The sequence below is a fragment of the Pituophis catenifer genome, unplaced genomic scaffold (assembly GCF_029215685.1).
Source record: "Pituophis catenifer annectens isolate HBS135680 unplaced genomic scaffold, rPitCat1.0.hap2 SCAF_2, whole genome shotgun sequence".
In the NCBI taxonomy this organism is placed as follows: domain Eukaryota; kingdom Metazoa; phylum Chordata; class Lepidosauria; order Squamata; family Colubridae; genus Pituophis; species Pituophis catenifer.
This window is the reverse complement of record NW_027256882.1, coordinates 84,044,771-84,288,563: the sequence shown is the minus strand read 5'-3', so window position 1 is coordinate 84,288,563 and position 243,793 is coordinate 84,044,771. Positions and strand designations below refer to the sequence as shown.

The 243,793-nt window shown below is 38.8% G+C and overlaps 1 protein-coding gene across 3 annotated transcripts; it reads left to right on the top strand.

The window, feature by feature from the left end:
* Positions 1-9,677: 9,677 nt before the first annotated feature.
* On the top strand, positions 9,678-187,095 carry TEX264 (testis expressed 264, ER-phagy receptor). 3 transcript variants are annotated; one of them, XM_070933707.1, is made up of 7 exons: positions 9,678-9,754; positions 18,691-18,731; positions 19,528-19,563; positions 21,575-21,864; positions 54,649-54,870; positions 139,271-139,448; positions 186,193-187,095. In XM_070933707.1, exons 4-7 carry the CDS (start codon positions 21,607-21,609, stop codon positions 186,507-186,509), a joined length of 975 nt encoding a protein of 324 aa, XP_070789808.1. In that variant the 5' UTR covers positions 9,678-9,754; positions 18,691-18,731; positions 19,528-19,563; positions 21,575-21,606; the 3' UTR covers positions 186,510-187,095. The 3 variants fall into 3 exon arrangements, with proteins under 3 accessions (XP_070789808.1, XP_070789806.1, XP_070789807.1); XM_070933705.1 differs by having other exon boundaries at positions 19,524-19,563; XM_070933706.1 differs by lacking the exon at positions 9,678-9,754 and adding an exon at positions 9,792-9,849 and having other exon boundaries at positions 19,524-19,563.
* Positions 187,096-243,793: the final 56,698 nt, after the last annotated feature.

The window sequence follows — 243,793 nt, the reverse complement described above, 5'->3', positions numbered from 1 at the left end:
GTCATAAGTCGTGACGGTTACAAAATGGGCCACCATGTCACTGTGCCCGATTTCACAACCTTGTTTTGCTATGGCAAGCAAAGCAGTCATAAAGCAAATGCTATGGTCATTAAGCGTACACCGCAGTTGTTAAGTGACTCCATTGTGCTCTATGGGGTGTGTTTTGCTGTAAGCCAGAAGTAAACGCCAGCTTCTGGCAAAAATGTTGTAAATTGTGATCATGTGGCTGTTTGATTGCTACAAACAGACATAAATCCAGATATTGGAACTTTGAATCTGGGTCATAAACTCCTTTTGGGGGGAAGGGGTCTGTTGTAACTTTGAACGGTCACTAAACGACCAGTCGTAACTCAAGGACTACCTGTAATGCTTTTGTTAATGTAGTTCAGAACTGCACTGGCCTTTTTCATTGCTTCCTAACATTGCTTTCTCATATTCACTTAGCGCCTCCCATCCCTACAATCCCAATCTTTCTTGTTTCTGTTGGGATCAGAACTTTCAGAATACTGAACCACACAGGGCAGCTTTACACTGAGAATCAGTGGCTGGATTCACCCATTACACTAAGATATGGTGCTGTTTGGTTAGTTTTTGTTTTGCACAATATGTGTTATCAAGTCAGCATGATTTATAAGTCACAATTCATGGCTTCAATCTTCCCACTGTGATTTAACAAAGCACAATTAAAATAAGCCATGATTAGGTTGATATATGAACAGCCATAGAAATGTGTCACTTTCTCTTACTGAGAGCTGCTGTGTATTTGTCCTAATGTCTATTAGCGAGTGTTTCCAGGGCTAAATTTGGAAACTGCAAATAGTGAATGTTTCTAGCTTCCACACCCATGTCTCTCTCTATTCAGGAGTGCAATTGGAGAACTCCAATAGACCCAAAGTGGTCTGTGCCCTTGACTGTTCTGGAGATGCCCACCCCTCCCCTTTCCTCATTACACAGCTTAGCTATGCAAACATAGATGCATATCACAAAGGGGCTCATAACTTGGGCAGGAAAAAAGGACTATTACATGTTTTCCCCCTTAATTAGTTGTTATAAATCTTAGTACATTGTCTGGTTTCCATTCATTGATGTTTATATAACATCTTTGAAAACACTAACATTTTATTATTTAAATAGCTTAGACTATTGAGAATAGAAAAGAGAGAAAATATTGTGTGTGTGTACAATACCTATTAGAAGGAAAATATATATATTAAAAGGAAAAGATAAACAGAGAAAATTTAATAAGTTGCCAATAAATAATTTCTAACTCATCCCTTTTTATATATCTGCTGATTTACAATATTTGTCGATAATTGGGCTGCCTTAGTAGTCAGACTGTAAGTGATTATGTTTGCCCTGCTGTGTGATGTGTTGTATGTGTAGGAAAGATATATTAAATGTTAGCTCCCACAGAATCAGAATATTTCTTAGTGGCATGCTTAAGGGGAATTTGGATACTATAATTAATGCTACATTTCCTTTAAATATGCCTTTTTAATATGCAATCTGTCTATTACTTACGTGCAGGTTATAGGTTTCAATACATTTATTGCACATATTTATTTAATACTGTATCATATCAAAGCATGATTATTTGCTGTTTAGCCTCCATGCTGAGACTAGGTCTAACTGGGTTGAAAGATTGAGCTTTCAGAATTTGAGAAACAGAATACTTAAGACCCGTGGTAACTAAGACAAAAGTGATAATTTGTGACTATAAGTGAACTCTTACACACATATACATCTATACATTCACAGTTGAACTTTCTTCTGACCACCCCCGCATGGGACTGAAGTTTTAGGCTCTCTTCCTAAATGCATTTGCTAGAAAACATCCCTAAGCATTTTCATGTGAATTAACCTGCATAAAATTGCATTATCAATCTCCCAGTTCTATGAATACTAATTAGAGAGCTGTAAAAGACATTTTAACCCAATTGCTAGTTTAAAAAATGCTTCCTAAAATGAAATACTCTCAAATTCTAACAGGGAGTCCACGATCTTTGATACTTCTTTAATTGTTTTACATTGCTTGCTCTCTTTAGTGTAAAAAAGTGTTGCCATGAAATATAAAAGTGCACCTCAATCTCCTCAAAATGGAAAGATTACGCATGCCAGTAATGGATGTTCATATACATTGGTATAGTGTCTAACCTAATCTATCAGTTCCTCAAACAATTCATATAGTGATAAAGAGAAATGCTTAACACAGAGCATTAGCCCAGCATTCTTTCTAGTAAAATCCCATTCAAAGAAATGCAGCAGAACTCACCTGTCCTGATGATTCCTATATTCAGTGCTGTTCAAGAATGTGTGGCTGTCTTCACAATATCAGCTATTCTGTCTCAAACCAGCCGCGTTTACTGCAAGAGCACCCAAACACCTGTGAACTGTAGAGACTCCAAAGTGGGGGTGGAGTGAAGAGGCTATGATGTCATTTGAGACAGCATCCATTCATAAAAAGGAGTAGAAGCTGCTAGTTTGCAAATCATCTGTCTCAGCTTCAGCCTTATTCTTTGATAATATAAACAGGAGTGAGATATGAGGCCCTCTTGTGGTGAACTGTCTGTTTCTCCAACTTTTCCAGAGACTGACATGAAGGGGAAACTTGGACCTTTGCTCATGGTAATCAGTTATACATAATGTAGTTCATGATAAATAATTAAAAATGTGCCAGCTAAGCTACTTACATATAATCAATGAAAAAAGAAATTCCTATCTCTAGGCTGCCACTTAAAAGACATGACCAAAAAGGAAATCAGGAGGAGGAAGAACAAATCCAAGAACTAATTCTGAACATTAAATAAATATGATGCTGTCTGCATACAGTTCAAGACCAGGAAGTGCCTACTTGAGCTGTCCTTTGCTGCACGGCTATGGAAAGATGACCAGGCTTTTCAGCTAACTGGCTGTAAATTGAGAAATCTGGAATATTTGACATCTGGAATATTTTGTTTTACTGATGGGAAATCAGAGATCTGAATTAGGTTTCCTAAGTGTGGAATAAATTATAATATATTATGATTTAGCTGTGGATTGTTGAATAAATCTTAAAGGTTAGGTTCATATATGCTAAGCCAAAATCGAACTGCTTAACACTGGGATTGCAGATAGCCCAAGCGTGCTTTGAAAACTACACTTTAAGAGCACTAGTGCAAAACGAATAGTGTGATTTGCATGTGTGCATCTACTGAAAAATAAACGGAAGTGCAACTTAAATATATTATTTGCCAGCATTTTTGATAATTCGTTTTCCTGACTGGTTCAGTCATGCTCACATTGCATTTTCTTAATCCAAGGGGGCTCATTCCAAAAGGATTGAAAGCACAGTTTGCTTTTCGAGAATAAAAATATTATGTGTGAGCCACTTTTTTCCTATGAAATTGTATCCAAAACAAAGCTGCTGACAAAAATAAAAATGCATTGAAAATTATTTCCTTCTTTTTACTCATCAATGTTGCTTTTTTATTCTTCCCAGCTCACCAAAATGCTGGAAAGAAATGATGTAAGGGGCTCAGGGTTCAGAGAAGATAACTCTCCAAAAATAAAACACTACTTGACCAAACACTAGAAAGCAGAAGACCATGAGTTCCCTGGCCATTCTTTACCCAGGAAAGCCAGCCTGGTAACCTTGGGCCAGAGTCTCTCTCTCTCTCTCTCCTCACAGTTGTTGTGGGGAAAATAGGAGGAGGGAGGTATTTTGTATATGTTTGCGCCTTGAGCAATTCATAAAAATAATAAGGGCAAGAAAGAAAAAGAGAGAGAGAGAGAAACAGAGAGACAGAGAGAAAGAAAGAAAGGAGAAAAAAAGAAAAAGAAAGAGAAAGAAAGAAAGAAAGAAAGAAAGATAGATAGATAGATAGATAGATAGATAGATAGATAGATAGATAGATAGATATGGGGAGAAACCAATAAAGAAAAATCAGGATATAAAACTGTTTGGATCAAGCCAGGAAATATACTTATTTCAGAAAAAAAAAATCTAACACATCCCAAAAGGAAAGGTAGGAGTCCTCCAAAGGTGGCAAAATTTTTTGCTGCAGTCATGGCTGAAAAAAAAACGAGGGAAGAGACGGGTAACCCCTACGGCAGAGGATCACTAGTATTGACAGTACGGATTGTATCTGAGGCAGTAGATGGTGTACTGTCACAAGATCTATCTATATTTGTAAAATATACTCCCCTTCTATGTGTATTTTAATTTGGTCTCTGACCGCAATAAAAAACTTACTAAAAAAACTTACTTTTAGTTATGATGGTTCTTTTTTAAGCCTTGTTTCCTAGTCAAGTGATCCAAAATGCATGAATTTACAATTTACACGGAAATATACAAAGATGCAGCACAAGGGGAGAGCAGAAATGCATATGCACAGACAGAACATATTGCTTCATTACACAAAAGAAAATATAGGCAGTCTATGGTAAAGTGGTTGGAAAGATATTCCAGTATCTAGTATCCAAGTTTTCCAGAAATGTTCTTCATTCTTCATATTGCTTTCTAATTGTTATTGATATAGAACAGAATAGAATTTTTTATTGGCCAAGTGTGATTGGACACACAAGGAATTTGTCGTGGTGAATATGCTCTCAGTGTACATAAAAGAAAAGATACGTTTATCAAGAGTCATAAGGTACAACACTTAATGATAGTCATAGGATACAAATAAGCAATCAGGAAACAATATCAATATAAATTGTAAGGATACAAGCTACCGAGCTACAGTCATACAGTCATAAGTGGAAGGAGATGGGTGGTGGGAATGATGAGAAGATTAATAGTAGTGCAGACTTAGTAAATAGTTTGACAGTGTTGAAGGAATTATTTGTTTAGCAGAGTGAAAGCGTTTGGGAAAAAACTGTCTAGTTGTTCTGTATGTAGTGCTCTATAGTGTCATTTTGAGGATAGTTGAAACAGTTTATGTCCAGGATGTGAGGGGTCTGTAAATATTTTCACAGCCCTCTTTTTGACTCGTGCAGTATACAGGTCCTCAATGGAAGGCAGGTTGGTAGCAATTGTTTTTTCTGCAGTTCTAATTATCCTCCGAAGTCTGTGTCTGTCTTGTTGGGTTGCAGAACCAACATTTGTAGCCACTAGGGGTCAGCCCGTTCTTACATTTGGTATTTTTCCAACTTCTGGATTTCTTTCCATCATAAGCCTTCCTTCATCATTTCTTTTCCTACAATTCTCTGTTGCTTAATTTAGACAAATGAATGAAACCTTGATTTTGGTGTTTGGGAAAAAGCTGTGGTGAGAGTCAATGTCATTCTGTCCATTTCTTTCACTGTAGAAGAGAGAAACCATTCTATTTTACATGTTTGTCTAAGTTGACTATACCACAAGTGAAAATAGAATTTCACACTTCGGAAAGAAGAGAGGTTTTGGGCAGAGCTCATAAGCTATACTCTTCATTAAGATCATACCTTAGGTGCTATCTTGGGAGATAATTTTATTTATTCAATTTACATGCCAATCATCTCACTAAGCAGCTCTGCACTTTTAGAATCCTATAAGCCAAGCCATTCATTTTCCCTGAACAAATGAAAGTGCTTGGTACCATTTTTATTTTAGCTTTTGAAATAGGATATTTATTTAGTAAGGTAAAGTTTCCATGGCAACAGTATGGAAATGTCCTGCCTGTACTTCTTTCAAGATGATTTTTGACTTCTTAGTGTAGTCAATAGAGCTCGAATCTTAATCAAGTGCAACTTTGAAGAGACTATCATAGGTATGATATACAAAACATACAATCTGTAATTCAGCTTGGAGGATTAAAGTTTATATAGCTCTTTAAAAAACAGCTCATTGTATCTTTGTGTCTCTGTTCATAGGATATTGTAGTTAAAATTTTAACTCTTCATAACTATTTTGTCTTCTAGGTAAATGGGAGTCAGAATATGGCAACACCCTCACACCATCACTACTGAGGAAAAAACACAACAATGATAACAAGTGATAGTATCAACATACATTAAATTATTTATTTAATCAATTTGTATAGCTGCCCATCTCAATAAGTGACTCAGGACAGCAATGATAAAATAACTTAAAAATTGTTCCCATCACAAATACAAAAATACCCAACAATCAAGGAAGGTATCATTCTCAACAGTTGTTAACACAGCCAGGCCCAGATGGGTCCTTTCACACAATCAGGGCTCCAGGCCTATGCACTGAACCAGGCCTTTAGGGCAGGGGTGAAATCCAGCAGGTTCTGGAGAACTGGTAGCGGAAATTTTGAGCAGTTCGGAGAACTGGCATATACCATCTCTGGCTGGCCCCAGAATGGGGAGGGAATGGGGATTTTGCAGTATCCTTCCCATGCCACGCCCACCAAGCCACGCCCACCGAACCGGTAGTAAAAACATTTGGATTTCACCACTGCTTTAGGGCCTCACCAAAGGCCAGCAGAGTCAGAGCCCTCCTTACCTCTGGTGGAAGTATGTTCTATAGGGCAGAAAAGACATGCCTCCTGGGCCTGCCCAACTGGCACCCTTAGCCAATAGTATCCAGAGCACGCCTGTTAAGTCCTCGACTTACGACGGGTGTCCCTGATTGGCTAAGACGCATGGACTTGCCGGCGGGAGAATGTTGCCTTTCTATTGGTTGCTTGGTTTGACAGCTGTAGTATAAATAGCTGTCAAACCCGTTGTTTGCTGCTCTGCTTCTCTCTACCAGTTCTGTTAGCAATAAACGTTCCTGTTTGACTTTACCTGGTCTCGCCTCAGTTAATGACCCCAGGGTTGCCCTCAGAGCAACGCCCATCCTGCCAGATTGGATCGGAGAAGTAGAAACAAACAGGGAGAGATAGTCCCTCATCAAGTAACCTGTCCCAAACAATAAGGGCTTTAAAGGTGACAACCAGCATCTTGAACTGCACCCAGAAGCACAGTGATGACCAATGAAGTTCACAAAGTCAGTGTTACATGAGCGAGTAACTGGCTCTTTTTACGACCCCTGTAGCTGAACCAATGAATTCTGCATTGGTTGAAACTTCCAAATGTTCTTCAAGGACAGCCCCATGTAGAGCACATTGCAATAGTCCAAACAAGATGTCACAAGGCCATGAGTGAGTAAGGCCTCCTGGGCACAACTGGAACACAATCCTAATGTCTGCAAATGCCCTCCTAGGTTGTTACCTGCTCTTCAATCAGGAGCCATGAGTCCAGGAAGATGCCAAGATTGTGCACTGGGTCTGCTTGGGGCAGTGCCACCACATCCAAGACAATGATGGAAGGTTCCTGACACCTGAAGACTTTCAAGCCTGGGGGGGCGGGGAGAGTGATGGTGGAATCTTAAAGTATCTTCTAAGTTTGGAACAAATGATGATACTTCTCTCCAATAAATTCTAGTTTGCTATAGAAGGTACTTCTGCTTCATAGAATAACTGCTCTCTGGATTCTCCAGCATCATCTGAAACTTTTTGGGGTTCCCCAACCTTTGTAAGCAGCTTTTGTGTGTGTGTGGGGGGGGAGAATTTTTTCCTCATGACCACACACACAGAAAATATGATATTCCCCATCTTAGGTAATTCTTTAGTATTTTATTTGATTTTGGTCATCAGAAGTCATCCTGTGAGGGTGAACATTGTAACATAAGGTTGTTAAATCCATTAAGTAAAATAATACTTTAGTAATACTATTAAACAACTAAACTAGCAATTTGTTGTTGTTAGTTGCAAAGTCTTGTCCGACCCACTGCAATCCTATGGACAATGTTCTCCAGACCTTCCTGTCCTCTACCATCCTCTGGAGTCCATTTAAGCTCACGCCTACTGCTTCAGTGACTCCATCCAGCCATGTCGTTCTGTCATCCCCTTCTTCTTTTGCCCTCAATCTTTCCCAGCATTAGGCTCTTCTCCTGTGAGTCCTTCCTTCTCATTAGGTGGCCAAAGTATTTGAGTTTCATCTTCAGGACCTGGCCTTCTAAAGGGAAGTCAGGGTTGATCTCCTCTAGGACTGACCGGTTTGATCGCCTTGCAGTCCAAAGGACTCGCAGAAGTCTTCTCCAGCATCATAGCTCAAAGGCCTCAATTATTTGGTGCTCAGTCTTTCTTATGGTCCAACTTTCACAGCCAATAGCACTTAGACTTATATGCCGCTTCATAGTGCTTTACAGCCCTAAATGGTTTACAGAGTCAACAATCTGGGTCCTCATTTTACCGACCTCGAAGCATGGAAGGCTGAGACAACCCTGAGCCTGGTGAGATTCGATCTGCCATACTGCTGGCAGCTGGCAAACAGCAGAAGTAGCCTGCAGTACTGCACTCTAACCACTGTGCCACCACAGCTCAGTGATTTTAAATGGTTTTAAATAGCTTGATTTTGTATTTTATATATACTTTATGTTATAAGACAACTTGGGTTGTTCTCCATGGAAGATTGTAGCGACTAATACAACAAATTTACTTTTCCAAAAAATTCTTGTGTATGGATAATCCCCTTAATCAGGGGTGTCAAATTGGTGGCCCGTGGGCCAAATGCGTCATGAGCAGGTCATGCCCACCCCAGCCCCGTGAATGGGAAAAACATCAAGAAACATCACGTGATGGCAATGTGATGTCGCGAGTTTGACACCCGTGCCCTTAATGGAAATGAAGCAGCAAACACGTATAGAACTGGGCTGTGTTTCAGATGCACAAAACAGAATAGAATAAAATAAGAGAGTTGGAAGGGATCCTGAAGATCATCAAGACCAGGGGTCTCCAACCTTGGCAACTTTACGACTTGTGAAATTCAACTCCCAGAATTCCTCAGCCAGCATGCACTGGCTGAGGAATTCTGGAAGTTGAAGTCCACAAGTCGTAAAGTTGCCAAGGTTGGAGACCCCTGATCTAGTCCAACCCCCTGCTCAAGTAGGAGAGAAGCATTTTAAACCATCCCTAACAGCAACATTTCTTTGGTGCAGGGCAAATGGAACTTCTTCCCCTTCTCTGGAAGGAATCTTCTCATTACAACCTCCCTCCCAATCTTAAAATGCCACCGTTCAAGGAGGCCTATCAGGTCTGAGCAGCAAAAATCCGGAGGACCCTTTAGAAGGATGCCAGAAAACATCATTGTTGCCTGGTATTTGGAAGCCCTGCCTGCTGCTACCTAGTCTCACGTACGTCCCCCCCCCTCTGCTTTACACCTATTTTCCTAGAAGGCGGCATGGCCAACAATGGTAGCCCCCCTGATGTAACTTTCCCCAAGGGAGCGACGAAACTTTCGAAATGCTGCCTGCTCAACTCGCAAAAATATGAGAGTTGACTCTGCATCCGGACACGGCCTTAAAACAGGCACTAAAATAAGGTTTCTTTCCCCTCCGTCCCCTCCCCCCCGCCCCCGCCAATACAGAGGAAAGCGTCAGCTAAAAAGTCACGGAAAAATGCTGTAAACCCAGCCGAGCGGGGCCCAGACAGACCGCCTTTTCACCGGCCCCCACGTGCTCGTCGCCCTGGTCCACGTAGGCAGAAGAGGCAGGAGGCCTTCTCCACCGAGCTCAGTCCGCATTGCCACTTCCCGCTCTCCCCTCCCAACCCAACTCGGCAAAGCGGCTGTCGGAGCCTCCCTGGCGGCTCAGTCCCTTGTGGCGCGCTCCCGCCAGGGCACGTGCACGGCGCGGTGGGCGGGGACGCGCTTGGCGGCGGCGGCGGCGGCCGCCTAGCCAGGCGCGTCCCCGCGCGGAGCCTACTCAGCCTCGAGACTTGAGCCGGGAAGCTGCCACTCGCTCGCCGAAGCGGCTCTGCTGCCCATCGCTGTGACGGGAAGGGAGGGGGTGAGTCGGAGGGGCGGGTGGGAGGGAGGGAGGCGATCCCGGCGGCTGGATCCTGCAACGCAGGGGAAGGAGAAGGGGGAACCCTGAAGGAGCAGGTGGTGGTCCCAAGTTGATCGTGGGTGGGTGGCTTATGGGTGTCTGCTTAGGTGTCAAATGGTCGCTGCTGGGCGGAAGGGAAGTGGGGCTTGGAGGGTCGGTCGGCCTGGCGGGGCTGCCTCCTCTCCCCGATCCTTGGAGCGAGGTGGTGGGCATCGAAGGTTGACAGACAGGAGGTGGGGGGGAATGGGGGGCGGGAGCGACCCCTGGGCATCCGAGGGGCGGATAGTCCTATGAGCAGATGGTCTTGTGGGTTCCCGGGATGGGTGGGATCAGCGGGGGGGGGGGTTGTAGAGAGGAAAAGGGAGCCTTGGGGTGAAGGGTGGGGGGTGTTGGAGGAAGAGGCAAGAGGGGCTGGAGTCCCTTTGCCTGGATATCAACAGTAGCCCAGCTGGGACTATCAGGTTGTAGGGGGAGCAGAAATAGTTGGCTGTCACTTTTCCTCAATGTTGCTGAGGGAGAGATTCACATCTTGGGCCTGGCTGCTTTAGAGATCAGAAGACATTTGGATATTATGGAAGCAAGGGATCAAGGTCTGGGATGAGAACTTTTCTTAGAAGGAAAACACGCAAGCAAGCAAACAAAGCCCCAATAGTTTACCAACCTTGAGTTTATTTTTACGGTAGACCATCTGTAGGAAAGACTAAAGAAATGATATGCGAATGAGGAGGAAACCTCTGGTTTTCAGTTTTGGTCTTATTAACTTGTGTGATTCCCCGATCTTTATTTATGAACAGTTTTGTATTTTTGTAGGATACTATTATAATATCATTAATGTATGCAAGCGATGCATGTAAGCAATAGTTTGCATTCTATTAATACGTAGTAGGTTCCTGTGCTTTTCATAACATAGCAACATAACAAGCAGTAATACAGAACCTTTTAAAATGTAAATTGTTATCTTATTTACATCCTGATAAAACATTTGTACCTGAAATTCTGGTAGTCGTAAATCTGGTAGAGGAATAGAATTTTTCCAGAAAGAGACCTAAGCAACTTTAATTCTGAAACAAATTAACATCCCAGCTTCACTGTCAATCTAAAACTTTATTCAGGCATCTGTTTACCTAATTTATTTTTGCATGCTTACTTGGATATATAAATTATTTTTAGTTCAGTTGATCTGACTTTATTATGTGTATATATGTAGCTTTAATTTGATGATATGCCTAATCTCACCCTATTGTATATCTATTCATCATTAGTAATTCTCATTGTTTTTTAACATTTTGGTTTCTTTTTAAGCCTTTTCTTCATGCTGTAGTCTAGAACTTTTCTTTGGAGGATATAGAATGAAAACATTGGTTTGATTTAAATACTAAGTTTCTCATTCCCTTGCCACACTGAGATGAAATGTTGAAAGATGAGTAAACATTGCACAATTTCAAATACAGTGAGCTTTAGATGCAGGGAGGATTTACCGGTAGTTGAAGTAACATAATTCAAATGACTCCTTTCTTACTTTTCTGTGGTTTAGTAGTTTATGGCTTTAGGAATATGATTGTAACTGCATTTAAAACCATAGATTACGCTTGGATGGAAAAATGTTTGGATAGGAAAGACAAGTGAGTGACAGCTACTGAACTGGCTTTTAACCAGACTTGCTGTTTGGATCATATTTTGGACTTGTCCCAAAGACTCATTCCATTCTGATAGTTGTCTTTACCAGCAGTTGCCGTGACAGAAATATATGATTACACTGAGCATTGGGAACATTACAAACAGAATAAAAAAGGAAAAAAACCCCTCTCTTTTCACGCAAGTCTCTGCAAATACCAGATATTTGATTTTTCTATTTTTCCAAAATAACGTGTTCACCTGTTAGTGAAATTGCTGGTAAAGAAAGCATATTTCAGAGGTTTCATTAAAAGCAACCCTAGTTCTTTAAGGAGTAATTGTAAATGTAGATTCTGGCCTTGGAAACTGTGCACGAGCATGATGATCTCATCAAGCCGGTACACGTGAACCAGGAAGTAGAATGTTGGTAAAATAAACAGACTGTTTTGGGAGAGACAAAACAGCTCATTGAAGAGAAAAAAGATGAACATGGTTTTGTAATTTTCATTTTCAAGTAGCCAAGAAAAGCAACACTTCCATGTTGTAATAATTTTGTCTGTTTCATTTTTTTCATAAAGTAAGATTTTTCCTCTTGGTATATGTGGAAGATAGTATGTTTAGAGATTATCCTCTGTGCCTCTGATTTTCGCTTCACAGGTTTAAGAATTAAAAATAAACACTGGAAGAATAAATACACATGGGAGTTACCATAGTACAAACTTTATATTATTTAAAGAAAGGCAATTTATATAATATATCACACTGGAATTAGAACTATAATTTAAAAAACTAGTATTTTACCTATTTTTATATACTTAATTGTGTGAAATGGCATCCTGCCATTCTTGTCACGGCAGGAAAAGAAATGGCTTACTACCTTATTTACACCAATTATAAATACTGTACAATTATAAATTTTTCTCTTTCTCTAAAGTTATAACATGTCTCTCTTCTTTCTATATCCTGCCTAATAGTCAAATCATGTTCATTTTTTTCTGTTTTCTGCAAAAAGTCCATAAGGGTTTCCAGCAATAAATGTAGATGATTGTCTTTTCTCTAATCAAATAAATCAATTTGGCCATCTCATCCATCCATCATCTTTACCAGTCATTTCCAATTGTAAATAATGCTGAATCTTTCCATTTTTGTGCATGCGATAATCTGCTGCAGTAATCTTATACAAAATCAAAGTTCCATAACTTTTTTCCAATTTTTTTATCCATCAGTTCGAAAAGAAAGACGTCTGGTTTCAATTTTACATAAAACTTAAAAATCCTCTGAATCAATATATGTATTGGAATTCAAAATTTTCTTGCTTTTTTAGATGTCTACCTAACATGATAAAGTGTCCCTGTAGTTCATATGTTCAGGATAAATTTGAAGTACCTTTATACATTTCAGACATTTTTTCTGGTGACATATACCAACCATACATCATTGTATAAACATTATCTTTAAGATTATAACATAATACAAATTTCAATCCTTTCAACTATATATTTTCTCTGTATATTATAACAAATTTTAACCCATTTTATTTATTTATTATTCATATTTCTATGCCACCCACTCTCCGAGGACTCTGGGCGGCTTACACCAAAGACAGTATACTAAATAGCATATTGCTCCCAACAATCTGGGTCCTCATTTTTCATACATTCTTTCACTTGTTCTTCTGCTTCAAATTTCAATAAAATTTAATACCTTTTAGCAATTACATGTTCATAATTTGTACACTATTTCATTTCAAACTCAGTCTTACAGTGCTTAAAACTATTTTTTAATCTACTTTAAATCTTTCTAATAACTGTATACAAATAAAAGAATAATTGATAACTATATTTCTCTGCCACCAGTTCTCTTAATTTTATTTTACATTTCCCTTGACAAAATTCTAATATCTTATAATAAGTTAACTATTTGTGATTGCCTATTATTTCTCATGTATAAAATACTTTTTGTGCTGAAAACCACAAAAGTGTTTTGAGGCATAACCTGGATTTGCATCTATTTCATATTCTCAGTATGACATATCTAATATAATTATTTTTGAAATAATTTACATTGATTTTGTCGAACTAGATAACCATGCCATCCAAATCTCAGGTCATGTCCTAATCCTCCTTTTTTTCTTTGCATCCTGTAAGGCCTTAAATTTAATTTATGATTCCCCCCACCCACCACCAAACAAGCTTAGATCCAGGTAGTCCTTGTTTTACAGTCACAATTGAGCCCAAAATTTCCATTGGTAAACAAGACAGTTGTGAAATTAATTTTCCCATTTTATGACCTTTCTTGCCACAGTTGTTAAGTGAATCACTGCAGTTATTTAGTTAGTCAAACTATTTACTAAATCTGCATTACTATTAATCTCATCGTCCCTATCACCCATTTCCTTCCACTAATGACTGTATGACTGTAACTTTGTTGCTTGTATCTTTATGATTTATATTGACTGTTTCCTAATATGATTTGATGGCTTATTTGTTCTCTATGACTATCATTAAGTGTTGTACCTTATGATTCATGGACGAATGTATCTTTCCTTTTATGTACACTGAGAGCGTATGCACCAAGACAAATTTCTTGTGTGTCCAATCACACTTGGCCAATAAAAATTCTATTCCTATTCCATTCTAGTGACATGATTGTCAAGTGAATCTGGCTTCCTCTGATTTTGCTTGTCAGAAGGTCACAAAGTTGATCACAAGACCCTGGGACACTGCAACTGTCATAAATACATGCCAGTTGCCAAGCATCTGAATTTTGGTCACGTGACAATAGTGATGCTACAGTGGTAATAAATGTGAAAAACGGTCATAAGTCACTTTTTTCAGGTCCTTTGTAACTCTACGTTACTAAACAAATGGTTGTATTGTATATCCTTTTGCCATGTTTAAATGGTGCATCATTTCTCAAAACAGGTATTGACTGAGGTTATTTAAATATTTTGTGTAAAATGCAAACCGGAGTAGGATCTTGTCCCAAATACCCTGAGAATATGTTTCTGCACTTATCCTAATTAAGTCAGGTGGCATTGCCCAGAGCCCAAAGAAGGGCTTAATGTTCTCCCCTATATTGTGAATAGAGAAATGGGAGCCTAAACTTGTCCCACATAAACAGTTCCTTGCTGTCTCTTGCTCAAATATTTTTTTGAAATCTTACATGTTTGAAATAATTTTGAGTTCTTGGAAGGTATAACTTCAATGTAAATTAGAGAAATGCGGCTATTTGCTTTGCTGTTTAAGAAGTAACTGTCTCTCTTCATCCCTAGGTAGATTTAGTTGGTTAAAAGGGAGAAGACACTGTTAAGTTCAGAAGAGCAGGATAGGCGAAGCAGCAATTCCTGATATTCCAATGGATGATTTATGGCATGATATCTATGACATTATTGTCTATGACAGTAAAATTAAATTACTTTCAAATTGGGCTCCACATCTAGTATCTTAATTAACAATCCATATTGTTTTCTTCAGAATAATATGGAGGCATCCTAGATTGCCTACATCTAGGATGTTTTTAACTTTCCAATCTGGCCAATAGTAGTGATATTTCCTGGTAGCTTCCCGTCTAGGTAACGTGATCTGACCCTACCAAACTTCTGAGGCCAGATGAAGTCAGCAAACACAGCTTGGGCAACTGTGCAAAGAATAATAATATTGGAAGTATGCTATGTGGGGCAGTAGTGCCATTTTACTTTGGTTAAGATCTAGGGAACAAGTTTGAAGCCAGTGCTATTCTTGTCACTTATAAAGATATTAAATGATCCCCAGAGTATAGCTCTATACTTAACTGTTTCCCATTTTAGACGTTTTTGAATGTTTGAAGCCACCACTTAAATGCAAAACTTGACTGTGTTATATAGATCGTGTTTACCCAGAAATAACCTCGAGTTTAATCATGCATACTCTTAATTAAACATACTCAGGTGTAACCTTTAAATGTAATCTTATAATATGGGCTGATGTACTTGTAATTACAATATAAATACAGCTAACTTAAGGGAAAAAATATGCAATTTCCAGTACTTCCTTTAGCATTTTTTTAATGTCTTGCTTCTGGGTATCCTAGAGTCATGTAATAAGCCACTTGCAATGGGATAAACAGGATGCTGGATTATAGAGATATAAAGTCATCTTGTGCTTATGTGTGGCCTGGATTTTCCAGGAATGAAAACAAAAGAACAGGGAAGAGTGGACATTACTTCTCATTTTAATTTTACTAGCCTATGTTTTTATATAGGAGATCTTTGCATGGACAACTTTTTTACTATTTCTGAGTCTGGAACCATTGGTTTAAATTGGTTGTGTTTTTATATATGCCTGCCCCCATTTGCTGTTTAGATATGCAATGGGATTCAAATTTGCAGAGGTATCCAAATACACTGAAGGCAATTCAGGAAAGGTAGATACCTCTATACCTGTTGAATGTGCATCTGATTTATTTTTCCTCCCTGGTTTGGAATGTGACCATACTTAGGAACCTGCCTTCTGGGTACAAGTGTTCTTTCTTGGCCTTGGATATAGAATACCATGGTTGGTTTTGTGGGAATGGTCAACATTACGGAATTAATCAGTTCTTAATTTTTTTAAAATCTTACATTTTAAAAATTTATTGCTTTAGGCTGCTTTGAAAGCTGTATGAACAAATAGGCACATATAAATAATACTACCCAATTTTCTAAATAAAGTTAGAATTTTATGGGTTTGGAGCTTAATTGGGAACAAAACATTCAAAAATGACTGCGGGAGAAATTGGTGAATAGGGAAAGGCTTTAAGAAACTCAACTCTCTCTTTATCTCCTACACAGAGTCTTCATTGACGTTACAGGAGAGGAAGGGTGGATTGTAAATGCTTTGTGAGAGTGAATATCACTTTGGAAGATAGCATTATTGCTAAAAGATTTGGTTTACAATCAAGCATTTTTATTGATCTGCCACTGTCAGTAGTTCACTTGAAGGACTTTTTCCAGCTGAATCATTTGCCCAATTGAGGTAGAGCATCTAGATCTGGGCTACAAATCCAGATAATTATTAGATCAGGGCTGTCAAACTACTGGCCCAAAGGCCGGATGCGTCACGCACTGGCCATGTCCACATCCAGTTTAGCAAAGGGAAAAAAAGTCCCAATATGTCACGTGATGCCACCATGACGTCTTGAGTTTGACACCCCTGCATTAGAGTATCAACAAAGAGATAGAGAAGGCTCTAATTCTGTGCCGCCATTTGGTAGTCATCTGCATTTTTGCAGCCCAGATTTGGTAGGTGTAGAATGAGTTGTTGGGTCACGCTTGCCTAGATTTTCCGATATTTTCTTGCTTCAGTTATTGTAAAGTCTTGTATTTGGAGTCTTCTTTAAAATAGTTGAATTTGCTATTCGTCAAAATTAGAATTGCTAGCTTATCAATTGGCTTGCCAGTCGCTTGTCAGCTGTTCAATGTGGCTTAAATCAGGTTGCTTTGAAATATGCTTTCTTCCATCAGTTTAGGAGATTGTAATGTGTCCCTTAAAGGCTGTGCTCCAGAGTCGCTCTCTGTTTTGAAGTAAAGTGGATAATTATTAGAATGTTCCCACTTTAAAAACAATTCTGTTTTCAATGATTTGGACCTTCTATGACAGTGATGGCTAACCTTTTTGCCATCGCGTGCCAAAAATGGGGGAGCACAGGGTGGGTGGTCGCGCGTGTGTGCCCACAGCCATACTTATAAGCGCCCTGTCCCCCACACATGTGTGCGTGCCCCCTCATGCTCCCCCTGCTTCTGGCACGTGATGGCACGGTTGGCCTGGTAGGCTCGTTTTTTGCTCTCCCCAGGCTCCAGAGCCTCTCTAGGAGCCTGGGGAGGGCAAAAACGGCCATCCCCACCTGCCTGGAGGCCCTTCGGAGGCCGGAAACAGCCTGTTTCCCTACTTCTGGTGGGCCCAGAAGGCCCAAAAATCAGCTGATTGGCATGCGCATGCCTGCCGGAGCTGAGCTCACATGCCCACTGATATGGCTCCATGTGCCACTTGTGGCACGCATGCCATAGGTTCGGCATCACAGTTGTATGAGCAGAACACACCTCTGTTAAAGCTGTTCTTTCCTCCATATCCCTGGGCTTCTGTATGACCCTAAAAAACAACCCTGCTGCCTCAAAAGTTGAATTTTTAAAATTTCAGATTTCAAAAGTTAGTGCAACATTTAAAGCAATTGCACTGTTTATCCCAAGTGTGCCTTACAGTATGGGCTACACTAATGAATAATAGGGAGATGTGCTTATGCTCAGTGTCAAAGGACTTCTCTTTTTAATTTTTTTTTGAAGCTTTAAAATAGTACCTAATAGCTCTAGTAATTACAAAGGAGAGATATTTTTAAGTTGAAACAACCAGTTTTTGAACACTTTCTAGAGAATCCTGTTTACTACCATCCTAGAGGGCTTTCCAGAGAAAGTTTTTTTCCCCTGTGTACTGAGATTTGTTTGTTGAATTTTTGTATGTTTTCAAGTTCTATAGCCTCTGACTAAATTTTTATGAAGGTTTTTATGGAGGGGAAGCAGAAGCTGCCCAGAAACTGTTTATGGAATAGCATAAAAAGTGTCCTAAATAAATAATAATCAAATCTACTGGGAAACCAAATAGAATTCTTTTGGGTTTGGGCTGCTTCCTGATGAAGGTTCCTATCATTACCAAGTTGTAGCTTTTACTTGGAAGATACAGTTAAGACTGTACTCACCTCTACTTGTTCTAGCCAGTATGCCTGTCCTTGATAACAACCTACCATATTCCATTCAGAGGAATTTACAGGTTTTGATTCTTTCAATAAAATGATGCAAGCAGCATTGTGCAAGCTCCACCCTTTTTGTATATGCATGTGATATCACAATGCACAAACAAAACAGGGTGGAGCATGTCTTGTGTTTTGTTACAATATCTTTCATCATTTGCTTACCTGAACTATTTTTGAATACCTCTGGTTTCATCCACATTGGGTGAATCAGCAGTGATTTGAGATTATGGCTTGAAAGAATATACTATAATCTCTTTCCTTTCTAAACTCTCCTCTCCCCATCACTGTGAACAGGAACTCTCCCATAGGCATAATTTTCATCCTCTTGGTATGAGCATATGTGATTTCTTCCCATCCTCCCAGGTAGAGATTCGTTTATAGGAGGAATGCTTCTCGATTTCTATTCTTACTGGATCTTTTGCTTACAACAGTGAAATATTATAGAGCCGTGATGTTCTAATGTAAAATTTGAAATTATGAAATCAGGCTATATCAGTAAACTTTTGTTTTTTTTTCCCCAGAAAGCAAATATTGAATCAGAAGATCTTGTGATATTCTTCAGGTAAGACCAATGTGTTTATTGAAGAAGTGTTTGTCTTAAATTATGAAATTTCTGAAAAAAGAATGAAACAGTGGACAAATCTCAGCTTCAAGAAATAATGTTCTATCTCTCTCTCTCTCTCTCTCTCTCTCTCTCTCTCTCTCTCTCTCTCTCTCTATCTATCTATCTATTTATCATATTTATTTGTCACCCATCTTGCCACAATTATGCCCGATTGCTTTGAGATTCAATATCGTATTGATACCTCTCTTGAGCCTAAGAACTATATTGAGTGATAACTTTATCCAGACGTACTTTAAAGATAGGTTAATTCATGGTGTCATCCATCAATAAAAAGTCAGTTGTGTGTATTGCTGCCTCATGAATTATTTGGCCTTCGGGTAGTGGTTGATTCATTACATGCAGGGTTTTTTTCCCAGGCATTTTTCTATATTCATGATTTGTCCAACAATTGTGCGAATCACTCTCAAATAATCATGCCAGCTTTCATGTAGATGCAAATCCTTTGCTGCCTGCAAAATATGCCGTTCATTTAAATGAAATTGGGAAAATATTAGAGTTAGTTAAATGTGTTGGTTGTTAGATGCTCTCAAACAATGTACAGTGAGTTAGGCAATCTGTTAATCTGAAGAAATGAAATCAATGTTAAGTTTATACATTTTTATGCACACACATTTCAATTGGCATTTGAAATTCTGGGTGACATAAATCTTTTTTTTTTTACTGTTTTAGAATCTTTACTTTAGAATTTTGCAAGTTAATGTAACTACTTTTTCATTCTTTTTTTTTTAGGAAGATTGCTTTGGAGAGGACAGTTTGGAGAAAGAAACATGTATGTTTGATTTATTTCGAACTCTCACTCTAATTGCTTTTCTGTAGGATTCCACTTATGTGCCCCAAACTATAAACATAACACCTGGAATCTTGCAGGGATAAAAACAGGTTGAAGAATGGTATGATTTGCAATATATATCTGAGTTGATAGGATTTGAATTAGAAATCTTATACCTTTGCAATGCTGTATCACTATCCAGATTGTCACATCATGAATTATTATTTTGGTAGGTAAAGAAATGGCACTAATGTTGGGTTCCATACATCTTATCAATTTAATATGTAGTTTGACTCTTTGAAATTGGAGTTACAAGAGTTGGAATTCCAATGTTCTCCAAGTATTTTGGATGACGATTCCTATAATCCTATCAGCAATACTGGCTGGAGCTAATGAAATCTGAAACATCTGAGGGCATTGTATTGCCTGTCCCAATAGTACACTAATGGGATAGAAAAGCTTAAGGGAGTTCCAACTCCTGACGTAAAATGGGAAATGGGAAGAACAGAGGTGAGCTGAATCGAGAGAAATTCATATTTAAAGGCTCACTGATGCAACAATTAAACAACACTTGGTAACTTTATTTATGTTAACAATTAGCTATTTCAAATCAGTTTGTTAGGAATTATAACAAAGTCTTGAAACTTATAAGTAATTTTTTGATGTTATAATATTTCTGAGCTTTACCGTGAAGATTTTGAAAATTAGGAATATATAATAACAAATGTTCAATTCATTAGGAGTCCTGTATGTTTGGAAGCTATTTATGTATAAATCTAGAAGAACAGCACCACATTTTTACTTAATATAATATTATTTTGACATTTTTTCAAGGAAATATTTGCTTTATTGGTTGCTTGGCAGTTGAAAAATATAAATAATAATACTAATAAACAATTCAATTAAACTTTGATTTAACTGACCTACCAATAAGGACTTTGGAAGCAATGGGTAACTGTTGTATCTGAAATACTCCTTACCTAGCTGCTAAAATTATGCTAATTTTAATCTTAATTTTATGGCAACTAAAGGGATTTGTCATTTGTGTAGTGGCATCATTAAATAAATAATATAAATTGCTGCAATGATATGTTTTTAATTTAACAGAGAATTAGAAGTAACTGACAATTGCTGTCCACAAATGTTTGTTAAAATGAGTTTCATATTAAAGAAGCAGTAATAATTTCAAAACAATTATGTTAATAAAAAGAAAAAAAGAAAAAATTACTGGAAAATTATGTTATAAACAGAGCAATACCAAAAATGTTGACCATATTATTTCAAACTTTCTTCCTTGCCCCGGTTAAATACACAAAACAAGCAAACAGAAAACTAATTCAGATGTTAATGTTCACAGACAACACAACAGCAGTGTATTGCTATAAATAGAGTACAGATTTGTCTATTGTTGTTTACTAATTCTTTTAATTATTTCCTTGCTCAAAGAATTAATAGTTCTTGTCACATCAAAGTAGCAACACCTCATGAGTTTTGTCTTCTGACCTCCATGCTTGTGAGAAGAGTGGAGTCTTAAGAGTCTTCAGAAAGGCCAGCAGGATTGGTCCAATCTAATTTTGGATGGGTGGAATGGGGTTCCAAAAGACAGATACTGAAACAGAGAAGGCATCTTCCTGTGTCCCACTAGATCAGGGGTCTCCAATCTTAGCAACTTTAAGACTTATGGACTTCAAGTCCCAGAGTTCCTCAGCCAGCTGGTTGCCAAGATTGGAAACCTCTGCACTAGATGGCATACTTTAATTGGTGGGATCAGGAACATATCCTTGCCAGATCAGATGGGTTAAATTAAAAAATATAGAAAGAGGGACTATCTTAGTCCTATTCCATGGAAGGCTTCATAAGCAAAGCAGGTTTCATAAAGAGTACATTGAATTGTAGGTAACGGAAGAAGGAATTCCTTTTAACTCTTCCGTTTCACTGTAAGTCCTAGCACATTGAGAAAAGCAACGAGGATCTGCATTCAGTAATCTTTGGTCTCATTTCTTGTCATTAGTTGATAACTGAACATTGGATATATCAGAAGTCATGTCGGACTGGCTTCTAATTGGACTGTTTGTGGCATTGGTGCTGCTTCTGTTGCTGACGATCTTCGGTTTTGCTGTTTATTCGGGACTGTTTACAGAAGTAATTGTGAATGCTGGTTTGCCCCCCATTGGCAACATCACTGTGGCATACAAATTCCAGGTGGGGCCTTATGGTGACTCCGGAAGGTTTTTTACAGAGAGCTGCAGCGTCTCTCCAAGGCTGTCTTCTATCGCTATCTACTATGACAACCCTCACACGGTAGGTCACTCTTTAGAACTACTTATTGGTTTGTCAGACCTGAATTCATCACCACGTTTAGTTGTATATAAAATTCCAGAAGATAACTACGTTAGTCTATGGTGGCAAAAAATCAGGAGGAATCTGATAACATCTTTCCTGACAGACACATTTTAAAATTAATCAGATGCATAGAATGTCTAGGCTGAAAAGAATGGCTGTTTTGATTGTAAAAATCTGTTTCAGTTCATGATTCAAATATATGTCCGTTTTTTACTGTTACATGTACTTTATCAGCAGCCCTGTGAAGTAAATTAGGATGAGACAGAATGGCTGGGTTACTCATTAAGTGAAGATATGGCTATCAGTTGTTCAGGGATAGATAGTCAGTTCATTTCTTCATGAAAAATAATCTACTTGGTCCTACTGCTTAGGATACTATATAATAAAAAATGACTGACCTAATGATACTGATAATTTTCAAAAATGATATGATATCAGCTGCCTACTAAAAACCGAAGGGAATGTTAGGGATGAAAGTTTGTCTCTAAGCTAAAAGACTCGTCTCTTGGGACTTGATTTGGTATATAAACATTAAAATGCATATTTCTGCTAGCATTGTTTCTTATCTCCTTTTTAAAGGAGAAAATGTGTATTTGCTTTAACTATGTGTGACTTTGAGGTTCTGTAAAATCTCAGGGTGGAGTGAGATTGTGATCTGTTTTGAATATGATTAAGAAATCAGTCTGAACTGCCAAAGAATATGTAGATGTTTTGGAGCCTCTACAAGTATCCATTGTAAGTGAGGGACTATTAGGTAATAATGAAAGACGTCATATGAGATTGTTACCTCAATTTATCATCCAACAAATTTTAGAATTAGAAGAAAAGCATGGCTTTTCCTACAGAGCGTCTCCCAAATAGAAAATCTATCAGCCAGGGAATATTTCCACATCAACCACAGGGAATAAAAGCTAATAATATGTTATATATAGGAGACTTTAAAAAAGACATATTTGAGAGAAGAGGAAAGAAACAAAATGGAACAACGCTTCTCAGAAAAAAAATCCACATATACAATCAATACCTTCAATCTTGGCTTCAAAAACTGTAGCACAATTTTTCTTGCTATCCTTATGAGTATCATAAGACTGAGCAAAATCTGATATGATATGGGTGGAAAATTATAAAAGAAATTGGTCAGTAAATGAAGTACTTTAAAGACTTCCATAACTCTTTAGACTCTAATGGACTTTAGGAAACGCAAGTATAAATCTGGCACTATTTATAATATTTTAATGAATAGAAGATTCTGTATTCTGCTTTCAGATTTAAGAACTCTAAAGATTCATTTCCAATTAATAGAGCATCTCTAGGAGATTGCAAGGTAACAAATTACATTAAAGGAGACTGATAACAAATTACCAAAACAAGTTTATATTGTTGGATATGGTATATAAATATTCAATAATAATGTATGTATAATAAATAAATCAGTTTTCCAACCTCTGTTTAAACTCAGAATGATTTAACATAAACATTACTTGACATTTAACTTGTATATTGGAGACTTGAGCTTCCCAAGAAATTTTTAACTCTATTTTAATTAGTTTCTGATTATGTTGTCTTTGTATGCATTTGAAAGTGGGTATGGATCATATGTTACATTTGTAATTGAAGATTCTGTTTATAGTATATTAATGATATGTCTACGGAGATTTTCAGTCATCCAGGACATAGTTGTCCCAAAAGTAATTTTCCAAGAGGCAACTGGACTTTCTGGTTTTTCTTTGAAGATGTTTCGCTTCTCATCCAAGATATGATACTATTTATAGTACTGTATTGTATGGAGAGGAAAAACTGTACATTTGGGCATTGTCAAGAAAAATTTTCAAGAAGATACTTATGCTTCTACTTATATGAAGAAAATGAGTGGGAAAAGGTTTTAAAAACCTTTAATAAAAAAGGTGGCTTACTTAAGGGATCATAGATTTCTTCATGCATGTTCTGTATTTCACTGATTAAACTTGTTGATATGCTAATTGTGTCATAAACAGTAGCAATTAGGCTTCTTATTTGAAATGAGTATTCCCAAGGTTGTTTATGAATACTGTTGCAGTCCCTTCGTCTTGGGATTGGCCTTCTCCCTATTCTCCCAGGCACCAAGAATTATAATGAACCAGAGTTACTTTTACTGTGGGGTTTGTGAATCTTGGTTCAATGTCTATCTTTTTCTTCATAACATGGTTTCCTTGATATTAAATTGAAATCCAGTCTTGAACTGAGATATGGCCAGATTGAACTAGAACTAACTCTATGTTCAGCTAGTTGTTTAACCAATGCAGTTAACCAATTAAGCCAATGCAGTCATCGGCTGTATCAACAGAGGGATAGTATCAAGAACACAAGAAGTGATAATATCAATTTACACTGTACTAGCAAAACCACACCTGGAATACTGCTTCCAGTTTTGGTCACCATGATACAAAAAAAATAAAAATAAAAATGCTGAAGCCCTAGAAAGAGTCAGAGAAGAACAACAAAAATGATAGGAGATCTGGAGGTTAAACTGTAGGATGAACTGCTAAGGGAACTAGGTATGTTTAACCTAACAAAGAGAAGGCTTACGGCAACATGACAGACATCTTCCAATACTTGAAGGGCTGCCACAGGGAAGAGGGGGTTGATTTGTTCTCTAAAGTACCTGAAGGCAGAACAAGAAGCAATGGTTTGAAGCTAGTCAGAAGGAGCTCTAATCTGGAACTAACAAGAAACTTTTTGATAAACAATTAGTCAATGGAAAAGCTGGAGTTGTGGGAGCTCCATTGCTGGTGATTTTTAAGAAAAGATTGGACCATTTGTCTAGAATGGTATAAGGGCTCCTGTCTTGGGCAGGCGGTATTAAAAGGCCTCTAAGCTCCTTCCAGCCCTATGATTCTATGATTCTAACCCTGAAAAAAACACATAAATCTTTTCTCTTTTAACTTAATTTAACCTTCTGTTTTTAGGGACTGCTATTTCAGGATAAAAAAAAAATCTGCTTAAGATATGCATATCCCTCAGGTACTTTCTCAATCATGGCCATGGTCATCACAGAAGATATTGTCTTTTGGGCTATTGGGCTATTGTCAAAATAATGCATAATGCTGGTAAAATAGATATGTATGCTTTCTTGTGGCATAATCACTTAGTATTGCATCACTTCAACCTCTGTAATCTCCTGAGCATTGTAGTGTTGTAAAAACATGCCACTCAGAAATCCTATTTATTAAGCTGGCTTGAATGTTTATGTTGATACATTGAGCTAAAGGATAGGGCAATTGAGTGGGTAGGTAGAACAGGAGCCAGTAATTAAAGTGATTAAGTGCAGCTTATTTTAAATCAGAGCAGCATGTAATACCGTTGAAAATCTTTTCAAATACAGTGAAATGTACATATTCTAAATTGTTGCTAGTTCTCTTATATGGTACCTACAGTAGAGAACTCTTTAGATTTTCAATATGTTTCCTATGTTTTTCCTTATATTTTTTTAAAATTATATATCCCACGTTTTTATTTTATATTGATTTTTAATGAACAAGCAGGAATCCCTAGTAGATGGCAGTAGTATAGAAATTTAACACAAATGATTTCTAAAACTGAGTATATCATGATTCCTTTAGATACAGATATTGTCAGGGTTTATACTGTATATCATGCTAAATTGTAGTGATATTAATTTAATGTAATGTATAAACCCTGTATAAAAATTACAGTTTATTAGCCTTTGTTTATAATAAAGATAGACAGCCTTTTGGAGGTGAGGATGGTGATGGAACATTTTATTTGTTTATAACCCATTTATATAGTTTCTCATATATCCACAGACCTCGGGCAGTAATAATGAAATCATATATAACACTTTAACCATTGTTAAAGCTTGTTGGTGGTGGTATGATAAGATTTCCTGAATCCAAACTAAGATAAAAGGGAAGTAAAATTGGTTATAGAATAGTTAGGGATTTTTTTTTAAAAAAAAATTGATTTATATGCCGCCCTTCTCCGGAGACTCAGGGCGGCTTACAATGTGCTAAGCAATAGCCTTCATCCTTTTGTATATTTATACAAAGTCAGCTTATTGCCCCCACAACTGGGTCCTCAATTTACCTACCTTAGAAAGGATGGAAGGCTGAGTCAACCTTGAGCCTGGCGAGATTCGAACCTGCAGTAATTGCAGGCAACTGGTCTTACTAACAGGGTGCTTTAGACCACTGTACTACCAAGGCTCTTAAAATTTAAACAGTTAAATCAACAATTTAAAATTTGTTGGTTTAGTAAAAATAATTTTCTATATTCTATTACATGAGAGTAAGCCACACTGAATTCAATGGAGCCTACATTTAGAAGATATTATCAAATGTCACTACTTATTTATTTAAATATTCATATTTACTTTTAAATGGCTGTCAATGAAAGTTCCTCCTTTTCTCTGTTTTCTTCTCCAGAATTATAAAGAATATAAATAACATTACAAAGTCATTGTTAAATAATTAATTTAATGTTCCTTCTAAAGAACTGCAGCAAACTACAGCAGTGGCTTTTGGCAAACACATTAATGAGAGAATTTCATAGCAAATGCCTTGAAAGCAGATCTGCTATATAATCTGCAGGATTCCACCTGTAGAGGCATCATATGGCATTGTCACTTGCCTAGTGTTTGATGTGCAAGATATCATTTTCGTTGTTCACTTTATTAATCATCTTCCCTGCTAACTCAAAGCATTAAGTCAACAACAATGCAAAAGTGACCCAGAAAAACATGGCTTTGCCCTGATGAGTTCTACAATGTTTGCCACTTTGAATTGACTCCCTCCCTCCCTCCCTCCCTCCCTCCCTCCCTCCCTCCCCTCCTCTCCTCTCTCCTCTCTCTCCATATATGCATATGTATCGTCATCATCTTCTTTAACGATCCCATAATCCCAGACACCCTTGTGGGGTGGAGTCTGGGCAACTGAATGGAACTAACAGAGTGTTTTAATGGCTGGATGCCCTTCCTGTTTCCAATGCGGAGTTTTGTTCAGGAGATATATTCTCAGTGTGCCGAGAGAGAGAGAAATATCTGCCTCTACCTAGGATGGAACTCACAGTGTCCTGATTGTGAGGCGAGAGCTCCACCTCTAGGCCACTGCACCACTCCATATATGCATATGTATGCACGTAGATAAATTATATTTTACTATATCATAGTATACAGTAGGTAGGGTAAAAAGTATGGTGACTCTCGGTGGCATACAATAATCCAATAAGAGATAGTTAAAAATAACACAGAACCTGAAATGAAAAAACTTGTAATAACAACAGAAATGGTGGAGGAAAGGGCAAGGAGGATCAAGAATTGGGTAACACCAGGTGAAGATGAACTGCATAGTTTTGGGTTGAAACGTCTGACTTACATCTATAGATTGCCAAGCAGTTTGACATCATACTGCAAGAAGGTGAAATTGAAGTTTGGCTAACATGTAGCAAAACCTATCTGATACTGAAAGAGCCAACAAAAGAGGCAGCACCAGGCAGCACTAGGCCAATATCTACTTAACAACAACTTTTAGTTTGCTAACTGGTGACTGCTAACACCCGAGCAGCAAAGAAACTACCGAACAGCAAAGGAACAAAAGATCAGCTCCTAAGTTACAAGATGATATTGGAAAATTTTAAGAGACAGAAGACCAACTTAAATGTAGTGTGGATTGATTACAAGAAGGCATTCAACTCCCTGCCATATGATTGGATAATCAAATGTCTAGTCTAGACATAAAAGGAGTCATTAGAACTTGATGGCATGTACTCAGTCAATACACACACACACACACACACACACACACACACACATTTTGAAAATGACAAATCAAGGTAGTATAGTGGTTAAAGTACCAGTATAGGACTAGGAGTGGAAGGGGAGGACTCAGCTTCTAATGATCCCTCACTTTGGAGCAGGGGTGTGAAACTCACGGCGTCATGTTGTCACGTGACATATTGTGATTTCCCCCCCTTTCGCTAAACCAGGGGTGGGCGTGGCCAGTGCGTGATGCATCCAGGCCGCGGGCCACGAGTTTGACACCACTGCTTCGGAGGTTTAGGCCATCATGTTCTCTCAGGCCAAGAGAATGCTCTGCCCTTCTGCATAATTGGAGTGGGAGAAGTAGGAGACAGTGGTATGTACACTACCTTGAGCTCCTGAAGGAAAGGTGGGATATAAATTTAATGCATATGTACATATGAATTATACTAGAAAAAAGATTTTTCCCTGTATATGTTTGTAAGATCCTGGAAGAATTTGCTAGGAAATTGTGACGATGTCTCTGCCAGTACTGATCAAGAGGGCAGGGCTGGAAAAAAGCAAGAGAGAAAGAAATTGTGCAGAATTTGAAATTAACCGGTGGAAACCTGTCATTAGCCATCTGTGTTAAATTCTGTTGCAGGCTTCTGCTTTTTCAACACGATTGCTCACATTCCTGATGGATGCTGGAGGTGGGTGGAGCTGCTGGAATATTTGAATCCTTGCATTACAGAGCTTGTTTTTAGAACTTGCTTGTTGCTCTTGGGAAACTCTCTTTCAGTTAAAGTCATGCTTTGCTAGGCAGCAAAAGGAGTTCTTCCCAAAGTCATCTAATGTTCTGCCCCAGCTACGGAACCCGAAGAATGTAGCACACACAAAACTCCAAACAAAACTCAGTTTACTTCAAAACACCGTATTTTGCAAATGCAGGCTGTTAATTAAAACATCCTTAACAACATGCCAGAAAGTCCACAGATAAGATAAAGTCTTACGAGAGTTGGCAGAAAGCCCAGAAGCCAGGTTTGCAAAGACAATCCACATTCAATGACCAGTGAGGGAACATGCGTTGTTTCCTGCAACATTTACAATCTGTGTGCAAACTTAAATAGGCTAAGGGAGTGGCCAATTAGCCCCAAGCCTTACTCTCGAGGAGACCTCCTCCTGAGTAACCACTCCTGCCTTTTGGCAGCTCTGCGTGCTCGTGCATTGAGAAGAGGCTCCTCCACTTCATCCTCTTCACTTGAAGGAGCCTCTGGAGGTTCTGAAGGCCCTGGCTGAATCTCTGCCTCTGGCACCACATCTTCTTCAGCCTCCTCGCTGTCTGACTCGAGCGCCGGCTGTACAGGCTGCTGGCGCGACACCACACCAGCCTCCTCGTTGGGATCAGCAACAATCCACGCAGGCCGCTGGCGGGCCACAACATCCAGTCATATGTAAATAGTTTCTAGCACAAATATCTCAAACGAAAGGCCCGTGCATAGCTGTAATCCAGGGGATGGCATTATGCTTTTGATTTTGAAAGAGCTGGCTTACCCATAGACTCTAGGTACAACATTCTTTCTTGGCTGTAACCCAATGTTACAACAAAAGTGTATTATATACAAGGGTATAGTCACAATGCACAGTTCATTTTGCAAATAATTAATATTGTGTTTTTGATATTAGAATTTGGGAATTTCAGTGACCCTTGCCTATTTTACTTTTGAACAGATTTGATTTACTGGCAGGAACTGCATCAGACCAAGCTACTGTGAATACTTTTTAAAAAAGTGTTCAAGTTCATTTAGAGCTTTTTGTATCTAATATCGGCTCTACGGAATAAAATTTTGCTGCAATGCTTAGTTCCAAATAGGAATTAATAGGGAAGACAACATTCTTGACTACTGTGTTATGTTAGCAGGTAGAATGGATCAGAAGATTGGACTGAATAAATTGACAAATCTATGAGGAAGATCTAGATTAGTAATAATACATTGAGATATATGCTTTGGTAATCTATTCTTCTGGCCCAGAAAAGCTTTGATAAGGTTTTCAAAGTACTAAAAAAACCTGGATTGAAATTCCTCAGAAATCTGAAATATCCTTATATCAGTCCATATGGATTGCATTGTTTCTAAGACCTTATTTATTTTGAGCCAATAGAAACTTTGATTTATGGATTATTAGTGTGGAACTGTGGATTCCTATATAAGTCAAGAAAATTTAGAATATAATTTATAAAGAAAGGGGACCTGTCACCTTCACTTTAGCAGAAACCTAGTTGATACTAGTTCAAAGGAACCATATTTTACAGTGGTATTTGAGAAGGAAACGATATATGCACCTTTTCTTCCTGTAGTTGCAGATTCATGTTCTTGCTGTTGCTAAATGTATTTGCCACTATTGAAGGAGAGAAATTATACGGCTCTAAAGAGTAGGTATATATTTTCTCCAAAGTTGTTTCATGTACACAGCTGTGGTTACTGGATTTTTCTCCACTTCTTATGACATACTAGATATCCTGCTTGCCAAAAACAAAAAAAAAATCATGGTGTAAGATATAGTGGACAGGAGAATTGGAACCAGAGAAAAATTTGGTAGCTTTTCTCAATTTAGTCTTATTTTCCAGTAAATCTTATTCTGAATGTCAGGCAGGTTCACCTTTGAATGTGATTGATTATTTAAGGGCATCTCACACAAAGGGAATTAATGATAGCATTGAAAAGAAATACTGACTAGGTTTATGGAATTCCTCCCCTGCCAGCATAGTTGTTCAAGCTGCTATATCTGAGAATTCTGGGTGTTACATTTCCAATGTATTTGGAAGGCCTCCGTTTAGAAAAGATGAGCCTGGTTATAGCTTTAGGTTTTCGACTGCAAACTCCCTCAACTTCAGATGTCAAACTTTAAATATGAGGTAGACTATGCTATACTATTGCTGAGAATTTTGAAAGTTGAAGTCCACACATCTGAAGTGTGTCTAGGTGTGAAGGTTTGTGCTGATGTTTTTCTTAGGGTGGATTGGAACAATACTGACAACATTTGCTAAGAACAGTTGTATATCTACCGTTTACCTGAAACTGAAACATAGTTCCAAGCAGATTTAGGGCTCATCATCTCATTTCATTTATTGTGGTATGAAAACCCATTGACATTTCTAAGAGGTATAAACATCACCTTTGGCTTATCCCAAACTTGGTGTGGAGGCAGCCTGAAACTATTGTTTCTTCTCTTGTCCCAATACAAATCTTGCCATATAAAGAGTCTACACTCTACAACATTTGGCAATGATGCCGGCAATGATACAGTTGGGGACAAGGATCTGTCCAGCTCCCATGAACTGCAAACATATGCTGCAAACCTACCTCATCCCCTTTCATTCTGAATGCCAGTTGTATCCTTTCCTGAAACAGGAAGTAGTCACTCATAGTCACTCATGTTTTCATCATCACCCATCAGGAAGCATGCCTTTTGTGTCATAGTACTTGCTGTCTGGAACACCATAGCACCCATCATTAGGTTATTGTGGACTTGATGATCTTTTGATCTTCCTTAAAACCTAGCTGTTTTTGCAGGCATGGTATTTGCCAGGTTAGTTGAACCCAAATGGACCGGTTGCTAGTTGCCTTGGTGGCCATAAGGATGTTTGTCCTTGTCTTTGGTTATTGTTTACTTTGTCTAGTTTTAAAATTTGTTAGCCTTCCAGAGTAATGTTTATGAAATGAATAAACATCTGAATTGATTAAATGAATAAAAGAGTTGCTGGTGGCTGACCTCCACGATAATTTTAATTTGGAATGCAAGAGACACTAGACAGTTGTCTTGTCCAAATGCCTAATCAAGGCTTTCAAAAATTACTCATTGATAGATAGTTGTTTTTCTTGTCAAAAGATGATGCTGGGTTCCTTTTCTGAAATTCTCCCAATTTATATTTGCAGTTACAACATCACTCATGCTGAGGCAAAGTGGGGCAATTCAATGGGTGTTGGCTTACCTCCTGACTTAAGAATGTGGGAGAAATGTATATTAATGGGATTTGGAAATTTTTAGATCTGCAAGTGAAATTTAATCAAGCCAGTATGATTTAGCAGTAATGGGCTTCTTTTAAGTATTACTGTATGTGAATTATCATAATAAACTGAATATATTTCTGACTTCTGTCCAACAAGTCGGTTGGACTCAGAAAGTTACAGTAACAAGTTTTGTGGGACCCAAGACTAGCAATTTGTTGAACAGTGAGAATATTATGCTTTCATACTTGTTTAAAGAAGGAGTATGAAGTATAATAGCATTGCCTTCATGACTAAATGCAGTATTTTTGTCTTAATTATAAGATGGAATAATTTGTGTATCTTAGACTGTTGGTCTTCTTGGCTAAGATGATCCAGGATAACAAGCAAAACGCGATCACAGCTTACTAACGGCTGAAAAGCATACATAGACTGTGTAGGTATATAGTACAGTACATTCAGTTAATGTTCAGGTAGTGAATAAATAATCAAATGTTACTACGAGCAATTCATAGTTTTGCTATTGTTTAATACTAAAAGATAGCTACTTTCTCTGGCAACTTTTTTCCCCACTAGCTATGGAGAATTCTGTTTTTCACAAAAGAAACTGATGAAAGAAACCCATGCACAGTACTATATCATATAAAGCGAAGTCTTCAAGTCAAAGTTGATAGCTATGACACTACCTATCTAAACTTGTAGGGAGTTATTTTTAAAAATTAAGAAAATTATGGCCCCCTCTTAAAAAACTATTGTCAAGAAAGATACCTTTTGTTAATAATAGCAATCTCTAAAATAAAAACCAATTTGTAATGTGCATAATCCCTAAGGAAAAACATTGCTGAATAATAAACTCATCCCAGAGTTACTATAATTAATACTCAGGGATGTTGGGAATTGTTTTTCAACAACATCAGGAGGATTATACGTTCTTAAAGCATTTCTAAATTAGTATGCCTCCAATTATATTTTCTTTGATTACATTGCTGATTTTGTGGAGCTTATTGTGCATTTCAAAATGGATTTGATAAAGATGACAAGTTTATTATTCTATTTTTTCCTTGAAAAAAATCCTAGCTGTTGAAAGGTAACACTTCCCTTATGATTTATTTATTTCTAGATTTAGATTCCACTTTTCTTCCAGGGGCTCAAGGTAGTTTGTGCAGCAATCTAATATTTCTCCTAACACGTAGGCTGGACATTGAACTGGACTTCTGCATGCAGAATCTGGTTTTGGTGCTGAATTGTGGTCCTTTGTTTTCATGCTTTAGCTTCAGTTATTGATTTATCTCCCATCTTTCCTTTAGGATCTGAAAGGGACTTATATTGAGATTTCTCTTCATGCTATTCTCACAATAGCCACCCAATGAAGTAGGCTGGGGCTGAGAAACTAGTCCAAATTACTTACGTGACCAGTAGCATTTTGGCCCATTAGTTAAAGGTGCTGAATGATGTACTCCCTTAACCTTAAATGCCCCAACTTCTCATTTATGTTGCTTGATGGATTGCCGTGACATTTAAGTGCTTTTTCTCTCATCCTCCTCAGGCACGTGCCTTTTTGGAAGCTTTTCAGAAACTTTTGAGCATTGCTTGCAGGCTTAAAATAGGATAAATTCAGTTTCCATCTGGTTTTTTTTTCAGTGTGATGACCAGCTGACTCTTGGTGAGGAGTCTGAGAAGCATCTCCACCTTCCAACATTTTTTCCAGTCCTCAAAACAGCAACTGGAAAAGCCAGTGGAAACTGCTAGCACAGCAGTACTTTCTTTCAATTGCTGCTATAAGGGAAACTTGAGTAATTGGCAGAACAATGCATTTCCCAATAATGTACCCATGTCTATTCCATGTGTTGGCAACAAGACTTTTCAATCAAGAATGAAAACATAATGACAGTTTAGAAGGTGGAGAGCTTATGGGCTTCAGAAGCTGCTGAACTTCAATCTTAAGTAGACCTAGCTGGCATGGGTAATTTGAGGGCTAAGAGCAGTATTTTCACAATCTCTGGAGGACTACAGATTACCCACCTCTGATTTGTAGCGTACTATCTACAAAAATATACTAAAACTGATGATTGTGAATTTAATAACAGCAAAGATTTGAAATAATTAATTTCTATAAGGTTTTATTAATCTGCCCTTCATTTAATGTTTTCAAAAGGAAAACATTTCCTTTTGAAATGTTAGGTCAGGTATAATGTGATAGTTAGAATGATAGCTGTGTCAAATATAGGCAGTCACAGCAATCTAAAATTTCATGTGGATTGTGAGAAAATATAGTATGGATTTTTCATATGGATTATTCTTAATATAGGATTTTCTTTGAGGTAAAATATTTGTCATTTTAACATATTTTACTTAGGCCTCTCATGACCTTATTATGTAAACTAGTGCTTGTAAGGTGCCCAGAGTGGCCTCTAGGTGAGATGGGTGGCATACAAGTCTAATAACCAAATAAGTAAATACTTGAAAAATGAAAGATCATGAATAAGAGAACAACTGAGAATGTGGAGGCTAGATTCATTTTCACCATTATTATTTTAAGTTGTATTAGTCCTTATTTTGGAATATGAGAACGACTATTTCATTAGTATTACCAGAATAGGGGCAGGTGTTCTGGTTTTTCACCTCATCTGCCAAAACTATGAGCAGGTGAAGTAGTGTTTACATCAGAGAGGTTACAAAGGAAGAATATGAACCTGAGGAAAAGGAACAAACCCCAAGTAAAATCAATGAGCAAAAAATTAGTACAAGGTCAAGATATAAAAGAATTAGATTAGGAATCCCGTTTGGCTTAGAAAGATGGACTGAAGTTGTGAGACTGCAGTGTACATTTTGGGAGATGGTAGAAATTGGTAAAGTGTCAGTATATGCCAGGCTAAATTTGGAGAGAGGAACTTTGGGGATAATTTTTTAAAAAAAACTTTCTTCAAAGCAGCAGAAAACTGTCTGAAAACTAATTATGGTGAAGAAAGTTCTAGAAGTTGCAGGAACCATGGGTTGGGACCATATGTAGTTCTGGGGGCTCAGCTTGCCCATGCTTTCTGAGGGAATATTTAGAGCCCTTGATATCATTCTGGGTTTTGAATCATAGAATTTCTTTTGAAGAATATTGAATGTCACACAGAATTCCTATAATAAAATCTTTTGTGTGTTACTAAGGCCCAGAAACTATAAATGTAACCTGTGAAGGTAAAAAAGGTAAATTTGCTAACTGAGCCTTTAGAGATTTATGTAGTACTCTTGATACAAGTATAAAGGTATAGGAGTATCATTAGTAATAATTTGGCAATTGCTTTCTCCATTGTTTTTCTAAATCCTTGATTTCGACACTCATCCCGTTATTTTCATCTATTTTATGTCAGCTTCTTCCCCTTACGATTTATATTGACTGTTTCCTAATATGATTTGATTGTTTATTTGTTCCCTATGACTATCATGAAGTGTTGTACCTTATGATTCTATTCTATTCTATTCTATTCTATTCTATTCTATTCTATTCTATTCTATTCTATTCTATTCTATTCTATTCTATTCCCAATTCTGAATTTATCTCAAGTTTCATTACAAATAAACAGTTGTACAGAGAATTACTGATTTATTTACTATTAGCAAAAGTTATTGGAAATCAAACTGCATTTGGTATTGGAGCAAGAAGTATGTAAGTTTGCTCTTGTGAGCTTTGTGAACCTGATATGTCTGTATTAATTTATAAATGTTTTAAGTTGGCTGAACACAGTTTAATCAAATATGGTAGTATTATTATTTTTTTTGGTAACTTTATGAACTTCAGAATTTTAGAACTGATGCTATATTTCTCCTTTTATTACCTATGTGGCATCTTTTTGTGAATGCAATAGTTCGATGCTGGAGGTGGTTTGCTGGATTGATGGCAGACTCCCCCTTCCTTACTTCTCCCCTTGCTGTCTGCTCTCCATCCATCCATCTTTTTTTGTTATCATGATTTATTTCTCCTGTATTCTTTTTCATTGTTTATTTTATTTTCTATTATTTTACTTCTGCTCTGTTTACATTCCTTTCATTTTCTCCCTTTTTATTATTGTAAGTCGCCTTGAGTAGCCTCACAGTGAGATAGGCAGCAAATTAATTTAACAAATAAATTAAATAAATAAATCTTCAATGTGTTTGGTGCTTTACAAAATTTGTATGTAACGTGTATGTGCCATTAGTTCTACACATTTTTGCAAAATGCATTGGCTGTTTACATTTTTTACCAACATCTGGGCATGTTCTTTTAGAATAATAAAAACTCTGCCTCAAATTTGGATGCTTCCAATCTTTGGATTTTAATATTGTAACTCCCTTCTGAGATACTGGTTTTACTAAGCACATTTTTCTAATCCACCATTTATCTATTTCCATATAGATATTGCTCATTATTAATTGACATAGTCCCTCCTTGAGTCTACAAACATCAAAACTGTGTTTCGTCATTAAATTGCTCATCCTTAATAGTTTTGCTCTTACTCTCTTAGATCTTATTCTTTACGCTACATAGCCTTTAATCAGAGTTGCATAATTCTCTAAGCTCCTAAGACTATGCTAAAAGTTTAAACTCTAAATAGGATCAATACCTTCTCTTTGTTTTATGCCTACCTTTGTGCAATGTTTTTTTTATTGAAGTGAAGTAAATACCAAATTTCCCAAATAATACCTGGAATGTTTGCTCATCAGAAACCTTATCAAACTGGAACATATTAAACCATTAAACCATTAAACCATTCTCTAGTCTAGCCTCTTCTCCAGCCCTATATGGCTCAGGGCCAGGTTATCTTCGAGACCGCCTTCTACCACATAGTTCCCAGCGACCGGTAAGATCCCACAGAGTCGGTCTCCTCCGGGTCCTGTCAGCTAAACAATGTCGGCTGGCGGGCCCGCGGGGGACGGCCTTCTCTGTGGCTGCCCCGGCTCTCTGGAACCAATTACCTCCTGAAGTCCGGACTGCCCCCACCCTATTGGCCTTCTGAAAAGCGGTAAAGACCTGGCTCTTCCGGCAGGCCTGGGGCCGTTGATCTCGTTATAATGATCTTGTGAGACCCGGCCACGAATTGGAGTGCATGTGTTTTAACGTTTTTAATGTTTTAATGTTTTTCTTTTTAATATTTTTTATGGGATTGTTCGCATTGTTTTATTCTTTGTTGTAAGCCGCCCAGAGTCCCTTGGGAGTTGGGTGGCATAGAAATGCGACAAATGCAACAAAATGCGAACATGCACAGAAAAGGGTACCTGCAATTTCTCATTCTTATTAGCTCTTCTAAGTACATGGTGCAGCCTCGGTTTCCATTTTCCTGCCAAATTTGCCAAAAAATTGATCTGAAATCTGCTGTTGATTCATTATTGTATTTATACCTTCCAAAACATCTCAAGTTTCTTTCCCATATCCTGTTTTATATATTAAATCACAGCAAACAGAAATAAAAATAAATCCAATATCCATCTAATTTGTACTGCTACATTCCAGTTTACCACATACGTAGCCTGCACACACACCTTGCTCTTTTAAACTACCCCACTACTCCCATTACAATGTACTCATTGTACCCATTACAGTTTACTCTTACTGAAAAGAAAGACTAGAGTTGACCTGATAGCAGTGTTCTAATATCTAAGGGACTGCCACAAAAAAGAAGGAGTCAAGCTATTATCCAAAGCAGCTGAAGGCAGGACAAGAAGCAATGGATGGAAACTAATCAAGGAGTGAATAAACCTAGAACTAAGGAGAAATTTCCTCACAAAACAAGTAATCAGTGGAATGGCTTGCCTTTATAAGTTGTGGGTGCTCCATCACTGGATATTTTAAAGAAGAGATTGGACAACCATTGGTCTGAAGTGGTACAGTGTTGCCTGCTTGAGCAGAGGGTTGGACTAGAAGACCTCCAAGTTCCCTTCCAACTCTGTCATTCTGTTACTCTCAAGCAGTAAAAGTTAAAACTTTCTGTCCTATCACCTAGGCCAGGGGTGGGCAAATGTGGCTCTTTTACAATCTGTAGACTTCAACTCCTGACCTAGGCTGTTGGAAACAATATGGATATGGTCTTGGGAAGGAGAAAGAAATCAATGAACTGTTAAGGGAGGAGAAATTGCAACTCAATCCTGAAAAAGTGGAAAGTGTGAGAAAGAAATGGTATAAAATGGGGCAGAGACAATCTTAGAAAGGCTTTCAAGGTCTTTCAATTGTCTGTCTGACTCTTTTTCTCTCAGAACCAAACATACTTAGTACACTGACTGCACCTCCTATTTTCTCCATAACAACAATCCTGTGAGGGGGGATTGGGCCAAGAGAGAGTGATTGGCTAAAATCACTCAGCCTAACGCAGGCCAAGAACTCACAGGGTCTTGGTTTCTAGGCCAGCACTTAGCTACCACACCAAACCGGTTCACTGGTTATCTTATCCTACAAAAATAAAAAAACATCCTGGAATCCCTACTGCTTCTGTTGCTTGATTTTTTCTGTCTTGAAGGACTGACAACTGCCAAAGTACCAGAAAACAACCTTCTGACTAAGATTCTGTCTTCACAAACTGTATAATATATAGGTTTTATAACTGATTGCAGTAATTCTTAAGCATTTATAAGAAGGCACTATTACTTTTGCTGATCCCTCTGTCTTGTGTGGAATTTAATGTAATCATTAAAGTTGGTAGCTGTGTCATTATAAACAAGCAAAAAGCCAAGAAGCAGCCAACTGCTCATAGGCCAGATGTTTAATTTAGTTTATGTGCTACTCAATTCCAGATGATTCTGTTAAGCTCATACTGTAACAACAATAAAATTCCATGTAAGTAATCAGAAACAAAATAGAAAAATAAAAACAAGAGAACAAGATATACATAAAATGAATATAATCCACATTATAAAATATGTAATAACAATTGTGCCAAATGTTAAGGCAGTGGGTGACTCCAAATGTATACTGTATATAAGAGCAAGTGGCTGCTCTGAGCTATATCTACATTTTTAATGTTCACCAGAAATCACAAGTAGATTTTTCTCCAAATTGATAAACATCATTTGGCTTTTCTCTGGAGTCTTTTTAAGAAGCTAGTTTTTTATTTGCATAGACATTGGGTTCTATTTGCACATTTGGAGACTGAGTATTGGCCAGAGTGTGATTCACATTGCCATGTTTGTCACATCTACGCTTTTACTTGACTGGTTCCAACATAGCGTAGTTGATAGTATCAGACAATTGAAATGTATATTCAGCTTCCCTGCAGATCTTCCCCTACCACAGACATGTGGTAGAAACATTTTTGCTAGGTCATGCTATGCAGAAATAATTCAGTCTGAATATTAGGAATGATGCAGTATGTATATCGCTTGCACAAAGCTGCACATTCTCTTTGACGTTTGTTGTTTCTTTTGTATCAAACTTGTCATCAAAAATGATGTCAGTGTTCTCCAATCTCCAAAGTATCTCCTGATACTTTGATCTACTTATCGTTGATGTCCCTTCTGATTTAATGAAATATGGGGCATTGAGTGGTTGGGGAGGGAGCACCAGCACATTCTACCTGATTTTCTCACCATGCATTGCCTTACTGACATATAGAGATGTTAAAGCACTAGCTCCCTGAATTAGATGGGTATCAAATTGGGAAGGGCTGCCATGTGCATTGATAGATGTATAGCATAAAGGTAAAGGTAAAGGTTCCCCTCGCACATACATGCTAGTCGTTCCCGACTCTAGAGGACGGTGCTCATCTCTGTTTCAAAGCCGAAGAGCCAGCGCTGTCCAAAGATGTCTCCGTGGTCATGTGGCCAGCATGACTAAACGCCAAAGGAGCACGGAACGCTGTTACCTTCCCACCAAAGGTGGTCCCTATTTTTCTACTTGCATTTTTTACGTGCTTTCGAACTGCTAGTTTGGCAAAAGCTGGGACAAGTAACGGGAGCTCACTCTGTTACGCAGCACTAGGGATTCGAACTGCTGACCTTTCTGATCGACAAGCTCAGCGTCTTAGCCACTGAGCCACCGTATCCCTATGTATAGCATATGCTGTTATTATTACCTCACCTGCCTGTGCTACCACTTTTTCTACTTCAAATATTTCCTTAGTTATAATATTGCAACAGATTTACTGGTCCTACTCTGTTCCTGCTTGTAGAGCTAGAATCCCCACCCTCCTACTAGTCCCACTCTCCCTATGTGCCTTGCTTGCTGAAGGACCCATTTATTCATGCCTTGGTTTTAGCCCTCCCAAATCTCCTAGGTGCCACATAATGGAATAAACCAGATGTGTTGAAACTATTAAGAGGAAGAAGTACTATATAAAGCCCATTAACCCAGTCCTTCAAAAATAGAGAACACTGGCTGCTACAAGTTGTAGGGAGGAAAGAATTCTCTCCTGTTATATGATCTGCAAGTCCTTGGAAAAACGCGGGTTCTAATAGGACTTTAAGCCTTCCTTAAAAATCATTCTAAAACTCTTTTTTTCTTTGTGCCTCCCTCTCAGCTACAGTCTTCCTTTTTGTTTGGAAGTGTATATCTACACTGCTTTTTTTCAGAAAGCAATGTTTGAACCTATCATGGTAAGTGAACTAGGACATAGGTCTGCCCTATAGAGATCTTAGCAGAGCATAGTTACTTTTTTTTTTTGCTTTAATTTATATGCCGCCCTTCTCCGGAGACTCAGGGCGGCTTACAATGTGTTAAGCAATAGCCTTCATACTTTTGTATATTTATACAAAGTCAGCTTATTGCCCCCACAATCTGGGTCCTCATTTTATCTACCTTTGAAAGGATGGAAGGCTGAGTCAACCTTGAGCCTGGTGGGATTTGAACTTGCAGTAATTGCAAGCAGCAGATGTTAATAACAGTGCATTAGTCCACTGTGCTACCAAGGCTCTGTTGCCCTGAGCACAACATACGCCCTTCCAGAGATCTGTGGCCTCAGCTCTTTGCTTTTGTGGTTAAGTTCTTTGTATGTTTCCTAACTTTTACTTGAATATAGACAGTAGGCTCAACAGATGTCTCTTTGATACCAAATTTCAAAACTCAGTATCTTCACATCACATTATTAAAGAGTGCAACATCGTAATTTAGCTGGTATTTTAGATTTTGAAAAGCCACAAATATTAATCCAAAGGAGACAGTGGTCATGGTTGAGAAGAGGAAAGAATGTATGTTTCAATTCCATTTTCAATTATAGTTGAACAGGATCTAATTAGTTAAGTTGTTTGTTTCTGAGCCTTCCATTAGATTTCATTTGGCCAACTATTCTATCAACCAGCCAGCCAGCTAGATAAAGAAATAAAACATTTGTGTGTGTTTTTTCCCCCAAACCCAGCCCAGGAGGGAAAATCCTAAACTTGGTGAAATTGGGAAATACTTTGTATTAGCATTTATTGTGTATTCCTTTCACAAAGGAGTTTTTGATTTAGAAAAAAACCAGGATCAAATCAGATCCTAACTTGCCAGAGGCTCTGTGTCAGCTAGTGAATGGAAGCAGTCAAGTAGCTCAGCCTCACATTGATTTCCTGTACCTACCTGCTTTGATTTAAGCCTGGAGGAATGTGAAAACTTGTGAAACAGTCAAACCAGTCTTTAGATTAAATTGTAAATGTATCTTGGTCCTTTGAAATTAATTTCCTTTTATATGAGATACTGCTCTTGACATAAGAGAAGCAGCCGGCACTGCTATAAAATGCATTTTACTTGTTATATGCTAGGACCACAGCTTGAATACAGGCAGGTTAAGCAGAACCGATGAGCAGCTGTTTTGTTTCTTCTAGTCAAACTGAATTGTCCGGTTTTTTTACATTGTTTATCAAAGTTTATCATAAAATAGAATAGAAATAGAAATAAAAGTTAGGAAAGTTAAAGAGGAAAAAACAGGGATGCAGAGAGAAAGGAAAAAGAAGAAAAGGAGAAGTGACTTCCGATTTTTTTTTTTAGTGCAGCAGAATACAAAAAAAAAAAGTTACAACCCCAATTTTTTTGCTTTACATTTCTGAATGTTTCAACCATCTCTATAACAAGTCATTCTAGTCATCAAAACCTAAAATAAAAGTTTCATTTTTGTGATCAGATGCAATATCTGTTGTAATAGTTTAGGACCAGGAAATGTTCTTGGCTGCCTTTAAACAAATTCAGAGGAATGAACAAGTCACTTTTAGCAAACATCGTATGTCTTTTTGCATAGGAATATCACAAAATACTATAAAAACTTTTGCTACAATATTTTATGTAGCATTTTTAAAAAACTGTACATTAGCTGATAATTGTTAAGATTCTTGCATTACTGTGTATTCTTCTTGTGGGAGCATCAGAGTTAGAATAAGAGTTAAAGTAAGCAATAAACATTATGAAAATTTGAAGGAATCCTCATGAAACTTTTTAGCTAATAGTTCCACAGTTTCTTGAAGAAATCTATAAATTGTAGCTGTGAGTCAGTTGCTTACATTTAAAAGCTCTGTAATCTTGATTGTAGATCTTGTGCTCCACCTAGTGGAAAAGTGAATATACTGCATTAACAAACCAAAGAATCATTTTAATTCATATTGCCAAATGAAATATAATATCATATTCAAATTCACTTAAATGCTTGCCAAATGCTTTTCCTTTCTTTCCTTTCTGTTTCAAATCCATTTATGCCGTTCACAATGTATATTAGATTTGAAGAAACAATTAGATTTGGGACACTGGTTGTTTTGCAGTCTTCCAGCTATCCTGAATCTTGACCAGGCCTGCACAATTTATTGATGGAAAAGGGGCACATTGATAAATTAAGAGTCTTCATGGGCCACACACAAAAAATAAGAGTGCCAACCAGCTGCTCTGTGGTTGGCAGAGTGATGGCAATGGTAGAACTGGTGGCAGCTCTAAAAGTATTCTGGTCCCAAATGTGATCATAAATTGAAGCCTACCTGTACTATTGATACTAGAGTGAAGAAATGCACATCTGGTTCTCTCACTTTTTTTTTTACAATTACTGAAGGTTGGGGAGATGGCCCAGTGGGCAGAATGTGATCTGAGAGCTGTAGGTTTTCCATCTCTGGTTTCTAGAAATGTCTCCAAATGGAAAGTTGTGATGTCATATGGGCTGGTAATGTTTGAATTTCAGTCTCCATAGGACTGTCAATGAATATGTTCCTTTTAAATAAACAAATGCAACTCACAAGTTTACAATGTCATCAAAACAATAGATGAACGAATACTGCTGGAATATAGACATGGCAGAAAGGAGATAGTGATGCTAACTGTTTAAAACATAATTGTGGTTAAGCAGAGCCACACAATCTGGAGAATCCTCCTTGGGTTCTGAAGTGGAATTGTAAGGAAGAAGTAGAGCAGGGGTGGGGAATTATGGCCCTTTTATAACTTGTGGATTTCTGAAAGTTGAAGTTCACAAGTGATAAAGGGCCATAGATGCCCATCTCTGAAGTAGAGGGAAATACCTCACATTTGTTCAAGGGGAACATTAAGACATTGATGGGCATCAAATGAGAATTGATGATATTACAGTAGAGCGCAAGAGATGGTGTGTGATTGGGAGTAGTTGGAACAGAAGTGATTAATAGAAGGAGCCTTGATTGACTGATTATGTACTATTGAGTACCATATTTTTCGGAGTATAAGTCGCATTTTTTCCCCCAAAAAAGAGGGTGAAAATCTGGGTGGGTCTTATACTCTGAATGTAGCCCCGCCCAGCTTCTCAAACAGAGGTTTCAGAGGCTGAAAAAAGCATCAGAAACAAAGCTTCAGAAAAGAAGCCCCCAAACAGAGCTTCAGAAAAAAAGCCCCCAAACAGAGCTTCAAAAAAGAATCCCCCAAACAGAGCTTCAGAGGCTTTTTTTCTGAAGCTCTGTTTCAGAGGCTTTCAGAGGCAGGAAAAAAAGTTTTTTCTGAAACAGTGTTTCAGAAGTTTCAGAGGCAGAAAAAAAAAAAAAAAGCAAGGCACAGAGTTCACAACCAAGGAACCTGTTGCTAAAATTCATCTCTGGGAACAGCTGATTGGGGGTATTCGGGGAGGCTGATCCACCTGCCAATCAGCTTTTTTCTTATTATCTTCCCGAAAAACTAAGGTGCGTCTTATACTCCGGTGCGTCTTATACTCCGAAAAATACGGTAATTTTGAATTCCAAGTGACCACATAATTTTCTCCATGACAATCTGTCTTTTAGGACTCCTCACAAGGATGGACTCATCAGCAACTGTAACTGAGTCCATCCATCTTGCTGCTGGCCATTCTCTTCTCTTTCCTTTCACCTTTCCCAGCATTAAAGCCTTTTCCAGAGAGTAGGTCTTCACATAATGTGTTCTGGGAAGGATAATTTGAGTCTAGTCATTTGTGCTTTGAGTGAGAACCCTGGGTTGATTTGTTCAATGATCTTTTTCTTGGCTGACCACGGTATTCTCAGGAGTCTTTTCTAACACCAGTGTTCAAAGGCATTAATAGTTATCCTACCTTGTTTCTTCAACGTTCAACTTCTGCTTCCATTGAGTGTCATAGGGAATGCCATGACTTCTACTTTTTTGATCATTTTAGGTATAGACATAATACAGCATCCAATTTTTTTTTCACTGCCTTCACCACTGCTATACCAAGTGCTCTTCTAAGGTGCATTTTCTTGATTGATTGTTCCTTTATTCCTGATGTTTGAAAGGCAGAAGCTTTCTACCACTTTAATGTCAGTTCTAATTCCGGTTGTTGTACCTATTGTCGTTAGTATAGTCTTTTTTATATTTAATGTTAGTCCCTTTTTTTCCCACTGTGCTCTTTGATTTTAGTACTAGGGTATGCAAATCCTTTGCATTTTCTGCTATCAGGGTAGTGCCATCACCATAGCACAGATTATGGATGTTTCTTCCTCCAGGAGAGGCATAGCAAGTAATAACTGTCAACATTAATCCTCCTTTCAGAAATGAAAATAATAATAAAAGAACTGACTCACAGGTCGCAATGCTTAAGAGAATTCATACCTTTTTGAAACAGCTACCTACAGGGGAAGTATAATAATTAAGAAATACAATGGAATATGCAAGGATTTGAAAGATAATAATAATTTGTCAGAGATATAGAAAGGGATAGAAAACAAGTGCAAATGATTGAAGAGGAAAGCCTCTAATTGGAATGATAGCGGTGAAATATTTTAAAGTAAGATTTTGAAAAAAGATAAGAATAATAATGTGTAGTAGAGGAAAGGCTGGGAAGACTGCAGTGGTTGAAGCAAGTGACAGCCAGGTCAATATGAAGCACACTGTAACTGAAGGGACAATGATGAATAGGTAGAAAGTTGCAGCAGAGAGAAGTGACAAGGCTTGACAACAGATTGATATCCACATTTAAAACAGAAAAAATAGCTGAAAATATAGTTGAAGCTATGAAAGATGTTCCCTTCCAATTGTTCCTGAATTATTAAGCAATTGAGTATCTTCAGTACATACCTTCTAGCAGTCTCTGAAATTGCAGGAGAAAGGCAAACTGGCTAGTCTTTTATTGTTTGGTTTTCAATGTTGACATATTGCAAAACATCTACCCTGTTTCCCCCAAAATAAGACATCCCCTGATAATAAGCCCAATTGGGCTTTTAAGCACATGGCAATAAGGTCAAGTGCTTATTTCAGGGTTCAAAAAAATATAAGACAAGGTCTTATTTTCGGGGAAACACGGTATCTTGCTATTTTATTTAGAAAGTTTATATATTTATGTATAAGGCCCAAACTTCTAGCAGCCAAAAAACAATTTCACTCAATAAGAAAAAAAATCACTAAAGAAATTGAATTATACTAAAATGGATCTCTCTGTCCATTATCTGATTGCCTCTGAAATGCATTTTTTTAGTGAAACAACCCAAAAATGCCAAAAAGGGCATATAAGGAAGTTCTAGGCAGGGATACCAATAACATAAACTCGTGTTTATGTGTACATGACCATATTATGATTTAAGTACGGTACCAGTATATCATTCATCTTTCCCCCAAAAAACATGTTTTGTGACTCTGGTGTGAAAATAATGTTTCATGCAGTATTGATTTCTGGACACATGGTGGCAACGGTGAGTTGTAAAAAACCTTTTCTTTTTGCTATAAGTATTCCATTATTTCTGCCAAGAGAATTATTGTTGATTTACATTTATTTCTTGGGGTGTGGGTGGAACAACCATGCCTGCATTGTATGTGGATTTCAGCATTATCCTAAAATGTCATTTTGTGATATTAATTTTAAATATCCCCTTGTGGTAGAAAAAAAATTTAAAGGTGGCAAAAACATACTTCATTATAACGTAAGAGTTAGTACATACAAGCAACCATTCAGTAATTGGCTGAACTTAAGAAAGCCACATTCTTTCAAACCAAGCCTATCTCAGGTAGTTTGAGAATAATATTTGAAGTATAAAAGTGTAGGTGCATTGAAATAAATAGAAATAAAATGAATTACAGTTAGTTCAGGTAATATTGCCCGGCTATCAGTGGTGGGTTGCTACCGGTTCTCCCTGGTTCTTGCGAACCGGTAGTGGAAATTTTGAATAGTTCGGAGAACTGGTAAATACCACCTCTGCCTGGCCCCGCTCCCAATCTCTGCGCTGCCTCCCAAGTCCCAGCTGATTGGCTAGAAGGAAAAAAATCAGGGCTCACTTCACAAAGGATAGAAAAAAAACCCCAAGATACCGTAGCTTTAAATTGAGAACTCAAGAAGCTTCCCAACTGATCGCCTAGAACCGATCCGCTCCTTGTAAACTGCTTGGTGGTGATAGATTGGCAATTGAGGCCAAGCTGCCTGAACGCGGTTTCCGATGCTCTCGGTGGTGGCAGAGCAGCAAAAAACTGTTTAAACTCTTGCCGCGGCACTTCAAAGGCCGCCCTAGAGCTGATCAGCGGTAAAAGGCAGTGTGGTGGTAGACCAGTGTGCTCCAAAAACAAATGGGTAGACCGGAACGCTCCAAAAACAAATGGGTATACTGGTATGGCTCTGCAAACAGTTAAAAGCTTGGTAGACCAGTACCTCTGCTAAATCCTAAAGAATTGTCATATGACCATCAAACCACACCCACAAAATAAGCCACGCCCACAGAACCAGTAGTAAAAAATGTTAGAATCCACCCCTGCTGGTTATGTATGCTGAATTAAAAGTTTTCTATGTCTTAGCTAGTGTAAGACAGGGATTTTCAAACTCTTGGAGTTGTGGAACTGGCTTAAACATTTTCCCTGGAATCCCTCATTACCAGGCAAAGGTCCAGTGACATAATATTGGATGGGTTAGGATACAATAGAAACATAGAGCTGGAAGGGAATTGGAGGTCTTCTAGTTCAACCGCTTGCCCAAGGCAGTGGACCTTATACCATCCAATGGTTGTCCAGTCTTTTCTTGAAAATCACCACCCTCAAGATTTGATGGAGCACCCTCAAATCTGGGAGGCAAGCAATTAATTAATTGTCCTCACTATTGTCAGGATATTTTTCCTTAATTTCAGGCTAGAATTGATGAACTTCCAACCATTTTTTCTTGCCCTACTCTCAATGCTTTGGAAAATAAATCAACCTCCTCATCTTTGGGAGAGCCCCTCAAGTACCAGAAGACAGCCAAATGTCACCCCTAATCCTTCTCTTCTTTAGGCATACATAGTTCTCTTCACCATTCAGCTTAGTTTCCAAACCTCTTATCATCTCTGATGTTCTTCTCGGTACTCTTTCTAGGGCCTCTACATCTTTTTTTGAATCTTGGTGACCCAAATTGGTTTTAAGTAATTTTTTTTTCTTGGAACACCTTTTATGTCCTTGCAGAACTTCGAAGTTCTGTGGGACACAATTTGAAAAATCCTGGTCTAGGAAATGGAGGAAGGGAAGGATTTGAAGAACAGACAGCACAGTGTTCTGACCTAGGCTTCCTTAGAAAGTATAAAGCACAATCTGTGCTTTATACTTTCCTGCAAAACCTCTTTTATTTACACGGCTGTGAATTATTGTCATTCACAGTCCGCAAGGCTTCACAAACAGTCTTTCAGGAGAATGTTTATAAACACCCACCTTATCTCTCTTGGAATGCTGCCAGAGAACTAATTGCCAAATGCAGGGCAAGGCCAAACTTGGCACAGAGTCAAACAGAACTTTTCAAAGCTTGAACTGACCAGATGAACTAATTGCTAAATTAGTTCACGTCCCAAGCTCACGTCCCATTCTCTCCTCTTTTATGTCTTATGGGAGGGGCCAATCCTCTCCAAGCCTTACTCCCAAGTCAACGATGTTTTCTTAATTGTTCTTGTCCTCTGGCAGCTCTGCACATGCACACACTGGGAACAGGCTCCCGCTGTTCTTCTGCCTCACTGATGTCAGATTCCGGACGCTCCGGAGACTCTGGAGGCAGCACAGAACTATCAAATGGCCTTGGAACCCTCTCTGCCTCCGATGCAGAGCCCTCGTCCAAGCTTTCCCCAGTCCCCAGGACTGGCCCAAGTTCCTCCCCAACCTCCTCACTGTCCGACTCTGCTGCTAGCTCCCCAGGCCGCTGGCGGGCCACAACACACAGCCTAGATTTGATTTGGAAAGATGATTTTCTTTTTAAATAGTTCAATATGTACTAACATATTCAGCCTAGAGAAGACAGAAACAAGGGAGCTCTTCTTTGTTTTGTTTTTTTAATTAATGGCACCCTTGAAGCACTCTTTCCCTCAAATCTTCAGCCTCTGTCTCAGCTTTCTCCTTTGGCTATGCGGCTGTCAGTTAACATAACAGATTAACACAATATTTTATGCTTAACATGTTCGCAATGTATTCAGGAGTTTAGAGTGCAGCAAGTGCACTGTTTAACTGGAATCCTTATAAGACCTTGTAAGAGGCATCCGTATTATTATTATCCTCCATTGCAGTTGGGAAGACTGAGGCTAAGGAATAGTGGCTTACATAAGCTTCAAATAAAAGAAAAAGAAAGTATATGTCTTGAGTAGTCTGTTTATTGTTTATTATTAAGTTTATATCCTGACCTTTTTGGGGGCAGTATAAATAGACACAGCTGGCTTAAGGTAGCTGAGTTATAGCATTCCTGGGCAGTTTGTTAATATTCTTTTATGTGCAACAATTCTTTGCTGTAAGTAAATAACCTGAAATGAACCTATAACTCCATAGTGAACAAATTTCATTCTTAATTAGATTCATCTGATCTGTCAATATCTTGAGATGCATTAATATGAATGAGGAATTAAATGTAGCACCTTCCAAGGTATAAGAGGTTTCCGAATTTTCATTCTCCGCATCTTACTGTATGACAAAGCAAGAGAATGAAAACAGAATGGTAGATTTATAATTGAAGGAGATTTGAGACGCATTTGATTAGGAAGTTGTGTGCTTTTTATGTGTGACTGTAATTGATAGGTAGGACCTTTACATATTTCTGTAACCTCCTTTGTATGCTCTCTAGAAAGATTGGCAGTTCCTTGCTTTGAAAAAGATCTGCACAAAACATTGTTTCTCCTTCTCTTTTGTGTTCAGTTTGAAACACTTGTTTGGGTTGTGTTGGTATTGGTCCTGTGTTGTGTTTTCTTGTAAGCACAAAAGAGTTACCCTCTCCTGCTATGCAGATTGTATCCCTTTGGAGCTTTCAAGCTATTTGTCAATGCAGTTAATTCAGATGGATGATTTTCTTGGAACACTTTTCCTCTAAGTGACTAAGTGAATAGTTTGTCCAGGGCCTTCTGTATCATTTTCCCGGGGATAATCAAAGAAAATAAATAGCCTAACCTTGATAACAGCAACCTCGTTCAGTGTATCTTTTTTCTTTATTGTAATTAGCTGTTCTGCAAATTTAGTACATATATTTTTACAGACTTGGCTTTAAGAGATCACATTTTTACTTTCTGTATATTCCTGATACATTAAAATGTCATATAACCCAACCCTTAAACGTAAAATTAACTTGGTGGGGAAAGGTAAGTGGGAAGCAAGTACAGGTAGTCCTCGATTTATGACCACAATTGGGCCCCAAATTTCTGTTGTTAAGTAAAATATTTGTTAAGTGAATTTGCCCCCATTTTATGACCTTTCTTGCCACAGTTGTTAAGTGAATCACTGCGGCTGTTAAGTTAGGAATACGGTTACTAAGTGAATCCTGTTTCCCCATTGACTTTGCTTGTTAGAAGTTTGCAAAGGTGGAATACATGACCCCCAGGACATTGCAGCCGTCATAAATATGAGTCAGTTGTAAAGCATCCCAATTTTGATCACCTCACCATGTGGATGAAAAATAATTGTAAGTCACTTTTTTTTAGTGATGATGTAACTTTGAACAGTCACTAACTGTTGTAAATTGAGAACTATGTATACTGTAAGTCTCATATCCCATCCTCAAGTCTGTTGCCAAAATGAGCCATTGTTTAATAAGAAATCTTCTTAGCGAATACAGTTGAGTGATGTTGAGTGTTATGCTCCAACAACATCTAGAGAACTGGAGATTGCTCACCTTTGTATAAAAGTCTTGCATGTGTCTTATTGCAGAATTAAGTCTCCAGGTTTTTCCACTATAATCCTGCAGCTAAATATGTGGTGGGCTTCAGGCAGCAGTGAATGAAGTGTAGGGTGATGTGCAGGGAATATTCTTAGACTCCATCTCTCATGCCTATCAAGTTTCTCCTCCTCTGACATTAGATTGGTGATATAATTTATGAATATTACAATGTCTCATTAGAAGAACAAACCCATAGGCTTGTAAGAGTGACATTATTTAGCCTCTTGGTTCTTAAAAGCTGTAATACAGCACAGTTCTTTAAAAGTTCTGTTAAAATGTTAGCCTTTAAAATACCGTGTTTTCCCGAAAATAAGACCCTGTCTTATATTTTTTTTGAACCCTGAAATAAGCGCTTGGCCTTATTGCCATGCGCTTAAAAGCCCGATTGGGCTTATTATCAGGAATGTCTTATTTTGGGGGAAACAGGTTAGCTCAAATTCTGTCTTTTCTGTTCAATTGGTTGAGCATAGAATATTTTCTATGTATTGGTTTGTTCTGCATTGTAATCTGTATCATTATAAATCGATTTTGAAACAAAATTCAGTCTTCTCAGATAAGAAAGGGAGTTAATGTTGTTACATCAGTGTATATTCAGGCCAGATTATATCTGCTCAGTGACCCACATTTTCTCAATCGAGACACAGGGGAAAAATATGTGAAACTTTATCATATGTTTCTTTTTAGCTTATTTTTTTTAAATAAATTATTCAGTTAACTCTGTAGTGACAACCTGAACATCACAGTCCCTGACAAACATCGTTCTGCATCTGATGTCCTATATAGTAAAGCTTCTACCTCTACTGTGATTCTTTCCATAATGAATGGAGATGTATCATTCAGTGGGGATTAGAGCACAAGATGGCAGGTTTTGGATCTGCCCACAACAAAATATAAAAAGCTTACTGTGTTTCCTCGAAAATAAGACCCTGTCTTATATTTTTTTGAACCCTGAAATAAGTGCTTGGCCTTATTGCCATGTGCTCAAAAGCCTGATTGGGCTTATTATCAGGGGATATCTTATTTTGGGGGAAACAGGGTAGGTGTTCAGTGGGCATGGCTATGTGCTGCAATTCTATAGCATAGATGAGGATATAGCTTCCAATGCACCGTTAGTTAAAGCGTTTGCTTAGGTTGGGGCATTGCGCTTTCTGGCTCAAAGTTTGGAGGTTTTCATATACCAGGGATTAAGACAGTTTGGGAAACTTCTCTTATAGGATATTAAAATTTGAATTACGGAATAAAATCAGTTAGACTTGGCTATTAGGAGAGTGTGTGATGTGCTGTGGATGGGGCTAGAGCAGTTTGGGGAACTTTCTAGATGGTAACGTTATTTTGATTATTTAATGATGCGAATGCAATTTTAGACATTTTATATATCCCCCAAACAACAGCAACAACAACAACAAGATTTTCAGTTCATTTTTCTAACTTTTGTCCTTGAAGTAGAAGTGGCCGTAGAACTAATTTTGAGGAGCAAAGGGAAGTTAAATAATATGAGTAGGAGAATGGTAGGTTTTATGAACATTTCCCTAAAAGTAAAAACTGAAGTGTGTCACAAATCACTTCTCATTATAACATTCTTCAGTTCAAGAGACTTTGATTGCTATTTTTTAAAAATATGCATCATAAATTAATAAGGTGAATACCCTGAATATCTTCAGAAAAGAATCAGAATATGGTGATCTTATTTCTAAAATTGCAGAGTCTCTGCTGATCATTGGATAAATACCAGTATTTTATCCAACAAAAGCAGCAATCCTAGTTGTGTTGGCAACTGTTTTGCCTCATCTATGTCATGTTTGCCTTGCTTACCTGTATTCTGGGTCAATCTTGTAATGCTGCACCATGAGGACTTCCTCAAAAGTGAGGCACTTGGACCAGGAAGAGATGGATGGAAAGATTGCTGTTTCAGATGCTTTCTGGAATTACGTGGGCCAGGTGGAAAAGGAGTGGGCAGAACCCCACCCTGCAAATGGAAAGGTCTTTTGGCTTACCTAATAATACATTTGTTTGATGAGGTTCCAAACACACCATGTTTCTCTCTGTGTAGAATAATAATAAGATATCGGGGGCATTGTTCTTGATTAGCAGATGGAGCAGTGAAGCCTTTGAACTGACAGTAGACAATGGGAGTTTATTTATTGTTTCTGTCATAGCAGACAATTAACTTACATTGGCTCTAATTGGTGTGTCTACTAAGTGTAATTGGCACTGGTGAATAACAAATGGATTTTCTGTTTCAGAAGTCCATGCAGTTTTCTACCAGAGAGAATGTCCATGCACATTTATGGAAAACATCTGTTTCTCCACTCCTTAGATCTGGAAGATAGATTTGATAGATATCAAGAATGCTCATTTGCAAATGCAAAATCTATTATCAAGCTTTGGAATTAAATATAGAAGATTTGTCCACTTTTTAAAAAGCCTGTATATATCATTGTTATTCAAGAATAAGTGGCAAAAGAACTAGTGCTGTTTATGCAAACTCTTAAGCAGCGGCTTGTTTAGATACAATTGATAAGCAACTAAATAAACAGTAACTTATTTTCAAATTATCTGGGGATATGTAGCAATTCCATCATGGCAAAATGGCCCATGAGGATTTTACTAACAAATGCTATAAACAATGTCCTGGTAAATTTACTGATTAACTTCTGACATATGAATTGAAACCATTCCTTAACATTAAAATTTCTAAATAAATAAATACTTTCCGATCTAAATATATTTATTTGACTGATCTTTTTGGGGTATATCTCAAGGTGGTGTACATAACTACAACCCTGTGAGATGGGTTGGGCTGACCCAAAGTCTTCCAGCCAGCTTTAATGCCTAAGGGGGAATTAAATCCTGTATCTCCCTGTACTTCTTCTAGCACCTTAATCACTATACAAAATGTTTTCTAATTACATTTTTTCTCCTATTATGAACGCATTGTGATTATTTAGTATCTGAGGAATTAGATAAGGAACCTAAGTGTTTTCCTGTCCTTTGTGGCTCCATGTATTCTAGGGCTGATTCAGGCATTACAAACAAAGGAGTTATGGAGCCACATTAAAACTATAATTAAGTCATTTTAGTTATGCCAAGTTGACCTTCCACTCTAAAGTCTAAGAAAAATTTTTAGATGTGCAAAATTAATGAGCTAAGCTGTCCCCTGTCATTTAGTTCCTTAGTGACTGTAAGCAAGTTATTTTCTGCCCTTGTCTAATCAGGGCTGCAAAATGAGACTATACTTCTAGCCGAGAAATAATGCCATGCTATCAGTGGTGGGATTCAAGTAATTTAACAACCGGTTCTCTGCCCTAATGATTTCTTCCAACAACCACTTTGCCAAACTGCTCAGAAAGTTAACAACCGGTTCTCCCGAAGTGGTGCAAACTGGCTGAATCCCACCACTGCGCGCTATATAATAGAAATTTCAATTCCAAATAAAATATTTTCAAAAAGAATAGCAAAATAGTTAAATGATGCACCAGTGAAGGAAATACCAACAGAATCTTGTGGATCTCTACAGATTAAAAAATATAAGGTAGCATAAGCTTCTATGGACTGCAGTCTGTTTCAGCACTTATGCAAGAATAACCTTAGCATGAAACAATTAGTCATCCTAATTTTACATTTCTATATCATACTTATATCATCAATAACATTGATAACTTGCCTTGTTAATTGATAGGAATTATTTGGAAATTGGATGAAAAATGGGTTGTTTGTGTTTGCCATTAAACTACTATATTGTAACCCATTTGTCCATTTCTTAAAGGGAGAATTTTAGAGTGCTGTAAGATAGATGCTTATTAAAGCTGGGATTATTTTGTTACATATAATTCAACTTCCCATAGTACGTATCCAGTTTCCACAAGTTTATAAATGCATCTTTGTGGGTATTTGTATTGAGTTTTAGCGAATTTGAAACATCTGATGAAGAGATACCATATCATACAGCCTTGTAACTTGCTTTGATAGTTTCCTTAGCCAGAGTTCCCCAACCTTTCCAGCTTTGTGGGAAGGGGTGGGTGGGAAGAAGGGATGGTTCTGCATGAGGGATGTGCACGTGAATGAATGCGCTTACCTGTCATTTCCGTGGCCCGGTTCCCAACAGCTCAAGGCCTTGTAGTGGGCCGCGGCCCGGGAGTTGGGAATCCCTGCCTTTAACAATGTCTTTCCTTAACACTGATATTTTCAACCTGCCAATCTTCTGGATGACTTTTAAGATTGATGTTTTTGCTGGAAGCCTTGGACATATGTTAAAAAAGGAAAAGGGATTGGCACTATTCTTGAAGTGTTAGCTTTTTTTAAAAAAATTATCCCCTTACATTGATTCTGATGAAAACTACTCTGTGGCTGTTATAGATTTTGGGAAAGGAACTATAGTTGGGAAAATACTGATACATAATAAAATTTCCGAGGAAACAAAAATTCTCCAGAATTTTAAAATAAAACTGTAACAGGACAGAATGATAAGACTTGTATATTTTATTATTTTAAATGTAGCATTGTAGCTCTTTCGCCTTCTAATGCCAGTTGTTGCTTATTTCCATAGGTGGATCCAGAGAAATGTCGCTATGCTGTAGGTAGTGTCCTGAGTGAAGGAGAAAACAAGCCATCTGAGGAAGTGATCCGCATGTTTCTGAAGTATGGCTTCAAGATTATCAACTTCCCAGCTCCTAGTCATGTAGTCACGGCAACCTTCCCTTATACAACTCCACTATCCATCCATCTGGCAGTGAACCGTGTCCATTCAAGTCTTGACGTATACATCAAGGTGAGTGAAACTGTGAAACAGATCTTTCATTTTGAGTCTGGAAGTTAAAATTCCATTTAAAAAAAAATTCTGCAGAAGATATATATTATATGATGTATTTCTAGTTGATTAATGAATTCAGATCTTCTGCTATTCAATAAATGGCAAGCCATTAGTTGTGTTTCTGCTGTTGTGGACCACTAAATAAATATTCAGAAAATGCCAGAACTGTCCAATTGAACAAGTGCTTGATATTTTTATATACATTGTCTGCCACAATAAGAATCTGCTGGCCAAGAATGTTCTTCAGTAGAATTATCTGAACACAAAGGGGTTGGAACAGGTAGATCGCTGGCAAAGGTAAATCCCCCTTTTTAGATAATCATCATTGTATTTCTATTTGCATTTCTCTTTTCAGGTTACTTGGACAAGGTCACAGCTATACTTAGCAGAGCACATGTGAATTCATAATCGTTAAATTGTCTTTCAAGTAGGGCACTTCAGACTAATATTTAACTCATGGCTCTAACCAAGATGGTGAATAATATTGAATAGTAGTGATGATTTTGTGTAGAGTTCTGTAGTAGTCTGGGCATGTTTGCTGTGTTCCTAACATTTTTGTTTTTATTTTTCTGTGTAATCCCAAGGTGAAGGATATTTTGTTATAATTTCTCTAGCTATTTGAGAAAGGTCAGGGGTGAAATCTTGCTAAAGCTGTTTGAAACTGAACATTTCTAGGACTCATAACATCTCTTTTCTAGAGATTTTCCTGTATATCTGCCAATACGTTTTAATAAGGGAGAGAATAATGACGCTTTGTGAGTGAGGAGAGGTTCAGTGGGAACCATCCCTATTCTGTTTGAAGGGAATATCTCTTTTTTATCTCTTAGATATGCGGAACATTTCTATTCATATCACCTGTACAGCATGACTGATTCTTATTTCCCATCCAACTAATTCCCCACTGAAAATTTTAACTGTGGAAAGCACATCACTAAATCTCAACTCTCACTAAAACGTACTATGTGAGAATGCTGTGTTTCACCACAGCTGAGATTTAAGATCTCTAAACAATAGGGTTGCTTTTGGAAAAGGGCCATTCAGTTAGATTGTTTACTATCTGTCTCAGATATAGGCTCATACTTGAATGGATACATCTTGGAAAAGGGATGATCTGTTTGAAAGCAAAAAAATTGTTAAAGGCAAAGGCAAAGACAATTAATTTAAACTGTTGAATAAGCCTCGTCCTCTGGGTTTTTCTCTGCTTTCTTCGGCTGCTTGGAATGCAGATCATGAAGAAAGAAACTTGGGAACAACGCGGGCAGACCGTGAATGTCGACATATTTTTTAACCTTTTTTAAAAAAAATTTTTAATCAAATTTGCATAGCTGCCCATCTCACCAAATACGACTTTGGGCAGTATACAACAATTGAGTAATAACACATACAAAACCAGGAAATATAAAAAATGTAAAATGAAGATTAAAAAATAAAAAAATTATAAATATTAGCATTAAGCAAGGGGGGGAGGTAAGAATGAGCACCTAGCAACAGAACCATCTGAGCATATCTCTGGTTCCCTGAGAGCACCAGACCTAATTACATAACCAGGTTTTGAGGGACTTCTGGAATATCAGAAGGAATGGATCTAATCCAGGGGTGTCAAACTGGTGGCCCACGGGCCAGATGTATCACATGCAGGCAATACCCATCCCAGTTCTGCAAAGGGAAAAAATGTGGCAAAATGTCACGTGACAGCAATGTGAATTTGACCTCCATGGTCTAATCTAAGGGGAAGGATATTCCGTAAGGCAAGCACCATGGCAGAGAAAGCATGCGGTCTGAGACCCAGCAGATTTATTTAGTTCAATTTATTTAGTTCAATTTATATGCCGCCTTTCTCCGGAGACTCAGGGTGGCAGACTGTAGACTGTAAGACTGTAGCTGATTATATCTGCACATGCTCTCTCTGCCAGATCGGGCAGGCTGATGTAATTGGGGAGAGGTAGTCCCATGTGATAAAGGGCTTTAGGATACATTAACTTTACCCCTTTTATAAAATTCTCTCCAAAATGCACATCTTCCAAAACTTCAAACAGAAAAGTTCAATTCAAATTGTCGACAGCTTTCTCTGCATTTAAAAAAATTAATTCGGCCTGTTTCCATTATGCCAGGGGTGGGCAACTGTGGCCCTGTTACAACCTGTGGACTTCAACTCCCAGAATTCCTGAGCCAGCTTGGCTGTCTCAGGAATTCTGGGAGTTGAAGTCCACACGTTGTAAAAGGGCCACAGTAAAGTCCTGCATTATGTTGTTCCAATATTCTAGCTCAGTTCTGATATTATCTTTTAACAGACTTTTATTTAAAAACCCACATGGATTTTCATGAATACATTCTTGCAAAATTATTTTCAAACTATCAGCTAGGATCATTGTGAACAAATTATAATCATTGTTCAATAATGATATTGATCTATAATTTCTTGTCAATGTCAAATCTTGTCTTTTTTTTTTAATTTGATTTATATGCCGCCCTTCTCCGGAGACTCAGGGCAGCTTACAATGCGTTAAGCAATAGCCTTCATACTTTTGTATATTTATACAAAGTCATCTTATTGCGCCCACAAACTGGGTCCTCAATTTACCTACCTTAGAAAGGATGGAGGGCTGAGTCAACCTTGACGCTGGGGAGATTCAAACTAGCAGTAATTGCAGGCAGCTGAATGATAATAACAGGCTATTAGTCTGCTGAGCCACCAGGCTCTTTAGGTGTTAGTGCTATATTAGCCTCTTTCCAAGTCTGGAATCTTTCCTTTGTGTAAATTAGAATTCATCATATTTTGTAGAGCTTGTGAGAGTTCATCCTCAGATTGTTTATAGTAACAACCTGATAATCCCTCTGGTCCAGGTATAGGTAGTCCTCAATTTACAACAGTTTGTTTAGTGACCATTCAAAAGTTACAACAGTACTGAAAAATGTGACGTAGGATTGTTTTGATCACATGACCTGTGATCAAAATTCAGATGCTTGGCAAGTGGTTCATATTTATGACCGTTGCTGTGTCCCAAGGTCACCACTTGTGACCTTCTGACAAGCAAAGTCATGGGGAAGCCAGATTTACTTAACAACTGGGTTACTAACTTATCAATTGCAATGATTCACTTAACAACTTTGGCAAGAAAGGTCGTAAAATGGGGCAAAACTCACAACAAATGTCTCACTTAACAGAAATTTTTGGCTCAATTGTGGTTGTAAATCGAGGACTCTATGTACTTTTCCTGATTTAATCCTTTTATAGCTTCAGGAACTTCCCAAATATTATAGATCCATTCATGTTTCCCTTGTAGAAATTTGTCAATAGATGTCTTGTAGATTTTGTTTTTCTAAATATTCAACTATTTTCTCCAAAGAGATATCATGTCCTTTATACAAATTAGAGTAATAGTGCTGAAATGATTTTTTATGGCCACATTGCTCGTTAACATAGTCAGTTACAGTATCATTTTTATTTTATTTTTCTTTTTATAATTTATTTACGAGCCATTTCTCTGATTCATTTGCAAATTGATTTTTTGCTTTAATTAATTTATTTTTATTTCCATTTTTCTTAATGTTAACATTGATAGCTGTTGCTGTAAAAGTTGGATTTGATGATACTTATCGTCCCTTTGGTCACTGATTTCCACTTCAATACCATCTCTGCTCCTTCAGAGAGACTAGATCATTAATAGGCTCCAATGGAAGCAACAAATAATAAACTTGAACTTCTGAGTGTGTATTCTCTTTGCTTTTGGAACAAAGATGTAGCTAATTTTATAATAGCTACATATGTGCAAGAAGTAGATAAAATGAATTCGTAATCTAAATTACTTGTTTTGGAATCTGTAGCTGAATCTAAAGCAAAAGCAATCCAGAAGCACTTACCTTGTTTATGGAAGAGAAGCACTCCATTGCAAATATTGTTCATCTTTTGCATGACACAATTATTTATGAAGTGCCTGGGCAACAATCCCAGCCTTGTGAAAAGCTCTGGCTGCATCTGGCTTTGTGCGATTTTGAAGATTCCTGCCAAGCTTAGCATATCATACTCCATGATTTGCATTGGAATTCCCAAAGTACTTTTAAAACCAGTACTCTGTCTTTAGATGTGGATTCTGTTCATTGAATAGTTTTGTTTATTAAGTTCAGTAGTATGGAGCGCAGGTTTAAATGGCAGCAGAAATATGCAGAATATTGTGGAAACTTGCCATATTCCTTTTGTTAATACTTGATTTTCTCCTGGGCTTGCTGTCCTGTTGTGCTGATAAGAGGTAAAACCCTTGGTTCAAGAAACTATGGGAATGGGACTACCAAGGGTGCTTTTTTCAAGAGATAACTGGACTTTTTGGGTTTTGTTTTTCTTGAAGACGTTTTGTTTCTCATCCAAGAAGCTTCTTCAGCTCAGAGCTGAAGAAGTTTCTTGGATGAGAAGCGAAACCTCTTCAAAGAACCCCACCTCCGAGAAAGTCTAGTTGCCTCTTGAAAAAGCACCTTCGGGACAACCATCACCTGGGTGACTGAGAATCTCCAAAGACATTTAACTATGGGAGTAGTTACAGCATTTGTTTATCAGTTTCCTTTGTCTCTAACCGTGGCCAGTTGTACAAGTTTTGTGACACCTTGAGCTGATATGGATAGTAGAGAGGGAAAGGAGAAGAGCTTCATCACTGTTGTTAAATGTAGGCTTGCTTTGTGGAGTAGAATTGACATTTTGATGCTGTAGGAAAGGTCCTGGAGAGAGCATCTGTCACACAAGCACTGAAAACATTAAAACTAAAAAGAGAGGTGCAGATTATGCTGAAAACACCTGGTAGCTTTTTAATGAGACTGTTTAATGGAAAGCATTCAAAATCCTAGTTGCTTACATTTCTCAGACTGAATGAATAATGCCATAAATTGAAACTCTCGGCAAATGAAACAAATTGAAGACAGAAACTTATATCTGCTTGGTGTGTGTATCTTTCTTGGGAAGCAGAAACAGATTGGGATACTATTGTAAATTTCAGTCACCAAAGTGGAAGAGCATAGAATGGGAAGCAGGTTGGAATTAGTTGCATAGTTATCATAGACACAATGGCAAATGACTCCGTGATAATGTATTTTCTAAATTGCTTTTTAAAATCATTTGACCTGCCCACTATTAATCTTGAAAAAGATTGAAAACTTGATTCAGGGAATTGCTTCTCCTCTCTCCACAAGTGATATATATTTTCTAGCTGGTCACTACACTGGTCGTTACACTAATTCAGATTTATTAGTCAGATCCAGTTAAGATTTTGGCAGAAAATTGTCAGGGTTTTGGGCCCATGTTTGGACTATAAGGTAGATTTAGCTTTTCATAAAATACAAGAGATTATGCTGTTTAAAATCTGCCCAATCTTCACTTCAATCTAGAAAGCATATCCGGCACAAGCTGGAGATCTCCTATAAACTAGGAAATAATTAGCTCTTGGTTTAAGGAATGTGTTATCTTTCCCATTCTACATGTGGCAAATATATTCCCAAATAAATCTTGATCTCTTTAGTTATGGGAGCAGCAACATCGTTGTTAGAAGTCATCGTAGGTTGGGTGGTATACAAGCATAATAAAAAACAACAGCAGCAAAGCCAGCCTGGGAACAGAGCATCTCAATCCGTAGAGTGGATTAGTGAAGCTAGCAATTCCACATTCATTGTGATAAATGATTTTCCCTCCTCTGATGTGGCTTTTGACCATGCAGATTTGTGGAGAGTGCTATATGCTACCTGAAATTACCTTTGTAGATATTGTTATAGCATCCCCATTCCATATTCCAATAATATGGTTGGATAAAATAAATTAGAAGTAATGAAACAGATATAAATACACCTGATATTTTTATTTGGTATGCACTTTTATCTAAGTAAAGTACAAGAGCTATCTTTTGTCTCTCATTGTTGCTTGTTTCTTGGGTAGACTTGCTAAGACTGTATTTTATGTAAACATTAATATCATTAGGCTTTTTTTTTTAAAAAAAGTGTCATGTATCTAAGACTTAAGATGGAATAAACTTAAGAATTCCAGTGGCTTGACAATGTCACTATTCTTCATTTATATACTGAAACATCACTGGATACTAGAAGTTATGTATTTTTGGGAAACTATGATATATGGCACTATTTGATAATTCTATCACAGGGTGTGTTTTTTTTAAGAGAAGGAAAGTTAATGTTGACTCTGACTGCATATCCATTTTTTGTCTGAGTTGCTGTTGAGTGGGGAGAGCAAAAAGACTCATATTGAAGAAACTAGCAGTGCTGTAATGCCCCATTTTCTTTGCAAAGTCCGTTACGTCAATCCCTTTTGGCTTGAAAATCTCTTTCTATCTCCTATACTTTAGCAACTTTTAAAAACATGTGGCAGTAGGACATGCAAGCAGCGAGGCTTGTCACCATCTGGCCTTTCTGTTTCACCAGGTTTGCACTTAAGCCCTGAACTGTCAGGTTCTTGTCTCCTTCCCACAATGTGAATTACTTGGAATTCTGCATTTTATTTCTGTTCACATGCCAAAGCAGACGTTTGCAGACTTTCAAGACTGCAGGAGGTCAGCCTTTTTGAGGTATCATTCCTGAATCAGAGACGTCCTCACATCATCTGGCTGGTGTAGCAAACAGCATCTGCTTCCCTGGCACCTGTTGGAGAGGCAGGGAAAGAAAATAAGGGAGAAACTTCCACAGAAACAGGTGACCTGTGCACATTTGCTGAGGGGAATATGAGTTGCCATGGAGACAACTTCTCCAAATAGCTTCCCTTTACCTCCCCCAAAGCAAGTAAGGCACAAGCAAGACATTTCTGATTCTGGTCTGAAAATATTAATGAGAGACTTTGGTCAGGTGAACTGAGCAAAAGAAGAACTTCTTTCTGCTTCTTCATCCCAAGGGATCTACAGAAAAGATAAAGCAGCTTATTTCTTCAAAAGGTCCCCATGCTAAAGATGAAATGCAGCTCTGGTTGCCTTTTTAAAAAGAGGAGAGTGAACATTTGGTTCAAACAGTCAGCTGCCCTCTAGACCAGCACCTTAGCAGCTCATTTCAAAATGGAAGGAGGTGGAAAAAGAGATAAAAGCAAAAGCAAAAAGCAAGGCGAAGTGATGGAAAAAGAAGTAGTTGATGATTGAGGCAGCAGAGTATAATCAGCAACAACACAAAACTTGGCATGAAAAGATATTGGAGGCATGTAAAGAAAAATAACAGAAAAAAAAACCCCTCAGAGATTGCAGAGGATGAAAAAGGAATGAATTTTAAAAACACTGAAGTTGGTGAAGATTATATAAATTGATGGTTCATTTCATTCCTTAAGCACTATGAGCAGACAAGCAATTTTGAGTTAGGCTAGGAAGGCTGTGGATTAGATTCATGTATCACAGAATCTAAGAGTTTGGAAAGGATTTTGGAGATCTTCTGTTCCAGCTCCCAGGTCAGTGCAGGATTCCAGGATGACAGCATCCCTGGCAGATGACAATTTCAACTCTGCTAAAATGCCTCTAGCAAAGGAAAGTCCACCAGATTCCAAGGCAATCTGTTCTACGATTGAACAGTCCCCCCCCCCTTCTGTTCCATCAAGTCTGATTCTCAGAGAATGCCTGGACAAGTCCTTGCGGTTTTCTTGGCAAGGTTTTTCATTGCCTCCTTCCTAGGCCTGAGAGAAAGTGATTAGCTCAAGTGACCCAAGATGACTTTGTGCCTGAGGCAGAACTAGAACTCAAGTTCTCCCGGTTTCTAGCTTGATGCCTTAACCACTGCACCAAGCTGGCATTCCACAATATCCTTGTGTTTCACTTTATTCCTTACCCAAACACATTCAAGAATAGAATAGAATAGAATAGAATAGAATAGAATAGAATAGAATAGAATAGAATAGAATAGAATTCTTTATTGGCCAAGTGTGATTGGACACACAAGGAATTTGTCTTAGGTGTATATGCTCTCAGTGTACATAAGGAGAATAAAACACATTCATCAAGAATAAAAAGATACAACACGTAGTGATAGTCAGGGGTGAAATCCAGCAGGTTCTGACAGGTTTTGGAGAACTGGTAGTGGAAATTTTGAGTAGTTCAGAGAACCGCTAGTGGAAATTTTGAATAGTTCAGAGAACCAGCAAATACCACCTCTGGCTGGCCATGGAGATTTTGCAATATCCTTCTGGAGTGGGGTGGGAATGGAGATTTTGCAGTATCCTCCTGCCACGCCTACCAAGCCACGCTTACCAAGCCACACCACACCCACCAAGCCATGCCCACAGAACCACAGTAGTAAAAAAATTGGATTTCACCACTGGGGATAGTCAAGGTTCAAATCATACTAGGAAACAAATAAAAACAATATAATTGTTATCGCCACCCCAACAATGCCCTTGAAGTGATGTCTCAGTGCCTGGAGGCTGTGCGGATCTGGATGGGGAGGAACAGGCTCAAGCTCAACCCTTCCAAGACTGAGTGGCTGTGGCTCCCGGCATCCCGATATAGTCAGTTGACTCCATCACTGACTATTGGGGGCGAGTCCTTGGCCCCCACAGAAAGGGCTCGCAATCTGGGAGTCATCCTGGATAGGCAGCTGTCCTTGGAGGAACATCTGACGGCTGTAACCAGGGGGACCTTTTATCAGGTTCGCCTGATTCGCCAGTTGCAGCCCTTGATCGGGATTCCCTGTGCACAGTCACTCACGCCCTTGTCACCTCTCGCCTTGACTACTGCAATGCTCTCTACATGGGGCTCCCCTTGAGGGGCACCCGGAGGCTCCAGCTGGTCCAGAACGCAGCAGCGCGGGTGGTGATGGGAGCAGCATGGCGCTCCCATGTAACACCGCTCTTGCGCGAGCTGCACTGGCTCCCGGTGGTCTTCCGGGTGCGCTTCAAGGTGTTGGTTATCACCTTTAAAACGCTCCATGGCATAGGGCCTAGCTATCTTCGAGACCGCCTGCTGCTACCAACGACCTCCCAGCGATCCGTGTACTCCCACAGAGAGGGCCTCCTTAGGGTGCCATCAGCCAAACAATGTAGGCTGGTGACCCCCAGGGGGAGAGCCTTCTCTATGGGGGCACCTACCCTCTAGAATTAGTTGCCCCCAGAGATAAGGAGAATCCAAGACCTCAGTGCCTTCCGCCGTGCCCTTAAAACCCACTTTTTCCAGCAAGCTGGGCTGGCTTAGGAAGAAACTTTTTAAATTTTTTAAATTTTTTAAATGTTTAATTGGTTTGTGGTTTTTTAAATTTTTGGGCCAAATTTATATAGATTTTAATTGTTTTTAATATTTGTATTTCATGTTTTTAATTCTGGCTGTGCACCGCCCTGAGTCCTCAGGGAGAAGGGCGGTATATAAATTGAAAATAAAATAAAATAAAAATAAAATAAAAATAATTGAAAGATACAAGCAACATGGTTATAGTAATAAGTGGGAAGAAATAGATACTAGTAAGGAAGAGAAAAATAATAGTAATACAGTCTTAGTAAATTATTTGACAGTGTTGTGGGAATTAGTTGTTAAGTAGAGTGATGGTTTTTGGGGAAAAAACTGTCCTTGTGTCTAGTTGTTTTGGTATGCCTATAGCGCCTTTTTGAGGAGTGGACCATAATTTGCAAGTACCTGATTCTCGGTATATGCCTTTCACATATAATGACATTCTCCTTCCCTTTTTGAATAGCCTAATATTTTTGAATATGTGATACTCTCCAATTCTTGTGTTCCACTGGCAAATTTCATCCTAGAAGATGTTGATCAGCAGACTGACAGTCTTGGAAGTTTTTCTAGCACATCTTGAATGTCTGCTTGAAGAAGTGTTGGAAAAAATATCCAGGTCCAGTTCCAAGCTGGGAGAAAGGCACTGGAGACAAAATGGAGGCTGGAGGCTGATTGGAAAGAGGGTTTATTATTTCTTTTATTGATGAAGCAGAAGCACATGGGTGGTTCTGGGTAGCTGACCACATGGAGTTGAGAGTGGGGGTTATTTATATCTTCTCTTGGGCTATGAACTTGTCTTGAGCTTCCTGTTCAAGAACATGGAACACCCAGTGGTCTTCCGGGTGCGCTTCAAGGTGTTGGTTATCACCTTTAAAGCGCTCCATGGCATAGGGCCTAGCTATCTTCGAGACCGCCTGCTGCTACCGACGACCTCCCATCGACCTGTGCGCTCCCACAGAGAGGGCCTCCTCGGGGTGCCATCAGCCAAACAATGTAGGCTGGTGACCCCCAGGGGGAGAGCCTTCTCTGTGGGGGCACCTACCCTCTGGAATCAGCTGCCCCCAGAGATAAGGAGAATCCAAGACCTCAGTGCCTTCCGCCGTGCCCTTAAAACCCACTTTTTCCAGCAAGCCGGGCTGGCTTAGGAAGAAATTTTTTAAAATTTTTAAATGTTTAATTGGTTTGTGGTTTTTAAATTTTGGGCCAAATTTATATAGATTTTAATTGTTTTTAATATTTGTATTTCATGTTTTTAATTCTGGCTGTGCACCGCCCTGAGTCCTCAGGGAGAAGGGCGGTATATAAATTGAAAAATAAAATAAAATAAAAAAATAAATAAATGTATTCTATTGGCTGTAGTAGGGGTCATAGCTGGCTTTGTAGGTTGTCTGAGCCAAGCTTTCTTGAAGCTTGGTCTGCTGATGCAATGAAGGGGCTTCTTGGGCAATTCCTATTGTGCCTGTGGGCTAATCCTATCTTTGTTCAGATCTTGCTGCAAGGAATTTGTTTAGGAATAGAGCTACCTAGATCTCAATAAACTCTTTATCTCTTAAGTGCTGACATCTGCTGGGGGCCATCAAGAAAGGCGGGGGGGCTCCTTTCTGTCTCCAAGAGCATGTTTCTCCATTTCTCATCCAGGGAAATATAATATTCTGCCTTTTTAATATTTCTCAAAATATTTAATTCTTCTAGGAGAGGGATGGGTGCTAATCTCTACAGAAGACAGCACATTTCTATTGATAAGCTATCTGGCTAACAGATTTCTATTTTACTCCCTTTTCAGGGACTTTTTGATCATCATCTGTTGTTTCTCTTCTGGGCAAAGTCTGGAAGTGTTGTCTTATTATAGCTTGCGTAGTCCATCCTTTAATCCTTGTAGTCTATGAAGGCTGTTCTTCTTCTAGGGATCTAGAAGCATCATAAACAATGAGGCCCCGAAATCTGTTCTGGAGCGCCAAAATATAAGAGTTCCTCTTCACAATCTAACAACTTTGGGTCACATTCCTGCATCATGCTGTCTCCTCCATTTAGCTTTCTTCTGTTTCTAAAAAGCTGCTTCGTGTAGTTATCCCCCATCTTGTATCCAATTCAAAACTTTCTCATCTTTCCTGATTAATTGTACAGTGAATGTTTTGCATCTTGCTGTTTTAATCCTCTCTTCCAGGAGGAAAAATACAACAGTTTAAGAAAATTTAGGGGCTCCTATGAAATTACATATGGAAGGAAAATGTTATTAGTGTTTCTTAAAATGTTCTCTCTAGAATGTTTGTACTTTTAAAAATTATTTATTTATTTATTTATTTATTTATTTATTTATTTATTTATTTGTTTGTTTGTTTGTTTGTTCAATTTGTATGCCGCCTTTCTCCGAAGGCTCAAGGTAAAGGTAAAGCACATATGTGCTACATGTTCCCAACTCTAATTAATAATTAAAAATTATAATTAAAATTATTATAATTATTATATAATATATAATATTTATATTATATATTTATTTATTATATATTTAAATTGTATTTATTTTATATTTAATTTATATTTAAATATATTTATTATATATTTAATTATATATAAATAATTAAAAATTATAATTAAAAATTAAAGAAGATCCCAAAAAGAGTTTTGTTTATATAAGTTGTATTTATCAATATTTACTGTATTAACAATGAAAATTGACACATTCACTGCCACTACTACTTCTCACAACTGTTTGATAGAATTTAATACTGTATTATTTTTCTTTTCTTTTTTTGAAAAAAGTTTTTTTTTATTTTTTTAACACATAAGCATAAAACACATCTTTCCCAAAACAAAGCATTGATCTGGTCACAGATTAATACAAACCATTAACAAATCTTATTTTTCAATTAACACAATTGAATATTTTACTCAGTTATTTCCCAAAATTCTATCAATTTAACTATGCCATTATCCCAAAACCCATAACTTAAATCTTAAATCCTAACCAAATATTATTCCATTTTTCTCTTTCTTTTTGTTTAGATGGATATATTTTAACAATATAAATCATTACAGTTATTGTAAGTATTTAAAAAATATTTTAACTATTGCTCCCAATATAATCATCTTCATTACTATTAATCCTAACACTATCATTTCATTTTTACTATTCCCAACATAAACATAATTTCCAGCATAATCATTGTATTTTTATTGTTGAACTCAACATTATCATCTTAGTTTCTATTATTAAACCCAACTTATTCATTTCATTTTTACTGTTAATCTAAACATATTTCTCCTTATTTTTGTTGTCCAGTATAATAATTTTTATTTTTTGGCCGTTAATCCCAGCATAGTCATTTTATTTTTACTGTTAAACCCAACATCATTATCTTTGTCTTTGTTATTAAACCCATCATAATCATTTCATTTTTTCTGTTACTCCCAGCAAAATCCTCTTTATTTTGTTGTCCTACCCAGCATAATCATTTTTGTTTTTTGGCTGTTAAACACAGCATAATCATTTTTGTTTTTGGCTGTTAAACACAGCATAATCATTTTTGGTTTTTTTTGCTGTTAAACACAGCATAATCATAGTTAATTTTACTATTAATCCCAGCATGGTCCTCTTTTGATTGTTTCCGTCCATCTATACATTGTTTATTTCAGTTAATCAAATTTATCATTATCCCCCCCCCTTTTTTTTGACAGTTTAACACTGAGACATGGTTCTTACTTAAAACATACCTTTGTATATATTTATAAATCTCTTTTCACATGCTTAATTTCTCTTATGTTCTAATTTTCATCAATATTTCAATTTTATATATCTATGTCATATTCTTCTCATATTCTTATTCATCCATATTTGTCTATAAAAACCTCCTTTTTATTGTTACTATCCACCTATACATTGTTTCATTTTTAAAACATTGTTTTAATCTTCCAGCCGTGTATTCCTTACTTCTTCATTTTCTCGCCTGCTAGCATATATTTCCTTCCATTTTCAAAGTCTACAAATTTTGTCCTCCATATGTCATATTAAATCTATTTTTATTCTGGATATAATACATCAAGTTCCCTTCTCTTGAGCCTGCACTAGATCCTTCTTTTATTCCTGCGCCAGTTTTTAAATTATTATAGTTCCAATTATAGGAGTTCCATTGTAATTTCCTTTTCTTTTCACCAAAATCAAACTGCCTGCAGATAAGAAGAAGAACCTCCTCCACAAAATCCCAGGGCTGTTATCTGTAAAATTCAAAATTTTCCATAACAAAAACGAATTGCAATGTTCCTTTTTAAGCCAGAAGGTTTCCCTCTACAATCCACATTTTCCATTAGTCATGCAAGTATCCATTTTGTTTCAATTATATAACAGTCCAATTTAATTACTCTTCATTCCTTTGACTTTAAGAATATTAAATCTTCTTTTTTAAAATCTAGTTCAAATTTTAAAATACCCAGTCTTTTCACCATGTCTCGATATTTAATCCCATTAGTTCTGTTCAAGAGTTAGTTGTTTATCGGGTCTTTGTCTCTTTAAAGTTGCATTTTAAGCTTTCTATAGCCCCTTTGTTATTCAGCCGCTATTTTAAGGCTAGGGGTCTTATAGTTAAAAATATTGCTCTAGGCGATGTTACAAGCCTGGGTAATGTCACTCACCCGGCTTCAAAGAGTTCTGTTTCACTCCACTTTCCTCCTGCACATCTCTTAATCCGGTTGTTCCAGCTTCATGGCAGCCGCCATGGCTGCTGCTCCTCGCCGCCAACTCACAGAGGGTTCCCTCTGACCTCTGAGGAACTTGCTTGTTCCTCTTGGTCGTCTGAGGTACCCCTCTTTTTTCCCTGTCCCTCCAGGACGGTTCTGGTCCGAAGACCCATCAGCGGCGGTTCGGCAGGAGAGTTTTCGCGGTGCTCATCAGAGCCTGCTATTTCCCCGACTGTCTCGCTGCGATGCCAAACCGGAAGTCCAATACTGTATTATTTTTCAACATAGGCTGCAAAATAATTTTGATTTTGTGGATCCCTGAAAGTACTTGGGGGTACTTCCTGGTGTCCTCTGACTAACTGTTAAGAAACATTGCTTTATATGTTTCCATCTCCATGTAGACTTCATTAAGAGTAGAACTTTTATTTGTCCTGTTCAGGAAATTGAAGGTCACATTTTAGACAATAAGCAACTGCATCTTGAATTATGTACAGCTGAATTAAGACCAGCAGTCTTGCACATTTCATATATAACAGATGCTATATAAAGGAAGAAAACTGGTTCCCTTAATCTAATGGAAATTTGATAATTGAATTGCAAATCAACATTGTGTGTCTATTCTGCTGTTGAATCAGATTTTCAGTAGCTAATTGGCATATTCTCTAAAGAATAGTAGAATTTCATTTGTTCCATGACTCTGAGAATGTTCTGTTCTCAAGCTATGGGAGCATCAGTATCATAGGTTTATCGTTAATCAGGATTCCTATTAATCAGATGATAATGGCAATGGCAAAACCAATATGACAATTTTTTTCCTCAACTTAGCCAATAAAGAAAACATTCAGAAGGACACATTATGCATTTACATTCAGATGAGTTATGAATATATCTCATGATTTATTACCTAAGGATTTGGGTTAGCCTGCCTTTCACTGAAGAGTGATTTCAGAGCTATTACTAATAAAGTTCTACATAGCAGCCTAAATTTCCTTTGTTCCAATATGGTTTCTTCAAAACAGGTAGTTTTGTTCTGGGTTTTTTTGTGTGTGTATGTGCTGTAACTCTAAATTCCTGAGTTTTATTGGAATATACGTATACACATTTATTAGTTTCTTTGTCACATTTCTGTATTTCTACAATCAAAAGCCTCTTGGTGGTACACAACATAAACAACATAAAACATTTGTGGTATATACAACCACAGGATGCTTAATAAGCAATTAGCAAAATTAAAATCAACATCAGTAGTGGCACAATAAAAGCATCATATAAAACTAATCCATATAATAGCATCAAGCCATTCTGTAAGGACTCTTACAAAAAACAGAGCTACCTGTTTTTACCACTTTTGTAATCAGTGTTGGGGCAAGGGTCATTTCTGGGGAATACTGTTCCATAGTATGGGTTCCATTATGGCCAGAGAAAGTGATTCTACAAGTATCTCAGCACCAAGTCATACAGGATTTAAAGGCTTAAGGCAGCAGTTTAATTTGCACCTGATATAGCCTATTAACACCCAATAACTAGCAGTCTTGAATATGCTCACTTTTCTTTCTGAATTTCTTGTTCCTTGTATTTTTTCCTGTTTCCATGAAACAAAAACAATACTGTCTACGTACATGTGTACATACCTTAAAGGCATCCTAAAGCTAATATATTTACAGAAAGTCTATTTAAATTCTTCAAATGCTTGCTATATATTATTATTATTATAAAAAGCAAATACTTATTTTAAAAAACATATCACCTAGGAAAAAATAGGATGATTCTTGTAGTCATTGATAATGTTATTGGGGCATGACCTAATATAATATATATCAATAACCTCCAGTACTCTGATCACACTGATACATGAAAATGAAAATAATCTGTAATGAAAATCACAAAGCAGATTGAAAAACTGGGAGTAAGATTAAATAGAAAGAATACCAAATCCATGACAACCAGTACAGCAACCAGTCTTAAAATTGACAATGAAGATACCGAAGTGGTGCATAGCTTTTGCCTTTCAGGAACAACTGTCTATAGTAAAGAAATCATCAGTCAAGAAATGTGCCATAGACTAGCACTTGGTAGAGTAGCCATGAAGGCCTTGGAAAAAATACTTAGATGTTGGGAAGCGTTAAAAGATCAGAATCAGACAGGCAATGGTTTTCCCTGTGTCAGTCTATAGAAGCAAAATTGTACTTTGAAGAAGCAGGATAGAAAGGGAATTGACACTTTTGAATTGTGGTGTAGAAAACTCCCGAGAATACCATGGACAGCCAAGAACAGAAATAAATGGATCAAATCAACCCTAAGTTCTCATTGGAGGCACAAATGACTAGACTCACATTTTCATACATCAGGCACATTATGCAAAGATCTATCTTTTTTGAGGTCTATAATTAGTGGGAAAGATGGAACAAAAGAGAAGACAATGACCAGCAGCAAGATGGGTGGAGTCAATTAACAGTAGTGATGGGTGTAACCTTGGAAGACCGGAAAGACCAGACTGGAAACAGATTGTCCTGCAGAAAATGTAAGCAGTGGTTGATAGTTGATATCAATTTGATACTCTTGATACTATGTAATCAAAAAAATTATGACTGGCAGTGAGATTTTCAAAACAAGTAGGATGGATTTATCTCTTCCCCTTTCCCTCCCATAAAGGAAGTTGAATGTTTTGGTCTCTGTATTACTACATACTCCAGCCCAGCACCAAAGCAGGCATGGATTCTGTCTAGTGATATACAGGACCTTTTGTTTAATCACTGGCAGAAAGCCTGGTAAAGGGCGAGAAGTTGTGTGGAGTAGGTCTAGATTGCTCATTTCACCAGTCTGCTTTTTATAGTATGCTGTTTGAGCCTCTCTGCCACCCACTTTAAAAGGCTCGCTTTTTCACTTATCTCTCAGCAACCACGGTGAGCTTCTGTCCTATAGTGTGCACTCATTTTAACAAGTGTTATACTTGTGCTTGGAAGTCGCTTTTGTACTCTTGAACCTTCCCATATGTGAAAGCAGTGGGGCAAGAGACTCTTCAACTATTGTAGAACTTGCCTTGGGCAGAGAGGAGATAAGTAGCGCAAACTAAAGCATGGACACATTTGTTGCTAGGCAACCCTCTTGTCTAGCAGCAATGTAGATATGGTGTTCCTTGTTTCCTTTTTTCAACTACCATTTCTAATGGGAAAGAAGCACATTAACATTGTCTTTTGGTCAAAAATATCAGAAATTATCCTAAAATAAAGTGTTTCCGATCTCTGTGCCCCGTGTGTTCTTGCTCAGTTTTCTTGCTCATGCTGAAAAAGGTGATCAGAATCAAAAGTAGAAAGAAAATAAGAGAAAACCATGTCATTAGGAAAAGATTTTCCTATAACTGGTAGGAAAACTGGGGGGTTTTGAGTCACAAATTCCAGCAATTGTTAAACAAATTGTTGACTTAGAAGTATAGATGTTCTGATATATGGAATAAAGAGGAGGTAAAAATGTGCACAACCTATTTGAATTCTACCAGTCCTTCCTACCTGTCAAGTTCTCAAAATATCAGGACACAGAATACCACAGAACTTGCCTCTCCTTGGATGAATATTTTAACGACATTGATCAGCATTAAAATGTAACCTGCCATTTCTGGGAGCATTTAACCATTTCCTGAGTTTAATTATTCACCTGTGGCATCAGAATTTAAGCTCATATGCAGAGCATAGGAATATCTCAACAAAAAAGGAAGAATTCCATGCTTTGCATTGGAAGATCTTTATGGTTCTGAGATCTCTGCTTTATGGCAGCTTAGAACAGGGGTGTCAAACTCTATTTCATTGAGAGCCGCATCAGGGTTGTATTTGACTTCAGGGAGGTAGGGACGGCATGGCCATGGTGGGCATGGCCAGCTCAACGTCACTCGTGTTGGGGGCCCCAGTGGTGGCTTGAGCACACTGCCAGCAAAAACGGGCTTCCAAGTTCCATTTTCAGCTGCGACAGCTTCCTACAACCCTCTGTCAGTGAAAACAGAGCTCCATTTTTGCTGGCAGAGGCACTGCGGGCTGGTCCTTTGCTGTTCCCAGGGTGCCCCGAGGGCCAGATCTAAGCACCCCACGGCCCAGATGTGGCCTCCGGGCCTTGAGTTTGACACCCCTGGCTTAGAAGGTGTTTTTCATTACTTTATGGCAGTGTCTACCACTGTTCTCTACTAAGAATGCCACAATTCCAGACCATATTTTGCTGTACATCATCTTTTCTTTCGGACATGTTTTTTTTCTTTCTTTACAGAGTACAATTTATTGTATAAATCTGTAGCCAATTTTGCACTTACCTAACAATATTATTTTATTTTATTTATGTGAATTTGCTACCAGTCTTGTTTAGCTATTTTAACTTTCACTGTTGATCCTTAGTTTTGAACATCAGTTTATAAAAATTGCTATACTTGTCAGCTATCAGGAATATTTATGAAGACTTCTATAGATATGACCAATCATGTACTTTGGAGCTGTATTCCAGAAACTGAACAATAGGCTTGCTATCTTCTGCCTCAGAACAAGAAGCATTGAGCATGAACCGTCTTCCAATTTTTTTCTGATTTTTATATTTCCACAGATGATTAGTGACGGACAGTTGTCAATGGTTTTAACTAAAAGGCTTCACAGAGGTTGGCACCTCAGCTGCATATCAGTTCACATCAATGTGAACTCTCAGTAACTTCTGGTAATGGTGTTTTTTTTAACAACTGCAACAAAACCTTTGAAAGATGCCCATAGCCTGGTGTAGGATCCAGAGCTTTATTGAATGATTTAATGTGGATATTGCAGAAGAAGGCTGCCTTTTGTATGTGGTATGTAGTACTTAGTAAAACAGAATTTTGAATGACTGTCACTTCTATTAATATTTGAAACATGTTGAAGGCTAGGTGGTAGCAGGCAATAGGTAAGAATTACAATACACTTTTGTGCTAATAGAAAGAAAAGCTGGTTATTCAAGAAAATGAGATATTTATAATTATCCACAATGTGTTACTACTAAAACTGAATACTTCTATATTGTATTATACAATCCCAGAGACTGGTTGTTGAGATGTAGTGCGTCTTTCGGATATGTTTTTTTAAAAACCCGACTTAATTAAAACGAGCACTTTCTCTCAGTTGCTATAAGGGAGAATGCGTTAAATTGTTATGTTCTTAATGTTACCAAGCTTGTTAATGAAATGTCTGCAGGAAGAGAAGCAAACTCAAGACAACCCCAAGAACCCAACTTTACGTGTTGGTTCCTTGCCAGCTGCAAATTAATTTACCAATCTGAGATCCTGTTTCCTTCATTCATGCAACCTCTGGGAAATTGCTTAAATTAATCTGATGACCTCTTTTGGGCTGCCCTTGGCATTGGATCAAAGACTTCAGCTACTAATCAAGTATTTCTTTTTAACATTTGAGTAATCAGCCATCAAGAAAAAATAAAACTAACATTATAAAAAAAAGCCCTTTATATAAAGACTTTATATAAATGCTTTTGTATTTTCTTAAAAATTGTGGAAGGACAGCTTTGCCATGATCAGTGCATTTCCCTCCTTTCTCTCTCTTCACTTCCAAATCTCCAGTCCTTCCAAAGACTGAAGACTCACCAACCATAAAAGAATGTGCTATGGGTATATCAGAAAAAGGAGTTGTGAAGGTATCCATCCCAATGGAAAGTAACCAGAAACAATGAAACATGCAGGGTATCTGAATTTGCCAAAGGTCTGTGAAGAAGACAGTTCAGCCAGACCTTAGAAAAGAAGAGTAACATGTGCAGTGACTGAGTGATGATCATGAATGATGAGTGATAGTTCCATGGCAGAAACCTCAAAAGGACTTGAGGGACCTCAGAGATGGGTAACCAAATGGCACATTATTAGTTGGAGACCTAAGAAGGCTACAGAATAGAGACCTAGCCACACCTGGGAAATTGCATGGTCTGGAGAATCACAGGCATACTAACCACATCACCAAAAATAAACGAAGTCCTAGGGGGGCTAAAGGTCAACCATTCTTACCAAACAGCACTGGCCAACAAAATGTTTTGCTAGTGAAGAACCTAGCAGGGACCAAAAAAAAACAAAAGCAAATTTTCCTTGGTTTAGGCTGAAAACCTTTGTTGCTTGAAAAGAAATGATGAAGCCTAACTGAGAAATAAGGAAATACAGACACATGAAAGTAGAATGTAGATGAAGAACACAGGGGTGCCTACATATAGAAATAAGCCATAGATATAAAAAGAAGAAATAAGCAGCAGATGCACTGTAAATATGTAGAAAAAGAAATAAAACATAGACATAGCAATAAAAAGTAAGGCACATCACTAGATATGTAGAAGTAACATGTCTACCTAGAAATAATATAACTACAATATTCCTATACGTAATATCAACATTTGCATAGTAGCTTTTTGTTTTTATATAATTAATTCTCCCCTGCAACAAAAGTAGTTAAAATTCATCTGAACTGAGTCAGTAGGCCTTCCTCTCTCCTCTCATTAATTACAAGTTAGATCAGTGACTACCCCCTAAAAAAAAACCTAAACAAAATAATTTAAAAAGTATAAAGTAAAAGTAGAAAGTTCCATTGGCTAATGGTAGAGCAGACATAATGCTGGGCCCTGCTCTGGCTTTGCTTTCCCTGCAAATGCAGCCATGTATGTTGAAACGGGATAAGACAATGCTTTATGTAGCTCATCCCGAGTCTCTCCTTCCTATCCCCCAGCTCTTAGTGTTGCAGTTTAATTTCTGACTCTCACAGGAGCTCAGCCTCCTTAAGTCTTGTAATGCCCCAGATAAATTGGCTACTGAAGGACATCATATGAAGGTTTCCAAGGAGTCAGAGCCTTGTGGGAATGCTATAATAATCCTTTCACTCCAATAGTAATTGCTCTATTTGGGGGCCCTGTCTGGAAAGTTTCTCAGCAGTAAAGAACTTAAAGTCCGTTTCTAGCACTTCTTCATAACAAATGAAACAACTGGGTCACTAGCTACTTTGGAAGCGATATTGGCATAAAAATAATAATAAAATGTATAAATCCTTTCTGTCATTTTATCAGTTTCTTTCAAATCTGGATAGCTGACCATCATTTTCTAGGAGTTCAGTAATAATTAAGAGATCACAGCAAAAGACCAGGATTCCAATTCCAAAAAATGAGCTGTAGTTTACTAAGGTGTTATGTACTGGCTGAAGAAATTATATAAAAAAGCCTTAGTGCTATTTTTTACAATTTGATGTTATTAAAAAATAATAGCCAATAAGCACATGTTTTAGTATCAAAGATTGATAACATACTGTTAAAAATTCACAACTTAAGTGCTTTTAACTTTATCTAAATTTCTTAACAGCAAAATCTGGGTAATAAATTTTTGGACTGAAAGAAAACATTTCCAAACCAAGCCTGTAAAGTGTATTAAATCAGGGGTCCCCAACCCCCCACTACTGGGCCATGGCCTATTCAGAACCGGGACAAGTAAGAGGTGGGCCTGCATGCACAGGTGTGCAGCTTAACTTCTGCTAGCAGTGGGCCAGCACGCATGCACATGCACGCACAACTCTACTTGCAGTTGAGCTGCGGGTGCATGCATGTGAGTGCTGGCCCACCGCTTGCATGACCTGATTCCCCTCTCCCACCCAGCCGGTCGGCCAAGCCCCAGAGGTTGGGAACTGCTGTATTAAATGAACAGAAATGACTTTTGTATGTCATCATCATGTTAAAGTTATTTGATTGTATTTATATGATGCCAGTTTGGTGTAATGGTTAAGGCATCAAGCTAGAAACTAAGAGACTGTGAGTTCTAGTATCACCCTTGGGTGACCTTGGGCCAGTCTCTCTATCACAGCAGTCCCCAAACTTTTTGGCTTGGCTGAGCAATGTGCAGGGCATGAGTAAGCGCTCATACTGCTCCATCTGCATGAGTGGTAGGCACACATGCCCACTGCTTGCACAAATGGAGTTTCACACATGGCTCCCGCTGCTCACACAAGTGGACCTGCATGCATGCACACCTTCATCTGCTGCTTCCGCGGCCCATTTCTGAATGGGCTACAGCCATGTAGTGGGCTGCAGCATGGAGGTTGGGGACCCCTGCTCTATCAGACCTAGGAAGGAGGCAATGGCAAACCTCTTCTGACAAAAAATAAGGAGGAAAAGGAAGGGATTGGTCCAGACAGTCTCTGAGAAACAAATATGATTGAACAGAAAGGGGGAAAAATATGAAGACACAATCACAGATAGAACAGCTTTAAAATGAAAGATTCTTCTCAAGGTTTTGGGTTCTTCTTGTTATCCAAAAATATGGATTACCGAATGCTTTAGTCATATACTTTCTTAAAATCTGAATGCAGATTTGGTAACCTTTTAAGCAACAATCATAAAAAAGACAGGACATTATATACAAAAATAAAAAGGTGGCTGTCTTTTTTGCTGATTGAAAGTGGCAGTATCAAGCAGTACTCTTAAAATATATAAAGTTTCAAAGTGCTGTATTCTGGCCAACGTATAAAGCCCAAGATAGCACTGACCATCCAGTTTGCAGATTCCTATTGTTTTGACATAGCATTTCCTTTAACACAGATTGGGTTCATGTGAAAATGATAACACAGATTTGCTTTGGCTTTGTAGGTTTGATGAATCTACCTTATGGCTTAGTACTGTGGAAGAATCAAGTTATTATTGAGTGTTCAAGGAAGTATGTATAAAAATATCCTGGTTTTTTTTTTTTTTTTGTTATTATGGATGTAGCCATTAAAAAGGGAAGAGAAGAGGTATAATATTGATTCAGCCAAATCTAAAATATGTTCCTATAAAGGGACCTTTTGTGCCTCCTGGCCAACTAGTTCCATTCAAGTTCTAAAAATCACTGGGCAGTAGGGCCAAGTTATTCTTTGCTAAGTAATGAAATTATCATATAAATGGATGGTCCCAGGACTGGATGTGTAAGTAGAGGAGAAAAAAAAAACATACACATTTATCCCCTATATATGAGAGACAGGATTAAAACTAACAGATTGAGTATGTTTCAAGATTGACTGATTTGCGAATTTGGATGATTTCCAGTTTGGTTATAGCAAAATAACTAAAGTCACATAAAGCGTTCAGAAATAAAAAGGGAAAAAGGTAGGTGTGTGTCAGTGCTTTTCCCCTAGTTAAAATATAAAAAGAGGTAAATCTTTAATTTAGTAAAATATATCTGATTAGGAGGTCTAAACAATTTCCAGTTGATATAAAAAGCAGGCCTTGTGCTGCAGACATCCAAATTTAGACTTCTTAGTGTCTGGGTGTTTACAGATAAACAAGAACAAGACAACCTGTTCCCCATTCAGTCATTCAGTCATCCATTATTTCAGAGATATTTCCTTACTTAAACAAAAACAAAAACAAAAACAGAGTGACCAAGTGCTGGCAAAAAAGCAGTGGGAACAGGAATGATTTCCAACTTCTTGCCAGCATTGAGTTTCCTTGTGGGAATCTGGCAAGGAACATTGGAGATGTCCCTTCCATTCCTTTCCCAGCAGGCAGAGAAGTGGCTGCTGCTGGGTGGGGAAGGGAGTGAAGGATTATAAGATTGGCTGGGAAACTGTCATGGAACATTGAAAGTGGAGATAATGTGACTGCAGCACCAGCCAGTAGCATTGAAGAAGCCACAACCTTCCCAAATTTCATACCCTTTGAAGTCACGAGGCCTGAATTTTGGGTACATTCTGTAACTTAATCCATTTGAGGTACTTTGGTTCAAAAAGTATTGCCCTATATAATGCACTGTTTTGCCCAGTTATATAAGCCATGATGAAAGTCTTAGTAGTATATACTGTAGATACATGATGCAAGTAGCACTAAATCCAGCTACAGTATTTGGCAAGTGTAAGTAAAGTAATGAAAGGGGTGTTCCAGTCACTCTGTTCCAAGGCCTGTGAGAACAATGAAGTTTTTAATAGTTTCCTAAACATCATAAGGGTGGGATCTTCACAAATTTCTTGGGAGGGGGAGTGATAATTCCAGAGGGCAATGCTGCATTGGAGAAGGCAGGCTTCCTGGATCCCACAAGATGAAACTATTTAATCAACAGGACCTGAAACATTACCCCTCTTTGATTGTGCCTGGAAGACCAGAAGTAATTAGAGATCAGTGGTCCCTTAGACAATAGTCTCTTTGCTGTGTAGGGCTTTAAAGATGATAGTTAGCACCTTAAATTACACCCATAATCCAATTCATAATCAGTGCAGCTTGCAAAGCAGTGTGGTTGTGTGACCATAACATAATACTCCCAACATTGTTTGTGCTGCCACATGTAGCTTTTCAGTGTGCTCAGGGGCAGCCCCAAGTATAATACATTACAGTAATCCAATTGTGAGGTGACTAGGGCATGAGCAACTGTCTGAAAAGCAGAATAACAAGAGTTAGAAGGGACCTTGGAGGTGTTCTTGTCCAATCCCTGCTCAAGCAGGAGACCTGATATTATTTCAAGCCTCCCAGTCCAAGAAAGGTACAATTGACCCAAGTGATCATGCTGGGCAAAAGCCCTCTTGGCCACAGCTGCTACTTGCTACCTTGTTTTTGAACTGGAGTTGAGAGTCCAAGACGACCCACAGTTTGCACATAAATCTCAAATGGGGAAGTGCAACCTTACTGAGAGATAGTGATGGAATATACACAGGGAGCCACGTGGTCTTGTCAGGATTGAGCCTGGTCTGCTTCTTCCCATCTGTAACCATATAACCTCAAGGCACTGGGCTACGACTTCAACAGCATCACTTGACCAGCCAGGATTGAGATATATAAGAGAGAATTACCAGCATGCTGATAATATTAGACCCCAAATTGAAGGATGACCTGACCCAGTGGTTTCATGTAGAAGTTAAATGTAAAATAAATGTTTACTAATCCTACTTTGTACTTTGGGTCAATTGTTTCTCAATATCCAACAATCAGAAATGCTGGATATTTTATAGTACAGGTAGTCCTCGACTTACAATAATTTGTTTAGTGACTGTTTGAAGTTACAAAGGCACTGAAAAAGGTGACTTATGACTGTTTTTCCACACTTACCACCTTTGCAGCCTGTCCATGATCATGTGATCAAAATTCAAATGCTTGGAAACTGGGTCATACTTATGACCGTTGCTGTGTCCCAAGGTCATGTGATCACTTTTTGTGACCTTCTAACAAGCAGAGTCAATGGGAAAGTCAGATTCACTTAACAACTGGGTTATTAATTTATCAATTAATAGGAATTCACTTAACAACTGTGGCAATAAATGTCACAAAACGGAGCAAAACTCACTTGACAAAAGTCTTACTTAACACCACAAATTTTGGGCTCAATTGTGGTTGTAAGTCGAGGACTGTCTACTCTTCCAATATAATGGTTGTTTCTGCATTATTCTTCTTCCTCCGTAATATGATATGAGAATTGTTGGGTACTTGCATGTCAATATTTCATAAACTGTATACATATTTAATTAAGATTTTTTTTTCTTTGTTGCAATTCAAAAGTGATTGTTCAGTGCCACCTTCTGGAGTTTTTTTCTTCTCCATCTAGCCAACAGTAATAGTATTTCCAGATAGACTTTCATTCGGATGCTAACCAAATTTGACTGTGTTTAATTTATTAAGATCAGCCAATGTCAACTAGATGCAACCACACAGCAGGAAAAAACATAGGAGTGAATTAAATAATTCAAAGACTAAGCATTTTTCCTTGCTTGTGTTTTAATGTTATCAACTGCAATGAATAGCCTTTTGGATTCTGTAAAGCAGAAGCAGATTATTCTTTATTGGAAAAGTATCAGAAATGACAGTATTGAGTAACTGGTAGCTGACTAAACCTGTTAGATCACTCTGCTAATGATCACTGAATAGAAATAAAAAAAAAACACACACACACAGAAAGAGAGTCTAACCCAGGGGTGAAATGCTCCCGGTTTCGACCGGCTCGGGCGAGTAGGTTGCGATGGTGGCAGGCAGTTTGGAGAACCGGTAGCAAAAATCCCTGCTCCCACCCCCCATGCCCAGCTGAGCCGCGCGATCATCAGAGCCTTTTTTTTCTTTTAAATGGCTCTGACCAGCCAAGCTCTGATGATCTCAGCAGGCAACTCAGCTTGGATCTCCAGAGCCATGTAAAAGAAAAAAAACTTTTTTCCTTTTAAATGGCTCTGCCTGCTAATCGGTAGCAAAAATCCCTCCCCTTCCCCCCCTTAGCTTGCTTACTTTAGCTGCTGGTCGCAACGCCTTTCTGTAATCCCTGCAATCGATTGCATCAGCAAGCAACTGAATCTCCCTGCCTGCAATCAAGCAGGCAGGGAGTTGTGGACTTCAACTCCCAGAATTCCTCAGCCAGCAAAGCAAAGCTGGCTGAGGAATTCTGGGAGTTGAAGTCTACAAGTCTTAAAATTGCCAAGGTTGGAGACCCCTGTTCAATTGGGTAAGTTTTTTTCCCTTTGGGAGCTTTAAAAAAAATAGTTAATTGGTTTTTTTTTTTAGTTGTTCTTAGACCTAGCCATTTAAAGTTTAGGAAGTTTTAAATTTAGCTGCTTTTATATAAAAATAAAAATAAATTAAAATAAAATAATATTTGTGCAGCTGAGATTTAGTGTATTTCTGTAGTGATTCACTCTAACTACATAATCACACAAAATCTCACAAAGCTGTATGTGGAATTTTGTGTGTGTAAAGTGTGAAAGTTGTTTTTTGGGCTTTTTGTGACTGTGAGGTTCCTGCTTGTTGCAGGGGCCATTTTGGGTCTAGCACAGCTGCTTTTACATTGTGGGTGAGCCAGGTGTGTTGTGTTGTGTTGTGTTGTGTTTTGTAGGTTAAAAAAGGGCAAAGAAGTGACATTGACTTGGCCACGCCCACCTGACCAACAAGCCACGCCCTCCCAGTCACCTTACCACCAAGCCCCGTCCACTAATTAAGCCATGCCCACAGAACCGGTAGCAAAAATTTTTAGATTTCACCCCTGGTCTAGCCTTATTTGAGGCTAAATTTATTAGATCTAATTTCTTGAATTCTGTTTTTTGTTATTATTTTTGTTATTATTTATTCTACTAATTTATGGCATTAGTTTTTAGGAAAGTCATTTCATCTCGCACTCCATTCTATCATTGGTACTATTTGTAAGTCAACTAACTGTTCACTTAGTGACTGTTCAAAGTTACAACAGCACTGAAAAAAGTGACTTATGACCATTTTTCACAGTTACAACCTTTGCAGCATCCCCTTGGTCACATGATCAAAATTCAGATGAACCGAACACAATATTTTAAGAGTGCCTGACCTGGGGGGTTGGAGAGGGGAGGTGGACTTTGAAGTATTCAATTTGACCAGAATTATCTTTAGGGACAGTCTTTGAAAGAGATCTAAATAGAGAATTGAATTCTGTTTTAACTTGGAATATAAGTTTTAAAGTATAATTCTCAGACCCAAAGGTGCTTTTCAAGAGGCAGCTGAACTTTCTGAGGATTTTTTTTTTTTTGGTCAATTACCTCTTGAAAAAGCACCTTTGGGACAGCCATGACTTGGATGACTGAGAATCTCCATAGATATAATTCTCAGACTCTCTCTAAATGTTACCATTGGACTTTAATTTTTAATGTTGCAAAAGGGGAATATTATTAAATATACAAGCTAATTTAATTAAACTATATTTAATGCTATTTAATGTTTATTAAATTTAAATTGGTGAGGTCCCTTGATGTGCATAGAACTGTGGGGGATATTTTAATTTCAAGGCAAGAAAAGTTCTATTGCTTACAAGTACAGTTATTTTAGGATGGAATTTCCTTGGATCCAAAAGAACAAGCAATCTATCACAGGAATCTTATGAGGTTATCGTGCCTGCAGTTATGGCATGTAAAAAAGAGTTTGTATGTAAAATAATCCCTTAGTCAAGCAATTTTGCCTCACCAAAATTTTGGTACTACCAATTAAAATGGATATTTGAAAATACCTCACTCATTCTTCTGCATATAAAAAAGCAAAATCACCTTGAAATTTTTATGCTGTATGTATGTACTCATTCTAAATATTTTTCTACTGAAAACACAATCAAGGTGCCAAGAGCATGCTTGCAGTGCCAATAAGGCTGAACTTGCGGTTAGTATCAGGAATGACTGAGTGATGGCCATATTGAAAGCATTTCTCTTTTTCTTTTCCATTATTATTATTATTATTATTATTATTATTATTATTATTATTATTTATTGGTTAATCTTTAGTGAGATTCACAGCCTTTGAGGTTGGATAATAGCTCAGCAGCTCGAGTCCTAACCAAGGACCTAGGAACTGTTAAGGTATCGTCGGAGGATGTAAGCTGTTCCGAGTAAGGTGGTTTTTTGTAGAGTCAAAATGTTCAAGTCCGGCAAATTTAGAATTTCTAAATAGCGGGGTAGCCCTTTGGGTATTGCTCCGAGGGCTCCAATTACAATCGGGACAACACACAATTTCTTTTTCCACAGTCGCTCAACTTCAATTTGTAAGTCCCGGTACTTTGTGATTTTTTCTTGCTGCTTATCTTCAATTCGTGCATCACCAGGTATTGCAATGTCAATGAACCATACTTTTTTCTTTTCAACTATTGTTATGTCAGGTGTGTTGTGGACCAAGTGCCTGTCAGTCTGAATCCTAAAGTCCCACAAGATCTTGAGTTTCTCATTCTCTAAAACTTTCTCAACCTGATGTTCCCAGTGGTTTTTGCTGTACTCAAATCCAAACTTCTGGCACAATTTCCAGTGAATGATTTTAGCAACACGGTCATGGCGTTGTAGGTAGTCAGTTTGTGAAATTTTGCTGCACCCACTGATCAGGTGGTCGACTGTCTCATCTTTCTCATTGCAGAGGCGGCATTTGCTGTTGGTGGTAACATGTTGAATTTTTGCCTTCATACAGTTTGTGGCTAGGGCTTGTTCTTGAGCTGCCAAAATAAAGCTTTCAGTTTCTTTTTTCAGTACTCCTGATCTTAACCAGTTCCAAGTTAGTTTCTGGTCAGCTTTGCCTTCAATACTTTTCAAGTATTGGCCATGCAGAGCTTTGTGTTTCCAATTTTCAGCTCGCTGCTCAATTACTTCTTTCTTATATTCTGCTTTTGTTTTAGTTGTCTTTAAAAGGCCTCCTTTATTTACTTCCTTAATCATTGGTTCTTCACTTTTCTGGATGTAATCATTCAAGCTGCATTTTTCTTCTTCCACAGTCTGCTTTACTTGTAGGAGTCCTTGACCACCCTCTGCTCTTGGTAAATATAATCGGTCAACATCACTTTTAGGGTGCAAGGCATGATTCATTGTCATAAGCTTCCTTGTTTTTCTGTCCAAATTGTCTAACTCCATCTGGGTCCAGTCAATTATTCCTGCAGAGTATCTAATCACAGGTATAGCCCAGGTATTTATGGCTTTTATGATGTTTCCTCCACTCAATTTGGACATTAATATCTTACGAATTCGCCAAATGTACTTGGCTGAAGTTAATTCCTTGACTTTATTATGCATTAAGTCAGAGGCTTCTAAAATCCCCAAGTACTTATTATTATTATTATTATTATTATTATTATTATTATTATTATTATTATTATTATTTGCTTTAATTTATATGCCACCCTTCTCCGGAGACTCAGGGCAGCTTACAATGCATTAAGCAATAGCCTTCATACTTTTGTATATTTATACAAAGTCAGCTTATTGCCCCCCACAATCTGGGTCCTCATTTTACCTACCTTTGAAAGGATGGAGGGCTGAGTCAACCTTGAGCCTGGTGGGATTTGAACTTGCAGTAATTGCAAGCAGTAGATGTCAATAACAGTGCATTAGTCCACTGTGCTACCAAGGCTCAATTATTGTTGCAGTGCTTCATTTTCTCTTTTCTTTCTGAATTCTCATTTTATTAAGATAATTTTTAAAATTCCAGAATTGAAGATAGTTCAGTTTGCCTCAGTTTTGGCCTTCCCCTTTCATTTCTTAACTTCTGTATCAGCGGTATTAACATATTTGTTTTTTTGAAAAAAAATTCCCCATTGATAGAATAAAAGAAATTTGTACAGTCAAATAAAAGTGGTATAAATGCTGGATGGTTTCTTTCCCTTTTTAATTAAGGGGAAAAAAGGCTCAAATGCCTCAGCAAACGGAACTCCTGAAAACTTTTAACATTTGACACTTAACATTGAATAGAAATATTGACAGGCTTTCAATTGCCCCCACTAATAGGCAAGAATGGATCTTAGCTTCTCTCTTCTTCTGGGTAAGGCTGATGGGATGAAATGCTGCCATGAGCTATTGTACTGTAGAGTTGATGGATGTTTCCAATCTGAATCCCCTGACAGAACAGTAAAATCTTGGCTTTGCATGCTGTGTACTGTTACCTGGTCAAAAAGAGAAACCTGACAAGTAACTAATGAATAGAGAGACCCGGATGGCTGTGTTACCTCATTAGAGACAGATAAAATCGGTGATCTTTTCCTTGTTCTTATCTCTCACCTTAAAAGTGGATAAATGAGGGAGATTCTTGTGTTCACATTTGGAATTTATCAGTAGTGAAAGAAGCAAACAGACAATATGGTATAATGGTTAATGGAGAACTATTTGAAGGCCACGCTCTGGAGGACTTTGGCATTGCCGCTTTTATTGTCTGGCCTAAATGTGCTTTAATTTTTGTATAACAGATGATTAGTATCTTATTCCAGACTAATATTTGGACATTGAGATATTTAGACATGTTGGCCACAAAACCCCACCTGCTGCTGACATCCAGAGTTTCTTGATTTTGTCTTCTTTGTTGCTTTCTGCTCATTTCCCCCCCTCCAAGCAATTAATCAAATATGGGGGGGGGGAGTATAGAATGGTTGCCTTCCAAATCTTCCCATTTTGGACAGTGGATATGGATTGAGTCTACATGGAGGAGGTGAGTGAATGGGCATGAGATATAATGAGAGCAAAAAAAGCCCATGGCTAGCAGGGGCTATCTTTATGAAGAGCCCTCAGAACTCTGGGGCTAACATTGATTGTGTCAATCAGTGATATTCTGGGTGTAAACAATGGTCATTGTGTGCAATGTAGAAGTAAAGTTGCACTTTCCATTGAATATTTCTTAAAAATCCTAATCTGAATTTATCTGTGTATCTCAGTTGCACTCATGAATATAGCAGCAGCAAATAATTGAAATATATTTCTCAACTCAGGTATGAAGTAAGTATAAAATAATGTTTTATACTTACTTTTATACTTACTACATTTAAAACCAATATCCATGCATTTGTTGATCTAGAATAATGTCCTTCTAAAGTTTTGACTTCTCACTGTCTGGGAAGTGGCAAATCTGTGACAGGAAGAGAGCTGCTTAAGTATTATCTAATATCAGCAAAAAGTTGGGGTGGCAGAGAGAAATGGAGAAATAAATTTATTCTTCCCAACATTGTACAGAAAGAATGAAACTATTAATGAGGCTAAAACTGCTTTCAAATCTTCCAAACCACTGAAGTTTGACTGCCTTTAGCTCTTTGTGATTTGTTTATGTGTTTCTTCTGCTTGTGAGGCTTTTTAAATTTAAGGCACAGAAACCAATGAGCTTCAAATCAAATTATATCAGACTGCACAGCTTTACATTTCAAAGAGCTTAAGGGAGAATGAGTGTGGCTCTGAGTATGACTCTTTATGTTGCTTTGCAGAAACTGAGGTGACTTTTTTTTCAAGATTGTATGATTACTGCTGGATTCTAAATCCCTGGCTACTTTTCTGCCAGTTATTTTATTTTACTTTAATTAATTAATTAATTACTGAAATTCAAAAGGACTCTTAGCATCTTATATTCCCCCCTTGTAGAAAGAAAGTTAAAAATAAAAACAGTATAATTACCTTATAAATGAAATTACAAAGAAAACCTTAATATTTGAGAAGTCCTTAGACATTGAACAAATTCATAATCAGGTTCACCAGTAGTTCCTACCCAGGGCTCTGGTAAAAACCCAAGTGTCAATGGCTTCCTTGAAGCTTAACAGAGCTTATCTCTACCGATTAAAGAAACTCTTAATGATGACCATTTATTAAAAAATGTCAGTTAAAATAGTTTAATACTGGATCAAGGGTAGGGCATAGTGAAACTAATGCTGACTGGATTTGTGCAATGTTTCTGAATAAATGGGGAAGTACAGCTTCAGAATGCCCAGTGTTCTGAATTGAGAACGGCGGATAAGAGACCAAGATAAGCAACACGGTTTATTCACAGCAACAAACACAAGGGTTAAAATGTAACCTAACATTGGTCGTGCGCAGCCGCTATTTATATTGCAGCTGGGCTCGCACGACCAATAAAACACTTTAAAACATTCACACCTCCCGCCAGCCGAGCTATCAGCTCAGCCGATCAGGAAGCCTCCGTTGCTGGGTGGCCGCTCATCAGATCGTAACACTCCTCCCCCTTTAGATAGTACAATAATCGTCCAGATAACCCGGGCGCCTACATATACGCCCGGACCGGCGCAAATCGCCGTCCAAGCGATCAGGGGGTGATGCCGTCTCCAGTACTTCCTGAGATGTCATAGACGGAGGTAGCTGGTCTGAAGACGGTGGAATATTTGATGATCGTGCAAGAACATCTACGGGTACCTCTGGCAATGAAAGAGCTGTAATTACAACAGGTGAATGTGAAGACCCCAACGACGGAGCCTCTAGAGTACTATCGTCCACCGGATCAGCCGTCGGAAGTGCACCAAACATATCCGGCTCCTCGTTACCCCGGGTCCGAGCTGTAATGCGACTCCTTAGCTGGTCTATATGGCGCCGCCAGGTCCGGCCATCCTCAAGTTCGACCCTGTAAGAACGGGGTCCCGTGACTAAAATAATGCGTCCAGGAAGCCACAAAGGATCACCCCCATAATTCCTGGCATAAACGCCATCACCAACCCCGAACACCCGGGGCCGGCTAGAGAAATCCACGGGTGCCTCAGGTGTATAGTCCGGATGTAGCCTATCTAACACAGTCCTTAGTCGCCGGCCCATAAGAAGTTCGGCCGGGCTACGATTGGATACCGGGCACGGGGTTGAGTGCTGCGCCAAAAGGTACCGCTCCACCTTCTCTTGCCAATCACCGGGGCCGAAACGGGCCAAAGTGTCCTTGGCCGAGCGGACGGCCCTCTCCGCCCGGCCGTTACTGGACGGATGATATGGTGCCACTAAGGCGTGACGAATACCCAACCCCATCAAAAACATCTGAAATGCTGCCGAAACAAATTGGGGTCCATTGTCCGAGACAATTACATCGGGAAGTCCATGTGTGGCAAATATGTTACAGAGAGCCTTGCTCACAGCGTCCGATGTGGTTGATGCCATACGAACAACCTCCACCCATTTAGAATACGCATCAACCACGATTAAAAAAGTCTGGCCCTGAACTGGCCCTGCTAGATCTATATGCAGCCTGGACCACGGATTCCTGGGTATCTCCCATTCCCTAGGTGTGGCAGCCGGGGGCCCTGGCCGGGATGACTGACAAACTTGATACCTTGCTACCCAATCTATGATGGCCTGATCAAGCTTAGGCCACCAAACATAACTACGGCCTAAAGCCTTCATTCTCTCGATACTGGGATGGCTATCGTGCAGCCGTTTCAGAATAGTTGGCCGCAATACAGGGGGAACCACCACTCGGCAGCCCCACAAAAGGCACCCCCGGGAAATAGAAAGTTCGTGTTGGCGGATGGAATATGGCTTAACCTCCGTGGGTAATGGCCCACGCGGCCATCCCCTACGCACCCAATCCATGACCTGTACAAGGGTAGGGTCCTTAGCGGAGTGTTTAGCTACATCCGCAGCTGTCACAAGGGAAGGAACATCATCTATCAAAAGAACCAGCTGGTCTGGAACGGGATCCTCTACGGCCAAAGGAAGGGGGCAGCGGCTAAGGCTGTCCGCATTTCCCAAGGTGCTCCCGGGGCAATAAATTAACTGATAGTTATAGGCGGCCAAGAAAACAGACCATTGCGCCAAACGCGGGGAGATAATCTGGGGAGTAGGCTTATCTCCGGCCAGCAAGCCCAAAAGTGGCTTGTGGTCCGTAACTAATTGAAAGGAACGGCCGTAAATATAATCGTGGAACCGCTTTGCTTCTTTATCCAGTTGACTATAATTCCTCTCTGTCATCGACAGAGTTCTGGAATAATAGGCAACTGGAGCTTCGGACCCATTGGGTAAAACATGATTCAGCACAGCGCCGATGCCATATGGGGAGGCATCGCAAACCACGGTGAGGAGTATATGGTCACTATACTGGACCAGCACGGCATCAGAAGTAAGTAAATTTTTAACAGCCCTGAAAGCAGTAGCTTGGGCTTGCCCCCACTTCCAGGGGGCCATTCTGTCCAATAGCCGATGGAGTGGTTCCGCCACAGACGCCTTATGTGGCAAAATTATGCTATAGAAATTAAGCAGGCCCAGAAAAGCCTGAAGCTCAGCCCTACATGATGGCGTTGGAGCATTCTTTATGGCATCGACCGTAGAAGGTGTAGGATGAATGCCAAACTTATCAACAAGGAACCCTAAAAATTTGACCTGGGGAACGCCAAACTTACACTTAGATTTTTTAAGTTTCAGGCCCTTTTGTTGAAATCTGCGTAGCACCTGGCGAACACGTTCGACGAGATCATGTTTGGTGGTAGCCGAGATCAAAACATCATCGAAATAAGGAACGACGCCAGGGATTCCCTGGAGCAACCGCTCCATAAGGCTCTGAAAAATGCCGGGAGCTACGCAGACCCCAAATTGTAATCGGCGGCACTTAAAAGCGCCCCGATGCGTGACAATTGTTTGGGCAGCGGCCGTGGCGTCATCAACAGGAAGCTATTGATACGCCTGGGACATATCCAATTTAGCAAAAATAGACCCTTGACCCAAAGAATGTAAGAGGTGTTGAACTACCGGGACCGGATACGGGTGGGCCTGCAAGGCCCGATTAAGGGTACACTTAAAGTCACCACAAATACGGATGGAACCATCCGGCTTAGTGGGGATAACAATAGGGGTCTCCCATCGAGAATGATCCGTAGGCTCAAGTACACCCTGAGCCAGCAACTTATCTATCTCCACATCCACCTTAGGGCGAAGAGCAAAAGGGACCCTTCGGGGCTTAAGGCGTATAGGTGGCACCTGGGGGTCTAAATTAAGAGATATGGGGGTACCCTTATATTTACCTAAGGTGCCGTCGAAAACCTCAGCGAACTCTGTTGTCAAGGTTTCGAAATCATCACTAGACATGGTATGGATGCCGGCAATGGAAAGCCCCAACGCCCCGAACCAGTCTAAACCCAAAAGGCTAGGGAGCCTGCCCTTGACTACCAAAAGTGGGAGGGGATCTGCAAACTCCCCCCACTCTACCATAAACTGGCTGCAACCCAAAATGGGAATGCCATTTCCTTGGTAGTCGTGGAGACGAGTAGAACAGGGTTGCAAACAGTCACAAGTGAAGGACGGCACCAGCTCTTTAAGGGTCTGCCAGGTGATGATGGACTTAGATGAACCAGTATCCACTTCCATCCTGCACGGTTTTCCTTCAATACGAACAGTCAGAAAGATCTTCTTGTGACCCGAGACAGCATGGTTGCCAGACGAGAGAAGATCACAGCGGGAAATAGCAAAACAAGAGTCCTGAGGACCGTTGAACCCTTCCCAGCCTAATTTAATGGAAGATGGTACGCCCGTGACGTCCGCGGAGGATCTCGAACGGCAAACCTTTGCCAGGTGGCCTTTCTTTCCACAGTGGCGGCAAACAGCATTTCGAAAACGGCAAAAAGCACCAGGATGTGAATCCCCACAACCCAAACAAAACGCTGGAGCCCGTCCTTTGGAGGGTGGGCGTCGATTGAAGACCGACGCCTTGAGGCGGTCCACCTCCTCTTCGCTATCAGCAACGGTATCAGAGTGTTCGTAAGACTCCCCTAGCTGTATGGCTGCACAACGAGAGGCCGGTGGAACATGCGGGAAGTTTCAAATTTCCGCCGCAGACCGGTCAGACATCTCAAATGCAGCCGCTTCCTCAACAGCAGTCTCCAAATTGATGACAGATTTGGCCAAAAGGCGGCACTGCAACCGCAAATCGCGCACACCACAAACTAGTTGCTCGAGGAGGGAGTCATCAAGGTTTTCAAACTCACAATTTATCACCTCAGTCCGAAGGGCGGCGAGATAGTCATTAATGGACTCCCCTTCCTTTTGCACCCATTGTCGAAACATGAAACGGTGAAAAATGCGAGAAGGTGCGGGTGCATAATGGCCCTTCAATTTAGCCAGCAAAGTAGGCCAAGAAACGGTGGACAGCTGTTGGGGCGCTACAAGCGCCCGCACCGTTGCAAAAATCTGCGGCCCACACGCGTTGAGAAAATGGGCTCGCTTCCGGTCATTGGAAAAGTCAGTATAGTCATTTGCCTGCAAAAAACACTCGAAACGCTCAATATAAGCGTCCCAAGTTTCTGCGCTGGGCACAAAAGGCATAAAGATAGCCAAATTACTCATTAGAAAGAGTTGCAGGCCCACAAGGAATGAGAGAGAAGAGAAAAAAAAAATGTTTGCCTCACGTAGCTACCTTCCGAAATGCCAACAACAAAACAATTCTTCTCTCGTGGCCATACTCAGTGGGAGTCATCCATCCTTGTCGCCAGTGTTCTGAATTGAGAACGGCGGATAAGAGACCAAGATAAGCAACACGGTTTATTCACAGCAACAAACACAAGGGTTAAAATGTAACCTAACATCGGTCGTGCGCAGCCGCTATTTATATTGCAGCTGGGCTCGCACGACCAATAAAACACTTTAAAACATTCACACCTCCCGCCGGCCGAGCTATCAGCTCAGCCGATCAGGAAGCCTCCGTTGCTGGGCGGCCACTCATCAGATCGTAACACCCAGAAGTTTGAATGCCCAGGGGTCTATGATTCATTAAAGGAGCCATGTCTCTTTCTACAACTGAAAATATCTGACATCTATTTCTATGCCCAGAAATAATGTTTAAATCTATAACTTTTGTAGTAAATATTAATAGGTTCTACTTTCTCTTATGTCACACTAAATTATGATTAAATAAATCTAATTGTAAACATAACTAATATAATTATCTAGATAATTGTTACCATGCTGATTTAATTTTGCTTTTATATATCCTTTTAATGTTTATTAGTATCATCATTCAACAGCAAGTCTTCACTTTATCTTTGTCTTTTGAACATAAACAATGTTTGAGTTCTTTAACACAGCACATTTCTTTCTTGTTACAAATGATAGACTTGAAACGTTCAGTGTGACTGGTTGTGAATTCCTAAATATTGAATTGTAAGGTTAAAGGCCACTCTTTGAATCTGAAGTGTGGAATGCACACCATTCATGGTTCCTGCCCTCCCTAGTTTTTCCTTATTTTATTTTATTTTATTTTATTTTATTTTATTTTATTTTATTTTATTTTATTTTATTTTATTTTATTTTATTTTATTTTATTTTATTTTATTTTATTATTTATTGTGAATGATGAAGGTGTTTGTGCCTTTTGGTGTGCTAGTCTTTATTGCAGCTATTCATATATAAGTGGCAGATGCTGATTTACTCCTTTTAAATAACAAAATTAAATGACTTTGGGAACCTCTTTCTGATCAATTGATTGTAGCACTTTAAATGTTAGTTGGAATGGATATAAAAAATTACAGAAGAGATTGGTTAAAGAGCAGATTATAATCTGTTGAAAGAGAAGTGAGAATGTTGATTTCTGGGCAGGATTCAAAAACTAAGCTAACAGCGGTATTTAATACTAGGTCTTTTGACTTTTAATGATTGAATGCCTTGAAACAACATAGAATCTCAATATTGATTAAGGGAGAAGGCAACCATTTTAATTTTTACTTTGTAGCTTGCAGTTTGATTTTTTCAATTGATCTCTATTGATGAAAAACAATGATCCTGAGCTAGTTAATAGAAAGCATAGCTGCTGCAAAGGTCACAAGAATCAGTTTCTAACCTTTTCTTTCCTGGCTGCCTGCGTTTAGCTTTTGGGAGGAGGGGGGGAAGAAACACTTACAAGAAGCTTGTTTTCTGTCTCAGCATCTCTCCTATCTGACAGCACAGCCTGGTAATTGGCTTGCCTTCCATCCTGGCACCACAGTGGAAAAGCTCTCAGCTAGTTCACTCTCTTTGGGTTAAAGTAATGAGACCGCCTGGGATAATTCACACAAGTCCCCAGCTGCGCTGATTGCTATTTGGGAGGTGGCTGATTGCAAAAAGGGAGAAGGACCACATAGGCTGCTGGCTTTCCCCTGTGCTCACTAGGCTGCCTTCCCCTCTTTCCAACCACTCTTTAAGTCCTATGCTTCAAAATCTTTGTGTGAATAGTAATGTCTTATCTTATCTTTCAGACTATCACTCAGAGAGTGTTAAGATCAGTTCTAAATAACAAATACAACAGCTGGGAAACATGCCTCATCCTTAAAATTCCCCTCAAGGAATGAACAATTGTACTTAGCTTCTCTGAATTATCTTTTAGGAAGATGTTCTGTAATTTTTCATTCCACTTTTATTCTGGGTGGCAGTATGAAGTGCAGATTCTTTTCTTTCTGAGTACCATTCACATTCCTGTGTACCATATTTTATAATAAGCAGTGGCCTTTTGAATTTTGCTTGATAAAAAAAAAGTGAGTTTGTTCCACAGAATTAACCTACTGGTTATAGCTGCTTCAGGATTCTTTAAAGACAGATGCATCTCTGAAATTTGAAATGATCAATTCTCCTTTTAACCCTAATACTTCTTTATTTAATTGATTAGAATAATTAGATATGCAGGCCATCAAATCTTCATGAGGCTTGAGTTGCATATAGAGAAGGTTACATACCCAATATAATATAAAAAGAACAAAAATAATGGACAACCACCCAAGAAATGTAAAACATATCTAAAAAAACATAACATACCAAAGAGTTCACAAATCATCCCAGCCTGGGCCTGCTGGAAGAACCAATTCTTCATGGCTTCTTTTCAAATCAGTTGATTAAAATAAGTATTCAGAATTCTTGAAACTTTATATATAGTGAAAAATTTGTTCCACTGCTTATCAAGATACCATTTATGATGAAAATATTGATATCCTCACTTTAGAAAATTTAGTTGGATTTCTTTAACTCTAGGATAAAATTCTTAAACTTAACATTCTCTTTCTGAATCTCATCTTGAATATGATTTTAAAAGCCTTTCCTCATGTTTGTTTGGTTTTTCAAAATTATTCCAGCTTCTTTCTGTATATCATACATGTTATACATATACATACATACATACATACATTCATACATTCATATATATATATATATATATATATATATATATATATATATATATATATATGTACTTTATATTATATATATGACATATGTAGTATTGAATATGTTTCTTATTCTAATCAATAACAATATTCCTAAAATTTAAAGAAGCCATCTTCCATCTCAATAACTTTCTTTTTTCTTATCCTGTTACAGTTTGCTGATCATACTTCTTAATGTGGTATACAAAAAGAACACAATATGTAGAAAGTGATAGACTCTAGAGGCATCATTAACTGTGTTCTGTTTGTCTAAGAGCAGCCATGTAACCTCTGTTGTCTCTGCAACTGTATGCGCCCTCTCATAAATACACATAATTTACAGGATCCACTGTTGTATTCTATGTTTGGAACCATTAGCAGTATTTTTCCCTTAGAAATCTTTTGGGAAATAGAGTTCATTGCTTCCTTATATAGATTTCTAAGGAGGTCTCAGTCAAGAGTTCTGGTAGATAAATTCAAACTAGTCACTTGATAGATAGCAAAATAATAGTTTTTCCTCCTTTCAAAGAAACCATATACAGATATTTTTCTTTACAGTTATGTAGTTTATATACCCCTATGTTGCACACACTACTTCTCTCACTTTGTTGCATATATATTATCCACCACACTACTCTTTCTGCCTCTTACTGTATGTGTAACTTTGCCTCTCCCACACCCATACTACTGTTGGAAGAAATATCTTCTGGGTTCAGCTCCAAGTGGGGAAAAAGACACTGGAAACATGGAGACTGCTTGGAAAGATGGTTTAATGGTGGACAGGATCACATGGCTTGAGTTCCTGAACAGAAAAGGGGTGAGATACAGCGAGTCGCCGGGTTTTATGCTCTCTCTGGCTTTGAACTTCCTGGGGCCCAGAAAGAGTATCCTGATTGGTTGTCAGACTCCCAGGGGGTGGGGGTCTTAGCTAGCCTTGCTGGCTGATGTAATCTTCCCAGGTGCCATGTGGTGAGTTTCTGTTACTAGATGGGTCCCATTGTGTTAGTTTCTGTTAGATGGGTCCTATTGTGTTGCAGATGATGGTCCTTTGACAAAGGATTGGGTTTCTGCCTCTGGCCCATTAACAAAGGGTGGGGGGCAGGAAGGTGGGAGCTGCTTTGTCTTTAAAACATGCTTCTCCATTTCTCATCCAGGGAAACATAATATTTTGCCTTTTTAATATTTCCCAAAATATTTCATTCTTCTAGGAAAGGGGTGGATGATAATTTCCTACACTACCTTTTCTTTTTATATTTTCCTCAGATTAGATCTTGGTTCTTTTTCATATGACAAAGCTTTGCAATTGTTGGAAAAGCAAGTCAGAGATTTGTCTGGTGGCCATTCTATCTTTCATATGAGGACCCAGATTGTTGGGGGCAATATGCTATTTAGTATACTGTCGATTGTTGTAAGCCGCCCAGAGTCCTCGGAAAGTGGGCGGCATAAAAATATGATTAATAAAATAATAAGTAAATAAAATGAATATATCTTTATCATTCTCCCAACACTTCAAAGCAATCAACAAAAGCTCTCTTTAAAAACTCTCTACCCTTGTGACTAATTACACAAAGTAATTATAACTTCTTTTTAAAATTCATCTGATCTCTTTTGATAAACATCTATACTTGTCTTCAAGTTATTGCCCAACAATGAATTAAAGCTATCTCTTTACAAATAGTTCTAGAGCCTACAACATATTGCCTGGCATCGTTGTCATCTTATTGTCTTTCTCCTTCTTTGTTTTGACAAAAACGTTTTGGTAGTTTTAAAAAACAGCCAATACATCATTATTACTGAAAATAGAAGGCATGAGAAAGAGGAAGAAAATACTGCAGTTATGCTAATTCCAGTGGGGGATTCCATTTTATGCAAGAAAATTTTCTGTCACCATTTAGTACTTTTAAAAACAAAGGTGCAACAATTATGGCCTTGGGGGTTTGTGCATGACCTACCGGTATTCCTAATGCAGTCCAGAGTGGGTGGTGCCAAACATGTCAGCCATAACATGCCTGCTTCACCCTTTAAAACCCCTATAATCCTTTCACAAAATTTATCTGGTCATCTGGTCATTTTAAGAGTGTGGCTCGTGACATGCTTGTTAAAACAGGTGTGACCTTTTAGCCCTGTACAAGTTATAAACTATTATTTATGTTTTAAATTTAAAGATAAGAGATCAGTGATGTGAATTAAATATGATGGTAAATATTGTTGGTTACGTCTCTCTATTTTTTTTTTCTTTTCTTTTCCACGCAAACTACCTTGAAAGTGAAACATGGGAGTGCACATAAATAGCACAAAGGAATAATGTTTAGGTGCATAATTTGTATAGTTAAGTAGTAGAATGGAATTAAATATGAATTTATTATACTTATAGGCTTCAATAGATTATTCCCAAGAGAAGAGAGCAATGCATTAAATTTGAATGTGCCCTTTTCCGTTTACCCTTTTCATTCAGTGCAGATGGGGAAAGGGGGAGATTCTTCTATTTGATAATGAACAAGGTCAGCGTTTGCAATCTGAAGAGATTGCCAAAACAGGCTCACAAGTAAAAACAATCCTGTATAGGAAGTGCTTTTTACATTTTTTGGACAGCCAGTCTTGTTGCAAAAACCTCTTTCTTTGGCTTGAAGGACTGGCAGGGTAATTTGTTAGGTCATGCAATTCACAGAGAGAAGGGGAATGAATAGCTTTCTACACATATGTATAATCTGTCCAAGGTGATGGTCACTGCAGGCCCTGAATTAGATTGACTTCTCAGATTGCAAGGCATTCATATTGCAGTATTCACACTTGCACAATGTTGCACTTAAAGGATTTTACCAAGTTGGACAGTTGTCACTTCCCGGTTCATCTGGTTATACTGTTGTATATGTCTGTGCGTGTATACTAGAATGCAACCTCCTCAAAGTGTGATGGAGACAGATGAGGTGTAAATTGCATAGTGGACTGTATTCTTTAGGTGAAAATTAAAAACTTTCCTGCTTTTTGTGCCAGTGTTTCTCACTTTCCAGCTTCCTGCAGGCTTTAAATTGTTTATCCCTGCCTTTTACTGCAGAAGAAATATTATACACTGATTCTTTCTTTGTTTCCAATGGGAAATATTATACCCTGATTCTTCCTGTTTCCAGTGCTTGGACTTATTATTGACCCTCAAGATGCTTGTCTTACATTTGTCCTACCGGAAAGTTTATCTTAAATCTAAATTGAAGCTATTCTTCAAAAATTTGATAGTTATCTTTGGATGCAGAATTGTAAACAAAAGATTTGCTGGAGCGGGAGTTTATTGTTAGGCCATTGATCCGGCTTTGACATGTGTACCATACCTTTTTCAACTTCTAGTTGATTGGATGCAGGGAAGAGTGTGTTAGATTGCAAAGTAGACTATAGATTAGGGTTCTTAGTTTGCTTACTAAGTGAGCACACCTAGGATAAAATCAAACTTTGATTGCAACAGTGGTTTACTAGCCAAAATGTAGCCAAATTGACTCACATTCTCCTTACTGTTTCGTATGGAATGCTGCGCGCAACTTGGGTATGGTTAAAGTTAAAAACCTAACCTGACCAGAAGCATAAAGATTGGTGGAAATAAAAATAAATTGGCATATCTAGTTATGACAAAGAAATGTGGAAAATTGTGACATAAAATGTATAATATGAACATGGCAACAAGCTTATATTAACAAACGAAATTTTAAATGAATAAACTGTATTTTGTAAGACTGCAATTATAAGAAAGGGGAAGTATATACAGTAGTACATCTTTATTATTTATTTTAATACAAGGAAATTAAAAAGGATAAAAAACAAAAAATAGAAGTAAATATTGTAATATAATCATACTTTTTAAACAACGTGTTAAGCCTTGACCCCACAGAATAATAATAATTAGTCTTTTCATTATATCTCTTTAAGAGCTAATTCAGGGTGGCTCTGTTTTTTCATCATAAAAGGGTAATACTGTTTGCTTTGTCCCAGCTAAATAAATCCACAGTTCTTCATATAATGATAGAATCAGAGTGATATAATTCAGAGTCATATTCACATCATTAAACTAAAGCACCTTCCCAAATTTATATTAAGAAATCAATGAATATTAAAATTAAAAAAAGGATAATGGAACAAGTATGGATAATATGTGTAAGAGTCCTCTCCATCATTTTATATTTCCAGAATAATGATGCTAGCATCCAAACTTTATTAAACTAAATTCCTCTTTCAATAAAATGATTTAAAATTTTATTGGCAATTAGCTGATTTAAAGTATTAATACCCCTATTACTCTGTTAATGTAAAAACAAAAAAAAAACACCTGCAATTTTTAGATGGGGATTGTCCCTAAATTTATCAGGTGAATAAAGATCAAAATTATATTTCCAAATAAAGTTAAATTTTATACTTTTATCAAAATATATTTCAAAGTTTGCAGAATTTAATATTGGAAATACAATAGAAACTTGAATGCAAAAAGAACCTAGCCCCTGCCATGAGGTCAGGGGAATCATGAACAATTTTTTTACAATGGATTTGGGACTTGATCACTTGACTTTCATAGAGAAATGGAAGTTTAACAATGCTAATATCTGAAAATCTGTAAGATTAAAATCCCCCTCAACACAAATTTTGTAAAGAGTGTTAATGACTTATACACTCTGCTTGAAATACATTAAAGTTGTTAAAACGGAAATCCCTTTGAGTTATATCAAACTTGATGTAATATTATTTTTTATAATATTTAACTTTTGCCATAAATTCACTGGGATTTTAAACTCTGTGGGAGCCCCAGCCCTGTGGAATGAACTGCCTCCGGAAATACGTAAGATCTCCGACCTCCGGGTGTTTCTCTGCACACTAAAGACCCTGTTGTTCCGCCAGGCCGGGCTATTAACATAACGATTTTAAATTGGGGTATTTTAAATTTCTGGGATTTTAATTGGAGCCTAATTATTTAATGATTTTAAATTTTAATTGTTGTTTTGTTCTGTGTTTTTAATAGGCTGTACACCGCCCTGAGTCCTTCGGGAGAAGGGCGATATAGAAATAAAATTATTATTATTATTATTATTATTATTATTATTATTATTATTATTATTATTATTATTATTTATATTAAAATCAATCTGAGATGAACAGTTTGAAATATTCACATCTAGTTAACTGATTTTCACCCTTGGATAATTATTTCAAAATATTTAATGAAACGTAAAGCACCGAGTTAATCTTAGCTTTTACAGGTTAGCACAGATACCATAAAGCCTATAGCAGTAATGGCTAACCTTTTTGCCATCATGTGCCAGGAGTGGGGGTGGGGAGGGTTTACGTGTGGATGCTCACACTCATAATTCTATGCGCCTTGCCCCCACGCATACGCGCATGACACCCCCCCGCTCCCCCAGCTCCTGGCATGCGATGGCACGGTAGGCCCATTTTCTGCTCTCCCCAGCCTCCAGAACCTTTATAGGAGTCTGGGGAGGGGAAAACAGCCTTCCCCACCCCTCCCCGGAGGCCCACTGGAGGCCGAAAACGGCCTGTTTGCCAACTTCCGATGGCACAGGAAGGCCCGTTTTTCTCTCTCCCCAGCCTCCAGAGCATTTCTAGGAGTCTGGGAAAGGCGAAAACAGCCTTTCCCACCCCCCGGAGGCCCACTGGAGGCTGGAAACGGCCCGTTTGTCAACTTCCGATGGGACCAGAAGGCCTGTTTTTTGCTCTCCCCAGCCTCCAGAGCATTTCTAGGAGTCTGGGAAAGGTGAAAACAGCCTTTCCCACCCCCCCGGAGGCCCTCTGGAGGCCGAAAATGGCCCATTTTCCAACTTCTGGTCCCACTGGAAGTTGGCAAATGGGCCATTTCTGACCTCCGGAGGGCTTCCAGGCAAAATAACTTTGTTGGGTCATCAAGTGGTTCTTGTCCATGTTTTTCTCTCCTGGAACCAAATTCTTTTGGACTCCAAGATCCTTCTCATAATTACTACCATTGCATTTGGTTTTTCATGCCTCAGTATAGAACCTTACTTTCCTCACCACTGAATTTCATTATGTTAGATAGGGCCCAATGTTCAAGTCTGTTGAGATCCTTCTGTGTTAGTTCTGTAGTTTGTTGATTTATTTATTTATATCCTGCCTTTATTATTTTTATAAATAATTCACGTTGGTGAACATACCTAATACTTCTTCCTCTTCCTATTTTTTCCAAAGTAGCAACCCTGTGAGGTGAGTTGGATTGAGAGAATGACTGGCTCAAAGACACCCAGATGTCTTTTATGCCTAAAGCAGGACTAGAATTTATTTCTCCTGGCTTCTAATCTGGTACCTTAGAATATGTGACACAGCAAAATAGACTGGCTATTGAAACATATACAGTATAGAATAACTTATTTCATCTCTGAGTGATCACTTTGCTTGCTGCTGTGCAGTGAGATGTAATTGAATTCCATGAGATGTCTCTTGAATACCATCTCTTGAAGAGGGTATTCAAGAGAGGGGATATGGTCTCCATGCAAAAATCTATTCTAAAATAGATAAAAAAAATCTATTTTAAAGAGTAAGTACAAAAGAAATTTATTGGCTGCTGAAGGTAAATCACAAATAGGTGGAAACAGAGAGTGTAATAGATTGGGTTATTTTAAATGGGGAAAGAAAGAGTAATTTAGGTTATGATATGTTAAAACAGAAGAGGTGGGGAATAATTATACTATTCTAAAATATAATTTTATTTTATTTTTTAGAGAGCTTAAAAATTTCTAGTCTTAGATAACTGAGGTGGGTAGTGGATGGATTCCAATGTACCTCCTTTCATGGGATAATCACTCACTTTTCAACAGGGCTATTACCCCATCAGGCCATGAGTGAATTACGTTCTCTGTGTTAGGAGGGTGGGAGTTAGAGACAAGGAGGGATGAATTTTAAACCAATTAGAATAAATCTTTCTGCAAATGTTGTGGGCTTCTATTTGTATTCCACAGGGCCTTGTTACAAATAATGAAAAAGTAATGACTGGTTTTAATGAGGCGGAGAATTATCTCTAGGCAAGAGATATCATTTAATCAGCAATTGCTTTTATCTATTTTAAATTGTGTCTAGTGATGCAGAAGTTAAGACATGAAAAAAGGTTTTATATAATGTTGGAGACAGAGGGGGCCTTTTTATCTCCCCCTTTTTTCAGAGCTTTAGATCTTGAAAAAGCTGCATTGGGGGCTGAAAAAATAATAAAAAGAAAGGTAAGGAATGGATTATTATGGTTCCTTTGCTCATGAAAGGTCTGCTGAGGATGTTTGATCTCTTCATAATAATTGTGATACGAATACCAGGAAGGAATTGGTGGAGTTCTGACTTGTCAAAGATGGAAAAGGGATCCTGAGTGTTCTATATTTATTTTTTATTTTATTGCAATTTATATGCTGCCCTTCTCCCGAAGGACTCAGGGCGGTTTACAAGATAAAAATTCAACAATATGAATTAAATATAAATTAAAATCCAATTAAAATTAATTAAAATTATTACAATGTAAAAACAGGTCAACGGGTCAGTCCATTTGATGAAAAAGCCACGTCTTCAGTTCGCAGCGGAAGGAGAGGAGGTTGGGGGCTTTCCCAAGCCCGGTGGGCAAACCATTCTAGAGGGTTGGCGCTCCCACAGAGAACGCTCTCCCCCTGGGGGCTGCCAGCCGACATTGTCTGACTGACGGCACCCTCAGGAGGCCTGCTCTGTAAGAGCGCACAGGATGATGGGAGGATGGCAGAAGATGGTCCTGCAATAATCTGGAAATAAAACATATTTTAGTGAGAAAATACATTTTTATTTATTCAGATTCTGTACTTTTTTCTTTTATATTTGCCCACCCTCCATCAAAATATTATCAACTTATTCTATATCAAAATACTTAAAATAATTACAGTTATTGTCCTTTATAAATAGAATAGCACTTAGACTTACAGTATATACCACTTCACAGTGTTTTACAGCCCTCTCTAAGTGATTTACAGAGTCAGCATATTACCCCCAACAATCTACTGTAGGTCCTCTGAAGATAGATTTACACTTTACATCTATACCCTCCAAATCATGTCATTAAAACTGTCCATATTCTTTCTGTAGGAAAGTGATAAAGTACTCATCCAAAATTAAACTTTTGTGGGATCCTACAAGTCCTTGTATCCTTCTACTGAATAACTTTTAGAATGCGTACTCAGACCCTATAGGTGAATTCTGTAAAAGAGTTCTCCCTCCTTCCTGTTTGCACTTTATTTTCCTTTCCTGAGTGTCTATTACATTTGAAATGGGTAGGCTATCAACCATAATATGCTTTTAAAACCAAACTGGAAAGCTCTTTTCACCCCAGTTTTCAATGCTTTTTTATTGTTGTTGTTGTACATTTTGCAAATTATCATTTGCAGATTTTGGATATAATAACCATGTACAATTTACTGCTAAATTGGAAGTGAGAGGGAAATCAAAGAGGGAAGCATCTGGCTTGTTGAGATGTTGCCAATCATGCATAAACTATGAATCCATTGGAATTGTAATACAACCAGTTGACTGATGTTCTTCCCATATCCAACAGAAGGGACCTATGTGGCCAGAAGGATCAGTATTGTGAAGAAACATTTTCTCCATCATTTTTATTGTATTTATTTTATTAGAGAAAAGCATTGTGGAATGTAACAATGTATCTAGTGGGCTGGCTTACCACGAGATGGAAGATTGAAGAGAAAGAAATATTACCATTTAATAAATAATAGTATAAGTCTTATATTCTAGTTAGCATATTTCACATAACTACCCGCTATATGCATCCTATGGTATTCAATTCTTGAGGAGGGAGACTATAATGAGGATAATGCTTATTTTTCTATTATTATAGTGGCTAAAACAAGTGCAAAATTAATTTTGAAATATCAGTTTTGAAGATTTAGACTACTAAAATTAAATTTGATTCAATGTGCAACAACAACATCTATTTTAAACCTTATAATTTGAATGAAAATTAGTTCGAAAGCATGCAAATGCAAGTAGATAAATAGGTACCATTTTGGTGAGAAGATAACAGTGTTATGTGTGCCTCAGCATATTGTCATGCTGGCTTCATGACCACAGAAACATCTTCAGATAATGCTGGCTCCCTTAGCTAGGAAACAGATGAGTAGTGTCCCCTAGAGTCAGATTCGACTGGACAGGGAAAGCCTTTACAGTTTTATATATATCCACATGCTGATTTCCAGTCTAATCACACCAGTTTTATGACAAAAGACACATTAGGCACACTTTCTGCCACTTAATAGCCTTTAGTAATTTAGATCGTATTTTCTTGAAGTGGGCAAAAGAGCTACATGGGGGATGGGGATCAAATAAGATGTGCATGTATGTTTTTGCTGAAGATACTTTTAAAAGCAGATGGTATAAATAATGAAAAGATTGCAGTCTTAATGCAAAATTGCAGTCAATTTTGGAGCATTTTAAACTATACAATCCCAATAATCCTATGCTTATTGGAGAAGTCAAATACCATCTCAAAATGTTTAAAGATGTTAACTTGATCCTCAAATGTTCATTCATCTGCCAAATATAGACTTGCATCTGGTAAGTATTTATTTATTAACTAGATTCCATCCTGCTTTTATTACTTTAGAAGTAACTCAAAGCAGATTTACGCACGTTCCGCCGCGCCCTCAAAACATTTTTATTCCAGCAGGCTGGTCTGGCTTGACTCTCCCTTTTAATTTGCTTTTAAGTTTTATACAAATTGGGTGTTTTTAAATTCGTTTTTTGAGCCAAAATTATTTAATATACTTTTAAATGGGTTTTAACTTTCGTATGATGTACTTTTATCTTGTGGCTGTTCACCGCCCTGAGTCCTTCGGGAGTAGGGCGGTATATAAATAAAATAAAATAAAATAAAATAAAATAAAAGCAAACAAACATATAGTGCATAATATTCTTTCTTCTTCCTATTTTTCACATAACAAACACCATTGTGAGATGGGTTGGGCCGGGAGAAAGTGACTGGCCCAATTTCACTCAGCTGGCTTTCATGCCTAAAACAGAACTAGAATTCACAGTGTAATATGGTTGGGAAGTAATCACCAGAAGGTTGATTATCAGCGAAGAACATTTGTAAATAAGGATCCAAGCCAAGTTGATCTGGATCCCAGTTCTGGAAGAACTTTTTTTCGTATGTGTTTTTACTGGCTCCAAATAGGATTGCAGAGTCATCTTTTCATCTCCCCAACCTCCCAATCAGATATTTGTTCTTACAGTTACCTATTCCTTTTATTGGTGAAGTGTCATCAGTATGCAGATTACACCAGGGATGAAATGCTCCCGGTTCAGACTGGATCGCCCGATCTAGCAGCAATGGAGGCGGGTGGTTCGGACAACCGGTAGCAAAAATCCCTGCCCACCCCCCATGCCCAGCTGAGCCAAAAAGGCATTTTTTTTACAACCTCTTCGGCTGAAAAAATGCTTTTAAAAGTAAAAAAAAAAGCCTCTGATGATTGCGTGGCTCAGCTGGGATCATCAAACCTCTTCATCAAACCTCATCATCAACCTCTTCATCGGCTGAAGAGGTTGTAGAAAAAATGCTTTTAAAAGCCTCTGATGATCCCAGCTGAGTTGCCGGATCGGCAGAGGCTTTTTTTCTTTTAAAAACATTTTTTCTACAATCTCTTCGGCCGAAGAGGTTGTAAAAAAATGTTTTTAAAAGGCTCTGACGATCCCAGCTGAGTTGCCTGATCGTCAGAGCCTTTTAAAAGAAAAAGAGCCTCTGTCATCAGGCAACTCAGCTGGAATCGTCAGAGCCTTTTAAAAGCATTTTTTACAACTTCTTCGCTGAAGAGGTTGTAGAAAAAAGGTTTTAAAAGTAAAAAAAAAAAAATAGCCACGCCCACCCAGTCACATTATCCCCCCAAGCCACACCCACAGAACCAGTAGTAACAAATTTTAGATTTCACCACTGGATTACACCCAGTTGCCAATATTGCCAACCTAGAGATTCTGTGGAAGATATTAATAGATGTTTGGGGGCTGTAAGGATCTGAATGGGACAAAACTACTCAGATTAAATTATTCCAAGTTGGAAGTGCTCTTTGTCAGGTTCTGACAGTCTTGATTACTTATTTTTGTGCTACATTCCCCCGAAAGAGTTGTATGTGACTTGAGGATATTCTGGGATTCTCAATTGTTGTTAAAATGGAGAAGCTGTTGCTGGGGAGCCTTTAAGCCTGGTATGGTTTGATGCATCAATTATCACCTTACTTGTACAGGATGGCTCACAACAGTTACTCATGTCTTGAGCACAACCTAGTTAGAGTACTATAACACATTTTATGTTCAGCTGCCTTTGGAGATGAGATCTACAAATGCAACTTACAAAGCAGGTTGCAGCAAGACTGCTAATGGAGCAGAGATGAGACGAGTAATATGGATTTTGAAATCACATTGCACCATGTATTTAAAGATAATGGCCTGCATTGTGAATTGATTTGCAACTCAATTTACAATATTGATCATTACATATTTGTAACTAATTGGAGGCTTTATGCAACATAGAAGCATAATCTTAAATGTTTAACTAATACCCCCCATATATTTTGCAGTGCAAAAGTATGCCTAGGGACAAGTGACATTGTTTTATGACTTGTAGTCTAATGCACAATTACATGATGGGATAGCTTTTACAATGAATTCATGTCTTGTTGAATGTGTAAATAAGTGAATAAATGTGACTATGATCAGGTAATTTCAAGTTGTTTTTAAATCTCTGGCGATTTAAAAAATACATACTAAACTTTTCTGAAAATATAATTATGTTTTTTCTTTTTGGTTGAGTCACACATACTCGTAAACTGAAAGCTAAAGATATTATACTGCTTATATAGTTGGGTATAGGTGTGCAATAAGAAAGCGAAATACCCACATTAATTCTATGCTTGATCCAGATAAAATACAGGATTATATTTCTTAGATTGTACTATTTGTTTCCTAATCTCTGGATCTGCTAGGAGCAATAATAGCAAATAAAATCCATGTCTTATTATGTCATTGATTATTTTTGCCTGCAAACTATATTTGAATCTTTTGGGATGTTCTGTGAGCGTAGAACACAATTAGACTTGCAAGGTTCTGTTGTTATAGCCAATCTCAATAAAAATAGTTTTAACCCATCTAGTCCACCTAGCGGGCATAGTAAGTATCTTTAACAAGCTCAGGAAAGGACACCCTCTAAACAGCATAGCATTTAATGGGTGAAAATCATTAATGACATAGAAGGTGCTCCAAATGGCCCTCTTACTCTCAGCTGTGTGCTTAACAAAAAAAGAAGAAGAAGAAGAAGAAAGAGAATGTAGAACATGTTATACTGCAGAAGAAAATTCCCAGCCAGTTCAGGGGATTACAAGATTACAAGACTACAGTCACACTTATTTAAGCGTGAAAAGAATTAATTTTACTGATGAATTATTATCCTTCAATCTGCAAGGGGAACTCAGGTTACTTTGCAAAGAGGGTTGTTGAGATCAGGCATGGTTGAAGCCTGTAGCTGCGCTGCACTGCCCCAATTAGATAACAATTTGAAAGACAAACAAACAAAAACTACGTGTTCCAAAATGATGATGCTTGCTTACAAATACTATTTATAATATAATATTATTAATGCAGCAGGGACATTCTGTGGTAGCTTCCACTGTTTGTACCAGAGCTGTTGACAACCTACTTCCAGTCACTCTGGAATCAGCCATTTCTGACCTTTCAATGATAACATTATAATACAACAGGTAAATTTTAATCCTAAATAGTTATGTCATCATTGCTGCCTGATTTTCATATGATAATATTTTCCAGAGAATTCTCACACTATACTATATCAGATGTATTTTTTATAAGACAGTATATATGAAAAAATACACATATCTCTTACATTTCTATGGCTATCCAGTTCTAAACTTTCATGTACAAGTTAAAAGCAATATAAAAACCTTATTCGTTCTAGAAAATACTGCCTTCTGAACAGAAAACAATGTGTATATATATGATGTATATATATGTGTGTGTTGTCTTTGTTCCTCCTTTTCCTTTCTTCAATTTCTTAGTTGGTTCTCAAAGCCCTCGTCAGGTAAGATCTTAGGGCTTTCTTAATTTTCTAGAGAAAAAAATATCAGGGTATTAGATTTTAGTATTTATTAAATTTTATTTAATCAACTAGAAATATACAACTGACAACAACTGAACTCACTAAATGTCAGACTAACAGCCTACATAAATTAAATCAATGAGTTAAGATAGAAAATAAAATGCATTAGGTTTTCACAATCAATTATTATTTTTTTTAACAAGAAGAAAGTAGGACCAGACTAAAGCTATTAAAACTCGTACCAGTGATTGTGCGTAAATTGCATCTTGGAATTTTCTTTTACTTATAATGCATTTTTTATATAGCATAATGTAAAGTGTCATGGCATATTTTAGCTGCAAGAGAAGAGAGAAAAATCCACAGTTTCTTGACATTTCAATATCCATGGTGACAAAATAATGTAGGAACAACAAGCTTCAACAACAAGCTTCAAGGAAACAGCTCTTCTTTGGCTTTAGAGGGCAAACTTCCTATTGTAAATTTTAAGAATTGGGAATGGAAATATCCTAAATGTGGGTAATGGGACCATCTGAGATCCTGTAAATTTTAAACTACATCCTTAGATTTATCAAGCATATGTGAATTAATGGAACAACAAATTTCTTTAGAAGGCACCTTGCTTGTACCAGTTTTCCCAGTGCATTTTACAGCTACAGAATATTGTGTCATGCATGGTGAAAATGAAACCCATCATGAAGTGATGCTGGGCACTAGAAATGTATTATTCTGGCATCTTTAATCTTAACATACAGAATTTCAGTAACAATGGACTCTAAGCACTGTGAAATCTGTTCCCTGAAGACAAACCTTTCAATGTTCAGATTGTTTTCTTCAGATGCTAGTAAATGAATATAATGAACAAAATTATTTTGCTTCTTGTCACATTCATTTAATCCACATTTGCCCTACAAACCACCCTTGACATTGTTTCCTTCATCATAGGGCAATTGTTGCCACATTATTATCCATGTATATGGATGACCTTAATGTTTATTGGTACATGGCCGTTATTTTGTCCCTTTCCACAGTTGCTTCATTCTTCAGGCTTTTCATCACAGATCTTGACCCCTTGGACTATGAAACATGAATTAAAATTTAAATCCTTTTAAAGAAAGGCTTATGGTGGGGTACAGATTAGGTTATATTTTTCTGTGATTTAAAGTTGAACATCCATGAATGTTGACATATGTAACATGTGTAAGTAGTATTTGAATTTTTAAGCAGCTGAATCTGTCCAAGCCATTCCTCTAGTGCTCATGTTTGCCTTGTGTTTCCAACAAAGTAGAACAGGACAACTGTGCTGACTGAACAAATTCAGCACAGTCGTCCTGTTCTACTTTGTTGGGACTTCTACTTTGTTGGGATGCCAAGAATCCAAATGTTGATCTCGTGACCATGGGGATGCTGCAATGGATGTAAATGTAAAAACTGGTCATAAGTCACTTTTTTCAGTGCTGTTGTAACTTCAAATGGTCACTAAATGAACTGTTGTAAGTCAAGGACTATCTGTAACTGTCTCCTTCATCCCTTCATAAACAATTTTAGTAGCTTATCACCATCAGTGGAACAACTTGCCTCCAGAAGTTGTAAATGCTCTAACACTGGAAGCTCGTTAAATTATAAATTATTATTAAATCAGTACAATATATCCTCTTTCACTCCATAACTCATCTTTTAACTAAAAAATAAAATCCAAAATCCCCTCATCATTCTTTTTCAGTAAAAGTCCAGTAAGGAAAGCCAGACTTAACTAATTTTCTATTTTAATCTTGAGCAAATAAGTCAACCCTGTATTCTTTCCCTGTACTTTTAACTATCTGCATTTTAGCCCTTCAGATATAATCCCAGAACTTGATTCTGATAATCTTTTTTTGTTCCCAAGAATTTTTTGGAACTTTGGGAGATCATTAGGTAAAATTTGTCTTTTTTAAAAATTACTTCTTACAAAGTCTTTCAAGACCTTAATAAACTTATTTTGTATATTCAATAAGAGAAGCTTATCCAAATCAGTTTTCTGGTTTAGTAATTGTACATCTCCCTTAAGTAATGAAATCCACTGATTTTATTTATATATCCAATGCATCTTTTTTCATTTCCTTCTCATTGCTTAACACATTTAAATTCACTTTCAAATTAATTTCAATTTCATCTGGTGTATGTTCTTCTTCTTCTGCAACTTCATTAACATACAATTTGTCATATTAACTAATTTCAAAGACCAATATTCAAAAATATTCATCAGAGCTTTTTGCTCCATTCTTTATTAACAAAACAAAATTATTATCCTCTAGCTCCCTCTAATGTGAAATCTTCATGTTTCCTGTTAAAAATATCCAAACAATTGCCGTTTCCTACAGGAAGTTCAAAATTATAATTCCAAGTCCATTTGGACTTTTAATATCTTATTAACTTTCTAAAATCCATATTCTAAGTATCTTTTTGCTATTTAAGAAAAAAAATATTTTGCCAGAATTTTAAAATCACAAAAAATATTTCCCCAAGAAGCCTGAAGCATCTTAATCTTTCGAAAGCAATGGAAAAAAAATCTGAGAAGTAATTAAAAAGTAAAAAGATTATGTTATAAGCATGAGCTTAGACGGTATCCCTTGACTCCCAGCCACTCAACTCATAAGCCCAACACCAATTCCTGGGGTCTGCTCATGAGGAACAGCTGTCTGTGGAGTCATGTGGGTTATCTCAGCTATCTCTTCTTCCTCTGGAGAGATTTTACCAGTCCAGATCCAGCATTCAGCCATGATTTTCCTCATAAATGCTGCCCTGTTATCAGCAGGACATCAGTTCACCATAGCACTCACCAGAAGTCTATGATTCAATTTATATTTTAATGAATTCAGGTTAAGCTTTAAATTACATTTTAATTAGAGCAAGCGCCTGTTGCTAGCAATTAAGAAGGCCTCCTCAGTGGAAGAGAGAGCAGCAGCAGTTGAGCAGGAGTTGTGGGGGAGGATTTCAGTCAGGGTGACTGAAAAAATGTGATCCCATCCTGTCCCTGACAGCTAGTAGATGACAGACTAGAAGATATTGGAGCTCAGTAATGAGGATTTTGAAGATGTGGGGAAAAAAAGGTGTCCTAGAGTCTGAATGAGGAATCATTTGTTAATCTTTTCTTTTTCCTTTGGGTCCATTACCTCTTCATATTCTGGGCAGTTTCCTTAAGGTAATGAGATCTCATGAAAATAGACTGATATCTTATTTTTAGTTATTTAATTCATGCCTTTAGAATTATTATTTAGATTTTGTTTAATCCTGCCTTATAAATAACTCAAGGCAGTGAACTCCCTCCTTCTGTTTTCCCCATGACAGCCAACAGAGTGAGATGAATGGGGCTGAGAAAGAGTGTCTGGCCTGAAGTTACCCAACTGGCTTGCTATAGTCTGTAGTAGTTCAAATTGTACATGAGATACTTTGACTCTTCTATTTCTTTCATCCAACTACTGTATAAGGAATTCCCCCTCAGAATGTGGCATGCATGTTTGAATGATAGGATGACTTGTAGCTTGTAGTGGTTGAGAGGAGAGGACTCATATGTTCTTTGACTGCCAGAATTAGGGGTGGGTTCCAAATCCTATCACTACCAGTTTGCTCATGTGTGCGCACGTGCTCATGCGCATGGCACTTCTGTACATGGGCAGAAGCTTCTGCACATGTGCAGAAGGATCTGGGCAGTGTTGTGGTCCGCCAGCAGCCTGCGGACCTGGCAGCGGAGTCAGACAATGAGGAGGCTGGGGAGGACAATGGGCCAGTCCTGGAGTCAGGGAAAGGCCCTGATGAGGGCTCTGCGTCAGAGGCAGAGATGGGGCCAAGGCCATCTGGAAGCGATGCGTGGACTCCGGAGCCTCCAGAGGCAGACAGCAGAGAGGCAGAGGAACAGGAGGAGCCTGTTCCTAGTGCACGCATGTGAAGAGCTGCCAGAAGGCAAGAGCAGCTGAAGCAAAAAGGACGACTTGGGAGTAAGGCCAGAAGATGATTGGCCACTCCCATAAGGCTTAAAAGAGCAGCAACGAGCTGCTGCTACTGGTTCACCCGATCCGGTGCAAACCGGTAGTAACCCACCACTGGCCAGAACTATATTGTATGGAGCAACTCCAGAGGCTGAGAATAATTCTCTGTCAGCCTTCCTCCACTTGATGCCCTCCAGATGTTACATTGACTTCTCAATGTATCTGGGGAATCAAGTAAGGAATATTTTGTAGGTTAGTATAAAACGTTTTTACTTTCTAAACATGTTCAACTTAGTGGGGGTCATTGGTAATCTCTGAGCTTGGTTGTTTCCTTGCAAATGTTTCATTACCCAAACTAGGCAACATCATCAGTGCTAGTAAGGAGTTGGGCTGTTCCCTGAGACCCTAACACACGACTCGACTGAAGAGCTGGTGGCCGCCTGGGAAAGGGCGGCCGCTGGAGCTTTGGACCGCGTCATGCCTCTGCGGCCTCTGACCCGATGCCGATCTCAATTGGCTCCTTGGTTCTCTGAGGAGCTGAGAGAGATGAAGCATCGGAAAAGACGCCTAGAGAGCATTTGGAGGACTAGTCAATCCGATTCCGACCGGACACAGGTGAGGTCTTATATCAAGACCTACCTAGTGGCGATAAAAGCGGCAAAGTCTAACCATTTTTCCGCTCTTATCGCATCTGCAGAGAACCGCCCAGCCGCCTTGTTTAGGGTGACCCACTCCCTTCTCCGGGGGGGAGTGCGGGAAGATCCCTTGCAGGGTCGTGCTGAGGATTTTGTGCAATTCCTGCATGATAAAGTCGCTCGGATTCGGGATGGCTTGGACTCCGACTGGATGAGTCCACGGGAGGAGACGAGGGCAGGTCTTGAGAATGTCATCTGGGAGGAGTTTGATCCTGTGACTCCTGAAGATGCGGACAGGGTTCTGGGTAAGATTAGTGCCGCCACGTGTTTATTGGACCCGTGTCCCTCCTGGTTGTTGCTGGCCTCCCGGGAGGTTACACGAGGCTGGCTCCAGGGGATTATAAGTGCTTCTTTGAGTGAGGGTGCCTTTCCTGCCGCCTTGAAAGAGGCGGTAGTGAGGCCCCTCCTCAAGAAGCCTTCCCTGGACCCGGCTGAATTAGCCAACTATCGTCCAGTCTCCAACCTTCGTTTTGTGGCGAAGGTTGTTGAGAGCGTGGTGGCACGACAACTTCCCCGGCACCTGGATGAAGCTATCTATCTGGACCCGTACCAGTCGGGCTTCAGGCAGGGGTACAACACAGAAACGGCATTGGTCGCATTGGTGGATGATCTCTGGAGGGCTCGGGACAGGGGTTGCTCCTCTGTCCTAGTCCTATTAGATCTCTCAGCGGCTTTTGATACCATCGACCATGGTATCATGCTGCAGCGGTCGAGGGGGTTAGGAATAGGGGGCACCGTTCTGCGGTGGTTCTCCTCCTTCCTCTCCGACCGCTCGCAGTTTGTGTTGGCAGGGGGACAGAGGTCGACCTCGAGGCATCTCGCATGGGGAGTGCCGCAAGGGTCGGTCCTCTCGCCTCTCCTGTTCAACATTTATGTGAAGCCGCTGGGTGAGATCATCCGTGGTTTTGGGGTGAAGTGTCATCTGTACGCTGACGATACTCAGCTGTACATCTCCACCCTAGACCACCCCAACGATGCCCTTGATGTGATGTCCCGCTGCCTGGAGGCCGTGCGGGCCTGGATGGGGAGGAACAGGCTCAGACTCAACCCCTCCAAGACCGAGTGGCTGTGGCTTCCGGTGCCCCGATATAGTCAGCAGGTGCCATCGCTGACTATTGGGGGTGAATCTTTGCCCCCCACAGAGAGGGCTCGCAATCTGGGTGTCCTCCTGGACGCACGGCTGTCTTTAGAAGAGCACATGACGGCTGTGGCCAGGGGGGCCTTTTATCAGGTTCGCCTGATTCGCCAGTTGCAGCCCTTTCTGGATCGGGACGCCTTGCGCACGGTCACTCATGCCCTTGTCACCTCCCGGTTGGACTATTGTAATGCTCTCTACATGGGGCTCCCCTTGAAGAGCACTCGGAGGCTCCAACTGGTCCAGAATGCGGCCGCGCGGGTGGTTATGGGTGCAACTCGTTGCGCCCACGTGACACCCCTCCTGCGCGAGCTGCACTGGCTCCCAGTGGTCTTCTGGGTGCGATTCAAGGTGTTGGTTACCACCTTTAAAGCGCTCCATGGCATAGGACCCGGGTACCTTCGAGACCGACTTCTGCCACCAATAGCCTCCCACCGACCAGTCCGCTCCCACAGAGAGGGTCTCCTCAGGGTGCCATCGGCCAAGTTATGTCGGCTGGCGACACCCAGGGGGAGGGCCTTCTCTGTGGGAGCCCCAGCCCTGTGGAATGAACTGCCCCCGGAAATATGTAAGATCTCCGACCTCCGGGTGTTTCGCTGCGCTCTGAAGACCCTGTTGTTCCGCCAGGCTGGGCTATTGACATAACGTTTTAAATTGGGGTATTTTAAATTTCTGGGATTTTAATTGGAGCCTAATTATTTAATGATTTTAAATTTTAATTGTTGTTTTGTTTCTGTGTTTTTAAATAGGCTGTACACCGCCCTGAGTCCTTCGGGAGAAGGGCGGTATAGAAATAAAATTATTATTATTATTATTATTAGTTTATATTCTAGTGGTTTTCCCTGTCAGTGTTGTTGGGAGTGGTCTTAAAGATACTTCGGTTGGGCTGTTTACTGTTAGCTTCTTCAGCAGTTCCTTGATTGGGGTATTGTTTACTTGCAGGATCAAATCTGAATCAGTCACTGGGACCAGTGCACATTTTCTGGAAAGAGAGAGGTACCCTGATGATGGGCTCTATCACGACTCTGAAAGCTTAGAAGAATAAACCTCTGGTTCTGGTGACCAACTCAGATTGGGTCCTGCAACATTATTCTGGGACAGATATCGCTACCTTCATTGTTTACTTGATTGTTGGTCTGATGTTAATTTTGTAGAATCTATGCTCATCTGGGTGCTAATTGCCGGTGGGGGAGGTGTTTTGGTCTTTGTGTTCCCTTTTTGGCTTGTTGATTGTGTCTTTTGCATAGTATGTAGATACTGTTTATATCTGTGTGTCTGTTGATGGCTATTTTGTCAGAATGCCAGGCTTCTATTCAACTTTATGAGAAAACAGGGTATGTGCTTGTTGAATTGGAATGGGAAGGCATTCTAAATGCAAAATTCCATAATTTAGCAAGCCGTACTGTGTACAATTTGACTGTATATTGATTTTAATTAAATATGTTAAAAAGAGTATGATGTTTCATTGGAGGGAACTACTAAGGTTTTTAGGCATGGCTTCCAGAAATTTTGTTACATATTGCCAGTACCGCATTTTGCTTTTGTAACTGCTTTAAAATTGATGGAGGAAAATGCTGTTGACATTGGACTACGCAAGGAAGAAAGCTTTGTACATTTATCATATGGTCAGATATTTATACTATAAATTGTACTGAAATTAGCTTTATTTATCTATTTATATAGATTTAAAATATGCTCAGCTAGTACATTACCATTGGGGAAAATGAAACAGAGCTTTAACTGTTCTGACCTGTGTTGTCATATTTGTATTTTACGAATTTGCATAGGGTTGTCACTGTTTTCTTTCCTAGGATTATCTCTTGACTGTACATTATCCATCTTTATTTTCTTGAGTTCAAGAAAGTAGAATTATTGATTACATTCATTTTTTTATCTTCAATTATAAGTTAACTAGATATGCTGACTGAAATTATCTTTGTGTTTTTAATATTTAATATTAACTCAGACTTTTTACTTTTCCATTTTTACTTTCATATGGAGCTCCTGCAACTTTTTTTTTAATGTTTCTATCTCTAGTTTTGGTTACAGTTGTCTTGTATTCCAGTCCTGCCATTTTTCAGATATAGCTATTGTTTAGATATGATAACAATATACATCCTTGTTTCACTTCCTTTTCCATTTGAAATTACTCCATTTTACTATATTCAGCTCTGGCATTATCTTCTTATTCATTGCACAAGTTATTTAGAACAACAATTATATGTACAGTACAGTATTGTTTATTGAATAGCCCGAAGGCCTTTTCAAACAAAACAGAAAAGAAAAAGGGAAAAAGATAAAACAGTTACAAAAATAACAATCTAAAAATATATGATATATGACGTTAAAATTTTACAATATCAAATTTCAATAGCTAAGTTGCCAAGACTAGATAACCCAAATAAGATAGCTTCTCTCTAACTCAGCTCATCTTTCTTACAATCAATGAAATTTTTTTCGATATAACTGGCTCGTATTGCTGTCATCCTTTTAAGATAGCGAGTGATAGCTCTTACCAGGGGAGGAGAGTCAGCCCTCAACAGAAATGCTAATTTATGCCTTATATTCCAGTGGGTAAATTTATTTATAATTGGGGACAGATATTATTTTCTTACTTCCTCATACAGCCTACATTCGAATATTATATGCGCCGTGTCCTCCACGACGTTTACCCCACATATGCAAATTATATGTTCATGCACATCTACTGGCCTCAGTATACCCTGTCTTTTTGGTATGATCTGCAGAGAGGCCTTGTTTAAGTCAGTAAAGCAAAAGTAAATTTCTTTATTTTCTCTTGCTCTCTCTCCATTATCCCTCAGATTTTCTAAAACCCTTTTCTAAAATCTGCTTGTTTATTATCTCCACGCCTAGCTGTGCTCTTTTTTTTGTGAGATCTTAACTTCATGTATTTGTGTGCAATTAATGCAATTTTTTTAAAAAAATGCAAGTAGAAAAATAGGGACCACCTTTGGTGGGAAGGTAACAGCATTCCATGTGCCTTTGGCATTTAGTCATGCCGGCTACATGACCATGGAGATGTCTTTGGACAGCGCTGGCTCTTTGGCTTTGAAACGGAGATGAGCACCACCCCCTAGAGTCGGAACGACTAGCACATATGTGCGAGGGGAACCTTTACCTTTACCTTAATGCTATAGTTTGGCAATTTGCATGTTCTTGTCATTTCCTACAGTTCTATTCCATCTCTTTTCTGCAATATGGATATATACACCAAACTTTTCCAGTATGTAGGCCAAACAGCCTTGTTCCATATGGCGCTGTTAGTATTTTAATGCCTCTTTTCCTGCACCTTCACGCAGTTCCATGTGTTTTTCACCTGCACTAGATGCTTCTTATAGGACAGCTGAACTATTGCCTGTCCTAGCTTATTTTCTATTGGAATTGTTTCCTCAGTATATTATCTGTCTACAAATGTTTTCATTCTATAAGCCCCTTTGTAAAGAATTTGTTAAATTTTCCATCTTCTTTTAAAACATTGATCTTTTAGATCTTGTCTATGATTACTCTCAATTTTCCAGTGGTTTCTCAGATTTAAGCAACTATGTTCCCTTTTCTTGTTTTTTCTTTTATTTGTTGACATTCTTTATCCTTTGTTAAAAGCTTACATTCATTTGTATGTCCCTCTTGTAGCTCAAAGCTTTCATCCTCTGCTTTTGTTTTGCTTTCATGATAACTTGTTCTGAAAGCCACCTGGATGTTTGAAATTTTAGGAATGTTTTTCAATACCCAATCCCCATTAACTAGAGAAGTGATTCTAAACTTGGGGGATGTCAATGTGTGCCACCCAAACTTATTTAGATGTTATAATCATTTATTTATTTATTAGTTTTATATGCCACCCATCTTGTCTAGACATTACAAACATTAAAACCAGCGGACATTAAAATGATAAAACAATGAATAACAACAACAATAATAAGTACAATTAAAAGATGGGGAGCAGGAGAGCACAAAGTAAACAGGGAGAGATGGGATCTTTTCTTAATCAAATAGCCACTTCCAGAATGTGGACTCCTGTTGGGGCCCCAGGCTAGTTAGCAAAGCCAGATCTTCAGGCCCTCACCTTATGGGGTGTGATGTTCCAAAGGGCAAGAGCCATGACAGAAAAGGCTCTTCTCCTGGACTCCCCCAGCCAAAATTCTTTGACTGACAGGGTCCATAGCATGCCTCTTTGCCTGCACAGGTGGGGCAGGCCAATCCCATTGCAGTGAGACAGTTCATCAGATAACCCAGACTCATACCATGAAAGGCTTTAAAGGTAATAACCAACATTGCAGCTGGTAGCAAACCGCCAACCAATGAAGCTTATGGAACAGTGGTGTAACGTGGGCCACCCCATGGGTCCCAAGAACTGCCTGCACACTGTATTCTGCACCAGTTGTAGTTTCCAAATATTCTTCAAGGGTAGTCCCATATAGAGCACATTGCAATAATCCAGGTATAAGATGACCAGGACTTGAATATCTGAGCGGATGATTCAAGAAAGATCATAACTGGTGCACAGTACGGAGTTGTGCAAAGGCTTTCCTAGCCATGATTGCCACCTGCTGTTGAAGCATAAGTCATGAGTCTAGGAGAACCCCCAAGTTGCACCCTGGGTCTGTCTAGGGTAGTGTAAGAAGGCAGAGGCAGCATCACTTAGTTACCAGGGGTGAAAATATAGAATTAAGTATCATCTGCATACTGATGAGACTTTAAACCTGGTTGATGGATAATCTTACCCAGCAGCTTCATGTAAATGTTAGATGGAGTAGAAAGAGTACCAAGCCCTGTGGCATGCCTCAGAGGAGCAGTCATGAGCTGAATCTGTCATCCCCTATCCCAGTAGTGGTTTTCACTTATCTTTGCTACCAGTTCAGAACTGTGAGTGTGCATGCGCTTGCTTTGCTCACGTGCAGCACTTCTGCACGTGCGCAGAGCATCCGTGATGACGTCCAGGTGGGTGGGCAGAGCCTCCCGCCACTGCCGCCGCCACTACCGGTTCGCCCGAATTGGGTGAAACAGTAGAAATCCACCACTGCCCTATCCCCATTTTAAACCAGCCTTGGAGAAGGGAATCAAATCAACACAGGATTACGCCACCCAGCCCCATACCTCACAGTCGATCCAAAAGGATACCATGGTCAATGGTGTTGAAGGGTGTTGAGAGATCAAGGAGAGCAAGGATGGCTGCACTAACCCCATCCTACTCTTGCCAGAGATCATCAACAAGTACGACTAGTGCTATTTTTGTCCCGTAATTGGGCCTGAATCCTGACTGGAAGGGATCAATAATATATCATTAAAGCAGTATATTTTTTGAAAACAATAAAGAATTGGTCCACCATTACTTTCTTTTGGGTTTGATTTTAGAGTTCCTTCTGTATGGCTTGGCTTCACTTCACCTGTAATTGCATAGCTCCACTTGTCCTCACACCATGAATTATCCTTAGCTTTACCTCTCTGACCTTACAGCCATGTAGAGAGGGAAGAGGAAGATCCATTACCACAGTAATGAACAGATGAATGTGGCTTAAGTCCATATGAAACTTATTAAAATGTCTCAGATAGACACATTCCTAATTCTCAAGAAGATAAAAGAGGGAGAAAAGAAAGTATGTTCAGACTTAAAAGTTTCTGTTCATACAGCCTTTCTAATGAAGGTAGTTTTAGGCTTATTTGGTATCTCTCTCTTACTCTCTAAAAGGTATCTCTATCTTTTAGGCCTACAGTGAAACCCATGTTCCCATCAGCATTACTCCATGTTACTGACAGTTCTGAGCTTTCTCACCACATCAGGATGGTAGTCCCCTAGAAGGAAAACTGAGCTCTCAAACTGCTGTTTCTTTAGCGTATTGAACAAGTTGTGCGCTATTTTTTTCTTTAAAAATGTCAAGATCTTTACAGAAATTGGGGTATCACACTTGAATAAAGGGTACAGTACGAAGAATTACTGCTTGAAAAATGTTCACACTCTTGGCTGCAATTACAGAGAAAGGAGTGTCATACCAACAGGTGGTGGAACAGAGCTTGTTAGCCACTGGGACTTATTTGCCCTTTATCAAAGAAAATTATCCTCTGCCAAACTATTCTAGGCCACCGGCTGCAGGGCAGAAAGCCAGCTTCTGTTTGCTTGTGTTTCTTGTTAGCTGCCCTTTAAAACAGATGGAGAAAGAGATTTGGGCAAAAGACTCCAGAGTCATAGGACAGCTAATTAGTTGGATGAATTGGGAATAGAAGTATATTTTGGCTGCCCTTCACTAGCATATACAGGCTTGGATGAAACACTAAAGAGGGTTTCATTTTCCTTTCCAGCTTGATACTAAGAAGCAGTTAGTGTGGAATATATGATAGTTTAATCTTGAAATCTTTTGAAATTGTCTGTATGCTTTTATCTTTTTGTTCAAGAACAAACATGAATCTCAGTTTCTTCCTTTCTGATGTTGTACATTGATCCAGTTTCATGGAGCAATTGTAGTGTGAAAGAAAAGGACAAGGAGCTGCAGCAGACTAATATGTATGAAATTGTGGTCGCTTTTTGTTAATATAGCTACAGAATGGTGTCTGGATTTTGTGTCTGATGATTTTTTTCCCCCTACAGAACTTTATATTTTGATTTCAAGAAAGGAAAGACAACTGTGGACAATATTGAGACTTCATGGATGACTCATGTGATACTACAGAATCCAACTAATCCAAATTCTAACAAAAATAATATATTGGTTGGAATAAAGCATACAGATAATTTTTTCTGTTTGTAGAATTTATTTTGGGGATTAAAAATGGATAAATGTGAACAATGGCTTTCTTTTCTCTGGTGTGCTTTAGATACGTAATACTACCACTGTCATTTTCTCTAGTTGTATCTCTGAAATTTAAATCTCATGTTAGCTGTCACCTATACTTATTAAATCCTGCTAAAGTCTTTTTCTGTGTATTGCTAGAGGGGCACTAAAACAGCATCCCTGCTGACAGATTATATCAGCTAATTGACTTGAGAGTCTCGCCTAATAAACTGTGCTGCCTCTATCCAGTCATCCCATTTATTGATTAGCTGCACAATCATCAGAAGTTCTTTCTTAATTTGCCTCTAAACCAGCCTCTTTTCTAATGGCACTATTGATTTAATGCATTATAGACTCACCACTAAATTATGGTAAAGTGTCTTCCTTTCCCTTTCTAGGCGGATTTCATTAATTGCTTATTACTCTGCTTGCTTCCCCCATCAACCCTGACTTTTTTTTACGAGTGACTTATTTTCTGTGTCAGCTCTGTTACTTAGTTAAGCTCCAAATAATCATTTGCCTCATCACCTTTAGATGTTAGCCATAACTTTTAACTAAGCTAAGGACTCCTTTTTGTTCCAGTCTTTCTCTCCTTCCCCCCTCCCCCAGAATGTAATTTTAAAAGTTTGCTTTCATTTGCACTTACTCATTCAGTGTTTAAAATCAGTATCTTTAATATCTACCAAGTTTCATTTTTCTCTTGTTCTTTCCTGTCCTTTCCTCTGCCTCCCCTTATTTGTTAACTCTACTGGTGGTCTTTGTCTTATGATCATTTGTTCAGCGACCATTTGAAATTACCCATACTTTTCAGAGTATAAGACACACTTTTTACCCCCTAAAAGAGGGTGGAAATGTTGGTATACACCAAATATAGCCATTTTTGGCCTCCCGAAGCCCCACCCCACGCATCCCGTTTTTGTGAAAAATGGGCTGTTTTTCGCAAAAACAGGATGTGCAGAGGGTTTGGGAGGCCTGCAGAGCAGTGGTGGGTTCCTCCCAGTTCGGTCCGGTTCGGCTGAGCCGGTAGTGGTGACGATATGACATCACCGAACCGGTTCTCCCCCCCCGCCCTCCCACCCCCCCCACCCACGTTATTCTTACCTTTTATTTGGTCCCACCCCCAATCTATTGCTGCCTCCTGAGTCCCAGCTGATGACTAGAGGGAAAAAAAACTGTTTAAACTCTTGCCGCAGGGCTTCAAAGGGCTGTCCTACAGCTGATCAGTGTTAAAAGCAAACAAATGAGTCGGGTCGTAAGTGCGAGGACTGGTCGTAAGTGCGAGGACCTTCCAGAAATGACTCTGACCAGCTAGCCACGCCCACCTAGTCACAGGACCTCCAAGCCACACCCACAAAATAAGCCACACCCACAGAACCGGTAGTAAAAAAATTTAGAACCCACCCCTGCTTCAGAGTGCTCCTTGGGGCTGGGGAGGGCAAAAATGCAACACGTGGAGGGTTTGGGAGGCCAAAAACAGGCCTGTTTTTTGTGAAAACAGGCCCTTTTTTGCAAAAATGGGGCACACAGAGGGTTTGGGAGGCCTGCAGAGTTCTCCAGGGGGCTGGGGAGGGCAAAAACACCCCTGTTTTTGCAAAAAACAGACCCATTTTTGGCTTCCCAACTCTCCCATGTGTCGTGTTTTTGCCCTCCCCATCCCCCAGGAGCACTCTGCAGGCCTCCCAAACCCTCTGCGCATCCCGTTTTCATGAAAAATGGGACGCGCAGAGGGTTTGGGAGGCCTGCAGAGAGCTTCTGAGAGCAAAAAACTTTTTTTCCTTGCTTATCTCTTCGAAATCTTGCTGCATCTTATATACCGGTGTGTCTTATAGTCCGAAAAATATGGTATCTTGGTACTGAAAGAATGGACTTAGGACCCATGCCTGAAGTTGTGGCCATTGTAGCGCTGTCATAGTCAGGTGATCAGAATTTGGATACTTGATAGCCCACTCATACTTATAACCACAAGGATGCTACAACTTTATCACCTGTCTGTCTCCCCACTGATCTTTGTTTTTTTTTGCCTGCTTTGCATAGTGGCTCTCAATGGCAGCAGGTCCAGGACTGCGGCTGCAGTAGAGGCCCAGAGCCTTCAGTCTTAGCCAGCTGCCACTGCCCCCAGACCTCTACTTTAGCCCCAGTGCTGCTGCTGTCATTGAGAAATGCCACCACAAGTCCCACACTGCAGCCAGCCATACCAACACCATAATGCAAAGCTCCAGTTTCCCCCACTGCCCTGCATTTGACAGGTTCTGCCATCCCCTACTGTATTCCACTGACCTTCACTGCTTCATGCTGCTCTCTAAGCTATGTATCTTATTTCTTCCACAAATGGCATCCCATTCCTTCTACAAGCCAATATCCAAAGCACATTGTTTGGAGAGGGAATGATATATGTGATTAGGAGAATGGGCCTTCCAAAGTACTGTGACAATGGAGATCCTGCCATTTTCCAAACCAGCTTTCTCCTTTTTTGTTCAAATGGCATCCCATTTCTTCTCCAAATCAGCATCTAAATTGTACTATATAGAGAAGGAATGGCACATGAGATTTGGAGAATGAGGCTTCCAAAGCAGCATGAGAATGGGGCTCCTGAACTCTCCAAGCTGACATCTCATTCTTGCAAGACCTGGGGAAGACCATAAGGTTTCCAGAGGATCACAAGAATGGATGCCTGGCTTGGAGAATGGCAGGAGCCCCATTCTCGTAGTGTTTCAGGAACCCTATTCTCCAAATCACAATTTTTTTCTTCAAATACTGCAATTTGGACATTGGATTGGAGAAGAAATGGAATGCTGATGTGGAATGAGACCCATGGCTTGGAGAATGGTGCAAGGCGGGGAAGGCCAGCGAGGCACCGCAGAGCCTGGGAAGTGCAGGGTAGCAGGGGCAACTGGGGCTTTGTGCAGTGGTGCTGGCATGATTGACTGCAGTGTGGGGCTTTTAACAGATTAACAGAGTTGGAAGGCACCTTGTAGGTCATCTAGTCCAACCCACCGCCCAAGCAGGAGACCCTACAGCATTTCTGACAAATGGCAGTCCAATCTCTTCTTAAAAGCCTCCGGTGACGAAGCTCCCACAACTTCCGAAGGCAAGCTGTTCCATTGGTTGATTGTTCTCACTGTCAGAAAATTTCTAGGTTGAATTTCTCCTTGATCAGTTTCCACCCATTATTCCTTGTCTGGCCTTCAGGTGCCTTGGAAAATAGCTTGACCCCCTCCTCTCTGTGGCAGCCCCACAAATATTGGAACACTGCTATCATATCTCCCCTGGTCCCTCTCTTCACTAGACTAGCCATGCTAGTTCCCGTAACCGTTCTTCGTATGTTTTAGTCTCCAGTCCCCTGATCATCCTGGTTGCTCTTCCCTGCACTTTTTCTAGAATCTCAACATCTTTTTTATAGAGTGGTGACCAAAACTGGGTGTAGTATTCTAGGTGTGGTCCTACTGATCTTGCTTGTGGCAACTGGAGTTGAAGTAGAGACCTGGTAGTGGTCACTGGCTGAGATTGGAAGACTCCGAGCTTCTACTTTAGCTTCAGCTCTGGCTGTGCTGCCATTGAATGCTACTAAGGAAGGGGGCCAAAAGGACATATATCAGCGGGAGATAGGCAGGTGGCGAGAGTTGCGGCATCTCTGCAAATTGTAAGTGCTGCTGGGCTGAGTGGGCAGCTGTAGCTTCCCAGGATGTGGCAGCTTTGCATCCCACTGCTGGGCTGGATTGGGGTGGCTGAGGCTTCCAGGGATGGCAGTGACTTTATGACACAGTGCAGCATGCCTCCAGCTTGTCACTTGTGCTTCCCAGGGCCTCCCCAGCCCCCCTAGGTAGCCCCCTACTTCTTACTTGCCACTTCTTCTGCTTAACAACCTGTGATTTTGCTTAACAATGGCAGCTAATAATGCTGGGGTTGTGGTTGGTAAGCAAAATGGTCACATGATGTCTTGCTTTATTACTGCTTTGTTTAGCAATCAAAATTCTGGTCCCAATTATGGTTGTAAGTTGAGGACTATTTGTATCCACCTCTAACTCGTAGTTTCATTAACAGAATCATCCCTCTTCTTGCTTTCTTTGAATTGTATTATTATAAGAGATAGTAACAGTTTAATATTAATGTCTATGACATATTCATCTTCTTGGGTTCTCGCATCTCTGTGATTTGAATAATAATGAGATACTATATTTTAAATAATGCCACACTTATTAATTGTCTTGGCTTTAAATTATATGCAATAAAGCTTGTGGACAGTCATAAAACACTTTACCAATAGAAGAAAATATATGTAGTTGAGGGTCGAACTGCAAGCAACTAAGTTCAGAGAGCACCAAGGACTCCATAAAACACTTTTTTTTTTGCTGTGCATTTTTCCCCATATATTCGGATTTCCATCATCTCCCTTAGCTTTTTAATAGTGGCCTTGATATCTGATTTACTGTTTTGGTTCCAAATTTCTGTGTTTTAAACCTGTAATCCAGGAAGAGTCATTAACCACATTAAAAGATGGGGTTGTACAGAGGCCTTCTTGGCTACAGCTGCTAGCTGCTCTTTGAACTGGGGCTGTGATTCTAAGAGAATTCCCAGATAACAAGCCCATTTAAATTATAACGAAACCCAAAACCATTCCAAGTTGCTGTGATCGAAAATGAGTCCCTTATTTCCCATTGGGGGTAACATGGTAGCTCAGCAGTTAAGACACTGGGCTTTTTGGCTGGAAAGTTGGCATCTCAGGTTCGAGATCTGAGTGCCACACGATGGGGTGAGCTTCCATCCTCGCCCCAACCTAGTAGTTAGAAAGCATGTAAATGTGAGTATATAAATAGATGGGAAGGTAACAGCGCTCCGTGATGTCATGCTGGCCACATGACTGTGAAAATGTCTTTGGACAGCGTTGGCTCAATGGCCTTAAAATGGAGATGACCACCGCCCCCTATTGTCAGCAACAACCAGTGGAAGGATCCCCCCCTCCCTCCCTCCCTCCCTCTCTCTCTCTCTCTCCCCTCCCTCCCTCTTTTTACTTTTACAGTATTCCCTACCCTAAGAACCTCAACCATGTTTGTTCAGCCTATGGTTAAGATGCACAAGATTTAGCTGACTCATCTTGGACAATAATTTGTCTATTTTGATAGAGACAAAGGCAAAATGAAACCAACAAAAGCACAAGCAATTGCATTTTGGTATGCTTTAAATCAACCAAAATAATGATTTATTGGAGAATATCTCGCTTTAAACTCAGTCTGTTCCTCTGCAAGCACTGTATTGCTAATAAACCAGGTCTCTAGTTTATTGGGCAAATACCTTGCATAAATGTTGCCCTTAATATCATTTTTGACAGATTTTGATAATTTTTTTAATAAATTGGAATAGATATGCTTGTATCCCAACCCTGGGGAAATTGACTTGAAGAACTGATGTTGAAATTTTTAACTAGAATGGGCTTCCGTGAAACATTGCCGTCTTTTAATAATTCACAAGGGAAGTAATAATCTCCTGGGACTTTAACCCAAAATTAAGGCCAGAATCAAAGCTTAAACTTCTTAAACCAGGACACTTTGTCCTGAAATTCTAAATTGAATGAGAAATAGTTTATTGACTAGATTAAAGTGAGGAGAATTTCTATAGTACTGATGTGTGTTAGGCATTCTGTTTTTTTTCTGCAATGTTGGAAATTATTTAGGCATTACTATAAATAAAACAGTGTATAAAATCTCTTGCAGTCTGATTACCACCTATTTCTTCTCACTATCAAGCATCTAAACTGGGGTAAGGTTAAAGGTGAATGAAAGAGTCAAACTTTTAGCAGAAAAAGCAGAAGAACGTTTAAAATTTTATTGTTTACTTAAATAAGTCACAACCAACAACCAACAACATTTTCCTTTCTCACACCTCTTAACTGAAGCATGCACTGAGTGTCAAACCATATTTTCTGTAGTTATTTCCTGACAGCAGTAATAAGCTGTTCATTTTAATGTATGTGGCATTTTTCTAAAGCGCTGTTCCTATTAGAAAAATTCTAAGGTATAGCACTGGACTTGGATTCCAAAATTGTAGGCAGTTATTGCCATCTGTTTTCATCATGAAATGCTAAACCAGAAGCAACTTGTGGCATTTCGGACATTCCTAAATGCTGTTCCTGTTGTCCCTAGAAGTTATGTCCAGCTGTAAGAATTACTGCAAGTTGCAATTCAGCAATATATGAAATTTTACAATGTATTATTTTAAACCATGGGTGCCCCTCCCCATATCGCCCTCCTTACATGAATTTTAATACTTATCATCCCTCATCATTAAATCACATCCTCAGGCTTTAAGTATTTGCTGGAGGGGAGGGGGAAGGGGAGCTTTAAGCTATTAAATAAGACTTTGCTAAGGTAGTGGGAAGCTTACTTACCAAAAAGCAACACAGAAAGGTAGAAACTGGGCTTGCCAATACTGTTTTTATTCTACTGGCTATCATTAGAAAGTCCTGTTTCTGGTCTTCAGAGTTGTGGATAGATAATATGCAAGATTTCTAAAACCTGCCTTTTTGGTGAAGAGCCTACCCTCTCTTATTCTGGAATGGGAGCTGAAGCATTGCCCAGTCCTAAAATAGCAGATTAAGGATGGAATCAGCAACCAGATGAATAAATTACCATCAAAGAGTCCAAAGGAGAATATGTAAATAAAGGATTACTTATGAAAAAGTCTCTCATTTCCAGTATGAATCCTAAAAAGCCGTATTTGATATATAGCTAAGCTTTGTGAGAAAGCTTTGATAATTTAGGCTTAAAACCTTTGGAAAACTGTTGCCCTTTGGACTGTTTATTTTCATTTAATGTAATTTTCAGACTCTTCCTGATTATTATTTCATTTTGATAACTTAAGTTACCTGAAAATGCTAGGATGATTTTGTTGTTGTTGTTGTGGTTGTTGCTGCAATATTTTGGAGACATCTGCCTCTTGTTAGAAATACATGTTTATTTCTTTCCTTTCCTAGATAAACTTTTAATGAAGTTGCAGCATATGTTTTGTGATTCAGGAGATTATGCATTTCTCCCTTGTTTTTAATAACTACAACAGATCAGAATTAATGAAGTAATTAAATTAAATCTTCATGGGTGTTTGCATAAAGATAGCAGTTCTGAAATGTTATTAGTTACATGAGTTAGTAAGTAATGTCTTCAGAAGTAACAGGCTAGCATAGTGTTATAAAAAAAACCTGCCCTATTTTCTTAGGACTATGGTTAGTCTGACTCACTGATCAATCTGATGGACCTCAATAGGATCCTGAATAAAATATTTAATTTGAAAAACCAGAGGTCCAAGGGATTTCTCTTGCAATAGTGGAGAATATAACTCAAGGTTGAATTCCTGAATGCTAATATTTTCTGAGCTTGAATTTCTTCTTGCAGCTGTCTCACTAATAGCAATAGCACCTAGACTTATATGCTGCTTCATAGTGCTTTACAGCCCTCTCTAAGCAGTTTACAGAGTCAGCATATTGCCCTCAACAATCTGGGTCCTTATTTTACTGACCTTGCAAGGATGGAAGGCTGAGTCAGCCTTGAGCCAGTCAGGATCGAACTGCTGTCAGTCGGCAGAATTAGCCTGAAATATTGCATTCTAACCATTGTGCCACTATTAGCTTACCTAATAAACAAGGTAACAACATCAGTGTATGGTAGAGTGAACTTAGTTGAATGTTTACAGAGTATATGGTAGTTTGTCTTATACAGATACTCCTCAACTTACGACCACAATTGAGCCTGAAATTTATGTTGCTGAGTGAGAAATTTGTTAAGTAAGTTTTGTCCCATTTTGGGACATTTTTTGCCACACTTGTTAAGTGAATCTCTGCAGTTGTTAATGTTATGACCCAGGCCCAAGTAAGTATTATCAGACGCAAACAGTTAGAAACAAACAGACTTTATCAGAACGGCTGAGAATTAACTCATTCTCAGTGTAGTCCAAACTAATTCAAAACAAATTCTTCATAACACAACTCCTCAGCCTTATCATCAACCTTGGTCTCATTAGGCAACCTGCCAAAGGATTTTCTTGGCAAAAGTTCAGAAGCAGAAGATGCCGACAAGAAATAAATGCAGCAAAACAAGAAACAAATCTATCAACATTGTTTTCCGACAAAGAGCCCAAGAGCCTTTGCTGGTCTTTTAAGACTTATGGGAGGGGCCGATCCTCTCTTGGCCCTACTCCCGAGTCATCCTTTTTGCTTTAGCTGCTTTTGCCTTCTGGCAGCTCTTCTCATGCGTGCACTAGGAACAGGCTCCTCCTGTTCCTCTGCCTCTCTGCTGTCAGCCTCTGGAGGCTCCGGAGTCCGCACATGACTCCCAGATGGCCCTGGCCCCATCTCTGCCTCTGATGTAGAGCCCTCATCTGGGCCTTCCCCAGCCTCCAGGACTGGCCCATATTCTTCCTCAGCCTCCTCACTGTCCGACTCCGCTGCCAGCTCCGCAGGCTACTGGCGTACCACAACAATTAAATTAATAACAGGGTTGTTAAGTGAATCTGACATTCCCATTGACTTTGCTTGTCAGAAAGTTACAAAAAGTGATCACATGACCCCGGGACACTGCAATCACTATAAATATGAACCAGTTACCAAGCATCCCAATGTAAATCACATGACCATGGGGATGCTACGATGGACATAAGTGTGAAAAATGGTCATAAATCACTTTTTCAGTGCTGTTATAACTTTGAATGGTTACTAAGTGAACTGTTGTAAGTTGAGGAGTACCTGTATTGTTTCTTCCTTGATTGCTCCCATTTAATTGTTGCTGATTCCTGTGGATCTGGGTCTATTAATGACTGATTTGTCAAAGTAGCAAGACTATAGGAGTTTAATTGCTTTTGGAAGGGCACACTCGGTCTTATAACTGCTAGCTTATACTACCTGTACTTTATCTATGAATTTTGTATTATATTTGAGTAGAGTAGGCCAATATAGAAACCAGCTAATAGTTCTATAGAGAACATGCAGATAAGATAGGCAATAATGTTTTGGTAATAGTTTGGAGATGGACTAAGGGCTTTTACCATTTGTTTCTTTTCCTCTGCCCTATGTTGCATCAGATTTGCCAATTTCACAGGAAAATGAGGTCTAATGAAACAGGAAGAGGTCCTTGTTCTATTTTTATGGACTCGGGGGGGGGGTTCATCATATTATTTTCATCTTATGCATATTAATGATAGTTCTCAGTGTTTTAACATCAGACATTTACTTTTTCATTTAATTTTGCTGTGTAGACCTCATAAAATAGAGAGATATTTATTTCTTCATTCAATTTAAGTGCTACCTAAAGGTGATGTTTTAAGTTAGCTTTTAGTTTTGATGACTTCAGAAAGATCTAGATAGATTCCTAAATAGCATTTCTATAATGGGGTACTAGCCTTAATGACTGGGTGCTGCTTACAGTTATGCTGGCACTCTGCCATTACATACTAAGTGCAGGGGAAATATGGGAGAAAAGGCTATCTTGATTTCCCCTTTGTGTACTTCCTAGATGCTACCCTGTTTCCCCGAAAATAAGACATCCTCTGATAATAAGCCCAATCGGGCTTTTGAGTGCATGCGCTAAAATAAGCACCCCCCAAAAAAAAATAAGTCCTCCCCACAAATATTTAAATGCATGTGCAGTCGGTCCCCGCCATTTCCTCTGGTTTCCTCCATGCGTCCCAAAATAATAAGACATCCCCGAAAATAAGGCCAAGCGCTTCAAAAAAAATAAGGCCAAGCGGGTTCAAAAAAAATATAAAACAGGGTCTTATTTTCGGGGAAACACAGTACTATGGAATGCTGACTTAGAGAGAGTTAAGCTGATACTGCAATGCTATTCTCATGGTTCATTCCTGAATCTGGAAAGCCAGATTGCTAGGGTTCTTGAGGTTTGGTGCGGTTAAATGCTATGTTATTCTGCAATAAAACATCAGTCATTTAGAACTGGGTAGTAAAGGAGAGTGGCTTTTATGAACAAAGTCTTGTTTGGCAGAGGCTGTGATTTAGAGATCTATTGTTTTGGGTTTCAGGTCTTGCGCCAATCTTGACCGCAAATAAGGAGAATGATTAATAATGATTTTCCAAGACAATTTACCTCTGACCAGGCATCCCACTCCAGAACTGATAGGATGTAGATGTCAGTCTATTAGGTTGAGTGTTAGTGAAAGGATAGAATTCCTGTTTATCTATTGTCTATCCTGTTGCCTGAAAGAATCCTTTCCTGAGCTACAAGTTCTTGCTGTTGGATTGGAATTAGTTTTTGTCCCATTATTGATGCTAGTGGACTTCAATTCATGTCCTTATGGCACAATTTGACAGGTCTTAAACTGTATAGTATCTATGGCAACCATGGCTCAGTCCCAAGTAATTGCACACAGATTGTAATTGTGTAATTGTTCACATAGATTGGCATATATTGCATCTCTTTTTGTTTCAGAGCCATTGCTGGGTCTTTTGAAGGTATACCTCCTGAGCAGTTCACTGCAAGTGGGGTTAGAGTAAGTGGTATTCATAATGAACCCCATACCTACCAAGAGATAGGGTCATGGTCATTGCCTAAGAAACAACGAGATAAATGGAGGAAGCCGAAGTTAAAGAGAATGACAGGCAGGCAGATAAACCAAAGTGAGGAAACTGAGTAGTGAAAAGAGAAAGTGAAGGTATCCAGCCAAGAGATTAGGAGTAGTTCCAGCAGCAATAGTAGTAATGGTACTAGTAGCGTTTGTAGCAATGAGAGTAGTGTCACACTGTGCACACTCTGACAGATAGTAGACCCCAAAATTAGGCCTTTGTTGTGAAGATATAATCCAGTGTTGAAAAATAAAAGATGACCAGAGTATGCAGTGAGATTGCTCCAAAGAGCCTCTTCCGCCTTTATTTGTTGTAGTTAAAGTTCTTATTGGGAGCATGTATCATCCTGTTGTGGTGATGAATTTCACAACACTTTGCTGATAAACATGCTTAAATTCTCCAGAGGTTTGACTATATATGGGAAAATTCAGAAGTGACTGGGCCAATATATTATATTGTTTTCTGGAGAGGTGATGACAGGGACTCTAAGGAAGTGAATAAGGAGCACTATGGCCTGAACTTCACTAAATCTGTGTTCTTCCTGTTCTCTTGGGCAGGTGTGTGTATGAGAGAGAGAGAGAGAGACAGAGGGAGGGAGGGAGGGAGGGAGGGAGAGAGAGAGAGAGAGAGAGAGAGAGAAAGGAAGGAAGGAAGGAAGGAAAGGAAGAAAGGAAGGAAAGAAAGAAAGAAAGAAAGAAAGAAAGAAAGAAAGAAAGAAAGAAGAAAAGAAAAGAAAGAAGAAAAGAAGAAAAGAAAAGAAAAAAGAAGAAAAGAAAAGAAGAAAAGAAAAAAGAAAAGAAAAGAAGAAAAGAAAAGAAAAGAAGAAAAGGAAAGGAAAGGAAAAGAAAAGGAAAAGAAAAGAAGAGAAGAGATGAAAAGAAAAGAAAGAAAAAGAAAGAAAAAGAAAAAGAAGAAAAAGAAAAAGAAAAAGAAAAAAGAAGAGAGGTTTTATTGTTCTGGGTGATTATCTTTGTCAGGACCTAGATAGGAGGAATGTACTCATGTTGGCCCTACTTGATCTCTTTTACTACCATTGACTATGTCTTTGGATATTCTCAGTCATCCAGGTCATGGTTGTCCCAAAGGTGCTTTTTCAAAAGACAAGTGAACTTTGTTTTTCTTTTGTAGTTGCCTTTTGAAAAAGCACTTTTGGGACAACAACTGCCTATAGTTTCATTCTACCCGATTCCGTAACATTTGTTCCCCATGCTGGCAAACTCGCAAAACTCGCAAGATTCGTTTTTCTCACCATGTACATTTATACATCTGAACTAGACTGTGTTGTTTCTCTGTGTATATATATGTCAGTATGTGAGTATATGCATAATCTTTTATTTATTTATTTATATTTTTGTCATGTTTATGTACTGCATATTGGAGGTGGTGACCCTTTGAGAGCTGTATGCACTGAAATTTTATTTTAATGTATGCTGATTAGTGTACATTTAAAGGGACAATAAAGTTATTCGAATCTAATCTATCTAATCTTTTCTGTGAGTTTTGGAATTTAAATAGGGAGCCAACAATAATGGGAGAGGAAAATTTGATTCCATGGGCATTATCTTTTGGGTTTCAAAGGGATTAATTTGGGATATTGCTTAGAGACAGAAATTCTGGTTTCAGTTACTATCCTAACTTGAGTACTACCTGTATGGAAATGTCTTAAATAAATTAAAATATATTAATATCTTAAGAACCAACAGAAACTAGATTCTAATAATTGCTAGAAAAATCACAACAATAGCAGTAAAAACAACAGCAAGAAGCAGCAGTGCAGCAGTGGTATCATATATGAGAGCATTTTTGTTTTGCTTTTTTGCCAGTAACTTAAATGGAAGCTAGATATTCTTTTGCTTTTAAGAACCAAATGGTTTCTATTTGATACCAAGTAAGGATATCATTATCTCCAAACATTATGTTTGTTTAGAAATTTTGTGCATATTACTAAAATAAATAAGTTGAGAAGATTTGGGTTTGCAAATTAAGGCAATGGCAAACTTCGTGCCCAAAAGGATAATTGTACTTGCATAAAAGCAGGGTGGGAGTGGGGAAGAGAATGAGGAAAAAGGAAAATAAATGAATTAAGAAATAAACATTTGAGGTTATTAAAATATTGCTCATTTTCTTCTCCCAGACAATCTCTATTTTAGAGAAAGCAATGTGATTTTTGTGCCAAGTGGTACAACGTAATAGAATTTTCAGTTCCTTTGGTATATGCTTTAATGCATTTTCTTCTCTTTTTTTGTACCAACCTTAGTAAAGCATTACTCTTTCTTTTGTTCTTGCTTGATTTAGTCACTGCATTTTAAAATGTTAATTTGTGTGTATGGACAACAGATTTCATTAGCTATTTTTCACTCTAATTCCATAAATGAAAATGAGTATAAGAGCTATTGAATATTGAAGAGATACTCTGATCATGATTCTTTGTAATTCTGAGGATTGGCTAGTATTCCTCTCAAAGTATTCTTTGAATGAAAACTGTGCACAAGAATACTTGGGGAAGGGGTATTAAAAATGGGGCCACTAGGGTAAGAAGTAGGCCAACACACACATGCTGACATTCTTCTGTTTTACATTGGAAGTTAAGAGAGGTCAATGGAAAGAAGAATCAGTCAAATCTTGGTTTTAATAATTAGATTGAGGCAGACTTCCCTGCAGAGCTCATCTATTTTCTTCATATAAAACTGAACAATAGTGAATGGGAAGATTTGCTTCTTATCACTAAAACACAGTATTTTCTTTTATTTTACTTTAAAGTAAATTCTAATTTACAATTTTTTACACTTCTGGTATGATTTTTAATGTGTTTCTAGTCCACATTTCTCTGTCTCTCTGTCTCTCTGTCTCTCTCTCTCTCTCTCTCTCTCTCTCTCTCTCTCTCTCTCTCTCTGTGTGTGTGTGTGTGTGTATGTGTGTGTGTGTTCCCCCCCTCCCTTTCCCAAACAATTTAATTGTTAAGCTTTTTTGTTCTATCCTTTCAGATCAATGTGCTTTTGGCAATTTTCTTCCCAGCACTGAAGTTAAAAGATATCTGTGTTCAGACAGTGGTTCTATCTGGCTTGTTCCTGACTAATCAGCTTCTGTCTTTACAAATGTGCAATGCTATAGATGTGTTTGTAGTGTACACAGTTCTATCATATAATGATTTCTTTTTTAAATTGATTAGTTTAGCCATGCTTGAAAAGATTTTGTTTAAATTTAAATGATGTTGTATGGTTGCTTTCGTAGTAATTAATATGTTGCTTACATGGTGCCAGCTATAAAAGTAGTTATGAACTAGTATCCATTGTTATGGTCCACTTTAAGAAATTTTGGGTTTTAAGTAATGAGCGGTTTAATAGCTAAGGGTCATTCAAGGTGAAGCTTGCATGAAGTACTAAGGTTTCAGAGCTGGATTGTTTTCAGGAGGGTAGTAACAGTGAAAGTAACTTTGACAAATCTAGACAAGTGGGTAAAAATATCAGTGTACAGGTAGTCCTCGAGTTACAGCCACAATTGAGCCAAAAATTTCTGTTGTTAAGTGGGGTTTGCCCCATTTTACGACATTTCTTGCCGCAGTTATTAAATGAGTCACTGAAGTTATTAAATTAGTAACGTGGTGGTTAAGTAAATCTGGCTTCCCCACTGACTTTGCAAAAGATTGCAAAAGGTGATCACATGACCCCAGGACACAGCAACCGTCATAAATATGAACCAGTTGCCAAGATTTATATTGACTGTTTCCTAATATGATTTGATTGTTCCTTATGTCTATCATTAAGTGTTGTACCTTATGATTCTTGAAAAATGTCTTTTCTTTTATGTACACTGAGAGCATATGCACCAAAGACAAATTCCTTGTGTGTCCAATCACACTTGGCCAATAAAGAATTCTACTCTACTCTACTCTACTCTACTCTACTCTACTCTACTCTACTCTACTCTACTCTACTCTACTCTACTCTACTCTACTCTACTCATGCAATTCTTTAGTAAGGATTACAGGCCATATATGATAGAAACCAGATTGTGTAAGACTCATCCGTACAATCCAGATTCATCCTCAGAGAAGTGCTGTATTTTAATCATCTTATTAAAGAGATTAGGGAAATCTCAATAGGAGGCATTTATGTGGTTGTTTGCAAGAAGATAGGTCCTTTTCTTCCAGACAGCAGAGGTCAAAGATGCTGTTCCTATCCCTGGAAATTGAAATAAATTTGCTTCTCTACAAGTGAAATAGAAGTTGGTTCTTTTCGTTACATGGCAGCCTTATGATGGATGAAACTCGAGCTCACTGTACTGCCATCATTGCAGAAAACAGAGTGACAGCAAGAGACAAAGAGGGAAGACACTATGAATACTGAGAAGGCTATCTCAAAAATGGCTGCTTTGAATGCTTATGAGCCATTCATTTATTTAGAAACATTAAATTATTTGTTCCTTCTACTGAGACATGGTCAACAAATTTTGTAACTTAATTTAATTTATTTTTCTTTTCATTTTCATATTTTTCTACTGCTAATTCAAAACTCTGCACAACTATCTCTGGACTTCATGTGTTGGAGAATTTGCTTCTCATGGTTTTTGGCTAGAAGCATGTTGTATAGCATATTGGCTGAGCCATGATCAGCAGAGGCTATTTGAGGACAACAAGTCTGCCACCCTCTGCTATTTATTTAGGAGAAACTAATCTTCCTTCCCACCCCTTTGCTTTTTCATAAAACAACCTCACCCCAACAGTCCTCAGATGTATATTTTGTGCAAATGATAATGCATACAGAGCCATGCAGATGCTAGTGGGCAGGATGTGGGTGTTCATTAAACAGCCAGATGTTAATTCAATGCAAAGTCCGTCCCCTGAACAACTCATTACGGCCTACCTTCTTTGATCTTATGTGTTTCAGGATTCTTTTTAATTCACATTTTTGCCATCCAATCCCCTCTCTTTATTTAGTTGGCAACAGGTATGTTTAGAAGTGGAATTGCTAATCAAACCTATTAGATTTTTTAAAAGTCAAGAATGCTGTTAAAATTTGAAACTCCATCTAAACATACAGGTAAAGGAAAAACAGGATATAATATATTATAGCCACTTTTTTTCCCTACTTACCTAACTTAATAGAATTATATGGTAGCTCATCTTGAAAGTGCAACTCTGGGTGACTACAAAATATAAGAAGAATATACAGGTAATCCTCAAATTACAACCACAATCGAACCCAAAATTTCTGTTGCTAAGCGAGAAATTGGTTAAGTGAGTTTTGCTCCATTTTATGACTTTTCTTGACATAGTTGTTAGGTGAATCTGGTTTTCCCATTGACTTTGCTTGTCAGAAGGTCACAGAAGGTGATCACAGACCCCGGGACACTGCAATCGTCATAAATATGAGTCAGTTGCCAAGCGTCTGAATTTTGATCATGTGATCATGGGAAAACTATAACAGTTTTAAATATGAAAAACAATGATAAATCACTTTTTTCAGTACCGTTGTAACTTTGAAGAGTCACTAAACAAACTTTTTTTAAGTCGAGTACTGCCTGTACACCAAATGCTAATGGAAGACAAATATCCTATGGCAACTATGGAAACCAGCAACCCATCCATCTGGGCTCATCTAAACTCCCAGCCTCCTTGTCTGGGAAAATAGCCAAGACTTAAGGGAATTCCAAACACAGTCTTTATATCCAGTCATAGAAATAACTTCTTTTATCTGTGTTTTCAGAACTTGGAGAAGCTTTGAGCAAGAAACAGCTCATAGGAGTTGTTTCTTCATGCTGAAAGCAGGGACTTGAACATTGGCAAGTTCCCGCTAGAAGCACTAGCTGGCATTCTCTTGAATCAGCACTGCTAAGTGCATTAAGAATAGGTCTTACAGTACATCTATTTTCCAGGGTTGCCAAAAAAAAAAAAAAGAAAGAAAGAAAGAAAAGAGAAAATAAGGACTTGATTCCTGGCATGAACGTGTTTTAAAAGCTGAAGCACAGAGCAAAATATTATCAAGGTTTAATGTTTGTCAGCTAGTGGAGAAAATACCTTTGAAAGTATAAACATTCCATCTTTGCTCAGTTTATATGATTCACTTTGTCCTAAAAATTCAGGATGGCTTATTACTTGAAAACAAATTCAACATTAAAAGTAAGCAAAGTAAAAAAAAGAACACATTAAACAATGCTGACCATAAGAAGTGCTTTATTAATCTCTGATATGAATTTATATGACTGTCCATTCTAATAAAATAACTCAGTGTAGCTAGCAAGCATAAAAATAGAAACAAACAAGCAATTAAAAAAAAAACAATAAAAGATACCAGGTTTTTTAAAAAAACGTACTCAGTCAGCACAAGATAAAAATGCAAACCATCTCTAGCCCTAATACCTGAGGGAAAAGATAGATTTTTAAGGCCTTCCGGAATGCCAACAGAAATGTGACCATCCAAACATCATGGGCTAGGTGCCACAACAGAGAAATTTTGAAATTTCTAGGTTCTTTAAAGTTGCTCTGTTTTCATGGAAGGCATCTGGAGCTTACTCACCCTGCTGGATCTGGTGAAATAAGCAGAAGCCATCAGACACAGGCAATCCATCAGGTATCTTAGCCCTGTGCCATGTAGGTAATAAACTAGAACCTGGAATTGCACTCAGAGGTTTACTGGAAATGAGTGCACTTCAGGTATCAGTGATATTATGATTACGCTGCTAGATACAACTTCGTGCCAGCACATGACTTGACCCTGCAGTTTCGTATAGATTTTAAATAGGAGTGGAGAATGAAGGTCAAGCCCTGAGGCATCTTGCAAACCAGAGTCCCAAAGCTCTCTCTCTTTCCCTATCGACACTGAATGAACTAACCTCAGAGGAGAGGAGGAGAACTGTCAAAGAGCAAGAAGGTACTGTGATAATGTGGTATTGAGAGCCATAATATCTAGCAGCTTATATTTTCAGTGTTTTGAGTTCAATAAAGGCGAATTTGTAGCTCAGGGTTGAAACGAGGGATCTCTGAGCTTGGTTATTTTCTTGCAGACTTTTCATTACCCAAAGTAAATAAAATCATCAGTACTAGTAGGGAATGGAGTTTGCTCTCAATTTATATTCCGGTGGCTTCCCTGTCAATGTTAGTGGGAGTGGAGGGCTGTTTTCTGTTGGCTTGTTTGCCATTCCTTGATTGGGGTACAGTTTACTTCTTAATTGTTGGTCTGATGTTAATCTTGGTGTTAATCTATGCTCATTTGGGTGTTGATTGCTGGTGGGGAAGACCAAAACACCTCCCTTTGGCACTTGTTCCAGGGTTTCCAAAATGACCATACTGGCTTGGAATTTGGGCAGTTTTATTCTCTACAGTTCAAGGGGGATGGATGGTTGAGGAAGTTTAATGTAATTTATATTTCAGAAACTAGATTATAGTTTGGACATATCCTGTGTAAAATTACAATTTTTGTTGATATAGATGGTACATATTGTGGCTGATTTTTTTCCCCATTTATGTGAACATAAAATTAAGAAGAATAGCGCAACAATAGTTTTGGGATGGGAATAGGAAGTGAACAGGGAGCAGGAGTGGGCAATATATACCTACCACCTGGCATAAAAATGTCAGCAGCATCACAAAAGCAGTAATGGCTGTACCATATTTGTCATCTAATATATGTTCATGAATATTATGTATAGTTAATTTATCATTCAAAGGATAGGAGTTGCTGTTCTCCTTCTAGAAATGCTTCCTTTGAGATTGTAAAGCAAGCCAGGGATATTGTGTTAAGAAACCCAAAGGACTTTAAGGTGAAAGTGCTGAAAATACAGCTAACTGCATTAGGCTCAAAAAACTGACTGACTGTAAAATGTCTCTTGTTGAAAGATCTTACATAAATTAATGAAATTAATGAAATGACTGTGTGCCTGATTTTCAGGGAGGAGTTAGCAGGCCCTATGATATTCCATTCGCAGATAGCAGTCTGTTTGTTGTGATTGTACTGTAAAAGAAAATAAATTAAAATGTTTAAATTATTAATATAATCCCCCCAATAATCAGTGCTGTGATCATTTTAGTAGCTTAACTGACAGTGAAAATAATTAAGATATTTTTACCTGGATTAATTCATGTTTTATTTATCCAAATTTACAAACTCGATTAGCACTTTTAGTGAGTAAAGAATAACAAAGTCCTTCTGGATGTCTCTCCCAAGGATTTCACAGCGTAAGGATTTATCATCTTACCTAGTTGGATAAGCAAATGTCTGCAAGCAAGCTCAGAGAGTATCCAGGACTCTTGAGCTACATATATTATTTTTTCTCAAGAATCTCAGATCTCCTCCCCTCCTCTCTCCTCCTCTCTCCTCTCCTTCCACAATATATCAGAACTCGATGGTCTCTCTCTATATGAAAAACAGAATTCTCTGCCATTTAACATTTGGCCTTTTCCAAAAGTAGCTGAGCTTGGAGTAGGCTTATAGATAAACCAGGAAGAGAAAATGCGGAAACTTAAATTAATGACACCTTCCTCACGATAATTTAGAAGTGGAATCAGATTGAAATCTTTCTCAGATTTTTTTAACCACTGCTGTATGTCATACGATCTTTTTGAAATGAATCTCACGCCATTTGGAATTGGTGCTCAAAGCAGGGGCTATATAATTTAGCACAATGAAATATGGATCAGCTCCTTGAAGGAGTTCATTGATCTGTTAAGCACTCTCAGTGCTTTGCTATTGGTTATATATTTTATTTCAGAGCCTTAAAGCCCTTTCCCATTTTCACAAGATGCTGAACCATTTATAAATTTGATCTCATGGTGTCTGAAAATAATAAAGAACATTGGATTGGCTGAATATATCATAGCATTCATGTTAAAGATGGGAACATCACCCTGGAATACCAAGAAACTACAACCTGGCAATTCCTAATCTTGATATAGTGCTCAGGAATGCATTTATTAATTGTAACACAATGGTAGAGAAAAATATATCTTCAATGCTATATGCCTTATGTATTTTAGGAGCGGAAACTATGCGCCCATCCTAGACTGGAGATCTACAAAGGAGATAAAATCTATTTTATATGCCCCCTTGCACGTCAAGGGGACTTCTACGTGCCTGAAATGAAAGAGTTGGAGAAGAAAAACAGAGCAGCCGCAGCAGCAGTAGAAACTGATGATGATCAAACAGATATTACAGGTACCTATGAATTATAAAGTGTGCAGTGCTTTGAAGTGCCAAGGAAGTCTCCTTCACCGTTGTTAATAACAAAATATACATGTTAAGAACATAAACAATTTATTTTGTAGATATGCAGCTATTTGCTTTAAAGCAACATAGCTTCAACTAAGCTAGCTTCTTGATTCTAACTGCAAGTAGATTTATTGAATCACAGACAGAAATCTTTCCTATGATTTTTACACCCTCAATTATAGATTCAAGAAAAGGACCTTCTACATATTTTATCTCAAGAGCTATTCTAATAATGTTTTATGCTGAGATAATGGCATTGACCTTTTCCAAAGTATACGCATATACATAATCTAGAATCAGACTGGAGCGCCTTCCTTTTTTGGGGGTGGGTGGGTGGAGGTATGGCATTGTGCAATGCAGGATAGTCTTAGTATAACAGGTAAGCATATTGGATTATGATGAGAAGAATGTGAATCAGGTTTCCTAGTTACATAAAATTCCTAGTCACAAAATGCAATTATCAGAGATGATATGTACTGATTTATACATGGTTGCCTTAGCTTAGATATTATTGACTTTATGCATGCTTTCTCTAACAAAGTTTTCAAAGTATTGTAATAGCAGGTGTACCTAAGTTAACAGAATCTTTTGACGTTTTGGTTATTCTGCTGCTTACTGCAGTTCAAACCTTTTGCAGGATTGAAGAGCAATAGCTGTACATCACCTTAGTGTCTTCTAAATTGAATTGAATGAATCCTAAAGACCTAAAGGATATTTCTTCTTTTGTCAATACTAATTTCTTCCTCCTTATTTTGATGGGAACTGTGCATGTTTCTAATCCTCATGGACTGCCTTAATGTCAAAGAATACTCACAATGTGTCATGCTGCTACAACAATTGTGGCATAAAAATGAACAAACCATGCTTATTATGGCAGCGGAAAAGAAAAGGAAGTACTGTTAGAATTGCTTAATTCTCACTTTGTTCTGAGAGTAACATTGCCATTCTTCAAAGCAGTGCAAGCTGATCAATACAAATATATTTTATACTATAGTTCAGTGAATCTCTTTCTCTCTCTCTTTTTTTTAACTTGTTCAGTGGATTCAGCCTTTGTCCCAAAGGTCCATTGCTAAGTGGCAAAGTTTATGCTGTAAAACAGAAAGTCCAGGTTGAATTCTTGGTATACCAGGAATATCTGGAAAGGAGTTTTTGTTTAAAACTCTGATGAACTGCAGCTAATCAGCATAAACTAAGTTAATTAAAACCACGGTCTTCCTCATCATAAGTCAGTTTCTTGGGTTCTTAATACTATTGCTTTTCTTCTCCTTTAGTTCTTGGACAGAGCAAATCATCTGCTGAAATGGTCAGATATTAATTTTGCTGTCTTCTTTGATGCTCTGTATGGTTTGTAATATTCATGCAGAAACAATCACTAGAAGCTTGACTATCTGACAAAGCACCTACGGATGCTTAAATTGGTAGCTTTTCTTAAATAGTTCTGAAACACAATTTTGGTTGTTTGAATTTCATGCCTCTTTCAATCTCTAGTTTCCAGTTTAATTGGATTTTAATATCTTTAAATGATGACATTATGACTTAGATCACTCTCAAACATTATCTTTGAATTCTTGATTGCTTTCTTGGTAAGCAAAAGACATTTTTTGTCTAAATTACTGGCCAAGGGTCTTTTGCATTTGATTTATGGTAGCTCTGAAATTGAGATGGCAAAGAAAATGAAGGGAGAGGAGTCTGCTGATCTGCCAGCAAAGCAGAAGGACTTTGCTGTGTCCATCCCCCATCTGTAGAAAAGGAAAAGGAAAACAAAGCTAAACTTTTCACTTTTTTAGCAAGACTTTCCTGTGATATACACATTTTAGAATGATCGTATTGATACAGATAAAAGTTTCAGTGGAGAATTTGTATCAACATTTGAGAATTTAAACCAGAGGTTCACAGTATATATTTTAGTTTTTTTAAAAAAATCATAATCCTGGTTATGATGAATTATGAACAAGAATTATTCCATTTGAAAATCTGATAAGCAATTTCATGACAATTTTTTTTTTTGAAATTAAAAGAGTGAAGTGATCTGCCTACAGAGTTTTTACCACAGACATAATTTATATTGTCTAAATATTTCTTATACTGGTAAGCAAGTATATATAGCAACTTCCATAGAAAAAGGTGTAAGAGTTCATCACTACCTGAGAATATATACGTGAAACTAAAGTTGGTTATTTTATGGGTTTCTGGTTCTATTTGGATCAAAATAACAATCTTATTGTTGCAAGAAACCTGAGAGTTATCGCATGGGACTGAATTCTGCATTTGTTATGACAAATCAGAAATCTTGAATTGAACTGAAATCTTTGAAAAACAAGGATGATACTGAGTTTTCCTGATTTTCCTTCAAAAACAGTCCACAAGTAGATTGAAGTCCATTTGCAGCAAAGCAAAAAAAGGAATCACATGTTCTTTTCCACTAACACTAATTTTAATCCCTGAACACTGACATGAAAATCATTACAGCCCACTTGCTGTTGAATATTGTTTCTGGTTGTGAAATCATGTGACAATCTTTTCAATGCCTTTCATTCTCCACTAGTTCTTAGAGGGGAATAACCTGATCTGGATAAGGAATCAGTTTGAGGGATCAGTTCCTTTACTGTCATTTGAGTGTGCCCCAGTTCAGTGTCCCAATAGACTTTGGCAGGAGGGTTTTTTTGTTTTTGTTTTTGTTTTGTTTGCTTTTAATGTCGTTTACTTTTTCATGTTTTATTAGTATTTTTTTGGTAGATTAGTGCATTTAATGTTTTCTCTAATAGCTTCTTTAAACCTTCAACAAAGTTTGGTTTGTTAGATATCTTATGGCATTTATGAAATCGTCACATATAACTATCACTGGCTTTGAAGCTTGGGTTCATGTGCTGTTATGTTACTTGCTGATCTTATTTCCACTTTGGATGGAATAAGACCACATGAGGATTGAATGAAGATAAAAATGCTACTTCATCGCCGCTACATTGAGTTGTGTTGCCTCGCCATTTTCCTATTTTCTTACCCAATTTTTCTGTTTTACTGCTAACATTTTAGTTGCACTGCAATTCACATTTCTTCAGTTAGTCTTTTATTTTATAAATACCTGACACTTGATTTTTTTATAGCACAGTCTTCACAAACATACACTATGTAATGGATACCTTTGGGCAATTTTTCAATCAAATGTAACTAATATTTTAGCTCAGATTTACGGTCTTTTTCTGTCTACTCTGGAGACCTTCAAAACCAATGTAAAATAATTGCAAAAATAAAAAACCCAAGATCCTTTTCTATCCATCTCAAATGCCTTTGAAACCCTAATGGAGAATGTATTATAATTACACTAGTGCTTGGAGATCAACAAAAATTCTGTATGCCAAGATTACCAACAGAAACAGTACTGTATATGTAAAAAAGAAATATTGCTAGTGCATGTACAGAAACAACTGACTGACTTGGACAGCTTTGAAAACAGTGGACTTTATCTTTTATTTGGAGTAAAATACAGATTCACATTTTATTCATGACATCTGAAGTAAGCTGAACGGAGGGTTGTAAAATAATGATTATACTATATAAATAATTAAGATGCCTGTTTAGCTCCAAGAAATAATATACAAAATTAAATATATGAGAACAAAAAAGCTCCTACTCCAAATAGTTATGCCATTAAGTGATATAAGATCCACATTGCATTCTTTTCCCCAATGCAATTGGAAGTCTGTAATAATACGAACTTGTCTTGTCACCTTCGTTGAGGAATACAGTATAATATAATATAATCACAATTTGAAAGACTGGAAAATATCCTGCTGATGTGCAGTCTGTCATCTCATTTCCTTGTTAAACAGTGATGCAAAAATACTGAACCCAAGGAAATAGATTATGGGCAATATTAAGCATGGTGTTCATCCTGTGTAATCTGGTTTTAGGTTGCTATGGATCTGATAACAGATTACAATTGATGTGATTATACATTCACAAAAATTGTAATTAGCAATAGTTTCATTAGATGTTTATTGAATGTTGTAATGGTGTGGACAGTTTTTGCATTTCTTGTTACGCCTATGTAACATTGCTGCTCCCCATACTCCTTTGGCTCACAGTAGGCTTCCAAGTACAATTCAAGGTGCTAGTTTACATCTATAATGCCCTCCATGGTATAGGGCCAGGCTACTTATAGGAACACCTTTCTCTTTCCTGCCTGCCCCATCAAATCTATCAGCAAGGGCACGCCCAGGCCCCTTCTATTAAACAATGCCATCTTGCTGGATTATGAAATCATGCCTTCTCAGTGGCAGCATCTACTCTATGGAACAACAGAAGGAAGGGAACACTCCAATCCCACCAGCCTTTCACAAGGCATTGAAGGCTGTTTCCCAGGCATTGGATCAAAAGTAGATGGACTCCACTATTCAACATAGTGTAACAGAGTTGGAAGGGACCTTGGAAGGTCTTCTAATCCAACCCCCTGCTCAAGCAGGAGACCCTATACCACTTCAGACAAGTGGCTGTCCAGTCTCTTCTTAAAATGGTGAAGCATTTTAATGATAATAATGATAGAGTACCCACAACCTCTGAAGGAAAGGCATTCCACTGATTAATTGTTCTCACCGTTAGGAAATTTCTCCTTAGTTCTAGGTTGCTTCTCTCTTTGATTAGTTTCCATCCATTGCTTTTTGTCTTGCTTTCTGGTGCTTTGGAAAATAGGTTGACACATCTTTGTGGTAGCCTTTCAAATATTGGAACACTGCTATCATGTCTCCTCTAGTCCTTCTTTTCACTAGGCTAGACATTACCCAATTCCTGCAACCATTCTTCATAAGTTTTAGCCTCCAACCCCCTAATCATCGTTTTGCTCTTCTCTGCACTCTTTTTAGTGTCTCAACTTCTTATTTATATTGTGGTGACCAAAATTAGATGTAGTATTGCAGGTTTGGTCAGTGATTTAACTTTGAGGGGGGTTATGTTTGGTGAACTTGTCTGTTCTAATTTTGTGCACTCAGTTATTTATGTGAGATGGACAACTATATAAATAAAATAAATAAACAATGAAAAGGCCTTTAATATGATGGAGCATAAAAGTTTGAAACAAATTTAGATAGAATGGAAATGGATATTTTCCTTTTCCTTCCTTTGTAATTAATTGGATCACAATGTAGTATTCTACTACTCTACCTTAACTGGGGTTATTAAAAATTGAATTATTTCTTCATACCATCAATGAAGTCCCTTACCTTCTCTTATTTTTATTTTATGTGGAAACTTCTGACTTTCTTGATTACACAAATGGGTTGTAATTGAAAACAAATTATTATTAAGGTAAAAGCTAACAGTCTTGTCAGTTACATATTTTCTCTACCAAAATGTACCAATATTTTACAATGTTTTAGTAATTTGTTAGGGTATTTGGTTAATTTCATAATACAGTCTAATATTCACTGCAGATTATCCAAGTTCTCAGTCAACAGCAGAGCATTATCTGCATAGAAATGTACATACACTTTTATGTCTAATTCATTCATTCATTCATTCATTCATTCATTCATTCATTAGTCATATTTCTATGCCGCCCACTCTCTGAGGACTCTGGGCGGCTTACACCAAGACAGTATACTAAATAGCATATTGCCCCCAACAATCTGGGTCCTCATTTTACCCACCTCAGAAGGATGGAAGGCTGAGTCAACCTTGAGCCAGTGAGATTTGATCCACTGATCTGCTGAACTAGCAGTCAGCTGAAGTAGCTGCAGTACTGCACTCTAACCACTGCGCCACCTCGGCTCATGCCAACAGTCTGTAGAGATTTTCAGTCATTCAGGTTATGGCTGTCCCAAAGGTGATTTTTCAGGAGGCAACTGGACTTTCTTGTTTTTTCATGCCAACGTACTTTATTATATACTTTCTCTAAATCAACCAACCTAGATTTTCATTTTTTTCCCTATTATTATTATTTTTAATAACACAATATAACAATACAAGTCATACAACATTTATAAACGCACTCTCTTTACAGCTATTGCATGGTGATCTTTGTTATTCACAATTTCCTCTTCTTTTTCTTTGTATTATTCCGATTTACTATTTGTCCCCGACATTTTAATTACTATATATACAATATATTCCTCTCATTCATATCTATTTCCTATTTTTTATACTTTAACATATCCTTTCTGTCTTTTTTAACATTTCTATCTTTCCCCCCTAATTTTCTTCTTCATTTTTCTTTCCCTCCAACCATTTATACCACTTGTGCCAAGTCCTATAGTATTCTGTATCCTCTTTTTCTTTAAATTCTTTTATCAGTTTGTCCATGTCGGCACATTCCAAGATTTTTTTTTATTAACTCGTCTTCAGATCGTACATTTTCTTTCTTCCAATTATGGGCATAGACTATACGAGCGGCAGTTAAAATATGTAATATTAAATATTTTACTTCCTTCATAAATTTTTCTGTGAATATCCCTAGTAGAAACATCTCAGGTTTTCCATTTATCAGTTGTTGTATTATTTTCTCTAGCCACTTTTTGATTTTGTCCCAAAATTTTTTTGCTGCTGGACACGTCCACCAGAGGTGATAATATGTTCCGTAATTGTTTTTATACTTCCAACATAATGGGGATTTATTAGGGAATATCTTAGCTATTCTTGCCGGCGGTAAGTGCCATCTGTGAAACATCTTCATCTGGTTTTCCTTGTATGCCGTCAACAATGTCAGTTTAATATTTGTTTGCCACATCTTTTCCCACTTCTCTAATTCTATTGTATTAAAATTAAAATTTTTCGCCCATTTAATCATAGTGTCTTTTACTATTTCCTCTTCCATTTTATACCGTAGTAAACATTTATATATTTTACTAATTAGTTTCTGCTCCGTCCCTTGTATAATTTTATCCAATTCATTTTGTTCCAATTGTACCTCATTCAATTTTATGACTTCTTTGTATTTTGACCGAATTTGTATGTATATCCACCAATCTATTTCTCTTTTTAAATCTTGTTCTAATTCTTGTTTTGTTTTTAATTTTCTTTGATCTTTTAGAATATCCCTGTACCTAATTATCTTGTCCCATTCTATTAAATTTGGGTGAATTAATATTTCTGTAGGGGAAATCCAAATTGGTAATTTTGTATAATGGTGTTTTTTAATTTAAGTCCAAATCAGTAGCAATGCATTCCTTAATATATGTCTTTTAAAATATCCAGGTGTTTTGTATTTATCATCCCACAGGAATGCATGCCATCCCACTTGCAAGTCATGCCCTTCAATTACTAATATTCTTTGATTTTTCAATTCCATCCATTCTTTCAACCATACTAGGCTTGCCACTTGGTAGTATATCTCCCACTCTGGCAGTGCTAGTCCTCCTCTATCTTTAAAATCTTGCAAGGTTTTTAATCTGATTCTAGGTCTTTTTCTCTGTCATATAAATTTTGTAATTGTTTTGTTTAATGTATCGAAAAGGATTTTATCTAATTTTACTGGTATAACCTGGAAGAGGAATAAGACTCTGGGCAGGATATTCATTTTAATCGTGGCAATTCTTCCCATGAGTGAAATTTGTAAGTTTTTCCAATTATCTAAATCTTTTTTCATTTGCAATAATAATTTATCATGCCAACGTACTTTATTATATACTTTCTTTAAATCAACCAACCTACATTTTCTGTTTCACTTTCAATGAATTTTAGCAAATACTAGATTGTATGTTACAATAAGAAGCATAAATTTAAAATTACTGCATCAAAGACCCAAATACTTGTATTTGGCAAAGAAAACAGGATTCAAAGTTACACATACATGGCAGAAACAAAAGCAAGTAGATGAATCTATGTGTCATAGTAGAATGTTTAGATATGTCGCAATTGGCTGGTTCCAAATGATCAAGTTAAATTCTGAAAGCTTTTGAATAATTCTGAGCCTGCCCTTGACTGTTCGTAATCTAGAAGAACTGTGGGAAATTTAAAGAAGGCTGAGTCATTTTTGTTCTTCCTTTCAAGCAGCTAGTTTGGTCTAGTGGCTAAGGCATGATGTGAGTTCTAGCCTCAGCGTGAGGCTTTCATGCGTGAGGCATGAAAGCCAGGTAGGTGACCTTTGGCCAGTCACTCTCTCAGAGGATTGTTGTTGTGGGAAAAATAGGAGGAATGAATATTATATATATTTTGAGATTTTTATAAAAATAATAAAGGTGGGATGTAATTAAATAAAAATTTTAAAACCCTTGAAAATCACATAGAGGGTCATTGACAGTTCCTATCATCTTCATTGTCGTCGTCATCATCATCATCATCATCATCATCATCATCATCATCATCATCATCATTATCATCATATCATCATCATCATCATCATCCATGGAGGAAGAAGAGAAGAAGATAATATATTAAGCAAATAGGGATTTTATTAGAAAGTTTTGTAACTTTTATTTTTAATTAAATACCACTCTCATTTTTAATATTTTTTATCCTAACCTCTGAAGGTCCTTTCCTCTTAGCTTTATATGAACAATAATATTAAAATGTCCAAGGTCTGTTCAAATTAATGATTTCATTTTATGAATTTCCTTGCAGAAGTGTCTGCCATTTTTCCCTACTGATTTCTGATGCAACTGATGTCGTTCAAATGCTAGCGACCTGCAGACCCGCCAACAAATAATTTGCATTTTTTAAATTAGGCAATAATCCTGTGAGTTGAAAAGATAATGCCACATCTAGCCATCTAATCTATTCTTTCTTCTTTTATATTCCTCATTCCCATATTCAACTTTTATTATAAATAGAAGCTACTGATAATGTTGATAATTTGTATGGGAGAGGAGAGAGTATTGAAGGCTTTGCAGAATTTGGTTCTCTAGTCTTATTGTACAGTATCTTTTATATCTGCATATTTAACAGCAAGAACATTTTTTTATTTTTTAAATAATAATAATAATAATAATAATAATAATAATAATAATAATAATAATAATGATAATAATAATAATAATAATTATTATTATTTATTGGTTAATCTTTAGTGAGATTCACAGCCTTTGAGGCTGGTTAATAGCTCAGCAGCTCGAGTCCTAACCAAGGACCTAGGAACTGTTAAGGTATCGTCGGAGGATGTAAACTGTTCCGAGTAAGGTGGTTTTTTGTAGAGTCAAAATGTTCAAGTCCGGCAAATTTAGAATTTCTAAATAGCGGGGTAGCCCTTTGGGTATTGCTCCAAGGGCTCCAATTACAATCAGGACAACACACGATTTCTTTTTCCACAGTCACTCAACTTCAATTTGCAACTCCTGGTACTTTGTGATTTTTTCTTGCTGCTTATCTTCAATCCGTGCATCACCAGGTATTCCAATGTCAATGAACCATACTTGGTGAATATTATTATTATTATTATTATTATTATTATTATTATTATTATTATTATTATTATTATTATTATTATTATCAAGGAAGGAAGCATCACTCAGTGAAAATTATTCATGAAGCAGCAGCATTAATCTCGAGCCTCCTTTCCTCCCAATCTTTTAATGCTGGTCGAAGCTACACACTTGATTGCATTTTGTCTGCTCCTACTTGTGATGGCCAAGGCATGCACAATCTCTTGTGAATACTTCTAAGGCAGCAGCAAGTAGAGTGCCCAGTCTCCTGATCAGTTTCCTTAAAGCCATGTGACTATGAAGCTGCTTTTCTTTTGAGGCCATGGGATCACATATGCTCTTTTCTCTTTCACTTATTATACCACCAGTTAAGTGCTTGGCCTTTTGCCATTTTTCTGGGCAAGCCCTGATGGCACCTGTAAGCCTGGCACTGGTGTGGTCTCCCTTCAAGACATCAGGATGAACCTGACCCTGTTGGTCTTTCGTAAGGCTATGAAGACTTGGTTGGATGTCCAGGCCTGAGTCCCCATGTGTGTTAAGGTCCTCACTTCCTGGTTACCTTAACATCCATAGTAAGAGCTTTACTTGATGCCATGTATATTTATTTCAAGTTGTTTTAATTCTTTTAATTTTTTTTAATTGTATGCTGCCCAGAGTCACTTGTGAGATGGGTGGCTATTTAAATGAAATGAATAAATACAACAGGTGCATTCTGATTTCAGGGTCCGGCATGGGAGAGGCAAAAGTGTTGATCTGAAAGTTTTAATATTCCCTGGATTGACAGATTTGGATTGATTTCTATATTCTGCATCAGGAAAATCTCTCTCTGTAAAGGATATACTTGTCAGCAGTAAAGCAACTAATGTGACCTTGAGGTTTTTGTTGTTGCCTAGCCCTGAATATAGGGTTCAGTTTCTGGAAGAATATATTGATTTATAAGCTTCTTCTGAATCTGACAGTGCCAGATATTGATCCTCTGCAATTGTGTATATGATGCATTCAGCACATCTGTATATGTGCTATTGTGGTTCTCTGTCCAAACAAATTCAGTCAGGTTGTTTTCATCAGTAAAGCTCCTTTTAGCTTCCAATATATTTATTCCCTTTCCATCTTAGTTTGTGATGAATAAAAGGTATGATCATACAACTGATCACTGCATGTGCTGAATCGCTTACTTAACCCTTCATAACACAGGGCCTGGATATTTAAGAAATTGTCTGTTTCTGATTGTCTCTGCCCACCCAACAAGATCAGACAAGGTTGGAATCTTTCTATTGAACAGTATCATTTTGTGGAACAAACAAGGAAATATGACTTCCACACCTGCTATGCTACACCTGCCCTGTGGAACAGCATATTTTGCATCACTGAGAGAACCCCAACCCTGCTGGCCTTTAAAAGGCTCTGAAAACCTGGCCTTTCCCTTGGGGAAGGCACCAGGATGTGGTATAAACCATCAATATACATCAACATATATCTTGTACATTATTGCGCCTAGTGCTCAGGTTTTCATAGCAGGTTTTGCTGGTTTGTTGGATTTTTATTTTATACATGTGGAAATAAAGACATATGTGCAACCAGATATAAATGTGTTGTTTTTAATGTGGTTGTCCTCCGCAAAGTTGCTTGACTAATGGTAACCATATAAAATGAATAAATGAATGAGTGAGTGAGTGAGTGAGTGAGTAAATATTTGTTTCATTCATTGTAGAAGGAACTGCTCAGAGGTGGGTTTCAGCAGGTTCTGACCAGTTCTGGAAAACCGGTAGTGGAAATTTTGAGTAGTTCGGAAAACCGGTAGCAAAAATTCTGACTGGCCCCACCCCCATCTATTTTCTGCCTCCCAAGTCCCAGCTGATTGGGAGGAAATGGAGATTTTGCAGTAACCTTCCCCTGGATTGGGGAGGGAATGAAGATTTTACAATGTCCTTCCGCTGCCATGCCCACCAAGCCATGCTATGCCCACCAAGCCACACCCACAGAACTGGTAGTAAAAATTTTTGAAACCCACCACTGGAACTGCTCTATCATTTATTGCTTCCCTGACTAGTTGGTCACAACAGTACTCACATGGTGTATCTCAGATTACCTGGCTATACCTATAAAAAAGAGCAGGCTTTGGAGCCCAAGCTTTCTAGACAGTGCATCTAACTAGTCAGTCTAAGGAAATGATGCTCAGGGCTTGTTATAAACATTTCATTGTACTTTGAATGTAATTGTAAAGTAGGACAAACTCTACAAGCTAAGAAACATTTCTTAGTTTCATATCCACATATCTGATAACAATGATGTTCCAGAAATGGATGATTTCTTGAAGGCTAATAAAACCTGCTGGATATGTTTGGTTTAATAATTCTGTTAAGTCATACACATTTAATGTATGTTTTAGTGCAGGGGTGTCAAACTGGCCGCCCATGGGCCGGATGCGTACGCACAGGCCACGGCCACCCCATCTCCGTAAATGAGAAAAACATCATGAAACGTCACGTGACGGCAATGTGACGTGGCAAGTTTGACACCTGTGTTTTAGTGGCTTGGTATATTTTGCATTAATCTTATTAATAAAAAGGTTGGAGATCCTTAATATCTCTATTTTTTTATTACAGTAGGGAAAACTCTAGATATAAATTGAGGCAAATTTATTTTACCTGTGCAATTGGAAAATCATTCCTTTTGTTGCTTATTAGTAATGAATGTCATTAGAATGAGATAGATAGTATGATAGAAGCCAAAATGCTTCTGGGCTCTTCTTCAATTATAATTAGTTGTATGTGTTCTTAATTGTCATTTAATTCTCAATCATAAGCTCTGAATCCTGAGAGCATTTACTATGTCCTTGCTCTCAGCAGGGTTATCTCCTGTGCTTTGGTTTGCGAATGAGTCAAAAGTCAAAGTAAATAAAAATAGCCTCTTAATAGAGTTAGGAAAAGAATTACACTTATTTTAGTGACAAGGGACTGTCTTTTCCTGAGGCATCAGTTAATAAACTTACACCATTTCAGGAATACAGATACATTTTCCAGTTCTGTTTCAGAGAGAGAAAAAGAGAGAGGGAAGGGGGGGGAGGAGGGAGAGAAATGTTATAGCAGACAAAAAAGGCAACATGTCTTACCTCTATCTGAATTTAAGCACAGCAGTTGCTACAAGAAAGGCATAATGTGTTTTTTACCTCAGCAGACTACTTTTTCTGACAATGCATCTGCCACCAGTTCTTGTTCCCAAGGCAGCCCTGCTCACCAGCACACATCAGCTTTCTTGACAGGATCTTTGTAATCTTCTGTTGACCTTTTCAACTTAACTGTTTCAGGACTTTGCAGTGGGTCAATAATTCTGGATGTTTGTACCAAAGGATTGAACTCTGGTCCCTTGTTACAGGGAGGCCAGTAGATTGAAACTCTATATAAATCTGAATATTGCTCAGCTTGCTTCCTACCCCCTTTCTCTCTCACGCTCTTCGTCTTAAGTGTGTGTTTCTGTCCACCTTGGCACTGTTGGGAGGAAAGCTGTGGCTGGGCTCCAACCCACAAGGAGCTTGCAGCTGCATCGTGTGCGGGGGACGGCCCTGCATCCAAGCTTGGGGTTGCTTTCCCCTTGGTATGTGTTGTCATTGCAGGCTGCTGACGGCTTGGGTCTCTGGACCCCTGCAGCAGTATCTATCCCTGCCCATCTCCTGGCAGCTTTTGTGTGGGGTTTGAAAAGCTGTGATTAACTGCACTTTGTCTGTTATTACATTGATCTATTATTTAGAAAGCGAGGAGATGAATATTTGATAGAGCTCAGAGCCTGGTTGGAGAAATAAGGGCAAAACATTCAAGGGGGAAATATATGGATTATACGCTTCTACCACAGCAAGAGTCTGCCAGATCGGTCAAACCTGTGCTCAAGAAAGCTTTGGGGAATGGTGACTTGATGCAGTGCTTCATTTTGTTTTTCTTTTGTTTTTCTTCCAGGAAAGCAACAGGGATTTTCTCCCTTCTTCTCTCTTTTCAGCTTATTTTCCAAGTTACAGGTCTTGGTTATCAGACAACACGATAGCCACATTTTTAAAAAGTAAAGGGATGGGGTTTTTTTTGGTATACAACGTATAGTTCTGGTTTTGGTTACTATATATACTATTGCAAAATAATGGTAGATAAATAGATACTCTGCTTATTTATTGAGAGTATGCTTAATTTCCCAGCACTCATTTTTGAAAACTTTTTTCTTCCCCATGCAGATTTTATTCTTTCATTTAAAAAAAAAAGTTTAACAAAGGAAAGAAAAAAAAATGCCTTTTGGTGGTTATTCTTTGTTCTGTTCCTTTGTGAGTGTTCTGTATATACAGGATGAGACCTGTTATAAACCACAGCTCAAATAAGAAGCTGCTGTAGAAAGACTAATTTTCCTTATTCTAAAATTTCACAGTTGAAAGCCTATCTCGGAGCATCATGGTTTACTTGAAACTACATCTTCCAGTAGATATCAAGTTTATGCTGCTATTTATATTTTTCTTACATCTAATGCATATTTGTTGACCTTTCTCATAGTACTTTGTGATGTCATCATTTCCACCTTACAGATGAGCTGCCCTCTGAAAAAGGGAATTCCTTGCTGATGAAAACAGCAGGTGAATTGAATCCTGAGTATAAATTTATTACATCCCCTGGAGCATATAGTAGCTTTGTGAAGTGATGTGAGAAGGCAAATTCTATGTTCATCAAAGATTCAGCTCTCTTTGTTCTACTTGAAAAGCTTCCCAAACCTGGGGTGCATGTTATTTCATAGCTACATTTAGTTCCATATATTGCTTATCTTTCGGCCTTATGTGTCTTCCTCCTACCCCTCAATATACTGATAATATTGGATGCAGTTACATTGGCAGTGCTGGTTCAAACTTGTGGGAGCTGAAGTTCTACATTCAAAGAGCTACAGGTTCCTCACCTCTGGCCTGGCTGAATGACTCACAAACTGATCAAAGAGTCTGTTTCCCACCAACACATCATACTTTGATTTTACCTCACTTAGCTCTGCAGTGGGGTTGGTTTTATTCCATGTAAGTCTTTGAAGTGCCTATCATGTCATATTTGAATTATGTTATGAAAAAGGAATATTTTTGATGGGAATTCTGCATCAAGAGTCTGCCATCTTTCTTGATAACATAGTAGGCATCTCTTTTACAATTTCAAATGGCAAACAAATGTATGAAATATATCCAGGAAGAATGTGTTACTGCATCAGATGAAAGGCACGTCTATCCCTAAATTTTGGAATATTAGCTATCCAACAAAGCATGCAGGGCTCAACCCCTGCTGCTGCAAGTGTTATTCAGTGGTATGCGCCTCTTTGAATAGTCAAATGCTATCTCTGTGATTTTTTTTCTAATGATGGTGTTGTATGAAAAAAGTATTTTCTATTGCCTATATGGAATCCATTGCTGTGGGCTGATTCTATATTGTTAGAAGACAAAATGTATATATATATATATTTTGCATGATCGATAAAATTATACAATCTGTCATAGTACCTCTAGGTGAGTTCTCTCTCTTTTTCTCTCTCATTCATTTAATCTTTCTCACACTTACTAATACCCTCTTAATGCCATAGGCTTTTCTCAAAGTAAAACTATACTACTTCCCTTTAAAATCAAGGGGTTGGGGCATTTCGGGTTTTATGCCTGTAATTGTATGTCCTGCTCGTCATCTCTATAAATGAGAAAGAATCAGGCAATCATTCATTCCATCATCCAGCTATTATGTATTGATGTAATGCTCTTCCATTTCATCTAAGTTCTCTTTTAGACTGACACTGGCTGTAAAAGTCACCTAGTTTCAATTCCTTGCAGGCTAGTTTTACACATGATTCCAGATTTTTGGATAAGCCTGTTCTCCAGAGACCCTAAAGATTAACTGTTTCTGATACAGCAATTATTTTCATGCTCCAACATGTCCTGTAATTTGTGCATATCTTATATTATTGCAAACAATGACATTATAAATATAACTTACATTAAATTAGGTGTTGTTTTGACTGAGCAGACATAACCTATTATTTGTTGGTTAAGGCCAAAGGGCTGTGCAAATTCAGTAGCAAGAATTGAAGAATAAATTGATTTTTATATGGCGCTACAAAACACATTTAAAAATAAATAAGGCCAATATGGGCCTAATTTGTGATCATTCCCTTATGACACTAAAAAAGTTATTTCTGGAGATATTTCTTTAACCAAGAGAATGGGGCAGAAGGGTAAAAAGCTCCATAGTGATGATGATAGTTTATTGTTGATGGATGAAAATATTTCTTGCATTTTAAACTTACCCAAAAGATTTGAGATTGTTCAGACTGAACAAGAATTTTATAAATAAAAACTGAATTGCATCATGTCTTTTTTTAACCTTGGTTCAGATCCCAACACTGTCTGGTATTCATATTCTTTGAGTTTAGTGATACAGTAATTTGGCCAGCAATTCAGTATTGTTGGTAAAGGTGCATAATTGCAGCACAAAATTGTTATAATTACAGTCTATATCTCATGCTAACTTTTTGACCCTAAGTAATCACTGTTTGGCAGATTCTTTGCAGTCAGAATCTTCCTTGTTGCTAAAATTAGTTCTCCATAGACTGCACATATTTGCAACCGTCTCCTTGTAATTGAAAAGATTCAGCTTAGCTCCAAGCTTGTACTTTGCAACAACTGCTTCAGTGGCGCAAGGAAGCATCTCTTAAACTAATTGATGTGAAGTGGCCTGTATCCAAAAGAAGAACCACACAGTAAATAAAAAGAATCTACTTTTATTTTATTGGTACCTTCAATGTCATGTTGTATAGATTAATCCCTACTGTCTGTCCAAAAGTAGAATACCAATTCTGTTATTTATTGTGATATAGGAGGGGAGGGGAGAAGGACAAGCTGCAAATTCCCATCATCTAAATTCAATGGACTTAGAGAAAATCAGATAATGCTCAACTCTAACGAGATCAAGTGGCTATGGATTGTGAGGCCATCTGGATCCTGCAAGTTTCCATCTTTTGTTCTGGATGGAATTGCACTATCCCAGAGAAGTCTGGTGCTCAATTTGACAGCTCCTGCTTGAAAGTGGCAACTATGGTTTGAACGGCCCTTGCCTGATTGCACCCATTTCTAATTTGGAAGGCTTTATTCTTGCCTCTGAATCACTGCAGTATATTCAAGACCATTTATAAGCTACATCTAGTGCATGCACTAGCACATACAGTTATGGGCACACCTTGGTACACACATATAAACCACTGCTTAATAAGCTGCACGGAAGTAATTCAGGGTGCCGATTGTTGTTAACAAAGCCCTCATGGCACAGGGCTTGTGAACCACCTATCTCTGGTTACTGTTGGCTATGCAATAAAATCGGAAAGCATAGGCTTACTGAAGGTCCTGTTACTTAAGCCATCTATTGGGACCCAGGAGACAGACGTTCTGTCTCACTGAACCTATCCTATAGAATCTCCTGGGGATTCAGATAAACTTAACCATACCTGCCTTTCAAAAGACTCTGACATTCTGTTTTCTCCTGGGTTGGGAGCTTTTGTTCCCAACTTGACAGTTTCTGACTCTCTGAAATTCTCTGGCAAAATATGTTTTAACGTATTTTAAGGGTTTTTTGGGGGGTTGTGATTTGTTGTTTTTAATAGTGTATGCTGCTAAGACTTGCACATTAAGTGGGTGGCTGTAAAATTGATTGATTTGTTTGTTCATTCACTGAGTAAATGAATGCTGAACCCTTAAATTATAATTTATTTGTTGTAAATTTTCATCTAAACATTTTTAGTGCATATGGACAGGATATGAAATTGATAAAGTGGTGGAAAAGTTCAGAAGTCCATCATTAAAAAATGAACTAAATTATTCCTCAGTCACTAGACTCTATGTGGGTTAAACAGATAAAACAATAAAATCTTAACAAACAATGATACATAATACCAAAAAAAAATCCCCCTCAATTTATTTACCATTTAATATCTATCCTTTTGTTTCCTCTATTCTGCACATATCACCAGAAGGGACAGGAATCTGACTTACAGCTAGCTGAGGACTCTACGTCCTCAGGAATCAGGTGCTCAAAAGAATCTCAAGTAATCTTGCAGGATATTATCTCCATCATCTCAGAAGACTCAAATTCAGAGTGAATATGAATAATTTCACCTTCAAAATGTCTGGCAAACTCTTCATAACAATCTTCCAGGCACATTTGACCCAACAGAGGAAATTGCCTTAAAAAACACACAGCACTCTGCAGATGTGATAAATGCAGAAATCTATTCCTGCTTTACCACTCTTACCACAAGAAATCTTGGACTTGGACCTGCACCAGTTCATTTTTTTCCTCTTTCACCAGCATCCAGGTGTCTTCTCAGATGTATAATCCATCTTACATCAATAGGCCATTTTAGCTAATTGTATTGGTAGTAAATGTTGAAGTAATCAGATGCAAAGTTGTTTGGTCAGATCTGTGTGGTGTCTTTGCAGCGCAAAACAAATTTATGGATAAGTTGTACTATTCTACCAATATGCAAATAACCTTACATATCCTTTTTTATTCTTTCTCAAAAACATATTCAGAAACATGTAATAAACCAGGTTCTACAAGCAAGACTTAACAAGAATATTCGGGATACAGTAGTGGGGTTTCAGATTATATATTAGGCACTGAAGTCAATGAGGCGGAATTGCTATCTTCAAGATGTTTAGCTCCTTACTTAACAATTACTGTTATTCTTTTAATGGCACCTTTGGTACATTTTTACTTAATTGTTTTTTTTAAAATTATATACCCTTTTACATATCTACAGGACCTATAAAAGGATCTTTGGCTCTGAAGGAGGGAAAGGAGGCAGACATGTATTCAGCACTTCATAATTTGTAATGCATACATGGGGAAGCAGTGGATCCTGGCAGACACCCTGAAATAACTAGAAAAGACACCATCCTGGGATATTGCAAGAACAGGGGAATCCTGATGGGACATGCAGCTCAATTGCAGATCTTTGACAATCATCCTTTCCACTGCAGAAGCAGCCAGTTATAAATGCAAGTCATTGCAAAGATAAAAAGTTGCAGTTCATGTCTCTTCTTCTGAATCCCTCAGGGAAGGAGCTCTCAACAATACTCCAGATTAATGTTCTGCTGATGCTCCAGGAAGGGATGAAGCAGTGAGGCAATCTATAAACTTTTCCCTTGCTGCCCAGCTACTCTGAGTGTAATTCTGCCGAGTTCCCTGCTTTATGTGTTAGTTCACAGCTTTGTAGCTGAATAGTCTCTGTGCTGCTTCAGTAACGTGGCTTCAGATCTATCCTTTGCTTTGCTGGACTTTTAGGAACTGAGCACGTTGATAGAAATGGAACATCATGGAACCGTTACTGTAGTTTCTTAGCATGATTTGACGTAGAGGAAATAATAACATTATCTAGTGGCTCATTTCTGGGATCAGAATAAATGCTTGAGATAATGAATGGTTGAGTTATCTGTTATCTGACAAGTCTTTTCTGTCAATTTGGGGTACATCACAGGGATATCCGGAACAGATCTTTTCTCAGAGGAGATATGTCTGCCTGCATGGCCAAAGCTGCTAACTGGTGATTCAAACATGATTGAAAGTGATGGGATGAAAAAGTATCTGGGTAAACGGAAATATGAATGTATTTATTGTTGCCCTGAATATAGTGGACATTTTTGAATGATGGAGTTACCTCAAGGGTAGTTAAATGTTAAAAGTATATTCTTGTTTTCCTTTCCTATTGCTATGTCTGGCTTCATTATAAAATTAAATGAGTTAATTTATTCAAATAGAGTGTATCTCTGGTTTATTTATTTACATGAAAACTAAATTTGTAAACCTCAAAATCATGCTATGTGAAAATGTACATATGTTACAAAATGACAGTTAGTGATGTACAACAATACGATTGTCATTAAGAAACCCAGAGGATGTATTCTAATGAGACGTTTACTGTAAAGGATATTTTAGAGGTTATGGCTGCTTTCAGATGGAGGACCTCTATTGCTGTCAATCAAAAGACTCTTTCTGTTAACTTCATTCACAGATTTTTGAATATGTGTGTGTTAAAAGAAGTAAGGCAGAAGTTAATGTGCTTTTAATATTTTCATGGATATATTGTCAATATATTTAGGGGGTAAGATTTTCTTTTCTTTATGAATACAGAGAGTAATTGTAGAATTGTGAGTGTAGAACTTGAATCTTAGATGCTTAAAAATATTGCAAGAGTTTCTTTAATACTTAATTTATTTTGGGATATTTTCCAAGCCTCATCATTAAGCCTTAAATGATATTTTCCAAGTCTCATCATTAAGCCTTAAATGGTACCATGACTAACAGAACCCACTAGCTGGAAATAGTTTTATTATTCTTTTAACATTTTCTGATCCTGAGCTATAGCTTGAATTAATATTATTGATATCCCTGGCTATGGAGATTCAATATATTTTTCTTTCCTTGGTCCAGTGAACAGAATGATCCTTATGTTCTATCACTGTCTTTGTGTAAAGTTTTCCAATTAGGTTTTGCACAGAGCTTCATAAGGATTATGAATAATACTCAGGTATATGTTTTCAGTCCTCTCATCTTGTATAACAAATCCAGCTCTTCGAAAAAGCATCTGGTATGATGAAACTACTTTCTAACTACTTTCTCTTTGAATGTTCAGGTATCCTTTTATACTATTAAAATATCTTCCTTATCACAGATGACAGATGGTCTTTAATCATTGGAATGTTGACTGTTGCAAGGCTCTTTCTCAAGAAACTTCATCCAGAGATTGCTTCAAGTGGATATGGCTCACATAAAAAGTTACCAATAACATTTTTTTCTCTCCTTTTCCAACTCCTTAATTTGGAAGTCATTTGTTACTTTTCACAATTTCAGTTTCAGAATCCTGTTCATAGTTCTTACCATAATGTTCTGTCCATCACTTTCATTCCAGCTTGTTCCTATCTTCTGAAATGAAAGACACCACATCCAAGGACATTAGAATCTGCTTATGTAGCCATCCCAGGATTCATTAAAAAAAGAAGTAAAGTTCTCAAAAACTTGCATTCCAGGAAGTGATTTTTTTTTAGTTGATTGCTTAGTTTATTGCCTGATATGGATTTTGAAATTCTGGTTATCAAATGAATGATAAATTGCTAAACTTTACACCTGATGGAGGCCTTAACTTCTGCTCCTCTTTGACTTCCCATGGACTGGTAATCCTCTTTAAAAGTAAAATCTGGTATTCTTTTGTATATGGAATAATTTAGTTCTCATTGTCATAAATTTTGACTAATCAATACATTCATATTTTTCTTTCTTAGCATTTCAAATGTTTATCCTACCGCAGTGCTAGTAATACAGATTTGCTGTCTCCTTTTCACATGATCTTTGCCATATACAGTCAGTCCATTATTAGAATATCGCATAAGGTTCTATGCCCACTACTTTGCTATCCAGAAGAATAGAAAGGAAATACCTATCGCTACAATAGATCTATTTATCTGTCTGTCTGTGTCTATCTGTCTGTCTATCTATCCGTCCATCAATCCATCCATCATCCCTCCTTGCATGTATACACATACATATACATCAGATTTTTGCTGTTCAGCATATTATTGCAAAGCATACGAAAAGGTAAAAAAGCGTTTTATATATTTATTGATGTAGAGAAAGAATAGAACAAAGTAAATAGGCTTGAATTATGAAATGTTTTGTGTGAATGTGAATTGAAAATTAACGTAAGGTCCTTGGTGCTCTCTGAGCTTAGTGGTTTTCTTGCAGACATTTCATTAACAAACTAGGTAACATCATTAGTGCTGGGGATGAGGTTTGCTTTCAATTTATATTCTAGTGACTTGCCTTGTCAGTGGGAGTAGGAGTGATCTTAGTGATTCTTTGTTTGGGCTGTTTACTGTTAGCTTGTTTGGCAGTTTCTTGACTGGAGTATTGTTTGTTTCTTGATAGTTAATCTAATGTAAATCTTGGTGTTAATCTCTGCTCACCTGGTGTTGATTGCTGGTGAGATGTTTTGGTCTTTTTATTCCCTTTTTGGCATGTTGATTGTCTCTTTTTGAATGGTTTGTAGATGTTGTTTACGTCTGTGTGCCTGTTGATGGTTAATTTCTCAGAGTGCCAGGCTTCTAGGCATTCTCTGGAAGTTTCCCAGTTGAGACTATGGTTAAGTCTGTCCATGTGTTATGAAATTAAGGCATTTTCATCATGTCTTCTGATGGCTCGTTGGTGTTCTGCCTGTTTGTCCTATGTAGTGGCTGGTTGCAGACTTTATATTGTATGTTATAGATGATTCCTGTTTTTTCTTCTGCTGGATCTTTTGATTTATTTAGGAGGTTTTGGAGGGCTTTGCGTGTTATGGTTGTAATACTCTGTTGATAGTTTCTGAGATGTTTTGATGTATGGGAGTGTTATCTTTTTCACAGCTTTGTTGGAAGCCGATGTATTGAGTTAACTGCCAAACAAATAATAAACAGGCCAACCAAAGAACCACCAAGACCACTCCCACTAACACTGACAGGACAAGCCACTAGAATATAAATTGAAAGCAAACCCCACTTCCTACTAGCACTGATGATGTTACTTAGTTTGGTAATGAAATGTCTACAAGAAAACCTCTAAGCTCAGAGAGCATCAAGGCCCCCACAATTTAACCCTAAGCTACAAATATTCTCTTTTATCAGTGTTGTAAGAGTGATATATAATGGAAGTAAAGGACCCATGAGAGTAAGTAAATGTTTAGCCAGTGAATCATCATTAAGCGAGAAGCAAGACAAGGATGTGTGATGCCCTCTTGGTTGTTTAAGATACTGATAGATAAACATACAAGGAATGTTTGTAGTTGATCGTACAGATGTGATGATAGGTGAATGTAGGAAGATTTGTCTATGTAGTTCTTTGCTATTCTATTTCAAATAATATGCAGCAAATGTTTTCTAGATTGTATGATGCAAAGAAATAGATGTCAAAAATATATCAAACACATCTAATGTATCAGGTTGTGTATAATAGAGAAAATGGACTGAATGATTGCAAGTTATACATAAATGGTGAAAAACTAGACCAAGTAAACGAGTTTCTATAGTTAGGTAGACTATTCATTAAAGATAGAAAAACGTTAAGTGCAAATGAAGTTTCTTATAAAAATAGTATGTAGTATATGATTTTCTGCAGGAAATTAATCTTTTGTCAAAAAAACTGAAATTGGCTGTAATTACAAGTGAAAATTTCACATGTAAGTACAAATGTAAGTACAAATATAAAAATAAATTCAGTGTAGAGGAAATGAGTTACTTAAGTGTGTGAGGTAAAACAAGATGAGATATGGTAAAAACTGAATGGATCTAAATAAATGTGAATTTAATACAAAAGTGAGTAACCAGTATTCAAGAAATACTTGGAAATTTGATTGCCTAGAGCAGGGGTGTCAAACTCAAGGCCGCAGGCCGAATCTGGTCCACAGGGTGCTTAGATCTGGCCCACCGGGCTGCCCTGGAAACAGCAAAGGACCAGCCCGCGGTGCCTCTGCCAGCGGGCAGAGGGTTGCAGGAGGCTGTCGCAGCTGAAAACGGAGCTTGATCGGGAGCCCGTTTTCACTGGCAGAGCACTCGGGCCACAACAGGTGCCCCCGACATGAATGACGTCAAGCTGGCCATGCCCACCCTGGCCATGGCCACCTTGCCCCTCCCAGGCCAAACACAACCCTGATGCGGCCCTCAATGAAATTGAGTTTGCTCTAGAGAGAACAAATAAGGATTGAGTTGCAAAAAATATATGGAAGAGTGAATGGCTTCAGAGGAAGGAGAACATCAAGAAAGTCTTGGATAGATTAAATTGATCCTCAGAGAGAGAGATATGGAGCATAAAAAAAAAGTGATGAATGAAACTATGTATGGATACAATGAACACAGTGGAAACAAAGGCAGAAAGTCATAGGAAGATATCATGAATGGTGCTGATATAGACACTTGTCTTTATGTTTCATTTTCTTATTGCATGGCCTTAATTTCTTACCTACTATTGCTTACTTCTTGTCTGTGCTCTGAATAACATTGCTTGCTTTGGCTGAGAATTGCAGGATTGCTATGGACGTTTGGCCCCTGCAAAACTTACATGATTTCAAGATTTCCAAGTTTAGTATTTAAATTTGTTCATTTCTTCATTATTTCAGATAACAAGTATATTCACATATATTGCAAACTTAGAATGTGAAATACAACCACTGTGGCCTTAAATCTGGTTTCATTTCTCACTGCGTGATACTGCTTGTTAACTTTCATAATAGTCTTCCTTATAGTTAACATCTTAAATTGTGGTTAATGGTTATTTTTCCTGTTGCTTTGTTAGCAGTTAAAATAAACTGAGCCTTCACATCAGGACATTTAAAAAGACTGATTCAGTTATAAAACATGTAAATGTTTTAGATTTCCAGATATATGACACAAAAGGTAAGTTGAGATGCAGAGATTATAACATGGGGAGAATTTAAAAAATATCTCAGAATTAAAATTAATAAAATGGGAAAATTAGTAAGCAAATTCAAAATAATTTTCGATGAAACTATTACAACAAACTATGCTTTTCAATCTGGTGTATTTTTTTCTTGAATAATTGTATCTACTTTCACCTCACTCAAGACTTGCTTAGCGGGATGACAATGATTGCATGTTACACAGGAGAGGTATTTACTAGTATTTATCTTTCCATTGTATAGGAGTGTGGAGTTTTGCAAAAGTAATAACATCTTTGTCTGCATAGAAACTTTCTTCACAATGGTAAAGAATATTGTTCTGTTGAGTGGTTTGTGCTATTGTGCTACCCTACTGGTGTTCCACATATGTCAAGTCGTTCCATAACCTCGCTACTTCTCACCATGTTTTTGTTACACACCTATTCTTTTTGTGCATCACTGGGTAGTTCACTTACATGGTGTCCTGATTAAGAACCTTTTAAAGCTAAGAAGGATTTTTGCTAGGAAATTTGATTTCTGGTGTAAATGCTTCTGGGTACAGCTCTCACTGTTTCCTTCCTTCTATGCAGAATATTCTCTCTGTGTTTTTTCTCTTCATTGGTTTATTTTTTAGATTTATAACCTGTTTTTCCTTCAGAAGCTGAGAATGGTGTACACTGCATTTTTCCTAACAACTTTTCCTGCAACAAGAAGTTGGGTTAAAAGAATATAACTGGTCCAAAGTCATCTAGTAAGCTTCCAAAGCTGAGGATGGACTAGAATCTGAGGCTTCACAAGCCTAGCAAAGGAAAGTGAAGCTGTTTATATGTTTTTTTTTAAAAAAAATCTATTTTCATTTGTTGTCAGTTTCTCTTTTTAAAAAGAGGAGGAGAGAATATGACAGCTATTTCTCTGTGTGAGGGAGTGTTTTTATGTGCCTTGTGGTGCTGCAATTCCTTAGATATTTCTTCAAATATCTGAACGGCTGTCACAAGAAGATGAAACAAAAAACAATGGATATAAATAACAAGCAAGCAGATTTCAGTTGGATGTTAGAAAGAAGTTGCCATGGTAAGAACTGACCAACAGTGGAACAGCCTCTGGGGCTGTTAGGACACTGATGACCTCAGCAAAGCCAAAACAGGTACACACACCTTAATGACATAATCACGCAAATGCAACAGTATGTACTTACCTCAGAATGTCTGATACAAGTACGTAAATCATAGCATTTGCATTTGCCTGATTGTTATTTTACACATGTCATCATTGGCCCCACTTCTGCAATGGGCACTAATTCCTCAGGAGATGCTGGGTTCTCCTTTGTTGGAAGGAAAGGATGGATGACCACCTATGTTGGGGATGATAGAGGATAGATTCCTGCACAGTCCAGAGGGTTATCAAGCATAACCTTGATAATTTTTAAGATCCCTCTGAATGTATACGTTCTTTGATTCTGAAATTCCTAAGAAAAGAGGGGGGAGGTGTTTCAATTTAATAAAAAATAATTTATGGGAGCAGAATAAAATATGAATACCAAAGAGATGCTGTAGAGCAGCCTGGGAGATAAATGTAGCACTTGTGTGTGCAAGTTTAAAAGCAGCTATATCTTTTCCTGGATTGTGTGGCTTCATTCTGCAGCTACCATTTGAATAATGAACTGTCTTAAAGTTTTCTAGACAAGTGCTGTATTCTTCCACACACATACACACACACACACACACACACACACACACACACACACACACACACACACCATGCTCTAAAATGCGTTTTGGTTTAGTTAAACATGAAACATTGCAGAACAACAAAGAGGAATGTTTCAGAGGTGATAAATCTGTACAGAATCATAGAATAGATGAATTCGAAGGGCATCTAATCCAGACTCCTGCTCAGGGCCAATAGCCATGAAACAGATGGTCATCCAGTCCCCATTGAAAACATCCAGCATGAGGTGTTTGCTCTTGTTTCAAACAAATGTTCCACTGCTTAACAGCTCTTAACAGCAGGAAATTCCTCTGCCTCCTCCTGAGTCTTAATTTTGTTCCATTTCAACCTGTTGGTCTTATCTTGCCCTCAGTTTCAAGCCATGTTAACAGGCTAACAGTTGGTCAAACCAGGGAGCATATGTAATGCATCCCTTCTCCAAAATGATAGGGGTGAGTTTTGGGAGAATTGTAGTGGAAGTGGGGGAGAGGGAATTGAAAGGATCATGAAACCATTCATAGAATACTTTCAAGCAATCTGTGTCTCCTAATATTTGGCATTCAGAGGTAACAGTCAAATTGTGTGTCTGTTGGCACTACAGATGGCAGAAGCCTCAATGTTTGGAAGAAAGCTTTTTTCTCTATAAATAATGTTCTACATTTAAGAAGATTTGATTATGTGATGACATCACTGAGGACTCCGGATGTAATTCACATTGAAGGCAATTTGCCTAAATAAACATTCTCCTTGGTGATGTCCACATTTGGCTCAATCTGAATTGTTTGTGAACGGTATCATTGTTACTAATCAGAATGTTTTGTTTGTGTCACTCTGGATAATGGATTTGCACATTGACCCATACTACAACCTTCTACTACTGAGACAGATTTTTGAATGGGAAGCACCTCACTGGGTGCATATGCTTCTGCTTCTGCTGTTTCTGCCTTTTTCCTCAGTTTCCTTTCAGTTTCTGTTTACCAACATGCACATTCTTCTTTACACTTCTATAAACACATAACAAGTGTTTTCCAAAGACCTTCAGGATTTATTTATTTATTTATTTGCTTTTAAATTGTTGCACAATTTATTTCAGTGAGTAAAATTGTTAGGAAAACAGAATAGAACATGTCTTCCTACCTTGCGTATATGGATGTTTCCATACTTTTCTGTGAAAGTTTACTTTATGGAATTATAGTATAACCAATAGATGGCAATTCCTTCTTTGTGGATGGCAATTCTTTCTTTGTGTTGTGCCTTGGCAAAGGTTATATAATTGAACACTTGTTCACATTTTCAGAATTTTTGAACTGTTTCATCCTCATCAGGTATACTAGATATCATCCCAATCTCATCAAAACTGCTATGGCTCCAGGGCATATTTCTATAGCAGTGATATCAAAGATACATTCTGGGAATATTGGAGGAATCTTTTATCACTAACCCTAGCTTAAAACTATGTTATCTAGAGTTTGTGTTAGGTTTTGGCTTAGTGTATAACATTTTTCTTGAACAGTTATCAAAATAAACAATCCTAGATATGATTGATGGTCTAAATCTATGCCAGTAAAGTTTAAAACCTAGTCATGGGACAGAAACAGCATAGAGCACTCTGCTTGATGAACTTCACTGAAACATTGATGCATTGGTTTTGTGTGTATCTGTGCGCTCCATACATGATTCTATTGGATCTCTTGGTGATTCCCATGTTATCTTGGGGTGGAGGTGTGCAGATGGGTATTATCATTCCATATTGACGGATTGTATCCCCCAGAAACTTCATGTAGATATTAAACAGCCCTGTGAAAATCTGCAATGGAGTAACCATAAGTACGATCATTCTTCCCCAGTCCAATAGCAGTTGGAATGGCCTGCTTAGGAGGGAGTGGAGTCATTGCAATGTAGTGCTTCTAAGTCCTAACCTTTGCATACTGTCAAGAAGGATACCAAACTGCACTCAAGGAGGCTGAAATGTCTGATAGGATCAAGAGGGCACATTCCCTCTTTCCAAGACCTACAAAAGACCATCCAAGAAAATTGCAATTTCCCTTGTTCATGCCTAAACTATCTTGAGTGCAATGGAAAATAAGAAATCACATTAAAATGGAGCATATAACATCAAATTTAAAATCCTCTGCCATATTCCTATTTGCATTCAGAACAGTTAGGAAATAAATAGATTTAAGGGCTATTTGCCACAACTTTCTAATAGCTTGTTTAGGTACATCTAATAGAATAAAGATATAACAATCTGATTCTTATTACTGATATTTGCTAATATTAACCATTGTATTCTTCTGGATCATTTGCAAGGGTTGGAATTTGGGGGCATCATTTTACAATAGTTCTTTCCTACTTCAGCAGGCGGTTCCAGCGAGTAACAGCGTTCCATGATTTGGTGCTTTCTCCTATATGATATAACATCTGTACAGAGTCACTGGGCAAGGACACCTGCCAGTTTGGGGTAAAATGTCATCAATATGACAATGATACCCAAGTATAGATCACCATCATAGATCCATCTGGAAATGTCACAAACATTGTGTACCAGTGTCTGGAGGCTTTCAGGATCAAGACGGGGCAAAGCAAGCTCAAATCTGTCCAAAGCTGAGTTTCTATTGTCAATAAACAGTGGAGTATTCCTCTACCAGTAGTCCTAATAGACACTCTGGATGAGTTTGCTTATTTTCCAAAGAAATAAGTCATAATTTGGTAATTCTTCTGGACTGACACGGCTGACGAAGCCATGGAGCCTTTGCTCAACCTTGATTGGTGTAAAGTGGCAGCCCTATTTAGACCAGGATGCCTGGCAATAGTGATTCATAACCTGATCACCCTGTGCTTGGAATATTGTAGTGTATTCCATGTGGGGCAACCTTCAGAAATGACTTGGAATTTTTAATTGATCAATAATATTGCTGTTAGCCTGGTGGAACAACCCAGTCATTGCATAGTAATATTAATCCTGAGATTGATATACCGGTTTTCGGTCAATTGCAAGGCTCAAGTCAAATTCATAGTTATTGCTTACTAATTTACAGTGTTGCACTATAATGTATTGGCACCTTCTGGTCTAAGTCAGCTCTCTCTCTCTGCCTGGTCTGGTCATCTCAATAAGATTTCCTGAGAACTCTCCTCCTTATGATGAGAAGTGGGGGACTTGAAATTTAGACATGGGGGAAGGTTTTCTCTTTGAGCCCCACATATTACGGAACCTTATTTATTTTGGAACATTGTTAAAACCTTAATTAGCGTTCAGCTCCACTTGGTTGCCTGGTGGGTATTCATCTATGCATTATGTATCTATGTATATAGATGAACACCAAGCAGGCAATAATTTTGCATAATTTATGTGGCAAGTGGTTGTTTTTGCTGTTATTTTTACTTTGGTTTACCTGATTGGGTTGGAACAAATATAATAAACAAATAAATAAAAATCCATATCTGTAATGCTTGCAAGTGCTGCACAAGATCCACTCAGTATCAGTTGTTCACTAAGTCCTTTGCAATTTGCCATCCAATTAAATTTTTATTCCCCCCCCCCCCCCAATTATACAGACAAAATGTCATGGCTGCAGAATGTAAATACAAAAAAAAAAAAAAAGTGCAAACAGACCAAAACTGGTTAAAGAAGCATTTCTCAGGGCCTTGAGAACTTTTGCATAACAATTATTTGCCCTGATCTCTAATAACCATAATGTAAAAATATACTATCTTTGTATTTTGTCTCTTTTTGAATTATACTGCCAGATGCTTAGATTGGATTTGACAATTATTTTAAATTACCTTTTCATATGAGTTTCTTGAAGAACTCCATTTGAAACTAACAGAGCTGTGTAGCGCATTTGATTGGAAGGGAAAAGAGCTTCAGAGAGTGCAGGTGGCATGAATATAGCACTTACCTGCCCTTCCATAAGGATGCAGCCTCCATCCTTCATCCAACAGAGATGCAGCAATACCAAGGAGTTGCAGACTTTTACCTGTTCCAAACAATATGAAGCACTACTGTAACTGTAAGAGCACCTACATATATCAATTATTGATTCATAAAAAATTGAATTAAGAATCTAAAAATTAACAGCTACTTTAAGAGGCAAAATGTTCCAAAGTATGTGAGCAACCACAGAGAATGAGTGTCATTAGACCCCATGGTCCCTTTACTTCATGTACGGTAGGGTGTGAGCCCTCAGCATCTCTCCCTAAAAAGATGCACAAAATAGGTTGAGGTTCGCTGGGAAAGACAGTCCTGGAGGTATGTGATAGCCAAAACAGTTTGGGCTTTAGAGATGATAACCAACACTTTGTATTACTTTATAGACCCTGGATGGGTATGGAGGGAGGTGCCCGCCTCTTGGAAATGTGTTGCCTGAATTTTAAATGTGGAACAGCCAAGATCCCAGGGGATAACCGATAAGAATAGTTATGAGTATCCGTGACACTGTGGCAGGTATTTCAAGGTACTGCTCTGTAGGTGACTTGGTTTGTTACATTGGTCTTCCTTACAGATCAGTTGAGATTGCTGCCAGTGTACCAGTCTCCCTGCTGCATCTGCGTGATAACATTGCTGAATCCATCCTTGAGGAAGGTGGTGTTTCCCCTCCTAAACTCAACAAGAATAATCCCCATAAATAAAAAATATCCCAAAGCATAGTGAATATAACCGCTTACAGTGGCTTCTAAGGAGCCTGAATGTCCACAAAAATCACAATTAACAAATATATACAAAGCTGGGACTCAGAAACCAATAGCCATTGTTATTATATACATAACAATGTGAAGACACAGCTGCCAATTATTTAGCTGTTACTGTCCTTTTCTCTTTCTTCTTGTTTAATTTTTAGGTATTTTAAACTTTCTTCAGTTTGCATCTTCTTTTTTCCTTTTATTAAGATAGACAGACAGACAGACAGACAGGTTTTGTGTGTGTGTATGTGTTACAAGTTCGTGTAACTTTGTGTATACACACATACATAAACAAATCAGTAGAAAGTTTAACATTAAGTAATTAGTTTAAAACCATATAACTTATACTTTCATGTGGGTTGCAGTGGTTCTTTTTTAATATGATACTATATTATATAACAGGATGAAAAAGCCAAATCTATGCCTATAATATTGACATCATAAATGCTTATTAATATTGATACATTTTTTTCTTTCCTTTTTCTATGTTTAGTACTCAAGCTAGTTAAATAATAGAATGTTATTAATCACTAATCACTTCTTATAAAAATCACTGTATTGAAACAATACAATTTATATTATAACAATATAATAAAATAGAAAAAAAGATTAATTTCATTTACCATAACATTATTAGTTCCATGTAATAATGCAACAGTTGTAATGTTACAATGCAATATTAATTCTCTTCAAAATTAAAAATATTCCTTTTATATTCATAATCAATAATTCAAGGTAACTTCAGAATTAAAAATGATGAATGGCTTCCAAGGACATTTTTATCATCTCAGATTTCACCATCATAGCAATTCTTGGACGTCTTCTAATTTGACATATGTACACACATTATTTAAGGGTTTTTTTAGTTGTTTTTGTGACATTATTACAAATACAGAGCAATTAAGGAGCAAATTTCATGTAACTTCTGAGGCAAAGACTGAGATAGTATATGAAACAAACTATGTAGCTATCATAACAATGGGTGAGATGTGATGAAGAGGAGTTTGAGGAAGAGAGTTGTAGTTTTCTAATGTTGTTGTTAAAACCATGAAGGTCTCTTGACAAAGTATCCATGCAGTACTTCACCTCTTTTGCCAGTGAGATGCAGCGCTCAAAATCTGACTAGGCACATCTTAAATAGTCCCACTCCTAACTTTCTCCAGCCAGGAACATGCTAGAGCTGCCCAAAGATCTGCCCCATCCTTGTTCAGCCTGGTGTTGGTGATACATTCTTGACAGGCCAGATGGTTAAACATTGTTGAGGATAGATATATATTACAGGCAGTATTGGTTTTAACAACTTCAGTCTGAGCCCAAGACCACTAGCAATTTAGCTACTTGGTTCCTGAGTAGAGATCCTGGACCCAGAAGCAAAGACTGGGCACATATTTCAAATCTCTCTTCCTTACCTGACCCTCATCTCCCCCATACTTCCCTCTGCTTCTAGTGCCATAATTTTCTCCTGCATACTACCTCTCCCCACTCCAAACTTCCTCTGCACTTCTCAGCCTCAAGCCTTTCCCAGGTTTTAGCTGTTCCAATATGAGTACATTTTTCTGTTGACAGCAAAAATACTAAAACCAATCTTTGTTGGAGAAGTACAACATCTGTGTCTCTTCCTTTGATTTTTCATGTTCTAGTTGCAGTGAATATAATATAGGTAAAAGCATCAAAACACAACATTTTGAGTGTTTATTAATTCAGAATAATGTGGTTTCATTGCAAGGGTGGTCTATTTAGTATTTGTAACACATAGGATGTTGACATGAGCAGACACTGATATTTTTGAAAAAAAAAATTCTTTTGCTTGCAAGACTACGTGGACCATTACATGATCTTCACAGGGTGTCAGACCAACTTTGACAAGAGTGCTGTTGATTGGCAAACATTTCAGTACTTGATAGCTTGTAAGACACCATAACCCCAGGCAAGAAGTCCTGAGCTCATCCTCCTTCTCAAGAGAATGTGAAAATGCACTGTCTGTCTTGTGCTTCGGTTTCTACTTTTCTTATCCCTTATTTCCTCTTTCAGGCTTTGCTGAAGTTTGCATGTACTTGTCCCCTTGGGCAAAAATTACCTGTGAGAAACTTGTTTGGAAACAATCCTGCCAGCTTCATATGACAGTTGTGCGGAGAAATACTGAAGATTTCATTTAGGCAAATGACAGTTTTGTGCTCATGAATGAAAAGGCAAATGATTCTGTGTACGAAAGCCAAAGAAAAGGCATAATTCCCTTCTCTCATTCCCTTCTACGGGTTTCCTTTCTTTTTGGATCCATCACCTCTGAAATGGTGCTCCTCTGTTCCACCATTCCGAACCCCTGAGAACCTTTTGCAATTTTGCATTGCAATCCAGAAGGAAGGTCATACTTCCTTCAGCCTTGTTTAGGTATTCTACTCTTATGCACGCATCAGCCTTATCTGCATTAGGTTCACTGCAAGTACAGAAAAGGGAAATCAAGTCCTTTTACTTTGCCTCATTTTTTTTTTTAATCTTGCCATTTAAAATTATCCTCTCCAAAAAATAAAAGAGGCATCATAGGAAGGTCTGTGGAGAATGAGCTTCCACTTCTATTGATCTTGCAGCTTTTGTCATTGTGCCTGTTGGAGAAAGTACCCAGTCTGGGATTGGAACCTTTATACGTAATATGCATTAGAATGTATTTTTGGGGAGGGGAAGATCACTTCTCAGAAGGAAATTATTCAGCAAATAAATCTATATACTTTGCTGTTTTGTATACTTCTCCTTTTGCCTATCTCTGGCAACTTTCATAACTTACTTTCCAGGCAAAAGAACACATGGTTGAAATTCCAGGACTGTCAGTGATCATATATCAAATAGGGATTGTTGCAATTATAAATGAAATTATCGTATACTGTAGTTCCCCCAAAATTGCTGGAAAATTACACCAAATTAGAGAGTAAATAATTAGTTGAAGATACGTCAGAATGAATATTTGAACCATGGAAGAAAATAAATGGCTATCTGGATTCTTAATCTGCACTGCATACCTAAACAGCACGATGGTGGTGCTGTGTTTTTCATACATTATCAGATGAGAGAGAAGCTTTATGGAGGCCACCAATGTCTCCTTGATGGAATATATATCAACTCTAAAGATCTCAGATACAGGGTTTCCCAACTACACTACCAAAAATTGGTTTAATTAAAAATGTCATGGCTTGAACTTTAGAACTACTGAATGCAGAATGTGTTATGAGCTGTCTGACAGCTCTCCTAAAGAAACCATTAATGTATATTGCTATATAAATTATATACACTTAAAAAAAGTACTGTGATCTTCAATCTTTGTCCTTGTCTGACCTCATTTAATCCAGTAAGAAGGAAATATATCTACGTACCATTCATATAGACAGATAACGGTGCTGGCTGTCTGTCAGTTGAAACACAAACAAGGACTTTACTCCATGAGTTACAACATCATCAAAAGTCTAAAGTAAAAGGAGCAGACAATTTTTCATCAAATATTTGAACTTCTTCTTGGGCCTGTTGACAAAATGAGCATGCACTAAGCTTTAGGCACACTGTGTTCCCAAAATACAAAGTTTTTGTTCCCCATATGTAACTCATGATTAGGGACAAAAGTGCTGGAAGGGATAGTTTCTTGTCTCTTTTGTGGAAGTGCAAAGAGCTGGATGTAATGTCCCCAAAACATACAAGGACTGAATGAAGCATCATTTGAAACCAGTCAGGTCTCTAGGCCATTTCTTACTTTCTAACATTAAGGAGTCTTTTATTTTCAAATGAAAAATGTGAAGAGCAAACAAAAATAGCTCAGAGCTACTAAAACCCAATATAAATTAATCAAAGAGGTCTTTTACAGTCATACACAAAGAACTGTTTCCAAAGGGTTACTAGATCAAGGAGCTAATTGAAAGTTCAGAAGGGCCAAGAATATGGCTGTATCTATGTACTACTAAAACTCTCCTGTCTGTCAGTCTGTTTGTAACCTTCAGTAGCACAAAACAGTGCATCATAGGGCAATAATCTTTGAACCAAGGTAATTTAAATCCGCTAACTTACAGAATAAGTTCAAAACCCAGGACCCATTACTCCTGTGGGGTTGAAATTTGGCCAAGTTGCGGCCAATTCACTGCTATACTATATTTCCCAGAAACCCACAGGTGGTGTGGTGCAAGGGAAGGTGGGAGAGACACATCTCTACCCATCTCTTTCTGGCCCCCTGTGCCCAATCAGCTGGCAGTAAAGCTGCACAATTGAGCAGTGATTGCTGCTTTGGAACTGAGGCTAACATTTGAAATCTCTTAATGGCTCTGGGCAGCAAGGGAAGGGCGAGGGAGTGACTTGGCTGCCTGCTATGAGGTAGGGTTGGCTGGGGGACATCAGCAGTTGACAGGTAAGCCCTCTTTCTGTCTGAAGGGAGGGGCCTTTGGAAACATGTTGGGATGGGGAGCGGGGCTTCAGTTTTCCATGTGGTCTGCAGTTCCCTTTGTTTCTCCTCCCCCCAGCAAAGTGGCCTACAGTTCTATGAATCAGCTGAGGAAGAGGAGGAGGAAGAGGCTTCACTAGGAGTCTGCTGTGGGTTGTTAGGGGAGGAGAAATGACAGTAGCCTGTATTATACATTAAAAGAAAGATGACTCAATAGATCATGGGTTGTCTAGTTCATTTATATATATTAACAAAGGATGCTTTCTAAATCTAAGAGTGTTCCTCTGTGAAGGTCATATTTCTCCAGTATGCGTCTAAACACTGCACTGTTTTCAGGAAGCAAATTGTTCTAATGAAGTATTCTGTCCCGGTTTATTTATTTATTACTGAATTCCCATGTCAAATCTGCCAAGAGCTACAATACATACATACCATAAGGAACAAAAATAAAGTGCTCCTTTTTCAGAAGATGAGAACTATTCTGAAGAAGACCTGAGCCGGTAGATACTAATATATTAGTATGCATGGGATGCTTGAAAATATTTTCATATCCCTGCGGGGTAAGCCTGTAACTTATTTTTTCCAATATGAAGTAGATACAATTCCTTTCATGTAGATCAAAGATACATTCATGGCTGCCAATGGAAGTTTTCCATCTTACAATTCAGGAATTGTTCAACCATATCAAAAGAAAATTTTCCACCCAAGTCCTCTTTTTAATCATGTTTGTGTTTTAGATGGTTTCTTTAGGGAATATTAGTTACTGTTATGGAGGAAATTCAGACTGCAGTCTTTGGTTTTTAACATAAATCTTTTTATTTTTTTAGATTAGATATCATAGAATGCATGTCCAACCATTTTTCTCTCTTATGCCATTTTGGGTGGAATTCCATTTATATCTATCTATATCTGTCTGTCTGTCTGTCTGTCTGTCCATTTTTGAAAGGGAAGCTAATATAAACTAAGACAAAGAAAAGAAAAAGAAAAAGTAAGAAATCAAAGAGAAACTTCAGGTAAGGGGAAAAAAAGTAAAAATAAAATTGAAGAAAAAGATACAAGGAAATAGCTCCCAATCTTCTTCACACCAAATACAATTATAAATTTACCTCTTACTCCATGGCTATAATATAACTCTCTTCTTTCTATAATTTGTACTCTAATCATCAAAACCATAAACCATAAGTTAGCTTCTTGCTGTTTCACACAAATAGTCTGTAAGGAGTTTCCAGTTAGCAATAAATGTAGATGTCTTTGCTTTGATCAAAAATATCAATTTAGGCAGTTCAGCAAGTTTCATTATTTTCACCAACCATTCCTCCATCATGGGTAATGTTTAATCTTTCCATTTTTATGCATACAATAATTTTGCTGCAGTAGTTATGTAAAAACTCCAAAGTTTTATGACTTTTTTCCAACCTTTGGCCATCAATCCTAAAAGCAAAATATCTGGTTTTTTATATTAATCTTTAAAATCCTTAGAATCAGTGTGTATCTGAATCCAGATTTTTTAAAAAAATTGTTTTACACACATGGTGACATATATCAACAGCACACCACTTTATAAAAATTATCTTTAAGATTATAACAATGTAAATTACAATCCTTTCAGCCATATATTATCCCATTGTTCCATCTTTATTTTAAAACCAACATTTTAATCCACTTTTTTTACTTGTTCTTCTATTTCAAATTTCAGTAAACATCTATTAGGTAAAGGTAAAGGTTCCCTTCACACATATGTGCTAGTTGTTCCCGATGTCTATACATTTTAGCAATTACATGACTGTACATATTTGTACATATTTCCATTTCAAACCCAGTTTTACAAGGCTCAAAACCAGAAACTCTTTTATCTACTTTAAATCTTTCTAATAACTATAAATAAGAGAACAATTGACAACTATGTTCCTCTGCTACCAGTTCTCTTGATTTTATTTGGCATTCTCCTTGACAAATTCTAATATCTCACAATAAGTGATTTATTTTTGCTTATTATTTCTTATAAAATGCTTTTTGTACTAAAAGCTGCAAAAGTGACTTGGGCAAACTTGGGTTTATGTCTATTCTATATTCTCAATATGACGTGCTTAACATAATGATTTTTAAAATCCATATTAACCTTGACCTTGTTGTACCACAAAGATCCATGCCACCCAAATCTGAGGTCATGTCCTCCTGATTCCAAGAGCTTTCTATTTCTCAGCAGTACCTACTCTTTCATCCAAATCAAATAGCAACCTGCATAATACAACTTCAAATCAGGTAGATTCAATCCTTTTTTCTTTGCATCATGTAGAACCTTATATTTAACTCATGTTTTTTTATTCTGTCATGCAAATTTAAATATATTCTTCTGCCACAGTTTAAATGATGCATCGGTTGTCAAAACAAGTATTGTCCAAAACAAAAACACCATTCTAAGCAAGACTTATATTTTTGTCACTGAAATTCTCCCCAGAAACTACATTTGTAGTTTCTCCTATCTTAACATGTCCTTTTCTAATTTCATTCCATATTCTTCTTCTCTGTCTTAAAAACCATTTTATTTATTCTGTTTGAGCTTTTGTTCTCATATTTTTGTTAATATTGTCTTCTGTTTATTAATCTTGAAATCTGCTAATGTACCAAATTCTTTTAATCTACCCATTATTATTTTAATTCTGTTCAAAGGATTTTCCACCACCAAGTTATCTGCAAAAGCCCTTAATTTATAACTTGCTTTTTAAATCTTTACTTCCCCAGTCCTCTCATTGTGTCTTATGTTTCTATTCAGTATTTTCAAGGACCAAAATAAACAAGAGAGATGACATCCCTGTTGTATTCCTTTGTGTATCTAACAGGGTTTTGTTAGATCTTCAAATAAATCAAAGAGACTTGTTTGAGAAAATTTCCAGTAGGGGCAATCAAAATGAACTCTACCATTGATGTTTGCTCTGAAGCAGAAAAATTTGGGTGAGCCAAATATGATGTCTGGGATTAGATTGACAATTGGAGATACCATAACCAAGATACAGAGCCTGACAAATAGCATTTTTTACACTTCAAGCATGGAGTACCTCAAAATTTGAATTTATTATCCCGCCAGTCTTGGATAAACAACCTTAGGTTGGAAGAGTGATCAGAAGGATTAATGCCATAAAGGACACATTTGTATTGTGTATTAATTATGATGAGAGTATTACATTAATTATTAAATGGTGTTTAATTAAATTTAACACCTCATTTTTTTCTCAGTAGAGATGAGGTAAATCCTTGAACTCCCTAAACCTTAATATAATTATTTATTAGATTTATATCCTGCCTTTGTTTTTGATCGACTCAAGGCAGCCTAAATACTTAATGCTCTCATCTACTGTTTTCTCCACAACAACCCTGTGAGGTGGCTTGGGCTGAGGTAGAGCATCTGATCTGAAGCTACCCATCTGGCTTTCATATCTAAAGGAAAACTAGAAATCACAGCCTCAGTTTCCAGCAGATAGCCCTAGATTAACCATTGAGCAAACTAAGCATGTCCTTAGAGGACACTAAGAAAAGTGGGTTCCACAATATTTTTCCCCTAATTCTTTCATTACCACACTTTACTTTAGTCCTTTATCCCCTTGGTATTAGTCCTTTTTTGCTGGATTGGACTTGAATATGCATTATTTTTTTTAAAAAAATCCTTTTTATAGTGTCTACATTAAGTAGGTAGCAGTATTTACTCAACCTTAGTTTGCCTAAAACTTACATAGCCTCAAATCCAATTAGTAATTAGGTTGGGGAACCATCCAAAACATCATACTGTAAACTAAATTTGGAAGTTGAAAAACAAAAGTATTGCTGCTAAAAAAGCTACTGTATCTGGCTGGGTCCAATTAGTGATCAAGAATGAAACACAATAAAAGAATTTTACATTTATAGTGTCTGAATAGAATTCTCTTTCATTTCCTTCCTTGTTCAGTTGTTTCATCTACTGTATTTGCTCAATATTCATCACATTTTCCTCTTGCTCCTCCTTTGCTGTTCTTGTTGAAAAGAGGAACAGGAATCTGTCTATGTGTAATTATGTGCATTTCCATGAGTAAGAGGGATTCTAGATACAAAGGTAGAATCAATCAAGTTTATGAATTGTGTGCTTTATTTTTGTAGGCAATGCATTCTCCATTGTGGGTGGAGACAGCAGCCAGGATGGGTGTGGTCATCTGTTAGGCCGATAGACTGAGCCCATCAAATTTGCTAAGTCCCGCCCTTGTTACCGGGCAAACCCAGCTTTTGGCTCAGTCTGTCAGCCTAGACAGGCGTGTGGGACTGATCCTCTTGATCCTTTCTACCTTTTCTGGCTGCTTCTTGCCTATCTGACTAAAAAAAGTTTTTCTATTGTCTTCTTGGTTTGACTTGGATTGTGACCTGGACTTCTTTGGATTTTGATTACAGCGTTTCAGTAAGCAGGAAAGTAAGTCGTTTCTCCCACTCCCCAGTAGCTGGCTTTGCCGGTGGCTTGGGGGGGGGAGGACATTCCCTTTCCTTTCTGTTTAATTGGGGGAAGCCCTTGAGCCCTCGTGGAGTGTCCGCGCTCCCTTTCTGCCCCCATCTGGCCGTTTAGGGGCCCCGGAGCATTTCTAGCCGTCTGTGGAGCTTCGCGCCCCCTTTGGAAGCTCCCGGCGGCCATTTTGGATTTCAAAGTGCCCCGTTTTTTTCTATTTGCCGTTTGGCTTTAATTTGCAGCGTTTGTTGTTTTCGGGTGGAGTTTGACGCTCCCGACGGCATCGAGGGAAGCAGCTTGACTCTTCCCTTCGACCACCAGCTTCCCTATTATCTGAGTGTGCCTTGGGGCTATTTCGCCGCGTTGACAGCTGGGAGGGGCCATCGGCTTAGGCGCCATTCCTCCTGAGTCGCTGGGCGGCGGAGGCACTTTTTTGGCGCGAAGTCTCATTCTGACAGTTTTAAAAGCTGCTATCCATTCACGAGTAACAGGGCCCTTGTTATCAATTATAGCTAATTGTCCGGCCTTATTTGGGGGTATCCCTTCTGGCGGAGCTTCGCGCCCCCCCACCCCCCCTTCTGCTCAGACAGACTGCCTGCTTAACGTGTGCTCTGGAGTGGGGCTTTGCGCCCCCCCCCGCCCTTGTCCCCTTTTACGGATTGGGACTGGTGCTCCCTGCGCACCCTAGTGTCACCAGAGCATTCTTGGCTATTGCAAGTGGAGTTTTTTCTGCGCTCCCAAAAGTTACTTTCTGGGGATAATCCACTGTACTTGGTTCTGGGCAATTATCTGGTTATTGTATCACCTACTCTCTATCATCATGCCTAAAGCTTCCCACAAATCTAAACATGGCCGAAAGGCGGGGAGTTCTGATTCTCATCATCATCATCGTGGGGATGTCCCGGCTGCAACGGGCGACTCTTCTGGAGCTTCTTCCAGGCAGGATCCTTCTGACCCTCCTCGGCATCGCAGTAAGGCGACTACTCATCTTCTTCCTTCCCGGGCGGAAGCTCGCAGGGACAAGGTTCTACAAAAGATCTGCGCCAAGGCCAGCGGTGTTCAGTCGGCTGACAACGAGGCTTCATCCGCTTTGCCTCGCACTTCTACAGGACTTGGTTCTGTTACACAAGGGGACCATCTCTCCCTTCAGGACTGTCCGGCGGTCATTGAGACAACCGGTCTATGGGGTTCTTCTACGCCCCTGACTGTGGCTCCTTCAACGGAAGCTCCCCCAGCTCCATCTTCTGGAGATGCTGTGCCGGCTGGGCCGCAACATCATTCCTTTCCGTCCCCAGAACAGATACAACAGATGATCGCTGCAGCGGTTCAACAATCTTTGGCATCGCATTTTCAGCCCTCTAGTAGGGCGGGCTCGGTACGCTCCGTCATCTCCCCTGCTAGGGAGAATAGGGAGCTGGATGACGCGTTGTCTGTCAACGCTCCGGACTCCCCTGTTTCTTCTATGGCAAGCGGTTCTCCTTCCCAGGTGACTGATGAGCCCCACGACCTGGAGCTTTCGGAGGATGAGGACCTTCCTCCTGAGCAGCCCTCCTTTACGGGCCTTTTTCCCCAGGCCTTGTTTAAATCGCTGTTACATAAGGCTATTGCTACGGCCCAACTTGGTTCTCCTTCACCGCTGCCGCCTTCCACTACGAACCCGAAAGGTACCTTGAGTCCTCTCTTTGCAGAACCATCCAGGACGGTGGATACCATCCCCACTCCTCCTTTGTTTCTTGATGTTATTAAGAAACAGTGGTCTGCGCCGGCTTCTGCGCTGACGCCTACAGTGACTGATCGTCGGAACTTTAGTATCGCTCCGGATCTAGATTCGCTCCTACAGGTTCCGTCTGTGGACACCCCCGTGGCTGCCCTCCTACCTCACTCGGCGGTTCCAGGTGATCCTGAGGAAGGACTACGTCCCGAGGAGCGCCGTGCTGAACATGTGTTACAACGAGCCCACCAAAGCGCTTCCTGGGCCATCCGAGCAGCCTCTACGGCCTCCTTTTTTAATCGAACGACTCTCTTATGGCTTCGTCAATTACAAGAGTCGTTGTCTACGGAGGACGTCCGGGTGCGGCAAGATCTAAGCAAGATTATTGCCGCCACGCAGTTTTCAGCGGACGCGACCTTGAATACTGCTCGCTTTGCGGCCAAGTCTCTAGCTTCTGCGGTTACTGCGCGCCGATTGGTCTGGTTACGCTATTGGCAGGCCGACGCCAGGCATAAATGGCGCCTGGCGTCTGTTCCTTTTGCGGGCTCCAAACTGTTCGGGGACTCCCTCGATCCCTTTCTCTCGGAGACAAAGGACAAGAAGAAATTCCTTCCGGTTGTTTTTCGTAGGGGGGATTCCAGATTTCGTCCATACCCGTCTCGCCCCCAATCTCGTCCCTATGAGGGACCTTCCACTTCCTCTCCCTTCTCTAGGTCGCAGGGGAACTTTCAACCTAGACAGCGGGGAGTTCAGGACAGACCTTCCAGAGGTAGGTCTTTTATGCCCAAACGGCCCTTTCGAGGGGGAGGAGGTCGTTTCTCCGGTCGCCGTCGTTAAGTGCATCCCGGATCCTCCCATAGGGGGCCGATTGGCTCTTTTCGTCCCCGCTTGGGAAGGTTCCACTTCAGACAAATGGGTTCTGGCCACCCTTCGATCCGGGTTGGCCATTGAATTTATCTCCCCCCCTCCGAGGTCCTTTGTTTGCTGCCCTCTTTCTAATGATATCCAGAGACGATCCCTTATGGATTTGGCGGTTCAACACCTTCTTTTGATCAGGGCTATCCAACCAGTTCCTGTGTTGGAGCGGGGCACGGGATTTTACTCCCGTGTCTTCCTTGTTCCCAAGTCCTCGGGGGGGTGGAGACCCATTCTGGACCTCAAACGACTCAATCGGTACGTCCGGTACCGAAAGTTCAAGATGCACTCCCTTAGATCTATTTTGGACGGTGTCAGGAGGGGCGATCTCCTCTCTTCCATAGACCTCTCAGAGGCCTATCTCCACATACCCATCCTTCCTGCCCACAGGAAATTCCTTAGATTCTGTTACGGGGGCCACCATTATCAATATCGGGCTATGCCCTTCGGCCTTTCCTCTGCCCCTCGTACCTTTACCAAGGTACTGGCTGCTTTGGCAGCTTCCCTTAGGGCTAAGTCCATTCGACTTCAATGTTATCTTGACGACATACTGATTCTGTCTCCTACTCCCCAACAAGCTCTTGCCGACGTGCAATTCACTCTCCACTCCCTTTCCGCCCACGGGTTTTCAGTTAATTTGAAAAAAAGTCAGTTGGTCCCTTCCACTAGTTTGGTTCACTTGGGGGCCCTGATAGATTCGGTGGCAGGGAAGGTCTTCCTTTCGGACGAAAGGCAGGAGAGTTTGAGATCCCTTGTCGCCACTGTTGAACGGTCTTCTTCTTCCTCTCCCCTACTCCTGTCCCGACTCCTGGGTAAGATGATTTCCACCATCTCATTAGTTCCTTGGGCCCAGTTGCACTCTAGGGAACTTCAATGGTTCTTGTTACCCCTGCAAAAGGCGGGCAAGGGTACGTCTCCCAGGAGGGTCCCCGTTCCTAGGAGGGTGATTAGGTCCTTAAAGTGGTGGCGGTCTCCAGCAATTTCCCGAGGTTGTTTTTTCTTTGATCCACAGAGAGTGGTGGTGACAACGGATGCCAGTCTACAAGGTTGGGGTGCTCATTGTCTGGGTCATCTGACCCAGGGCGCCTGGACATCCGCCGAGTCCCGTCGTTCCATCAACTGGCTGGAACTGCGGGCAATCTACCTGGCACTTCGGGCCTTTCATCGTCTCATTTCCAACTCCCACGTCCTCATCCTCACGGACAATACCACAGCGAAGGCCCATGTCAACCGCCAGGGGGGTACGCGGTCCCTCTCTCTGATGTCGGAGGCGTTACGGTTGGGACTCTGGTCGGAGAGCCATCTAACGTCGTTGCGGGCAGAACACATCTCCGGTGTCACCAATCTACAAGCCGACTGGCTCAGCCGCCGACGCCTGGATCATGCGGAGTGGTGTCTCAATCCTCGTCTCTTCCGACAGATCACGACACGCTTCGGGATGCCGGTGCTGGACCTCTTTGCCACACCGGACAACGCTCAGCTGCCTCGCTTCATCTCACGGTTCCCATCGCCTCAGGCAGAGGCCGTCGATGCTCTCCGCTCCCCGTGGCCACCCGGGCTTCTATATGCCTTCCCTCCGGTTTCCCTAATTGCCCGGGTGATTCGCAAGTTGTTGATGGAGCAGGCGGAGATCATTCTTGTCGCCCCGCACTGGCCTCGCAGACCCTGGTTTGCGGACCTAGTATCCTTGTCGATATCCCAACCTTGGCAGTTACCTCAGCCACAGGACGCACTAACCCAAGGATCCTTGATACATCCAGACTTACAGTGGCTCCGTCTGACCGCTTGGCGTTTGAGCGGTTTACGCTTGGGGAGGCCAGCATCCCTGCCGATGTAATTACCGTGATTCAAGCGTCCAGAAGGCCATCTACAGAACGGATTTATTCGGCCACTTGGAGGTCCTTTTGTGCCTGGTGCGACGAGAAGGGGATCTCCCCTCTTCGGGCCTCGATTGTTGATATTTTAGTCTTCTTACGGGAAGGCCTTCGCAAAGGATTGTCTCCCAACACATTGAGAAGACAGGTGGCGGCGATTTCATCGGTCCTCGCCTTTGGCTCATTATCTTCCTTGTCGCAGCACCCGTTGATCCGCCGATTCCTGCGTGGGGCTACAAACCTCTGTCCCCCTGTATTGCACCGGTACCCAACTTGGGACCTCTCCGTTGTTCTTAATTCCCTTACATCTGCCCCATACGAGCCTTTGCGTACAACTAGTCTTCGCCTTTTGACATGTAAGGTTTCATTTTTGGTTGCAATCACCTCGGCCCGACGCATTTCCGAACTGGCTGCTCTTTCAATCCGGGAGGACCTCTGTGTGTTCCATGCCGATCGTGTGGTTCTCCGTTTGGATCCCACCTTTGTACCTAAAGTTAATACCACCTTTCATCGCATGCAGGAACTTGTCCTGCCCAACTTTTGCCCTCGTCCGACTCACAGACTTGAACGGCGGTGGCACTCTTTGGATGTTCGGCGGGCCTTGCGGATCTACATTAAGCGGACAGCGGTTTTCCGTAAGTCAGAATCCCTCTTTGTCTCTTTCCTTCCGGTATCCTTGGGAGGCAAGGTCTCTTCGCCGACTATTGGGCGTTGGATTCGTCAGACGATAGCCAAGGCATACGAATTGCGCTCTCTTCCAAGACCTCCTCGACTGACGGCGCATTCTACCCGAAGCGCTGCGACTTCGGCAGCATGGGCAACTCAGGCTTCATTACTTGAGATATGTAGAGCGGCTACGTGGACTTCGCCTTCTCCGTTCATTCTACACTACAAACTGGACAAATTTGCCTCGGCAGATGCCGCTTTTGGTCGTAGAGTGTTACAGAGAGTGGTTGCTGGGGAGGGTACTTCGGACCAGACTGGTCCCTCCCGATCATAGGGACGTGAATCTTTGGTATGTCCCATCCTGGCTGCTGTCTCCACCCACAATGGAGAAGGGGCGTTGGTCCTACCTGAGACGCACCTTCTCGTTGGGTGGAGACAGCAGCCAGACCCTCCCTCTCTATTACCAGTCTGGCCCTGTTACTTCTGTTCTATTTCTATTCTCTGCTCTGTTATTGGTGTCCCACACGCCGAGCCTGTCTTCTTGCCCTCGCCAAAAGCTGGGTTTGCCCGGTAACAAGGGCGGGACTTAGCAAATTTGATGGGCTCAGTCTATCGGCCTAACAGATGACCACACCCATCCTGGCTGCTGTCTCCACCCAACGAGAAGGTGCGTCTCAGGTAGGACCAACGCCCCTTTTAATTAATAATATTTATTAAAATATTTTTTCCTTCCTTCTTTCCTTCCTTTACAGGATATGTCTTAAATTTGTGGTTGTCTGCCTGTAAATTTGGTATGAATACATAGGACAATAATTGCACCTATCTTCTTTTAGATATATGTCATATTCTGTTCTTCATTTAAAAAAAGTTTTACGTAGATATATTTGCCACTTTTGTAATCGCAATTTGGGGGAATTTAGAGCATCTTGACATTCACATATCTGACTGAAAATTATATCATTTTTGTTAGCTACTGGTCCCCTGGAATGATTATCCTTAGGTTTGTGCTTATAGATACAGTGAGAATTCTGAGTGTAAGAATCGTGAATTCATAGGAAGTGATCCCAGAAATGTTTTTATTTTATATAAGAATTAAATAAATAAAACGATGGGACAAGGTTTGAGGTTTTCCTACTTATATTAATTTTATAAATATGAGCCTCGGTGGCACAGTGGTTAGAGTGCAGTACTGCAGGCTACTTCTGCTGACTGCCGGTTGCCTGCAATTGGGCAGTTCAGATCTCACCAGGCTCAAGGTTGACTCAGCCTTCCATTCTTCCGAGGTGGGTAAAATGTGGACCCAGTTTGTTGGGGGCAATACACTGACTCTGTAAACCGCTTAGAGAAGGCTGTAAAGCACTGTGAAGCGGTATATAAATCCTATAGCTATTATATTACTAATAGCTATTGCTATTATTTAGTATATTAAATCTCTCACCGAGGCAACTCTGGGCATCTTACAGTCATACAATTAAAATACCATATGAAACAATAAATAAAAACAATAAATAAGAACCGTACATTTAAAATTCAGTTAATCAAGAGCGAAAGGAAGGGAGCAAAGTGCACATGGGGAGGAGGTGGGCTCTGACTAACCCATTAACCACCACCAAGGTGCCACTCTCCTATTGAGGCTGCAGGGCAGTTGGCAGAGAGAGGTCTTCAGGCCCTTTTGTAAGGCCAGAAGGGAGGGTATGGAACTCACGTCGGGGGGCAGGGGGAGGACATTCCAGAGGGCAGGCACCATGGCAAAAAAGACTCTTCTCTCCATTTCAGAAGGTAATCTAGGTGAGATGTGTGGCAGACAAGTCAAATAAATAAAGAACCATAGGACATGGCTGGAATTCCTTAAATGACAGGTCCGCAGCACGCCTCTTCTGCCAGCATGGGTGGGGCAGGCTCATCCGATTGGAATAAGCTGGTTCCTTAGATAACCTGGACCCATGCCCTGGGTGGCTTTATAGCTGACAACCAATACGTTGAATTGGACACAGAAGCAACGTTCTTATAGTGGAGACTGAAGACACATTAGAGACCTTTTAGTGTAATGGATTACTACTGTTGTTATTTATTTTTTATTTTTTATTTTATTTTCAATTTATATACCGCCCTTCTCCCTGAGGACTCAGGGCGGTGCACAGCCAGAATTAAAAACATGAAATACAAATATTAAAAACAATTAAAATCTATATAAATTTGGCCCAAAATTTAAAAAAACCACAAACCAATTAAACATTTAAAAATTTAAAAAATTTCTTCCTAAGCCAGCCCGGCTTGCTGAAAAAAGTGGGTTTTAAGGGCACGGCGGAAGGCACCGAGGTCTTTTAATCTTAATGATTGGAGAATTTAAACAACCTTCAGAGAAATGCAAGGGTGAATGTTTGCTATAGACACTGAATGATGATTTATTTATTGTTTCCGTTTGGTATTAACTTTCTCTTTTAATTTCAAATAAAGGTATGGACACCATGAGTGAGACAAGTTCTGTCAGCCTCGAAGCCACAACTGACATCAGTGAGACTTCAGTGGCTACCTCCATCTTATCTCCTTTTGCATCTGGCCACAGTCGAGATGAGGCAGATAATCGGAGTGAGCATAGCTACAGTGAATCGGGGGGCAGTGGCTCCTCCTTTGAAGAATTGGACATGGAAGGCAATGGTGATGGAATGGCAGGTCTGTCATGTGACCTTGGTTCTGCAGAAGACCGAGACACCGCCCAAGTCAAGTGGACCAAGGAGCCTATCGCCCCAGAAGAAAAAAGGGGTGAAGAATAAAGTTATCTGTTTACTTACGTTTTAGGGACTGAAAAGAGAAACTGATAATAGTTCTTGATTCTTTTCCGTCCAGCCAAAAAAAATTGGTTACTGATCCATGTTGAGAGCTTGCTACATTTTGTCTGCAAACAAATATTTGGAGAGTAATATAAAGGAGAGGAAATTATATTCAGTAGAACAATGAATATAATCACATTTTATAGCCAGATTTAAGGAGGTGTGCTGCAATAGGAAATTGAAAGTGAGATGGGATGCAGTGGTGGTGGTGAGTTTTGTTTGAACCAGCAAATACAAGATTTTACATAGACTACCCTTGGTTTTAGCATCTTTTAAATTCTTCCTGCATCCTACCTTGTTTGACCTCCGATTGGCTGCTTTTCTATAACATGCACACTCGATTTGGTGCTACATCTATTAAGACCAAAGAACTGTAGCACTTATTATTGAAAGAGAATAGTGCAGACTTTCTTACGTGTTTTTATCATGCAGCATAAGAATTCTTATTATAATACAGTAGTGCCCTTGGAAAGGTAATGGGTTATGTGCAGGTTAGTGTAATCCCAATTAGTCTCATGTTTTTGCTCCATTTCCCTCTGTTATTGGTGCCATTTCTCTCTCTTTTTGGTTTCCATGATATAAATAAACCAAGTTCTTGATAGTTACATTTAATATCTTTGGGAACCAAATTCCTTCTCTAGTTTCTTATGTGAAATTGTCTATCAGAAAGAAAAATCCATCACTATTAGTATTACTGAAGCCCTTTTTCTGCAGTCTCAGGAAGCAGGCTGTTGAGAATGAGGAATTGCAAAGTAAGCCAATGACCAGTAGATGACCCAGCTGCCTGTGCCACTACTATTCCTTCACTACTGTGAGGCGGTAGTAACTGAATGTAGGAAAAGATCAATTTGTTCAGTGCTGTTCAAAAGACTCAGGTACTATAGTAACCATAGAGAAGTTGAGCCAGTGTGTGAACCACAGCTGAAAGTTATTATATATTATGACTTGGTGAAGTTGAGTTCTTCCAACGTGATTCCAAAGCACCTCTTACATTAGGATGAAATTACAGTGTTTATCATTTTGCACTGGCAATAGTTTTGAATGCTTGGTCAGAACAAAGAGGTCTCCATAAAGTTGGTATTCTGAAGTATTGAACCAAATTTGTCACTCCTAAATCTCTAGTAAAGCTCTTCTACTGAGGAATCAATAGCTAAGAAATGTGGCAATAGTTGGAATCCTCACAGTTTCATTATTGTAGCTTGAGAAAGCATTGAGACAGCAGGTTGAAGAAAATATTAATATCTGTGTATTCGGGATAAAGTATTGAAATAATTTGCTCCTCTTCAACACTTCTTGGTTCTCTTGCATGCACCCTCTTACTAGAGATTGATGGCCCGCTCTCTTTCTTAATGGGTTTGTGTCCACACAGTAGGTTAGAGGAGTTCAAAATTTAGCCACCTTCAGACCTGCCTTGTTCTGAGCATTGACTTAGCCTGGGCAGGTAATTAATGGAATGCAGTGTTAGAATGGTCTTTTAGTTCTTTCTCCCCAAGCAATCACAATTGATTCCTTCCTTTGTGCTCTGTTGTTGCCTCTAAAGTCTCAATTCCCAGTTTAGCTTTTTATTTCCTGATGCTTAAATCTATATTCATATGCTCCAAATTCTGATCTAATGTAACAAACCAAATCAGTACTGTGCATCAGAAGCTTGGAATGTAACATGGAATTATTTGAATGAAAATCTTCCAACTGTCTTATTTTAGTTTCATTTGTGCAGGTCTCCTATGCATTCCCATTTCCTCAGACATGCTTGGATGTCTAGTACGTATATGCCTGTTCATATCTGTAGCTCTAGGTAGACTTTTGTGCTCCTGATTAAGGCTAAATTGGACATTAGACGCCACCATTTATGCCATTGCTGTGTTTTTCCTGCGTATCCTATAAACACTATCAAACAACAGGGATACAGTGAAATGAGGAGGCGGCATATAGTTATTAGTGTGCTATGTCTATCCCCAGAGTTTATTTGACATGATAATCTTCCTTCCTTCCTTCCTTCCTTCCTTCCTTCCTTCCTTCCTTCCTTCCATCCATCCATCCATCCATCCATATATCAGTATCAAAGTATTTTTACTGGATGTTTTATTTAGGTTTGTGCAAACATTGTTTCCAACATCTTCTTTTACTCCTCTGGACCATGCCAATCTGGACATTCTAGAGTTGGTTCAGCAACTTTATGGTTGTAAATCTTCAGGGCATGCTCAAACTACTTCTTATCCTAGAAAATTTACTTCCAGAAAGACCACTTCCTACTTCTGGGAGTTTTCCTACTTCCAGGAAAACTGCTAGACCACTCTTGAAGCTGCCAAATCTGTGTGGTTTGGAGAAAGGATAGGACCATTCCTCCAGCATCCTGTCTTTGGAACAATTTGCACATTCCTAGTTTTGTTGTGAAGTGTATGTGTTTATCTTGCATATTTGTGGATAAACAGTACATATCCTTATCTGTGTTTCCATGTATGAATATGAATACTCATACATGTTTATAATCTGCAAGTGTGAGGAGCGTGTGTGCATGTGTTTACAGAAATGCCATATAAATTCACCATTCTGCACGTGCCAATACACATACCTTCTTTTCTTTGAGCACACATTAATGTGCTGTTTATTTGTTAACAATGTTTTATAGATATAGACAAGATGTTCAAGGAAGATACAGTAATTAAGCCTTGTTTCTGATTGTAGAGGCTGTTTTGCACACGTGGAAGCTAGCCTGTTGGAAAGAAAAACCACTAGTTATCTGGACAACTTCCATAGCAGGGGAATTTCTAAATTAGGAAACTGTTTCTCTGATTTTCCAGTTTTTCCCCAACAGGAAATACAGTGAGGCTGATCAAAAATAGAATAAAAATCTTCAAACAGCAAATCCCTCATGTACCTTCTAAAATCCCCTGTGTTAATGAATCAAAATGTTTTTTTTGCTAACCTGAATCATTTAGAGGCTCAGGTGCAAATGTTTCATGGGACAGTTTTCTTTAGGTCAAAAGAAAACATATATATTTTTAATGGTAGCACAGATAAATGATTTTTTTCCCCTCCCATTCTTCTTTTCTCTAATGCTAAGCTTTGGAAACAGTTTTGTCTTGCCCTGGAAGTTTACAAGCAATATGAAGTCATTTGGACTCTTTGAAGACATTGTGAAACATGAGGGAAAGGTAGAAAGTTACTGGCCATGCCATATAATGGAATGAGGAACTGGGGATGAATTACTGTGAGAAATGAGCCTCATTCTGAGGATGGCAGAGTGGAAGCAGTTTCCCCATTCATTCAGTATTGGTTGAATCTTCTGATTTAACAAGACAGACAGCACAAGATTCTGGTTGCTTTAATACTGTCAGAGAATAACAACACCTTAATCAATCAGATGGATAAATTTGGCACATTGTTTGCTTGCGGTGACTCGGACCAAGAGCAGGGAAAACTGGCCAGTTACTGCTTCTAGTCATAATCAACTTTATTTGGAGTTGGCCCTCGAAGTTTTGCTTTCTATAAAGACTTACTCTGGTTTCTTGAGGTAGATACTGAACCTAACATTTTTCTGGGTTTCTCTCAGCACTCCTTGTTTTGGCCCAGGGGAGGGAGGGCGAGGCTGCTAAAGTAATGCTGCATGGCAGTGACTGGGTTTTGGTTAGTAATCATTACTGAATGACTAGCCTTCTATAGAATTTCAGGCGTGAGAGTAGAATTATTAAAAATCTTGGTTACCATCTCTTGGGCCAAACTACAGTGATTATTCTAGCGTTCAAGAAGCAAGATCTATCTGGTAACATATTCCAGACTGCTTCGGGAATTATGTCATATTTCCCAGGCTTGCTTGGGGCATTACTGGAGTTAGTTTGTTTTAGGCACTTGTCTGGCAGACAGCTTGAAGATGTTCTTCTTATTCTGTGCTACATTTCTCTTTCTCTGTTTAACACTTGCTGTACTTGTGGAGGTACTGTGATAGTGAGTAATACATCCAAGCATCTCAAAAACAAGTAATGTTTCATTTCTTGGTCTAAGCACAACTGGCTCTTATGGCAGAAAAAAAGACTCTGTAATCTACAACTGATACAAAATGCAGGACTTCAAAATGAACATATTTGAAGAAAATGGTGCTGATAGATAAAGAAGTCCTGCTATTATTCTAATTTTATTGTTGCCTGTTGAGATATTTCAGAGGTGAAGACATGCAGCTTTTCTGACATCTTCCTTTTTTTAGCCCAAATATCATCTATGGTGAGCATCTCATTTTCATTATCATCTCTGTGTTCTGAAAGATCAGTAGCACCTGATTAAAAGCCTGGTGATACTTATAGAAGTCTCTCATTAATAAGGTTGAGGTTATGATGATGAGTAAGAATAATCTGGGCATCTAGAAAACTAAACATGAATGAGTGTGGAACAAGATTTTAGATAATACAGAATGCAGCACATTCTTCCTATGGCTTAGCTAGTATCCATGTACTCAAAATTATTAGGAGTATTGAAACCTTTGATTCAAATTAACCGCCTTAAAGTTTTGGGGTTTCTTCTATTTTCTGCTGTGCTTTACTTTTTTAAAATTCCATTTTTTTCCTCTACTTCTGTATCCCAACATGTTTTTGGACCTAAATGTCTAGATAAAACTGTCTTATTCAACAGAAAAATGCAGAGTACTCCCTGCATATCTCTGCTGTTCTCACATAGGACTAATTCATGTACATCTAGATAGGGTACAGTAACTACAGTTCCATGACAACATATCTCTTAAACCAACTGTTGGCAGGAAGAATGGATTGTTAAATTGTTATTTCTCATCCATATATGTTCTTCGCTGAAGCATTATTTCATAGGCACACCAGCATTATGCCATATAGCTGTCCAGGGTTCTGAATCCATCCATTAAAACATATAAAGTACCTATTACTAAGGGAGGTAATGCATTTCATGGGGCTGTAGAACTTCCATGTAAACAGGTAAACTGGAAGAGGTATTACATCTGGATCTTAACCCTGCAGATTATCCTTCAGCCAGCAGTTTGCACTGTAAAGCGATAAGGAATGGCAGCTTAGAGCTTGTTAATTATTAAAATACAAGCTGAGCTGTGAGAGAGGTTTGCTTATTAGTTTGGTCCTGAAGTGAAAATTTTTGTTCTGTTATATATTTAATCACTATTTTGGTATAATGTACAAGGCTTAAAATGATCTATGTGCCAGACTGATTAAAACCTAGGTGTTGGGAAAGCAGGGCTGTGTGGGGGTGGAGGGTAAATCCTTGTTAAAATTAAAAGTGGCTCATAAAAAACAAGCCATTGTCCTCCGTATTTTGTGCATTCTCCATACCAGCAAAACAGTGACAGCCTCATGGGATGAGTGAAGTGGAACCTGCCTCACAGTTTGTAAATCCTGAAGCATAAATGATTCTTACAACTAAAATACACACCCAACCAAGATAGTCAGAGTGGGGAGTTGTAGGTTTCTCGTATTTCAAGATTAACATAGAATGGTTGTATTCTGTTAATATCAAAAAGCCTTTGGGAAGCACATTGTCTGGTGGGTGCAGCAGTATCTTGTTCACTTGCAACTGATATACTATCATCATGATGACTAGCAGTCATCTAGAGCTGTGTTTCTGCAACTTTGAGATATGTGGGGCCCAAAAATTCCCCTCCCCCCACACACACGCCCAGACAGGCAACATCTTAAAAGTTTCCAAGGTTGAAAAACACCAATCTAGAGTAATGGGCGGGAGCTAGATTTGAGATTTTTGGAGAGAGAAAGAGACTGAGGGCCTCAGTTTGGGAACAATTATATAAATGGGTGTGTCTGCCTTACATAGATCCCTAGGACCGCTGCTTTCTGTTTTTCTGCAATGGTGAGGTTGACGGGGAGGGGAGGTGTCGGAGGAGCGTAGTGGAGGTTTGGGTTTAAATTTCATTAAACATTTTATTTATCCGTCCTATGGCTTCCACTGCCACATATGCTGAAACTGAAGGGAAACTGGCAGTAGTTTTCAATAAATAAAATTAAAAAGAGCTGTCAAAATGAGGTTTGGGGACTAATACTGGTTGCTATTCCCCAACATATGCTGTAACCATCCATTTACCTGCCTTAAACTTTTGAATGAGACTATTGATCTAGGACGCCTAGTGTCGCCTACTTTGGTAGCAACTCATTTGCCAATGCCTTAACTTATTGTGTAAGTTAAGGCATGTAATTGGAAAAACCAAATGGGACAATTTTGTGGCATTCCTTCATGAGGGAAATCTGACAGCATTTAGACTGAATGAATGCCTTGCTCCACCTAATTAATTATTGTTGTTATTGACAATTACATGTCCATGAGAAGCATTGAAATTATAGTCTTAGGCACATTTATTTGGAAGTAAATTTCACTAACCATAGTAAATTATAAGTAGTTTGGGATGCCAAAGAGATTTAAAAAGATTAAATTTTATGTTCTATTTTGTAAGATTTTGGTTTTCATAATTGCGAAGTACTGTCTGTAGGGATCAAAGAATTATGGCTCTAAGACTGTGATCCTAGCAAAATGGTGTCGTGCTGCAACAGTCCACAACAGTGCTCTCTACCATTTAATTTTCCTCTTAATTCTCCGGCACAATGTTTTTTTCCAGGCAATACATCAATTTTTCTAAGGGTTGGTCAATGCAAGAAATTTATGAGCCTGTAGTGGTTAAGGTGTAGGGTTGATTCTAAAAAGGCCTAAATTCAGCTCCATCTTCATGCAGGAAACCTTGCTGAGTAAATTCAGCCCAGCTTGCCTCCCATGTTGTGGCAAAAAATGGGCGGGAAGGGATATTTGAATTCCTGAGGGAAAATCAAGATAAACATCTATTTACTTACTTATTTATTTGTTTATTGTACATAGATACCCAGGTATGCTGCTGGATGGCATATATCAATAAGGAAAAACATTTTTTAAAGGGAAAAAAATGCCAACAGCTACAATGATTAGGAATCTTTCATTCACATACCTCACCAAGGAGATTCTCTTATCATCCTTGCCCAATGCCAAAGGGAAGAGCCACATTTTTAATACCTTTCTAAAAGCCAACGGGATCAGGGCCAACCAAATGCCCTGCAATAGAAGAGGAATGCCTTCAGGTGACATTACTTGAAGGAAGAGATTTGAAGCATGTCTCTACTATCTTTAGAGCAGAGGTCTTCAAACTTGGCAGCTTTAAGACTTGTGGACTTCAACTCCCAGAATTCTCCAGCCAGCTTAGCTTAGCTGGCTGGAGAATTCTGGGAGTTGAAGTCCACAAGTCTTAAAGCTGCCAAGTTTGAAGACCTCTGCTTTAGAGCATGTGGGATTTGCAGAAACTATGGGAGAAAGGCAGAAAACCTAGTCCTGCCCCAGGTACGGCTTTATAAGTGGTAATCAGTATGTCAAATTGCTCCTCAAAACTAATTGGGAGCCAGTGCAACTCACCATGTAGCAATGTTACATATTTGCACCACTGCATTCTGCATCAATTGCCACTTTCAGGTGGACTTCAAGCATTGTCTGACATGACTGGATGGCAATTACCTCTGGATGTTGGCTCCTGAAGTTGGATCAAAAAGGAGGTGATTTTGAGGAAACAACGTGGCTGAATTAGAGAAGGATGGTGGCTTCTTGCAGTTTTGATACAAGAATGTCCAAGAGTCTCTTCCAAAGAGAAGGGGAAAAAAGCAACAAAGGAAACCCCTTGCCAAAATATTTTCGAAACTCAATTGAAAGGAACATTGTATTATTCTTATGCACATAAATGTATGTTCTTTGGGGAATTGATAAACGTGTACAGTATTATTCCACAGGAGCAATGCAACTCACTCTCCCATTGCCAAGTGTATAATTTGAGATTTACAAGTGAAGGACAATGAATGCTACCATGTGATGATATGGTTAAAACAGCTGCAATACAATTTAATGTGCAGCACTTAACTCCAATATTTCTTTGCAGGTTTATTAATGATTCTCATGTTGATGTATATTCAATGTACTGTCGCCTGTAATTAAATCGGAAAAGTTTGTGTTGCTGGCAGAGGTGTTATACTTTACACAGGAGTATAAGGAGGTTCGCAGCAGCAATGCTTGATTGAGCAGATGGCGAAGCAAGGAATCAATACTTCCTGTAACAGTTTCAGAAGTAGGCTCTAAGCCAGGGGTGTCAAACCCGTGGCCTGTGGGCTGGATGCATCATGTGCTGGCCATGCCCGCCCCATTTTAGCAAAGGGGGAAAAGGCTGCAATACATCAGGTGACGACGGGTCATTGTGAGTTTGACACCCCTGCTCTAGGCTTCATAGTACCAGTAGCATGTGTAACTGGAAGAGTAACTTGTTGCTAACAAGTTTAGAAAGGAAAAGATAAATCAGAGACAGCAGCACGCAATGAGATTGCAACATTCTAATTTTAGCTGAGGGACCATGATATTGTATTTGCCCAAAAGGAAGGCTACCATGAATTTAAAACAACTCTCCCTCAGCACCGAGGAAGAGTGAATAGGCAAAAAATAAAAAGAAAGACAAAAAATTTATGATACGATGTGCCATCTTGTCAAGTTTGGTTTGCCAACTTCAGCTGAAATCAATGCTGGAGATTGCCACCTACTCAATAAAAGGTGTGGATGTGACATATTTGAATATATTTATACATCATATCCCTGCTAAGAAGAAATGAAAAATGGCAAGGCCAGAACACAGACAAAATATACTTATTGATTGAATAGCTCTCAAGTAATACTAGTTGCCCATTAAATAAAGTACATCCAATTTACAAAATTTATCTCCACCTATGAACCTTTCACTTTTGATACATACTTCCATACAAAGAAATACAAATAACACAACCACAGAATCTTGGAATTACAGATCAAGAGTAAGAAGTTACATTGGAGATAGTTTAATCCAACCTCCCTGCCCAATGCAAGAATCCACATCCAGCTTCTTTTTAAATACCTCCAGTGTAGAAGTACCACTTCCTAAGGCAGGCTGTTCCATTGCTTAACCATCAGAAAATTCTTATGTTCAGTGCAAATCTGCTTCCTTGAAATTTTAACCCTTCAGATTCCTAAAGGCAATTAACCACAGCCTTCTCTTAAATCAAGTTCCCCAATGCCTCTAACCATTCCTCATGTCTTTTATTTTCCAAACCTTTTAGTGTCATTTTTTGGGATATGCTCTAGTTTATCCTTCCTAAAATGATATGTCCAGAATTGGACAAAACATTTAAGAATGGCTTACATGGCTCTTCTGATCCTATACTATACTTTGGTTGATGCAATTTAGGGTTGACTGCTTTTATTGCAGCTGCATCAGTGTTGGCTCAAGGTCAGCATGTGACTCCATCAGGACACTGAAAGGTTTTCTTATGAACTGCTGCACTGTATGCCTCCCTCATTATACTTTGGTTTTTCTTACCCAAAGGAAAGAATGGCTGTGTTGCTGTTCCTTTGCAAATTCAGCCAGTCTAAGAGCTTCTTTCTCAGAATGATAAGACATTAGAAGCCATTTCTAAACTAATCAACGGGTGCAGCTTACCCCTCCTTCACAAAAGAGACGTGCCTCATTCCCTTGACATAGAATGTGAGAAACTTGTTTGAAAAAAAGTTTGAAAATTCTTACTTGGCAGAACTGATGTGTTGTTATTTTAACCTTAATAACCATAACAATAATAGCCATAACAACAACAACATAATAATTCTTAATGATCAGAACTCTGGGGCCTTTGTTCTTGGTATTATCCACTTCCAGTCTAGGCTGCTATCATAAGCCCAACTTCCTGAAAGTTTCTATCCATAGTTTCTAAATATCTTCCTAAATCTGATAAAGAGTTTGCTGTCCTTATCTATCTTTGTGTCATCTGCAAATTTGTTAGTCATATTTTCTAACTCCTCATCCAAATTATTTATAATATAAATGAACAGCTCAAGATCAAAACCATACAGTAGTCCATTTGGTAACTCCTTTAGTTTGATGTGAAAACATTGATATACATCACACTCATTTGGCATACTTGTTCAGTTAGTCTGTATAGCACCAGCATTCCAGCCAACATTTTGCAATCAAGCAGCAGTCTCACCTTTTCTTTTTCCTTCCTCTTACCCATGACATGAGTGAAACAATATTAGCGTTGCTTTTCCTTTTCCTTGCAAGCCTAAACTCCTTTTGCACTTTTTTGCTATTTGCTCATTACACCCATCTTCCATTTATATATACTCTCTCTCTCTCTCTCTCTCTCTCACACACACACACACACACACACACACACACACACACACACACACACACAGACTGTACACTTAGTTCCTTTAGTATATATGACTTCTTAGTTCAATCAAAAGTTTATTTCATTTTCTAACCTGTTCTGGATTTGGGTTATTTTTTTTCTCATTGGGATGTAGGTGTTTCCAGTATCTTTTTAAAACATTCCTAAAAACTTGCTTGATTTGTAAACAAGATGGATCAAGAATGTTAGAAATCAGGTAGATTCTCATTTGTTATTTTGTGTTAAGGTCTATATATGTGGATCTATCTATCTATCTATCTATCTATCTATCTATCTATCATCTATCTATCTATCTATCTATCTATCTATCTATCTATCTATCTATCATCCATCTATCTATCTATCTATCTCTATCTATCTATCATCTGTGTCTCTATCTATCTATCTATCTATCTATCTATCTATCTATCTATCTATCTATCATCTATCTATCTATCTTTCTATCTATCTATCTATCTAATAAATCTATCTATCTATCTATCTATCTACCTACCTACCTACCTACCTACCTACCTATCTGTTATCTGTTATCTATTATCTATCACCTATCTATTATAACAAGTTACTTCACTTGACCCTTTTTTGATGACAGCATCTACATTAACAAGTGCATAAAGAGCACTGCAGCAGCTTTTTACCCTCTAACTGTATATATAGGTCTTGATCTTGGAGAAGAGCTAGGGAGCTGAATCTATTGAAAGACAGAAGATGGGAAATGCTGAATACATGGGGAAAGCTTTTTTAAAAAACAGTTTTCTAAATGGAGCTTATTGCCACCTGAGACACAGGCTGTTTCTACATAGAGGGTGCATCATTCCACTAATCTAACTCCTTAGTTAACATATTCCAACTTTCCCTCCTCAAGGAGTGTTCTTTTTCTCTTACAAAAGAAATTTGGGGTGGACATAGAGGGGTATCAAATGTGACATAATCATGCCTGATCCCATCTCATCCCTTCCATTAAATTCCATGAATGATGCAGAGTATTTGCAAAATAAAAGCCTCGTCCACAAGCATCCTTGGTAGGTAGGTAGGGACAGACAGAGACAGACAAACACATACATGAATACTTGGAATGGATTTGGATTGACTATGGCCACCATAGAAAGGAATGATTATAGAGCTGAGGTGGCGCAGTGGTTAGAGTGCAGCACTGCAAGCTACTTCACTGACTGCTAGCTGCAGTTCGGCAGTTCAAATCTTATCTGCTCAAGGTTGACTCAGCCTTCCATCCTTCTGAGGTCAGTAAAATGAGGACCCAGATTGTTGGGGCAATACGCTGACTCTGTTAAACTGCTTAGAGAGGGCTGTAAAAGCACTATGAATATAAGTCTAAGTGCTATTGCTATTGCTATTATTATCAAAGAAAACATGCAGGTCTTTCCCTTATACTGCAGCAAAAGAAAAGTAGGTGGACCAAAAAACTGGTTAAAATAAAACCAAAGAAAATTGGTTTTAAATCAGGGGTGTCAAACTTTATTTCATTGAGAGCCACATCAGGGTTGTTTTTGACCTGGAGTGGGCATGGCCAGGGTGGGCGTGGCCAGCTCGATGTCACTCATATTGGGGGTGCAGTTGGTGGCCCAAGTGCTCTGCCAGCGAAAATGGGCTCCCAAGCTCTGTTTCCAGCTGCAACAGCCTCCTGCAACCCTCTACCAGCGAAAACAGAGCTCGGGAGGGCCACACACACCCCTCCCGAGCTCCGTTTTCACTGGCAAAGGCACTGCAGGCCAGTCCTTCACTGTTTCCAGGGCAGCAAATTCCAGATCTAAGCACCCCTCATGAATCCACCCCCTGGGCCTTGAGTTTGACACCCCTGGTTTAAATGAGAGAATCTGTGATCTATACCGTGGCACAACAGCTGCTTATCAACTAAAATGGTTATCCTGGAATGGATTGGATATTAACACCATTGATCCAACCACCTAAACATTAAAGTAGAACATGGCTATATTTCAACCTTCTGTAGCAAATCCATCTATTTAATAAATGAAAAGAGAGAATGATCAAACCTTTCTAAAGCTGCCCTTTGCTGAATATATCCCTAACTGCCTATCTTTTAACCACCAAGAATTATTTCCGCTAGTTCCTGTCCCCATTAATTCTGCCACCTTTTGTAGTCTTTCTTGTTCTCCCTATACCTTCATGCTTGGCTTCAAATGTCACCCTTTTATGTCACTGCCTCTCTTACTGCTTATGCGGCTAAGATCTTTTACTGGCTTATAAACCTTTGTATAACTTTCCCTCAATGCTTCATTTTGCTCTGTTTAATTCTTCAGAAGGTCCATCATTTTCCCTTCATTTTATAAAGAAAATGGTGAATATTTTCTGAGAATTGAAAATCCAGAGACATCAAGGCCCTTATGATGTAATTCTAGCAAAGCTGGGCGGCATCTGTTTAACTTCAGAGGTGAAACTTTTAGAGGGATAGCAGCAGGAAAAAGGTCCAATCCACATTATCCCTGTGTAAAATCTGCAAAGTTCATTGAGGGACACTACAGTATAGTCAAATATATGGGTGACCTGGGTGTATCAGATCTCATGTAAGACGTATCTTCATTGCCTAGGGTAAGGGTGTCAAACTCATGGCGTCATGGCGCCGTCACGTAACATATCGGGACTTTCCCCCCCTTCACTAAATGGCATGGGCGTGGCCAGCACATGACACATCCGGCCCGTGTTTGACACCCTGGCCTAGGGTAAAATGGCTTATCACTGTGTGTGTTAAATTTAACAGGAAGGAGTCCATTCCAGTCTACTTGAAAATGTGCCTTTGAAGTTCAACACCAGCACCTTAAGCAGGTTATAGTCAATAAAGCAGCCACCAATCAAGGAAATTTGATCCAACTGTTCTAATGAGCTGAATAGTCCACTGGTAATTTAAAGCACCCATTTCAACCTTTACAAGCTCTGAATCTTCCCCAAATTGGATTCTCATCCTTCAGTTTTGGTGTCATGATCCGCATGGCACAGTATGCAAAGCTTAAGATAGTTCTTAAGATGATGGAAGGAACACAGTTCTACTTTAATAGCGACCTACAGAATATCACACAAGCAGTTCTTCCCAATTCTCCATTTTAGCTCCTCCTGTTCCTCTTAGCCATTTTTATAGAAAGGAACAGGCAGGAGCAAAATTGGGAAAAGTCAAGTGCTTTTGATTATGCACTATTTTGACTTCAATTAAATTAAAATTGACTCCAAATTTTGGGCTTAGACAACTTAGAACTACGCCAACTTCAGGCTGACCTAAGCATAGTACATAAAATTATCTGCCACAATGTCCTTCCTGTCAATGACTACTTCAGCTTCAACCACAACAATACACAAGCAAATAATAGATACAAACTCAAGGTAAACCATTCCAAACTCGATTGCAGAAAATATGACTTCAGTAACAGAGTGGTCAATGCCTGGAATGCACTACCTGACTCTGTAGTTTCTTCCCCAAACCCCCAAAACTTTAACCTTAGATTGTCTACTGTTGACCTCACCCTATTCCTAAGAGATCTGTAAGGGGCGTGCGTAAGTGCACCAGCGTGCCTACTGTCCCTGTCCCAATATTCCTTTTTACTTACTCTTTTCAAATTATGTTTCTACTTTTACCTGTTATCTTATATATGCTTGACAAATAAACTTATGATTATGACTTTGACTATTTCCCCCCCTAACTTGAAGACTGGATACCCTTTTGATTCTGCATTTCTTACCGAATTATCAGGGGTGAAATCCAGCAGGTTCTGACAGGTTCTGGAGAACCAGTAGCGGAAATTTTGAGTAGTTCGGAGAACCGGCAAATGCCACCTCTGGCTGGCCCCAGAGTGGCGTGGGAATGCAGATTTTGCAATATCCTTCCCCTGTCACGCCCACCAAGCCACACCACGCCCACCAAGCCATGTCCACAGAACCGGTAGTAAAAAAATTTGGATTTCACCACTGCGAATTATCCATGCATTAGACAAGTCTGGTTGGTTTTTTTGCTTATGTGAGCTGTTCCAAAGAAGATAACGCCAAAAACAAAACAATCCCAAAACACCTGATCCACAGAAAAGTCATATATTAAGCTCATTTGTACAATTACTGAAGTGCTCAAAGTCATCGGCTGTTTCATGATCTGCCAGCCTCTTTGAGACAGGAATTATTCAGGAAAGAAGGGTTAGAATATCACGACAAGGAAAGCAAGCAATATTGCTCCATGGAGCCTCTCTCTGGGTTAGGCATCCTAGGAGAACTGAATCCATGCATCTCAAGGTGACAGACATCTCTGCTTTTGTTTCTCCCCATTAATAAAGTGGTGGTGCCTGTGGGCTTGTGAGAGTGACTCTGCCCCAGGGACTTGCAGACATTCAGTGCACATTTATTTAGGAACGTGATGAGCATCCTGTTTAGAAAAGGTCAGGGTGAATCCTCAAATAGCAACTGACATGTGATAATTCAGAAGTATTTTGTGCTCTGACTGATAAAATATTAAAACCTTCCAGACTGGATAGAAAATATTTCTCTCCCCACGTGTTTATTTGTTCCTTGTTATTACAAAACAGCAATAATAACAACAAGAAGAAGAAGTTTGAAATATTTATGCCAAGCTGATTCTCTGGAGAGAGGGCTTCTACCTGACTGAGATGCCAAAAGGCTGCCTCTCCCTTCACCTTGGCAACTGGCATTCAGCCTTGCAAAATAATGAGAAAAAGGGACAATGACTGAAGCAGAAAGGGTGAGGCTCATTCCATATGCTACTTTCTGCTTGGTGAAAGTCACTCTATGGTATCCTTTTCCTGTTATTTACTTAGGGAACACCTTCCTTTCTGATTTTTCAAGAACTGACAAGGCCAGTGTTTTCCTTTTCAGAGAAACCATCAGTGCCAATCATCAGCAATTAAGTGTACAAACACTAAGCCTGACATATGTAGGACAAGATGATCTGTGCAATGGTGTGTGTACGAGGGCCCCAGAGAGATCATTCCACTCTGAGGCAAAGAGTAACCAAGTGGATGATCTTCTGCAGCATTTATTACTAAACCGAGGCTATACATTAAGCAACTTACTTCATGAAATTAGAACTTAGATGCCTAATAAGCAGAGTACTGGAATGTGCTGGGCTTAGCCATTTATTTATTTCTTATATATTTCTTATATTCTATTTCGCTTTTTCCCACAAGGCTGAGGCTGCAGACACAGTGGGGCTATGCAATGTGTGAGCTTATATTAAAGAAAATGAATATTAATTTTAAAAGTTATTATTAATAATAATAAATTAAATTTATTATAATAATTTTATTGTCATTGTACGTGTATACACAGTATACCTATACAATGAAATTCACTTAACACCCAAAGAACACACATAACAATCCCCAAACACACTCCCACCCACCACAATTCCCCAGCCCTAAACCACCCAAGCATCCACACAACAGTCCAAGTAATACTGTCCAACAGCTCACTGATGGTGGCCCTTTAGTTCATTGTTGAGTGCAATTATAGCTCTGGGATAAAAACTATTCAGAAAATGTATGGTCTGAGTTTTAATTGTTCTATATTCTTCTGCCAGAAGGCAACAGTCCAAAAAGATTGTAAGCAGGATGGGAAGAGTCTCTGAGAATATTATGAAATTTTCTCGAACAGCGAGATTCGAAAATGTCATCCAGGGTTGGTAGCTGGAGTCCAATGATATTCTAGGCAGTTTTAATGATTCTCTGTAGAGCTTTTTTGTCCGCTACAGAGCTGCTCCCATACCATGCAAGAATGCCGTATGTCAGGACACTCTCAATGGTGCTGCGATAGTAGGACAGAAATAGATGCTGAGATAGATTTATCTTCCTGAGCATTCTCAGGAAGTACAGCCTCTTCTGTGCCTTCTTCAGAAGCATGTTAGTATTATGCATTTAAAAGTGCGACACTAGTTGGCAACTCATTAAGCAGCTGCTATGTCTGTGTTCCTGTTCTGAAGTACCTCTTTCTAGATAATATCAAAAACACTGTTTCAATGATAGGATGTAGCGCTTTCCCCTTCCTTTGTTTTCCTGTGGGATAAATCAGGCTGATAGAGTATCCCAAAGTCACGTTCATCTTCCATAGCTGAAGCTGAACTTGAACCTGGGTTCAGATTCTTCAGATTTTGTTCCAACTCTCATAATTTTGCCTTTACATCTCTCATAATTTTTAAAACTACATCAACCAATTTATTTAGCAAAAAAAAAAAAAATGCTCCAAAGCGACATTTGTAAAATAACACAGAACGAATAGATCCAAACGAAATGACCAGAGTTACTTCCAACATGTAACAAAACATAAGCTCCGTGGAGATTTGAAGTAACAACAGAGATAAAAATAGTAGAGTATAGTGGTTCTCAAGTAGCTCCCAACCCTTGGCCTGGTTTTCTCCATGACACAGCAGTCTGAGTGCACCTTGTAGTAACAGAGAAGTTACATGGTGTGATTGGGCATTTAAAAAAAACATTCATTTGTCAGCATTCTCTTTTCTTGGAAAGCAGGCATCTGATGCCTGTAAATACAAAGACTCCCCTAAGACATATCAGGCTACTGCTGATCTGCTGCCTAGGTTTTTAAATCACTGCTCACCTGGTGGCACCCCATGTAAATTTTGGCTACATCCTCCTCACACTTCTTAGGGTGGAAAACCATAGAGGAAGCTTAAACCCAGTAATAGAGCAGTGAAATGCCATCTGTGTGTTGCATTTGGGGAAATCATCAGTCTGATGATTGACAGAATACTCCATGAACTATGGCACATTAGCAGACCAACAGAATTTGTCAAAGAAATTGACCAGAAAGTAGAATATTTTGAAATAGACTTTTTTTTTAAGATACAGAAGATACTTTAAAGGACATTTGTAATCTGTTTTTTAAAATGTATTTATTCCAGACCATTTCCACATTCTCCCTCTGGTCTATGTTGTGGCAGCCTTGAACATAATAATTAATGTAGTGTTGGCTGATGCTGGTTTCAGAGGCAAAGTTAAATAGTCCTCTCTTTACAGACTAAACAGACTGGCTGTTTTTCCTTAGACCTCTGTTAAGGGTCTCAGGAGTTCTGTGCCATTCCTCTTAATGCTACCTCTCCACCCTGTAGTTCTTTAGCCCATTCTGTTTCTCATACCAGCCTCAGGAATAATATGACTAACCTTGTCTAGACTCAGATGTTAAACAGGGTGGGTGTATATTAGATGGGAGGAAATTCTACATCTGTAGGCAAACTGAAAAATACAGACAGAAGATAGTTGTGATTCATATCTACAGTAAATGACTGTCAAGAAAAGGGCATAAATATGGTCAGGAAGTCACCAAGGGTCCAGCTTATCTTGTAGGAGATTTTATATTTTATGTGTCTCTATCTTCTTAGTACTGCTGGAGTACTAAGAAGTACTCGGTTCTCAAATGGTTACCCATGGTGAAAACTTAAGGTGTTGTTTTGTTGTCTAGATACTCATGGCACCACTAGTTGTGTAGCTGAAGACAGCTATGAGAAAATACTTGGGTTGTGCATTAAGAATTTGGAAATCCAATTGAGAGAGATCAACCATGAGACTGAGAACATCAATGTCAGGGTTCCAAGGAACACACCCAACAAAATAAACCTCTGAGACCTGAGGTTCCTCAAAGTTCCAATTTATTAGAGATGTCATGTTGACACATCTGGGAAAACCTGAATCTGAAAGCTTCCAGGTTTTCCCCACCCAGCCAGCAGTTTACAGCCCTGCCCCACACCCACAAGTTCATCACATTGTCCAATCAACTCTTCATACTCCACCGGATACAATCTTCAGGCAGTCTTCATCAGATGCAGGAAAAAGTCTTTAAATACGGAATGTTGTTATGACTAATTTTCTACCACTCCAACAACAACCCCCTCCCAACTTCCCCAGCTAAAATATATGGCAGTTTAGAAGCAAAAAAGAAAATTGTCTTCCAAAACTGACAATCAATACATTACTGCTGTCCATCTTTTTAGCAGCCCAAGTATAGTTGTAGAGATTGGCCCTGCCTCTTATACCATTAATAAGCATGAACTCTCGTGGACTTTATAATCCTTGGCTCCCAATCTTTGATAATAAATGTTTTATAGTATAGTTCAAACTCTTGTCAGACTTTCCTATTCAGAGATGAGTTTCAGGTTTTGTATATCTCCATGAAATGACAGGGAAAAGCCGAAGGCTATATCTGGAAGTCACATTTGTGCAGTTCTTCATAAGCTCTGTAGAAGAGGCAGAATACAATGTGCCTTCATCATTCCTAACACAAATAATGCCTTCTTAAGACCTCAAGTTCTGGGCTTGGACAAACTGGAACTGCGCCGCCTGCAGTCTTACCTGTCAATGACTTCTTCAGCTTCAACCACAATAATACAAGGGCAAACAATCGATACAAACTCAAGGTAAACCGCTCCAAACTCGATTGCAGAAAATATGACTTCAGCAACAGAGTGGTCAACGCCTGGAATGTTCTACCTGACTCTGTTGTTACAGCCTCAAACCCTCACAGCTTCAACCTCAAACTGTCTACTGTGGACCTCACTTCATTCCTAAAAAGTCCATAAAGGGGGCGTGCATAAGTGTACCAGTGTGCCTACCGTCCCTGTCTTACTGTCTCCATTTCTCTGTACTTACTTCCTTTGTTTATGTTTATGTTTATATCTATACCTGCTATCTTGTACATGTTTGACAAATAAATAAAATAAATAAAAATTGTCTTTGTTGAACAGGTCTTGAATATGACAGCAAATATATGAATGCTTCATGAATACATGAAGCATTTCCATGATTGGTGAAGTGACAATTATTTAATGTATTGAATTGGTCTATTTGCCTAACTTATCAAATATCCCACTTGGTGAAGCTGGAAACTTTCTACTTGTGATCAGCACACTTCTTAGAGGAATTATGTAACAACAATTTAATAATTTATTAAATGTGCATGATTCCCTGTGACTCTGGGAGAATGATAGAATAACCACAAAATTTCTTTCTTTGCTCACCAGGATGTGCTTTGTTCATAATCTGAGAATTCCCAACAATAAAGACAATTGTGCGGGGAGGGGGAAAAAAAGGATAGAAGTAATCTCTAAATATGTAGTCAATTTCATAACATCAAATGTTGCAGCAAACTGGTCACAAATGAGCGCATACAGTTACTGGCAAATCTCAACACTTGAAGCTTAAATCTGTGCCATCAGCATGCAAGGAATCCATCCAGCACAAACCTTCCAATACTGAAGAAGGTAAATAACGTTCCTGCAAAATGCTGAGTTTGACAACAAGTTTCCTGTCTGTGATTTGCCAATTACCCTTAATCAGTTAATTAATCTTTCTCACATGGAACCCACTGGTTGCTGCCACAGACTGTCCATATTGTTCTGGGAAACAAATCAGCTCTTCATGATTCAGTGTCTTTACATTTTTTTGGCCAGCGATGCTCAGAATTCATGTCAAGGCAGTCCTTACCATAAACAACTGCAGTGCTAAATTTCAATTAGAAGGTTTCCTCTATTTGTTTGTGTGTGTGCATGTATGTGTGTGTGTTGCATTGCTTAAAAGCCATCGATGAGTATTCCACCAACAAGAGCAACACAACCTTTTTACAGCAACTTCCTTCTTTTATAACAACTTCCCACAAATTGAAGTGAAAGAACAGATGCTAAAAGTATGTCAGAGCTTCTAGCACATCACTACTGCTATCAATTGGTAACTTATAAATAAAAGGCATTACTTTTCATTCAATCCTTGTCTATTTCTATCCAGTTTTCAAGGTCATTAGGCACTGTAAAGCTAAAGTCAAGCTTTCCCAACTGGTTGCAAAAATACAAATATCAAGTACAATACAATCAGATCTGGTCTTGCAGAAATCCAAAACAAGGATAATATTTCTCCAAAATTTCAGTGATGAAATATTTGGCTGAATCCAAGGTCACATTACTTAACTCTAAAGGAAAAATAAAAATTAAATGCTTAGCCTTCTGGTTTCAATCATTTATCTGACTATTGGAGAGGAATTGCTGCTCAACAGAGTTAGAAAAAAAACCCGACAACACCTCAAAACAGTTCTTTAAGATTGCTTACAGGATTGTATCAAACTATATTTCTCAGATTCCCTTGAGGACAGTCCAGAGAGCTATTTCATTTTCCAATCATTTAGTTCTGCACCGTACTGGACGCTTCGCCCAGATGTTGTTGGTAAAATTCATGCTGTGGGATCCTTTTAACCTGTGCCTTCATTATGGAAGCTAATGTTCAGCTCTCCTTTCCTAAATGGAGACACCAGCTCATTTCCACCCAAGCATGGCTTGCGAGTCTGCGTTTAATGTATTCTGAACAAAGCTTGATAGAAGGATTTTCATGCTTAGCTGAGTGGGTGGACAGAGAAATAGGAATCCATCGCAGGAAATGCTGAGGTAGGAAATGCCTGCTGTGGGTTCAAATGAGTAGCAGCACATACTGCCTCTCACATAGGGCCTCATTTTTTAATTTAATAAGGATAATATAATTTAATTTTACATATTGCTTGTGTGCTTTTTATAGTGGTGGTTCATATGAGTTTCTATCTCAGCAGCTCTCCTGCTGCAGAGGTTAGGATAAAAATGACTGAAGAAGTAATGAAAGGATAAGACAAGTATGATCTAATATTTTCTCTGTAGCTGTCAAAATTCTCTGGATTGTTGCTGAATAGAGAGACCAAAGACCAAAAGGTATAAGAAAGATGGAAATTAGCCATGGACTACTCAGTTGGGACTCCTGTCCACAAAGAGAAGCAAAGAGAGGTGAAAAGAGCAAGTGTTGTATCTTGTATGCATTGGACATGGTGGCTCAGTGGCTAAGATGCTGAGCTTGTCGGTTGAAAGGTCGGCAGTTCAGCGTTCGAATCCCTAGTGCCATGTAATGGGGTGCTCTCCTGTTACTTGTCGCAGCTTCTGCCAACCTAGCAGTTCGAAAGCACATAAAAAATGCAAGTAGAAAAATAGGGACCACCTTTGGTGGGAAGGTAACAGCGTTCCATGTGCCTTCGGCATTTAGTCATGCTGGCCATATGACCATGGAGATGTCTTTGGACAGTGCTGGCTCTTCAGCTTTGAAATGGAGATGAGCACCGCCCCCTAGAGGACGACAAGGGGACGACAAGCACATATGTGTGAGGTGATCCTTTACCTTTACCTTTCTGCACTGGATATTCTTCCCTAACCCTGGGACAGAATCCTTCCTACCTGATAGGGAACAGTAAAGGTAAAGATTTATCCTGCCCAGTCATGTCCAAGTCTAGGGGGCAGTGCTCATCTCCATTTCTTAGCCAAGGGAGCCAGTGTTGTCCAAACATGTTGGTCATGTGGCCAGCATGATTATACGCAAAGGTCATGGAACTCTCTTACCTTCCCACCAAAATGGTACCTATTTATCTATGCTTTCAAACTGCTAGGTTGGCAGGATCTGTGGAAAATAATGGAAGGTCATCCCGTTGCATAGCGCTTGGGTCTCAAACCTGGGCTGTCAGGTTTTCAGCAAACTTAGTCTCTTTAACCCCTAAGGTATTGTACCCTAACATATTTGGGAAGATGACTAGGGTCTGAATTCACATTTTCTTTCTAAAAAAAATAGCTCTCTTATGTCATTTCATTCATACAATGACATAGGTACTAAAAAAAAAAAACTGGACTGCAGCTTATGACTTCACCAGGATCAGTATAGGAAAATGTACTTATCCATGAAATAATTTCTGAGTGTTGGCTAAATCCAGATAATCATAAATGTAAGATTTTCCTTCATTGGTCAAAACAACAGTCTCTTGGCCCTGTCCTGATCATTCCAAGTGAGATGGTGATGGAAGAGCAAGGAATCGGCTGCTTATTAACATCTAAACAGGAGGCCAAATTGTTTTTTTTTTCTCTCTCTCCCTAAATGTTTTCTTTGTAATGTCCTCTGAACATGCACTGAAAGCAACATCTCTGGCAAGCACGAAGTCAGTAACTAATTTAGTTGGACTGCATTGTTTGATTTTATCTGACTTTTGTACATATGAATGTTGCTTTCCATTGTTTTTCCTATATTTCAGTTTTTTTTCCAATAAACTCCTTTCTAATATCTAAAGACTTGGCTTTTTTGATTTAATAATGGCATTTTTCAATAAAACCTTCCCCATGGGCAACATTGCACAGTTCCACAGCAACCCCAGCACAAAAGGTAGTTAAATTGTATATTTCTGGCTTTGAGCAAGGAAGATTTAAAGCACCTTTCTTTTAAGTTTTCCCAAGGCTGGGCTGAAGAGAGAAATGCTTGGTAGAAAGGCTAAGAGGTCCCCTGCTGGACAGCCTAAGGTGTGCCAGAAGATTTAACTTGACTATTGGCAATCTAACCTTGGCTAGTCTCAGAATCTCCCAGAAACTGATCCTATAATAAATTGGTAACAATTCTTTGTTAATATGGCATCAGTCTATTTTATTAATTTATATTAGCAATAGTGTAGACATTAATGGGCCTGTTGAATGAACTAAAAGTATAGATCTGGATGCAGAGAACCTTAATAATTTGATTGCCAATTACTGATCTTTTGTACAGTACAGCACTCCAGGAAACCAAGAAACATGTCCACAATTTAACTCATGCAGGCAAGTATTGTGAACTGACAAAAGAGATTGTTCTAGCTAGGAAATGATCACTTATATTTAACACAGATTACAGAGCTGAGTAGTGTGTTAATAATGGTTCTGTCTTTTTATTTCTTTGTAAATTGGTTTTCTCCACCACACATTGCTAATTGTGTCAATAAAAAAAAATACCATATAGCTCTGAAAATCAGCATAGCATCAGACTCTTTTGACTGTATAACATTAATAACTTCCTGCATGTGTTAAAAATGAAGTAGAACAGCATAACTTCAATGTTTGCATAGCCGTCCTGAAAGAGAGACCAGTGCCCCACCCCCAGTAGTTGAGGGGACAGTTTGAACATATTGCTCCCAACGGCTCTGTTTGATCACAAATCAACGTATTGGCCACAATTCACACTGCAAAATTCTTCTTTTATCCATCCCTTGTATTTCCATCTCCAGCTGCATTGCTCAGTATATCACACTTAACTTCCCTCTGATTTAAATATGATTGGTTGCAGGAAGAAATTCAGAAGAAGAAGTTTGAATAGTGAACATCCTGGGTTTGCTTTTCATTTCAAACTACTACTAATTTAGCACTCGATCATAGAAATATTGCGACGAAAAAGTGTAAGATGGTGACTGGTTCAAGCCTGCTGGATAAGATGGTGATATGTGATTGTAAAAGACTTTCACTCAGCAGTGATTAATGGGCGAAGGAGGAATGTTAAAAGATAAAAGAGATTGAGCCTTTAATACTCCAACCATAGAAGTTCAAAGAGTAACTTTGCACCAATAAATGTCTCTTAATCCAACCTAATTGATATTAGCATAAAATGAAGGGATAACCCAAGTAAGCAACCTTGAATTCCTAGGATGAAGCAACCATAACTACTCAATGCCTTGCTATTCAATGTATATTCTATATTAATCGCTCCTGGCAACTCCTGCACAAGTTCGTGTAATTTTCTTTGAAGTGGTCTGTCATTGCATTCATTCTGGGGCTGAGAGAGAGAGAATGAATGTCCAAATTCAACTAACTGGCTTCCTGCTTAAGACAGGAATAGAATTTATAGTCTATTTTCTACCCCATTGCCTTTAAGTACTATATCAAACTGGCTCTCTTAAATATATACCTTTCCAGTTTTTGTAGGATTCTGGCTCTCACCAGCTATAATCCAACATAGTTAAGAATGGTAAAACCTTCTGAGAAGTATCATTCAACGATCTGGATGTTCCCACAAAGTATACAGGATGGTTGAGCATAGCTTTGCCTGATTCAGGGTCTCTTCCAATAATAAGACCAGGGGTGAAATGCTCCCGGTTCAGACCGGATCGCCTGATCCGGTAGTGATGTCGGCGGGTGGTTCGGAGAACTGGTAGCAAAAATCCCTGCTCCCCCCCCCATGCCCAGCCAACCTGGGTGATCATCAGAGGCTTTTTTTTATTGATTTTTAAAAGCATTTTTTCTACAACCTCTTCGGCTGAAAAAATGCTTTTAAAAGTAAAAAAAAAAGCCTCTGATGATCGTGCGGCTCAGCTGGGATCGTCAGAGGCTTTTAAAAGCATTTTTTCTACAACCTGGTACTTTCAGGTTGTAGAAAAAAAGGTTTTAAGAGTTAAAAAAACCTCTGGTGATCAGGCAACTCAGCTGGGATCATCAGAGGCTTTTGAAAGTAAAAAAAACCCTCTGAAGATCAGGCAACTCAGAACAGGCAACTCAGCTTGGGATCATCAGAGGCTTTTGAAAGCATTTTTTTTTACAACCTCTTCAGCCGAAGAGGTTGTAGAAAAAATGATTTTAAAAGTAAAAAAAAAAAAAAAGTTGGCCACGGCCACCCAATCACATCCCCCCCCCACCAAGCCACGCCCACAGAACCGGTAGTAACAAATTTTACATTTCACCACTGAATAAGACCCATTCTCTGTTCATATGTGGGTACAGTGGAAGGAGTTTGGATGCTGCAGAAGATGCATATTAATAAGGCCAAAAGTGTTGTGTTCTTAAGGAAGTTTTCTAAAGGCAGAGGTCTGATTGGAAACTATTGCATTTAGCAATTTGTTCAGACTTCTTAAAAATGTCTTAGAGACATAATGAATTTACAGAAGCAGAGAAGAATTCACAGCCATCTGTGATCTCCCAGAAATAATTCCATCTTATCCTTCTCTCTGTGTGAAATTAGAGTATAGGATGGTAGTGAAGCATCCAGATTTGCAGGTACCCTAATTTATTTTGGTAGGACAAAATCCAGACAAATTACAATATGTTATGAAAGGATGGCTCATAGGCAAGTAAATAAAGGCAAATGACATTAAGATTCAGTATAAATATACAGTGCCCAGTACAACAATCCTCCTTCCTTCAATTTCCTGTTGATGGCATTTAAAATGCCTATGAATCTCCACAAAAATATCTTGGCATCATAATCAGCTTAGTCTAAAACTGTGGGGGAAGCAAATTTGGTGCAGTATCTTATAGAAAAGGGTGGAAAATGAATCTGGCAGTATTGCAGTGCCTTTGTATACACCATTGGTACCATCACATTGGAATATTATGAATAAAGTTCTGGTTGCTCCATTTCAGAAAAGAAACTAGTCAGATTGTTTAGTCCATCTACATCAGAATTATCTAGTTTGTGGTGAGAGCTGCTCTAGAGATTCAGACAGGAGTCCTTCACAACCATAATTAGAACTCTGAAACTTCTACATGCAAACAAATACTCTACCATTGAGCAGAGTACTCAATCTTCTACAAATAAAAGAAATTACCACTGAGACACATCACTTTCTCATCAAAAGAATGAACCAATCCAAGGAAGTGCTTTCCAAAAAGATAATAAAATTGATTTTGGGGATCTAAAACATTTTTCCATACAAAAAAAAAGGCAGAAACGCGAAGAAAAATATTCCAAAGGTTTACCAAATTATAGCTGGATATGGCAAAAGTAGATAGACAAAGGATTTTCTCCTTTTCGTGGCATGCGATTATACAGTCATCCATTGAAATTTATTGTCGGATTTGGGGCAAACGAAAGAAAGCACTGTTTAATAAAGTCCATAATTAGTTTATTTCATTTGCTCTGTGACCAGTGGCCACTGGTTTAATTGTAAAAGGAAAACTATTAATAATTAGTCACAATAAATTCCATGCATTGTTTTCTTTAAAAATCCTCACTTTTCTGGCATATTTTTCTTCAGAAGTCTTCACAGATTTCAGTTCACGCAGCTCTCAATAACAGATAATCTTACAGACAAAATCAGCACTTGTCAAAGCTGGTCTCTGCTAGCAACATCTTCCCTTTATGAGGGGGAAAAACTGTGAAAGAGGTTGAGGTAGGAACAGCAGCATTAGTTGCAAAATATATTGTGATATAATGATGGGAGCTCTAGTCTAATGCATCTGGGAGTTGCTGATTTAAAGATATTCAATTTTTAAAAAATGGAAACAGAAAGATGTTTTGCTGAATGAATTGTTTCCCCATAGCACATAATTAGTGGCTGGTTAAAGCGGTTGTTAACATAAGGAAACGGAGAAAACATGTCAGACCTGAAAACAAACTATTCCTGGAAAAAAAGCAAGTCAATAGAATCACTGGCTTTTCCACACCACCAGCCTGATCTGCCAGTTAGTGAATTCAATTCATTCCAAATCATAGTCTTATCCCCTATTGGGATGTAATTATATTAAGTAAATTATTCCACTCCACTCCCCCCCCCATTAATTTGGGCCAACTCAAGGTCTCCCAGCATAATCTAGGGAGTGCTGTTAGCCTTCTTTATAAAATGTCTGTCCATGCTATATCACTTTTCTAAAGTAAAGGGAAGTTCATTGTGGGGATTTCTTATCTGAAGTCTAAATTTCAGCATATTACCTGGGAGCCCAAACAACAAAAGAAGACAGAAGGCCTGAAGCACATCATTAAATTAAATGGCAGAAATATTCACACCATAAAGAAATTTTTTAAAAAAAGTTCTCTCTGAATAATTGAGTGGAGCCTGAATTTGTTAGGTTCACATTTGCTGCATGGGAAGATTGTCACAAGGCACCAGATTTTAGTTGGATAGAGTGTTTTGTTTTGTTTTTTGCATGTCATCTCCAATGTTTCCTATATTTCTTTCCTGTTTACTTTCTCTATGTGTTCTAAAATATATGGCCATGAAAGCAATGCACAGGCAGGTTTGCCTTCACGGCTTTAGATTAACAACACCCACCTGTCTGAGGTCTGTGAAGAAGTGTTTTAGTCTAACCATGTGCTACTCCCTGAGTCAGTCTAGAAAATGAACCTTTGGTTTAATATCTATATTGTGATCCATCCTCAGAATCACTAAGCAGGCACATTGATCCTCCTCCCCCAGTTGCTTCTAAGAATTAATTTGATCCTGACTCCCAGCACAGAGAATCAGTTGCATGGAAGATGAGAGCCCCTCGCTGTTATCTATCGCTATAGTATCCCAGGCAAGAAAAACTGTTTCGAGAGACTGCGTGCCCGCTGAATGTAGCACCCTTCTCTACTGAAGACTGCTTGTCCTGGGAGCTAGAATTCAGCACCACGTTGTTGGACAGCTCCCGCGGGGGACTATTTTGTACTCCCAACACCCTGCGTGGGGAGTTTGATTGCAGCACCCTGGTTCCGGACAGCTCCCCGCAGAGGTAATAAATGCTTGGCAAGCTGCTTTGACATCCGCGTCGTCGTCAGAGTTTCAAATGTGAATCAAATAGGCGAGCATCGCAGCGAGCCTGCACGCTAAGCAAATCAAGAGCTTTCAGCACCCGAGCTGTGGGCAGCTACTTATGTAAGAGGAAAGGATCCGGAGGACGCGTGGCACCTCCAGCATTTGACAGAGGCAAGCATCTTTACAGCATGAAGCGGGCATCCGATCCTTGAGGGGCGGGGAGGAAGAGGAAAAGAGTTGGTTTGGTTTGCTTGCCCGCGGAAATCTTGAAAGCCATCTGGAAAGAAGCTGACGAGTTGAAAGAAGCTCACCCCTCACCTAACAGGTGTCTCTTTTACCAGGTAAGCCTTGTTATTCAGGTGCATTGACCATGAATAGAATTAGAAGCCTGACTACCTCTTTAAATATTTTTACATACACTGTGATGTGTGAGTGTGTGTGTGTGTGTGTGTGTGTGGTGCTTTTTGGAGGAACAGAGGCATGTTGTGTGAATTTTTCTTTGCTCTTATTTCATGCCATCCAACTGATCTTTCTCTTTCCAGTCTCTCCTTTCATCCCATTCCCTGCAACGGGATGTAGAAGGATGAAGTAGCCCTCTGTGGTTTCCCAACCCTACAGATATCCTTGCCATCATGTTCTGTTATTCCCCCAAAATTTAGACGATTGGACAGGAGATCCACTGTCATTTCTGGTAACCGGCTGTCTTTCAAAGTTTACTTTGGGAGTCATATCAGCCCATTTCAGAGTTCATGGTAGGAGCTTGGTCCAGGATTCAGGAACTAATCTGAAATCTCACCATCAAAACAAATCAAAAGTTTTGTAATGGGTGTTATTATTAAAAGTATTAAAACAATGCTATCTGCAGAACCCTAAAGACTAATGAGACTTTCTGGGATTCCAGATATCTACTGAGACACTAGAGGGCATGGATGGGGGTGGGTGGGGTGGAAGTATATTGTGGAAAAAATGAAAAGCTTCGCTTTTACAAATGTATATATTTAAAAAATGTATAGAAACTAAGCACCCTAAATAGAAAAATAACATCAAAATAGAGGATAATAAATGCCACCACTGAGAAAATCATATCAAATCTGATGTGTCTTATTTCTTCTTTTTTACTTATAAGTGTATTTGCCTCCTTAATTATTTAACCCTTTTGCTTATTACTGGTTTATATTTGGAGTGATTTCATAGATCATCCACAGTGGCAGGCGGGAAGAAATCAAAAATTATCTGTTTTCTCTATTTTTACTCACTTTTTCTTTATCCACAATCTTTTTTTTTTCTTTTAAAGCTTATAAGAATTCCAACTAGAAAAAAAAAACACATTATGGAATGAGGATATTCTCCTTCCCTCCCTTTTCATATAGATTCCCAGCAGGGATAATGCTTTATAATCTAGAGCCAGAGGCAAAGCTAAGAAGAGAGTCCTAGAGCATTTAACAAACTCCGAGGGGAGAGGACGTACAATGATGGTTTCTTTCAAAGGAAATCACAAGAGGAAGCTCATATTATAACATATATTAAAGAACCTTGTTTATCATTCAATGGGTAAAAAGCTCAAATGCTTTTGCAAAAAAGTTTGTTCTGCTTACAAATGTGAACAGATGTTTATTATTCCTCTGCTCATCTCCCAACATGACACAAAGAAAAAGATGAGAAAGTCAACTCAGCATGCCGATTTTCCCATTGGTGTCTTTCAAATGTTTTGTTTGACCAGCCATCTACTCTAAAAAGCCTTCTGAATGAATTGCTGAATTTAAAATCACCCTGGACTCCCATCCATCAGGTGCCACTGTCAATTCATCTCCCACTCAGAAAACTGCCCTCCCAGAATATATTTTTGTAGTGGGGCGGGTGTGTATGATGTGATGGTGTCAGTTAAATGAGAAGTAAGAGTAGCTGGATTCTGACCCTGAGCAGATCTTGGTACATTTTAGGATGCATATAATTCTTAAAAGACCTGCTGAACAGTACAAAGCAGAATTGCAGATTGAAGTGATGTGGCAGTTTGCATGTGGTTTATACTCTGATGTGCAAAGAAGCCTACCTATTGCATTTATGACAGATGTTTTGGCAGAACTATTTGCCCAAGAAAGCAAAGGCATCCTCTTGGCCATAAGAGGATGGCATCATCAAGTGAATTATTGGATTCCTATAAAGTTATATACACATGTTTGTCTGATCCCTAATGTAGGGTACTCATAGACCAGACTTCATTTCAACTCCAATTCTAAATATAAAACTCACTTGAGAAAAAAAAAATGGAGCAAATATCTGCTTCATAGTCTAACCTACACTAGAAAGATGATACTGAAGATAAATTGGGATAAAGTCATAGATAGACAATGCTGAATATCTTAAAAGATGAGTGGAACAATATTTAATAAAGATTTAAAATGTCTTATTTTTTGGTTTAGATTGATAGCTTGCCTTTCCTCCAGAAAATCAAAGTGATATATATTATATAGAACTCCCTCCACCAATTTTTATTATAATAAAATATCCATGGGATAGACAGGTTGGAGGGATAGTGATTGAATTCCGGCACCTAGTTGCTAACAGTAACAGAGATGGAAGGGGCATTGGAGGTCATCTAATCCAACCCCCTGCTCATGCAGGAGACCTATACTAGGGATTTGAACCGCTGAACTGCCGACCTTTCTGATTGACAAGCTCAGCGTCTTAGCCACTGAGCCACCTAGCCAGGCTAGGTGAGTTCCCATGACTGAAGGTTGAGTTTGGTCTCCGTTTCTGAAGTCCAATAATTCTAACACCACATCCAGTGAGGAAGATTATATCACCAAATCCTTCAAAACAGATTTTCTGGAGCCAATTTCTGGATATACGGACGAAATTAATGGGAAAATATGAAAATAATCTCTCTCTCTTTTTTTTTTTTACAATCAAAATACGGTACGTGTAGTTCTTCTCAACTTAATTCTGGAACTGACCCAATGAAAGTACCTGTTACTTCAGTTGATTTACTACAGGTGGTCCTCAACGTACGACCCCAATTGAGCCCAATGTGTCTGTTGCTAAAGAAGGCAGTTGTTATGTGAGTTTTGCTCCATTTTATGACCTTTTTAGCCACAGTTGTTAAGTGAATCATTGCAGTTGTTAAGTATTAAGTCATTAAGCAAATCTGGCTTTCCCCATTGAAGTTGCTTGTTGGAAGCTGACTGGGGAAGATCACATGACCTTAGGACAGGGCAACTGTCATAAGTACATGCCTGTTGCCAAGTGCCCGAATTTTGATCAAATGACCATGAGGATGCTCCAACAGTCATAAGAGTGAAAACCAATCATAAGCCACTATTTTCAAGTGCCATTGTAACTTCAAATGGTCACTAAACAAATGGTCATAAATCGAGGACTACCTTGTATTTAGAATCTAGTGAGAAATAATATGATTCTAATACTTGTGTTTGGAAACTTGGCAAAATAAAACCTTATTATCCATTTGTGGATGGAACACTGATTTAAGATCCTTCAAAAGAAGCCAAATATTCAAAATGGTAGATTATGAAAGATACAAGGTAACTAAGCCCTTATATAAATTAATGGACTTTTTTGCTCTTAGTTCTGTCCAGAAGTAATGGCTGCATGTCTCTCCAAATAATGGAGTAATAAAACAGAAAAACATTCCTATGCCGTAATGTGTGTATGTGTGTGTGTGGGGGGGGGAATAGCAATAGCTGGCCAATCCACATGGTTAGCTATGGTGTGAAGCCAAATGCTACATTAAATGGACCTTGGATCTAATCAAATAGGACTTTTCTTATATTGCCACTACCAAACACTGTGAATGGATTTAAAACAAAATCAACAAGAAATAGAAAGAGAAGAAATAGAAGCACTAACAAAGACAGTAGATTAAAATAGCCAAGGCTGAAGATATTTCTAAACAGTCTGCTGAAGTTTCCAAATGACTGGTAACATTTTCTCCTCTTAGACATTTTATTGATATGGATTGGACAGAACTAGTTTTTATCAAAAAAATATATTGCTGAGCTAAATACTCTCTTCTGCATCAGCATCCAAAAACTTGACCTTTGGGTCTTGGAGAGAAAAAAAATTGGGGAGTTAAAGCATTGGTTTCAACCTCAGAGCTAACTAATTCTCTTTATGTGGGCCAAATGACATGACCCATTACAACGTAGGTAATAAAACACATAAAACTGCTTTTGCTTAGTACAGGAGAACTGAAACTAGTGCAAATGACAGGAGGGAAGAAGCTTAACCTTCTCCTATCAAAGCCTCTTGATTCCACTTTTCCTCCAAGGGGTGTTCTAGATACATCAACATTTGGTGAAGCTCCAGCATGCCTTGGACACCATATGTTTTAGGCATTCTAGTAGGAGTGAAGTTGCAATAGGAAACTGACAGGCAGGGAAGGGTAGCACTCCCCGCCCACTCCTCTTTTCTTTAGAAGAAGCAGCTGTAAGAATTTTGCACAAGATATGTAGTTTGGCTTTATGAGTATTGCCCAAACACAGCCTAGGACTCTGTTCTGGCCTTCATCCAAACTGAGGCTCTTTCCTATAAATGGTAATATTTAATTAGCTGAGGTAGTGATTTTGGTAAGAAAACAATTCTAGAAGGATCATATAGATTGGCTGATTGAGTTGGGGTCAAAACATTAGTTGCTTGTGGAAAATTAATATCTGAGCTTTTTTTTTTTTTGTAAGGGGGCATTTCTAACTGTTATATCGTATTGTTTGCACTCTGAAATACATGGAATCAATTTCCAGTATCTCCAAAGATCCATGAATGATATACAAATGGAAATGTATTTTATCACACTTAGTAAAATCATTTCTGTGTTTTATTTTATGATAAAAGGGTTTGCATTTTCTGAGTTGATTTACTAATGGTGTGTGTGTGTGTATGGGTGTATACAGTTTATGATCAACTATCAGCTGGCAATTACATATTACATATAATGAAAAAGGCAATTAAAAAGAACAGAAGGCACAATAAAAAATAATCTTACAGAGAAGGGGGAAAACAATAGCTATATAACAGAGTTTTGCAATCCTTGTAGAGATTTCTGGAGATGAAACAAGTAAAAGGAGAATATTTTCCTTTACCAAGCATTATTAAATATCTGTGCCAGGCTGCTGAAATGGACAACACAGAAATATATGCAACTCTATTTTCTCCTAAAGGCAGAAACCTGGACTGGGATGTGTACATATGTACATATATGCACACATAAAATTTCAAATATGCATGGAAATTAAATGGAACTTAAAGCAGTATAATTCAGCCTAATTTAAATTTTGATTTTCAGATTTTCCCATTGTACAGAGATGTCAACCCAGGATATAAAAAAATGGACCTCCAAGAATTTATCCATTTCTATTTTACGTTCATCATATTTCCACATTTGACAGAATATACCTTTTGGTGCATTTCTTTTATATGTTAATTTTCCTAGCAAATGGTTGAGTACGAATGGTTTTTAAGCATTTATCTTTGATAAACTTAATTTCTGTATGTTGTTTTTAAGCAGTGTATCTATTTTTGTCATATTTCACCCCACTACATCCATGTTGCATTTAATTTTGAACCTGAAAGTTTTATCACTTGGAGAAATCAAACTTTCACAGGATAACTGAATATACTCATATTCATATATTGATGGGAAAGTTTAACATTAAATATGTTCCATTCCTTTTCAAACATGAACTGAATAAATTCTTCCCATCTACACCTGAAACAAGTGAAAAATTAATACCTGATGTCAAGTAATGACAAAAAATTAAATATCTTAGCAAAGTTGCATTGAACCATAATAGGTAAGAAGTTTTAGTGTGATGCAACATGTAGAATGCCTGGACATAGAAGCAGAAGCCAATACTGTACTGAGTGAAGCTCTTGATCAAGGAATTTTGACCATGTCCTATTCAGCCATAAAGAACAGTGTATGGATCTTGGCTCCAATTTTCTTCTATGGTTACATAATCCCAAAGTGAGATAATTCCATGTATTCAGAGAGAGAATTTCAAACGTTCCTTGGAGTAAGCTGAAGATGTGATAGGAGATTTCAAATAAAATGAAAGACTCATGGAAGTACCAGTATCAGCAGAAACAACACCATTTTTCTATATTTCAGTATTCTGCTTTGTTCAAAAGACTGAATGGAAACGCAAACAGTTGCAAATTATCAGATTACCTGGAAGGGCTATCTGATCTAAACTACAGAAATTCAGAGAACCATGAGAAGTCTATAAAGAGAGCTCATGGCTGCCATCTACTGGGCTTTTAGATTTTTGCAGCCTTGTTCTGATAATCCTACTACTTGCCTACCCAATCTAGCCTTGTCTACTCTAGCTGCATCACCATCAATTGTCTGATTCTTTTAAAATTAAAAATGTAACAATTTAATCAGGGATCTTCTATGTGTTGAGGATTATTTGCTTCTGTATTGAGTTTTACCTTTGATCATGCTTTTTCGGTTCCCTGAAAAAGTGTTGGTTTGTTTTTGCTTTCTTTTCCTTTATCTTTCTGACGTGGGCATAAACGTTTGGACTAGCTGGGAAAAGTTTGAAGCATGTGTGCGTGTGTGCGTGTTCTCTGAGAACTTGCCTTTCAGAAGGATGTACTGCCACCTAATTTCTGTTGTGGTCAAACACTTACATTGTATGTGTGTGTGTGTATGTGTGTCTCTTTGTGTGTGCGTGCGTGCATGTGTATTGAGGGATAACCATAGTATAGCTACTTAATCAATATCTTATGCCTTATATTAACAGGTGTGCTCTGTAAATGGAGGGGGGGCAAGGATGTTTCATCTTCAGGTGTTGGCTGCCCATCCAGTTTTTCTTCCAGGTCTCCTTGTGTTCGGAATGTAATGTGTAGTTGGTGCGTCTCAGATTATGAGAGCAGCTAACTCTATGTTATATTGAACCATTGGGTAAGTAGCTGTTTCCCAGCTACAGGGTTTCCCAGATGCAGGTCTTTTGTCCATCCATATGTTTCCTATATCCCCTCTCATAAGGTCTACTGTTGCAGTAGCATTTCTGGATTCTCTTGTCTCATCCATCTTTGGATTGTTCCAATAGACCACTTATTATCATATTGTCCTGGTTCACCAATATCTGATCCTAATCAGCTTGTTAATCCAGGCCAGGGGTCAGCAACCCGCGGCTCTGAAGCCGCATGTGGCTCCTTCATCCCTCTGCTGCGGCTCCCTGTCACCCAAAATATGTGTCACAACCGCCATTGGGCGACACCCGCCGGCACACAATTTATTGAGCTTTTCGACCCCCAGTAGGCCAACCATGGATAAATAAGTTTTTTTATACATAGCATAAAAGTAAAAAACGATATGTGCAGTGTTATCTTCATTTTAGATGTCAAAAGGGTTTTGTGGCTCCCGGTGTTTTCTTTTCAGTGGGAAACGGATCCAAATGGCTCTTTGATTGTTTAAGGTTGCCGACCCCTGATCCAGGCAATATCTGAGCTGGCTATAATACTCCTAGTTCAGGTCACTCTCACATTTGAAATAGGCAAGTGAAATGTTAGGGGGCCTTGGCCCAAGGACCTCTATCAGTAAGGTAGGAACTATTCAGGATTCAAATCCAAGTCTCCTACAACAAAGGGAGTGCTCAAACCAGTGTGTGTGTGTGTGTGTGTGTGTGTGTGTGTAATAAATTTGTCAATACGGAATTTTGCCTCCTTGCAGCAAACAGCAAACAGCCTGCTTTACTATCACTTTCATTTTCAGCATGGCTTGATTAGCACAAGGAAAAAAAAAATCTGCTCCAGCAATTTACCTCTTTGCAGCAAGCAGCAGAGTCCTGCACAAAACAGCTGAGAGCAAATCAGCTGAGAGTCAGGAGGCCGATCGAATCAACTTGTGCTAATTAGGCTGTGCTGAAGCTGAAAGGAGCTGTTTTTTCTTGCTGTTTGCTTGCAAAGAGATAACTGCTGCGAGGCAGAGACCAAAGGGTGGGGGCCAGTGGGTGGGCAGGGCTACATTCGGTGTATAAGACGCACCTAAATTTTCACCCCCTTTTAGGGGGGGAAAGGTGCGTCTTATACTCCGAAAAATGCGGTAAGTCAATAACTTGGCCAGTAACTGATGAAATAAAGGACTTGATCTATTCAGATAGATTGTTGCTTCCCCCCCCCCTTGTGTAGTTAGATATTACTATGGCTGTATGCACTAAATAGTACAGGTCTATATTTTATCTTTCCACAAGTCTTAAAAATTTTTATGAAATGGTACAATTGCACTCTGAATTTCTCTGAACCAGGGAGAGGCAGCCAACAAAAGGGAACCAGGACAGAGAAATATGAAGCAGCATGATATAATGTTGAAGCTTTTGGTTATGAAGAAAAACCAAGATGCTTTTATCTGGTATACCTTGTTCTAACTTTCCCTTCCTCTTAATGTTGGTGTTGTGCTTGAGGAAGAGTTCTTATATAAATAGTGTTAACTTTTGGTTAACCTAATGAAAAGTCAGCAGAGCAGCTGTCTTTTTTAAATGATTGAAAATTTAAAATTCAAGACAGTATCAATTTACATTTACTGTTTAATGAGCAAACCACTTGTAATAGGAGATCAATGTGCACAAATTAATTTATGTAACCATATTTGTAGCCCCTTCCAACAGTCCTAACAAATTCTGAGTGGCAAACAACATAGTGCAAAAGGAATCTCAATAGCAGTAAAACAAATGATTTTTTATTTAAAGACTCTGTGGTAAGAGCCATTCGAATCATCTAGGATTAAAGACGATTTGGATCAATATCATTTTTACCTGCTTGTATAATGCAAGGAGAGGCAATGCTGGGGGATTACCAGCATTATGGGAGAAAACATGATGTGGGGTGGCATATCTTCATCCTGGCCCTATGTACTTCTCCATTTAGGGCAGGAGTCTTCTCAACTGACCTCCCAGACATTTTCACACTGGATTGGCACAATCAGTTTTGGCAAGATGTTGCCTGATAAATCTGTATAGGCAATGGTCAAGACTTTGAATTGGGTACAGCAGCCTGCTCATATTTAAGGCAGTCATTTTAAAATCAGAGTAATTCTGCACAAGTAGAGTCATCTGTCAGCAGCCTGGCTGTTGTATCTATACCAGCTCCAGCTTTCATTTCCATGGACAATGTAGTCTAATTAGATCTGATCCAGCTGTGGCCCAAACTGGCATACTAGATGAAGCTCAGCTACAAGATTTCTACCTGTTATTTGTACAGTAGCTGAGAATCCAAGAAGACCTCCAAGTCATGAACCTCCAAGTCAAAAGGACCTCCATGTCCTTTTGGAGGGGGGAAATCCAGTCCTTCCAGAGTTATTACCAATGACATATAGCAAATTCATGCTGATAGGATTTAATCTGAGCTTGTTTCGCTCCATCCAGATCCTTACCAAGCACCAGTTCAGGTCTTCTTGATTTCATGTTTAGTTACATTTCCATTTCAAGTTCCAGTTTGATATGGACAATTCCTGCTACTGGGATCCTATTCATAACATAAAAATAAATTGGGAGAAGCTGTCTAATTATCCTGATAGGGAAAAACAAAACAAAACTATATAGTAACTCCAGTATTACAAGTAAGGCGTAAAAAAGAAGTGTATGCTTGGTGAAGGATGGAAATTAGGGCATCAACTCAAACCCGACTCTTTTAACTGGCATTTGCTATCTGATTAACAACTTTCATTCTGGAATCCAAATTTATAAGAGAGTGATTATTTGGAATCTCAGGATGAATTCAAATCTCAGTTCTAATTATTGGAATCGAAATGTTAAATGTTAAAAATTACAGTTGTCTCTTCTTGGTCTAGTGCCCAGCAATCAGATAGCCAGAAGACTACCAACTACCAGGGAAGAGCTGTAGTAGCAGAAAATATGCCATTGATGAGGGAAAGAAAATGGCTTCGCTATGGTTTTGTGTGGGGTGCCATTTTTCTTGTGTGGTACAACTTTCAGTGTATTTAGAAAAGTACCTTTCTCAGATTTAAATTTAGAGCACTTGAACAGAATGTTTCCACTTGTCAATTTGACATTGCCAGATGTTTTGATATGAATATGCTCATATGGAAGTTGACAGTTTGTGTCCAACTTATCTTTTCATAATTCTTGTTGCAGTTTGTATAGTTCTGATGTATCTATATACAGTATGTTCAACCCAGGAAAACACAGCATATACTATTTTGTTGTGATTTATGGTCAAAGAAATATATTAAGTTGATGGAACAATCTGTTGTTGGTTTCTTATTTGCACTACCCTTTAACAGTTATTACACTTTTGGTAAACAAAAAACAAAAACAAAATTGCCATCTGTTTTGTGTTGCCTGTTTCGCTCATTATAAGCTATAAACCACAGAGACACATATAGTTTAATGCTTTTTTTTTCTCCTATAATGACCACAGACTCTGGAATACTTAAATAAACAGACTCCATCAAGGACAGGAAGTAAATATTTAGACCAAATGATGCAACCCAGTGTCTTCTCATTGTTTTGACAGATCACTTCCAGAATTCTTTTCCAATACGATTTGTGGTTTATGGGACTATAGTAATGCAAAATAGATACACTAATTTTGATTAAGAGAATGTAGTCATGTTTGTTTAAATTAGTCTTCAATTAATGAATAATGGGAAGGTCTCTCTCATTGGGATGGAATTGTGGTCAAATCTGAGGTGTGAAATAAAACAAACTGTTCTTCAGTCTACTTTACTATTTCTACCAGGTAATACAATTCATTGCTCCCAGATCATGCTCATTATAGCTCTAGAGCACATATTCTTGAAATATGCATCCAAGAAGGATTTAGGGCAGCTAAATTCTTCTCAGCTTCCTGCCATTCAGATGTCTTGTCCTAATTACAGAAACCCTGTGGATACATATTGTTTGGACCACCATTGGCAAGAGTGATCTGCTCTTTTCCAGCACTGGGTGAGGAGGGAGAGGCAAGAGAAAACCTGGTTGAAAAAATGTGAAAAGTGAAGCTGATACTCACGTTTCTCAATATGACTTTTTATTATTTTTTATAAAAACAAACAAACATTTAGTACATCTGTCACCCCTTCCCTGTGACATCTCGGTGTTATCTTCGGTCGTTCTTCTTCTTCTTCTTCCAAAAAAGGAAATTTCTTCTATCTTGATCTTCATTCATGTTGAAGTCTAGATTTCATCTACTCTAGACCTGCAGCCTTGGACATATTCCTTTCTCTCAGCCATCGTGTGCCCATTCATAAAACCATGAAATATCCTTCACACATTAAATTATCAATTAAGTTGGGCAAATGAGAATAAACAAGCTGCATTGGTGCATCTGAATAAGAGAGGAACAACGTAATTGGAAATCCGGCTGGTCTATAAAAATAAGGAGGTTCCCCCTTATAAAGGGCTTCTCTTATGGTAGCTTTGCAGATCTTGATTTTGTCCTCCTATTTTTATTCTTTCCAACCCAATGAAATCTTAGAAGAAATAATATAAAGAGATTCAGTGCTCTGTCCATCAGCAAACTTAACAGAAGGGAATAAGGCTGAAAATGGGGAAAGACCTTGGCAAAAGAAAGATGAGATTTAAAAATAATCCAATCCAGGCTGGAAGAGAAAAATTCCTGAAAATTTCCCTGATGCTTCAAGACACAATTGGGCAAGCAGCTTGGAACAGTAGCAATGGCTCCAATACAAGTCCCCTCCTCCCATGTTGTCAAGAGCCATGGTGGCCCAATGATTAGAATGCAGTACTGCAGGCCACTTCTGCTGACTGCCAGCTGACTGCTGTTTGGCAGTTCGAATCTCACCAGGCTCAAGGTTGACTCAGCCTTCCATGCTTTCAAGGTGGACCCAGATGGTTGGGGGCAATATGCTGATTCTGTAAACCACTTAGAGAGGGCTGTAAAAGCACTATGAAGCAGTAATTAAGTCTAGATGCTATTGCTATGAATCAGAGCCTGTCCCAGGCTTCACACAAAGTTGTTCTGACCTAGGCTTCCTGAGTCAGTAAAACACACCAGTAGTCCCAAAAACCTCTTTTATTGCAACAACTGTGAATTCTGTTCATTCATAGATGAGTCCCAAATAGTTGTAAAGAGTCCTTCGGGATAAGGCTGATAATCACCCACCTTTATCTCCCTTGACACCCTGCCTAATTGGCTAATTGCTTAAAGACCTAATTGGCAAAGCCACATGGAGTCCAAATCAAACAGAGCTTCAGACTTTAAACTGAACAGAATGAACAACGTTGCTTCCTGCAAAGGCCCACGTGCTTTTGCTCCTCTTTTAAGTCTTATGGGATGGGGCAATCATCTCCAAGCCCTACTCCCAAGTCATCCCTTTTGTTTTAGTTGTTCTTGCCTTCTGGCAGCTCTGCGCATGCGTGCACTGGGAACATGCTCCCCCTGTTCCTCTGCCTTGCTGAGGTCTGAGTCTGGAGGCTCTGGAGGCAGCACGTACCTCCCATATGGCCCTTTCTCTGTCTCTGACACAGAGCCCTTCCCCAGACTCCAGCACTGGCTCATGTTCCTCCCCAACTTCCTCACTGTCCAACTCTGCTGCCAGCTCCGTAGGCCGCTGGTGGACACCACAAAAGTATGGTCTCTGCTGGTAAAGAATTCCAGAGGTCCTGGTCTGCATGTTTTCCCTATATTGTTGGGGTAAGCTGTGCTCACAACTTTTGCCATCCAATTCTGTTATTATTTACTGTTTCTGGAGATAACAATTCTTACTTTCCTTTATAAAGGGAGGAGGGGGTCAGCCTGTTTTCCAAAGCACCTGTAGACCAGACAAGGAATAATGGATGGAAACTGACCAAGGAGAGATTCAACCTAGAAATAAGGAGAAATTTTCTGACAGTGAGAACAATCAACCAGTGAAACAGCTTGCCTTCGGAAGTTGTGGGAGCTTCATCATTGGAGGCTTTCAGGAAGAGATTGGGCTGTCATTTGTCAGAAATGGTTTAGGGTCTCCTGCTTGGGCAGAGGGTTGGACTAGATGACCTACAAGGTCCCTTCCAACTTTCTGTTAATCTATCAAACTCAAAGATTATAATGCACTTCATATGCAGATATGCTCCAATATAATTCAAACACTGGTTCACAGTGTGGTGATCTGATATTAAATTGAAGTGGGAAAAAGAGAACGTGCTTGCTATCTAACAGTTGTTTTCCAGACTCAGCTGAGAGTACCGTGGTTGGCTTTAAAGAATTTTAAAATATAGACATTTCCAGAATGATGTCTTCCTTCATAATAGTCCACCCATCTATTAAGATCAATCAAAGAAGTGAGAGCACAGATTAATGCAGCTGAGATAGATTTATTCAACTCTTTTCTGCTACCTCATCTTCTGTTCTTTCAAAACCTTCTCTATCTAGAAAAAAAGCTTTTAAAAAACTTTTGAGATATATTGAAGGCAGAGCAGATAATAGGGTATATCTGAAGAAAAATGGAATTTGAGACTATATTATCTGACATTATGCTTTTTTAAAAATTATGATTACCCAGGAGGTAGGCTGCATGATACTATCTCTTCGGCTTGACTTCAATTGAATCCAACAGGATTCTGTAATTTCAAACCAATTGAAACAATTTCCAGAAGGAAAAAACCACCTTCAGTCTGGAATAGACTCTTCTTAAAGGTAGAATGAAGCGATTCTTTTGGGCCATGGTATCCCAAAAACTGAATTCATTATCACTTATATCACCCAGAATAACATGAGAGAAACTATAAAGTCATTCTTGAGTGAGAAGATTCATAAATGAGAAAGGCAGTTCTAAACAAATTAGGATTTCTACAATCAGAACTTTGGCTGCAACTGGAAGCAAGCTAGAAGCCAGTGAAGATAAAACCAAATAGGAAATGAAATGCTCTCAACGATCGGATTTATTGGGCCATTTAGGGCAAATGGCTATTTTTCTTCAACTTTTGCATAGTGATGGCAGATTCCCTTTAGAGCCTCTGGATAGCAAAAGACAACAGCAAAGCAATCTTATATACAGGGTTCTAGTCAGAGGTGGGTTTCAGCAGGTTCTGACCAGTTCTGGAGAACCAGTAGTAAAAATTCTGACTGGCCCCGCCTCCACCTATTCTCTGCCTCCCAAGTCCCAGCTGATTGGGAGGAAATGGGGATTTTGCAGTAACCTTCCCCTGGAGTGGGGTGGGAATGGAGATTTTACAGTATCCTTCCCCTGCCACGCTCACCAAGCCATGCCCACAGAACCGGTAGTAAAAATATTTGAAACCCACCACTGGTTCTAGTATTGGAGATTCCACAATTTCCAGAGCTCTAGGAGTGGCAAATCATTTGGGCAAGAATAAGGGAAAAGTGATTTTTGCTTCTGTAATTTTTTTAAACAAAGCCTTCCCAATGTGAGGTACATCTTTCAAATCAACTGTTGGGCTGGTTCAAATTCTGCTCCCTCATGGAGGCCACTGTTGTGGCTGAGGAGAATTTTACATTACAGATCTAGAGGGTTTTTCAGGATGTAGCCCTGTTATTCCAATGATCCACCTCCATTTAATCTCTTTCAATATCAACATACTAAGGTCAGAGGGAGGAGAGCTACAAATCTTTTCAAGGGGGCAGAGACCGTTGAATTAGAGATAGTAGGTTCTCAGAGGAGAACTCTTAATTAGGAGGAGGGTTCCTTCTTGAAAATGTTACCTTTTCAGTCTTTGAATGATTTTTAGAAACTGCATACTTATTTTCATTTCCTCTGGAATGGCATGGATGCACCTGCTGAATCTGGATCAAATGGGAAAGAACTGATCAGGCTTTCTAGAGGTTGAAACCACAAATACAACATCACTATGAAAAGGTATCTTGGCTTCCATGCATAACAAGTTAGTTATATGTGCATCAAATACACAAATTATCTGTTACCTTGATGTTTAATCATTCCATCTAAAGACAATCCCTTGCTCTCAACCTCCTTTCATAATTTAGCTGGATACATAATTTAATAAAACACCTTCACTGGGGTTCATGGAGACTTGCAGATTTTTCTGCTGTTTTAAGACTTTTATTCTTACCTTAAGAAATGGATTGGCCCTTCCATTTCTTACGTTGTGTAGTTGATTAATGTCTTGAGCTGCAATAATAACCCTACCATTTCAGTGCTAGGTTAGCTCCATCTTGATACTGACATTGATAACAAAGCTGGTTTATTGATAGGTTGGATTATTATACTCTCCAGAATGTCAAAAGCAGGTGACAGTAGCTCAATATTAGCAAAATGCACTCTCTGTAATCTGCCATTTATTCTATTACTGAAAGTCACTGCTATGAAAGTAATCAGGGTCTGATTAATGCTGGATCAGCCCGCAGCAAGGGTATAAATAATCTTCACATTCAATTATTATGTCTCTCAACCTCCTCTGAGCCCCCACAGGTCTGAGCTTGCATGGCTGCAAGCCACTAGATATATTTTTTTTTAGCTGTTGGAGCTTGTTTGAGTCAACCTCTGCTCCTTAAACATCATGCTCAACTGTATTTATGAAATGCAAGAGGCCAACAATTCTGCATGGATTGCCTGCCTATGCCTCATTGCACCCACATGCTATTAACAAGAGAAAGGTCAGAGGTTGCTAATGAAATATTTAATTCAAGGAAGCTAGCTCTAGTCTATTTATATCTCATTCAGTCTTCTGCTCCATGACAGCTTCAGGATAGTTTACAGTAATCACCGTGGTGGAAATATGTGAGAAATAGTGACCATGTGTCGTTTTAGGATTGGGGTGTGAGCAAAATGCATGCTAAAGGCTTCAACTGAAGAAAAGTAATTCAGTAGGCAATTCAGTTGTTAAAAGATGCAAGAGATAAAAGATAAAAGAGCCTTGGTAGCACAGTGGACTAATGCAGTTATTAACATCTGCTGCTTGCAATTACTGCAAGTTCAAATCCCACCAGGCTCAAGGTTGACTCAGCTTTCCATCCTTTCTAAGATAGGTAAAATGAGGACCCAGATTGTGGGGGGCAATAAGCTGACTTTGTATAAATATACAAAAGTATGAAGGCTATTACTTAACGCATTGTAAGCCGCCCTGAGTCTCCGGAGAAGGGCGGCATATAAATAAATAAAAAAAAAGAAGTAATTATTTGGTTTAAAAACTGCACCCATGTTTTAGGGACAAGGAAGAATTCTGTTTCATTTTAAATTCACCAGTCAAATTTATAGTCTCCAAACTACGATGAGGCTTGTAATACAAACCTTGCAATGCAGTTTTTGGCTGAACAATTTGTATACAGAAAAGGCATGTCAGGGAAATGCATATTTGAAAATATCTACCTTAGGAAAGTTGTGTACTGAGATATACATGCTAGAGAAAACTGAGTAAAAAAATTAATGTTGTTTTTTTTTTGTATGCAGCCTTTTAAATAATTTACACAATGGAGCTACTATTAAAAGGAACAAGTTTTTGAAAATCTGAAATGACCATTCAACCAGACTTATTCTGAATACTTTATGTATTTCGTTGTACTAAGAAATTTCCTTTCCTATTATTGTAACCACTCTCTCTCTCTCTCTCTCTCTCTCTCTCTCTCTCTCTCTCTCTCTGTGTGTGTGTGTGTGTGCGCGCGCGCATGTGTGTGCGTGCGTACATTTTCCTCTTGCAGATATATTTCAATAATCTTTGCTTTTCAAACAATAACAACACAGTTTCCATTTTATAAATGAAATAACAGTTACTTCAGATGAAAAATGAATTTTGAGAATGTAATCAACACATGTTTTTAAAAAAGTAAATAGAAAGTCAGAGTATTAGAAATGAGGGAAGAAAGATTTATTATTTCTCTTTCTCCTCATTATGATCCAGGTAAAAACTACTTTTTTCTAAATCTTCTCTTTATGTAACTCAAGAGAAACTTTATTGGCATAACTGCTGTGGCCATAAATCCCAAGTTTTTCAACCATGGGAATTGGGGGTGGAGGCACTATAAGGGGTCAAATGATCAGTGGTGGGTTCCTCCCGGTTTGGCCCAGTTCCCCCGAACTGGTAGCGGTGACGATATGACATCACCGAACCGGTTCTGCCCCCCCGCCCCGCCCTGCGTTATTCTTACCTTTTATTTGGCCCCACCCCCAATCTATTGCTGCCTCCTGACTCCCAGCTGATGGCTAGAGGGAAAAAACCTGTTTAAACTCTTGCTGTGAGGCTTCAAAGGGCCGCCCTACAACTGAACAGTGTTAAAAGAAAACAATTGAATAGACTGACGCCTGCAAAAATAAATGGGTAGTCCAGTGCCTGCAAAAATACATGAGTAGACCGGAGCCTGCAAAAATAAATGGGTAGACCGGAGCCTGCAAAAATACATGAGTAGATCAATGCCTGCAAAAATAAATGGGTAGATCGGTAAAGCTCTGCAAGCAGTTAAAAGCCTGGCAGACCAGTACCTCTGCTAAATCCTAAATAATTGTCACATGACCATCAAGCCATGCCCACAAAATAAGCCACACCCACAGAACCCATAGTAAAAAATTTTAGAACCCACCCCTGCAAATGATGATATGTGGAAGTATCACACAAATACCGTAACCCACGTACTTGTGTCAGATAAAGATGCAGTACATAATCATAGTATATATGCGATGACATATAAATCACTATTCTGGCATAAACAGGGCTTATGTTGAATATCACTATTTTGAGCTCCTTAAGCAAAGATGGGGTAGAAATCTAACAAATAAAGCAATAAAGCTAAAGAAATATAATACAAGCAGTTCAGGCTAAAGCTAAAAGTAAAGTAGCCAGCATCCATAATGTTCTGGCCAAATAACATAAAGGTACTGCATTAAGAAGCTTCAAATGAATATGTTTCAATGGTTTCTCACTTAAAAAATTTATTTAATGACTTTTTGTGAACAAGTGAAGCAGAGTATATCAGGATTCTACTTTTTGGATTCATTTCGTCTCCCTGAGTTTCTATGTAACCTTTTAATAAATCCTTTCCAATGAGGCTTCATGGCAAACTGGACATCCTGGAAGAAAAAGGATCACATGGCGATTGACCAGAGGGTGAATTCTGGCCAATAAAGTCTCTCTGGAAAAAAAAGAGAGATCGTGAGATTGTCCACTTGTACTCCAAGCAGCTGTTTCTTTTGAAAAGACTGCAGGAACTAAGATTTTGATGGTTGGCTTGTGGATCAAGCATCTGAGAATCGATAAGAGTCCAACCAAAGTCACAGCCCATAATGTAGCCTCCATGGACATAAAGTTAGCTGAGTCTCATGTTTGGAAATTACTTAACTACTTTACATCAGTTAGGGTTGTTTGCACATGTGTGCTATGAGATCCTAGCCTGCTTGCTGAGGTACTAAAATGGAGAGTGTCCATGTTTGTGTCCATATGTGTGTGTGTGTGTGTGCGCACGGGCAGTTATAATTTATTTATTTATTTATTTTTTCAGATTTCTATACCGCCCTTCTCCTTTCGGACTCAGGGCGGTGAACAGCCAAGATAAAAAACATTTATACACAAAAGTTAAAAATAGATTTAAAATAATTAAATAAATTTGGCCCGTAATTTAAAACATTTCAATTAAAATCCATATCAAATTTTAAAACCAACCATAAAATCAGGACAGCCCGGCTAACTGAAAAAAATAGGTTTTTAGGGCCCGACGAAAAGTCCGGAGGTCGGAGATCATTCGTATCTCTGGGGGTAGATTGTTCCAGAGGGTAGGTGCCACCACAGAGAAGGCTCTCCCCCTGGGGGTCGCCAGCTGACATTGTCTGGCCGACGGCACCCTGAGGAGGCCCTCTCTGTGGGAGCGAACTGGCCGGTGGGAGGCAATTGGTGGCAGAAGGCAGAAGTAAGTACCCCGGCCCTAATTCTTTTAGTGACGATATTTTTCTATACACTAAAAACCAAAGAAAACCAAACTCCAATTCACAACAATAGAGGGGGGAAATGAGCCAGATTAAAGCCAGATTCCTTCCAGGTGTGCTAATTTTCCAGGACTTCTATCATTTTTTAAAGTGCGCACAGACACATTGGAGCATCCAGCAGTGGAAGCCACCACCTGTGGTCCAGGTCACTTTTTCCCCCCTCAACAATCTATCATCTCATGAGCATCTTTTCTCTTGGATGCTGTGTAGTGAGATTTTTCCTGTGGGCAAGAAAACAGTAAAATGTCCCGCTTGGTTCCCTTTTATGCAAGAAACAATATGCTAGAGGTGAAACAATTGATAGTTTAGTACTTTATTCCAAGATACCTCTGGGCTTTTATGTCATGTAAAGTGCAGACTGAGGTCTACTGATGGTGAAACAGAGTAATCTGCAACATCTTACTTCCAAAAAGCACCGGTGAGTGAGTCCGGCAAAGTAATTGTGCTTGTCACATATCAGCTTTATGATTATCATGACGTGACAACTGCAATCACTTGATTTCTCTTTGCTGATACAGTGACCTTGATATTCGCAGAACAAAGACGTGCCATAGATTTGGCCTGGATAAATTTTCTTTAACCAGAGCTTAAATCTAAGAAGTGGAATGTTAAATATAACTTCCTCTTGAAATCCTTATTGTAAAAGGAACAGTATTTGCAAATTAAACTTAATTGTGCTAAAGTGATTTTATAATTATTTTGAATCCTGCTTTTAAGCAGGCAGATCTATGGATTACTTGGTTGAACTCATGAACAGAGAAGCAGCCAGAACTCTCAATGGGATCCTCTTACAGCAGCTGCCCTGGAGTGGGTTATGTGTGTGCTGTTATTTTAGTAAGAACCTCTGGGAGATGAAGTGCCAAAGGAGATGGTTGGAGCAATGACAGCAGAAAAGGAGGAATGGCTGCAAGTCCACATTTGAGCCTACAGCATGCCAATAAGAGCAGCAAAGCTGTTATTTCTTCTTCTTACTTATTGTATCTCTGGAAAACAGACCAGCAGCATTAATTTAGAGTTATACATTTTCTCTTCAGTTTTGACCAAAAGATCCCTTTGCTGGCCTTTATGAGCAGTTTGCCAAGTAGTTTTGAGGACTACTCCCTCATGTTCTCTGAGCTATATGCTAGATAGACAGAATCTCATGAGATCCCACCTTGTCAGAAGGTCTAGGATTCTTTTGAGTTTTTAACACTCTTTCCATTCTGCTTCTTCAAAGTCAAGGAGCACAGTGAAAAAACTTTCATTTCCACAGAGTGTCACGGGGAATATCACAGTCTGCACTATTTGTAGCATATCACGGCATCTTTTCCAAGGCCTACATGGTTCTTCTATAGTGTATTCTGCAGCGTATTTCTTGACAGAGTGTCCCTTTTACTGTTGATGGTTGATTTTAAAAGGTAGAAGTGTTACCCACCATTTTGATACCTTCAAATATTACTGCAGTTTCTAAGGCTGATTGTTCTTCCTGTTGTCATTATTTTGGCCTTTTTAATATGTAATTTTAGTCCCATTTTTTTCACTGTGCTCCTTGACTTTTATTAATAGCCCTTGCAGATCTTTTGCATTTTTTGACTATTAGTGCAGTGTCCTCAGTATATCACAGGTTATTGATGTTTCCTTCTCCAGTGTTAAAATCATGCTCCAATCCAGCTTCCCTTAATATATATTCAGCATGTAGGTTGAATAAATGATTGGGGAGGGGGGGAATCCAATTTGTCTCACTCTTTTACCAACCCAGTCTGATTCACCAAGTTTTGTCTGCATTGTGGTTTCTTGATCCATATATAGGTTTCTCATAAGGACAATGAGATATACTGTTCTAAACACATTCCATTTGATATGACCAACACAACTGATTGCATTTCTGTAATCAACGACGTACATACTGACTTCTTTGGGATATTCTTTGCCTTTCACAATTACCCAGCATGCATCAGCAATAATGTCTTATGTTACTCAGCCTTTTCTAAAGCTAGTTTGAAAAGCATCTGATTTTCCATGTAGGGCTCTTATCAGCATTGGATGATCTAATCATTATTATTAAGCAAGAAATGGTATCCCTTCCTTAAAATCCAATATCTTCATCCTGCCATTTTAGATAACCATGGGTCAGTCACCAACCTATCATTTCTTGGTAAGGTCACTGAGAAGGTTGTTGGGTTTAGACTCCACAGGCCCTTGGGTTAGATGAATCCCTTCCAGTTGATTTCAGGTGTTGCCATGATCTGGAGACTATGCTGATCACTGTTAAGAATGACTTATGGTGGGATGTGGATAGGAGTGGTACAACCTCTTGATTCTGTTAGATTTTTCAGTAACATACAGCACTATCAATCATGACATTATTTTGGGCTATCTGCAAGAATTGAGGCTTGGGGATTTTTTTAAAAAATGGTTTTATTCCAGTTTACTGAAGTTGGGGAAAGAGAGGTTTAGTCTATGGGCATTTCACTGTAGAGTGATCTGGGGACTAAAGTTTTTCCCCCACTTTATCTAATAATCTAGAGTAGAGGAAGGCACTAAGGGAAATTATTCACCTAGGATTAGGTACTGTCAATATATTGAGGATATCTAGCTTATATTTCTATCTCAAGCCAAGTAGGTGATGCAATGGAATGCACGGAGGAATAAGATAATGGATTGAGTTAGATTCAACTATAAAACAGATTATAGTTGAACCCCAACAAGATGAAGTTACTTTTAGCACAGAAATACTGTCAAACCTCCCAGTAACATGTCCCCAAAAAATAAGGCCCAAGGCATTCATCTTCTTTTCAAAGTCGATAAATACTCTGACTCTAGGCATAATCCTGCCTGTTGTCTAATATATAGCTAGGGATAGTCAGACATATACACACATATACAGAGAGGGAAAGAGAGGGAAAGAGAAGGAGAGAGAGGGAGGGAGAGAGAGAGAGAGGGAGGGAGGGAGGGAGGGAGAGAGAGAGGGAGGGAGAGAGAGATATAACAGGATGGCATTTCCTTGAACAAGTTTGTGTGCAGCTGGAGATTTCTTCTGGAGGCATAGCTCCTGCTAATACCGCAGATGGAAGCCATAGTTAAGATGGGATGTTTGGCCAGCTTCAATAAGTCTTCATCTTTCCTGGATGAGGAGGTACTAACATGCTCATGCCATTTCCCTTACACTACTGCAGCTCATTTTATGTACAGCTACCCTTGAAATTAACTTGGAAGCTGCATCTGGCACAGCTGGCTGGCTGCTCTCCAATTCTAGAGGACTAAGGAAAATAACACTGACTTGAGAGAGCTGCAGTGGTTGCCAGTGGGCTTAGAGGCCCAATTAAAAATGCCATAAAATCCCTATTTGGCTTGGCTCCTTCTTGTCTGCCTGCTGTACATAGTCTAGTGGGGAGAGAATGCTTTGGGTGCTTACCCCCAGAGAGATCAGAGGAGGTTGGAGCTCAGAAAACATTATTTCAGAAGCAGATATTTTTCTTTCAAACAACATGGCACCTGACATTTAGTGGATTCTACTCTTCTGTCCTCTAGAAAAATAATGGATAGTCCCCTTCTGGAGGGTATTTGGTCAGAAAGACTTAACCTAATGATCAGTGGTGGGTTGCTACTAGTTCACACCGGATCGGGCAAACCGGTAGCAGCAGCGATGGGAGGCTCCGCCCACCCACCTGGATGCTTCTGCACATGCACGCACGAGCGCATGAGCGAACCGGTAGCGACGGGATTTGGAACCCGCTCCTGGTAATGATAGCAAGAACTTTCTTTTTAAAATGCTGTATTTCTTATAATTAAAAAAAAATTCTTAGAATAAAAAAGCATGTTTTATAGATACTTTTATGGATTAGTTATATATATTAAAAGTTGCCTAAAATCAAATGAGTAGGCAGCATCCAAATGCTGGTGAGCAAGTAAATAAGTAAAAATAAATCCCAAACAGTTTACAATAAATATCAAAAGTATTATAAGATGAAAACAATAGGTATTACAGGAATTAATGGCTGGGGAAGAATAATATAAAGGCAGCCTCATTTTGCTTCTTTGGGGAACGTTTAGTAGAAAAACTGCTCAGAAATCTAACAAAGGTGTTTATAGCTATAATAAATCAAGAATAAAGATGCTTGTTAGAAAATGTTCTCTAGAACTAAGTGGCTTCTAAGTCTGTTGAGTATCAGACAGTTGGTGAGGCTGACTCTTCATCTGAATAGAATACCATGCTCCATAAATGTCTCGAGTATTTGTTTTCCTGACATCACCTGGATTGTGAGAGCAGCTACTTTTATTTTATCAGGCTGAATAATTCAAATAGAGAAATAGCAATTTGCCCAGCAAAACAAGTAACTTCCCTGTTCTCAGGAGAAAACATTGGGATCTCAAGTCAATATCATTTGTATGGATCTCAACCAGTGGTGAAATGCAGCTGGTTCTATCTGGCTCTGGGGAACCGGTAGCACTGGTGGCGGGAAGCTCCGCCCACCTGCCTGGATGTCATCACGTCCCGTTTTTGACACTCTGTGCATGCACAAAAGGTCCTGTGCATGCACAGAGGTGTCATGCAGAGCAAAGTGAGCACCTGTGCACGCACGCTCCTATTTGCGAACCAGTAGCGAAGGTAAGTGGATTTCACCCCTGACCTCAACCAAAGCAAAATAAAGGACGGGGGATGAGTAAAAGGTATAAATGTATAAAATTAGGTTATTTTACTCCGAGCTTTGGAAATAAAGCCTAATATTTTCTTGGTATTTTTTTTTCTTTAAAGGAAAGTATGGAACCAGCAGTTTTACACTGCATAAGCATCTTTTGTGCCTGTAGAACAGTCCGTAAATAAAATTTCCAAAGAAGTCATTAAAGCAGAGGTGTCAAACTCAAGGCCCTTGGGCCAGATGCTGCCCAGGGGGTGCTTAGATCTGGCTTGTGGGGCCAGTGGTGGATTGCTGCTGGTTCGCCCCGGATTGGGCAAACCAGTAGCAGCGGCAGTGGGAGGCTCCGCCCACCCACCTGGATGCTTCTGCGCATGCGCAGAAGTGTTGTGCACACCCACAAGCGAACCGGTACCATCGGGTTTTGAAACCCGCTCCTCTGTGGGGCTATTCTGGAAACAGTGAGGGACTGGCCCACGGTGCCTCTGTCAGCAAAAACAGAGCTCTGGAGGGCTGCGTACGTTTTCCCAAGCTCTGTTTTCTCTGGCAGAGGGCTGCAGGAGGCCATCATGGCCGAAAACAGAGCTCAGGAGTCCGTTTTCGCTGGCACCCTTGACACGATGTGACGAGCTGGCCACATCCACCCCAGCCATGCCCACCCCGAGGTCAAACACAACCCTGATGCAGCCCTCAATGAAATTGAGTTTGACACCCTTGAATTAAAGAATTTCTCCTTCACAGAGAGGAAATCCATTCCATATCAATTTTTATGTCAACCCTGAAGTGAACTCATTGTGTGCCGAGATTCCGGTGCAACAAATCATTGGGAAACCACAGCGAGTGGTGTCTTGATTTGGTTTAGGTCCAGAGCTTGGACTTTTGAGATTTTATCTTAATCACCCAAAACCTTTAGTAAGTAGTAAGTAATTTCATATTCCTCCCATCTTTCAGTGCTTTCTCGAAGGCCTTTGCCAGAGAGAGATCAAGACAGTTAACCTGATTAAGTTGTAGTTACAAAGAACAAACCGACAGCTGGTGGGCTTGTTTTGGCTAAATGATGTGCTGAAATAGGGGATAATTACTGGGCTCTGAACAACCTTAGTTGTAGCTCCAGGAGCTTTGTCATCCCAGTATTATTTATTAGGAATGGAACTGCTCTCATGCTGGAACTGTTGGTTATTGTGCAACTGTTGTGACAGCTCAGACAGAAAGGTTGCTTGGAGACATGGCTGATGCACACTGAGGTAGGCTGGTAGTATTAGGCAGTTTAGGTACAGTAATCTGAATCTGGGCTACACCCAGAAAAATTATTAGATAGTAGCAGAGGGTTTGGAGTCTCTGTATTGCATCTAGTGGTTGTCCAGATTTTTGGTGCTGATCTGGCAGCCTAATTTAAGATGGCTGAACTGCATCTATCAGTTCAGTCCTTATTCAAGATAAAGAGAAATTATGGCAAGATATCACATAGTGTCTTATTTGAGGGCTTCATCTGACCAGCCCAAATTTGCCCTTACTTGGAAAAACTTGTTCTATAACTAGATATAAACACTGGGAGTTTTTAAGAAAAGATTGGATAACCATTTGTCTCAAGTGGTGTAAGGTTTCCTGACTAAGCACGGGGTTGGACTAGAAGACCTCCAAGGTCCCTTCCAACTCTGTTATTCTATTTCTAAACAATGGCCCCACTGAATAGAATTACCACATTGAAGGTATTAACTAGCACAACCAATGAAAGTCAACAAAGAGTGGGTTTTTCTGCCATCTAATGATGGTTGTGGATTTTTGCAATTTACATCTGGTAATCCTAATGTTGAATTCACAGAAAGTACAATCTCTTCCAACAGACTGAATTCGAAATCCATTGTTAATCTGGTTTCACATCTGACATGGATTTCTAAGACTGAAAATAAAATTTGCCCACCGCATTTGTAGAGACGAGTGCATTTGAGAATGCTTAAGAATCAGTGATCTGGAGAACCTAGAACTTAGTTCCATCAGGGCCAAAGATCTTCTTAAAAAAAAAAAAAGCTTAGTAATTGCTGATGGTGATAAAAGATAAAAGATTGAAAGAAGTTCTTGGTGTTCCTTTGACACCACTTCTGTTACAGGTTGGCTATGCTGAGAAGCATTTGACAAGAACCAGGGAACCGTCTGGTGGCAGGTTGTTTACATTTTTTAATTCATACTCAAAACATAAGGAAATATATAAACTGTGAGCAGTGTGGAGGAAGGGTTGTGAAACCGGGCAGGTGTTTGCCATGGAGAGGGCACATAAATAAGCAGCACAACAAATGTGTAAGTGTGAATCCTCAGAAGGCAGATGCTCTACTCTTGTTTCTACAGAGACCTCTCCAGGAATCTTTAAACATTGCCAATATTCTGGATTTATTTTGGGGGGCAACAAACACATGTGAAATGGAAATCTATCCGTAAATCAATGTTCTAATGCTATGCTGAGTCTACCTGGATCTCAGAATAAGATGGTGCAGGCACATCGTGAAGCAGGCAACCATCTAGGCAGGGGTGGGATCCTATCGGTTTAACAACCGGTTCGCTAAGTGAGTGCTTTGTGAACCACGCTGCACGCGTGTGCACAATTTGCAGAAAACTCACCTTCCGCATTGCTGCTGGCAAGGAAAACAGCTGAGGTGTGGCAATCCACTCTGCCATGCCGATTAGCTGGGCTTTGGAAATGGAAATATAGATGAGTATATTGCAGGGATGGGTGGGGAGGCCCACTTCAAAATCGGAACGAACCGGTTTGCTCACGGCTGAAAATCAGAGCTAACGGTTTGCCCGAACTGGTCTGAACCAGTAGAATCCCAACACTGGTCTCAGGTGACTTGTGCAAAACTGTAGAGCCAAGGCTTCACTATGTGAATATTTTCAGTGAAAAAAAAGAACAGCACTTTGGGAGAGGAATGATGTTTTTTCACTTAAAAAAAACAAATCAAAACAAAATACTATGGTTTTAAGTAGTCAATCAGATTTGATTACATGCCATCACAATGTTAACTCAGAAGTTTAACAATGCTTCCCTGCCTCAATCAAAACAGGTGAATGCCACTATTCTTGATCTCGTCATAAAAATAAATTTCAAAAAAGGAGCAATTTTTCGCCAGAAAAAAATACCTGCAAAAAGTGTTTTTCAGCCCATAAATAATACAGAGGCTGAGAATGGATAAATTCAGTCTAAAGTTCCAACCAGCCCTCCTTGACCCTAAATCTGGCCTAGTATTTCCAACTATTTCTCCAGCTGTTCCACTCTATGGCTGGACACAACACCATGAATACAAACAGGGGAGAGAGATGAGGGGGGGGGAAGCAAATTTATCAAGAGTGTTGATGAATTATGCATCGGAAGAATTTAGTCTTTTTTCCCACTCCAGGAATCCCCGTGAGCAAATCAGTGCTTTGTTACAATTATTCATTCCTGAGAAATATTTAGATTTTTTTTAACCCCTACTGTTTCTCTGGCTGAGAATGAGGAATAGATTTTTTTTTTGCTGCTAAAGGTTGCATGGCAATTTCAACCTACAGTAGGCCAGAAGGATTCAAGACAAAACAAGACACCTTGAAGATAAGGAATTCCTGGGGATGAGGCTTAGTGGACAAAAATATTCCTGATCCCTTGATGAAGTTCCTTACTTGAACTTCCTTATTTGAAATGATTTGAAGGTGTCAAAAATCATGCCTTAAACTCAGTTATTGAACTGAAAACTGGTGACTGGTTTCTTGTAAGTACTGTATCTATTTTCTTTTGTAATCATTTTTTGTAGTGTGAGCTACAATTTCAAAATATGGTTGATCCCCAACACAAAAACTGGGCTTTCCTGAAGGGGGGAGCCCTGTTGCTGGTTAAAATTTGTCCAAGTACCCCTTGGAAAATGTTGCTCTTGATCTAGGACGTATAATGTAATTGGGCAAATAGGTGGTACTGTACGTACTGCTGGCTATTGGTGTTGGTATCATTGATGGAAAGAAGTAGAGTTTTCCACCAGTCTTGCTATTAGGTCCAGAGAGCTTTCCCACTGTACTGGCAGTCATATAAAGAAGACCGAATGTCCGTGACAGCCCTACTTTATCCTGCATGCTTTCTGTTAATACAAAATGTACTTTGAAGGCCTTGGTTCTCTCTTCTTGTTTACTGGGTTATCCTTCACAGAGTCAAATTGTCTACCAGACATGCCATTCTCCTGAAATCCCAGTAGAGCAATGAATCCCAAATACGATCTCACTGAAGCAAGTTAAAAGTACAGATGGGTGTAATTATACCTATGCCCATCTGGGCACTATAAATTTCTTCAATTTTTTTTTTAAAAAAATACTTTCTAAGCTGAAAACTCCCTAGCAATTCTATATCAGCATTTACCTCGATCTTGTGGTGGGCAAGCTTTAAAATGACATTTTCCCCCCCTCCTTTGTAGTACTTCTGTAATTGCTCTCTTTCTGATGTTTGTTTAAAAGAGAACCTCCCTTGTGTTTTCCTTGCTTGCTTGGTTGGTTTAAATAACTAAGATGGCAAATGACCTTCTCCCCCACGAAGCATCCAGCTGGCCAAATTACTTCTGTGGGGTTCCTGAGGTGCAGCTGTGGAATCAGGGCCAGAAAATGCTGAAAATATTAGAAATGAGCCCTAATGAAACGGGTGTGGGATCTTCTTGATTATAGTTACTCAAAATATATCCTCTTCAGACTTCTGCAGCTTGATGGATTGGTATTGGATAATTGTAGCCAATATGTGACTATTTTCCAGCCAACATATAATGACTCTGGCCACTAAATGCAGCCTTTGGGCCCTGGAGGTGGGTGGAGAGAACACAATTAAATCAGTAATTGATGGTATCTGTCACTGGATGCCCTCTCCCTCATCTATTGCTCTTCCAGCAAATGAAAGTCTGTGCTGTCACTTGCTGCCTGGCTCTTTGTAACTTCCAAAACTTTCCAGGATACCACAGGTGGTTTGTTCTGAAAGAAGAAGAGAAGTTTCATTTAAAAAAAAAACAAGGACAAAGAACTTTCTCTCAAAATTTGACAGCAGTGAGACCTTCCATTATGCACTCTATGGTTTGTTGACCTGGATCCATTCTGTGGGCTATTTTCTGTCCAATCGGCTACAAGAAAGAGGAACCCTCTGAATAAACAGTAGAACTCCTCCAATGAACACTCAGCCTGCTGTATCTACCCTCTGCCATGAATATCCAAGGGCTGCCCGGCAGCAAAGCTGTTCCTAGAATAGCCCAAGCCTCAAATAAATGAGATCCAATGCATTTAGTTTGAGCAACTTCTGGCTGTTCTTACCAGGTGATGGTTCTATAGGGCTACTTCTGGAAGTGCTCCTTTGGCTTCCATTTTATGAATGGATATTTCTGCAGGCAGATAGGACAAAAGCACTCTGATAAGGGTAACAAACAGCTTTAGCCAATTGCATCCCATCTGCCATTCAGAACTGGCTTTCATGCAGGAAGTTATGCATTCAGGATTTGTCTGAGCAATGACTATGAGAAGAGTGTTTTGCAAGTAAGCCAAATTATCATTGATAAAGTTTTAATTCTTTCCGATGGAGAACTTAAATTGCATTTGTAATAATTTTGTGAGTTATGTTTTATATTTAGCCCAGGACATCTGCAGGGGGAACACAAAATGTTAAGATGGCAGCCATAATCATGCAATCAAAGCCCAGTGGTGGGCTGTAACCAGTTTGTTGAGTGCATACTTTGTGCATGCACGTGCCTAACATGCTTGCGTGCAGCGTTCAAAATACAGCAATTTGAAGCTCAGCTGCTTACCTTCTAGGGCAGCCCCGGTAAGTAGAACAGTGGAGGTGTGGAAATCAGCTGTGCCGCGTGAATCAGCTGAGCCAGAAAGAAGGAAATATAGGACAGGATAGGACGGGGCCGGTGGGCAGGGCCAGCTGATCGTCGGAACTACTGATTCACCCAAATCGAATGGTCCGACCCGGCAGCAGCCCACCACTGTCAACGCCCCACCTCTTTTCACCATACATCACCACATGCAATGCATGTAAAAAGGGGGCAGGACTTAATCACACAGGGTAGCCATTATCTTGCCTAATTGACCTCCCTCTTTGTAGACAGTCTTGGTTGTTTAGCAGGTAAACTGCTTAGATTCGTGGAAAGTTGGGCAGTCTAGAAATAAAAGGCAAATAAATGAATATAACATGATGTATAAATGATAAATACATTTTGCTTGTTGAAATGTTGTTCTTATAGG

Bases quoted from the DNA above. Each gene is read 5' to 3' on its own strand.
- TEX264 (XM_070933707.1), top strand. From the start codon at position 21,607: ATGTCGGACTGGCTTCTAATTGGACTGTTTGTGGCATTGGTGCTGCTT. The intron at 21,865-54,648 runs GTAGGTCACTCT...TTATTTCCATAG, and splicing joins ACTATGACAACCCTCACACG to GTGGATCCAGAGAAATGTCG. The intron at 54,871-139,270 runs GTGAGTGAAACT...TATGTATTTTAG, and splicing joins GTCTTGACGTATACATCAAG to GAGCGGAAACTATGCGCCCA.